At 39.0% G+C, this 237439-nt stretch overlaps 9 protein-coding genes across 12 annotated transcripts; 5 read left to right on the forward strand and 4 right to left on the reverse strand.

Annotated features, from left to right (window-relative positions):
* Window positions 1-396: 396 nt before the first annotated feature.
* LOC146322590 (aryl hydrocarbon receptor-like) lies at window positions 397-49236 on the reverse strand. Its single transcript, XM_084724611.1, has 11 exons — window positions 48638-49236; window positions 43207-43394; window positions 19738-19847; window positions 14217-14306; window positions 12233-12365; window positions 9926-10059; window positions 8991-9193; window positions 8691-8800; window positions 6013-6154; window positions 3445-5065; window positions 397-1077 (listed from the first exon to the last, which is right to left on the reverse strand). Exons 1-11 carry the CDS (start codon window positions 48676-48678, stop codon window positions 928-930), a joined length of 2922 nt encoding a protein of 973 aa, XP_084580737.1. The 5' UTR covers window positions 48679-49236; the 3' UTR covers window positions 397-927.
* Window positions 49237-62040: 12804 nt separating this feature from the next.
* Window positions 62041-64561, forward strand: LOC146322591 (uncharacterized). Its single transcript, XM_084724010.1, has 5 exons — window positions 62041-62373; window positions 62468-62506; window positions 62597-62734; window positions 62827-62858; window positions 63789-64561. The coding sequence occupies exons 1-5, from the start codon at window positions 62067-62069 to the stop codon at window positions 64095-64097; spliced, it is 825 nt and encodes a 274-aa protein (XP_084580136.1). The 5' UTR covers window positions 62041-62066; the 3' UTR covers window positions 64098-64561.
* A 1011-nt stretch (window positions 64562-65572) lies between these two features.
* Window positions 65573-68711, forward strand: LOC146322592 (uncharacterized). The gene is made up of 5 exons (XM_084724011.1): window positions 65573-66617; window positions 67183-67515; window positions 68064-68396; window positions 68488-68517; window positions 68606-68711. The coding sequence occupies exons 1-5, from the start codon at window positions 66236-66238 to the stop codon at window positions 68662-68664; spliced, it is 1137 nt and encodes a 378-aa protein (XP_084580137.1). The 5' UTR covers window positions 65573-66235; the 3' UTR covers window positions 68665-68711.
* Window positions 68712-76935: 8224 nt separating this feature from the next.
* LOC146322593 (OX-2 membrane glycoprotein) lies at window positions 76936-93629 on the reverse strand. The gene is made up of 7 exons (XM_084724612.1): window positions 93327-93629; window positions 92660-92758; window positions 92242-92562; window positions 88311-88640; window positions 82787-83071; window positions 80576-80677; window positions 76936-78562 (listed from the first exon to the last, which is right to left on the reverse strand). The coding sequence occupies exons 2-7, from the start codon at window positions 92724-92726 to the stop codon at window positions 78555-78557; spliced, it is 1113 nt and encodes a 370-aa protein (XP_084580738.1). The 5' UTR covers window positions 92727-92758; window positions 93327-93629; the 3' UTR covers window positions 76936-78554.
* A 173-nt stretch (window positions 93630-93802) lies between these two features.
* On the forward strand, window positions 93803-108218 carry rpgra (retinitis pigmentosa GTPase regulator a). The gene is made up of 13 exons (XM_084724613.1): window positions 93803-94018; window positions 94283-94408; window positions 94493-94585; window positions 94717-94779; window positions 94858-95016; window positions 95286-95435; window positions 95518-95676; window positions 97429-97584; window positions 97778-97902; window positions 98115-98321; window positions 99846-100395; window positions 100535-100626; window positions 104241-108218. Exons 1-13 carry the CDS (start codon window positions 93988-93990, stop codon window positions 108168-108170), a joined length of 5841 nt encoding a protein of 1946 aa, XP_084580739.1. The 5' UTR covers window positions 93803-93987; the 3' UTR covers window positions 108171-108218.
* Window positions 108219-116259: 8041 nt separating this feature from the next.
* srpx (sushi-repeat containing protein X-linked) lies at window positions 116260-145402 on the forward strand. The gene is made up of 10 exons (XM_084724614.1): window positions 116260-116414; window positions 126160-126216; window positions 130110-130298; window positions 132498-132674; window positions 133606-133732; window positions 133873-133994; window positions 135191-135370; window positions 138905-139038; window positions 143055-143176; window positions 144406-145402. Exons 1-10 carry the CDS (start codon window positions 116351-116353, stop codon window positions 144587-144589), a joined length of 1356 nt encoding a protein of 451 aa, XP_084580740.1. The 5' UTR covers window positions 116260-116350; the 3' UTR covers window positions 144590-145402.
* Window positions 145403-148264: 2862 nt separating this feature from the next.
* On the reverse strand, window positions 148265-179541 carry sytl5 (synaptotagmin-like 5). 3 transcript variants are annotated; one of them, XM_084724616.1, is made up of 17 exons: window positions 179227-179541; window positions 178929-179144; window positions 175854-175963; window positions 175612-175717; window positions 173253-173396; window positions 171733-171835; window positions 171481-171610; window positions 168272-168372; window positions 167506-167601; window positions 164128-164190; window positions 160308-160486; window positions 157453-157555; window positions 157174-157335; window positions 156959-157067; window positions 154883-155021; window positions 154084-154292; window positions 148265-149881 (listed from the first exon to the last, which is right to left on the reverse strand). In XM_084724616.1, the coding sequence occupies exons 1-17, from the start codon at window positions 179343-179345 to the stop codon at window positions 149739-149741; spliced, it is 2232 nt and encodes a 743-aa protein (XP_084580742.1). In that variant the 5' UTR covers window positions 179346-179541; the 3' UTR covers window positions 148265-149738. The 3 variants fall into 3 exon arrangements, with proteins under 3 accessions (XP_084580742.1, XP_084580741.1, XP_084580743.1); XM_084724615.1 differs by having other exon boundaries at window positions 171727-171835; XM_084724617.1 differs by lacking the exon at window positions 164128-164190 and having other exon boundaries at window positions 171727-171835.
* A 32732-nt stretch (window positions 179542-212273) lies between these two features.
* LOC146322597 (dynein light chain Tctex-type 3-like) lies at window positions 212274-215745 on the forward strand. Its single transcript, XM_084724012.1, has 5 exons — window positions 212274-212408; window positions 212908-212949; window positions 213052-213175; window positions 213265-213342; window positions 215058-215745. Exons 1-5 carry the CDS (start codon window positions 212382-212384, stop codon window positions 215132-215134), a joined length of 348 nt encoding a protein of 115 aa, XP_084580138.1. The 5' UTR covers window positions 212274-212381; the 3' UTR covers window positions 215135-215745.
* Window positions 215746-218930: 3185 nt separating this feature from the next.
* Window positions 218931-235242, reverse strand: xk (X-linked Kx blood group (McLeod syndrome)). Of its 2 annotated transcripts, none has more exons than XM_084724618.1 (3): window positions 234637-235242; window positions 223052-223314; window positions 218931-219970 (listed from the first exon to the last, which is right to left on the reverse strand). In XM_084724618.1, exons 1-3 carry the CDS (start codon window positions 234879-234881, stop codon window positions 219033-219035), a joined length of 1446 nt encoding a protein of 481 aa, XP_084580744.1. In that variant the 5' UTR covers window positions 234882-235242; the 3' UTR covers window positions 218931-219032. The 2 variants fall into 2 exon arrangements, with proteins under 2 accessions (XP_084580744.1, XP_084580746.1); XM_084724620.1 differs by lacking the exon at window positions 234637-235242 and adding an exon at window positions 226946-227085.
* Window positions 235243-237439: the final 2197 nt, after the last annotated feature.

Consider the following 237439-nt stretch of genomic DNA (forward strand, 5'->3'; position numbering starts at 1 on the left):
AGCTCCTTCACTCACATATGGGCACCTGAACAGTGTTACCAACTTTTAGTTTTAAAAAGCATCTAGTGACAAATCAAGTCAGCAGGAAAGTGATAAATATACATAAACGTATTATATTAATTTCCATGAATGCTGCTCAGGGTGATCTGAGTCAGCAGTTCATCTGGCAGCAGCACAGAATCTCTCCCTCTCCTCTCACTACTGAGCAGGAGTGAGTTTCTGCTGGGAGATGTTTATTGTTCCCACCAATAGTGATATTAAATGTTCTCCTGTTCTTGAGAGAACCTCTGGTGGCCATGTGTGGCCAGCGTTTGTTTTGTCATGTCTGGGATACTGTAGAAATATTCAATTATTCAATAAATGCTGCAGATATAAGGGTTAGGGTCATTCTATGGAAACGCAATTCTTATTTTCAGGTGATTAGACACTCATGAAGACATAAATATGAATAATCTGTTTCTGCCATATTCTGCCAGTAGATTCCCATAAATCTTACACACTGAACCTTTAAATAATGAATAGTTATTTTTGAACCCCCCCTCCCAAAAAAAAAAAAGTATCCATAATTTCTGTTGTGTGTCGTGTTGTATCTGAACGCAGGTTTGTAAAACCCAGCTTTAAAACCTCACATTTAACTCTCTGTCTTACTTAAAATAAACTCAACTGAGCACTCTTCACTGCATTATTGTAAACAAAGGACTCATATGATAATATGACTTGAAATACAACACAATGATCCCCCGACAAAAAAAAAGAAATATTACAAATTCCAAACAAAAGAAAGAAGAACATATAGGCCTACGTTTTTTGTTTTTTTTTCAGCTTTGATTGTTGTGGTATCTAGATGTATAAGGCTGGTCCAGTCATTGTGTGTTTCTGGCCATTAACAGTGTCCTGCTGCATGACTGTTCCTGCATGGTCAGCTGGTCAGAGGTAGAAGCCGGTGGCAGGTGGGTCGGGGAGGCTGGGCAGAGTCTCAGGGCCGGGCATCGGGACAGCAGGGGGCGCTGCTCCATTCCTGTTGGGAAGGGCACAGCTTCCTGGGTAAGTACTGTTCAGGATGCACCCATTCTCCATCTGCACAGGACAAGAGGAACATGAATAAAGATAGCTGGAAGAAATTGTGTTTGGCTGCACAACATCTGACTTTATCTGATTGATTTGTGTATAGTGAACACAGGCATGTAAAGCTGGAATATACATGCTTAACACAAAGATTATTGATGCAATACAAATAAAACGGTAGGACTATCGAAGTATTCACTTCTATCTACACATTTGAACACATTAAATATTTATTTATGTTGTTTATTGTGAGTTTGCTGTTACTTATTCTTTTTTTTCTTACTCATAGTTTTTGTTTTGTCTTACATGCTCAAAATAAAATCTACATCTAATCTGAATTTAGTTTCTTCACACTGTCATGGCGAGATAGTGGGATCTGATTGTTTCACATTTATTTTGAAATGAAACTTAGCTAAATATTTTTGATAATGTGTTGTGTATGAAGACTGAAAACTGTAGCAATAAAGAAAATGTCACTATACTAACATATTGGTGTCATGTCGTCCTGTGATGACCTCATCTACTCAATATGTAGGCTTTATGTGTGCTCTGTCCCCCCTTGTCCCCAGCGTTCTTTTAATTTGTTATTTATGTTTAAATTATGTCTTACGTTGAATTGAATGTCGTATTATGTTATTGGTGTTTATCTTATCAAATCAGTCATCTTCAGATTTTTTTACTCATCAATATCAACATCTGTGTCTGCCTCAAATATTCAGTCATCATCATTAAACTGTACAAAAAGTGCTTATCACAAGTGTCAGCTCTCTACAGTTAAGTGACACCTTATTGGTCACTGTGGGCTAAATCATTTTAGCCTTCTGAGTCATATTAACTATTCAGGAGCTGTTGGAATTTTTACTGGCAGACAAATAATCAAAAAACTATCTAATGATATGAACTAGAAAATAAATCTGAGTCTGTGTTTAGCAACAAATATTTTGTATTTTTTTTTACTGGATAAATTACAAAAGTCACCAGTTCTGTGTCAAAACAGTCATTTTTTTTTACCATTGACAAATGCATTGAACCACCAGTGTTCCAGCACTAAATTTGTGTATGTTACATTGTGCGCTCTAACAGAGGAACGTATCGAAATTCAACATTTCATACTTTATGTTTAATATGTTTTGGTTGCAGTTCTAATCTTGAAATGATGAGAGATCTCTCTCACCATTGTTTGCATTTCAAGGACCAAACCTTGAAATCTCTTCTCAACTTCTGAAAACACTTTCAGTCTCTGCAGCAAACAGAAACAACAGCACAGCCCTTCTTTTTTGTAGGTCACAAACACACACAGAGAAAAAACAAACTGCACCAACATATCATGTCTTTTACTCTTCAAATCTCTGAGCAATGCCCTTAATAAACAAAACAAACAAGACAGAGATGAATAAAAAAGACAGCTATGTGCTTCTTAGTTTGCTGCCTTGGACGGTCATGTTAGGCCAGTCCCCAGGGGCTTAATAATTATTATTACATGGCTTTGTTAAATACTTCATTCTGATTGGTCAGTTGCAGCAGTCTAAGGTCTGCTATTTCTGTATGGCAGACCATTGTTGTGAAGGACAGATCATTGCTATGGACACAGTTCTGATCATAGAGAACAATAAAATCATTTTAAAATCACTGAGATCATTTTAATATCAATATTTTGTATTGAGTTATTGATTTTTTTTTGGTACATAACCGCATGCCAATGAGAATAATGTATTGTGAGCAAGTCACTGTTGCGGAATGTGGCCATAAAATCACTTTAAAATGAATGTGTTGTGTTACATAAATGCGTGCCAAATATTGAGTGTAACCATTCAACCTTCGGGATGATTCAAGACTCTTCTGCGTCGTGTCATGGTCCTGCATCATACTGTTGGGATTTATTTCACAATAATGACCTGATCACTGTATATTATCCCTTATTTGTGAACTGATTCGGTTTTGAGCCAGTTCATAAGGATTTTTTTTATGTTTGAAATGAAGTACTATTTTTAATAAATTACACATACCAGTTTATTAGGTACACAACGCTAAAACTAATCCAGTCTAATTTAACAGTCCTGCAAATTGGAGACTGTAAATTAAAGTGATGTTGAATTGCTCTGTGTTATACTGAGAAGTTTCCAATAATTAGTATGCCCTGATTCATGAATATAAAAACATCTCTTATTGAGATAAAAAGATCTTCTGTAAATTAACATAAGTCACAGTTTAATACTCACACTATAGCTTTCCCATGATGGCACTGAATAAAGTCAATAATACATTATATAGTGCAAGAAAAAGGTTGCTCAAGAAAATTCAAGAATGAACCTCCAAGCTCACACTGTTTCAGATAGTTATGATTTCCACAACAGCATGTGAGTGTTTCAGCAACCTCACCTTGTTAGGACAAGGGTCATGAGGGATCTCAGAGGTCACCATGCCGTAGGGGTCCAACTGCCTGCAGGGCTTGCCCACTCCTAGGATCTGCTCCAGTGAGGCGTTGGGGGGCGGACACTGCGACAGGCTAGAGATGACCTGGGCCAAAGGAACTGGGATCTGCTCCTGCTGCTGTTTATGGTTCATCCCCTGGAAGGATGGAACTGTGGACTCAGCCTTGTGCTGTTGTCCACCCGTCCCAAACAAACTCCCACTAATAGTGTAATCCCCATTGTCAATACCAGGCATGCTATAATCCATGCAAGAATCTAGTGAGGTGTTTGTCAGAGGTTTTTGGCTGTTATCAAGGCAGGCGTTGCCGCCCAGACTCTTGCTGAATCCATAGTCCTGCCACTGGGGTTTTCCCGCTGAATGCTCTGTGCTGGAGATGCCACACAGTCCATTGAGGTTGGCTGCCTTCTGTTTGGCATGGCACTGCTGTGAGAGATGGTTCTGCATCCTGGGTTGCTGCTGCTGCTGCTGCTGCTGCTGAAGGTAGTGTTGATGCGTTTGCTGCTGATGAAGCTTGGCATCCAGCTCTGAGACCTTGCCATTGAAAATAGTCTGTTGTGTGTTGTAGTGTTCTAGTTGTATCCCTGCACTAGTTAGAATGTCTTGAGCTGTCCACTGTCCATTTTGAACAGATTGATTTTGCCCCAGCAGGTCTCCGTTTACTATCGTGTTAGCCAAATGGTCACTCTGCTGGCCCCAGTCATGTGCCACTTTACTGGGTCGCATTTTGAGGTGCTGTTGCATCTGCTGGGATAGCTGGAGGATAGGAGCCTGCTCTACCATGGGAGGCTTATGGTGAGAAAACTGCATTTGCACATTAGCGTCAGAGGTGGGAATACTTTCAGGTAGTGACACTGTTGTGGCTGTCGCTGAGGCAGAATTGGGAGGCACCTGTGCTCCATGCTCTGTGGAGTCATTCTTTCCTTCAATGGAGTCGTAGATATAAGAAAGGATCTCATCGTTTGTCAGCAGGTCGTCCAAGGTGGGCACTCTGTCAGGGTCCATCTCAACTCTGATCATCCGCTCATCCAGAAGCAGCAACTCTAGGTCCTCAGCACTCAGCCCCAGCCCTTCCAGAGCCCCAAACAGCTCGCCATTTGAGCAAACTCCCTCCTCAGAATCCACGACCCCTTGGCTTTCCAGGGACAGGGAGTCCAGAGTAGCCAGCAGTGGGTCAAAGCTGGTGCCTGCCTGTGTGATACTTGGAGCCAACACACCATTGCTCGGCTCATCCCAGCTCCTGTGCAAGCTGGAGGCTTCAGACTCAGAGTAGCCCATTTGGTCTCCAAAAAAGCTGCTATGGAATGACATTTTGGGCTCCAGGGCAGGCTGGCAAACATACACCGACTCATCCTGACTCATGAGTGCCCCCAGAAGAGAGCCAGGGTCAAGACCATCGCTCAGCCTGTCAGTCCGGCTCTTCTTTGACTTACTGCCATTTTTCTCATGGCTTCCATCTCTAAAGCCTGCTATGGGGTGGTTGGACTGATAGAGCAGGGCCTCTCCTGTAGCATAGGTAAAGGGTAGATGCATGGAGCGCTTACGTAAGTGTTCTCCTCCCTCCTCATCCCTATAAAGACAGAAAACATGATCATTGTTTGGACACCTCACACGATATTTCACTTACAAAATATCAAAGTTGCTTGCTTGGTTGCTGGCAGAGTTGCAGGCTTGGTTCTCTCCCTTGTACCCATGATTGAAGATGTCCTATAACTGTCATACAAGTAAAAATGGAAAGAACTGTGACATCACCTATTGGTTTGTGGACTACCGTTTTGAAACTTCAAGTTAGGCATTATGGAGCTGACAGTCTTGGGCTTTTTGCAACCACAGCATGCACAGTGCTGACAAGAGCATGGAGCTGGTGAGTGAAGTTGGTTTGGCTTGTCCTTTCAGCAATAACTGTCTGGCTACATAGCTTCTCAAATTACACCTAAACAGTACACTAAAATATGTATGTATGAAATAGACAATGTAGTAACAGAATTTTGGCAATTGCTTAGTTTGAGTTTGATATAAGTTTTGGGATGCTCCACTGGAAACTGGAAGCACAATGGCAGCCGCCTGGTTGTGATTAGGTCACACAGTAACCCCATCCTAAAGCATACCCTGCTTTATCGTCTATTTTACTCTAAATAAGAGCAGAATTTACAAAATTGCTGTATTCTGTTTAGGAGAAGACTTGAAACTAGTAATTGAGATCATAAACTGATAAGGTCATACATCAACTGAAAAGTAGTGTAATTTTCTCATACACCTCTACAGAATCTGACTTCTTTTTGCAACCAGTGGCATCGTCCCCTACTGGCCATTGGAAAGAATGCAAATTTAAGGCACTTCCATTTTGGCTTCACTTCAGACCTGGAAGGTCTGTCCACTAATTAATATACAGTGTATGTCTATCACACATCATAACTGAAAACTTAACCCTTTTTGTCCTCTTGTAAACTTGATAATTTGTCTACAACTGGTAGATTTTGTTGGTTCACAACACAATATAAACAGACAGAAACATACAAAAGAGGTCTCTGGGTGGCGATGATGTAGTCTGGTTTGCCATTCTTGTACACCAGCCTTGCATTGGCCTGGACCCATTTCCAGCGATTCTCCTTGGTGAGGAGCCTGAACACAGTCAGACCGCTCTCTCCAGTCTTCATCACTACAAATATAGAATACAAACACAGGTGTAAGAAATGACTGCATTGCACAATCAATAAGAACCTATTGAAAGCACTTTATTCTAACAATGATGGAGTCCAAAAATGACACGCTCTGGTTGGTTGGTTGATGCTCTTGTTTGACCAAATTCTGTGACTGTACAGCTCAAACATGGATCTCATTACTGATGGTACATGACCCGACTTCAGTAGACTTTATACAGTGTTGATTTTGTAAGTTATCGTGTTGAATTTAGTTGAGTTAGTTTAGCATGTTGCTAATTTGACTATTCCCAAAGTCTGGGGTGATGTTGGACTAATGTTTTAATATTGTGGGACAGTTAAGAGAACCGTGTTAATGTTAAGCTTCATTTGAAGCCAACTACATAACTAGAGTAGTAGGTTGGATACTGGTAACAGCTTCTTTATGTTGTGTTATGTTACACTGTAGCTTTGCTGATATACAGAAGCCGACCAGTTCTTATCTTATTTTTGTCACTGGCGTGCCTATGTATGTTTGTGTTCCTGCTCCTGTTCCTGTGTAAATGACTTGATGCCCTGAGGGTAACTATGTGTGAAAAAGAAATGATCAGTCTGCCGCCACCTGGATTACCATGTAGAGTGCACTTAGTGTCTCCCTCATCTCCCAAGATGGTTGAACAGTAGGTAGAATTTCAGTTGACTGAGATTTTCTCTGGTTGACTACAGCAATCGTACTTTGCATTTTTGCATATTTGTTGCTCCAAATGGCATTACTTATTATTACTTATCATTTTATTACTATTCAATCAACAAAAGTCCTATCATCCAAGCCATGAATATTATGAAATGCTGAGAAACTTGGATGAAAGTGGACGAAACTGTTGGATTGATGCCCCAACTACTTTCTCTAATTTATAGTACAACATACTGAGAGTGAGGGTGAAAAACTTGAGTTTTACTTGGATCATAAGCATCATTAAAAGATCATTTTGATGCTCTCACTGTTGAAAAACTCCCTTAAGCACTATGCCAGAGCCCATAAATCCCATGTTCTCCCCTCCTTTCCTAAAATTTTGAGAAGCATGAAAAGTACAAGTTGCAAGATTCCTCTTAACATAATATGATGTAAGGCTCAATGCAGGAGATCAGTTGGCTATTCTCTGTAGGAGTTATTACATCTTGATGTAACTACAGTGACCCTTGCACTTCCCCAAAGTCAGGAGAGAGCAGGCGGTAACATATCTGACCTCTGAGGTGATTATATGTTGGTGCTGCTGTATGGATCATCTCTGATGCTTAGTTCATGCAGTGGATTTGTGGGCCCTATCCTCTCTTTGGCAGCTCTACAGCTTTGCTCAATCTGTGCCATAATCCAGCAGGATTACTTGCAAAAGCTGTCTGAACTCTCTGACCAGGTTGGACCAGACCTCCTCAACTTTTTTTTGACAGAGCTAAATTTAAAATAGCAGCATATTTCTGTAACATAAACACCAAACATAGATGGATTCATACCCAATAGTCTCTTCATCATAAAACAGCTTCAGACCACATTACAATAGTGGGATAGTTCAGATTTTTTGAAGTGAGGTTGTGTGAGGTCATTATCCATTATCAGTGTATTACCCACAGTAGAGGGCAGGCTACATGCGCCCAGTTTGGAGAAGCAGCAGAAATATTGGTGAAGGAAGCTACGTAATGTACTGCTGTGGACAGGGTCACTAGCAAAACATATTTTAGCCTCTTAAAAAGTTTCAGTTTTCAGTATTATACACTGTATTTCAAATGCTTAGCCACAGCAGTACTTTGCTGAGCTCCTGGTATTCCTGCTGATTCTAAAACTGGAGGCGTGTCAACCACCATCTACAACAAAGGTGCTAACTAGAACCATAAAGGGGTCTAACGTTGTCCCTGTGGGAGAACCATTTGCGGCTTCTGTTAAAACCTTTTATAAAAGTTCCACTTGGAACAATTTCAAGACCTAGAACCCAACATAAAAGTTTATACCTAGAAATACCTCTGAAACATTTCATGCAGAACCCCCTATGAGAGTTTCTACAGAGAACCCTTCCATGGTGTAATGGTTCCACCACGAACCCTCTCTGGGGATTCTGTACAGAACCTCTCCAACTTCAAGGGTGCTAACAAGAGGTTCTGCCGAGAATCTTTTTAAATTCCAAGGGTTTTATCTAGAGGACACTGAAGGACCGAGGTCCCTTTTATATTATGTTACAAAGAACCCTAGACAAAAGACTTTAAACAATCCTTGAAGAACTGGAACTCTTATTCTTAATAGTGTTCTGTATGCAACTCATTATGACTATGGGTGAGTGCCTCATGCAACCCCACCTCACATTTTGGCCTAAAGAGATGGTTGTTTTGTAGTCTGAAGCTGTTATATAATGAAGAGAGTATGTAATGTGACTGGTTGAAAATATTTGTTTGAAATCTTGTGAGATCTTCATTAAATAGCACCAGTGAAGTGATGACAAGAAAACGAGGGAGAGAAAGATGCAACGAAGGCCACCTGTAGGACTCAGGACCACCAACAGAACTTACTTCTGACATGATTCTCTGCGCAATACAGCATATCTGCTGCATGGATGAACTGATATCCAGATCCTCGTACTCGCAGTTCAGCCTCTGTGTACCCCAGCACTATCTTCCCCCTGTACATTAAAAAAACGACTGATATTGCAGCAAAACAAATGTACAGGAGAATAAAACCACACACGCTATTTTAAGCAAATAAAGGAATTAATTTAATCTAAGATATAATCTAAGATACAAAGGCATAAGGAGACATTTTACTTTGAGACATGGAGTGTGTATGTGTATGTCGCGTGTCAGTGTCATTACTTTGCATCACAGGCCAGGGGCGTGAAGTCCAGCTTGTGTTTGGTTCTAAAGATCATGTTCTTGGTTCTGATCTCCAGGATGGATGGTGGCTGCAGAGGAGTCGCAATTGCAAACAGGGCAAGCTGAGTCGGGACTTTTCCTCCATTTTCTTGTCGCTGGTTCTGCCCATGCAGAAACTTCAGTCTGCCCTGGATGTTCAAAGCCTGAAAAGAAAAATGTAGTTTGAAATAGTTGTCTTTTGTTCTTTTGTTAAATGTAGCCACACAATAACTTAATTTACGCAATAATCACATGCAATAATCCGTTATTGGCAGTTATCATTGTAAGGCATCACTCTGACATGTTTCCATGGCTACCACAATAAATGTGAAAGGGGGGTATTTGTGGAAAACAGAGTCCCATCCAGGCCCACTACTGTACTGTATTTCTATGACGCCCATGGTGTTTAGTGTAATGCAATTCTCTGCTGTTCAGACATATGCACCATATGTTCTGAAAACTTTTTTTTAACTATCATTTAGTAGAATAGAGGGATGTGTCTTTGAACACTGAGATGTGTGACGCAGCACTGCCCAGAAATGCCCCACTGATAGGCTACATCAGAACCTATAAGAGTAGGAACGACACCATGCCTCTCTGATAATGCACGGGTTTGAGATACAGACAGATACATCATCTTCAATCTTTGTCATTAACCTACATCTTATTAATCAGCCTAATACAGAATGTATATATTATTAATCAACAAATATCATATTTTATATCCAGGAACTCATGTTTTAAATGTTCTTGTTGTTCATGTCTCTTAAAAACTGTTTAATGACAATATTTTAAAATCTACAAAGGCCTTATGTAAAGTGTTATTTATGTGTAGATTAGTTTGTAAGAAACTTAAAAAGTGGGAAATTATGTGGCAGTGGGGTGGTTTAACCTACCAGAAAGCCAGAGGAGTTGTCCAGTAGGCAGCGAAAACGACACACAAAGCTCCTCTCCAGGAAGGACGAGTTCTCTGGGGGAAGCTGCTCAGGGCTGTAGGTGACCAAAGATGTGCTGCTGTCTGGTTCCATCTCTGTGATTACAAAAATATGAGCTGATGTCAGTGATAATGACTATAGCGTAGTGAGTATAAAGTAGTCAGTATTATTTGAGAATTCTGTGTGAAAAGTCCAGCTGACTGACAATCCTCCACAGCTTCATGTCTCTCTTTATTTACAGCACTTCTGAACGAGACAATCACAGAAGAATTTAATCAAATTACTTTTGAAATTAAATGAAACCCAGCTGTTGAGTTTCACTCAGAAATTTATGTCACACTACTGTTTTAAATACTAGTTTGTACATAATTACAATTATTCCTTCCTTCTTATTAATTTGACCATAAATACAATACATTAAGTTGTTTCTTTCCTTGTAAAAAACATTATGTCAGTTTGTCACAGCATTGCTATACTGTTGGCTCCTTCACGTCTGAAGTGTGTTGACCTGCCAGCATTTAGCAGCTACGTATTTGAACACAGTCTTTCAACTGATTTCACAATTTACAATAAATTTATGAAGAAAGACAAAATTTTACTGTTGGTAAACATGTCAAATTTATCAAACACAATATTTTTTAACCAATGTAAGCTACGTCTTTGTTGTCCATGGAGAAAGTCCTGAAACATCTTTATAAAAATCCCCAATTTTGTGAGTTACTTTATACTTTATATATAACTTAATAAACTTTGTGAAATGCTGTCTACAACAAATTCTTAGTTATTCTGGCCTTCTTTTAAATTTGGCAAATGTTACACATCAAGTTGAGTATTTCTTTGTGTAAAAACATTGCGTCCCAAGTATGTTGGCTACTGCTGTTGTACTACTGTTGTTGCATCTTAATGCCAGGTCTAAACAAGCAACTTCTTAAGTCCTGGTGTGCTGGAATGCCTTAATAATATCACCAATGTGAAATTTAGGAACACATTTTAAGAGTAAATAATGGCTCAGCATCCTGCCAACCTCTTTGTTTATTCTTGAGCTGGATGTAAATGTTGTCTCATGTCTTTGGCTGCTCCTCAGTGTGAATATACACTTATGTAATGAGGCCTGGGGCTAACTCTGTCTTAAAACACCAAGTGACAACATATTGCAGTTAAAGGGGCGACTGTAAAATGTTTCCCAGCACAGGAGTGGGATAGTTGTGTCATGGCTGTGTGTCCAAGCCCAAACACACATTGCTCAGAACCAAAGCACACTGACATAAGCATCTTAAAAACCAGATACAGATCTGGGACCACTTCACCTCATAAGCCACAGTGAAGATTACAGGGTCATGTGACCTGACCTGAGGATGGTCTTAAAGCTTAATGCCTAAACTGTGTGTACTTAACAATCTAATATTGATGTTGAAATGTATGTTCACACAGACTGTGGCTGCAGGAGAGTGCAGCACGTTTAGGCAGAGGTGCAGTTTTACTAAAACTTATTTTGTATGAACAAAAAAGAGAAACCAAAACCCCTTTAAAGCAATGTTTAAAGTCCCCTTCCACTCAAAAATATGTGTTTCTCTTGTTCCTACAGTTGGATGTTTGACCTTCACTGAGCAGAATGATCTATATGCAGAGTTTGACACTAGAAGGCTGTTCTTTACTTCAACTGCTGGAACTGCTGTGTTCAATAAAAATCTGATTTTTAAGGGGCCGGCCTACGAGCATGATTTGTGACATCCCAACTAGTTTGAGAGTCAATCCTTGTACAACTGCAACTTAGAAAAGTGTGATGGAGAAACTTGAAGCCACCAGTGCAAATGTAACTTTACACTGAAGTAGTAGACATATTGTGTCTTTAGAAATTAGGATTTAAATGCAGAAATTATACTTGTTTCCAAAAAAATTGTTTGAAGCAGACTTTTTGTATATAAACAACAGAATGAATTACATGCTGTATAATCAATTCAAGCCGACTTCAGGATGTCTAAACCACAGAAAAGTTCAGAAAAATATGTGGAAGCTGCTAAAACATACAGAGAAAGACTTGGTCAGCAGGAAAGGGCACAACGGTTTAAGAAACTAAGGTTAGCATTTGGTGAAGATCCGTATGAGCTGGCTCCTTTGTCTATCTGAAGACTTTAAATGTTACTAAGGTTTGATGGTGTGTGGATGGCGAGAGAGGCACAGTATCAGCTCATCAATGACATGCACAATGAAGGTAGTGAGTTTTGCTGTTTAACCGGCTCATGTACTGTAGGAGGGGAGAGTGATCACCTTGGGGGGAGTCCTGGGTGATAGCAGATGCAGCGGCGGGAGGAGGATTCAAAGCCCAGTGCAGGTTTCTCCTGAGCTCCTGCTGGTCCTCCGTATGGACCAGTTCATACACACTCTGGTGCATGACATCCGTCTGACAAAAAAAATAACAAGAGGAAATATTTCTTATGCCAAAATAACAGTAGACAAACAGGATGGAGGCAAAAATACACACCTGAAAAGCAACAAGTATGAGGATTTATACAGTAACTCATCATAGTATACAAAAGTCAGTCCTAACGTGTCATGCAGTTGGTCTCTGTGCCGTTTATTTTCATACTAGCCAGACTCTTCCCTGTCTGGGAATTCAATAGTTTTTAGTTCTTTAAACTGATACACCTGCAGTTGGGACAGTTTGAACATGGCTTATATGTGTTTCTGTGGGGGTGGCCTAAACCCTAGCCCTAAAAACCATATCTGTAGTCTTTGTATCCCCTAAAATACACTGTTACAGAGGTGGCTTGGTCCTGGGGTATATTTTCAGCAGCAAAGACAGAAAAAAAATGTGCAGCTACAAATCCCTCTGTTACTTCAGCACCACGGACAGCGCCGTGGATTTATCAACACAGTACAATAGCCTAATGACATTTCAGAGCCATGGTTGGGGCCATACAATCTAACTCAGACAAACCTCAGTCTGATAAAGGATCAATGAGTCAGGCAGACAAGACTATGAGACGGTGGAGAGGGGGGTTAACAAGGGGGATGCATTTTGAATTTTACTAACAAGGGGAATGGAATCCCTCCTCATATTGCTAACTGGATGGCTGAAATGGTGTTCTGGGTGGCTGCTAAGGTGTTGCTAAGGCATTACTATGTGGTAATTACAATTTTTATGAATATTGCCATTGTGCTGCTAGATGGTTTGGGGTGTTGAATGATACTGAGGTTCTGGGCAGTTGCTCTGGCATAGTCACTAGTTACCCAGATGTGCTACTCTAATGATTTTGCAGGCACACAAATAGTGCTATTAGTGGTAGTAGTTGTAGCAGCAGCTGCAGCATTAGTTGCATAAGCCACATAGGCCCATTAGTGTGTGTGGCTCCCGTAGTTTGTATGAGAAAATTTCAACAAAGTCCAAAGAGCCTCAGTGTGTGCTGCTCAGTTGGGCCGTGATGCAGGGACGTGTTGCTCACTGCAGCCCACTGCTGTGTCTGGTGGTTTGTAAAAAGGCCAAGCTATAAATAGGTCAGGTCTTTTGGCTGTTGTTTGAGCCTCTGACTCTGTTCCATGCAGGGAGAAGACCAATGGATCAAACAAGACCCCTGAGCCGCTCCCAGCAGACGCTGCACGCAAGCTATCCATCCAGACCCATCTATGATTTTCTAAAACAGAGCTTCTAGATGTTTAATATGAAAACATATGCGTCTTTTTTGATGTGCACATCTCTGTGTCTGTCATGCCTGACAATTTAAGCAGGAATAAATAAGACAGAGTTAATTTATGTCCAGGTTAGATGATAAAAAAATAAAAATAAAGGAGAGTTAGCAAGGGAGGGAAACTTCCTGCAAAACTGCTATGGCAGCAAGTCTGCAGCTCCCTCCATTCCCAAAAGGATTATTGATCAACCATTAGTAAACTAGTGACAAAAAGGATCACTATTACTAAGTGAGTTTTATTTTCAGGTTTCAAGGACAGCAAAGCTGTCAGCTTCTGTGAGCAAAACACCAACTAATTGGCTGGCTAACAACTGATTCACATTAACTATCTAGTTAGCTAGTGTTTTGCTAACATAAGCTATTGCCTAACGACTGTTGTGAATTAGCTAGCTAGTTACCTAACAGTTTACTAGAGAGCAAGCATCTTTCAAGTGTAGCACATAGCATATTGAATTACCAGGAAGGAGAAAGTTGATGTTCCAAAAAAAAAGCAGGATGTAGGAAGGGTCAATTATTGGAGAGTGAATAGAAGTCAGAGGCAAAAAAGACTGGTAGTGCTACAATACCTGGTGGAAGCCCAAGTAGTCCTGTATGGTGTGAGAGGAGTAGAAGATGGTCCCATTGGCAGTGATAACCAGGACAAAACCGTTGAGAGCCTGCAGGTCAAAAGAAAAAAAAAAAAACAAGCACACAGACAGTGAGTAGAGACATTGTTTCTCGCTAATGATTTAGCACAATTATCTATCTATCTATCGATCTATCAATATCTACCTACCTACATATACATTTGTGTATGAAGCATGGGCATACATAATGTGAAAACTATCAACTGTTTATTTTTATAAGTGCTTTATTTATATGAATTATTTAATTTCTTCTATTTTTGTAAAGGGAATAAAATCATATTTTCCTTTTTTTTTTGCCACAGCTGCAGTTGTTCAGCATGAATCTGAAGTTTATGAGAGATGACAGAAGGGAGAAGAGAAGAAGAGAAGATCTAGTAACGTCAAGGAAAGCAGACTGAAGAAGGATGTTACGTGAACTGGAGCACACTCATTGTTTCTCTTCAAAGAGGAACAGCTGGTCTAACATTTCCACCTCACTAAACAGCACACGTGTCCTTCCCCCGGTACAGCAGTGTTTCATCAACAAACATACAAACAGCTATGTACCAACAAACATAAACACACACACACAGTTGTCCTCACATAGCCACAAACATCTGTACGAGCACAGTCACCTCTTTTCCAAATCAGCCCACAGGGTGCAGGGATGACTAATGCTAGAGACGCCATGCTATTCTTGATAATACACCAGTGATTCACCATAATCATCAGCAACACTTCTTTCAGAGTAAACATAAACACCCAAATGTCAAGGTTGAGTTTTCCACATAAACAGCCACCAAACGGATGATAAATTCTGTTTTATGATACGGAGGTTTCAGTTTTTTCAGGCACTCTTGCTACACTCATTTTGAAATAATTTAACCTTTTATGTAATTTCCCACAAAATTTGTGTAAATTTAGGAAAATTACAAAATGCCCCGTTGCTGCAGGGACCCAGTGTAATGTTTAAGTTGTGCAACGGTCAGAAATGAGGTCATATCTTTTAATAGCAGATAGTGTACTCATGTGAACTCATTAACCTTCCAGCTGCAAATGATTTGATTCATTCATGGGTAAGAGCAACAGAAGAGTGATGGCTTACAATTTCTGCATTAAAATTAAAAAAATAAATAAATAAAGAAGCCTGCCTACATGGTTGTTGTCTTTGATTCCACAGAAAAGTTAACAAGTGGACCTTCTCAGTTTTAGGTAATCATGACTCTTGGTTGTTAAACTCCTTGAGTCAGCTGAGACTTTTTAATGTTTCCATCTGACACATTTTAAGACAAGAACTCCGCCGTGTTCATGATATAATGTTCATGCTAAAAGACTGAGGCTAAACTACATCCCAGCAACCATTGGTTGGAGGATGATATGCATATGATGGACAAAATACACTCATTAATGTTGGAAAAGAAAGCGCAGGGATTAGATTGAGTGCAGTGGACCTTGAGATGGTCATCCAGCCAGTCCAGCCTGACCACGATCGTCCCCCGGAGGAGAACTGAGATAAGACCTAAGCTAACCCGGCTTAGACCTGAGAGAGTGAGCCAGAAAGAGATGCGTTGTCATGGGCCAACTCACCAGCTCACATTCTGCTCCTCAAACCCCCCACATAACTAATCCCACTTTAACCCCTTGGCATAAACCGTGGCAAATGCAGTGGTATCTAACACAAGCTTGGCTGGAGGTGATATTATTGCAGGTAGTTAGCTGCACAGGCTAACGTTTCTATCTAATGAGCAGATCCAGACAAAGTTTATCCCTGTTCTTACACGTGTGCTCTTATGTTTCATGTTTTGGAAAGATCCAAAGTATTAGACACCGAGTACTGGTCTTTTCAGAGCACCATGCACACTACTTCAACATGTAGAGAAATTCAAATCCTGACAGGATTGCTGGTGGCTAATCTATGATTGGACAGTTGCTGTTCAGAGGAGGGGCTTAGCGAAGGGTCAATTAAGACATTCTGCCATGTTTCCTCCATTTTCTGAGTCTGAATAATTGATAAGCTCACAGCTTCTCTATAATTCACCACCGTCTGATGCGAAGAACGGCAAAGAAACTGGCTCAGACTTGGATTCAGAAATAAACCTCACATTCCTCAGCACTCGCTGTCCATCTCCCCACTCATCCAGACGATTAGGAGGAGGAGGAAGAGGCCCCCTGTGGAACACTCACCCTCTTTTTCTCCAAATGAGCTTTCATTTCTCATTACAGACAGGATGGGGGAGATGTAGGCTTATTATAATAATGAAACCTCCCTGGTAGGGTCAGGGTATGGCGGCCCGGCTGTTTCCTCTCCTCTCGTGGAATGCCAGTGCAATGCACATTGGGAGGAACTGGACTGGAAAATCAATGACTCCAGCAGACCCCAAAAAGATCTGGCAGGCAGTGAGCTCACTCTCCACTCAATCACACATACAGTACAGAGGGCACAAAATCGCCATGAACCAGGAGAGATTTTTTCAACAGGAATGGAAAACAGGTCTGTTGATTGCCTTTTCTTAAAGAGTTGGACCGTGACCTGAAATTCCAAGAACGCAAGATTTTCAAACAGGAAAACAAAGAGAGGATATATTAGTGATGATTATTTGAATTTTATTCGATCTGAATGTTTCTTGTCATATAGCTGATTAGGCTCTGGAGCAACTTTTCACCAACATGCAAAGAAAATCCAGACACAGGGTAACAATTGAAGGAAAATCATTTTTAAGTTTATTCTTTTAAGTTTTATCTCTAATTGTTTAGAGATTTAGTTTGTAAAGTTTACAGTCTGACATGCTGTTGCACTGCTCTGTGTACGATGACATAAGAGGCTGAATATCAAGAGCAAAAACTTGTTTACCATCCACTTGTTTCACTGTCTCTCAGTCAGTTTCCAGCTGATGATTTGAAACTTTGACTTTCAGGGACTTTTATTAGTAAAGCTATATTGTTATATGACTAAATGTTAATTTATCATTAATTCATGTATTATAAAATAATTCATGTATAAACTATATATTGCAACATAGCTGATAAGATACAATAACAACTACACTCTGTTACTTATAATAACCATTATTATCATGTTATTGTTTTAAAAGTGAAACAACTATTAATTCAAGTTTAATTAAATATCAATTTACAGTTTATTAGAGATGATTATTATAAAGAGTTACCAAGACAAATAGCTAGCTTTACCTTTTTTGTACTGCTTACAGTTTTTATGCTAAGCTAAGCTTACCAACTGCTTACTGTAGTTTAATATTTAATATACAGATAAGAGGATGGTACTGATCTTTTCTTCTCCTCAAACTTTAAGCAAGAAAGCGAATACCAAAATGCCCACAATGTTGAACTATTCCTTTAAAATGTGACCACTATTAAAGGAATTATGGCCAGAACAACAAAAAATGGCCCAAACTGTAAACAAGTGAACGGAAATTTCCTTTAAGATAACAGTGATTACCATCTTTAAAAAACTGTTAATTTGAGGAATTCGCACAGATAACCCTTTAAATATCCCATTTCTGTGCAAAAGAATTCATGTTTCAGGAGGAATTCTTTTCTCTTCCTGTTACATTCTGATTAGCCCCAGGCACAGGTTGTACTGCGGCTGTGCATCTTCACTGATTACTACGATTATCCTGTCAACTATTCGATTCAATTCATTTTCACTATGCATCATGATGCACTGCATCCTCAATTTTTTATATTACTGCACATGGCTTTGAGTTTTGGACATGAGACATTTGAGGACCTGGCTTGGAAAACAATGCTAAATGTTTTTCACCATTTTACAGACCAAACCTGTGATGAAAATAATGAAATGAAACGATGATGTGATGAAAATAATTGTTAGCTGCAGCCTTACCACAGACTGGGGATGTACACGAATAAAAACGTTGCCACCCTCACTAGTCGGCACCAGAAATACTAGTCGGTTTAACTATTTAGCAATATTTTATTTATATACAATGCCAGTTACAGTTGCCTCTATGGTGTTATGCAACCGCTGGCCATCAGACAGCAGCCCCTCTGATGCCCCACCCAATCCCGGATGTTTTTGATCAGCAGAGTTGGACAGATGACAGCTCATAAAACCAGCGCAGTTTCACAGTGTTTTGATATAGAAAATGGAAATAACGTTGAATGTATGCTGTGACAGAATAACATATACGTAACCACTCGACTGGACTGATGTGTGATCACATTAAGTACAGACACAGACATTAACCTGCACACAGAGCAGCTGCTGCCGCGAGCTCTGCTAACATTAGCCACGCTGTGTAGCAGGCTGGCAGCTAACGTCAGCTCCAGGTAAATGATGTTGTTTACCCCCAGACACTGTGATCCTGAAAAGGTAGAGTATTTAGTGAGATATTGTCATGTTTTGTAGGTTAATGTGCAATGTTCGTATTGCAAGGCGCATTTAAAATATAATTTAGCCACTGCAGACTGTGATTAACTGCTTCAAATGGCTCTTAATACACACAGTGTTTTTCAAACAGTGTTTAACATTATTTTCTTACTGATAGACTAGTCGACTAGTATAAATTAAATTTTGTGTTTAATTGACAGGGAAAGACTGGGTGATTCTCTTCTCTTTCTCAGAGTTGGGCAGCAAAGTTGACAGCGTCTCCTCCGGGCTGGGTCCACTGTTTTCTTAGTAGCACCAGGCGTTAGCTTCTCAGGGTGAAAACAGCTAACATGGTTTCTCAAATTAGTGGTATTTTCAAGGTGTTTGATTTTTGTGTGACATATTTAACACACAACATGTGTCTTGTCCAGTTTGTGCTTCCCAGCAAGTTCATAAAATCTGAAATGTGCCCAGAGGTCTGCTTTTAAGATACTAGGTGGTCTTGATAGTAACCTCCTTCCACCATATTGCGCCTGCCCCGTTCTCCCACAATTCAATAAGACGTTGCTACGGCACTGGTTGCTACCAAGAAGTTATTTAGAATTTTAGAACTTTACTGAACGTATCTACGCTATAATAGATTATGTTCTGTCACTGTATCGATGCAGACTTGTCCATGTCTGCATCGTGATGCATCTTAGAAACGATTCATTTTGACACCCTAAGTTGTACCCACCAGTTGAGCAGCAGACTTGCTTAACTAAAAAGTTGACTACTGTTACATGAGTGCAGAGCAGACTGTGCCAGACATATTGAGTGGTAAGCTGCCCTGAGCTTCTGTCATTGGCCGAAATAGATTTTGGGCTCTTGACAGGAAATAAAAAAACAGAAAAGGTCCAGACACACAAATTAAATCAGTGCAATTACCCAACAATAGTCACCCACCCTCAAACCATTATTGAAGATATCGAACGTGGTGTTTTAGCTGTTTTGACTATGAAGTGTTTGAGTTAGCGCCCAACAACCTCAGGTATTGAACCTGAAATCAATTGAAGAGTTGATAAAAATAAAATATTGGGTGCATAGAAACAGATGGAAGGAAAATTAAACAATAAAAAAAGCTTTAAATCTGACCTGCAGCAAAAGATCGCCTTCAGAAATCTTGGTCTCCACTACTCCTGCTGTTTTGCTGTCGTCATCATTTGTACCGGCTGGAGTCGCTCCGTTCCGACTGTTGAGGGTGACTGCAGAGAGGGGCAGACAGGGAGGGAGGTGGTGGAGGTGGGGAGAGGCAGACAGGTTTTAGTCCTGTGATAATGTTTGCAAAGCGCTGCTGTGACTGTCAGGTTGCTTTATGTTTAGTACCATAAAAGATGCTGCATGCACCCTGGATCCCAGCTCATTAAACATTCATTCCATGCAATCTGAAAGTCTAATTCAACCAAATCCAGACCTTTTATTTGGTCTGACTTTCTACATCTTGTTGCTATGACAACAATGATATAAACTACAACAGAACATATTTCATCTTGTTCCTGTTTCTCCTGAGAAGCTCTGCAGCCCTAAAGCTGTACAACACTGCACAGTTTGATACGTTGATTATATACTTAGATTGACAAAAGTGAATAAATATTAGTCTTTGACAGCCTCAACATGACTGTACTACCAGATATTTCATTTTACAAACTAAATTAATTACACTTATTTGCAACTCTTTTCATCAATTATTCATTTGTCATTTGTAGACATAAATGCTTCAGCACATAAATAATGATTTTATGATTTTTTTAGTTCAGAAGTTCTCTTTTTTCTCAGGGAAGGACCCTATGAGTCTGAAAATATATAGGCAACCCCCTAATGTATGTCTGTGGAATAATTTGATATGTTTTTATACACTTATACTTAGCTATGTGAAAGAACAACACAAGATTAATGTTTTAGAAAGACCTGTATTAAAAATAACTGCACCATATTAAAACAGTATATCCATTACATACTTATATGCACTTTTAGAGTGTTTCACTAGTGCATACATTGTAATAATAATGCAATGAATAAATCTGAAAACTTTTCACAGACCCTGTTGCAGAGGGGGGTCCCCAAGCCCCTGTTTGATAACCACAGTTTAGACAATTAGTGAGACAACCCTCCAAAAACAACCTCTCTTAACCCTCATGTTCTGTTTGGGTTCAAAGCATGAAACAGTGGGGAACACGCCAGCTGTCTCTAGGGGAGTGTGCGAGAGGAGAAATGTAATGGCGGTGTAATGGTGTAATTTTGGTATTCTTGTTATTACTACAAGGATGCTGAGCTGACTTACACAAGTCTCTCTCTGTCTTTAATCAGTGGGAGAGCCAACTATATCTTGTGTTGTTCTCTGTTGTTCTTTCTATGGCAGATTGTAACATTATTGCAATATAATTCAAATTGTTGCAAAATCTTTAATAGCATCTGAGTGCACCCCATCACCATGGCAACAGCTATAAATAGACTACGTTGCTTTGTTTTTAAAGGAGTCTGGATTAGAGGTCAGCCTGAGCACGGCCTCAAAAGTTTTATCTGTGATTAGTGTTAGACCGCACTACCCATCCCAAATCCAAAAGTATATTTTGATTTCTGTTATTGGAGTTTTATAACAGTTTGTGCTTATTTGGTGTTACAGAAATGTTTCATACTCATTTCTGTATCTCGCCTTCCTCAAATAGGGATGAAACAACTGCCTATTTCACGATAAAATTTCCATAAATCCAGGGTTGGAAAAATTCACAGTAAATGCTCCAGAAACAACCTACTTTAACAACAGCCTCACAGATGCACACAAAACAGCAGTGTGGGTTTGTTTTGCATCAGTGGATTTGGCATGACAAAAGACCTGATGCCATTTCAAATCATTGAGAGGTTTTCAATATAAAACTTGTTAAAATGATTTCACACGTTGTAACAGTGCTGTCTGAACATTTTAACAACACTACAATCATGCTGATGACTGTGATCATTTTGGTCACTATTATCACAATCTGAAATTTTCATAGTGTTTCATGTCTATTATGAAATGTGCGAGGTCAATTTGTGCCAGAGGGAGGGGTTATGTAAAGGATAGTTCACATCTGGGTCCTGCATCACACTGTCAGGTTTTATTTCACAATGATAATGATCAGCTCACTGTACATTACACTGCTTATGACACAGATACTTATCAAAATTAATCAATAATTGGCACCAAAAAAAAAAAAATGACAAGAGGACAGAGTTGCTGGAGAAAAACTCCCCGTCTTTGTCAGAGATGAACTACTGTTGCCACCTATGAGTGAGCTGAGGCGACACATCCTTCAGGCGTCACTATATGTTTGCACTTTACTGCTTGCTCAGCTCAGATCAGCCCCCCCTCCCCTTCCTCCTCCTCCCCCTGTCCCCTCTGCCTCCCCACTACTCGTCCCCGCCTCTCAGTCGCTCATTGGCTGGCGGCCCCAGCTGTTCTCATCCTAATGGGATTCTCCTCTTTCCCAGCGTGACATCATAACTTTTTCTATTCCATCCATTCACCTCTGGTGCTCGAGGCGTGCGAGGGGGTAAGCAGGCTGGTGGCTTCAATAGGCTAACTGGAGGAGCCACTGTTCATGACGAAAAATTTATGTCTAAGGGAGTGTTTTCTTGAATTCAAAGGATCAACCGACAAATTATGTGTACTGGTGAACTTGTTTGTTCAAATGGAAACTCCCACTGTGACGTAAGATAGTGCTGAGGCCCTCCCCTCCCTCACCCTGTAGGGTTTTATATAGACAGAAGACAACATCAGACATCATCATGCAGACACATATGTCAGGTCACCTATGTTCCAAAAAACAGGACACAGGGAAAATGACATTTTGTTTGTTAAACATGCATATTTCAACTAAGATTTGATTGTTCTGATTTGAATAAATATTGAACAGAATGATTTAAAATCCTTTAAAAGACTAAATAAATCAATAAATAAAGGGACCGCCATTTCAGGTTTGAAAATAAAATGTCCATCCTAAGCAAGTGTAAACCATCACAAATGTCACACACAAGTCTTGAATCAATAAAACTAAGCTCAGAGAGATCTTAGCTTAAACAGGAAAAACCAGGAAATCCTCTTTTTTATATCATTTTTACAATAACAAAAAATAGAATATTAATATTATTTCTTTGCCTTCACAGCATAAAGAACATTTTGAATTCAAACAAAACCCACGAACATGGCACAGCATTTAGTATGGACGACAGCCACCCAGCACACACACAGTCCTCTGTGTTACTGTAATGATACAGGAGCATGACTCCATGTACCACCAGACTTGAGGACAGTTTTTACCACCAGGCCATCAGGTTTCTCAACTCACTGACTTAAATAATCCACACTGCACAAATTGCAAAATGCTCAACTAGAGAGCTGCCATTCTACCAGGACCTTTATCCAGTGGTGGACAAAGTACTCAACCCCAGTACTTGAGTCAAAGTATAGATACTCCTGGTCAAATATTACTCAACTACAAGTGAAAGTTGCTCAGTCAAAATTTTACTTGAGTTAAAGTAGTAGAGTACTTGGTTTCAAAAATACTTAAGTATTCAAAAGTACATGTTTTTAAAAATACTTAAGTATTAAAAAGTACAAATTACAAAGTACATTTTCTAATATCAATACATGCTGTATTTTTTTCATGATGCATTTACAGAAGCTTGTAACTCTCTGAAACCATCTAATGATGCACTGACTTGCTTGTAGAACCACTCTGCTACACAAAGTCTATAGAAACACCTATAAAAACTTCAGCATAGAAATACAATCAAAAACAAAAAGGACAGTTATTGTCATTTTCTGATGTAACTGTATTAAAATCACTGTATAAAAGCAGATTGAAGTTAACTGTAAGTTGTTCTCCAAGTCTGTTAAATAACTGAGATTTCTTTCTGTCTTCAGAGGCAGTATATACATGAATTATGTTGTATTTTTCACCCCGATAAAAACAATCCAACTTTAAAAACTACCTGGAATAATGAATAATTATAATAACATCTTGAGATTTAATTTTGTCTTTCTCCTGCTCCTGTCACCATTACCACTTTTTGTTTGAATGACAGAGGGAGAGCTTGCTTGTGCTTGTTAGTGCGCCTGGACGTATTTCTGCTTTTACATCAGTCCCACTTGAGAGGCGCGACTGTGATTGGTTTCTTTCTGTGAGGAACACAGCAGGTGACCAATTGCATTTAAGAAAAGAAAAAACAGCAACAGCTGACTTCAACAATGTGCTCAGTCAAAAAGTAACAACAACCTTCCTAGAAATGTAGTGGAGTCAAAAGTACAATATTTGTCTTTGAAATGTAGTGGAGTGAAAGTCAGAAGTTTAAAAAAAAACAAATACTCAAGTACAGATACTCAAAAAATGTATTTAAGTACAGTACTCAAATAAATGTACTTCGTTACTGTCCACCACTGCCTTTATCCAATATGCAATAGGTGTGTTACTTTACATTTACTCTTACACACAATCTTCATCTTAACATATTTATATAATGTTATTTTTATTTTCATGCAAAAGAATAATACACAGTACAAGTGTAAGACACAAGTGCAATACCCTGTATACACCTATTACTGCTTCTCTTGCACAATTCCTCATTTTAAATGCACAGTTCAGATTGTCTGAAGTAGAGCTGTAAGAGGGACTTATTGATAGTCAGCATATTACAAGTCTTGCATAGCCAGATCTGCTTCCACAGCGCTCAGCACTGGAAATGGGTCTGGTTCCACTCATGATCATTCTGCTACAGGGGGGAAAAAACAATCTGCCTGCATGCAGTGACAATGCCCCTGCAAAACTGTGTCAGGGGGTAAATGTTTGTTGGGGAACATTTGCATGTCAGAAAGGCAAGGCCTGGCATTAAACTGGCTGAATCACTGCAAAAGAAAAGGTAACGGCTTCTAGTTTGCCATTAGTGATCCAGGTACTAATTTTCCATTTTTAACATTTAGGTCCCTCGTTCTGAGGCCATTTCGTTGTATAGTTCATCTAAATATAGCCAATAAACCCAAACTTGAACTCTACAGTGATCTTCTCCCTGCTTCCTTACACTCTTAACGCCTTCATGCCTCCCTGCCTTAAAGGCAGTCTGAGTTAGTCTGATTACAGAATGGAACAAAGCAGCAAGTGGCTAAATATAATTCTGTATTGCCCAGGGTGCCAGAGGTTAAAAAAAAAAACATGGTAAAGTGAGATAAGTCATGATGATGAGAAAACATAAGAACACATAATTAGCCTGAAATTATCCTTTTGCAATATAACATGTAGTAACTACAGCATTATTTAACTTTTTTAGGCACATGGTTAAGGTTAGAGAAAGATCGCCGTCTTGGTTCAATAAAGAAAACGTCTGCAGTGACTTACAATATGACTTGTTTATTAACATTTAACTGAAACCAGGATCTTCTCCTGATCTTACCTCATAGTGCTACACTGAGCCACAGATGGTTTTATACACCCGCCATCCTCCACAACAAGCTTTCAATTTGGACTGTTGGTCAGACTAAAGAGTTGCTTTCAGTCATAATTTTGGAAACTTTCGTCTGTCTGAAAACATCAGTAGCCAACAACAGATTGTCAGTTGATCAGTGATAATCAGATAAATTGTCAGTTGCTGCTAATATTATCACAATCATTTGTTATTTCAATAATGTGATACAATGAGCTGCAGTGATGTCATGAGAAAGAGAGCAGTGGTCAAGCATATTAATCTCTGACCTCTGCAGGAGCATTGTGCTGCGACCCGTGATGACCTCTGACCCTGAAGGTGACGTATGACATGATTGGGTGACTGGGTTCTGGGTCACATCTTTTGTTGTCTGCAAAGGGGGTTAACAAGGAGTCCATCTGAGGGGTGGGGCGGTGTTAGGAGTGTCAGAGCAGACACTGCATAGCATATGGGCTTTGTGTAGGGAGTCCGACGAGGCTTGTACCTTCACACGAGACAGAGCTTTGGTTGGACACCCCTGACCTTGTTCCCATACAGACATCTTGGATCGACTTTTAGAGGAACACTGAGAACAATGTGTGACATAATGGGCAATGCATTGCATATGCTAGATATGCTGGCGGTCTGGTCCCACAAAGAAATTCAAGAGCGACTCGTAGTTGGAAAAAAATAACGTAATTTGGTGGCGTAATGGTTCCTAAACAGCTGGCATGGCGTCATCCCTCGAGTCTGCCTTTGTTTGCAGTTTGATCAGCTACCACATAAAAGATTCAGATCAATGAATGAATTGGTCAACCAACATAAAATTATCCCACTACAGTTCTGACCATCATTTAAAATAATTTATCAAGCAAAAACTGCCAATAATCTGCTGGTTCCAGCTTCTTAAATGTTGTGATTTGCTGCTCCTTTGTGTTAAACAGTTGTGTATAAAATATTTTAGAGTTTTGCTGCAGCATTGGTCAAACGAAACAGATAATCTTAAGGTAATGTAATGAGCTTTTTTCAATATGTTACAATGCCAATGCTAACAAAAAGCAAACATAGAAAAAAGCCCTTTGTAACAAGACACACAAATAAATAATTTACTGTTAATAATTCTGTGTAAAAAAAAATCCTTGCTTTTTTAGTGCAAGTTTTCCTATTAGAAATCATTTTTTTCCCACAGTCACTGTTACTTGTGCAGTATATTTCTTTGTATACCAACTGCCAAAAGTTCATTGTCAATATGTCAAACTGTATTTTATGGTGCTAACATGTAATATAAATCATTACTCAGATTTCAGAGGACATCAATAATGTCCAAAAATACAATAAAACAGATAAGCAACTATAGCCCAACTGAAAGTCTCCAATGGAGTAATCATTGGCAGTTTGGTTGGCTTTATGTCACTCTGGTGTAGAAGCCTTGAGAGGTGTCAGGGAAGTCAAGTATTTAAAAGGAATATTTCAGATTATTTGAAGTGGGGTTATATGGGGTAGTCAGCGTATTACCTGCAGTAAATGGCACTAGTAGGGAGGAATACCAGCACAAAAATGAAGCTATGTACTACTGTGGACAGGATCAGCAGCGAAACATGTTTTAGCCTCCTAAAAAAGGGCCACCTAAAGAAATAAATATCAGTTTAAGTCTATGTTATATTTGAAATATTTTTACCACTTTATCTTGCTGTCTGACAGCCTGTTCTGGTGGGAAACTGCAGTTGTATCTCTCTCTTGCTCACCCAGACTTCTTTTGCAAAAACAACTTCCATGTTGTTCAACCTTTCCTGTTTTGTTATCGCAAAACAATTGTCTCGCAAAATCATTATTTTGCTATGTGATGATGACATAACAAGATCTATTTATAAATCATTCAAACAAAATTGCAAAAACATTATGAGACATTCAGTTTGGTTGCAGCTATGATAACTGAAGGGAGTCATGTCTGCTGATTTCATGATTACCACAATAGAGTCTTACAAGTTTTTAATCCAGTGATCACAAAAACACAGTTTTAGTAAACGTCAAGATCACTTTTGTCATCTCTCGAAAAACAAAGTGTGTTCTCTGTAAATCTGAGTTTCAGCCTAACAATGAGCACTACCTCTTGTCAGCATCTGTGTGTGTGTGTGTGTGTGTGTGTGTGTGTGTTTGTGTGTGTGTGTGGCTGCACTGTATTTGTACTTTGGTAGTTTACACATCAGAAACCACAGGTACACAGCAGCGTCAGGGGCGTAATCCAGCCAGAAAAAGTGGGCCAACACAAAGCCTCTTGAATGGCCAGAGGAGGACAATGAGCAGATCTTATTATCAAGCTTCAGTGGGCACAAGTGTACATAATGAAAAATTTACATTCCCACTGCCGTCACATACATGTGGCATAATAGCGCTTCAGCAACCACCCAGAGGCGATTCCAGTGGATTGAATAGAACAGCTTGATTTTCCCAAACATGCTTATCTTTGCATAATGGAGCATCAATGTTACTCAACGACAAACAATATGCACCAAAACAGTGAAGTGACCAATATGACATGGACAGGTCAGCCCCCATATTAGTGCTGTCATGATACCAAAATTTTGACTTTGATACCACCACCAAGTTTAGTATCACAATACTGAATACCAAAGCGATACTTGAGACTGAAAAGACACTGGTTCAATACTCACTACCTAACAGATCATAAAGAGAATGTCCACAACAGATATTAACCCTAAGTGCTAGATCATTTCAAACATATGAGGGCAAATTCCTAATCAATGGTTATATTTAATGGGTCAAATGTTAGTATATTATGTATGATAGATCTGTCCTGTACGCAGTGGAAGAAGAGAATTGTTAAACCAATCTCAAAAAAAGGTAAGTGTATATAACCCAAAAAACAATCAAGTTAATCAGTTTGAACATCAAATATCTTGACTTTGTACTGTATTATACTGAATATAGGTTGAAAAAGTTTTGCAAATCATAGAATTCTGTTTTTATTTGTTTTACACAGCAATCCAACTTTTTTGGAATTGGGTTTGTACTTTTTTAATATCTAACCAAAACCATGATCCATAAAAAAGATATTTTAGGGCCTCCAAGCTGACCACAAAGTCTCTGTAGTCAAAGTCCTACTGTCCACCACAGAGGGATATGGCACTGCTTGGACTAAGGAAAAAAAAAACATAATTCGGGCAGCTATTGTGTTGCCTCCTAGAAAATTAGTATAGTTTTTAGAGACAGGATTCTAGATCCGAGTAGACCCGCCAAACCAAATGAAGTTCAGTTGTCCACACTTTCAGATGACAAATCTCTCTGCCCTGGGTCTGTGACCCAGAGGCCACCTTGGCTCTGGTCCCGGCCTTCATCATGGAGCCTCCAGCGTAAGGCTTACTGACACCGCTCCAGAGAGAGCCAGACCTAGGCCGGGTGTGCTGGGGTTTATCTCACACAGGGCTTTACTTCCCTGGAGGCTGAGACCCAAAAAACAGTTAGCACACCGCAAATATTTATCAAATATTTGACCACTTTCAATTTGTCCCATCATGCTATTTACAACAGGATTAGTGCGGATGTTCTGTGCTTGGACCGCTTCAATTCGCTGCCCAATCTCTACATGCCATCCTGGCCTCTTTCCAGAGCGTTGTTACAGACCGGCCGCCATGTACCATTGATAACAAAACACACACACATGACGCTTCCAAAAGAGACTTAACAAAGTGTTTGCAACCAATCACAGGACAGATTCTGGATAAAATGTTACTTAACACCAAAGAGCTGCTGTTAAAACCAACACCATCGCTGTTCAGTCAGTACAAAGTTATTTTTAGATAGACTGAGTGGTGCAGACTTGAGTAAGCTTTGCCATTATTGACACAAACTATAGTGTTATATAGTCTTTGTAGTGGTATGTAATCTTTATCTTAATATTTATTTATAGATCGACTAAATAATAATAATAATAATAATACATGATGACTGAGAAGTGTATATACAATTAGTACTCAGAATTAACTTGATTGTTTGCACCACATATTGCATGTCTTTGCTGTCAGGTCACATGGGACAACAATAGCAGGAGTCTGAATCATGAAACAGGGCTATATTTGGACAGCATTAACCCAGCGTATTAAGGCAGGGGTGGGGGCTGAGGGGGTTATCAGGCCACGGTGACAGAAACCCGTGGTGTTTGGACATCCTTAGCCGCTGCGTTAATGCAGACGATTAGAGGACACGCCCCACCCACATGGCCCATACTGGTTAGGAGGGAGGTGGTGGCGCGGCAGTTTATTTTGGATCCATGCCAGGACAGATTCAGACCACAGGCAGTGAGAACAAGAGAAAAGTAAAGAATTACTATTACTTTCAACGCTGAGGAGGCCATGGGTCACTTGTGGCCAAAGCCATCACCCACCAAACACATCATTCTGCATTTCTCTTACAGAGAATATTTACATGCAATCTTGTATTCAGGTTATGTTTCTTGTCCTCTTAATCCATGTTTCTACAGATTATTCATCTCTCTGTTTACATAACTCTTGACTTTTGACCCTCTGAGTCCCTTTTCTATCATTAAAGCTGGGGTACATACTTTATTTTTGGCATCATTGGGCAAAAGTTTCTTAATGACCTTTAAACATAACATAATTCAAGTAGTTTGAGACAAAAGTGGACATGTAGATACCCAGCCCGCTCCTCCTCTTTACTCTGTTTTTAGGCTTTAGAAAATCCAACCTGTGATGAGAAACTTTTGGGCCAGTCACAGGTTTGACAGTTGATTGTTGAGTCTCATTCCCAAACGTCTTTGTCGTATTTAACAACCTGAGAATGAGACTCATCAATTAACTATCTTTTTCCAGAATTGCTTCCTTGGGGTAAACAGTTATAGGAACCTATTATGCGCATTTCAAGCTCTGTATCTTTATTCTTGGACTCCACTGGTGTAGTTTAGAATGATTCGTAGTTCAAAAACTATTCATCTCATTTATCCCTGTCTCTTTACGCCCTCCAACCCCCCAAAAGACCAACTTTCCCTCTGATTGGCTAAATTCTCAGGCCAATGCTCATGACTTCCATTTCGTAAAGACAGGATGCTGCCTGCTGGGCCTCAGTGATTACTGCACAAAACACAACTTTATTCAATGAGTCTGGTGAAACTAGATTATATTTCATGGACATAATGTATTCTGGTCTCCCTGTCAGCTGCTAGATGGTTAATTAACTCAGAGATGAGACTGGTTAAGTAGAACCTGCACCATCTTACCACTGAAAATGGCGATATGGGGCGCCGAATTTGATTAATTTACTGTTTATACCATAAATGAGACAAGAGTTTGCTGATAGACAGAACTTAACTTGTTGTTAGCAGTAGCTATCACAGTAAGCACAGCACATTCCTCTTGCTGAAGTCTACAATCACTTTAAGAGTAGCAGTGTTTTCATCCATTCTGGGCTACTGTAGAAACATGGCAGTGTGAAACAGCCTGCACCCTTTGTAGATACAAACAGCATTCTAAGGTAATGAAAACACTTGTATTCAGGAGATTGTACACTAATGAAAATATACTTAGTCACCTGACTATTGTCACCACAACCAAAACTTATAAAATGCACTGCACTAAACTGTGTTAAATCACAGATGAAAAGTTTAAAATAAAAAGACATGACATGCAAAATGTCCTTAAAAGTGACATGCTATTTATACGCCATCCAATGAGATTGCGTTCGATAACAAATGATTTTTTTTAAAATATAAAAGTAACCTGACAGTGTACCTTGCATCAGTACCTTGTACCTTCATGAGTTTCTATTAGTATCACACTGTTTCCAGGAGGTGTAAAGTCACTCCAGCGCTCTTAAAAACTTTCTGCTCAGCTCAGGTGTTAATCTGCACAGTAACATGTCAGCAGCTAATCAGGAAGTGCAGGTCAGGATGTTGATACTGAAGAGAAAGCACTCTGGAGGCAGATCAGTCGTGACAACTGATGTGCTCTATGTGTGCGTTCTCTTTTTACAGTTGTGTGCTGTGTGAATCACTCAAAATCGATCTGCATCCCATGATTTTTCTAATTTTTGAAAGTGCAACCTGCATTCAACTAGTTTTTAAGATTTAGGTTTTGACTAGCAGCACACTGGAGAACACGTACAGCTGCTACCTTTGCTTTTTCAGCAGTGCTATTTACAACTAATATGATTTAGTCTTAGGATGGTAAAATATATGAATTTAGAGCAATTTCTAATACATACTTTGGGTGTGGTTTGGGGTCTTGTGTTGATGCTGTTTTTTCAAATTAAAAACTAATGAAAACATGACAGCATTGAAAAGGTTCTGTTGTTTTGTATAAGGCATACACAACACAAATTCCAAAAAAGGTGGAATATTGTGTAAAATATAAATAATATCAGAATGCAATAATTTACAAATACTTTTTAACCTAAATTCAGCCGAGTATAGTACAAAGTCAAGATATTTAGTCCACATTTTAAATTGTTTTTGGAACTTGATTAGTCATATCCTCTGAGCTAAAGAGGTAAAGGACCGTCCAGATTGGGACCGTCCAGCACTACCTTCAGTGAGTGTAGCCATGGCATCATGGCTAACTGTCACGTCCGTGAAGGCCCCATTAATCCTGCCCCATTCTGCATGTGCTACAACAGCGTGGCTTCATAATTAAACAGTGTGGGTACTAGACTGGCCTTCCTGTAGTCCAGACCTGTCTCCCATTGAAAATGTGTGGCACATTACGAAGCGCAAACAATGTCAGAGACCCCAGACTGTGACCAGCTGAAATCATATATCAAGCAAGAATGAGGAGGAAATTCACTTCCAAAAGTTAAACAATTAATGTCCTCAGTTAACAAACTGAGTGTTGTTAAAAGAAAAGGTGTCAAAGTGATAAACATGCCCCTTTCCCAACTTTTTTTTTTTCAAATTACTGCATTCTACTTTTATTTACATCTTACACAACATCCCAACTTTTTTGGAATTGGAGTTATAAAAGCACTACATGCCATCATGTGCAACAACAAAGACCAGAGCAGTCAACCTTTGACAGTCAATAAGCTACATTTCACTTCTGCACAGCCTTGATTATACTTCTACATGTTGCCACTGTGCAGAGCAGAAAACTGAATGTGAGCATCAGCATGTACACAGGCAGCCACACACAGTGCAACACAGTACAGTGCACGCATACAGTATGTGTGTGAGTGTGTTTGTGTGTTAATTATTCTAGCAGAGTGTGAATGGCAGTGAGTAAATATAGAACGTTTCAACTCCTTCACCCCCCCAAACACTGCAGTGAATGAACACGCGATGCACACATACCACCCCCACATCCACTAACATACACATGAATGCCCGCAACACACACATACAGCGTCACGTATAGAGGCTGAACATGAACACGCGGCCGCTAATGCAGGGGGAAAGCACGCACCCTGTGCTGCTTTCGTGTCTCCCGAGGTTTCTGGATCACATGGTTGCATATTTGCTTATGAGAGGCGATCCAGAGAGGTGGAGGAGGAGGAGGAGAAGGAGGTGAGGAGTGATAGGATTTGGGCGGGGTAGGGTGGGGAGGGGTCACTACTGATTGCCAGGTTTTTTTTCCTTTGGTGGCCTGCATTCCTCACTGTGCTGTATCGTGATCAGCGGGGCTGGGGGATGGGGTTAAGCCCTGTAGGGGAAGGACGGAGGGAAGGACGGGCGGAGGGAGGGAGGGTCGTCATGAAGGGATGACCCACTGCTGATCATGTAGCCTGAATCACTCTGCCTGTCATTTGTGTGCAGATAGATGACCTACAGGAAGGAGGGGGAGGGGAGGCGGTATTTCAAAAACAAATCATCGCCCTCGTTCGGAGCCAAACAGCGATGGGTATCATGATGTGTCACAAGACTTTCACAACAGCCACACAGCTTACATAACCAATCCTGAAGCAGCAGCAGCAGCAGCAGCAGGCTACAGAAACATTGTCTGACTGCAGCTCTGACAGATATTTCCAGCTGTGCACGAGCTCTATGCGTGCCGTGTCATGGCAGCGATGTATGGGCATTAATTTCATTAAAACTGCGTTATTTGGCCTCATTTTCTTTCATGCATGTATCAACATATTCTGCAGATGTAATTAATTACAATTTATCGACATGGATTCAGCTTACAAAGTCAAGTGACCTTTTAAGGGAAAACACGAGATGCAGGATGCAACTTTGCTGTAATTTCTATTAGTCTACTGCCAGTGTACACACTAACTTCATGTGTACAACAAAGCTACATTCTACTGGAGTCAGAACAGTGTTTTACATAATTCATTTTCTATATCCATGTCCTGCTCCAGCGGGAGTTGCATAATGTGTGTGCTGTGCAGGTCCGTGTTTGCCATCTCTTCTATTAATGGAAGACATTTGAAGCGGGTGCTTTTATAATAGATATAATGGGCTACCATATGGAAACTTGTGAAAGATTCATTTGTTCTCCCCTACTGCCATGTTGTTCTTTCGTTCCTTGTGATTTGCCGCCTAAAAATTTGAGTTGAAAGGCAGCTGCAGCGCAAACAGCATTGTTCAAATACTTGCTGCTTTCAACAGTCCTGAAGTGGTTACTTAATCCTGAATATTAAGTTAGTAATTGTGCATGAACATGCAAAAACAGTGGCATTCACTGAACATGCTCATGTTTTTGGTGTGTGGTGAACAAGGGTGGCCAGGTGTTCCACAGCCTTTTTATCCCTTGTCCCACCGTCCCACATATTAAGACCATGTCCCACATTTTGACAGGCTCTAGTTTTCAAAAGTCAAACCTCTGCAGGACCAACAGAGATTTGTTTTTCTAAAATTTGGCTTTATCCAATGGCTGCAAAGAAAGCAGGGGAGGCTGATTTCACATGGTTGTGCTTGATGTCAGTCAAACAGTGCACACAAGGGTCATGTGCAGGTTGACGTGTCGCTGGTTTTGCTGCCCTATTCCCAACAGGCAAAACAGCAGATTTAGGTGGAATATAATGGAAACTACCATAACAAAAGGGAATGCAGCCACAGTGAAGACTGAGAAACTTATTATCTATTGTCAGCTACTGCCTCTCAGCATTGGTAACGTGTTCCATGGCAATCAACACAAATATATTTTAACCATTAACATATAGGTCCACCCAAAAGAATTTAGAATTAGAATCAGAATTTAGAATTTGGAATTCAGAACTTGAATTTGGAATTAAAATGTAGAATCAGAAGTATGAATCACAAGCTTCACAATATGACATCAGTTCTTTGGACAATGATAAGATGGTGAGCTGAGTGTAACCTACAGCTTTACCCACAACAGATGGCAATCAACACGCCCCTAGTTTAGAGATGCAGAGGAGTACCAGCATTAAAGATAAGCAATGTACTACTATGGACAGGGTCAGCGACAAAACAATTTAGATTTAGAGTTTGGGTTTAGGATTTAGAATTAGAGGTATGGATCACAAGTTTCATCATTATACAATACATCAACTGGCCATTCAGATGAATACAAAACATATTAATATTGCACACCATCTAGAATGACATCATTATATGACTCCATTGTCCTTGGTAGGAGGACTATTTAAAATTACATTTTAAAAAAACTAACACAGAGAAGAAATAACCGTGTGCTAGTTCATTTTTGGGGACTGAACTTCTAAATTCTGAACTATGAACATCAACTAGTTCATTTTGATCAATGTGAACTGAACTTTGAGCTAGCTCTTGCAAAGTCTGAACTTGTACAACACTGGAGAGTACTTTTTAGATGTTCTTCCCTCCAGTCTTCTTGCAAATGGTTTCATTTCCTTAGGTAGATCATATTGAGGTATCAGTATTAAACCGAGACTCTTTCATACCCAGATTAAAACGCCTACATTATCACACATCAGCAAATACTAACTCTAAATATGCATTACAGTAGGTCTGCTCATTTGTCTGGCCTTTTGATCATTTATAAATATGAAAAAAGTTCAGCATTATGATTACATTTAAATAATTCTAGGTTTATGGGTGTTTACCAGAAGATTAATAGGCTTATTAGCCCAATTTGTAGGTTATTTTTTTATTGGAAAGTTGTAACTCAGGCTGTTGAAGAAACATTGTGTTTATTGAAAGAAGATTCAATTCATTCTAATTTAGGATTACAGTTTTTTTTTCATGTTACTTTGTACAGAATGTTACTTTTCCAACTGTGAAAACTAATGAAGTGGAGAAAAAATAAAATGGTGCATTGTTTCATACATTTGAATTCCTAACTTTACTGGTCAGACACGGGAAAGTGCTTAACAAATTTATCAGACCACCACCCAATATAAGATTTATGCCACAGCTGCCCTAAATTAAGAGCATTGGTAATTACCAAAATAATTTTATATGTTTCTGTAATGGTTAATACACCAGTATGTAGAAGCTCTTTAACTGAAATTATATTTTTAATGCTAAAATATAATTATTATTGTTACCCATGAATTTTCAAATGTACTGTTTTACAAAACAAAAACAGAAAAAAACAGTAAAGCACATTATTATTTCTTTATTATGATGTCAAATTATAGCTATTTACTTGCATTCCTGAACAGAAAAAAATGTTTTAGTGGTTGAATGTTATGCTTGATTAATTTCTGACTTCTCAGAGAAGCCCAGTGAGTCGGCTCAAACTTGGGTATGAAAAGATGAATTCAGTTTGAAATTCCTCATTCCTGTTCAAAATGGTAAAACGTCGAGAGCTGACTGAAAATGAAAGAGTCCACATTAAAGCACTTCATGATGCTGGATGGTCTCTGAGACAAATAGGGAAAGACACAAAGTGTTCTCAGGGCTTTGGAGTCAATTGCCGAGATTGGTACTTACAAAATGCGATGAGGAAGAGGCAGGAAACGAAAGTTAACTGAAGCAGATGTCAGACACCTCAAGATTTGCTGATCTTCAGGCAGAGACAAATGCTTCTAGATCAGGGTCTCCAGAATGACCATAAGCAGATGACTGAAGGAACAAGGCTTAAAGGGAAGACTAGCTGCTAAGAAGGCATTATTGAGGCCTGCAAACATCCAGAAACGTCTCAGATTTGCTCGGGAGCACAAACACTGGACTGCTGATGACTGGTTTGAAGTTTGAACTCTTCAGTCAGCATCATTGTGTTTATATCCACAGAACAGCTGGAGAACGTTTTGATGCCAGATGCATTGCACCCACAGTGAAACACGGTGGAGTATGAACAAGAACGTCTACCACAACAACTTAGTGCATCATGGAATCCCTTCTGGACTGAATCTGATCGGTTGTGGGTTCATATACCAAAAAGAAAATGACCCCAAGCAAACGTCAAAGCTGTCCAGAGACTATTTGACCAAGAAAAAGGAATCTGGAGTTCTGGAACTGATGGACTGGCCAAGTCAAAGTCCGGATCTGAATCCTATTGAACAAATTTGGGATTTAGTAGGTTCAAAGATTGATCGCACAAAAGTCAAGGCCAAAGGAAGCCATAAAAATATTTGTTTTTTTTTATTATTATGTGTGAAAAAGGACTATTTAGTTGTTTCAGTTATTTACCAAATAAATAACAATAACATTTTTAGTTTTAAACAAGTTTATGAAGGATTTCTAAAATATTTATGGTTTCTCATTTTTATTTATTTTTTTTTTTTTTGTTATGACAGGTGGTCTATAAATTTGTTAAGCACTGTATATTAGGCCTGCCCAACAGTATATAGTATATGACAGCAGAGCCATTGTGTTTTCTGTAGTTCCAGCAGTTGAGCAGTGGTCATTCTTCGTGGTGAGGATTGGTCCTGTGGGTTCTGTTTGCTGGAAAACCTTGACAAGATCCCGGCTGACGCAGCTAAGCCAGTAAGGGCTCTCCTCGGTTTCTTAGAAGAGTTACCATTGCCCACAGCCAAACGGCTTGGATTTTCCTTTTTTAGTTTACTGCTCCCCCTCATTCGCACCTGATCCCGTCTGGTTCTTCTCTTGTTTTCCAGAAAGGTTCCCTGAGTGTCAGAGGCAGGCTGCAAGAACCAAACCTGCCATCACGTGACTGCTGTTGCATAACCACCACAGATGCATGTCAGATGGCCATTATTGTGCTTAGAGCTTCAGATAACATGTATAGTTCATAGATCGCAGTGTAAACCTGGATATGAAATTATGATTAATCCTGTGATTTTATCATAGCAGCATGCCTGTTGTTTAAGTGAGCTGCAGCTCTTTTAGATAAACACTATTGTAAATATAGATGGAGATTAGGAGGCATAATCCCTGTGACTTGCAGAGGGATTCACTTTGGCTGTATATTACTGGGAATAACACTCCCTCTCAAACAAGTTCACTATAAAGCTTAAAAAGTGTGAATCATATTGTTTCAGATTTTAAAAGAAACCCAAAGGAGAATAGCTGGATAATGAGGCTGCAGTTAACATTTTGTTTCATGTCAACAATGTGAAAGTTGTCACTCATTTTGATAAACCCACAGTAAAAGTTCACTTGACTCTGCAACTCTTATGAGCATTTTTACCTTCTTTTAGCATGATGTTTTGGTTTTGTGATGCACGATGTTACTGTTTGGCCTCACTATAGATTACCTTTCCCAACACCAAATGGCAGACAAAGTTTGTGACTTGATGGTGTACAAAGTGGAGTATTTCACAAGTTAGAATGTCAGATATTTCTCTTTCTATTGTTAAAAGCAACATCTAGTCAAAAGTTTTTTTTTTATTTTTACAATATTACATTTCAATATCATGTGCTCTATTAGTCTTTAATATAATTGCCAATACTGCCTCTCTATTTTAGTTTATTTTAGTTTATTTGTTAGGCAGTGACAACTTCCTTCTAAATTAATAAAGTTCTGATAGATACTAATATTTTCCAACTCATTTTGGCAGATTGCTGATGTCCATACTGATATATGAACTTTTTGTCACCATTTTCTTTAACCAGCTGCAGTACTGCAAATGTAACTTTAAGTTTGTCCTAAGGGTGGCATTTGAGGACATAAAATGTTCATCCTCTGCAGAGCATAAATGTGCTCAACAAATCTATTTTCTATCAGGTCATTTGTTTTCAAGTTGGAAAATTTGAGCTTGAAGGGAACTGAGGGAAGGTGGACGTTTCTCCCAAACAATTAATTGTAAATATTCATATGTCAATCTTTTGACATCCCAACAAGAAAACTCACCTCACACATGGATAAAGAGCAGAGAGCAGACTAGTACTAATCAGCGTATCACTGATTTTCCACACCTAATTATATGTGACAAACCTACTGCTGGAAACACTGCATGAGGTCTTTCAGTGTAGAGCTAACAAAGTTAGCAAACTTGCAGTAATGTGGTGTTTGCTGTTATTGGTCTGCATTTATGAAGCACTTTTCTAGTTTTCTGAGCACTCAAAGCGCCGTACACTACAAGCCAAGATTCTCTCTATTCATGCACACATTTTTGTCCCTTTCACACACTCACACACTAATACAACAGTCATCAGGAGGAATTTGGAGTTCAGTACCTTGTACACACAGCTGTTGTCAATTACTAAATTAATCATAAAGTATTTTGGTAAAATCATCATTGTGAGTATTTTTTTAAAGAAAAAAATGTCAAGATTACCTGCTTCAGCTAAAACGTGAATATTTTCTGGTTTCTTTGCTCCGCTATGACAGTAAACTGAAAATCTTTGGGTTGTGGATAAAACAAAACTTGAATTTGAATTTGAAATGTCACCTTGGGCTTTGGGAAGAGTGATCAACATTTCCCCCCATTTTCTAAAATCTGATGGACCAAACAACTAATTGATTAAACAATAAAATAATTGACAGAGGCAGGCAGATTTCCATATTTAACTCATTAACTGCCATCGCTATGTTGTCACGTGTGGAGCACGAATGATCCAAAAGACAGACAGCAGCTGTGATGATGGCTCTTGTAGCTGAGAGCTGCCTCGCACCCTAAGTGGGGTGTTGCTGGTTTTAAGAGAGTCAACGCCCCTCTCTTCAGACTGGCTGAGAGGGACGAGCCCATTGTAGCTCCTGACAATAACAAAGATGGCAGCTGGGCTGGATAATACTGTCAGCCAGATTAACCTCGCTCTGCCCGGGCTTTGTTCAACTCCTGCGACGCACTCAGTTACACGCACAGGTTGAGTACGACATACTTCAAACAATGAACCCAACTGAATTGACTTTTAAGAAGAGATGCAGGAAGAAAAAGTCCCTCCAGCGCAATGCAAATATAATGCATCTGAATATTTAATGCAAGTGACATCCAAACACATCCAAACAGAGCAGCATCAGCAGAGTGTTGAAGCAGTGGCAGCATTCCCAGAGTGTACTGGAGCTCAATCGTGGCTAGACAGAGCCGCCCACTTTCAGAAGCCTCTAACAAGCTGGATTTGATATGTTTACAAACAACAATTTGTGGTTGACCACGGCGGCAGCCCGGTGTGATGGGCCCCCAGGGTCCGCCTCGCTGTGAAGCTGCTTCCTTAATGTAAGAGCCCTGAGCTCGTTAATTACTTAGAGACTGTCCAGGAAGTAGGCTAATGCAGTTAGACAAGAGGGTTTGTCCATAGGCTACACTTTGACCTATTGGTACTGAAATCCACTATCAATAATTCACTCTGACAGGCCAAATAGCCAGCGAATACTTCCATATGTTGTTGAATGGGAACAATAAACACAACTTCTGGGTCATTCTGTTGAGTCAGTGCCTTTCATGTCTTCGGGACATTAACTGCATGAATATGCATGAAAAGTATCTGTATAATACATCATAATATCAAGCAAAGTGTCCTACACTTTGTTCTAATTGCAATATCAGGTAAAACGTCAACAAAAACTAGAGCCTGACTGATACACCAGTCGACCAATATTATCAGCCTGATGTTTTGTTTTGTTTTGTTTTGTTTTTTAACAACTATTCATACTATTGTTCTGCATTCAAAGCACTGAACTGATTTAATACTGGCATATAATTAATTCTGAAAGATGTTACCACGTTCTCATACTGTACTTTTCATCTCTCTCTTTTATCTTTATTTTTAACTGAAGAAAGGTTTATGAACTGAACTCTATCACAAGCCTACTTTAACTCAGGGACATTTGATTATCAGGAACTGAAAAAAGAAGTTTTATAGATCAGTGCCTTGAATGGGAAATAGAAACTTTTTACTGTAAAGATACAAAAATATCCTTCAATTGAAGAGAAAAATCTTAAATTGGCAATGACTCTGTGTTCATGTGTCTTTATGTGTTAATCTTACATAAGTTCACAGTACTAAAATATTATGCATATATATTAACATTATAATATATTAGAATAATATTGTAATATTGAAATTACATACTTATGTAAAGTTGTACATAGATAAAAGCATAATGTATTACTCTGAATGTAACTGAATTACATTTTGAAAAAAAAAAATCCAGAATAATAACAAGCAACTTCAGATTTTTAATTATTTGTTTCCATTGCATTATTTGCGCTTTCTCAAATAACATGTAGACTTGGGTGCATGCTTAGTTATTTGATACAGTTCTGAGAAAAAGATAAAGAAAGGAGTTTCATTTTTAAAAGTTACAACATGCAAATGGCTTTGGTTCAGTGGAATGGCCCTTTTATTGATCACACTGAAATGGTAAAAAGAGAAATTTGTCAGGCTTCAGACACCAGTGTGGGCTTCATTTTGTGTGTACAGGGCATAAAAATCTTCAACATATACTAAACATATGAAGCAAGCAGTACACACACAGACACACACACACACACACAGACAGACACAATAAACCATTTTCTACATCTGCTTGAAACACAGTCATATCAGCAGTGTTGTATCCTGTCCGTCTCACCCCAAACAGCCATCTCAAAAAGCCACTGCCTTAAACAAACATTGCTCTGCCTCCATTTCATAAATTCTTTAAACTCCAGGGTTTCTCTCAATTATTCATGCTTCAAGAGCATCTGACGGCCGCATTGCAGCATTCTCTTTGAAAGATCACCGCCTAAAATAACAATGTCTTCACTATGCATAGTGGAGAAGACCATACGCATCCATCCATTGGCATGCGACTCTTTCCGATGCTTTGGCGCACAGTTTTAATGGACACCAAAGCTCCATCTCCTAATCCTCCAATAAGTGATGTCACACACACACACACACACACACACACACACACACACACATAACATGGGTCTCAATGAAATATTGAGGGCCTTTCCCTCGGATGAAATCATCTGAATAAGGTGGTGGCTGGTTGCTCTCCTCTTGGTGTGGTGGTCTCCACTGGTTGATGAGATGAGCCTTGAGATGTGGGGAAACACATCCAGCACAAATACAGAGTGAGCGGCTCAGCTGTTGTGACACTCTCGTAATGGTTGGAGGGACCAAAGCAAAAACTGAGGGCATTTAGATACAGCCACCCACTTTAAACTGCTCCCTCCTGCTTAATATACATGTACTACAAACACACAACTCCAACAACAGCGCTAAAGAGCTGCTAGGGTTTTGTGTTTCCTGTGTGTTTAGTTGACAGACTGCTTCAGGTCTAGGCCAGTGGTTCTCAACCTGGGGGTTGGGACACCTAAGAAGGTTGAGAGATCATTTCTGAGACTCACTAGATGGTTGTGGAGAATAAAATAAAATAAAACATTGTGACAAGCGGCACAGATTGAGAGCCAAGAAGCAACTGTCAGCGACATCGAGCCCTAAAAGACATTCATCATCAGGGACAAGCAGTCAAAAAGGGGGGCACTGCTAGTTTCACTTCCTCAAAGAGGAAAAAAAAACATTTAAGCAACTATGTCTTACAGCTATCTTATTTAGGCTACATGCTGTATTGTAACAAAGAGTGAACAACGCTGCCTCTGAAATCACATGTGCACTACATACGTAAAATGTGAACCATAGTTTAAAATTCTTCTGTAAATAAACAGTGGTATGATTCTTTTTTGATGCACTGCTCAGCGTCTATCACATCACTTCCTGACTGATTTAAAAAATACATTACGCCACGCAAAATGAAACCTTACATATATATTTATACGTAATTGTTACTGACGTTATGGCTGAGCTGTGTTGGTCACTGTTTGTCCATTTTGTTATTGTTATCACCACCACTACTGCATTGTGGGATATTTATGCTGACATAGCTTCGAGTGCTTCCACTGAAATAGTGTTCACCTCATGTATTGTTAATTGGTTGGAGCATTCACCAAAGACTGTTTGGTAGCATGTTTCAGGCAAAATTACATTTATTATGTGCAATTTGGTGCCTAATATTACTTTACATAAACATTTAAGTTGTAGGCCATACCCTGTATATTAGGGAGGATTTTGATTGGCTATCACTGTTTCCATCATTCAACAAATTGCTCTGAAAGTGATCCCAATAATATTGTTTGCCACCCTAGTCTTTGTCATAGTTATGGTGTGTAAAGTAGTGATGTTTAACCCTCAATTATGAATGTGGGCTTGTGGAAAATGTTTTTAGTTGAAGGCCACTAAAATCAGAAAGACAAGATAAACAACGTAACTGCTGTGCAATAATCAGAAAATGGCAAATTCAGAAAATGTTGGGTTTTTGTCCACAGTAACTGAACAAGACTCCTATGCAGCTGAAAGTGAACATGAAACAGTAAAATAAAGCAGATACCTGAACAAACAAACAGGAACTCATGACAGAGCTGAAAACACAGACGTTAAAAGACCTCTTTCTCTTTGCACTCCTGCACAGGCATGATTTGAGTCTCTGCATTTCAGTGGACATCAGAAAAAAAGCAGAAAATTAAACTTTGTTACTGCTGTTCACTGTAACCTGTACTAATCTTCATCCAGACATATTCAGACGTACGTGTATTTTTTCACGTATGACAGAGCTGGCTGCCAGTTTCACCCTACTTTTGGTCACACATGTTGCAGAGCTCTCTCTGTGCTGGACACACACAAGCTCATTAATTTCATATTGATCTTCTCCATGTTTCATAGCAAACGGGATAATTTCCTGTAACTGTCCCACTAATTGAGAACGGGTTTATGTGACAGACGTGATCGATGCATCCATGCAGCATGATATTAGATATGATGAATAAGCAGTATTACAGGTTTGTCGCGGCACCACCAAGCACCAACACTCTTCATTCAGAAAAATTTACCAGAGAAGAAGTTCTTGGCTCGCAGGTAGCTGACACTCAGGCGGAGGATGGAGAGTTTGTCCAGACTTGCAGTGACCTCCTCGGGGAAAGGCAGCAGGCTGGCCAACCGCTCCAGCTCCCCATTCAACCTGTCCCGATGCCGTTTGGACGGGTTGGACTTGGCCCCTTCAGGCGGTGGCTGCTTCACCCTGACCAACATCATGAATGGAGACAAAATCATCAGCTTTCATTCAGAGTCCACTTACTGTAGGGCCCTTCAAACACCGGGCGACCCCAAACAAACTCAAAATGTGACCTCTCTTTGGGTTCTTCTGAGGTAGAAAATGTATCACAATGAAATGTTTCATTTCAGCCACACTGATAATTTCCAATGATCTATTACTTATAAAGACCAGGAGAACAAAGGTTTAATTTAAGCACCTTGATTTAACCACTTTATTTATCAAAGCAAACAGGCAACCGACTATACAGACTGTTAAAAACTGCCAATGTTACGCTGACCTGTCCTTTTGTTGTTAATTGCCTCACTATGTAAGATGCTTATAGGCCAGAGCTTATTTGTTATGTATTTTCATGGCAGTTTGCATTTCATGTATTTAAATGAGACTATTACTGTATTGAACAGTTTTCGTATGTTTATCGTTGATACATAACATTATTGTTTTATTGTCCAGGAATAGTATCTGTAAGTTAAAAGAAATGTTTTGCAAACTTTTGTTATTTGCACCCATTAGTACTACTGTAAATTATGATTTTGATTTTTTTCTTTTAAATATAATTATTTTTGTATTTTCAACAATCAGACATCATCTTTAGTTGACTGCATGTTGATCTTAGTGAGTGTTCAAAATTCAGTGTTTTCAAATTCAATTCTTTTTTGAGAAATTATTACAATGCATTTTATGTAAGGCCCAACATCTCCAAACTCATCAAACGTGACAAACTAAAATCTAAGGAAATGCGTGACAGTGACAAACAATTTCATTTAAATGTTTCACTCTAAATAAATATCATTCTGCATTGCCAGCAGTGTAGAAAAGGGACATTTAAATTTAGACAAAAACATGATTTTTTTTTCTGTGGCGGCCCAAAGATGCCTTCATATTTTTTCCCAAATTACAACACTACGGGAGGAGGCAGATTATCTCTTAATGTTTTATTGGTTTATATCCAGTGAATCAGGTTCAAGCTCAGGTTACTTATTTGTACCCATGGGTAGATTTGGTTGGCAGGAGAAGACAAGGGATCCATCTTGACACACATATTACAAACAACACAGACAACAGATATGATATGATAAAAGTACTCAGGACTCCAAGGACTTAAGAAGAGGGAAGCAGCAACAAAAAGTAAAACAAAAACACTCAAATGAATAACCACTAAAATAAACAAGGAAAAATATTGCTACCCTGGCTCATCTGAGTGATGGCTGCTGGAAGAAAAGCTATTTTGTACTTCTTTGTTCTACATCTTCTGTTTGTCTTCATAAAACAAAAAAGTTCATTTTTAGTTATGTAATATAATGAATAAATACTATATTTTGTGATGACTTCCTAAGAGAAACATTAAAAGTACATAATCTGTGGTCTGAAAGGCGTAGATATGAAGTAATTTAAAGTAGACTAGATATTGTCTTAGATTTTGGTTATCAATATATTGTGATATGGAAGTGTTTTCTTTTACTGGTTTTAAAGGCTGCATGACAGTAAATTATTTTACCTGTTCTAGCTGTTCTATTATTTGCTTTTATCCACTTTGTTATTATATCCATTATATTCATATTTTGTGAAAGTGCCAATAGCCATCCCTACAATATGATCAAGGTATTATTATAATACTGTGATGCTTGATTTTGTCCTTAACAGTGTTATTTTAGAGAAAATGTGTATATTGTGAGATATGTTGCATATCTTTGAAAAGCAAGATTATTTAAGCTACATCTCCCCACCCTAATTTAAAGAGACAAAAACATGTCCTCTGAAAAGAAATGCTGAAATAAGGGTTTATGTTAATATTTTTACACTGTTAACATACCAGAAAAAAAAAAAAACATTTCTACCATTTTTTTGGGGGGGTGGGGGGCAGTTTTGAAAAAGAAAAAAAAATTTAATAGACAAACTAGGGTAGATACAATTATGAAGAGTAGTAGTCCAGGAATAATGTAAAAAAAATGTTTCAGCTTATCCACAGACTTAATTTTCACAAAACTCTGGTGTGAGTGAAATATTCATGAGTAATTTGATGATGGCTGGTAGATGAAGTGTTTTGGCTGTGATGCATTTACAATCCATTTCAATAATTTTCTGACCCGTCCCCTTCACCCCCCTGAAATCTACACCTATGTTTACATACAATCACACAACAATAAGTTACGTCAAGATGTGTGTGTTGCCATGAAAATGAGTGTTGCATATATGTTAGTGTATTGACTGTATGGACCAATGGAGGCCATCCGTTTTAGCTCTTGACACCTTAAAATGAATGAAAACTGTCTACTTACAAACTGGCTGGGTGATATATCGATATTATATTGATAATGTTAAATGAGAGTAGGTATTGTCTTAGATTTTGGATATAATTATATCGAGATATGTCATAAGTGTTATATTTTCCTGGTTTTAAAGGCTGCATGACAGTAAAGTGATGTCATTTTCTGAACTGACCAGACTCGCATCAAAATTCTAATTGTATTCATATTTTGTGAAAGCAATATTGGTGCAATTTATTTATTTATTTGATCATAAATATAGTGATATTTGATTTGTCCATATCATCCCACAGCAAATGAAAAGCAAGCCTCTTTTTTTAATCTTTTCTTTCGCTTTGTTCTCTTCTTTCTTTTCTGGTCTGTTAGAAACAAATTAAATTGAAACATCTGACAGAATCGAATCTAGGTTGGATTTATTTTCTGTCAAAACACAGAGCATCAACAATATGACAGTCATCTGAGTCAATCTCGTACACACTGTCACATTTTATCACTGGACAGGAGTATGTATGTAGGTTTGTTTATATTTATACTGTACAGTGATGTTTAGTGATGGGATGTCACTATGCTTGACCTGCAGTGCTCCTCGTTCTTCTGTGTGTGTGTGTGTGTGTGTGTGTGTGTGTGTGTGTGTGTGTGTGTGTGTGTGTGTGTTCTTTTCATTATAATGAATCCATTGATTTTATATATATTGCGTATATATGAAAATTAAATAAAAATAAAATCATGATGAGTCTGTACCAAACAAAAATGTTTTCTTGCAGCTGGAAAACAAGATTTTTAGGTCAGGACATCTCTGTAGCACTACAGCGCTTCATTAAAATGCTGTTTTGTCAAACATTTTCCTCTATCAAAAAAATGCAGCTTCTGCAGTTTGGGATATTGCACTTGTCCATACTGTCATTTGCATAAAATTTCCATCAACTGTGCAACCCTAATGGTCTTTGATCAATAAATGTACCTGCGTGTGCATTCAAGAAAAAACACAACTCTGTTCCTGCGCAAACTGTCTAAAGTCTATCCTGAATCTGTCTCATCACAAAGGAAGATTATGGGGATTTTTTTTTTTTCATGCAGCCCTAGGTTTGCAGACGCTGAGTCTCCTTTTTAGGATTTATCATGCACTACAGATCAGTTTCAGCCTTAAAATCTTCCCAGATTTAAACATTTTAAATGAGTGTTTTCACTCACACATTGATTCATGATTTTCTTATATTGAATATGGCTTCGTAAGAAAAAAATACATCATTTATTGACACATAGGCCCACAGTGGAGCTACAGTCATTTTAAAAAGCAGGTCAATAATATTTTCATTAAGCAGCAGCAACAGTCTGACTGATGTGTCTCACTGTACACAGTTTGGAGCTTTTCCATAGTCACTCACAATCACATCAAAGAACAAAGATAATCTAAGGACTGTGCTGAATTTTGTATTGCACTTAAATGTAGAGCTGCAATGATTATTTGATTATTAATCAATTATTTGCCAACTATTTTGATAATCGATTAAGCACTTGAGTGAAGAATTTTTTTAAGTCAGAGTTGTCAGATTCCAGTTTCTTAAATGTGTTTTCTGGTTTCTTCAGTCCTCTTTGACAGTAAACTGAATATATTTGGTTTGTGGCCCAAGTTTTTTCAGGGTGTGTACGAATCAAAACAAATCAAACAATAATTTGTGGCACCGCCTGCAGTAACTCTGATGACCCCCTATGGATCCCAAAAACCCTGTTGAAGACACTTAATTGATTAATCGAGAAAATAACTGACAGTTTAACCCACAGTGAAAATAACAGTTGCAGCCCTAAACTATTTTGACAATTGAGAAATCGTCGTCATTTTTTAAAAAAGAAAAAATGTCTCTGATTCCATTTTCTTAAATATTAATATTTTCTGGTTTCTTTCAGTTCTCTTGGGCTGTGGACATAACAACAAATTTCAGGACCAAACAGCAAATTGATCGTTGAATTAGTCATCAGATGTTGGCAGGGAAATGCCGTCAGTTTGACGCTGCCTGACTATGATGTCACACCAAAACAATTACTGTAGCTGCTCAGAATTTTTAATGACATCAAATTGTTTATCTTTAATTAGGATGCTCTCACTATAATGTTAGGGTTTAGATTAAATGGTTAGAGTGGGAAAAAAAACGTTTAAGTGAGCCAAACCCCTCAAACATTTTTTTTTTAAATAAACAGGACCGGTTATATTTTTAGTAAAATACTGTCATGTGAGCATTTTAGCCTAATTAGCACGATTTTGTAAAGAAACCTCTAAACATTTATTACCCTATGAAACCAATCAAAACAACCTAACTAGAATAAAAACTGTCCAGCAGATCCTCTGAAGGGCGTTTTGACAGAAAATGGCGCAACACCCTGCATGATGGTTCAGTAAGTCAGTGAAATAAAAAAAAAAAAAAAAAAAAGAAGTAGGACGAAAAAAGAAAAATGAAAACGATTTAATTGTTTTCTTTACCTTTGTTTCAAAAAAAAAAAAATATGTCAAAAGTATCTTTATAAATAGAAAACAAACAGTGGTGAAGGTTAAAATCAGGCCGCGGTTGCAGGCCTGCAATAATCCGCAGGCATTATTAAAGCAAACCTGCACAGCATTTTAGAGCGCACTTCTGATGCATTTACACCCTATATATTTCATTATGGAAATATCCTATAACTAAATGTAATGCCTCTGGCATTTCGTTGTTTCATTACAATTTACTTTGCAAACGAAACAGGGAAAATGTATTTTCTAAATCGACTAAGAAACTGATTTGTTTAAACGCTCTATAGGATTGCTCAGACTTGCCGCAGGTTTGTGCATTTAAAAAACTGACATCAGTTCATACAGGCTCGCCATGTCGATTTTACAATTTAATACGAGGCCATTTTCAGCGAATAGCATTGGAATGGACTGTAAAAACAAAAACAACATTAAAAACTTACGTTCTTTGAACTGGTTTTCTCCTCTTGCGTCCGGCATACATGACGGTTCTTCTTATATAAGCCCCTGATGAATCCCCCAGAAATACACAGAGCCTCTTTCTGCGCTACATGTAAGCCACCAAGAATATTCTGCTCTAATCCTCCAGATCAAGGCCGTAAACACATTATCGAAAAAATCTAGAAAAACAAACAAACAAACAAACAAAAAATGAAATAACTTAGGTCGAACAAGACGTCTTTTGCCTCGTTTTTTTTTTTTATGGGCCGCTCCACTCAGGAGTTAAAATCAAAATCTGCAAAAAACAAGTGACGCAGCAGAATCCGAGCTGCTGAAAAAGGAGGACAAGTGAGAAAAATCACCAAACAGCTGCTGTCCCATCAGCCTTACGGAAAGATGAACTTGTTACAGGTAAAAATGCGATGTTGAGTTTTCATCCTCATGAAGAAAAAGGATGATGATCAGAGAAGAGGGGCGCTCTACAGGTGAATCCTCCTCTTCATCATTTCTCCAGCTTACAAACATAACAAAAGAACGTAAACTAAACGCAATAAAAGCTTCGTATTTACATTTCATAATCTACATCAGCGCTCAGTGCTGCACTCCGATTAGTGGCGGCGGACACGAGCTTGGAGGGGGGGCAGATGCGTGAGCGCGCATTCCTCTGGCGGGCACGCCCGACACAGATTTCTGACTGGCGCGCGCTCGAGAGGCTTCAGCACGGGGCAAAGAGGCGCGGGCACGTGGGAGAGTCTCCTGGAAACACAGGCGGAGCGCGTCCGTGACGGCGCGTTCACGAGCGAGTGCCGGCGTCCAATCAGCGCCTAGATCAGAGATGGTGGTTTATGTTGAGCCTGCAGTGGCCCGTGCTGAATGTGGGTCAGGGGTTAGACTTTTAAATAATGTAAATGAATTCATTTCAACATTCTAAAGAACTGTGAGGGTCTTCACCTGCAGTGATGGACATACAAGAAGAACTGGCAATGAGTGAGCATGAAAAACAAAATAATTAATCTGCAGTACAGTTATTAAAAGTACAATTTAAAGCGACTAAAACTGATATTTTTGTGATAACATCCATGACAATGTGGAAGCAATGTGAGCAGGCTTGGGGAGTAATGGATTACATGTGACAGGATTACATATTTAAGATATAACTAATCCATTAAAGTTACAGAAAAATAAGATGATATCAGAATCCAGTTACAGTTAGTAAAAATGGGGATTATTAGCGGGATTAAAAATTTTTAAATACATTTTAAAATAAAGAACTATAAATCTACCGTGTACAGTGCGTACATTACAACACTTCACAAGTCGCACAACACCACTCTGGTCTCAGTGAAACAAGCTAATCTTACAGTCAGTTCATTATCATGGGCACTAGTGAAAAAAGACTAAGAAGAACTGGGTGGAAATTTCAACGTTATTTTATGTTCAAAAATCAGAAAAGAGGAACAACATCACACTTGAGTGAAGTTCTGCCCTCAGCTGTAAAAACACAGTCATCATCCAAGACTGGACATCTACTTTTAAAGAAACATTTAATGTCACAGCTGGGACCAATTGCTAATGTTAAGTACACAGAAATCCAGCTAACCTGTCCATACTACTAGTAGTAGTGAAACAATATTTTGGAAATGAAGGTAGTGTTGATGGTCATCTGGATGGCATCTGACTAAATACACAAGCCCCAGAATAAGTTTAAGGCTGTTTATTTGAAGTTTGAGTGTGAACAGCATGCATAGAACATTTAAATATGTATAATTACTGCTATTAACTTAAAAGGGTTTTTGTGCAAATGTAACAAAGTGCCACCAAAGGAAGGAACGGGTAGACAAACAATTAATAAACTTAACAATGAACTTACAACTAGGAATGCACCGATACCGATTCCATCATCGGTCCAATACTGTCCTCACATACTTGTACTCATAAAACTACCCCGATACCCCACACCCGATACCACATCACGAAAAGTAGCTGACACAAACAAACATCAAAGGCGTTTGCTGATGGTTACTCTCTTTTTTGGCTGTGTCGTCATCATCAGGGAGAGACTCACTGTCCTCAATATCATCCACAAATGACCGCAGCAACTGTGGAAACTGTCCATAAAATTCCATGTAAGTACATGTCAAACAGAGTGTACCTGTAGACCGCAGCCAGCCGCTGTCCAATAAGTCCTGGCCGGCATAAACAAGTTGAATGCTTCAGCAAATTAATCAAAAGATCAATAAAAAACACCACCGCCACTAGTCTGTAACCCTCTTTGTAACAAACTGCTACAATTTCTCTTTGTGTACTTATTGTTCACCAAAACGGACTGACAGCACAGGACACGCAACTTCACTCTTTGGGATTCACAGCAGGTAAACAAAACTGTTGCACACATGGCCCCACACTCATACCTGTCCCCCCCTAAACAATGACAGGTAGGAACTAATTAGCTCTTAGACAAGAGGGACATGAAGCAGGAAACAGCAACAATGACTTGTTACATTTAGAAAGTGACCAGGTAATGAAAACAAAACATGTTTTTAAAGTTTATGTAAGAACTTTAATGGCATTATTAAGTACACGTATCAGTACTCGGTATCGGCAAGTACTCAAATGTAAGTACTTGTACTTGGTCTGAAAAAAACTAACCCTCCCAAGTCTGAATGTGACAATGTCAGGGGGGGCGTTCCTGACAGTGGTGAGTTGTCTTCTCGAAACTGGTCTTGGTCTGAAAACCGGTCTCAAGAAGAGGATTCAGTACTCTATTTTTATTCCCCCTCCTAGACATGTCTATCATTTTTCCAACCCTGTTCAGATGAAACTGCAAACATTTCTGCATGATAAAAATGTTAGCGGCATACAACAGCCAATGACAACTACGCCAGGCCTGAATCGTGTCTTTCTGTGTTTGGTTTAAACAGCCATGGTTCTGATACAGTGGACTGTGAGCTGTAGTCTCCCTGTGTATTCACAGAGAGGGCTGCTGCTGCACCTCCCCCATGATTGAAAAAACGATAAGCGCGGCCAGGAATACTTGGTTTTGGTGGTGGCAGTAACCAAGATGGCAACTGCAGGGTCCACCTAACAGCAGCTCCCCCAAGAGGAGCAGCAGCAGTCTGAGCAAACTGCACCTCATATCCTGCTGTATTTGGTCAACCACCGGCTGTTTTACCAACCAATCGCAAGAAAAGCACTGACACATCCACATAATCCAGCCTCTGTTCTTGACTGTTAGCCGTTGTCATGAAATTCATTACCAAAAACAGGCATTTTCATCTGACTTTAGAGCAACGGACTCTGATTGGCTGTCATATGATGCATCATGCAGAAGTGGGCATGTTTCATCTAAACTGGGTTGGAAAAATGGTAGACGGCTCCAAGCCCTGACACACACTCCAAGAAGGTGAATGCAGGAGACAGTAAAAGAAGCTGTGACTGTCCGTCAGCCAAATCTTCTGGAATAATAGTTGACCACCTAAACAAAAAAGAACTCACCTGCAAAACATACAGTGTGTAAATTCTGCAATTCAACACAGACTAAGACAGCCGAGACCACATCAAACTTTTACCAGCACTTAGAAAGGAAGCATAAAGAAAGACAGCCTAAGCTAATGATTGGTCCGGCCACATAAAGACATTACTGTTATATTACATCAACATAAGCTAATGTTAGCTCCGACATGAACACTACACAACGAAGAACTGCTCCCTCATTTGGGAGAGAGAGCTTTAAGGTGGGTTTCAGCACATTGTTTAGCTGTCAGCCACAACTTAAGCTTTTACGTGTCTTAAAAATGTTGGTTGCTAACAAGTGGCTAAATGAGACTACAGAGGTTGTCAGGGATATTACGATATTGCACCCCAAACACTAGTCACTTAGTGGTGGTGACACTGAAGCCATGCAACCACGGTGTAGTTTGCTTATAGCCTAACATCAGCTTCTCACTTCTGGAAATTGCATTTATGTTTCAAAAATCAAAAAAGTCAGGTTGCCTTGGTGGCCCACTTAGTAAAGCATGTGCCCCATGTATGGAGGCTCAGTGCGATCCTCAGCAGTGGCCATGAGTTTGATGGTTTCCTGTCCATGCCTCACTTTCACTTTGCATATCTAGTCTATATCAAATAAAGGCTAAAATAGCAACAACAAAAAAATCCTTAAAAAAACATTAAAGTCGTGTTCATTTGTGCCAATAAAACAAAACCTTTTGGCTTTTTGTGGAGGGAACCAGAATGATGCTAACTGGAGTTCCATAAATCTGAATTTGACATTGTGTTATGAGTGATGGAAAAGATGTTTAGAAATCTGGTTTGAGCGTCCAGACTAAGGCACACTTTTTTGCTGTTCATATTCTCTCAAATCTATCTGGATACAATCTGGATTTGACAAAAGACAGACTTGGCAGTCTGAGCAAGGCCTAACAAGAAAACAGCGGTGTGCTACACAACACAAGAGCCACAGACAACAACTCACATTAGCTTTCTTGCCGAAGTATCTAACATACATACATGAACGCACCTTAGCTTGCTGACTGAGCAGTCACACAAACAGTCACTGGGAAAAGTCCACTGCTAATCTGAGTTTGCAGGCTAAATAACCAAATACAGCAGCTGCTCAGCTGTGCTACATTAAACAGCACATACATGTACCTGTGAATGTAAATCTGATAAGAGGCTGGTGTGGTCCTTAGTCTTCACAAACAACATCCTGTCTGCACATGACATGTCAACTACAGCACAAGTTTGTTACACACCAACTTGTCCCTGAGGTGAAATACATTTTTTTCCTTTTAAACTATAAACAATGTGTTTAAAAGTCATTTGACATTATGTTTGACTGCAAAAATGTGATTATAGTTGGACTGAAATAAAGTCTGAAATTAATACAGGACAGATTAAAGAATCTCAATTCTTTGATTTAAAAAAGTCAAAAGAAAAGAATAAATTAAAAAGCTGAAAAGATGATCATGAGTTCACATTTCAGTCAGTACTCAGAATGTATTGACATTCAGCTGCTAACCTCATCAATCCAAGAACTCCCTGGCAGTGTGGAGGAGGCCCTGAGACAACATTTAAAATGTAATGTTGGGAAAATGTACAAGAAAAATAACTGAATAGTTCATAAAAATCAAACATGAATAATTCTTTTTTTTTTTTTTATCAAGGTATAGAGTGGGGGTCTTTGACTCATGACTTGAGTACACATGAGCACACACTGTATCTTGTCAGATTGCATGAAAACAGTGACGCAGAGGTTTAACATAATTGTGTTTTGGCAGCAGACAAAGGCAGATATGTCTCAATGTTCAGCCATGGAAATGCATACATTGAGTCACATGACCAGATCAGACCCCTGAGGGTGACGAAGACCCCCACAACACATGTAAGCAAGAAAACTAGGACAACATGCCAGTTGTATTGTAGTCGACTCCATATATTCACTGTTTCATCTGTAAAGCAAACTGTTCCTTTTCAGGATAACATAACGTTTTAACTGTACTTTAAGACCACTGATTTTTGACTAATGGGTTGGTGATGACCAAGGACGGTGATGTCTTTTAATTGGTCAAAGACGTTGGCTAGAGTGAGAAATCTTGACATTAACTGTCCGTTAAATTTGGAGGTTCTCAGAGGATTAACACTTTCATTTTCAACACTCAATTTCTTTTTCATCTTTTGTATAAAATGCAAACTTTACACAATACATTACGGTCGTGGCCGCACCCTCAGAAAATCAGAGTGCTTCCCCTTTCCTTGTGTTCCCTGTCTGTCTCTCTTTTGTTTATGTCTCGTCTGTGGGCGTGGTCCTCCCTCCTTGGTCTCCTGACTCTCGGCTCAGCTCAACCCACACCTGACTTTTTTTTTACTAACCTGTCTGTCTGTGTCTCAGGATCGTCACTCAGCTGCCAGCCCTGCTGTTCATCTTCCTGCTGCCTTCACATCTTCAAGTTCACACCCAGCCACACTCCTCCATCTTCCTCCTCCTAGTTTAAGTATGGGTTTCTCAAATCAGGAGGCCAAAGTATAATACAATCACACCCCTAACTACATGTACATCATAACCTGCCTTGAAATACGTGGCAGCTGTGTTATGAGGTACAACATGAAAGACATACTGTAACCCTCCCATACCAACAAGCGTGGTGTGTCCCTTCGAGTGTGAATGGACTGGTTTGCTGGGTGTACGGCTGCCCTGCAGGCCGACAGGACAACTTTGATGAGCGGACAGACTCAGAAGACCACAGCTCTGTTTCTTCTTCATCCTGTTGGGTTCAGAGCATGAAAAACACATTTACAGCTGTGGTGGCGTCTGTCTCAGGGGACACACAGTGTCTAAACAGACACAAAACCTCTCTTGTGCCCAACCCCCAGCTCCTGGAGGCATTGAGGGCAAGTGCCTACAGGTTTCTTCAATGGTGTATACAGGCAAAAAACAAAAATGCATTTTTAGACAAATAGGCTGGTCACTACCATTGACAAGAAATAGATAGAGCCAGACTGATATCAGTTGACTGATATTATCAGTCACAGTTATATCAGTTTACACAATTATCAGCATATATGTTATGTCAAATATACACTTTTATGAAAAATTTATTTTAACAGAACATAAAGTTAATTGTTTTTATTTGTTAGATTTATATTTGTCTTTGTGTTGAGCTACAATGATTCATATTCACTGCAGCCTAACAACCGTATTAGTACAATTCATGATAGTTATCTAACTAGCCGCCAGCTAGCGAGCTCCACCAATCACAGACCTCACTGTTCTCCAGGACTATGGAATAAACATATGTTTCTTAAAATAAGCTGGATATCATACAGATTTGTGTCATTTTGGAGCATATACCACTGTTTGATAATCTCATAGCTCCTGGTAAGTCCACATCGGATATGATTGATAGTCTAAACCATCTATGCAGAATATGAATGAAATTTTCACTTCAAGAACCTCATTTAGAGCTCCATTTGTAAGAAGAAGAATGTGTTATGGCTTCTTTCAGAAGTTATTTTAATTATTTAATTTTAAATTCTACTGACAGTGACACAGCCAATGTTGTTTTTTAAAAGTTAATCTCTTTAATAAAAGCATGAATTTTAAAAATAGTAATTTCATTTACTTTTCTGCACAGAATTGCATGAAATATAGTCATACATATTTTTTTTAACATTTCCTACAAACCTTAGAATCAAGAAGATCTTACAAACCCCTGTGAAGCTTTGGAGGATCCTAGTGGTGCTGGGAACCCCACGTTGGAAACCAGTGATAAAGAGTATAATAATTATTGCCTGTATAGATACTGTACATTCTCTTATTTGACACACATTACAGGAGTTCAACCCAGAGTGCACTATCTAATACATCTGAACTTGCAGTCAGACGTACTGAAGCTGACTCTCTCAGTGAAACGGTTGACCACGAGAGGGAGACAAACACTAAGTCATAGTCTGCACCGAGCAATAACTACAGACCTCAGACCAGCACAGAGGGTATAAATCCACAGGCTTCTGTATCCAAATCACTTTCATGATGCTTCATGAAATGTTCTTATGATTCAGGGGTTTTATTTACAAATCCATGTCATCAAACATGCCCTGAGAACTGGATAAAAAAATAACACAAATCATAAAATGACTGAGACCATACCAAGCATTATCATAGAAAATAATCATTAAAACAAATATCTCATGAACAGAAAATATAGCTTGCATATTGAGTTGTAAGCTGTCATTCACTGATAATTAGCCTCCTGAAGAATCACATTGTTATCAGATGCACCTTGTTAGTATATCTATTCAGCATAATTAAACTATACAAATAACCCTGCATCAGTGGCGGCTGGTGAATTTTTCTCCAGGGGGGCTACAGCAAAATTCAGGCAAACATCTTAAGGTATCGGACCAGTGTATTTTAATATACGAAAAGGACCTTTATTTGTACTTTCAGAACTAAATTAACATGTTTTATAACCTAATGGAACTTGCTTAGTTAAGGTAAGTTAAGGTACTTCAATTTGTGCAAATCCTTTATATAATTATATTTTATTTTACAATTTATACTGAAAGACTAAAGTCAGCAAAAACTACCTCAATAAGTATGAAAGAAATCTGATACCACAAACCTTCAGACAATGGGAGAGAATTATAAACACACTAAAACCTACTAGAAAATAACAAGACTTAAGAATAAATTAATAAATTAATTAAAAATTGCAATCTTGTGGCTTAAAACATATTTCCACTTGTAAATTATCCCTGAGAGATTTAAATTTCTGAGACTCTGTGGTTAATTGATTGTCTTCAACAGGTTTATATAAAGTACCTACTTTAAGGTGTGTCACCCATTTTTCTTCACAAAACATCAACTATTTAAAAGTTTGTAAAAGATCAACACCACACATTCAGCTCCTTACATCTGCAGTGGGAGTATGTAACTAAGTACATTTACTCAAGTACTTTACCTAAGTCTAATTTCAAATTACATCCATATTATATTACTTTATAGTTCTACTTAACTTTTTTACTCCACTACATTTACCTGACAAGTACAGTTACTAGTTACTGACAGGGAACATTTTACTGCACAGTGGTTACTTTTACTTTTCATACTGATAACAGCTGATAATGTTTACATACTTTTACACAAGTGAGGTTTTGACTGCAGGACTTTTACCTGTAGTGAAGTATTTTCACAGTGTGTTTGAGTGTTTTTACTGAACTAAATGATGTGAACAGTTTATCCAGCACAGCTCACCTGTCTGAAGATCACCTGGTCCCAGTGTTAGACTGAGTTCCACTGTCTCTATGTTCTCCACAGTTTATCATCTTCCTCTGATTGTTGTTGCTCTATGACGTCAGCTGATCAGGTTCTTTAACTCTCAGCTTCTCTTCTAACGTTCTCCTCTCAGAACACGTTGTTTATAGTAACTTCACAGATTTCATGACTCCATTCTAGCAGCTAATGCGCTAAACTATCAACACGCCTGAGATCTCACTCTACTGTAGTAATTATCAGATGTAGATCGAGCGAGTCGCTCTCTGCTGCCACCCACAGGTTGACATGTGTAAACCAGCAGCATGCAGATGAACGCGCCCTCTGTTGACCAGCCGCCACTGCCCTGCATACCTCACTGACCATGTTAACTCAATAGGAGTCAAAAGGAAACTTGACAGTCTTTACAAGTCTTCATGTCATCAAGAAACTTCATAAAAACACAGCAAATTAACTTTAAGACATTACAGTTGCTCTCTGTTGAGCCTGACAGGCAGCTTGCCCCTCCTGGGACTACATGCATAGAGGGCAGCAACAACAACAACAACAAAAACAGCAACACAAGAACAGAGTTATGAACATATATCTATATATCTATATCTAACAGGACCTGTCTTATGTTATCATATAAATACATTATCCTGTAGGTTAATGTATTAATATTTATATCTTGACAAAAATATTCTTTACTAAAATGCAAATGATTATGTGTCTCAAAGTTATTACATGAACGTGACATTTATAACTGACTCTGATGGCAGCTACAACATTAAATGTACTTTGTTATGTTCCACCACTGGTGAGCTTTCTGTTTTAGTAGAAGAAGGGCTAAGTCCAAATATTACAACATGACACCGCCACAGCATGAATCCCTGCACTTTTTTGACAAAATAACTGAATCTAATCTTCTCTTACAGATCATCTAAATAGCAGACACTTGTCAGGGCAGGAAAATCAGCACGATATGGCAGCTCTCATATCCAGGATATTTTGGCCTTGGTTTTGCACAGTGGAAGAAAGAGAAGTGTTGTCCATTGTTTGTTTTTTTTATGTCGTTCTGGTAGATCAGAAACTCTTGTGTTCTGTGAGATATAATTACTGTTGTTTCCAGTGGAGTTTGGTTGGTTTGGAGAGAGGAATATTTGGTTTATATAACATAAGTGTTGGCAAAGGCTGTCTGAAGGCAAGTTAAAGCAGAGAAAATATTCTGTTTTACTACACCAGTACTCCTGCTGCTTCTGCAAACTGGAGGTATGCCAACCACCTTCTACTGTATTAGATAATCCACTGACTATGGATAGGTACCTCATACAACTTCACTTGAAAAAAACTGAGCTATAACTTTAAAGATGGCCATGCCCATCAACAAACTATATTCAGGCCTGGACTACTATTGAACATGTAAAGTTTAAGGCAGATTCGACCAAATAAACAGAAGTTAATGCAACTTCCTGTGTTTTGGCAAAGCATTGACCTTTGCCGTGCCACCATAGCAATCCTGTTTCAGGATATATTTTCACACAATAGCGTTCCCATGGTCTTAAGGGCTTTCTGACCAGATTTGAGTTGAATATGACCAAGCTGCTTGAAGGAGCACATCAAAGTCTAAAACATAGAATTTCCTGTGGCCAGTAAGTGGCGCTATGAGTACTGCAGAATATTGTGATGTAGACGTGTTCAGGGAGGGACTCTTATCAATCATGTGAAGTTTGGTGCAGATCCGATCATCCATAATTAATTAACAATTTTACAGCATTCCTTTTACAGTAATTGAGGAAAAACTGTAAATGGTCAGTTCACCTGAATCTACATTAAGAAAAAAAAAACACAATTTGGTCAAACAATTTTTATTATAACAAATTTTCCTAGTACAAACAGTTCACAGTGGTGGTGATGTCTGTGTAGTCGTTACGATTTTACTTTCAGAAAGATACGTTATTGAGTTCAAATGTTTTCAAAGGTGACAGAAGCCTGAACTGAACTGTGCGTTGCTCTTTTTGTCCTTTTATGATTGTGCATATCTTCTTGTTGAGGAATATGAGGAAATCACTGACATTTTTTTTCTCGTTCAGTGGAAAGTCCAGTTTACTTTACAAAAAACTGTCTTTGTCAGGAGAAAAAGAGCTTTTTGGATGTAATGATCATTCAGAGATATTTCTGTAATATGCACAATACAGTAAAATCAGTCTTTAAAAAACATGAGCCGTTAAAGGCTTCTTTTTATAACTTCAGCTGTCAAATACCAGATTTTGGATAGGTTTTTAAAAACATATAATATGCATCAATTCTTCACCTGATTTATTTCAGTTCATTTGAATTTTTCATTTATTCTCAGGGACAACACACGTTGATAAGCACCAGTATAAATGTGCCAGGCTAATTTCAACAACCCTAAGCCTGCAGTTAAATTGGCCATTTAAACAACAAATAAAACAAACAACAAATAAGGTTGGAATCAGAGAATCATGAACGACTAAACAGGATAAAAAGTTTACAGGACTAAGGCAGTATCATGCAAAAGACAGCACAGTATGGACACATAGACAGATATTACTCTGTTATACACTGGAGGGCGCTGTTGAGACAGCCTGAGGGATTCACATACCACTGCCCTCAGTCTCTCAGTAATCTGTAATTTAATTGTTATGGACAGTATCAACTCAGCTCAGATGTCAAGAAACACAAGATGTTGCAGTACATCCACTGCCACCAGTCACACACACCTGTGATGAAAACAAGTCAGTGCTTTTAGAAATGGTGTTTATCCGAGACGCAGCAACTGCTTCTGATTACACTCTGGCAGGCTTTTGGCTTTTTCTTCTATCTGCAGCAGCTGCAGGTATTTGCACAGATTGGATAAGGGAAGCAAGCAAGCCTCTTATTATTTCATAAAAATGATGAGAACCTTCAGGTGGCCTGTAGAGCTCACTGCTGACTGATGTAAGCTGCTCGCAAGCAAGCATGAAGTCTGTGTACTGCTGCAATATGTTTGATGGTAAAAATGGATTTAATCTACTTTTCGTCACTTGTGGGAATTATATTTATGTACCAAATGCTTCAGTTTGAGCCAAAATGTCACAACTTCCTGCTGGGCTGCTTTCCTGGGTAAATCCCCAGTCCCCTGAAGTGACAAACCGCCCACTTTATAACATGAACTATATGTCTTTTTCTATGTGGGAAAACCTACATCTGTGTAAATAAGTGTTTCTGTAAGGTGCATTACATAATTGATTTGCGAAAATAATGACTGCACATCATGAACTGTGGTTTTGTATGACATGTTGAAATACACGTGTGTGTCAGTAGTCCTCGAATGTATGTAGGAGGTCAGGAAGTGGTGAGCGAGTGACATGAGCCCCTGCAGTAGCTATAGTTTTACATAATCTGTAAGATCTCAGGTGATGAACGTGTCAACCATGATGGATAGACTCTCATACACCTATCTGCTGATGTTTTACTGTTCTGGTTTTGGCTGCGTCTCTGGAGAAGCTCAAGGTAAGTCATGACACACTTTTATCTTGTAATCTGACTTTGAAAACAGTCTGAGGGGACATTTTGAACAGACTGGGTTTATTAACTGCACAAGAGAAAACACTAAGACTTCAGATTACAGCCCATAAATTACAGTGTAATTATTTAGTATATATGAGGTTTAAATAAAACAGGAGACAACAGGTTAAACTTAGGTAAGATTAAAAGGTTAGATGAAAAAATAAATGACACATTTCTTTTCTTTCTTTATTTTAATGACTGAGCTACCTTTTTAATAATACTACAGTAGTATTATCACTGGACAGCAAAAAACAACACAAGGACTGGGTTACACCAACAAATATGAATTCAATATGAGATCAGTTCAAAATAGAGTTTAGCAAAACTAGGTTTAAAATGAATAAATTCAGATTTAACCAGAGGTCTGTTGCAAAATTAGAAAACTAATCTCCATTTAGTTTATCTGAAACTGATATGAATCAGCAGGAGATGCTTGCTTACCAAAAATGCTTTAAAAATGTTAGGAAAATATTGTATCATTTGTGGTCTAGCGAAAAAGTTTGAAAAGATATATTGTCTGTTAGATATCTAAAAAGTTAACAAAACGTTCCACTGTTTGTCAACTAGCCAAGAGTTAACAATATGTGACATTATTTGCTAAACAGTTAAAAGGTTAACAAAATGTTTGTGTTTATTAGATAACTAAGAGTAAACAAAATGTGACACTGAATGAAACATGACATGAATATTTTGAATAAACTGGAGACATTTATTGTACAAGAGAAAACAACAACACTTCAGATCATAGCCTGTAAATTACAGTGTAATTATTTAGGACACATGGTGTATAAATACAATAAGTATTGGATTCCTGTATGTAAGTACAAGGGAAGAAAACAAGAGATGTGGGAATAACGGGTTAAAAACATTGTGTTTCTGAGGGAATGACCTGCATGATAAGAACAAGACAGGAAAAACTGTGAAAAGGTTAAAAAAGTTAGTAATTTTAATGTGAGACACTTTGCTGTTATAATAATTCCTGAAATTCCTGAGCAGCTTCTAGACACAATAAAGATTTTGATTTAATGTGACTCACTGAAGACATTAAGGATGAGTTTTGAGTGATTTTCTTTTTTATTTTAGATTCGCCACCATGTGAAGTTGGACTGATGGTCCGGAGAGGCACGACACAGACAGCAGTCCCACAACAGCATGTGACAGTCGAGTGTCCTGTCAAACACTGTGGACAATCATTACATGTCACCTGGTGTAAACTGCTCGACATAGACAAATGTGAACAAATGAAAGAAACAGAGAATGTAGAAATAACGCAGAATGACAAACGTGCTAAAGATGAACTGACTTCATTTTTGATTTTCAAACGGATTTCCATTAATGACGACGGCCTGTACAGATGTGATTTAAAGGGATATAAATATGAGCAGATCAGTCACACCATCAACGTCTCAGTTTCAGGTAGGCAATTGCATTTTATTTTAAATCTCTCAATGCCAAAACATAAGATGCCAACTTTAAGTGTTAATTCTATATTTTTTCCATCAATGTACAGATTTACACAAGCGGGTTACAAACTCAGATAATAATGCAGGTAAGAACTTATAACTGATCAATTGTACATAAAGCCAAATTTCAAAGGATGCAGAGTAACAATTCTGATCTGGTCCCTCTTCTTTTGTAGATAAGTTATCAAGTGTTGCTGATAATGAGGATGATGAAGATGTGTCCTGGCTGCCCTACTTCTTCATCTGTGTTAGCATAGTTGCTCTGGTCACCACACTGATGGTGTTAACCCTCCTGAGATTTTATGGATGCAAACGTAAGAACATTAATACGTTTCTTCAGTCTGAATTACTGTGACGACATTTCTGGACCTTACAACAGAACATTTGTTTTATGTTCTCTTCACAGGAATACTGACCTTCAACAGCACAGAAGCACAGGTAATGTGGTGCTGTGTTGCTTACTTAAACAAACTGTTTGACATGTTGGGAAATAAACTTACTTGTTTTTTTTGTTTTTTTTGCTGAGAGTCCCCGCTTTGTGTGTCAAACTTCTAATAGTTATCTCAAGTACCTCAGCCTTGCTGCTATGAACACTGTCACAAGTTGTTTCCCTGGTATTTTCCAACTTGGGAAGCCAGAAGATCTCACAAGCTTTGCACTTACCTGGAAAACCTTCCGTCTTCCTTCCTCGACTGCTGTGTCGTTTGGTTTGAGAAAAATACTCACAGCCTCCAAAAGCTACTAGAGGCTGTAAAAGTTTCAGCTCTGGTCAGAAGCAGAACTGTTTAAGCTGAGGAACTCTTGTCTTTCCAAGCTCAACTGCAAAACAGTGGAGGTGTGCACACAACCATGTTATAATGATCACAAGCAAGTGACTTTGACTTGTGATTACTGTGCTCACTAACTGTGTTTGGTAGGTGCCAATTTACAGCAACCTAAATATAATGACATTCACTGAAAAATATTAATGAATTACAAAAAAAACTTTTCTGTTAATAAGAGGCTAAATATATTTTATGTTGTAGTTCATAATACATTCACAAGGAATATTTTTAAAAATGATTAATCCAATCCAATGTATGTAGGAATGCCTGAAAAACACCAATGTATTTAAGGATTAATACATAAACTTTCAAGGTGCTGGTAGCCAGTTTTGTCATCTTTGGACAGAGCAAAGCTAGCTCCTGTTTCCAGTCTTTCACCTGAGCTAAGCTAACCAGCTGCTGGCTTTTAGAAGAAAGCAAATCAGTGAATTTCCCAACATGGCAAAATATCCTTTAACCCAGATGTTAAAGAATCTTAATGGTGTCAAGAGCAAGAGTATTTCGTCAGCGTATTTAATCTTGTCCTTGTGTTTTGGTGTCACAGGAAATGTCCACTCACATGATACCTGACCTCCCCAAGGGCAGCGCTCCACCCGCTCTTTTCCTGCAAACCCACTCCCCCTTTCTGAATGACATTCACTCTCCCAGTGCTGCAGAAAGACCAACATCTCACCCACCCCTGCCTGCAAACCAGCCTGCTGTGGCAAACACAGCAGATGAAAGTCGAGTGTCAGACTGCGCAGTCTATTCTGTCATCAACCACCGTCAGTCTGTGACACTTGCCAGAGAACAGCAGAGAACTGCAGCTAAACAAAATAAAAAGTCAGAATATGCTTCCATCAATGTGTCATAGACTGTCGGTTCATTTGTCATAGACACATGCAGATGGAAAAGTAGGCGTTGGTGTCACGGAACAGGCAGAAGCTAAACGATCGACCACACTGCAGGAGAGGCGAACGGAGGAGGCTTGTGGTCACACAGATGCACAGTACAGTCATCTTTAAATAACTGGACTAGACCAGAAGCAGCATTGAATTTATCCTCTCATCCTCAGTTTTGTTCCAGGAAATGCTGCTTTTCATTATTAATTTCTTGGTATTTTTTGCTGTTTTATCCCCTTGGACTTATTTAACTTTGTTGGCCAGAGCTTTGGTGGTTTGTCCAAAAAGGACAGTGGATAAGTAGATTTTTAATGTGCAGACTCACTGAATACTTAGTGTGCATTCTTTTGTCTGATTTGTTAGTTTGAAGACTAAAGTTTAGGACGTGTCTGTGTTGTGTAAAACAAAAAATAAATTTGGCCTTGCAATGTATTTCTTGGTTTATCTGAAACATTTTGTTCTTTGACAGATCATGGATGTCATGTCCTTTGTGTTTATTTTTCCACTCTTTTCTGTAGAAATGATTATTTGAATGTCTAAAAGAGAGAATAATTTGGTCAGCTCATCCTTCAGTTCTTTGTGATAGAGACATTATGAGAAAGTCCAGTTTTTTCTCTCACACATTTGCTGTCCCACGTACAGAGCTTGGTGTTTTTCATTACCATCAGCGTTAACACAGCATCTGGCCTGTCAACCACAGCAGTGTGGTTCAGTATAAGAGTGCAGGAAGTTAAGAAGCGATCTAAAGAGGTCTGACACTGAGCACGACCTGCTTCTTTTCACACACAGATGATTTACATACTGAGATAACGTAGTCTGGGCAGTGATCACACATTAAGCAATTCAAAACTGCATTAGGGAGTTTACTGTTTGCACCATTGGATGAAACTTTAATGACAGCTTTAAGCATAATATGATTCAAGTGGTCTGCAAGAAATTAGACTTCTGCTCCTCCTCTTGGCTCTGTTTTCAGCCTTTAGAAGATAAAGCCCGTGACGGGAGATTCTGGCCAATAACTGGTCAGTAAGATAGTTGAGTCTCAGTCCCACAACATCAGTATTTACCACTCAGGAATGAGACTCAGCAGTCAACCAACTTCAAACCACTGTCGACAAAGCGCTGTCAACTCTGGGAGTGAGCGTCAACAATCAACTATCTTCCTCCAGAATTGCTTAACGCACCTTTAAATAATATACAAGGAGGAGGAGTATTAATTGGGATTGTTGTTGGTTGAGTGGATGAATCTGCGTATGTTCACGATTATCTGACAAGAGCTGAAAAGCCCATTTAACAACCTTAATAACTGTCTCAGATTTTGTACTGAGGACAACCTACATCTGAGTCAATACATGTTTCTGTTTCTGTATTGCAGAATGAAGATAATAATAATGCAAAGATAATAAACAATATGCAATATTAATGTGTGTGCACATCATGAACTGCATTATTCATTGAAATTCACACTTGTGCATGATGGTCTTTGCAGCAGGTCAGGAAGTGGTGAGTTTGCTACAAGTGAAATGAGCCCTGCAGTATCTACAGTTTTACATTATCCTTGAGGTCTCAGCTGATGAACATGTCAAACCTAATGCCGTACACTTGTCTGCTGATATTTTGCTGTCTTACATTTGTCTGCATCTATGGAGAAAGTCAAGGTAAGAAGAAATACTCTTTTATCTTGTGATATGCCTTTGAAGCGAGCCTGAGGAGACGTTTTGAATAGATTGGGGTCATTAACAAGACAAGAAAACAGTAAGGCTTCAGATTAGAGCCTGTAAATTACAGTGTCATTATTCACTGCTCATGGGATGTCAGTACAACATGTATTGAGTCCGATATGTAAATACAAAGGAGGAACACAAGAGGTTAGCGAATAAGGGAGTTTCACAGGGACTTACCTGATAGCCATGTTGATATTGTGATTAAATCAATAATTCGGTTATTTTAAATCACACAAATTGCATAGTTTAAAAACAGTTGTAATATATTTAAAAAATGTAACATTTCGTGCAATGAAGAATTAATAAATTTTATTTGTTAAAAGTGAGAGACACTTTTCTGTTGACTTGTATTATTACTGTATTTTGAAAGATTAAAGACAATACAAAGGATGAGTTTGAAGTACATTACATTTTCTTTTCTTTTTTTTTTTATTTTAGATTCACCACCATGTGAAGTTGGACTGATGGTCCGGAGAGGCACGACACAGACAGCAGTCCAACAACAGCGTGTGACAGTCAAGTGTCCTGTCAAACACTGTGGACAATCATTACATGTCACCTGGTGTAAACTGCTCAGTACAGACAAATGTGAACAAATGAAAGAAACAGAGAATGTAGAAATAACGCAGAATGACAAAAATGCTAAGAATGAACTGACTTCATTTTTGATTTTCAAATGGATTTCCATTAATGACGGCGGCCTGTACAGATGTGATTTAAAGGGATATAAATATGAACTGATCAGTCACACCATCAACGTCTCGGTTTCAGGTAGGCAGTTTTCTTTTTTTATTTCTCAGTGCCAAAATGTAGAAGTAAGATGTCAGCTTTAAGTGTTAATTCTACATTCTTTTTTATCAACCAACAGATTTACACCAGCGGGTTGACAATAATGCAGATAAAAACCTATAATTTTCAAAATTGGTTTGAAAAAATAAAAATTATATATATATATATATATATATATATTGTCTGTTAGATACCTAAAAAGTTAACAAAATGTTCCATTGTTTGTTAACTAGCCAAGAGTTACATGGTGTATAAATACAATAAGTATTGGATTACTATATGTAAGTACAAGGGAAGAAAACAAGAGATGTAGGAATAACGGGTTAAAAACGTTGTGTTTCTGAGGGAATGACCTGCATGATAAGAACAAGACAGGAAAAACTGTGAAAAGGTTAAAAAAGTTAGTAATTTTAATGTGAGACACTTTGCTGTTATAATAATTCCTGAAATTCCTGAGCAGCTTCTAGACACAATAAAGATTTTGATTTAATGTGACTCACTGAAGACATTAAGGATGAGTTTTGAGTGATTTTCTTTTTTATTTTAGATTCACCACCATGTGAAGTTGGACTGATGGTCCGGAGAGGCACGACACAGACAGCAGTCCCACAACAGCATGTGACAGTCGAGTGTCCTGTCAAACACTGTGGACAATCATTACATGTCACCTGGTGTAAACTGCTCAGTACAGACAAATGTGAACAAATGAAAGAAACAGAGAATGTAGAAATAATGCAGAATGACAAAAATGCTAAGAATGAACTGACTTCATTTTTGATTTTCAAATGGATTTCCATTAATGACGACGGCCTGTACAGATGTGATTTAAAGGGATATAAATATGAACTGATCAGTCACACCATCAACGTCTCAGTTTCAGGTAGGCAGTTTTCTTTTTTTACTTCTCAGTGCCAAAATGTAGAAGTAAGATGTGAGCTTTAAGTGTTAATTCTACATTCTTTTTTATCAACCAACAGATTTACACCAGCGGGTTGACAATAATGCAGATAAAAACCTATAATTTTCAAGATTGGTTTGAAAAAAAAAAATATATATATATTGTCTGTTAGATACCTAAAAAGTTAACAAAATGTTCCATTGTTTGTTAACTAGCCAAGAGTTACATGGTGTATAAATACAATAAGTATTGGATTACTATATGTAAGTACAAGGGAAGAAAACAAGAGATGTGGGAATAACGGGTTAAAAACGTTGTGTTTCTGAGGGAATGACCTGCATGATAAGAACAAGACAGGAAAAACTGTGAAAAGGTTAAAAAAGTTAGTAATTTTAATGTGAGGCGCTTTGCTGTTATAATAATTCCTGAAATTTCTGAGCAGCTTCTAGACACAATAACGATGTTTGATTTAATGTGACTCACTGAAGACATTAAGGATGAGTTTTGAGTGATTTTCTTTTTTATTTTAGATTCACCACCATGTGAAGTTGGACTGATGGTCCGGAGAGGCACGACACAGACAGCAGTCCCACAACAGCATGTGACAGTCGAGTGTCCTGTCAAACACTGTGGACAATCATTACATGTCACCTGGTGTAAACTGCTCAGTACAGACAAATGTGAACAAATGAAAGAAACAGAGAATGTAGAAATAATGCAGAATGACAAACGTGCTAAAGATGAACTGGCCTCATTTTTGATTTTCAAACGGATTTCCATTAATGACGACGGCCTGTACAGATGTGATTTAAAGGGATATAAATATGAACTGATCAGTCACACCATCAACGTCTCAGTTTCAGGTAGGCAGTTTTTTTACGTCTCAGTGCCAAAAAGTAGAGGTAAGACGTCAACTTTAAGTGTTAATTCTACATTCTTTTTGTCAACCCACAGATTTACACCAGCGGGTTGACAATAACGCAGGTAAAAACCTATAATTTTTTATTTACAGTTAAGTTTTAATTGACTAGGACTGACTACGGACTACTACTTACTTATTCTTCTTTTGTAGATGAGCTGCCAAGTGTTGCTGGCTGTGTCCTGGCTGCCCTACTTCTCCATCTGTGGTAGAGGAACTCTGACAGTGTTAACCCTCCTGAGAGTTTTTGGATGGAAACGTAAGAGCACTAATGATTATGTCTGAATCATTGTGACAAAATTTCTGGATCTCACCACGTAACAATGGAGGATTTGTTTTATGTCTTCTTCTCAAGAATACCAACCGTCAACAGGACAAAGATACAATAAACATTAAGCTACAGACAGTCAACTTATCGTAGCATATCAAAAGGTCTCAATTTCACACGATATATATTGTTTGTTTAATTTGGACAAACAGAAATTAAAAAATGACTTGCTAGGGATTTTGGAGAGATTATGCGTCTGTAAAGAACACACAGAAATGTAGGGTAACTTTTAAAGAAGGTACACAAAAACTGAGGAGTTACAAGCAAACAAATGAGAAACGGGAAGAACTAACATGCTAATGAACCATTAGTTAATGATTAACCCCTAATCAAATTTTATAGAGTTGCTAATACTTAACTATTACTTAATAAGTAACCCTGAATCAATTTAGTCTAACTAATGGTTAACTAGCATGTTAGTTCCTCATTTGTTCCCTGGTAACTACTCAATTTTTGTGTAACTTATTTAAAATTGTTAATGAATTTGGAGGATTCAACTAAACTTTTAAAGTTAATCAAATTTAAAAAACGGTAGAATATATTTTCAGAACACTTCTGAACGTATACTGTATCTGTACAAAGTTAAGTCAACTCAATTAAATTAAACAACTCAACAATTAAATTCTTTTCTTCTTTTTTATAGTTTGAAGAAAACATATGATGGAAGTTTGCTGTATGTCTAATTCATTTTAAGATAAGTCATGGTTGTTTGTTTTCACAGTAATGAAGCTGGAAGATTTTTTGTGTGAAATGAAGAACTTACTTTTCAAAGTGAGAAAATCATTTTTTTTTTTGTATTGTTCATCAGTGTGGCTGAAGCTTATTGAACATGATAATGTGTTAAGTGAATTTCCCAACATGTCACACTATGCTTCCTGCAAACCCACTTCCACTTTCTGAATGAAGCACTGTGGAAAGACCACCATCCCACCCACCCCTGCTGACGAATGGAAACCAGCCTGCTGCAGATGAAAGTCAAGTGTCAGACTGCACAGTTTATTCTGACTGCTACCACCGTCAGTCTGAGACACTTGCCAGAGAACTGCAGCTAAACAAAATAAAAACTCAAGATACGCTGCCATCAGTGTTTCCTGAACATGTTTGATTTGTCATAGACGCATGCAGATGGAAAAGTATGTGTTGGTGTCACGGAACAGGCAGAAGCTAAACGATTGACCACACTGCAGGAGAGGCGAACGGAGGAGGCTTGTGGTCACACAGATGCACAGTACAGTCATCTTGAAGTAACTGGACTAGACAAGAAGCAGCATTGAATATATTCTCTCATCATCAGTTTTGTTCCAGGAAATGCTGCTTTTTGTTATTAATTTCTTGTTATTTTTCAAGGTATTGCTTTTCTCGCAAATTGTTTAATTTACTTTGTGGCTTGGAGAGCTATTTTGATTTATTCAGCTTTGTTGGCCAGAACTTTGGTGGTTTGTGTAAAAAGCCGGTATTGTCCATTTCCAATTTTGGCAGGTGTCTATATCTTGAAAAAAAAAATCAGCATTGTAAAACAATCCTTGGCACATCTGTGACTCTGGAAACATTCTGTTCTTTGAAAAGTTGTGGATTCTTTTCAGTGGAGATTAAACTTTGAATATTTGAAAGAATTATTTGAGAATATCTTTGAGAATAATTTGACTTCTGTGAAAGAGACTTAGAAACATATTTACAAGTCTGTTATTTTATCTCACACATCTTCTGTTCCATGAACAGACCTCAGTTCACCACCACTAGCGGAAACACAACACCTGGCCCATCAACCACCAGTGTGGTTAAGTTTAAACGTGCAGGAAGTTAAGAGGAGAACGAAAGAGTTATATTACTGACACTTTCGCATATGATTTACATACTACGCTGTAGACACTAGACACTGCAGTCACCTCATCATTATAGTTTTCACACGTTCAGCGAGTTAAATAATGTACTAGAAAGAGGAATAATGATTGGCAATATTTTAAAGTGTCTAACTGGGAACATGAGTTGTGAGCAAATCAACTAAACCCTTACTTCTCCTCTCCAATTTGTAACATAAAGAAATAGTTTTCCTTCATATAGGCGTACGTTTAATCATCTTATGTTCCCTTAGATTTATCTTGGAACTGTGTGGAGGGTCTGAGGCCTTACGTTGGGAACAGCATACTTTACAACTAATCATGGCTGAATCTTCTACTCAAAAAAGCAAAGAAAAGAAAAAAAAAACATCTGCCAATGCACAGATTAATTTAAAAAAATAAATACATATTTAATATGAGGTTTTAGGCCCAACACACTTGTTTGCCTCAGCATAAGTAACTAAACACATTACTGATTCATATGAAACATAAATAAAGCCATTCCTAGCTGGTCTCTAACAACAATGAAAAACAGATGAGAGTTTTGATGTATGGCTAATTGCCGCTCTGGTAAGTCATGTATTCAAGAATATTTTGTTATGTAAAACCTGAAATGAAATGTGACCTTGTTTTCATTATTTAACTTTATGAATGCTGAAACCTGTTTGTGGGGATAACTGGAAAAACAAGACACATATTTTCATTCCAGCCAACAAACCAGAAATGCCACAGTATTTTTTATAATTGGGTGAATTTTAAGATTTTTTTTTGATTATTTTCAGTTGCTCCCAAGTCAAAAACATTCTGTAAATATTACTTGTATAATGTAGTGTGTTTATCCAATGTTGTGACCTGCATGTCTTTACTTCCTGTCAACACCACAGTAACGTTGTGTTTGCCCGCAAATGTGATTAAGTTAGTTACTTCACACTTAGCTTGGTTGTAAAAAAGTGTTTACCCTTACCCAAAACACCTTGGCTTTCCACTGCTCCAGCAATCACCAATTCAAGTTTGGTCAGAATAAACCCTTAATTCACCGTGTTAGGTGAAAAAGTAAAACTGGGAGAGGAGTGAGAGGAAAGTCAGATATTCGAGAAGCAGAGAGGAGAAACTCTGTGTAGAATCAGAATAATTTCACATCTAACGTGGTGAATCAAGGGTTTATTCTGACGAACTGGAGCTGGTGATTGTTGGAGCAGTAAAAAGTAAAGCCAAGACATTTTTGGTGACTTTTATTTTGTTTCTGTTGAGTTGAATGAAGATGACTATGCTTGCTAACATTGCTAACAGTCATCTAAGACACTGAGGTGATTATCAAAGTGTTCAAACTCAATATAAAACACTGTACATAAATGTACATGAAGTAAGGAGACATGCAGCTCATAAAACAGATATGTGTCACAGTACATTGCAATGAGAAAACTGAAGACCTCAGACTGATTAACTGCATTTATTTGATTTTAATCTGGTTGAAAAATCTCATTTTCAATCTGAAACATGACCAAATCACAAAAATTCCCATGTTGCCCTGTTCACCGTATTTAGCTCCCGAGATCACAAATGACTCATAACTGCTTGTTATGCTGAATACATTCAGTATATCATATTGACAAACATCCTAATGATTTAGTTTTCTTTGGATGATATCCAGTGAAGCAAATTCAGTAAATCCTAACGCTCTAATCCATTTGCAGATTGCTCACAAAAGGCCCTTTCACTAAAAAATGCCATGTGGAAAAATGTCAAGAAATGCTGAATAATGCGATCTAGCTGTCTCATTTCTTACAGTATTCTCGCTGGAATGCATACTCAGGAGAGGAAGGTGAAAAGTTGAAAAGTGGCCGTACATCAGTCCTGATAATCATGTGAAATGACTCGGTGAACTTCTTCACAATCTCTGAGGGGAATTTTTTTTTTTTAATCTCAACAAACGGTGTCTGGTAGTCACAGCCCACACCAGTTCAGCTCTTATAGTCTCTCTCTATCTGTCACTCACACACACACACACAATGATTGTGTTTTTTTCTGTGGTGGACAAAGGCCTGGCTTAGATGACAGAGAGATGGAGAGCGTGGAGGCTTGTGCGAAGGCAACATTTGACACAGGCCTGATTAGATCAAGCCTGAGGTCAGCCACACAGTGTGCAGCGCTGAGACAGGCTACTGTATCTAGATGACAAGTAGATCAGTAGGGATTTATGCTTTAAATAATCAAGTACAGTGACGTGAAATAACATTGGCAGCGTTAACATTATATTCAAGGCATGTAGGTTCAACTTGCAACAGACGAATGAGCAGGCAGGCTTTTAGCGTTTTGTTCACTTCATAGGAGTAGAGTGGCTCTTCTGTGAGTTTAACCTGCAGCCCCAAGTAACAGTAACATTTATTACTCCTGTAATATACTACTAATCCACCCCATCTACATCCCACCACAGCCAGACCTGTATACTCACATACTTTTCCCAACATACATGAACACACCTGACTATAAGCACAGGGTCGGGCCAGATTAGTTTGAAATGTAGTCAGTTACAGACTGCAAATTACATGGCAATACATATATAACTAGAAATGAAATCCTGAAAAGGCCGTGCCCATAGTCACACAAAAGTAACCTGACTGCTGAGTGTGCTTCCTGGTTGGAGTTTGGCAAAAGATGAGGGCAGAGCATGGCTTTATGCAGAAGGCCTTCCATCCCACAGAACAAACCAAGAGCTGTGACATCATCGGGGGGATTAGGGTTTCTTAGGCCTTTTAGTTACTGTCTGCGTAGTTTTTCCCTGCGTATAATTTGGTATGAGGAGCCAGTATGCATATGTTGACCTCTTTTAAGGGCCCTATAACTCAATTTTTTTTGTTGCTCTCACTTATTTCCTTTGTAAAAATCTATTTTTGGGGAAAAATAAACCCACCTTTCTTAACTTTAAACCTGTGTTCTTTGTGCTTTGTCTGCTTGGTCCAACAAATCCATTTGATTATAAACTAGAAGAGAGCTCTCAGTAGAATGCAGATCTCTGACAGGAAGACTGAAAAGAATATTTGGATGTCACCCCTTTGTAATGACCAACATTTTGATTAGTAACTGTAATTTGATCACACCTTTTTTTGTCAGTAACTGTAACGAATTACAAATGCATTTATTTTGAAACTCATTTACATTTAACTAGTTACATGTGATTGAGGTGAGGTCAAAGTGACCTTTGACCACCAAAGTCTAATCAGTTCATCTTTAAGTCCTTGTGGACATTTGTGCCAAGTTTGAAGAAATTCCCTCAAGCCATGCTTGAAAGATCATGTTCACAAGAGAATGGATGAATGGATGACCCAAAAACATAATGCATCAGTCTGTGGCTGCTGCTGGCGTGCAGGCATAAAAAAGGTTTTTACAAACTTGTGAATCACAGAGGTTCTTCAGCATGCAGCTGAAAACGTGCACCAAAAAAATGTAACCTAATTTGAAAACCTTTGGTTCAAAATCAGACGTTGAAAATGTTGCAAGTTATAGAAAAAAAAAAAAAAAAAAAATGGAAGCAGCCACAAAAATTCGAGCTCAACAAATGTTTTGATCTTTATACATCATCACATTTTTGCATCAGGTTCTTGTTTCTTCTGCCAGCTGTTTCTCCACCAAGAGGAGCTCTTGTTTAAGAAACTCCATATGACATGGTTATCATACAATAAAGTTTCATAATTTTGAAATTGCCATATTTTAAAGACATACAATCCAAAAATGTAATCAAGTAATCCTTGATCTCTACTTCCTGTGTCATCTGATTATGTAATCCCAAATACATGTAATCCATTACCACCCAACCCTGGAAATGCAGACAAGCAGTAACACATGCATGCATGTGCAGGGAGAACAACAAAAGTTTCAGTGTTACATCTTTAAAGAATAGATCTCTGACTCTGAGTGGTTTGTGGAATGTGGTTTTGCTCCAGAATTTATCACTATAAATAGAGATGTTAGCTAGATTATTACACACCACAGAGTCAGGGAGCAGGTGTGAGGCCAGTCAGGTTACTAAAATGTGAGACATCTTAGATGTATTCTTCTAACAGCTGTTGAAAGAGGATTAATGTGTATTATTTTTAATAACCAAGTAAATTATAATTGGTATATGATCATGTTTTTACTATTAGTTTTACCTGATATGATGTTATGTATTGATATTGTGTAATGTTATCACACATATATACACATTAAGGTTGTCAAGATATGGCATTTTCACACAATATGAATAGAAAAAAAAAATGATATCTGTCAAATTCATCTTTAATGTTGTTTATTTTGCATTTTGTTGCTTTTTGGGCAAATTAATTACAGTAAAAATGAAAGCAGGAGGTGGAGACAAAGTCTGTAACCAGAACTGCACAAAAAGTGCAGCTAAACTTAATGGATAGTGAAAAGCCGGTGAAAAGCCAACACCAGTATATTCTAACACTCCCAGTATGTAGAGTATATATAAATGTGTGCGTAAATGTTAAATACACAAACCTAAATCTAACAAAACTAATAAATGGTGTATGTTATGCCTGAGCTTATGAATATATACATAGAACAGAGCTGGCATGTGCTGCAGGCTCTGTGTGTCAATGTGTGTGCACAGCATGTGTGCGTTTTTTTGTCCACCATAACACGCCTGGCTTGGGATGAAAAAGGACCCAAAAATGAGCATCTGGAAGCCAGGTTTGACACATCAGAAAGGAATCTCATGTTTTCCTGAGAGATGCAAAGCGGAGCTGAAAATGTTGAAAGACTTTAAATTATAAAGATTCAGAGACATATTCTTTCCATTTTTTTTATTATTCTATTTGTTGCATTTCTTACATCAACTTTACATGGTTGGTCATAATGCATCATTTCATGTTTTCTTCTTCTTCTGGACTGCCGTTACTCTGTACAGGGCTGGATACATTTACATGCTACACTTCCATTTTTAAAAAATGTGAAACAACATTTCAGAGTTATTCTACTGTAAGCTCTGAGCTCATAATCAGTGTCGTAGGCATGTAGTGGAAATATGCTGCCTAAACTCTTATTAATGGTGAGGAATGTGATATGCCAGACTGAAGCACTAAGCTTTAAGTCTGATAATAACCTGCATGTCATCCCGTTGATAACTGACAGATTTAAATCATATGCTTTGATACACAAGATAATTTCAGCATAAAGCTTCAGCTTTTAAATGCCTCTGTACACATGCGAACATGATATATACCAAAAGCCTCGTAACATTTTAGACATTTAGGTGCCACTTCGATCCAGAGAAATATACAAATGAGCACGCACAGTTTTAAGTAGCACAGTGGCTCCTCTGGACATTTAACCATGATCAGTTCACTAAGCCACCCGACCCACAGCCCGACCTGCACATCTTCACACATGAACTCATCTGACTCGACGATGTTGACAGGCAGCAAGACACGCATTCCTTTCAGGGGCACCAAGAAGGTTTCAGCGTTGCTTCCTCAGGGAATTGATTCAAGCTATCTGACTGTGGAATTTAACCTCCAATAACACACACATACACACACACACACACACACACACACACACACTCACAAGACACTGAAACACACTTTAAACATGTAGAAAAGTTGATCTAATGAAGAATATCCCTGACCCCACCCAGCCTTAAAAATACACAGACATGAGAGTGGCCTTTGACTGAGGGACAAGAAGTAAAACCTGTGCCGATTCGTTGTGTTATCTAAAAGTTACGAAGGGTAATGTTCTATATTTTTCCTATTGTCAAAAAATCCCCCATAAATAACTAACACTCCCAACATTAAAAAAAAGGCTAAATGATTTCCTAAAACAGCTGGGCTATAGATTTTAACAAATGTTACTCAAACAGAAGTAAACAGTGAACACTGAGGGCTATTTTCAGCCACAGATTAATACATAAGTTGGTGTGCTTGTGAATATTTACAGGAGCTGGATTTGTGTCTATGAAACTGACTTCAAATACACTGAGAATGAAAAAGTTGAGAAAAGTACAAACTTCAAACTCAAAGTTTTTTACTAACTAATGATGTTTTGTTGAGATAATTTACCTTTCTTCTTTAGTTTGGCTTGAATCTTTGAGTTCTAGAAACTTTTGTATCTCAAAAATTGTTGAGTAAAGTCATTTAAGTGAAAATGAATAATGGTTAATAATTTAATATTTCAAGCGCAGCCATTTCATTTTCAAGCACCTGAATCATGATAAATCAGGTTCCCAGCTCACTGTGAACTATTTTTGAAATAAAAATTGGGGGCTCAAAGATTTGAGTTTATCTAAAGACAAAAAGTAAATTATCTCAACAAAAGACTATGGGTCGGCAAAACGTTGTTTACTTTATTTCAAAACTAAAGAGTTAACTTTTTTTCTTACAGTGTACAGTGCCATTTCAGTCCACATGAAATCAGAGTGCTATTTGCTTTGGCATTTACATGTTCCCTGTATAAACAAGAAGCTGGGGACGGACCTGTCGCAGTGTCCAGCTGACACTGCCTGGACTGAGAAACCCCAGTGAACATGCCCAGACTACAACTGAACTACACCCTGAGACTGACAGAGATTTGACGGCAGGGTAAACAGTACAAAGTTGATCTGGTTGTCGGGTTTAGCTTCTGGTACCTCAGGGCTGAGTCAGCTAAATTAGCTGCATGTCTAACTAAGCTAACAGTAGTTAGCTATTAGGAAACTCCATAAAGGACCTTGATTAATGTATTTGGTCTTGAAGGCTGTATTCAGTCCCTGTCTGGGAGTGTTCACCGTGAGGAAGCTGAGCCAGATCCTGTTGCCCGTGAACGGCAGCTAAGTTAGCAGAAACTCAGAAAACTTAAAACACAATCCAGTTTCACTCGTATCAGTGAATAGAGTCACTGAGTTGTGTTTTTTAATAAAGTTGTGCTTTTGTACAGTAAAATTAATCAGTGAGGCCCGGCTCAAGCCCATCAGACGCTCCATATTATCTAACGTTAGCTGTTGAAGCAGGGCACTACAAAACGCCTTGAGCATAATAAGCTGTCGCAGACACCACTATCCCCAGTGTGAATTAATTCTAGCTAGCATTGGCATTTTGGTGAAGCAGAACAAGGTTTGAGGTGGTGAGCATCTTGGCAGGCACAACAACATACCTAACTAGTGAAATCTAGCTTAAGCTCTGCACTGGTAAAAGACAGGTAATTGTTATAATACCAGTGGAAATTGGTTGGTTCTTGAGTCATGTTTTGTTTTACAAGAAGAAAATATGATTGGACTTTACATTATTTTAAGAAATTGATTTTTGGCAAATGTTAAACAGGCAGATGGTGTGATCTAAAAGGGTTAAAAGGTATTTTTATTTTTATTTCATATCAACGTCTATGTGTTTTCAATAGTTTTGGGGCAACAGTGGAGCTCTATGGCACAGAGAAATAAGATGCATCTTGCTTGTTGCCTAGTCTTTCATGGCATTTGTTGAATAAGAAAAATATAATTTCACCAAACGTATCCTTTAAGTACCAGAGGAAAGAGAGACACAAGCAGAGGAAAGTTTTTCAAAACCTTGCAATATGCTGTAAAACAACAAAATCACTGTATTTTAATTTGCCATACAGTGACTGTGCGGTGTTTTGTTGAAGGTGTGGCCATCGACTCAATCAACTGCAGTGCCAGAGAGAGACAAAAAAAAAAAAAAAAAGATCCACTCAACATGTCCTTGTTGACTTCATGAGAGGACAGCCTGGAGATTATGTAAGAGTCAGGTGCAGAGGCAGAAGAGCAGAGATGAATGTCATTGTACAGTTGTTGCTCATAAATAGGATTGTATTTGACATCCTATAGAGGTGTGTCAGAACATTTTCCCTTTGTACCAAGATGATGATGATGATGATGATGATGATGAGAGTGATGCAGGGAAACAATTCTGCCTCTTCTTTTCAGCTTCTCGTCTCACCTTTAAGATTAATCAGCTGAAAAGAAATATATGTAGAGAAAGCGAGAGAGGTGATGACACAACATGGAAGAATGCGTTACAACATATACAATATAAAAGTAAATATTTTGTCATGATTCTATTTTCCATTGAAGGAAAAAGTTATTTAAAATCTGACATGGAAGCTTGATTTTGATCCGCTCCCATTTACTGCATTTAAGTTCCAGTCTCGACTTAATACAACATAGTATAGTCTTTCACATCGAACACTCTACAAGACTCTGGTTATCTTTTACCTGACAAAACATTATGTTAACAGCAAGTCTTGTGCAGAGAAATTTCTCATTTTCAAATTAAATAAATCTGAAAAAAAGACAGATAAACTTGTGTTTCAGATACTTTATGCATGTTAATAAAAAGCTCTGACTAATAACCAGGTGGATCAGACCTCATCACTCCAGACCCTGTCTCAGCTGTCCTCTCTATTAAGACAGCTCTGCTGCAGCTATTATGTCAATATCTCCTTTGTACAATATATGACACTGCTAGACCTACTTTACAGATCCATGGTTGACTTCCTTAATGCACAGACAGAAAACATTGATCAGATGTGTGAATAAAGTGCAGATGGAGTGCAGGTAGAGCAGAACAGAAGGGTGGCTCTCATGCTCTCATGTGTGGATGACGTAAGCATAAAACAAAGAAAAGGACAAGCACATCCTACAGTCCACTTGGCCGGGTGCTGGATCAGAAACAGACAGAGTTGAAAAATACAGATCATAACACTGAGAAGCTCCCAATAAAATACTTCTGACACGTTGCCAGCTTAAATACCTATAATTTATGAGCTATACCTGCCCCACTTGTTGCAAATAGTCACTCACAATATATTTAGAAAAATGTTATGCTTCATTTGTGATGCTTTGTAATGCCTTACATGTGATGCTTAACATGTTAAACTAAACATGTGATGCTTTATGTAATGCTTAGAACGAAGTGCTGAGTACAAAGTAGTTTCTATGAAGTGTTTAACATGATATGTATATTTTCTGCTAAATTACAACATTACATTTTTTTGATTGACTATTTGCAGCAGGTGGGGTATGTCACTAGCATGAGGTTACAAATCCTTTTAACGGGAGCCTCTTGGTGTGCAGACCTGCCTTGTTTTAACTCTGGATGACATTTGCATGACCTCACCAACCATAATCAATTTATTGATGATTTATAACGGAGTTGTTATCAGTCACCGTCCTCTCACCTTTCAGCCCCACCTCTTCTAGAAAGCTCAACTGTTATCAGATTTAACCAGAATGTAGGAAGCCAAATTTATCCAATTACCATTAGCTTGTGGACTGTAGCAGTTAGCAAAATGATAGCAGAAGGTATTTGTTCAGATATCACTTGGAAAGGACTTGGTTTATGTCTCCAGAAAAAATGTTTGAGGTGTAATATATTCATTTTGTTCTCCTCCTCCTAAACTATGAATGTAGGTGAGGGAGGTGTGGGAGGAAGACAACAATAAAGACTCTGTAACTGCTGTTTCACTGTGATTTCAACATAGATTCTCCACATTTTAGAAATGGAGAAGGATTTTCTCCCCAGTGTGCTTCTGTACATCTGTATCTAAAGCCGTGTTTCCACTGCAGGAACATCCCCCAGGGACTATTAACCTCTGGAGGTACTTGGTGCATCTCCACCACAGGGACGAGGGTCTAAATTAAGTTCTAGGGATATTATTTTACCTCCCAAAAAGTCCCTGCGAGGGAGGTAGTACTTTCCAAAAGGAAAAGAACTTGAAGCACCAAACATTTCGATTTAATAAGGTAAACACAGTGAACAGCCATGTTGTAACAGCACTGCACTTCTTCTCAGGAATCTGCAAATTTATCGACATGTCATTGGTGCCATTCTGACGCATAAAGCAAACTGTACCTGAGAAGGACTGACACACTTTATTCACTTAAGACTCATTTGTTTTCCCTCAATTCCTGACATAAACCTTGGCATTGACAGACATGAAAATATAACATAGAGACGCCACACTCACCTTCTTTACGTAAGAAACACTTCCAAAGGCAGAAGCAGAGGGACATGACCAACAGGGCTGCCACTGTAGTGACTGAGATCAGGATGGTGAGAGCCGTCCCAACTAGAAAAGAGAAAGACAGAAACATATTTTTAAAAAACAACAACATAATAATAAACTACAGTGTGTGAATCCTGACCTCGCAATAAGAAAGATTAAATGCAATTAGAAGCAAAATGTTTGTTATTATTTGCGTCTGTGTGCTATATACCCTGTGCTATTCTGGGCACTGCTTCTCTTTAATGGACCATCACTGATTAAATTTGAGAATTAGTTTATAGTGTTACCATCTGATTTCTCTAATGTCTGTACTCCTGACTCATGAAACCAAGGCCAACTGAAGGTTATCAGCAAACTAAAGCTATTGCATATGTGACAGATGTGAGCACATTTATCTAATGTCTATCATTAACTACAGATTTATATTTTAATTAAAGTGACTCCAAGTATCTTTCATATTGTGTTGATTTTGGAGGCCCCTTTGGACAAAAGAAGTAGTGTTTTCTACTTTTTTAACTAGCTAAACTACAGCTTACCGCTAACTTTATCTGGATAAATGTAAACACAGGCTCCTCCAGTCGGTCTATGATCTGATTTCAAGGAAAATCCAACCAGGTGGAAGGTATTATATAAGAAAAACTACAGGGTTTTTTTTCTCTGATGGCATCAGCATTGTAAACTGAGACTGACCAGTCATAACCAGTTAAAATTCCTTGTAGTATGTTTAAACAAAATTTATATTTGAGACACTGCTGAACAGGGCAAATTGTACATTTGAGAAATAAGAGTAGCACAGTTTCTGCAATTAATAGTCTAAAGGCAAAAGTCAGAAAATAGATTCACATGCTGTCCTGACAACTCCTGATAAATTTTAACAGTGTCTTTTTGATCTAACAGAGATCTTCACCGAGCATTGACAAGTAAACATCACAAAGCAGAACAAGCAGTATAGTCATAAACATCACTCAGTGGGCTGCAGGTTGCATGATCAAGATTTAATCTACTCTCAGACTGGGCCAATCAGAGCAAAACTAGATTATACCATCTGATGCTCACACACCGAGGACAAAGCAGGCCCAGAAGTCTCCTTCATAAAAAAAGCAGAACATGAAGTTATAACTGAGCAGACTGATGTGTACGGGTCTTCATGGCTATTCTGTAGCAGCCTGGTGTTGTTTTCAAGTGATTTAATGAAGGTAAACAAAGTGAATGTCCATGCATCACAGCACTGCAGCACTCCTCAGAATCTGCACATTTATGGATGTCATTTTTGCCACTGTGAGTCATAAAGCAAACTACTGAAAAGGAACGACACACTGTATTCACTTAAGACTTTCTTCCAGCTGTGTTCCAGCATAATCTGTTCATCAGGGACCTGTAACAACTGCACTGTTTTTCATTGCTGCCTGCACTGTAGCTACTAGTGCACCACCACTAATTACAGATGGGCTGGGGATAAAGCGTGCCCCTATGGAGAGATCCAAAGTATTAACATTTGCAAAAAATATACAGGATTTTTAAAGATTCAGGAAAATGTAATATATCACACACAACACTTTGTTATGCTTATTTGACAACGCCTGTCAAAGAGCTCAGATTGAAACGTTGTTCTGTTAAATTCAATATACAGAGAGCTATCAGTAAAATGTGACAGATCATTTTTTTCTTACTTTTGTTTTCAGTTTGTTTGTTGATTCAGCACCCAAAAAGATTGTTGGATGTGTGCACTCTACACTGTTTTTATCCTTTATAGTCCCCAACAATCCCTGCTGCTTTCTTTGGTATTCTTGGTGTTAGCCTGGCTTGCAAGTAGACTTCTTTTTAGGGCTGCACAATATGTTGGTTTTTTTTAAAGACCTACTAACATCATGATGATCATGATCTTACATTTGTTGAGGTCTGGACCAAACAAACATGTTTTCTTACATCTAGAGAACAAGATTTGCCAGTCAGGGAATCTCTGCAGCACTAAAATACTTCACTATAATGCTCCTTTGTAACATATTTTTCCTTTATTGCAGCTCCTGTGTACCGTCTGCCATTGTGATTTCGATAATATTTCAATTAATTGTGCTGCCCTACTTCTTTTTCTATTCTCTTTGCTTTTTTAAAAACAAAGTAAAGTAACACAAAGTGTCTTATTGCAGCAAATTTTCACTGACACCAACTCACTTTTGGTGTTCATCGATACAGCAATTGGTGACTCAAGCCCTTTGTGGTGCACCAAACATTTGACAGACACGTCTTTCAGCAGCCCTGATTGGACAGTCAGTGTACTGATGACGAGGGTGGTCCCGTCAGCCTGTGGGAGCTGGGTCGTTACAGGGGGGCCCATGGTGCGGTTATCCCTCTCCACGTTCCACACTATCTCAGCTGGCGGGCGTGACACTGAGGTGCAGTTGGCTTCAATCACACCTGGGGAGGTAGTCTTGTAGCTCACCTGAGGTTTGGGCAGCACTGGGAGAAATAAAGAGAAGAACTAGCATCAGAAGGTGCTGGCATACACACAAACAAGCTCATACTGTGATAGATGTATTTGGCATATGCACTGTGCCAAGATATTAATTAATTCTCTTTGTTCTCTTGTGCTGTGTGTGAAATGCACAAGCAAGAGAGCTCTGTAAATGTTATCACACAAAGATCAAACACTGGGTGAAACATGGAAAGCACTCTGCGAGAGGACGGACATATGAAGCATATTATTTTAATCCAAAAACATTTGTATATCTTTAAGGTATCTTTGGGTAAATTGCTAAGATGATACCTGGGAACAACCTTAAGGCCTTTGGATCAGCTAAGGTATGTGAATTCCTGCACACTTAAGATCCATAAGCAAATCTCTGGCTGTTTTCAATTCCCTGTTCTTGGGGCTGAATGAGGAATGTGATACACTGGAACCCAGAACATTTTTCTTGGCAAGAACACGTTTAGCCACAGATATTTGGCCCTCGTAGTTTCAGTGTCTTGTGAGAGTCCTAGGTGGTAAACTTCACCCACTATCGGTCTGGATTGTATCAGATTTCAGGGTGGGTCAAACCACAACAGGAGCAATCCAAACCATAATGCCCTGTGAACAAGTACAAAGTTGGTGTGGAATTTGGGCTCATTTAAAATAAAATTCCACAGCTTTTTCATAGCTTTTTACCAATTTTTTTATACTCTGTACTACTGTGAAGTAATATAAAAGGCAGATTTTTTAATTTAAAGAATGTAATTTCCCACTGAATGTTAATTAGGGATGTGCGTGATCAGTCTACACGATTAAACATCACCACCCTCGTTTGTCGGCACCAGAAATACTAGTTGGTTACACTATTTATCAATATTTTATTCATGCACAATGCCAGTTAACTGTTGCCTCTAAAGTGTTATGTAGCCACCTGCCACTAGTCTGGGCTGCAGCCCCAACAGAAGGCAGCCCCTCTCACCGTATCCCGTAAGCGCATATGCCCCGATGGCCGATGCAACTCCAGATGTTTTCATCACCAAAGTCGGCCAAGTGAGTGTTTTCTTCCTGTTAGACCTGTGGTCGACTCGTCTGAATTAAATTTTGAGTCAAATTTTATTTGACAGGGAAATTAGTCACCAGGAACATCCCTATTGTTAACTTTAAATAGACTTGTGCTGTGATGAAATGAATACTAATGAACAGACATACTAAGCTCACTTATCCAAAATCTGGATCATTCAACATACTTTGTGTAAACAAACAGTACTATGAATCTTTTTGGAGGCACTGCTCAGCATTTATAACATCACTTCCTGAGAGTCACCTTGCTGGCAGGAGACAAGTAACCATGGTAACCCACACTGTTAGTCATGACTGCAGTGCATTGTGGGATACACTACTATATCTGTGTAGTGTCCAGTAAATAACATGGCAAACATCTTAGCAGTTATGGTGAAACATTATAATTCATTTGGAGTCGTGTTTTTGTCAAATAATCCCTCTCTTTCAACTCTGTTTTTGGTCTCCACCAACTCCTGACAAAAATATCTTGATCTTTAGCTGCTAAATGCTCCATTATGTTCACCAGCTGGTTAATAACTGTGTCTGCTGTTTGATTCTAAGTAGGTAGTGAATTCACTGACAACAGCTGTGGCAAATAATGATGCTGTGAGAGTGGTGTGAGTGAACCAAAATAAAGAGCTAAACAATAAACTGAAACTCAGTAAAACTGCAGATTCAGGTGATACTTTTCTGTAAGTTCATCACTATGAGCAAAGCACTTTCATACTGATACACTGTTATTATAAAAATATTGATCACCACTTCAATTAATTGCAATTGTTCAGCAAAATTTAACCTTGCTTTCATAGTTAGGTTGGGGTGACAGTGTAATTCCTGCCGAGATTATGTTAACAGACGATGTTTCTATAAAACAATACATTTATATACGGTGCTGTATTTGTAAGGAGGGGGCTGGAGTTGATGATGGGTGTATTAACTGCAGGACTTTAACACCACAATCCTGCTTTTGTGTTCACACTCCTGCAACAAAAGCACTTTGGTTAAGGTTGAGGAAATACTGAGATCTGGGGAAGATTTAGGTAATCGTACGTCCTTGGTTACCGAACAGTGGACTGTAGGGCTGCACAATTAATCAAAATGTTATCAAAATGGCAATACGGCAAAGTGCAGAATCTGAATCACAGAAAGTACAATTTGTCTGATAAAGGAAAAATGTGTGATAAAACAGCGTGATTATGAAGTACTACAGTGCTGCAGAGATGCCTTACGAATTTTCTTCTCCATATGTAAGAAAACATATTTGGTGATTTAAATTTTATTTAAATTATTTAAATTTTCAAAATTAAAATTGTGATGGAAAAATTATTATTCTCAGCAGCTATGAATCATATCACAACAATATAACAATATATATTAAAATAACTTCAATATGACCTTAATACCATATTGTGCAGCCCTGGTGTGTTGCAGGATTGACTATTTTGCCAGAAAACAACTAAAATATGTTCTCAGTGAACATTTTTCTGATACATTCAGTATCAACATTTTTTTTAGAATTGCCATGTATGTTATTTAACAACATTTCCTCATTATGTCAATAGAAAAAGTTTTTCACTCACCAGTATGCTTCCCTAAAAACATATTTGTGGGGCAAATTAGATGTGTATAAAATGTAATTTCTAGGAGACGGGCAGGTGACTGCAACTTCTGCTAAGCAGTTGCTTTATGGAGCAATTTTAAGGTTATTTGTGTCTATCTTATTTTTACAAAGCGCCCCTGAAATGTATGTTTTGTTTACATGTTTGATCTAGTATTACTTTTTATGAATTTTGGTGATATTTTGCAGAATTCCATTCAAATTTTAATATTTTTTTTTCTTTTGTAAAAGAAAATGTTAATCATGTTGTGAGATCATGTGCATTTGTGAATTTTAGTGATTTGTGTTGGTGGACAGTATGTGTGAGATTGGGAGGAAAGGAGGGGGCATAACATCATCCAGTTGGGGGTGGGGGGGGTGTAAGACTGTTGGCAGGACTAAACAGCAAAAAAAAACATTAATGCTAATCGTGCCTCACTAGTAGAAACACCTACTGTACTGTTACAGTTCAATTTCAAACAAAAGCACATCTGTTTGTTGAGATAACTGTGAGAGAACGAGAACGGGAGAAAAGTGAGAAAGCAAATGAGCAAAAGGAGGGAGAAACAAAGCACAGAGGGAATCACTGTTTGCTGCAAACACTGACACAGTCATGCATCAGGACCGCTCTCCCTGCCTCCATCATTCCTTCCAATGCTCCATTCTTCACATGGACACACTGCTCTGTGTTTGTGTGTGAACAAATCAGCCGACAGCTTAGCCCTGCTGTATCATGAAAACATGCAGCAGCTACAACCAGGAAGAAAAGATCAACATTCCTGTCTAAATCCCTGGGGTACCTGTCTTTCCTACAGTCCAAGTTGAGTCTCTTTGCACTCATCTGACATGTCTTTTATTTTTCCCACCAGCTCCTCACTCCCCAGCTCCCTACATTTACTGGAGGACATATTCTCTCACAACTACCGCAAAATGCACATCTGAACAACTCATACTTATTTTTCATGAACAAGAAAAAAAATCTGCCAGTGACGTTAACCATAAGCGACAGTATTGTGAAACAAAGCAGCAAAAGACTGATGACCGTAGTAATACTGGCAACAAATACATTTACGTGACATGATTTTTACCCATTTTTGCAGCGTGGCTCTGAGTATGGAAGTATATTTGAGTGTCTTTCTCACCTCAGTCTGTTGGCTCAACCCTTTTGTCCGGAGCAACATATATGAATTTGAAGGACTGCCATAAAATTTGGTGTGTAATTTGGAACAAATGTTCATGGTCCCAAAAGACTCCTAATAATTCTGTTGAACTGGACATTTCATTTGCTTTCCACTCGATTTACTCGAAGGACAACTCAAAATGTATAAAATAACTCCTTTCAATCTCAGCTGTATTTTGAGATTAAAGGGATAGTTTGGATTATTTGAATTGGGGTTGTATGACATACTTCTCTGTAGTCAGTGTATTACATACAGTAGATGCAGAGTAGGGCAACTTACTACTGTGTACAGGACGAAAAGACCCAAATCCATCAGTTTAAACACACACTTTATTTAAAATACTTCACCTTGCTGTCTTCTCTGACAAGGAACCATTTTTATATAATCCAAATATCATAAAATCACTTGCTTAACCAGACTCCATCAGCAAAATCAATCATTTTACCTCTCAGAACACAGGAGTAGCTGGTTATTGTGGGACCTCAGTGTTGAAAAGGATAATTTGGATTCTCCTAAGTCTCATAATAACACAAACAAACTATGAGATCGAGGCGTTCCTGTTGAAAAAGGCTGTCTGACAGCAAGGTAAAGCAGTTAAAATATTCTAAATATAGCATACACCTAAACCAATATTGCTTGTTTTGAGTGGATCTTTTTTATGTCATTAAAAACATTTTGCTGCTGACAGTCCACAGTAATACTTTGTTTAGCTTCCCCACCAGTACTCATGCTACTTCTCCAAAATGGGGGCATGTTGACAGCCATCTACTGGTTTTAATAATGTCTAGGGGTAAGTACTCCATACAACAAAACAAACTATCCCTTTAGAAGAATTAGTTCAACACTTTGGGGAATTTTGGGGATTTTTTTATTCTATTACCTTCATGCAGTGACAGGCTAGATATTTCTTCCTGTTCTATGCTTTATATTAAACTAGGCTGAAAGGCATGAAAGTGATATTGATCTTCTTCTTACACTCTCTGCAAGAAAGTGAAAAAGCATATTTTCCAAAATTTCAAACTAATGTTTTAAGAAAGCGTTTTTGCACAGAATGAGGACAGTGACTTTTGGCCCCATTATTGAAACTGCACTAGGAAGGGATCACGTCACAGCCAGTATGAACAGGAAGAACTACAATAGCAACAAATAACTCAGCATACATATGGGCATGTCAATATTGTATTATTAAGCTGTAGTCCTTTCATGCAGCCTTATGGCCTTATTCCTACATTGCATTATACTACAGCACACAATCACAGTTTATACCGTCACAAACACTGACTGATTAGACACTGCTGTACCTAACCTCTTCTTCCCACGTAGAGCTCAAGTTTTCCTCACCTATTTTGTTTCTGTGTGGGCCATACTTTTATAAAATGTAATCTAAAGCAATAATGGCTGGTTTACCATAGGTGGCGAGGCAAACCGTGGAGCTCTTCTGCCCCTCAGGATGTGTGGTGTACATGCAGGTGTAGCAGCCCTCATCCTGGATAGCGACGGGCTGGATGGTGAGCTGACTGTGGGACAGGGAGGCACTCAGCCAGACTCTCCCCTGGTATGGCGGCTCTATCATGGGGTCGCTCCGCTTTGCATAGGAGGCCACCTCTGTGGAGTCTCCCTGTGGTGACGCGTGTCTCCATATGATCTGCTCCACCTTTTCAGGCAAACCATAGGAGCACGAGAGGGACACCTTCTTGCCGCTCACTGCTGTCTTGTTGCTGTCAACAGTGACTTGCGCTGGGAGTAGAAAGGGGCCACCATCCAGTCGAAGAATGATGGATGAGGAGAGAGGAACAAGGAGACACAGGGTGAAAAACAGGACAATACTAATATTCAGAAATATGAGGCACCCAAACAGAAACAAGTCACTGGAATCTGCAGCAGCTGTTTCTGGTTAGAAAAATAAGCCCTCCTTCTCCCGCTGCTCCACAGCTCTTTATTAACATGACTGGCTGAGCCTCAACGGGCTCATCAACTTGTGTTCAGAGGTTAGGCGACGTCTGCATTCACATATTTTCGGTAAATCCCTGTAGCAGATTCATATTCAGGTTGCAGGGAGGAGTGGTTGTCCCTGGAGTCTGCAGGAGAACAGGCTTTGTTTAATCTTAATGGGCGGGTGCAAAGGGCAGGCATCCAAAATCTGTTATGCCACATTCACCACATATCGTTTAAGCCGTAATTAACAGCAGCAGGGAGGAAAAACTATTCACAACAGTTTCAACAATTTCTGACACCGATGATATCGCCCACGTCGTGAAAAGAACTCGAGAGGAGTCAACAAACTTGGCCAAACTGGTTATCTAAATAAAGTCCAATATCAACACTGAAGCTGCATTTCCACCTAAGGTACCTGGAACTTTTCTAGGAATGGTCTAAAAATCCATTGAGATTAGACATTGTTGTGTGTGACTATGTAATAATGACGGTCCTAGTGTGACTAGACGTCCTGAAAAATTCAAGACAGTCCTAAATTACAAGCTGTCATCCCAAATCCCAAGTCCTGTCGTGTTTGTCCTGAAAATTAACCGTTATAGTAATAGATAACATGAACAACATATGGATCAGTAAAAATATTCAGATCAAATCACTTACACGGGCTATAATTCATGCTGTAACATATTAAAAATGTCTTTTGGGGTTTGGCAAAATATGAATGATGTGTTTTTCTTGTGTACTGGACTGATTAGAGTATCATAAAAAACAGATTGTTGATGTCATTCAAACTATTTTAAAACAGAATTTTGGGGAATTTGGGGGATTTTTTTTATTCTTTTACCTTCATGCAGTGACAGGCTAGATATTTCTTCCTGTTCTATGCTTTATATTAAACTAAGCTGAAAGGCATGAAGGTGATATTGATCTTCTTCTTATACTCTCTGCAAGAAAGCGAAAAAGCACATTTTCCAAAATTTCAAACAAATTTTTTAAGAAAGCATTTTTGCACAGGATGAGGACAGTGAATTTTGGCCCCATTATTGACAGAGAGTACAGCCTCTACCATAGGAAGTATTTGTGGTAAAAATATTTGAGTTCCTACAGCTTAATGACAATCTTATCTACTGAAAAGACATTCAAAATGACTGTGACACACCTGTTATCTATGAATAATGATTTGGGTGTCTTCTAAACAGACGCTGTGCTTCATATCATTCACAGAAACTGTGAATGTGAATACCAAATTATCAGAGTTACAGTCTGATGTTATTATAAATTATTCTATTTTAATCTTTCTGAAATGACACGCTCACCCCCAAATCTCCTATCCCAAATTTCTGGTCACCCCAGATGGTCTATCTGTCATTTGCTTCCTTCTGCAATTCCAAGTTTCCGGAGCACAACTAACAAAAAAGAAACTAGTTTACTGCTGCAATTAGAAATGTTCAGCACCGCAAGCCCCACCCACAAAGTTCCTTTACTTTTGGCTTTTTTGGGGGTAATGTTCCTGGAACTCAATCTATACCATGGTCTTTGCGGTGGAAGAGTTCCTCCAAAGGTTCCTAGAGCCTGTGTTAAGTTCCAGTGGTGGAAACACGGCTGAATACAACAGACTAAGTGAATTTAAAAGATACACACTTTTAGTGAACTGCTACAAAAACATAACACAATACATGTCACAAAAACAGGTAAATAGCTGGTATAGCGACAAGGTTAGCAGTGTGAACACTCCTAAGTCTGAATAATAGGAATAATTTCTGTTCTTCTCATACTGCTGATATTGTGCAAATATGGTATTAAACCACAGCCTTAAGTCCCAGCCTAAAAAAATCTAATTATTCATCAAAATCTCTCCTGTCAGGGTTAAATATATATCAGAGACCCACATCTTTGTTGTTTTTTTGCTTCATCACAGTATTTCCAGCCCCCTCTCAGGCCAGCATGCATCACAGTACATTGCTTTGACCCTTGGCTCCTTACTATAAGTCACATGTTGCACTGGAGATTCAAGAACCAAAACTTATTCTACAGACACTTATTTTGAATCACTCTCGATTACGACACTAACTCAATTCCTAAATAGATGTGATCTTAGTTGTGTCATACTTTATCTTTAATTATAAAGAATAAATGGTTTTATGGCTTTGTTAAAGTCAACAGTAGAAAGATGACAGGAAATGAGGGGTCACTATCTGTTTAAACCAGGGTTTGAAATCACAAAAAGTTACTCTGTGGACATGTATGGAGTACAAGAAAATGGGCTCCTGAGCACAATACATGTAAAAGGTCACCCACCTTTCCAACAGGAGCAAGACGCCCTGACTAAAAGTTTTTCTTTGTAACAAAAAAAGACCATTTTGCATCTCTCTGAGTGGATTATGTGTCTCTTTATAGTAATTTAGCATCTTTTTGTTGTTCATTTTATGTCTCTTTGGGTTACTTTTTTGTCTTTGTTGTATTTTGTGTGTGCCACGTTGTTATCCTTTTGCATCTCTTTGTTGTTATATTGTGTCTCTGCAGTCATTTTATGTCTCTGTTGTCATTTTGTGCATCTTAGTTGTATTCTGTCTCTTAATTGTTGATTTTGTCTCTTTGTGGTCACTTTGTGTCTCTATGTGAATGTTTGTCTTTATCTGTGGTCTTTTTTTGTGTCTCTGTTATCAACAATCTTGGTCATTTCACATCACTTTGTGGTTGTGTCTCTTTGGAATAATTTTTGTCTTTTTGTAGTTGCTTTGCATCACTTTGTGGTCACTTGATTGAATTTCCAGCAAGAAATGTTGATTGTTTCAAACTGAGACTCTGGAAAAGGGCCCCCCCTTACCACTTGGGCCCCTGAGCCTGTGCACAAAAAGCACATTCAGTAATTCATGACTATGGCCACCAAAGATTTCATGCAAACCTTGTCCAACACAACTTTACAGTTCAACAAACAGCTTGATTTCTTTGTGCTTTTTGATTCAACAGTCTACGAAAACAGCAAACAGTATTTGTCGCTATTGCAGCATGAGTTTACTAAGGCTCCTCAAACTGCTAACATGACCTTTACAGAAAAACCAAAAGGCTGACTATAAAAAAACAAAAACAAAATGCCAACAGAAGTGTTGACTGGAGTGACTGGACACAGAAGTTTAAGGGGCAGAATATAAAAACATCTAAGAATATAATGAACTATAGTGTGTGCCACCAGTTTCCTCAGCTGGCTGAGAACTCTAGCTAATGCCTTTAGGACACACCACATCACAATTCATGGAAAAAATGGATATCACAGTTATTGAAGGTTGAGTTAAGTTGATAAAAAAAAGAATCATATTGATTATTCTGACAGTTATTGCAATTATGATGTGTGGGAACAATTAGTGGGAATGATCAAAACTTTCACGTCATTAATAGCAGTACTCACAGGTAACAGTGAGGCAGGTCTGTCCCTGTTTTGAACCGGACGGATACATGTCAAAGATGCAGGTGTAGCAGCCTTCGTCACGGAAACCCACCCTGCGGATGGTGATGGCCGAGGTGTCCTTTGGGGAGGGGGCGAGCTCCACATGCTGCTGTCCACTCACACTGTCTCTTTGGCTGGGCTGATAGGTCAGCAGGGTCTGGTTCAAGACATCCAGCCAACGCACCTGCCTCAGAGACTCACCTCGGTCCCTCGAAACACTGCAGGTCAGAGTGAAGGGCTTCTCCACCGGAGCCTCCAGACGCTCTGGTGCTGTTACCCTGCCTGAAACATCCAACCAACATTAAAAAAACACAATATAATTTGGTGTGACATGTGATCTTGGTTTGATCTTTGCCATATCTTCAGCATGCATACTCACCATGCAGTCTTCCCACCATCAGTAGGAATAAACACACCTGCAGACCTTTCCTCATCATCTTCTTCATTGCTCATTTAACAGTTAGGAGGAAGAGTGGTACTGAGATGTGGAAAATTTTCAAGTTATCATCGTCAGCCCAACGCAAACTCTTAACTCTCCTACACTTCACACAGCTGATGACCCAAAGCTAAACTAACTTAAACGAACTCCCAGAGCCAGTTCAGCTCCTGTGCTCACCAGATGCTGTCCAACACATTTAAACTGTTGAAAATAACTATGCAAAAAGATTTTCTCTAATAAGTGCAACTGTATAACATTCACTGCAGACAGGTTTTCAGAACAAAACTTCAAGTTATCAGTAGGTCTCGAAGCTCAGAGCTCCTTAAACACATTTTTCTCGGCCACATCACTGACTAAACAGATTCAAGGGTGAATTCAAGTCTAATACAACAACTTGTAATCAAATAAATAAATACAAATTCACTATTACCATTTACACACCACAGATATGCAACAATTATGTAACAGCTCCACAGTTTTGGATTAAACGAGATAATCTGTAGTAAATCAACAGAACTGACTGAGAAGAACTGAATCATCTCTCACATATTTTCTGTTCCCTGAGTCATATGTATATTTTACAAACACATGAGACTGAGACACTCACCTCTACTTGTCCTAAAATCAACAGGTTAAAGCCAACAGTTGAAGATGTTCTACCTCTGCAACATCCCGCCCGTCCCTATGACCCAGCAATCCTTTGAAACATCACTCCAGACAGAGGGAGAGACTATTTTTACTCATCCGACTGTTTTCTATTCTGCGCACCAGCGGCAGCACAATGAACACCAGCCGGCGGCAGCTCCAGACTCCAGTCCACTGGATGTGGATGAGTTCTGGAGTGCAGGCGAAGCCGCGCGGCTCAGGGTTGGACTCACAGCGCCCTCTGGTGTCACTTAGTGTGCACTGCTTTCTGGGACAGGTGTGGGGCTTTTTTTTTTTTCCACTGGCGTTTTTGGCCGCGCCGAGTCAAACCGTGCCTTACTGATTTGCATTTCCGTGGCCGGTTTTATTGCCGCGAGACGCGCACGAGCCGCGCACGAGATGGAGTGAGGCCAAAGCGGCCAACCCGTGACCAACCCACACAAGCCAGTGTAGTGACCCTCAGCTCACATGTGTGCAGGAGAGCAGAGAGAAGAAGGTTTCGCTGTCAGTATGGCAGCTCCTTTTACTCCCGCCCCTCTGTGACGTTTCCTTGCTCCACCTGTCGGTCAGTACTGAGCTACGCACGGTGAGGATGAGTAGGTGTGAGAGGGGCAGGAGTGAAGATGACGGGACAGACTGATGTGGACATACCCGGTGAGAATACTTTTCATTAAGCAGCACTTGGCTAAATAAACTGTGGCCATACTCACCTGCCTATTCTATTAAGGGTTTTCACGTACTGTATGTGTGTGTATGTGTGTGTGTGTGTTTGTGTGTTAAACCTGTTGCTATTTCTGTCTTAAATCGCTTGGGAGCAGGTTGGGTCGGGATTTAGCCGGTGTTACGTTAAAGAGTAAGTTAGTGCTGCCTTTTTTTCTTATCAAGGTTACACAGCTGAATTACACATTTTGTCACCAGAAACAGGAGCCATCTTCACATTTGGAAAGAGCAGCTTTTCTGACAACGTGCCCAGTAAATTCTGGTTAAAGAATGACCAGCCAGTACATGTCTCCTGTGGCGGAGAGCACACTGCTGTCATCACAGGTACACACAATCTGTGTGCTTTTTAATGCACAGGTGTTCAACTTAAAATATGTGTTGAATCAAACTTATTTCTTATGTCTGCAGAGAATGGCAGGCTGCTCATGTTTGGTGGTAATACTTGGGGTCAGCTGGGGCTTGGTTTTAAGCCTGCTGCCAGCAAACCTGCCTCTGTGAAGGGTAAGTTACTTTACTATAGTTACTTTACTTCTTTACTACTTCACTGGAGGTTCTTCTGCATGCTACGACAGAGGAGGCATTATTTTTGTATTTGGATGTTATGTTTTAGTAGCTGTGTGTTTCCCTTTCAGCCTTAAAGTCTGAGAAGGTGAAGCTTGTGGCTTGTGGGAGGGATCATACGATTGTCTGCACATGTAAGATGATGATCTGATTATTTAATATGACAGAAATTGGTTGTTCCTGTATTTAATTCAGGTGTTGTATATTTTTAGGGCAGGGATGTGTGTATGTTGCTGGCAGCAACCGGGAGGGGCAGCTCGGTTTGGGCCACTGCAACAACACAGCATCCTTTCATCTGCTCCAACCCTTCTGTGATGATGCACCAATCAAAATGCTTTCTGCGGGATGCAACACCTCAGCTGCCTTAACAGGTTTGAACAATCACAAGTAATAATGCAGTCGTCTGCGCTCGCCAAGGTCCAAATTGTGAGTGTGTATATGTACATGGGGATGTAACAATATATCAAATATCATGATCTCACAATGAAATGTTTCAGTACTGTGCAATAATTATTTTTATTTAATTCTAATAAAGGGACTGCTACTGACTGCTACATTGTTTTTTGCATTGCCCATATAAGTTAATACTCATAATTACGTGATGTTTGATTTTCACACTCTGTCTCTGTGTTGCTGTTAGAGGACGGGAGGCTGTTCATGTGGGGGGACAACTCTGTGGGTCAGATTGGATTAGGGGATGTGGGATTTGCAGCAGAACCCACAAAGGTGAATGTTGGGGAAGCGGTGACGTGGGTCTCCTGTGGGTACCACCACTCCGCATTTGTCACAGGTACAAAACAGCACAAGAGACCATCGCTCAGTTTCATATCCTTTATTATCGTGCTGACAGTGTTGTGTTGGCTTTTTGTTAGCACAAGGAGATCTCTACACGTTTGGTGAGAGTGCAAATGGAAGGCTCGGTCTCCAGGTGGAGCAGCTGGCCAATCATAGAGTCCCTCAGTGGGTGCAAGGGATTCTGGGTCGTGTTACCCAGGTGTCCTGTGGAGGGGAGCACACTGTGGCACTCACAGGTAATTTAAAAGTGTTAAACCCTTGTTCCAAAAAGAGACATCACTGAAAAATACTGACACGTTTCTACTGACACCTTTTTTGTCTAACATTCTTTACTGTTTATAATTTACACCCACTTAATCAGAATTGGCTTGGTGGAAAAAGTGTATTATCACCAAATTGTACTTAAAGTATCTAGAATACAATCACTCATCATGCAGAAGGACCTTTTTATTGAGCTTGTATCACCTATGGATTAATATGTAAGAGGGATATTAATGTTTGCTGATCAAGGTGGAGCTGATTTGAAATATTTTGTATGAAAATCATGTTGCCCATCAATCAGTAGAATGCAATTTAAAGTGCTTAACAGATGACAAACCAACAATAAGACAGAACAAGTGAGAACTGTAAGAGAGTGAAACAGAAACTATAGATGAAATAGAGAGAAAAACATTATGTAAAATCAAATGGATTCAAAAGCATAAGTAATAAAATGGAATTAACTAAAACCCAGACTAAGAACTAGATAAAATTAGATTTTAAAAAGACAAAACAAAATAAAATCAATAAAAAATGATAAAAACAAAACAATACTATGATCATTTTGAATAAAATAAGTATTGTGTGTCTGTCTTAAAATAAGTGAAATAATTGCCCTGCCCTGTTATATTATTTCAACCTGTTTCTGACAGAAATCAGTTTGTTTCGAGAACTTTTTTTTTTTTTAAAGTGTGAGAACCTTGAAAGGACAAGGAGTGTGAGGAATTGCTGCTTTAGAATCAAGAAAATGCCACCTTATTGTAGAAAATTCATAAAACTAGTTGACTTCCATTAAAACAGGTTAGAATCTTCTTAACGCAATGGACGATTTCTTCAACTGTTTAACCTGTGACAAAATAAGAAGTTAGGACAGAATGATAGACTCAAATTATTTGGTGTGGTCAAGGTCAAAGTTTATTGATATGGCTCTTTTAAAACGACCACAGTTTACCAAAGTGCTGAACAAGATTAAATGATTATCAAGACTAAAGTAAATAACAAACAAGAGTAAAACTCAATAAACATATCAGTAATATCAAGATGTCAAGCTTCATAGGTCTGAGCAGCTGTTATATGAAAAGGTAAGCTGACTAGAGGCAGCCACTGAAAAAGGCTCGGTCGCCTCTATTTTTGTTCCTAGGTCTCGGCACGTCGAAGAGCATCTGGTTGATCAACATCATTGCTCTAACTGGAGTATGGTGATACAAGAGTTCTGTTAAATAAGGTAGCACCAACCCATTACAAAAACCTAAAAAAACAAGCAATAAAATCTTAAAATCGATCCTGAAACGGATGGGAAGCGAGTGGAAGGAGGACAGCACTGGTGTTATATGATCACGCTTTGTTTTTCCAGTTAGAAGACAAGTGGCTGTACAACGAGAGCTCTTTGAGACCCACAAGCAAAGAATTACAATACTGAGGGTATTAATGCATGAATAATGATATAGGCGTTTACTTTGGCTAAAAGTCTTAAATGAGAAAAAGCTTGTTTTGACAACCAAGATGAAAATTTTTGCAGTTGGCAACATGCAGAATGTTAAATGACAAAGTAACTCACACAGCCAAATATAATGGAGTAAATTCAATGTTATTTCTCTCTGAAATATAAATTAAAATACTCAAGCAAAGTACACATAACGCAAGTACAGCACTTGTGTAAATGTACTTAGTTACTTTCCACTGTGCTGTTAATCAAACTAGTTTTCATGGTGTCTGTTTTGCTGTTGCAGAGAAGAGTGTGTACACGTTCGGCAGAGGTCAGTACGGTCAGCTGGGCCATGGAACATTTCTGTTTGAAGTTGATTTGCCAAAACCACTAGAGCACTTTTTTAACAGTGGCATCAAGCTCATCGCCTGTGGAGAGAACCACACCGCTGTGATCACAAGTAAGCAGTCTTCTCAGCTCATACTACTCATTATGATGGCATTTAAGAATAGCAGTGCCTGTTAACCTGTGTGTTTCTGATCTGATCTACATTTAATGTTAATTTCCATCATAAAAGAATTACTTCTGTCGTTGCATTAGGCTGCTGAAATGTCTGGGGTTGCAAATTCCAAATCTGTCTTCCTTCTCCACAGGCAGCGGGCTTCTCTACACGTTTGGTGATGGTCGTCATGGAAAACTGGGCTTAGGGGAGGAGAACTTCATCAATCAGTTCAGCCCGACACTCTGCACACGTTTCCTCAAGTACAATGTTCAGTTAGTAAGTGAATGTGATATTTTGGCCAATTCCAATTCTCTTTATATTCAGCTATGTTTTCATTTAGCCAAATACAGTCAACATATAGTATTATTAAAGAATTATAAAGTTATAATACTCTAAGCCAAGTTTTATATCCTGTATGTCTGAAAGGAAATAAGGAAATTAGTATAAAGTGGGGGAAATACACAGTTGTTGTATTTTCTTACATTCAGGTGTCCTGCGGTGGTAACCACATGCTGGTCCTGGCTGCTCCCAGACCACCAGACAGCCAAGACGTGGTGCCAGAGCAGGACGTCACAATCACAGAGAAATATTTGGAGTCAAGTTACACAGAATTCTTCCTGCTGGACGCTTCGATTGATCCCAATCTATTAGTCCCGCTGTCTGCCCTCTCTGCTCGAGCCCGCCACAGAGAAAAAGTGAGAATCTACACCTTGGTATTTCTCGTCCACACTAAACCAGGTTCTTTAAAGACCTCTAAAATGAAAAAGCCCCTGAATTTTAACCATTACCAACTGTGCACATAGTTAGACTTTAGAAAACTGTGTTTCTGCAGGTCTTGAATTCAGTTTCATAAAAAGGTCTTAGAAGGTAATAAAGGACCAGTTCACCCTCAAATTAACATAAACAATATGTATACTTTTCCTTCTACTTGTAGTTAGCACCACCGAGCTAGCTAGCATGGTGATACACTTTGTGGGTGTAGTTAAGTAAAAAGAAAAAATAGTTCCTACATGAAACTACTCATTATCTTCAGTAAGCAGGCTATGACTTTTGGAAAGAGACATCGCTGTTGAGTTTTTAAAATGTACGTTCTGGCACTTTAAGAACCACAAACAGAGTGCCGTCTAGCTGCGTTTGAAAGAAAGCAAACACAAGATGAATAAATAACACTACAAGTAAGAGGTAAAATGATTTGGGAGTGAACTGTCCCTTTAAAGAGCCTGACATTTAACTTACAACAATCTCAAATATGTCTCCTGCCTGCTGTAGGCAATAAATGTCAGTTATAAAATGATTTTATATCCAATTGCTGACCATCAACTTACACACCTATAAACTAGAAGTTAAGTTGTTACATCAGTGTATTGGGCTGCTTTACTGCTTTACTGAATTAATGACTGATTTTGTTGTGCATTTGGATCCAGGTCACATTCATTTAATTATTATATGATTGGAAAATAATATTATATACAGCTGAGAAAGTACTGAAAAATGTGATATGATAAAAAATAATTCCAGGCCATATCATCTGGTTTTCCATCATACTTTCATACCAGTTACCAGTATGATCATGAAACTTCGAATGACTAAAACAAGCAAGAAACATGAAACAAGCACAGAGATTTTACGGTGTTTATTGTTTATAGTTCTGGTGATAAAATTAGATTTGAGAAGAATTAAGTCACATCTGAGACACCAGAGCTTGATTTTGGATTTTGGAGGGACAGTGTAGTTGCTGCTTTAAATGAATATGAAAATGTAAAACTAGTATAATTTTTTGTACAATTTATTGCAAACTTGGGGCTCTTTTATTGTGACATGAACATGAAACATGAACAGAGGATTTAGGCAACTTGTTAGCTTAATGTTTAGGAAGATAAATATTATTTGAGCTTGCAAGTACATTTACTGTAGCTGTGTACCAACATGATTCCTGTGACATCAGTGCCCTTATTTTTGGCTTTACCTACAAATAAAGTGCTTTAAATAATTTGGCTAAGAAAACTTGAACTTGGTTAACCCTGTAGAATCCTTCCAAAGTTTTGTATTCAATCTAAAGTTGTACTCACTGTTTAACCCCACTAGGGTTCAGTGTTACACCATATTGTGGGTTCACTGTAGTGTCACTTACAAACCAGTAGGGGGAGCTCATTAGACATGCTTCAAACCTTTCTACCCAGTGATGTTTTTTGCTGTTTCTTTCCTCTTGTGTCTTTCAGGAGAGCTCTGTGGAGCTGTTTGGAGAGATGTTTCAGAACCTCCCACGTCTAAATTCTGGTTTCCTCAACACCTCCTGGCAAACATCCAGAAACATCTCAACCCCTAAAACACTCTCAAAAGACATCAGTTCCCCTTCATCATCCCCCAAACCCCAATCAGAAGTAACACTGAGCCCACCACTCTCCCCCAGATCTCTGTCCAAATCCCCTCAGAGTCCAGTGTTATCCTCTAAGCCATCGCCTGCACATTCTCAATCATCAAGCACGTTTAAGAATAAATCCTCCACTGCTGCTTCCACTAAGTCTAAATCCCAAGAGTTGCCTTCTCCCTTACTGTCACCAAAGTCTATAACAAAACAAAGCCCTAGCATCCCAGTATCTCCTAAGAAGACTGCAAAGAAAAGACTGTACAGGGTGGCAACCGCTAAAAAGGCCTTAACTGAATCATCTCCTTTACCACCTAAGGAACCCTGTAGTCCCACCAGACCCTCCAGTGACATTTCTAATAAACAGCCCAGTGAGGAAGAACATCCTGCTTCACCACAAACAGGTATTTTCAACTTAGAATTTGAACAACTGGCTGTAATGTCTCTTTTAGCAGTGTTGAGCTTAGTTTTATCCTGTAAATCAAGGAAAATATGGAGTAAATACTCTAGTAGACAGCTGTGTAACCTTGTCATTTTTTTCAGAGGGAGAAACTGCTCTGAGACAAATTGTCAAAGAAGATGTCAAGGAGAATATCTCTGAAAAAAGCGTCGACTCAGAGTTTTTGCCAGATGCGGTGAGAGAATTGATTTTTAATTTGCCTTTGATAGATTAGAGACCAGTTGAAAGCAAACATGAATAAGTAAAATAAAGCAGATACCTGAAAATACAAACAGCAACACAGGAAAGAAACTAAACTTCAAACCACAGAGATTCAGTTAGAAGGTGCAAATGTACTGAAAACTGACGCTTTTAAAAACCTCTGTCTCTTGGCTCTCCTGTGCAAACCTGAGGCTTTCCAGTGCTTATGAGAAAAAACCCCTGCAAGACGGACTTGTCTACTGGTAAAAGGAAAGGAGTCATTTTATGTACGTGCTCAATTTGTTGTAAAAACATAATTGTTAAGTCACAGTAGGTTTCCTGATTTTGCTGCTTTATAATAATAATGGGGGACTTTTATTGTGAAAAATCTTCTGATGTTTATTCACCATTCTAAATACACTTGACTCAAAACAAGTGCGTAGCACTTCAAGGGGCTGCAAACTCTGCTGTGCTGGACTGATAAATTTAGTCAGATTTTATTTGTACAGGCCAGTATCACAAATCCCAATTTGCCTCCAGGGAGTTTATAATCTGTACAGTGTGTGACACCCTCAGTCCTGTAGATCAACTAAAGAGTAAAGAAAAACTCCCCCACAGGAAAAAAACAACTTTTAACTGAGTTAATAAAGTCAGCACATGTATTTTGAAAAGGGCAATAGAGTCACAGAAGTTACAGACGAGGCAACTGGCCTTTATTGAAAATGGGCACATCACCGAGTGTCATGTTTTGATCACTGTCAATCAGAACTGGGAACAAAAAAATTCTGTGACTTCTGCAGTCATTTGACCTGAGAGTAAATGCTGATTGTACCCTTTCCCATTGAAAACAAAAGCCAGATGTTAGTGAGTGAAGGTGTCCAGTGTAGAAGGAGCTAGAATACATTACAGCGTCCTCCGAGTCATAAACACAGAGTCAGTTGAACGTTATTTTCCTCTTTAGGCTTCTTGGTTGTGGTCTAGATTAAGTGCACTCCAGGGCAGGAAGCAGCAATGTTGAACAGTCACTGACTTTTCCAGGAAATGTGCATAGCTCAGCATACATACCGTTTGTGTGAGTCTGGTGTGTGTGTGTGTGTGTTCTTAGAAGCACATGTGTGTATTTGTCTGTGGAGGCATTTTCCACTTGGTGTAAAACTGGGATGAAATCTGAAATTGAATTTAGTGTTTCAGTCACTTAATTGTTCACATTTCTAATTTCTTTTGCCAAGAATGTGTGTGATGAATCTCAGATTCAGAGATTTGGAATGCTACTGCCGATACACAAATGTGTTTGGGCTCCAGTCTTAGATACACAAACAGACACACACACACACACACAGATACTCATACAATGCTTTGGGAGAGTTGGCAGGAATCTTGCCACATCTCATCAGTGTTTCCACAGCCAGTGATGAAGCAAGCTGTGAAGGAGTCTCCTACACTGTTGTGTGTCATAGTGCAACATGTGTTGCTCAGTAACTCATTCCTGTCCCCGCTGTAATGTTAAATGGGCTTGTGTCCGTGGTGGAAGAAGTATTTACAGCCTTTAAAGAATCAGTAAGACCTCTTTGAAGAACATCAGTTTTTTTCAGCTAGTATACCACATGAACCAGTGTGTATCTGATGTGATTTAATGACACAACTGTTATATAGTTAATGGACAAGACTTTGTATAACAATATTAAGGGCTTAAAGGGATAGCCTGAATTTTTTATAGTGGGGTTGTATGAGGTACTTATCCATAGTCAGTGTATTACCTACAGTAGACTGACATGCTCCCAGTTTGGAGAAGCAGCAGGAGTCCTGGTGTCAAAAGCTAAGCTATGTACTGCTGTGGGCAGGGTCAGCAGCAAAACACGTTAGCCACCTAGAAACAGTTTAAGTATACACTGTATTTAGAGTATTTTACATATCACTCTCACCAAAGCAAGCAAAGAGTATTTTTAAGTCACAGAACACAGGAGCTGCTGGTCTAACAGTTTGTGTTATTGTGTAACTTTAGTGAACTCGTACTAACCCTTTAAAACACAGAAGTGACACACTAACAACAATCTGCCATCTATTTGACTTAAATAACAGTATTTTCCCATTGGAAAAGGCTGCCTGACGGCAAGGTTAAGTGGTGAAAATCTTTTTAAAGATTTAAGAAAAAGAAGTACCACAGATAGTAAAGGCCTGCATTTTATTTTATTTCTATTTAAATGTTATCAGCAAAATGAACTTAAAGTATGAACAGTACTCATTATGCAATAAAAAGTGGCCTATTATGATGGCATCTTATTTTCTATATTAAAATTAAAGCAATCAGCATTTTCTTGAAGCAAGTGAAAAAAAATCTGTTGTTAGTAAAGATAATGTTGTTTTTTTAATTTAACAATACTCCAGAAGGGAATTTCTGAAACTACACTATAAATATGAAAACTTTTTTAAGTTTATTGTTATTAAAACAGGTTGGAATATTCTTACAGCCCTAGCACATTCTAACTTTAAACAAACTAAGACTAAATTAAGGACTCAGTTTAGGACTGAAATGACTCAATAAGCCAATTTTGTGAAAATTACAAAGTAATTTACAAATTGTTAATATGTTTTAACAGTAAAATCTTAGTTTACAAAATAATGTCAGGTGTCAGAAAAAGGTAGTTAAGTATAAAGTACAATATTGTATAGAATAGAAGAAGGAAATACTTAATCACAGTACTTTTTTTTACTTTCAGTTCTGTTCATGTGTTCACACACGTGACAGACAATAATATGCTTAGTTCACAAATATAATGGTATGAAATAATAAATAAATCACGATGGCATATTCTAAAGAATGGTTCTGAGTTATTGAAGTTCTATTTGAACAGTGATTATATGAGGCTGTTCTCACATCACACATCACTGACCCCCAATTAACCTCCGTCTGTTTATCTCCAGTGCAGATGGTGCAGAGGAAAAATAGGGATTCCTCCTTTTCTCTCAGTCGTGACCACGGTTTTCTTTTCCTTCTGCCCACATCTGTATTTCAACCTAATGACAGATTTGTTGATGACTAATTTGTTGTGTGTTTCCACCATGCACATATGACTTAGGATATTCTTTTATCCTATTATTATATTCCATCAAACCTACCTGTACTGCAAAATCATTTTCCATATGCTCTAAGATATTTTTCTACATTTATTTCAAAGTATACCGATGATGATCCAAAATATACTGAACATTAGTAATTACTTTATCTATTCTATTTATTGTTGCCAACATACAGATGTATGTTTGTAATTATATTCAGCAGGTTTTAAATAAACCACATCTATGCCCACAAAAATGACTGAAACTTCAAACAAGTTTTGGCAAAATATCATTTTATCTCTGTGAGTGTTATCATAGTGTGCTGTTGAACAAGAAACATTTCCTGAAACTTGACGTGACATGCATTTGGCAGTAAAGCACATCCCATAAAACATCAAACACCACAACTACATGTACAGTCATGCTGATTGCAGGTCTGCTGCTGTGCTTATGCAACTTTCCTTTTTTATAACAGTATTTCTGGGCAGATGACCTTTTTCTGTCTGTTTTTTAAGTTATACATCAGGCTAATTCCCTGTTTACTTATTATAGGAGAAGAAGAAAGGCCGAGCTCTTAGAAGAACTATGAAAAAGGCAGCCGAACAGCTCCCGTCCAGTGGGAAAGCAGAACAAACTTCTCACAAGGCCTTACCCACTGAGCTCCTGAAAGGCTCCAGCTCCCAAAAAAAGCACCCTAAAGTCACATCTGTAGGCAAAGAAAACATTACCAAGAAGTCCAGTAGGATGAAAACCAATGAAGATGGACAAGTTCAGAAAGAACCCTCCCATTTTAAATCACCACGTGGTAAGAGCAAACTATCTGAATCGAGCACAAAAACTCCACAGACTGTCCGGAAGACACTGACTGAAGCACAGCAGCGACTGACTGAAGTGAAGGAAGACATCAGGAGCAATAGAAATTTGAAAGAAAATAATATAAACCAAAAGGATATGAAAGCCAGCACTCTAAAGAAAGACTTTATAAGGACACCAAAAAAGGAGAAAAATAAATCACCGGCTTCTCCTGTTATTAAAGTCACTAAAGTAAATGAAATAACCAGCATGTCTGACCAAAGAGAAAGTTCAACATCTGTGGAAAACTCTGCAAAGGAAGATGCAGAAACCACTGATATCAGACCTGTTGAAGTGGAGGTGCAACAGCCAAATCAAGTGAAATCGACTCCAACGAAAGATGTGCACAAAGTTAAATCTGCATTGAGAAAAGGTCAAAGTAAAGCACTGCATGTAAAACCACCACCAGTGAAAAAAGAAATGACACCTGCTGCCAGAACACCTAAGAAATCCCAAAGCGTGAAAACTACTCCTGTAAAAGTTAAAGGAAAACCACAAAAGGTCAAATCCACACTACTGCAGAATCAGAGTAAAAGTGCAGAAAATACTCCAGTGAAGAGTAAAAGCAAAAGAAAAGTTGTGAAAAATGAGTTAAACTTTGCTAAGAAAACAGCCGCAGATAAGCAGAAGACACCTGATGTTGACAGCTCTGAAGTGAAGGACAAAAAGAAGTCAAAAGAATCTGAAGTGAAGGCAAAGACAAAGCCAGGGGGAGAGGAAGGAGAGCAAGTTAAAGGAGAAGCCGATGGTGACTCTAAAGATAATACAACAATCAAGCTGAAGAGTAAGCAGACTGAATCTTCCAGCCCACTGTTATCACAGCAGGATGCACCGATTGAAGTGATGCGTAACCCCATTTCCTCACACAGCCAGAACAGAACAGAGGTGGTTTCCGTCAGTGGTGCCAAATCCCTGCAGGGCTCTGAACCTGCTGATAAAGATCTGCTTGTTTCTGAATCAAACAAAGAGGCTCCTCAGGGCCCAACTGAGGAAAAGCCCAGGTGGGGGGAGATTCTCAGCACTGCAGCCTCTCTTGTCCCTGCTGTTGGGATGGCAGGTGCAGCTATGGAGGTCCTCAGTGAGGCAGTGACAAGCGTAGGCCGTTTTTCTTCTGACAGTGACACCGTTACCTCGACACCAGCTGAACCACCCAGTCAAGTGAGGCAGTTCACAAAGCAGACCGCAATTATGCAACCATCCTTTTCCTTGTCTTATCGTTCTTCAACAGAAGCATCAAATCCACCAGAAGATAGAAAAGATGTTCAGCTCAGTGTCCAATCAGAGTCAGAGAATGTAGAAGAAGAAAGTAAAGATACCACTCATGATCAGTCACAGCTTGAAAGTAACTTGTCTGAAGACTTTTCACAAACAGAGGTGAAGAACAGTGGCACAGACACGGAAACTTCGCAGAGAGAAGATGAGGAAACGTACAAGACTTCTGAAGAGGATAATAAGGGAGCAAAAACAGATACTGAGGATGAAGAAGAAGGGAATGAAAGTGAGGTGGAAGGAAAAGAAGAAGAGGAGGAGGAGGGACGTGAAAGTAGCGAGGACATAGAAGAGGAAAAGGAGAGTCTTTCTGGAGAGGGTGAGGAAGAGCCAGACGCTGCAACTGCAGAGGAAGATGGTGAGGAGGAAACAGGCTCCAGCAGTGAGGAAGATGATGAAGGAAGCGAGAAGAGTGATGTTACAGAGGCTGAAGAGGAGGAAGAAGATAGCAGTGAGGAAGCAGGTGAAGGAGAGAGTGACTCTATGGTAAGTGGAGCTGCAGAGGAGGAGGGAAGTGAGGAGTCCAGTGATGAAGATAATAAAGAAGAAGAGGAAGAGAGTGAGGTGAGTGAGGATGAAGAGGATGAAAGTGGCGAAGAATCGGGGAGTGCAGGCAGCAAGAGCAAAGAGTCAGATGAGGAGGAAGAGGAGGAGACGGAGGGAAGTAACACTGCAGAGTCTGATTCTGAAGAAGAAGAAAATGAGGTCGACAAAGAGGAAGAAGAGGGTGAAACTGAAGAACAAAAAGATTCCACCGAAAGTGAGGATGAGGAAAAGGACTCAGAAGAAGATGAAGAAACAGGTCAGAGTGAAAGAGAGGATGATGAGGAGCAGGATGAAGCAAGTGTTGAAAATGATGAGGAAGAGGACAAGGAAGACAGTGAGGCCGATGAAGAGAAAGAGGAGCAGGATGAACAGAGTGATAAAGAAAATGAGGAGGAGGAGGAGGAGGAAGAAGGAGAGGAAGCTGAGGATGAGACTGCAGAGGAGGAAGAAAAACCCAGTGAGGAGGAGGAAGAGGATGAGGGAAGAATTGAGGAAGAGGAGGAGGAAAAAGAAGAGATTACACGGCAGGAGGAAGAAGAAGGTGAGGAGAAGGAAGAAGAGGAAAAGGAGGTTACAGAGGAAGAGGAAGAAGAGGGTGAGGACGAGGATGAAGAGGAAAAGGAGATTACAGAGGAGGAGGAAGAGGGTGAGGACGAGGATGAAGAGGAAAAGGAGATTACAGAGGAGGAAGAAGAGGGTGAGGACGAGGATGAAGAGGAAAATGAGGTTACAGAGGAGGAAGAAGAGGGTGAGGACGAGGATGAAGAGGAAAAGGAGGTTACAGAGGAGGAAGAAGAGGGTGAGGACGAGGATGAAGAGGAAAAGGAGGTTACAGAGGAGGAAGAAGAGGGTGAGGAGGAGGATGAAGAGGAAAAGGAGGTTACAGAGGAGGAAGAAGAGGGTGAGGAGGAGGATGAAGAGGAAAAGGAGGTTACAGAGGAGGAAGAAGAGGGTGAGGAGGAGGATGAAGAGGGAAATGAGGTTACAGAGGAGGAAGAGGAAGAAGAGGGTGAGGTAGAAGCCTCTTCAGATGAAGAGGAGCCTGAGGACGAGACGACAGAGGAGGAAGAAAAACGTGGTGAGGAAGAGGATGAGGAAGGACTTGAGGGTGAGACTGCAGAGGAGGCTGAGGAAGAGGAGGGTGAGGAAGAGGCAACAGAGGAGGAAGAAGAAGAGAGTGAAGCTGTGGAAGAGGAAAACATAACAAGAAAAGAGAAAAATGTTGAGACAAATAAAAAGGCAGTGGTAGAAAGTGATGAGGAAGAAGAGGAGGGGGATGAGGAAGAGGAGGAGGAGGAAGAAGGAGATGAGGAAGAGGAGACTGAAACAAAGAGTAAACCAAAAACAGAGGCAAGACCCAAAAATCAGAGAGAAGAAACAAAGCAGAAACAAGCTGAAGGAAAGAAAGGAAATGATTCAGAAGATGAAGATGAGGGTGAGGAAGAGGCTGATGATGAAGAAGAAGAAGAAGAGGAAGAGGAGGGTGAAGAAGAGGAGGAGAGTGGGGAAAAGGGAAAGGCTGCAAACATCAAACGTAGTGAGAAAGAGAAAGACAAAAAAGGAGACACAGAAGTGCAGGAGGAGGAAGAAGAGGGAGATGAGGAGGAGGAAGAAGAGGAGGAGGAAGAGGTCAAATCAACAAGTGCAACAAAAGTAGACAGACAGAAGTCGTCTCCAGGCAGAAAAGACAAGCAAGAGAAAGAAACACCCAAACCAGCACCGAGAACGAAGCAGAAGTCTGCAGGGGAGAAGAAGCCAGACGACCCTCAGCAGTTCTGGGACGATGTTCTGCCTCAGTATCTCGACCTGCAGTGAACTTATCAGACTGTAAGTGAAAGGACACACAGACTCAGCATCAACAGCAATCAGCTGCCACCGACACTCAGACCAGCTCACTGAGTCACACTCAACCTCCAGTCTCAGCTAAAACTGTTCCTTATTGTCAACAAATCCCATTAAAAGACCAAAACCAACAATGCATTAGTCTGACTCTCAATATTTTACGACTTCCTGACCCTGTCTGTGGCACACAGCCCCAAGCCCATTTATTCCCACTAACACATTAATTTTTAAAAATGTGTCACAGATATAAGAATTTATTTTTTTTCTCACTTATCTCCTGGGCACTGCAGTTTTTCACAAACTTGACTGAAGTTATAGAGATTGAAGTCTGTTTGTTAGGGACTGTTTTTTGTTGTGGATTAATACACATATGGTGTGCCAGTGAGTTTCACAGCAGCAGAGTTTGCCACAGATTCGGCATTGAAGTCCTATAACGCTGCCCAGCTCTGATTGATGTTGTTTTTAAAAAAAAAGATAAAAATCAATGCAGCAGAACCAGAAATATTATTTTTTTATTCCATCCGTTGTTTGTCCTTGTCAAAACGATTGCCATAATGAAGATGGACGCTGCTTCACTTCCTCCCACTGCGCGCGACTGAAGCCAAAATATCCTGGATAGGACAACCAGTGAGTGTTACACAAAGAAACAAAAAGACAGCCAGGAGGGCTGGGTCCACAAAATTCTGCAAAGACGAGAGAAATTAGAAGAATCCAAGGCTGCTGCTTGAGATGTCATCTTTTGAAAGACTCACAAGTCAGTCTCTAAATGTTTATTTCAGCTCTCGTTGCTAAAACTGTGTGGAAACAATTAGAACCACACCGGTCTCTACTGTCAGTCTAAAGTCTTTAGGGCAGCCCTATATATCCATATAATTTTATTCATGCTTTCATACGAGTCAAGTATTCTGATTCTGTTTTGCACGTGTAAACATCACATGCTAGTTTCAGAAACCTGGATAAGGCCTTATGTTTTGTTGTAAACATGTTATCTGAGTTTCTGAACATCCTTTGATGGTACAGAACAGAGTGGTTGAGATGATGACAAATCAAGAGATCAACTGCACACATGGTGATCAGAAATCTGGATACTGTTAGGATTAGAACTGAACAATTTATCAAAATTGTATCACGATGTGGTCTAATGCAATTTTCAAATCGCAGGATGTTCAATAGTTGTTAAAGGTGAAATGTGTGTTAAAAATATAATTTTAAATTCTGGCGCCTGAGGCAGAGATGAGGAGTGCAAAGATCTGGTATACTCACTTATTTCAAACTCCACGTCTCTAGATTTTTTTGCATTTTCAAACTCCAGACCAAACTGGCAATTTATCAGACTTCAAGCAGTTCTCTGTGGAGCCGCAAAAAGGATGCATGCAACTTTTTTTTCACATATTCAACTATACTACCCAAGATCTGTAAACAGACTTTGATGTATGAAATCAGCCGACATCTCTTTTATCTTTATCGTGTTTTGACTAGACAGGCAATACTTAGTGGTTATTGGTTTTGGTCTTTTCAATCAGATTTGTTTTCAGTAAGATAAACACAATCCCACCAGACTTATCCTATAAAAATGTTACCGCAATCCAGACAAATCATAGGAAAAATACTTATCATACTCGATTGCAAAATGCCAATAAACAGTTGCCCCCTCACCATTTGTTGGATTTTGTTCTTCATGGCCTCGTGTACATAATTTGTGCTGCTGTGAGTGCCTCATTTCTGCTCACATACTGCTACATTATTAGCCCTCCAAATGAACTGTGGCAGTCAAATGTTCAGATTGTACGTTCTGCAGCAAAATTCAACCTCAGTAATGTGTTTCTGGGCTATTTACTTCTTTTATGGTGACAAAATCCCTGCAGTTATTTCATACTGTTTAAGTGCACTGTATGTTTGGATAGGAGGCAGTTTTTAGCTGGATCGAAAACAATGATTTTAGAAAATTCTCAAAAATGCACTCCAAAGAGAATACCAGCCAAGTGTAAGCCTGTGTAAACAACAGTTAAACACAACAAAACCCAGAGACAATCTTAATCCGAAATCATTGGCTGTGACACCGCATCAGTGTCAAGACAGGGGAGCAAAGATGGAGTCAGTTAACCCTTTCTTCACCCGACTGGAGAGAAACATTTCATGATGAAGCAGTCGTTAATGGTCGGTGGAACCCACATGTAATTACAGCTCAGGAGAATCGTCTCACAGTCACTTCGCCACACACACACACACACGCCTCCCTTTTCTGTTTCCTGTCAAGACAAAGAACACTTCACCACCTTCATGTGTGGACTCGCCTCCTCACGCACTACACAGAGCGTACAACCCAACCTCAAGCTTAGGGAGAGGAAAATTAAACACTGATTAGTCTTTTAACAGCTCTCTACTTTCACCCAGCTTTCCTGCTGTGTGTGTGTGTGTGTGTAAGTCGTCTGTGTAAAGCTCTTATGAAGCACAATAAAAGATTGCAATGCAAATGACAAGCCAGGATTGATCTACTATAAAAACTCTCCTCCCTCTGGTCCCTGGGACCAAAGAAGTATTACAATAGCGCTGCTACACAGTGTCCGCATACTGTAAACATGCATGTGCATATCTGAATACTATGGTATTTCATTTTATACAGTGAATATTTATAGAGCAGCGTATTCCTGACACACTAGAAAAATATATACCAAGAAACCTTTGTTGTTATAAGAATACACTATGTGTCTAGTTATAACGTGAAATTCAAAAAATCACACTCGATACCATAAAGACAATTTGTTTGAAGCTACAACAAAGAGTTTTTTAACTGGTTATGAAACAGTCTCAATTAAATATGGATGCTTCTATATGATCAACATAAGCAAACAGGACCATCAGTGAGAAGATGGGTCTATGTAATTGTTCTTGATGCCCGCCACCGGGCCAGATTCTCCATGAATTCAGGTTTTTACATTTTCCCAGGCAAAGTGACAGTGAGTAGTATGTCAGCCAATTAAAAAGTACCGGGAGGAGATTTTTCTTCAGATAATTTTACCTCTTATTTTACATTTTGTGGTTATTATGGTGGAAACACTACAGCTTTTGTCCACAGGGGGATCAACAAAATATGAAAGTTTCATGTAGTAGCTTTAAAGAAGGAACTGAGAATGTAAATAACAGGCCATAAAACCAATGATCTATTGATCTTGACAAATCAAGACTAGTCAGGTGTCAGTGCTAAAAAAAAGTTTAAATTGAATTAAATGACCTTAAAATCAAAAGTCAAATTGAACCGTGGATTTGGAGATTCATCACACCCTTAAATACATCTGTATACAAGGAAATCTAAGTTTATACAGAATAAAAGTGGCAGCAAAAATTTAGATATATTAAAGTTTCCCCTAAATTTCTTAAATGAGGCTTTGTGGGGAGCTCATGTTTCTTTCTGGGGAGCTGAGCTCCTTTTAGCTCCCCTCTGTTTCAAACCCTGTTACTATAGAACATTTCATCAGAATATGGTTGCTAGGAAACAACTACATCCAACTTGACTTCCTGTAAAGTGTTCACATCATTAGGAAAACTGAAAGTAAACTCTACCCCAAACTGAAAAATCTTTCCACTGTGTTTTTAATGTGCTTCACTGATGTTGTGGTTGTTGTTGTTGGTGGTGGTGATGTGTGTGTGTGTGTGTGTGTCTGTGTGTGTGAAGCAGAGAAAAGAGATATTGAACAGTTTCTGGGATAAAAGAGTCGAGTGAAGATCCCTATGTGGGTCAACCCAAATACAGTACTGTATGAGCGTTTGGTGCAACATGGACCATGTACTGTTTCTTTTAATGTGTGATGAACAATATGCAGTGGCTGAAAATGTTAATAAAGACCCCCACTATTATTTTATGGCAAAATCTTTGTCAAGCATCCTTGTGCGACCAGTAAATGTGTTTAATTTCCTCTGGATTAAAAGAGATTAACAAAAAAAATGCAGACTGTTAAAGTCCTTTGCAACAGAGTGCTTGTTCTCCTAGAAAACAAGACCCTTTTTCAGAAGTAAGAAGATTATAATTTGCATTTATTGCATTGTGTTGCAACAATCGCTGTTCAACCTGTGCCTTCACTGCCACGATATGTCAAAATGTCTGCTATGTAAAAGGCTTCCGATTTGTTTGAGAACAATAAAGATAGAAAAGTGGTCTGAGATGTATTCACGTTTGATAGGGAAGAAAAAAAACTGGTGATGCTCATCAAGCAGAAACAAATGAGAAACATGCATGAAAAGAAACAGTTCATTTCATATTCATTATATCTCAGTCATCCAGGTAACAATGTGTCATTCATATCTTGCTTACCTCTTTATTTGCTGAATTTACACCTTTTATTGTGACATGGGATGAATTTTCTAGTTTATAGCATATCACAAGGGAAATGGTGGAAAGTTGATATTAAGACAAACAGAATACTGATCCTTTAAAAATATATGCATGATTCACACACACTGTCGGAAATACTGATCATGCTTGATTGCAACATGTCATTAAACAGTTGCCACCGCACCGTTTGTTCGATTTGTTTTTAATTTTGTTCTTCACGACCTTATAAATGTATTTGTAATGCTGAGAGTGCCTTGTTTCTTCCCACATACTGTTACATTATTACCTTTGGTTAATTTGATTATACGCTTCCTGAGCTCTCTAAATGAACTGTAGCTGTCAAATGTTCAGGTGGTACATTCTGCACCATAATTAAACCTCACCTTGGCATTCACAGTAACAAAATCCCTGCAGTAATTTACAGGTTAAGTGCGCTGTATGTTTGAGAAGGAGGGAGTTTTTTAAGCCAGATCAAAAGCAATGATTTTAAATGCTGAAACCTCATAAATACAGTCCAAGAGTAGTATATCACAAGGACAGTGGTGGAAAAACTTGATTTTTAACTACACTGTGTGCTGTTGGTTAGTTTGGGTAGTTGTTGAAATCATGACGCCTCAGCTTATGTTGCATTCACGTGCTCTACAGATGATCCTATTTTCCAAGTTGGTACGTCATTCTCAGTGGCGTCTGGTGATTTTTTCTCCAGGGGGGCTATATAGTAAAAATCAGGCAAACATCTTAAAGTATCGCACCAGAGTATTTTAACGTATGAAAAAGACCTTTATTTGTACTTGCAGAACTAAATAAACGTGTTTTATAACCTAATGGAACTTGCTTTGTTAAGGTAAGTTAAGGTACTTCAATTTGTGCAAATCCTTTATATAATTATATTTTATTTTACAATTTATACTGAAAGACTAAAGTGAGCAGAAACTACCTCAATAAGTATGAAAGAAATCTGATACCACAAACCTTCAGACAATGGGAGAGAATTATAACACACTAAAACCTATTAGAAAATAACAAGATTTAAGAATATATAAATAAAATTATTTAAAAAAAATTGACATCTTATTGCTTAAAATTGACTTTTTGTACATAAATTCCCTCTGAGAGACATGAATGTTTCAGCAACTCTGTGGTTAAATGTCTCTGACAGGTTTATATAAAGGTGTGTCATCCACTTTTAAAATACGCATAAAACAGCGAATATTTAAAAGTTTGTAAAAGACCAGAACCACACATTCAGCTTCTGTCATCTCCAGTGGGGGAATGTAACTAAGTACATTTACTCAAGTACTTTACCTAAGTCTAATTTCACATTACATCCATATTATATTACTTTATAATTCTACTTAACTTTTTTAGTCCACTACATTTACCTGACAGGTACAGTTACTAGTTACTGACAGGAAACATTTTACTGCACAGTGGTTACTTTTACTTTTCATACTGATAACAGCTGATAATGTTTACATACTTTTACTCAAGTGAGGTTTTGACTACAGGACTTTTACTTGTAGTGAAGTATTGTCACAGTTTGTTTTAGTGTTTTTACTGAACTAAATGATGTGAACAGTTTATCCAGCACAGCTCACCTGTCTGAAGATCACCTGGTCCCAGTGTTAGACTGAGTTCCACTGTCACTATGTTCTCCACAGAGTTGATCATCTTCCTCTGATTGTTGTTGCTTTATGACGTCAGCTGATCAGGTTCTTTAACTCTCAGCTTCTCTTCTAATGTTCTCCTCTCGAAACACCTTGTTTATAGTAACTTCACGGATTTTCTGTCTCTGTTGTAGCAGCTGACGCTAAATTCCTCAAGCTAGCAGCTCATCTCACTCTACTGTAGTAATTATCAGATGTAGATCGAGCCAGTCGCTCTCTGCTGCCACCCACAGGTTGACATGTGTAAACGGGCGCAGGTTCTTTGCGCCCCACCAAGCTCCTATCTATTGTATTGAGAGGATCGAACTGCGCATGTACAATTTATAGCGAAAAAATTGTATCCCAAGTCGGAAACACGTGACCTGTCCGTAACTTCAGACATCGTATAACATTTTTAACAGCACATTTTAGTGCAGATGATACATTTTACTCACTACCTACACATTATTGTCACTGCTCATCTAGAGAAATATACAGTATAAATTTTAAAGTAATTCAGTCTTCTTCACTGAAGTTTTAAGGGGTGGAGAGAGGTGGGGCGGCGCCCTAGCGCCCTCTATTGATCCAAGTATGCTGCAACAGCTTGAAGCTCTATTACAACATGATTTACTCTCAGACTTGGTGCTATACAAGTGCATTCCCTAAAACTGCCTGACCTGACCTGTTTTCCAGTAATACTAATTAACTTTTCTAACTAGTGTAGGTCTCTCTACATGGACAACAACTAACGGTTACAACCTAATACCATATCAAAATTTGCATTTGAGCAAAAAAAAAAACTACTACAAAATACCATATTTCTGTGTATGATGCAACCCAGCAAGTCGTACCAGATTTTTTGGCAACTCTTTGAATTGTCGTTCTGACTTGAGGGGGCATTCACATGAATTTTCCCAGTCAATAACTAATTTTTCAGCATATGCTGACACCACATGAATACTAAAGACTCCATGTAAACCCATGTAACAGGTTGTCATCTCAGTGTGGACATGCAGTTCAACCAAAGAGCAGTTTTCCTTTTCAGGCTATTTAAACCTACTACAAGGAGTTTGTAACTAGTTATGAACCAGTTTCAGTTTAAAACTGCCACTGTGTCAGATTCTCTGTGAAATCAGATCAAACCAGCCTGTGTTTACATTTTAGTATAGTGAGTAGTATAGACCTTTCTAAACAATGAGCAAGCTGCACACGCAGTATCACAATAGAAGTACGGCGGACGACAGCAGCTTGACCATGGACACTGCAAACATGAGCAGTTCTGATCATGTCCTTAGTCCAGGCAAGATGTTTAATAGCTTGCAGCCACAGACCCCACCAGCTGTGATCCTGTTGGAATCTTGTGCAACTTGAGTTAAGTTGATGTACACAACAACCAGACATATTGGTGATTTTGATGCTGGTAATACATCTAATCAAATATTTGCAGCATGATAACTCCTCTGGGTGACTAGAGTAGACCACTACTTCTGTTGCCAAAATGTGCATGCAGCTTTTTAAAGGCTTTATGTTAGTCAGTTAAAAGGGAGAAGGAGATGGTTTCATTGTTCACGTTATATGTTGTGGTCATGGCAATGGAAACACTACTGCTTATGTCCACAGGGGCCTTTGTCGCTTTGATTTGTAGGATTTTTAAAGACCACTGAGAAGGTGAAAAACTCATTCACACATATAAAAGAAAAAAACTGAAGAAAACTAAGAAAATACTTTTGCGACCCCTTAGATTTATCTTGCCACTCATTTGTGGGGTCCCAGCACTCAGATTGGAAACAACTGGTTTCATCATTGCATAGTATTTTCCTGGAAGTTTATGTTTTGCGTGTAGAGAACTGTATGGATAAGTAAAGCACAAACACCTCAGAAGTGTCCTTATGTAAGTGATTGACCACTGCAGAGTATAAATGAGGTCAGGGGGAGCTGTGTTGGTTTCTGTTGGTTCAGTCTCATGTGGTGATAATCGAGTACATGTCACAGTTGACCCACGGGGGTTGGCACAGCCTGCTCGCGCCGGTGGCCGTGGCCTGACTGTATTAGGAGAATCCTCCCTTGTTTCTGGAGCAAGAGGCGGGCCTTTGGAAAGCAGGAATGCGCTGGAAGTTTTCCTGCGAGCTTCCCCTTCACATGTCGAGGAGCCGCGCGTCCGTCCCGCATCTCTCAATATGGACATGTGGCCGCTGACAGTGCTCCTGTTTGTCCAGCTCTGCCTCTGCTCCGGTTATGAAGGTAAGGACTCACAAAGGCCCTCATTCACCTCTCTTGACAGCAGGATTAACCCTGCCGGGACCAGAGAGGTGAAATAATCGAGCAGATTGTCTTCAGACTGGAGGAAAAGTAAGAGATATATCACAGTTCTGCGGCTGGATTTAGATTAAAGGGTGTGCGCTGAAGTTTTTTGTGCGTCGCTCTTTGCGCATGATGCATTTGAGGCTCCTTATCCTCACCGCTGGTTTATGGTGAACCGCGTTGTGTTTACGTGGAGGGGGTGGAAAGCGGGGGGAGTACAGTGTGCATCTGGGGGACGTTTCTCTGCACAGAGCTCAGCCTGTGGCTCTAATGAAATCCCTGCAACTGTAGTCTTAAGTTTGATTTTCTTTCTCTTTTCTTTTAACGCTTTGCTCAGAGCGACTTATTCATTAACTCTTTGAATTAAACCACTGCAAAGGAGTTTCACATCTTGTGGGAGCTGGTCTGTCTGGAAGAATTTACAGTGCTTTTACTGATGAGTTTCTGTCCTGGCGTTGAGCAAACACAGAAGGATTTACACACACACACACACACACACACACACACTGAAGTAGAGCTGCAACGACCAGTCGATTAAATGATGAGTCGATTATCAGAAAATTATTGACAGTTAATGTTTTTTTTTTCACTTGCTCAGTCAGGTAAGTAGGTCAGAAATCTGCTGCTGTAGTCCTGTTTTCTTTATTAGTGGTTAGCAAATGACAAAAACTTAAGCAAGCTGTCATGTTTAATCTGGGATACAATGTTTATGAAATATAAGAAAACAGAGAAAAATGTCCATTCCAGTTTCTGAAAGTCCAAAATGATACATATAAATGTTTTCAGACTGAAATCCAAAGATATTCTGTTTAATATGGTAATAAACAGAGAAAGGCTGAAAATCTTTTCTCACTGTTGAGCCCTGTGTTATCAGGGGTCTTCTAAGTCTGAGACTGTGGTTCTCACCCCATTCAAAACTTGGAAAAAGATACTCCTTCATTCAGTTGTTTAGATTCATAAGTTCATAAGTAATTCATATAGATAAATAATGTAATATTTGTCACTTCTGTTCACTGAGCCTCCCCTGAAACTGTCTGACACTCCCCTTGGGAGGTCTGCCTCCCACCTTTAAAAAAAATCTCATCTCTAATGTGAAAATTAGCTGTTTTTGGTTTGTTTTATATCATTGTAAATTGAGTATTGTTGGGTTTTGGACTCTTTTGTTGGACAAAACAAGCCATTTAATGATGTCACCTAAGACTAAATGTGATGGACATTTTGCAATATTTTGCCAACTTTTATAGAAACAATTAACTGACAAAATATTGGTCAGAATTATAAAGTTATACGTCATGAAGATGTGATATTTGCACCAAACAAACATGAACACGATTTATGGGCTGTGGCATCTCTGTAGCGCTACAGTACTCCATTATAGTGCTGTTCTGACACACATCACTTCTTTATCAATAAATTATGGCTTCAGTGATTTGAATGTTGCACTTGGCTGTACTGCAGTTTCGATAACATTTCGATTAATTGTACAGCCTGAGTGTCAGACTATTATGAAACTAATGGTTAGTTGCAGTCGCACACTGACTTATTGCATTCAACATGAGAAAACATTCAGACTCTCCAGATAGATGGAGCCAGACAGAGCAGGGCCTGTAGCCTGCAGTGAGGAGCTGAAATTACTTCAAAGCTCAAGACTGGATGAATTTTCTGTGTGTGTGTGTGTGTGTGTGTGTGTGTGTGTGTGTGTGTGTGTGTGTGTGTGTGCAGTCACAGTGGCTATGTGCCTGTAGATGGTTTGAGAGTGGCTCACCACTGCTGCTGTATGATCATACAGGCTGAAACATGAATGCAAGCTGCAGAGCAGATTTACACTGACGGACTAAAAACTGCCTGTCGAGCTGACAGAGAGGACTCTGGTCTGTACTTGTGTGTCTCTGTGTGTGTGTGTGTGTGTGTGTGCATATATGAGGAGTTTATTTTACAGGGGTGTGTTTGTGTTTGTTCTGGTGGTCAATTAACCCATTTATCAGTTGAGTGAGCATGCCTCGAAATCATGTGGCAGGGTACCAGAATGAAATCCTTGACATGTGGAGTTTTTTTTTTCTTTCTTTTTTTAAAGAAATTGCTTTTTCACCCTCTGGGCTCTGGAAATCTTAAAACTTGGCTCATGTTCTGCGCCACTTCGTACAGTTAAACCCGGCTACAGGAAGCATTCGTAAAAGCCTGATCACATTTTCCATGATGATTCTCGTGCTGATGTGAGTGTGGGGCAGATACATCCTCCACACACGGGGAGTAACTTGGAGAAATGCCAGCAGGCAACATCACTTGAGAACAAGCGCTCTAATAAGTGTTCAGTTGTATCTCTGCCAGAAAGAGGAGCAACACTTAACAGCAAGATACATCCTAAAGCGTTACAAAGGGAAGCCAGAGAAGCAAATCAGAAACTAACTGTTAATTAATGAAAAGATAAGTAGTAGTTAGTGTTCTCAAGTGCTGCTTCTAACTGGCTAAATGCCGACAGCTACACCATGTTTGGTCAGAGGAGAGGCATCCAAGTCGCTGCACGGAAATTAACAAGAGGCAGAAATGTTAACTTCATGGTGGCGCTGTGGGAAGAATCAGGGCATCGCAGGACCAGGTCATTAGGATACATGGTCTCCAAATTTCATAGCAATCCATCTTACTTCAAAAAAGGCCCATCTAAATGGTGGTCGACATGCCGCAGTTTAGAAAAGCAGCAGGAGTATCGGTGTAGGAAGCTGCACTGCTGTGGACAGGGTCAGCAGCAAAACTTATTTTAGTCACATAGAAAAATCAATCCTCAGTTTAAGTGGACACTGTAGTAAGAATATTTTCACTGTAGCCTTTTTCAACAAGAAACCACCTTTACTTTAGCTAAATATCGCTGTCTCCAAACCAGACTCCACAGACAAAATTTTTAAGTAATTTTACCTCGTAGATTACAGGAGTCGCTGGTCTGCCACTGTCTTAATTTGTGAGTTTGTTTTTGTTGTTGTGTGACTTTGATGAATCTGAAGTAACTTTTTAAAACACCAAAGTCACAACACAGCAACTCTTGTGTTCTGTGTGGTAAAATGACTGATTTTGTCAGTGGAGTCTGGTTGGTCTGAAAAGAGTGATATTTGAGGTATGTGATATTGCTTTCCCGTCGGAAAAAGCTGTCGCAGGGTAAGGTAATATAGTGAAAATATTCAGAACATAGCGTACACTTAAACTGATATTGATTTTTTTTAGGTGGACATTTCTTGTGGCTAAACTGTAAACTAGAGGCTTATCAATTGCCATCCACTGTAGATGCACTGACTATAGATAAGTACCTCATACAACCCCATTTCAAATAATCCGAACTATCCCTTTAAATATTAAGTCGCTTAAATTATGTTACCTATATGACTTTCCTAACTCATGACCTTTTCCTAAACCTAACCAAGTAGTTTATCATGCCCAAACCTAAACAAACTGCCACCATTTCACGATGTTCAGTGTGAGGGCTTGAGAACCAAATCAATGAGCTAAAAGATGCTAAAATGTAGATGTTGAGCTGAGGGGAACTACAGAGTCAGGTGATAACTCACTGTGGGAGAGCCTTTAGAAGACATGTTAATGATTAATCAATAATTCATCCATTTCTCATTTTTACTTTGTTTTGCCCGGCGGAGGCATTTGTTGAATAAGGAAACGGAAACTTACAATGGAACAAAAGAGAAAAAGTGTGTTTTGTATCTTATATAACATAAATGATTACTTGAGAAACCAGTTGTTAATATTTTCCACTATCGGTTGAGGAAAATGCACAATATTTGCAACCCTTCCTTTCACATCACCCATTGTCATTAAATTCATTCTTAGTCCAAAAATACTGGTTCATGCAGGTTCAAGAGACAAATAACTACTATATCAATACCACCGTGTGCAGTAATGAGTTTCTAACTGTGAATCAGCATACTGAACACTTTCTAAGTGAATCATTCCCAATTAACTCTGCTGCTAACAACTATTACTCTTTTTAGTGTCTCTCAGGTAATGTTCTTCAGCCTACGCAACTGACAAGTAGCTGCTGAGCCTTTTAGTTAATGACACAAACCAGAGACTGTTATAAGATACTAATAAGATAAGATACTACGTATTCTGGCACGTAACTGTAATTGCTTGACATTTGTACCTTACTGTGAAGTGTTAATGGAGATTAAAAAAGAACCAGCAGCAGCAGTTGTTCTGCTGATGTGATTAAAGAACCAGCAGCAGACGTGTTGGTACACTGTTTAATTGGGCCGGAAATCATCAGTGCTCTAAAAGGAATTATGTAACTATGTAATCAACGCGTGTTGAATTGAGCGATGAAGGAATGACATCCCATTTTATTTTCTGCTTTCTTCTGCTCTGTTTTCTGTCAGCCTGTAGGTATATTTCAACATTTACCACATATAATGATAACAGTTTGTATTACAGACCTGCAGTGAAAAGCTAATTGGAATATCAGCTCTCATTTTTAAAGTTTATTCACTCCCAGAGGTTTGTGAGGAAGACGAGCTTTCACGCTTCTTGCACGGCTAACATCTTGACATCTCTCTCGCTGTGAACGTCTTTGAAGTAAGAGAGATGAACAGGGGTGTGATGTTGACTGCTGATATCACCTCATTATGTTGACATATTGTTAGGTGTGACTGTGGAGGCGTCAGACAGCCTTTTCTGAAGGGAAATCTTGGTTATCTCGGTGGCTCTGTTTAGAGTTTACCTTGCAGAATATGGGAGTTGCTGGTCTCAGTTACCTGGGATTCACCAAAGTTACACCATAACGTAATCAACAAACAGATCAAGGCAGCAGCAACTCCCGTGTTCTGCAAAGTAAAATTAATGTATTTGTCAAAGGATTCTGGTGGCTTTGGACGGAGCTCATATAAAAGGAGGTTTCCCACTGGAAAAGGCTGTCTGATAGCAAGGTAAAGCAGTGGAATACTCTAAATATAGCTTCACTTAAACTGGTATTGATTTTTTTTTTTTCAGGTGAACCTTTTTTCAGTAGCTAAAATACATTTTGCTGCTGGCCCTGTACACAGCAGTACATTGTTTTGCCTTTGGGCCAGTACTCCTGTCTCCTTCTTCAAACTGTGAGCCAAATATCTCATGTAATCTCACTTTGACAACCCCCAACTATCCAATTTAAGGATGCATCAAGGAAAAGTGGATATAATCATCCATTTTAATGTAACTTGTCTCCTAGAACATACCCCAAAAATATTTTTAATTCTGTTTGGCTTTTGTGCATTACTACTAACATGTGTTCAACACGTGCCTGTTAGTGTCTTTTTGTTTCTCCCTGCAGGCTGTTTAATCACAGCGATGACTTCATTCCCCACAAAAGGCCTGTCCAGGCCCTGCAAAATGTAGGATTCTTGTTTGATCAATCACATTTTCTCGTATTCCTCTGTCCTCCTTAGAGAGGGAAGAAGTCCTAAACAGCAGTAGATGTTTATGAGGGTTCAACATTCATTTGCTGGTCTAATGGTGAGAAACGTACTTGCCCAAGTCAAATTTTACTTGCCATTTTACAAATTGTTGTATTAATTAGCTGTTATTAAATAACAAAGACTAAAGGTAGCTGTCATATTTAATCTAGGGCTGCAACATCTGTAAATGTAAAAAAAAAAGTGAAAAAAGTCCAAAGTGATATCTTTAAATGTCTTGTTTTGTCAGTCCAAACCCCAAAGATATTCAGTTTAATATGATAAACAAAGAAAAGCAGATCTTTTATTTTAGAGGCCAAGGCCAGCACTTTTTGCCTTTTTTCAGGAAAAAAATACTTTGATCATTATTCAATTATCAAAATAATTTAATAGTTTGATTCTCTTTTACCACTTACCTTGTCGGGAAAGTTGGTTGCAAAATATACTAGCCCAACAAAGTATTGTAAAGTAGGCAATTCTTGAGTCCTGTTTATCAAAGAAAAAAAATCAAAGTATGTTTATGAAATCATAAAAAGTTCAGATTTGTTCAGGTGTTTGTCGTTGTACTGTATTCACAGTAGTATTTACAAGTTGAATTGTATTTCTGTTTGAGTATTTGATATCTAATGGAGGCTACAGTGCCACAGTGATGTTCAGTCTTACTGTATTTTAAGATATTTATGTTTCTCTGTCCCAGTTTGAAAGATTAGATTGATTAAACATCAGAGCTGAGAGTTATGTGTTTTTCTCCTGTGCTTGTGTGGTTGGATCATCATTCATCATGGATTTTATATCTGATCTAATTTTGGATTTTTTTCTCCATCTGCATTAAAGTCCTGGATTTGAGTGAACTGAGATTGAAATGACAGGACAGATTACCAGATCCTAAGGATCATACTGGATGAAAAGTCTTATCAATATCCTCTAACTAAAAGACGTGTCTAGATTTAAAAAAAAAAAAATCCTGTAAGGGTTTCTATATCTCTTTATCTGTAGTCATTATGTATTTTGCTTGTTGAGAGTTTATAGTGGATATGAGTCTCTCAGATTATACAGTCTGTTAAAGGGTTATTACAGGCCTGTTTCTTTTTCTTGGCTTATTAAAAAAACTATAAATGGAATATATGACAGTTATGTGGGTGTTTTGTTTGTCTTCCAATAAAAGATATAGGAGGACAGGTGGTACACACATTAAAGGAGAAACTTCTTCTGCAGCTCCCATTTCTCGCAGGTGTAAACTGCTGCTGCTGTTACTGTTTCCTGATGGTGGTATGGTGGTACCGCTCGGCGTATTTAGTATGTCTTTGTTCCATTGTGGTAATCACGCAGCTCGCCGTAAACCGCAGTTTCCTTGAATGGCCACTTGAGACTGGCTCCAGAAGTGAGCCAGTCTCTATTGATTAGCTTCTGTAAAGAAAACTAATTGCAGATTTTAGGTACATGAAACGGCTATGAGTAATAAGTTAGGAAAGAAAGATGAAAAAAAAAGCCACCAGCCATCAGCACGTTAAAATGAAGCACTAATGGCTAGTGCTCAATGCACTGTGCCTATAGCTCCTACTTGCATCCAAATGTGCACACACCTGACTCGTAGTCTGTATAGAGCACATTTTATTTTTACCACAGTAATGGGCTAATAAACATATTGATATGATTTTTATGTGCAGCACATTCTCAGAATACTATAAAGTATTCACGCTTATATTAAAGACATAACTTTGTGGCTTGTGACGTTAAAACGCTGTCTCTTTCGCTTGTAGCTGGAAACCCCGGTGTTAACAGAGACAGGTGACAGGCCCGGTTCTGTTAGGGTGCCAAAGCACGCATACACCCTCAGTTTAATATTGTACAGCTGAAATTTGAATAGCCAGTGCCAAGTGGTAGACCTTGCGTCAGTGGTGTCTGCAGCTGTCTGAATTTGTGTCTGTTTGGAGTACCTTAATTATGTACAGACTGCGTGTCTCCATATACACCTAATGTTTTGGTTCATGTATATGCAGCAGTGCAACATGCAAAGAGGTGGGTGCAGGAGAATATTGATCGGTGGGTGTCGTGATTAATAAATACTCTTTCAGCCAGTCACTTCACTGGTAAAAAAGGAAAGCTTTCCCTCAGGAAATGTCTGGATTCAGAGCGTCAAGACATAAACAAACATCACCACATATCTGCACCCAAAGACAGATGGAATCTGATTTTAAACACGAACAAGAACAACTATATACATTTTGAAAAAGGACGAGATCTCATAGTTTAGTGATTGACGTCACACAGCAGCGTTTGTACTGTGAAGTGTGTCGAGGTTAAAAGAACGCTGAAAAAAGATGAGCCAGACTGACAACTTCACTGCTCATCTTTTTTTATGCATTTACAGTGAACTTTGATTCAGCTTATTAAAACAGGAAGCGGTGCGAAAAAGGTGCACTTATGATCTTAGCTAGGCTTATTTTGATGCTTCACAAATAAGTAACATTAGCTGGCGAGCTACTCAAGCCTGACCTCAAAAATCATCAGTGACCGGTCTGTCGTTCCACCACACATCCCACAAAACAACAATAATAAACACAGTATTGTTATGAAGGGCTATGAATGAATGAAAGGCTCACTGAACATGAATTTTAGACATTCCTTGTGACAACTGTTTGTTTGCTGTGACTGGATGAACAACATTTCACGCTCATTAAATATTCTTAAATCGAGTCCACCATCAAACCACTCAGAGGCAGAGTAGGATGGGTTGTATGTTCACCATCCTAGAAAAAAAAACATGTTGCATCCCTCATCTCCCACCCACCATGTTTCTGAGCTCAACTTCACTGCCTTGTCCACCAGTAGACAGACTGATCTCTGCTGGTGCTTGCTGCACACTGTAATGCATCACGTCAGTACAGCATCTCCATATCAGTTTAATAAAGAAGATCATATTGAAAATCGTAATTTTGGGATTTCTTAACAAACCTGGTATATCGTAATACTTTTATACTACTTTTACGGAGCCCCCTTTTGCCATGGTGTAAATCGTTGCATCTTGCTTGGACTGGCTTCAAGTTGTTACAGAACTGATCATTTTTCTGGCACATGTGACTCTAACTAATGGTCTCTTTGAAGAGGAGACATACACTCAAACACACACACACACACACACGCTTACCTGTAATTAGTTTTCCATACCTTTCTCTGCCTGCCTCCTTCCCCCATTAAGAAGCAGACACTAAAGTTTTCCCATTAGACAGCTAAATCTGACTCACTCAGTATGTGGGTTTGCTCTGAACAATCCATGCTGTGTGATCTGACTGCTAAAACCTCAGAGCTTGTTGTGAGTGTGTGTGTGTGTGTATGTGTGTATTAGATGGCTTGTGGCATTTTGGTCCAGACAGTTTTCATTAAACTGACAGAAAAGCCATGATGAGGAATGAGGGACGGGACGCGAGATGTGCTCATAGTATCAGGTTCAATGACCAACATGTGGCTGATATATGAAGCTGGAAGATGGAGGAACACTCCTTCACTTGTGGATCCTGAACAGAGGACACATTCACAGCGGGGTTCATAACATCCCAGAGCCAAGGTTGAACACCCCTCCCCCCTGCTTTAACCCTTTCCTCACCCATTTCCTCTGTTTTTACTGTGTCCTGACTTGCTCCTGCATCCCTTCATCCTCTTTCCTAAAATAATCCTCCTTGCTCATCACAATTCCCCTCACATTTGTCTTTTTCCAGTGTCACTCAGCTGTGTCCTCCACCAGCTCTGCAGCCACCACTGAGAAATATTCAGTTTTTCTTGGATGCAGCTATTTTATGGTTGAAATATCTTTTGTTCTGTCTGGGTGATCTGTTCCCTGTTAAAGTTGACTTAAAATGGTAAGTATGATCCACAGGAGCTGTTTTGGAACAAAAAGTTTCAAAATAGTTTCATACCTTTCATTTCTACCAAACACAATAGAGAGCCACCACAAAAAAAACTTCCTCTGGATCGAGCAGAATGAATCTTTGGGTTCAACAGATTCATTTCTGCAAACCAGCCGGAAAAAGAGGATCTTTTGAGATGTGTTTCTCATGCATGTGGTCCATCCAAAAGATCCACCCCCCCAAGAGTGTGGTTCAAATGAAAAGTTAAGCAATCTTTTAAAGCCTGTTCTTGGTGCTGTTTTCCAGTAAAAAGTCATCAGGTCAGCCAAGGACAATGCTTTCAAACATTGCCTAACATCTTGGATGCAATTCTTTTCATCATATTAGTTGCTTTTTCTTCTTTTCTTTCCTCCGCAGGGTCAGGACAGTATGCCTACGGAGACGACGAGGACTGGTATTCTCGTAGATATAAAGGTGACTACATGCTGAGTTTGACGTCACCATCACATATGCTGTACATACATACTCTACATGCAGTCCGAAAATGACTCATATTTCAGTTTAAGGACGGCTTGTGTGGTTGCTCTAGTCTTTAAGGGAGATTTCACAGTATTTGAAGTGATTGTGTGAAGTTTATTAATAATTAATAGCTAATAGATGGCAGTTGACACACCCCCAGCAGGAGTGCAAGTGTAGGAAACAGCAATTTACAACTGTGTACATTATATGTTGAAAATTCTTACCACTGTCAGGCAGGCTTTTTTTTTTTTTTTTTAAAGGGAAACGATAATTATATTAGCCAAATATCAATGTCTCTAGACCAACCAGACTCCATTAACAACATAAACAAAAAAAGAACACAGGAGTTGCTGGTTTGATCTGTTGGATAGTTTTTATTGAGCAACCAAACATTAAATAATCTAAAGTCTCCTGTTAAAGTCACAGTAAAATGGCAGTTAGAGCGTCTTTGTCTAATGTGATATATGAGTGATACAGATTTGAAGATCTGGAAAGTTTAGTTCAAATGAAATCCATCATATTTAATTTAATTGCTCAAAAGTGATGTGGCATAGTGTATACAGCAGGATATAGAGCTGTACAGGACTGTTAGCCTACACTCAAAAGGAGAAGGAAGAAATAAATGAATTAGATCAAAACCATTAAGTTTCAAACACACACCTATGATCTGTGATATTTCTGTTAGCTGCTGCGGGTCTGCTAGCTACTACAACCCAATAGCTAAAGGTATATTTGTAGCTAGTTGTCGGAAGTTAATTTCTAAGTAATGGAGTTTTTTTGTCATTAACATTATTTTAATGTTTTAGTGAATGAGAGCAGAGAGGGACTGATCACCTGATCACCAAATCTTATTGAACTGGACTGATTTATGTACGTTCCCAAGTTCAAAATGTGTCAAATATATTGATGTTTTACAGGCAGAGAAAAGAGAGGGATTTAGATCTAACTCAAATTTATTGGAATAACAAAAGATAAATGAAAAATTGGATTAGAATTAGAAAAATGTATTTTTATATTTCACTGTTTGTATAAAGAGGCATAATAGTTCAGCCAGTTTTGTAAACTGACTCAGTTACGTCAAATTAGCTCCCAGCTTTAAATTCGGGGTCAGTTAGTCGTGGAACATTATCGTCCAGGCCAAACCAAACGCTCCCCTTGTGTAAAAGCTCAAATGTAGTATTATTTTCTCTTACTCAGTGGTTGTGGAGATTTTGCCAACACACACACACATAGAGAGAGAGGCAGCAAGGAAGGCTTGCTGTGTAATGAATACTCATTTCTATTCCAACTGGAAATTAGCCTAAACTGGTGTGTATTCACCTCTCCAAGTGCGTGCATATGTGTGTGCATGTTGGCCCACAGTATTTGTCCTGAGCCAGCAGGAAATAAATTGCAGATTTTGATTTCCCTGCATTGGAATAAAAGCCTAGTGGCCCCTTAAACTTGGCATCAAACAAGGAATTTTTACACAAGCTTGTATAGATGAGTCGAGGTATCCACCATGAGAGGAGAAAAAGCTGAACGCTAATGCTATTGTCAGATGTGGCTTAAAGCAATAGTTAGACATGTTTGGAAATGTTTCACATTTCACTTTCTTGATGAGACCTTGATGAGAAAACCACTATCATATCTGTACGATCAAGTGGTCACAGCCAGCAGCTGCTAAGCTTAGCTGAAAGACTTGAAAACAATCAGCCTGGCCTTGTCCAAATAAAGTAAGAAAAAAATACAGCTATCAGCACTGAAGCTCTTTTTGTGTTAAAAACTGGGACAGTTTGGTAGTGAATGTTGAAAACCAGAATATTTTAGTATTTCGCAGATTTTGTACAGTATTTGACAATTTTGTCGGGACTCGGGTCACCCAGCTTGAAACTGAGACACTCTGGGACAAACTGGGATGTCTGGTCACCCTGGCTAATAAATAACCCAACGCATAACCTCCATAAAACTGCAACCTGTCATTTTTACACTGTGCGTTTGATTCTGACTTTGTTACCTTTGGACAGTTTCTAGTCTTTATGCTATGCTAAGTGAAGTGGCTGCTGACGGTAGCTTCATATTTACTGCACAGACACAAAATTAGTATCAGACCATCATCCAACAGGACCAAATTTGACCCACGATAAGGTTCATTTTTAAAAGTAATTTAAAAAAAAAAGAAATGTTGTATCTTAGCAATACAATGCAAACACTCCATCAAAAGAGATTGAGGAATAATTTAATGTCAATCTAAAGCAAATTAAATATCTGTGTGTTACTAACACTAAATACTACAAAGATTATAACAGAATACCTCGAGAGAACAAAAAATACACTCAAAAATGGTCTTTTTTATCACTACATTTTAACTTAAGAATTTAGACCATCTTTATTTATTCCAGTTCTTATGGAGGTCCCCCACACCCAATTTGTGACCTGGGACAAAATAATGTCAAGGTTTATTTGGGGAGAAAAAAATTCTAGAGTTAGGTATGAAACTCTTCAGCTACCAAAACACAACAGGGACGTGAATAGTTTTATGTTGTCCAGTTAAGACATCTTGTTTGCTGGTGAAGTGAGAAATGTGGACAATCTCCAATCCAGAGCATTAGAGACAAAGAAACATACAGGAAGATTAAAAGTCACATGGATTCAATTACATTGTTTAGAGTGGCTGTGATGGATAAAGGATTTAAACAGAGGGTAACCACCACCAAAGGATCAAGAAAGATCCCTCTGTGGAAGTGATCCAAATTTTAATCGGTTCGGACAAAGAAATAAAAATTAGAATTATAAATTTGTCAAAAAAAGTTTGGAGCTTTGTGTTTGGTCGATCATATCTCTGTTGTCACTGTGCTATTAGTCCCCTAAACGAGTCAAAACCATAGAGTCAGTACTAACAGGAGAATACACATTTCCCTTGGGACCCCACCCACATAATCAGCTGTGCTGCTCATCCCACAAATGCATGATTCTTACAAATTGAACATCATTGTGGGGAAATGAACAGGGTTTCCAGTGATACACAATTTCCAAACTTTTTTTGATGCGTTTATCTGCTATATAAAAAATGATGACAAATATGAGAAAAATGTGAATCAACACAACACAAAAATTTCAGATCAGACATCCATCAGTTCACTGATTTTTTTTTTTTTTCATATCCGAGGTCAAGAGTAAATTTTAATACAAACAGTATAAATGTAGAAATCATCAATAAAAACTAAAGTGGAAAACAGTACAGTGCAATATGTGTTTGCTTTCCGGCCCGCGGCCCATCATTACGTTTCAGTTTCGGCCTTCCAAGGGAAAAAATTTTGGCTCCCCCTGTTTTAGAGTAACAATGATACATTTGTGGTCTGGCTAATAAATCTCATGTTTTCGACAGACAAAATCTTGGAGGGATAGGACAATGAACAGCTGGCACTTAAAGTCAGTGGTGTGATAAGTCTCAATAAAGAGCTGCACTCTCAACACAGACCTTTATCTGTTATCTGTTTTCACACACACACACACACACACACACCTACTGAAACTTAAGTGCTGTCTACCACACCATTATCTGTCTTTTCCTCAAGTGAGACTATCCTCTTTCTTTCTCATGAGACACTGTTGGATTATGGGAAGTCGCAGATAAGGTAATGAGAAATCCACTGCATCTGTCTGATCTCAGATGATGGGTGGGTTTTTATATTTTCACACTAAGAAGGAAGTCTTTCTAAGCTTTTATAGTCTTCAGGTAAGTGCTTATTATTGAACACTGACATTAACAACAGTCTCTCCTGCTCCGAGGCTGCACCATAAAAACATATAATTGCCTCGATGCCATGAAGAAAAGGTCAGTGTGGATATCTTTCCTCCGTTTGTAGGGACGCCTTGGTGCGCGCCCATTAAGGTAAAACATGGTGACGTGAGCTGTCGTACGCCCAGAGGAGAGCACTACAGGAACGTGATGGGGACACGCTGTAAAATCCGCTGCAAGCAGGGATACGAAGCCCAGAGCTCAGAGGTGGTGTGCATGGCCAGCAAACACTGGTCCTCTAACTACGCCTGCCGGGGTAAGAAGAACTGACATCCATCTGAATGCACATGCATACATGCACTCATCCATGAATCTGCATACTAGGTTTGCCTCGTGCAGATTCCTGGTGATAGTTTTAACATTTTTGAGCAAGTTCATTCTTGGCTCAAGTTCACCTGCTATTTTTTTTTTTTTCCTCAGCTTTGAACCACATCTCCCTGGGAGGGGATTAGCGTTTTCTGTTACGGATATTCTTCACTCAAATCTTACATTTTTAGTTAATTAAAACTGCCTCTAGCTGATGCTCGGGACTTTTAAAATTGGTTCATGTTTATGCAACAGATTTGTAAACAATTACATGAATCAGTTTCTTGTCCTTGAAGTCTTTTCTTGGTAAGGTGTGAAATTCTCTTTGAAAAAATAAATAAATCACTCCGGGATACTAAAAGGGGAATTGCTGCCCATATTATTACTACTACTGCTGCTGTTAAAGGAATAGTCCAGATTATTTGAAGTGGGGTTGTATGACGTACGTATCCATTGTCAGTGTGTTACCTACAGAGGATGGAGGTTTCAGAGAAGTAGAGAGGAGTCCTGGTGTAGGAACCACAATAATATACTGCTGTGGACAGTGTCAGCAGCAAAACATATTTTGGACACTGAAAAAGGCCCCATCTAAAAAAAATCAATATTAGTTTAAGTGTACGTTGTATTTAGAATATTTTCACTGCTTTCCCTCGCCATCAGATGGCATTTTCTTTCAGGAATCTGCCTTTATATAATCTAAATATGACTTTCTCCAAAGCAACCAAACTTGAAGCAAAAACAGCAATTTTACCTCGTTACTGATCTACTGCTTCCTTGTTCAGTTAGTTTGCTTTTCTGTTTTGTGACTTCTGTGTTTTAAAAGGTTAGTTCGGATTGACTGAAGTCACACATTAACACAAACAAACAAGCAGCAGCTCCCATGTTCTGTGAGGTGAAAATACTGTTTTTACTTTAAGAGTCTAGTGGGTTTGGAAAGTGAGCAATTTTATATAATAATAATATCTAATAGCAGTTTCCTGTTTGATGGCAAGGTAATGTGGTGAAAATATTCTAAATATAACACATTTAAACTGATTTTATTTTTTCTTTTGTTGGCCAAAATACATTTTTCTGCTGACCTTGTTCACAACAGTAGATTTCTTAGCTTGCAAACGCACACCCAGAACAAACCAATTGCCCAAAACATCTCTTAGTCAAATTTCACCCCAGCTGGAACTGTTAACCGTTCGACCTGCACCTGTGATTAACTCCTCAGTTGCCGCAGCACCTGTGCTCCTGCAGCTGTCGATGTGTTTCCTCAGCTAGAATGTTGCTAGCTTACAGCTATAAAAAAACTAATAACATTTTTTTTAAACTTTCTAAAAGCAGTAAAGCCAATGTGGTTCTCACAGTCTCGTATCGCACCAAATTTCTCCCCAATATTGGACTTGGCCTTCAGAAATGTATTGTCCCCATTTGGTTGGATGGGAGGAGGTCACAACTTAAAAAAAATCCTGCAGACTGATTAGGCCTAGCAGATTTAAATGTTATAAATATGACAAACATTTTTATTTCTGATGTCTCATGGTGTGTTATATTATTGTTCTCACCCGCTTCACACCTGCAATTAGTTCATTGTCATCGGTGACCTGCTGCTTCCCCAAACTGAGGGAGTATTGACCCCCATCTACTGTGGGTAATATACTGACTATGGATCAGTACCTCCTACAGCCCCACTTCAAATGATTTGAACTATCCCTTTAAGGTGTGGCTATGCTCTATAATGCTAGTTTGTTGTGCAAAGCAAAAGTTGTTTTCAATGGCCAAAGATCGGGTGAAAAGCTGGCTGTTATAGATTACAACCATTTGTACTAATACTATGACTGCTTCAGTACTACCACTACTGCTGTTGAATCAGTTCAGGTTAAGAGGTTGTCTTTTACAGTTTAGTTTTGATCAAATCCTACAGTTTGAGTAAATGTAATTGAAAACACTCCACCATTTCTGGTGCATTAAAAAAGACCAACAATGAGTGAAAGTTTTGACAAAGGTAAATAAATCAATAGTAATAATAATAAATAAATACATCTCTAATATATGTCATTGAAATGGACCAGTATATTGTATTATTAAATAGATGCATCGGGTACCTAATCTCTCTTTAACTCAGAGCAAGTTTTCCATCAACACTGTGCTCTTTCTCTGACAGAGATCCGCTGTCCCAAGCTGAACATGCCCGCTAATGGTGGCTACAAGTGTTCGGACGGCTCCTACTTCAACTCTCGCTGTGAGTTTTTCTGCTCCCCTGGATTCAGTCTGAAGGGCCAGAAGACGGCGACGTGTCAGCACACCAAGGCGTGGAGCGCCGGAGTCCCCACTTGTGTCGGTAAGACTGTGTGTGTTGTTGTTTTGTGCGCAGTTTCATCTCCCACAGAGGACTGGAGCCTGCAGACTACTTAGCTTAGCATTGTACAAACCTGTGTAAGTGGTAATTTACCTGCTTAAGGCGTGATGTCAGCTGTAGACTCCTGGATGAAAGTCTAAGACATAAAGTACCCCTTATAATACAAGGTTATATGATTGTTGTTTGGAACAAACAGGCCTTTAGACATGTATGTATACACAGACACACACAAAAACATGTTTGTTTTTGACGTCTTTGCGTCCTGAGTCTGAGCCTGAAAATGACTTTATTCTGTTTTTCATGAAAAGCTGAGCAGTGAGGCCTGCACTTAGGGGATCATATAAATGGATGAATAGTCTTGCAGCCTTGGAAACTGTAGACTATCACAGTGTTTGTGTTTGCACAGACTCATTCAGATCTCACTGCACTCAGCCATCGTAATGCTGTTTGTGAAGTGACATTGAGTCTCCTACATCTGTCTGTAAGGACACGTTCAGCCTCATGTGTCCTCAGAGGACTGATTCACTTTGCTTTTTGTTGTCACCTTAAAAATGTTGTGTTCAGAGTCTTGTGTGGAGGGCCCTGCCAAGATGTTGTGGTCACTTTCTTGTTTATATTAAATATTTGTGAAAGGCTCCATCTGTAATGTTGGCTGTTCACTATGTCCCACCCACAAATAGAGACTGTCCAATAATAACAGCTCAGCAAACCATGACAGGGAACAGCAAGTCTGTCTAGGTTTGAACTGAAGTATGTGTGTTGATGAGAACACACACTGATCACATTGCAATCTTTTCAGTACTCAATAGAGTCTACATCTCCTATTTGAGGCCTATGTAGTAATATATACAGTATATTTACATGTAGATGATGTGATGTGATTTTGAGATTTTCTTTCTCTTTCTCTCTGTAGATATGGATCCTCCAAAAATCAAGTGTCCTAATCTGAAGGATAAGTGGGCAGAACCAGGAAAGCTGACAGCCAGGGTGACCTGGGACACACCAGAGGGTGTAGACACTGCTGATGGCATCCTTACAGAGTCAGTCCCATCTCCACCACCACTTTAAAGCTTTTCTCCCATTTTGCTTCGGTGCACTGAGTCTGTTAAATCCTGTGGGTTATCCCACTCTGAACAGGGAGATCACAGTCAAAGATTAAAACAGAGCCTGTCTTTTGCAGCGTTATCCTGAAAGGGAAGCCTTCAAAATCAAACTTCCCAGAGGGGCTCCATAAGATGTCCTACACTGTGTTTGACCGTGCAGGGAACAAAGGATCCTGTCGCTTCACTGTCAGGGTGCGAGGTGAGCTTCTAAAAGCCGACTATGAGACGAAAGCTTTTTTGATAATCTTTGTCAGAAAGATTTTCAGTAATATTGTTTTATTTTTAATGGGTTATTTCCAAGAAGTCTCCAGGAAAGTGGTATGTAAAGTAATATGGTATGAATAATGGGAAAAAAAACACTTCCGCACTTCTAATAACATCAGATTATTTGCTAGTATAACCTACCATGCACAGCAAGTTGACTGCATACAAAAACATGTGATAATTGTCTACAAGCAATGATAGATATGTATATTTCAAAAGTAAATGAACATTTTCTTGGATTTAAATTGAGGGGATTTCTCAAGAAAAGTCCTATAATTCAGTTTTTTTATTTGAAAATTATAGACCAGTAAAATAAACAGTAAGTTTTAGTTTTTTCACCATTAATATTTCCCTTACTATGTCCATCAATTGTGTAAGTCTGGGAGGTTTTTAGTTAATAAGTTAATAAGGTTTATACTGGTTGCAGGTAACAATATCCAGACCCTCCAGGAGTTCACAGGCTTTTTGGGGGATTGTTGCGGTCTAACTTGCCTGATTTCACAGCAGCTTTTCTAAAAAATGACGATGCATGTTGCAATGTTTTTAGCCATTTTTGTCATGACATTGTGGGACCAAGAGAAAATTGTAAAAAGAAGTTGCAGTTTTTTTGTATAATTCATTAAAAAGCAAAAGTTTCCTGCACACTGTCTCCTACACTTGTGAATCCAAGATTTATGGATGTTTTGGTACAATGACCTTCATTAGGTTAATTTTACAAACCACAAGGAGAGACCATATAATTCATTTAAAAAAGGCAACTTGTCCCAGGGAAAACAAAACTGCGCTCTGTTCTGAATTTTTAAGTAAAACAAAAGAAAAGAAAATTCGAAGAAAATCTTCATTAGCTTCTTAATTTTCTTGTTGTTCTTGTTGCTAATTGAAAAGTCAGGAGAGCAACCAATAAATTACAATTAATCCTGTGGAGGACATGGATGTCTGTATTAACTTTCATGGCAAACTATAGATATTTCAGTGCAGCATGGCTAATAAATAACATTCTTCCAACCAAAATCCCTCCATTTCTTAGAATTTGTAGACATGTACAGGCCATTGTCTTTCCTGTAATTTCATCTTTCTGCCTGTCGTGTTTCCTGACATTTTGTTTTCTGATGTGCCTCTCTTTCTGTGTAGTTCGCCGCTGCAACACACTGTTTGCCCCGGACAACGGTTACATGAACTGTGACAGCGATGGAGACAACTACGGGGCCACTTGTAATTTCAAATGTACGGGCGGCTACGAGCTGCAGGGCAGCGCGGCCCGAGTCTGTCAGTATGGTCTCACCTGGTCCGGCACAGACACGAACTGTGCACGTACGTACTGCATGCAGATAAACACACACATTTACACAAACAAACAATCTTTTTTTTCTACTCATTATTCAGCAGTTAGTATCGTATAGCACTCTTTAAATTGAATATCTTAAAATGTAGCTGCAGGAATAAAACAAAAACAAGCAAAAACAACAAAACAACAGATGACAAAAGAAGAAAAAAGGAGGAAGTCATGAGGAAAAAATACTTCAAAAGGTGACTACATAACAGTACGTGGGTTTGTAACAACAGACTGGGATTATGACAAAACTTTAACATTTATTTTTCTGTCTCTGTTTTCTGCTTTATTGTATGGGCCTAAGAATGAATGAATGAACTGGTGCCATTTATTTCAAAGTGTTTTGCTAATTGTCTTGTGAAAGGTGCACGTAGTATTAATGTCTAGAGTATTCAGGGATCACTCCCACCACTGTAGCCTTGAGAGTTGTTGGCAAAGATTATCTCCAAGAAGAAAAACTGTTGTCCAAAACTTCAAACAACTTCGGATGCAACCAAAAAACTTAGTTCACCTCCACACTGTTAATTCCAGCTTTAAAAATTGTCTTTTGATCATTTTCTGTTGGTATTCTTTCAAAGTAGTATTTGCATCAGTGATGCCATGGACACATTTTGGGTGGCTTGTGATAATTGGGGCTGCTTTTTGTACCATTTGAGTGGTTTGATTTGGATGAATACCTCTCTTCTAATCTGGTTATTATCCTTGAGATTTACAAGGTGCCGAGTTCAATTGGCTCGACACACAGTGACTGATATGATATTTAAGTTCATGAAAACTAGGCTGTAACCTTTTTTTCTCCTTTTCAAAATATTATTCAGTCTGCTGTGATAAAAGCCTTGAACTTTGTATATCTGCTCATAGTAGAAAGACCTCACAGTTGAAATGTAAAAGACCAAATTTTACATCAGTAAAAGATCAGATCAGATCAGTGTGCCAGGCACACTTTAATTCAGTTCAGAGTTGTGCATTGATTGCACTTCTCGTGTAGTAGTTTACAAAAGGTAGTGTTCAAAAGACTGAGCAACTCTGTCACACTAGTTCTTACAGTGTCATAGTTAAACTTTTTTTGGTCATTTGTTAGATTTTTTTGTTTTCTCCAGGCCTTTAATAGGGAATCCCCCCTTAGCCCTCTAACTGCACTATTTGGGGCAGCTGAGTCAGACAGAGTGAGGGATAGATGTGAACCCAAGGCTGCTACAACTCGGGAAATCTGACAAGTCCCCAGTGTTTGATATGTGGCTGTAAGAATTAAGAAATGTGTTACATCTGGCAAAAATTAGAATCACTTTGTCGAATTGAAAAAATGGTGAATGGGCATGGCTGAGTTAGACCAAACCAAAGACCTGGTTGACCCAGATTTTTGGGGGTAAGATTTATATCAGCAATACACCTTTTATAAAGCATTTCAGATGTGCATATTAAGGAAAAAACAAGAGACTGTTTGTTTTTTCGGGCATGACCCCCTTCAGAAGACAATCACTAGCAATTTTTAACAATTATTGAGGAATCAGTGTTAAATAAAAAAGGATTCAGGTTTAATTGTAGTGAAGTAAAAGTCAGCATGATGACTCTTTGTTTATTTTCTCCACGTCTCACTCTGTATTTTCACCTGTGGTCATCCACGTCACCCCTGCAATGACTCTACACCAGGCATGTCAAACTGGTCCACAAGGGGGCCGGTGTGGCTGCAGGTTTTCTTTCCAACCAAGTAACAGCACACCAGACTTGACTCATTTAATCAACTGATCTTGGTCTTCAGACAGCTGATTGGTGAAACTGTGTGCTCTTGGTTGGTTGGCACAAAAACCTGCAGCCACACCGGCCCCCTTGTGGACCAGTTTGACATGCCTGCTCTACACCCTCCAACGGGGGCATGCCCCTCAGTTTGGGAACCACTTTTGTAATGTGATTCAAAAATGGCAGTAACAATAGTCAGGAATGTTCATCTCTGCACAAATTAACTCTTCCCAAGATTCATCGTGTAGATCTATTGTGAACTTGGTCACAACGGTTTGCCATTTTCAGGTGGGTTCCCAGAAAAAAAAAACGTAATTGGTTAAATGTGTCATAGGGCCATATCTTACGCTGATCTAAAGCGCAAGTGGAAAGCGTAAGGCACAATGGATTTTATTTATTCAAGGTGTGTCCAAATCCACTTTTGCCATCTTGCGCCAGGGGCACGAGTGATATTTTGCCCTGCCCCGCCCTTTGCACTACCAGCGCAAAGCGGCAAGTTTAGGCCAAACATGCAATAAACCAGGAAACCAATCAGAAAGTCAGCTCTCATCAGCTTTAAGAGGCAGGTGCGCCAGCAGTGCAAGCAGTGGCAGCATGATGACGGATTTACCAGAAGGAAACAAAGAGAAAGGATTTTCAAAGCAAAGAGACAGATCTCCTGGTTCGAGAAGTGAAAGTGCGAGAGCACGCAATATATGGAGACAGCAGGACGTCTCTAACAACAGCTTCATGTGTAAATAGTTTACATTAACACCTGCAAAAACCAATACAATAAATGAACCACAAATGTCATACAGATATGTAACTGGTTATGTTTTACACTGAAGCACCTCAAAATTGTGTTGTATTTTATGATTATTTATTGTCATCATCATCATTATTATGCAGCTCTGCTGGCTGAGGAGCAGGGGAGAGAGATGTAGGAACTACTTTACTATCTACAGTCCTACATGAAACTGCTCACAACAAGGTCTGGGAATTCCCTCAAGTAACCAGATCATGATTTTTGGAAAGAGACAGTGGTTTTGAAATTTTCAGCTGTATTTCAGGACTTGTGTCATTTAGTCTCATTATATTGGAGAGAAGGCAGACATCTCTATGGCCAATATGAACTTCTTCAAAAACACTGGCCCTTTTCAAAAACAGGTACGCAGGATATCATCTAGGATTAGTAATCAGACACAGGACATGAAATATAGAGACATATTTACAAAATTAAAAAAACTAGGCTAGTTTTATGCTGATTGGACTACCCTGTCAGTCAATTCTGGTAGCAGTTTCTATGTTTCATTCTCTGTATGATCTCTGAGCTCAGACTCCCATTCATTTTAAATTTGCATAGTGCTGTCTTGTGCTGTAGTGGGAACAACCAGTGTCATGTAAAGTTTGCCTGCCTGTGCTAAACTGGGTCCATGTGAGAAGCTTATTGGAGGAGAAAATGGCCCCCTCTAGTATACATCGATTAGACTAATCAATACTGGACACCCCTTCTATTGAATTTCTGAATCAGTGCAACATGAAAAAGTAGAGGGTGGGAGAGACTGTGTTGCAGCTCTATGCAACAGACCATCAGCAATTTAAACTCAATGCTGCATGTTCAGTTCACTGTTGACTACACTTCAGTGGTTCAGAGTTTCTTATTCCATCTGCTCAACAGTTTAAAAGAATCAGATTACACAGCGCCTCACTGTTATATGGTGTTATATTAAAGCTTGTACTCTTGTTCTGTGTGTCATATCTCGTCATGTCACTTAACTGTACTTTCCGTATCATCACAGCCATGAACATTAACGTGGGAGTGCGTTCAGCTGCTGCACTGCTGGACCAGTTCTATGAGAAACGACGGCTCCTCATTATCTCGGCCCCAACGGCTGCCAATCACAATTACCGCTTCCAGATGACGAACCTACAGGTGAGGCACGACTCGCGGGGAGAACATGAGAACATGTGAGACAAAGAGAAGTGAAGTCAATACTCCACTGTGTCTCCACTAACAGCAGTGCGTTTGGTTTTCTTTCTCGCTCAGCTGCATAAGTGGGACAATGCAGTGAGACAAATAGAAAGGGTAGTGGGGGGGGGGTGTCCAGATGAACAAAAAATGTCAAAGCGATGAATAAACAATACTGACACTGGCGTTGATAAGGCTATTCTGGAGCTGGATGTTTTCCCGGCTCGTCAGAGAACATTAAGTCAGAGCTGTCTTCAAACGCCAGACCTTTCAAAGTGACGAGGTTGTCAGCTGTAAGACGAGATCATTAAAAGACAGGGTGAGGTTGTCGCCAACCTGAGTCACCACTCCTGGAATCTGACAGGTGGTTATCAAGAGTTGTTTGTTCTAATCACAGCTGAACTGATATGATGATTAAAAATGTATTCTGTTCTATTTTCTGACCCCTAAACTGACTTGTAACTGTGTGAAGTTTATAAAGTAGGGATGTAGCTATGTATTAAACATTGCCATATATCAGACCGGCACATACAGGTACTTCGCCAAAATGTCAGGCTGCATTCCCTTTTGGGGGATAGAAAACCAGAAATCCCATACACAACAATTCAGTTTTACTTTACAGTTTTGACAAGTTTGTTTGAATTCATGTGGTGTTAAAAAAAAAACTTTGTTTTTTACACCTGTCTAATAATTATTCTGTGACTTTACCTGAACTGGACTGCTACTGACTGCTGCATTGTTTTTGTTTTGCACATGTACATATGTAGTTCACAGACAATTAATGCAAAATCTTTGCACATGCTTAGGTCATGGCCGGCTACTTATTTATTTTATTAAAATAATATGTAACAGTTGTGTGTCCAAAAATGAGTTCTGCAGTCCAAATAGTGAACTGGAGCCATAGATGGTGTTTTAAATATGTTTAATCTCTATTTAATATACAGTCAGGCAGGCAACAGGAACACTGCAGGACTACAACTGTCAGTTGTCTGTCAATGTAAAGCTAAGCCTGCAATCCTGAAAACAAAAGCCCACTGCTCTAAAAAAAAAAAAAAAAAAAATACACACTCTGAAATTGAGTTCAGTGACTTCCTGCCAGACTCCAGTAACATATTACTCAATTTGCCTGTTGTACACACCTACTCCTTCTAAAAGATTAATTAGGATTTGTTATGACTCACAAAACAGACATTTAACTCATTCAGTGAAGACTTGGCTTTAATTTGAAGTTACAGGGTGGGAAACCACGGCTGTAGCATTATTGTCAGAGAAGCGAGTATTTCAACTTAACATGTTTTCTTAATCTCTAAAGACATATCATGGTCATTTTATGATTTAGTACATATAAAAAAAATATAAATATAAATATATTATAGATTTCTCTTTCAAAGAAGGAAAGCAGAAGTACTTACTTACTTACTTAAGTTAAAAGGAAAACATATTTTAATACAAAAAGCGCTGCACGCAGATTTATTTAATAAAGGTAATTTTTTTTAAAGTCATCTTCTTTTTTTAAATATTGTGACAAATATCACATCACAGACTTTTCATTGTGGTATTATCTTGAAAAATCTGTGAAATACCCTCAAATCTTAGATTTGAGGCAAGCTATATTTTCTATGTAACAAATTAAAAAACAGTGGCTGTCTAATATGGAAATGCAGGCAAATAAACCTGAAACCTCCAGCAAAATGCAGACTTGTCAGTACAGAGGGCAAATGTTGCCAGCTAACAAGCTAACAAACCACATGAAAAAATAAAAGATGCTTACTACAGTTTCCATGCTGAAATGTCTGGTAGTCACTGATTTTGGTTCCCAGCAGACTCTCATTCTGTTATGCATATGAAGTCCACATGACTGAGTTATTTCCACTCATAAAGTGTTGTGTTTGCATTGCAATAGCTATTCTGAACTTCTTCAATCTGGCCACTACTACTGTCCACCACTGAGCAGGTCCCATCTTACCCTAAGACCCCCCTTTGCAACCTGCTCTTGACCGTCATCCTGTAAGGGAACGGGTTGCGTTCAGCCAGAGGAAGGCTTAGACCTTCCTGGTGCAACAGGCCCCTATGAGTGTTCTACACGGAACACTCAGGCTACGAGTACGAACATCGTAGCCACGGGGCCTGTTGGCAACCCGCCCCCCAAGTCATCCTGTAAGGGAGCGGGTTGGCTTGAACTTAGTCTATAATCATCTGCTTGACCTATATATACTAACTTCTGCACCTGTGACATCACTGTGACGTCATCATCTGTGACATCATCTGTGATGTCATCATCTGTGATGTCACAGCACATGCTGATGCTTTTGAACTGGTGAAATCATCCTAAAAGAAATATGTGAACTGTAACGTCTTCAGTGAGATAATAAAACAGGCCAACCCTTTTATTTGGTTGGGCACCTTGTTCTGTATTAGGCACCCTGCAAAAAAAAAAAATAAATAGATAAATAAATAAATAAAAGCAGCCTGTATGGCTGTTTCTGACTGGGCGTAGGATTCACGCCTGGTCTAAGTTAGAGGAAGGCTTCAACAGTGTTGGTGCAGCAGGTCCCATCTTACCCTAAGACCCCCCTTTGCAACCCGCCCTTGACCATCATCCTGTAAGGGAACGGGTTGCGTTCAGCCAGAGGAAGGCTTAGACCTTCCTGGTGCAACAGGCCCCTATGAGTGTTCTACACGGAACACTCAGGCTATGAGTACGAACATCGTAGCCACGGGGCCTGTTGGCAACCCGCCCCCCAAGTCATCCTGTAAGGGAGCGGGTTGGCTTGAACTTAGTCTGTAATCATCTGCTTGACCTATATATACTAACTTCTGCACCTGTGACATCACTGTGACATCATCAGCTGTGACATCATCTGTGATGTCATCATCTGTGATGTCACAGCATATGCTGATGCTTTTGAACTGGTGAAATCATCTCTCAGCTCACATAATCTAAAAAAAATATGTGAACTGTAACGTCATCAGTGAGATAATAAAACAGGCCAACCCTTTTATTTGGTTGGGCACCTTGTTCTGTATTAGGCACCCTGCTAAAAAATAAATAAATAAATAAATAAATAAATAAATAAAAGCAGCCTGTATGGCTGTTTCTGACTGGGCGTAGGATTCACACCTGGTCTAAGTTAGAGGAAGGCTTCAACAGTGTTGGTGCAGCAGGTACATTTACCTTGGGGGCTACTTCTGGAAATAGTTTGGAATAGCTCAGCTTTGAAATGGAAAGATTTTTACAGCAGCCATTTTGACATGAAATAATAGTGTTATCAGTGATACTAACTAGAGTCAGGGTGCTGCTATTCACTGGTAACACTCTTTTACACTAAATGTAACTGGACCTTAATTATTATCATTGCAATAGTCTACTATTTCATACCAGTGTGGCTGATGTGGAAAAAGGTCTACTATGATTAGGTGTAAATATCCACATTCTGTATTTGTCGTTAGAGGAAACATAAACACACAAGTATGATTAGACATTTTGAAACTAATCTTTAGAATATTAATACCACTATAGCCAGTATACTACCAGTTACATCAGGCTGGCTTGATGGGACTCTGCTATTCATCACTTGAGTTATCTATAACCAAACCTACTGTCAAAAAGACTTAAACTTAGTCTTAAACTCTGATTTTAGATGAACACAGAGAAACCGTCCCCTGTCGGCAGATGAATGTGAAAAAACTCTTCTAGTGTCAAACTCTGCACATTCATTATTCTGCACAGCGAAGCTCAATCATTCAAGTGAAGTAATGATAAGGGAAACACATTACTGAGTGGAGGAGTACTTTAATTAATCATGAAAATCGTTAGCTGCAGCCCTAGTGCTGTCTGTGCCAGCTTCAGTTCAACAGAGTTTTATACCCTCTGTAACAGAGCTCAGTTTCTTTTCCCTGCAGAGGAATCAATAACATAGCTATAAAACAACAGAAGTTATGGATCAGTCTCCTTCTGTGTCTGTGTTTTGTGTGGACAGCACGCTCAGTGTGGACTGGACCTCCGGCATGTGACAGTCATCGAGCTGGTTGGGACTTACCCTGCACAGATTGGACGGATTCGACACATGCTGCTGCCCCCAGCACTGGCCCTGCAGCTCAGGTACTCACACAACACCGGCGGTGCAATGTACCGCACTACATTTACTCAAGTACAATTTTGAGGTACTGGTACTTCACTTGAGTATTTCCAGTTTTTGCTGCTTTATACTTTTCCTCCATTACATTTTGGTCTCATTATTTTTTCTCCATATTTATTTGATCACTTTAGTTACTAGTTACTTTGCTGATTCAGAAGAATACAAAATAAAATACAAAATAAATCTAAAATTACTTACTAAAATACTTTCTACTCTTAAAACACGTAAATGGAGCAATAATTATACTTTTGATTATGGGCTATTCTGCAGCTTTACATGAGGTGCTTTTAGTATATTTTGGTGTTTTCAAGAAGGAGTACTATAGACAGTACTACTTTAAAGATATAGTTGGGATTATTTAGAGTGGGGTTGAATGAGGTACTTAGCCATAGTCAGTGTATTATCCACAGTGGATGGAGGTCACCACGCCCCTAATTTGGAGAAGCAGAGAGGAGTACCAGTATGGAAGCTCAGCATTGTACTGCTGTGGACAGGGTCAGCAGCAAAATATATTTTAGCCACATAAAAAAATCCACCTATAAAAATCTGTATCGTTTAAGCGTACACTATATTTAGAATTAATTAATATTTAGAAATATTTTCATTACTTAAACCTGCCACCAGATAGACTTTTCTGATGAGAAACGCTCTAATATCAGCCAAATATTGTTTTCTCCAAACCAACCAGACTCCATTGAAAAAATCTGAAATTTTCCCTCGCAGGACACAGGAGTCGTAGGTCTGCTGCTGTCTTGATCTGTTTGTTCCCATTATTGTTTGACTTCAGTGAGACAATCACACAAACTAAGCAACAGATCAAGGCAGTGGTAGCTCAGCAACCTCTGTGTTCTGAGAGGTCAAAATACTGATTTAAGCGATATTTGGCTTATATAAGAGTGAATACCTGTCAGAAAAGTCTATCTGATGGCAAAGTAAAACAGTAAAAATATTCTAAATGTAGCATGCACTTAAATTGTTGTTGATTTTTTAAGTAATACTACCTATGTTTTTTTACATGAGACTTTAAATTCAAGATTTTTACTTGTAATAGTATTTTTATATTGGTTTCACTGAAGTAAAGGATGTGAGTACTCTTTCCACCATTGCGCAACACACACAAACACACACACTTTTACAACATGTGGTCTTTGGCCCATTCCAGCTGCTTACCGAGCTGATGTGCGTTTCCTAGGTTACTGCTCCGGATTCCTCAAAGGTCTTTCCAAATGGTGCTGGTTGACAAGCAGGGCATGGACAAGCAGCGCTACCCGTTCCCGATCACAGCGGCTGAATTATTCACCACCATTGACACCTTCCCCCTCCGCAAGGACGAGATGGCGCTGCAGCAGGAAGCAGGCCAGACCTGTCAATCATAAAACTACAGACTGTCAGCCACCTTTGATCCTTTTCCTCCTCAGTCACAGCAGAGAATACCTACTCAGATCTTCTGTTTCTGTCCACATGTCACACACTCCTACCTGAACTCATTCAGTCCTGTATCCAGAAGGTTTGAGCCTGCTTGTGTGTGCGTGTGTGTGTGTGTGTGTGTGTGTGTGTGTGTGTGTGTGTGTGTGTGTGTGTGTGTGTGCGTGTGTGTGTGTGTGTGTGTGTGTGTGTGTGTGTGTGTGTGTGCGTGCCATCAGAAATCGAGATTCCAGTCATGGTGCTGATCTGAAGATTTATTAATACATTATTAAATGGAATGGGTCAACAGTACATTACAATCATATTGATTCCCATGTCTTGTCTATCTGTATGTTTTTATTATTATTATTATTTTCAAAGCAGAAATATGTTTTACTATTTTGTACAAGAGTCTTTTTACTGTATGAACTGGAAAACTCTTCACCTATCTAATATTTATGTCTCATTTCTCTGATAATGATGTATTCTGACACTCTGGAATACTGTGTGTGTTTTGTGTACAGTGATTCTGCCATGTCAGCACACTGTACATCTACGTCTGAATTTACAAGACACTGATTAAATATGTCTGTCATTGAGGATGTGATCTCCACTCTGTCAGTCAGTGCAAGAGACATGCATGATCATCTAAGGACAAGTTCAGGGGGAAGGGATGGGCTGCAAAAACCTCTATCTTTATCAAGTTATTTTTGTCCACAGGTTGAGTTCCAAACAACAAAAATGTTATGCCAACCCTTTCCTATACAAATAACTTGCTCAAAGCATTTTCCAGTATCAAGTGTCATTCATTACACACACATTTTGGGAAATATATTTTGCGCTCCACCCTGGAGACTGGGATCTCATTCCATGTGAAGCTTATTTTGACTTAATATTTTTAGACTTGGTTGACTTATTATCTTCTGTTTTTTGTTTTGTTTTTACATTATTTCGTATTATGTTTTCTGTTGCAATTTGGATAAGTTTAGGCACCAATAATACTTGATCAAGTTCACTGTCACAGATTTTACTCCAGTGTTGGAGTAAAATCATGAGTTATACCTCAGTTGGTGCGTGCCCTTGTCACCCGTGTTGTTAGATTGAATAGGGTTGGCAAATGCAGGGAGAGTGTGTGTGTTCAGAGTAATGGATCATTTTTCACGCTGTTGGGGTTTCAGTTGGAACAACAGCTTGGCACCGCTGGAGGTAAAGATTCATGGAATGATAGACCATGACCGTTATTCAGCTATTGGTTACGTTTACATGTAGACTAGTTTTCCCACTAATATTCAGAATATGGCAATATTTTGAATTTGATACAGGTGACGTAAACAGCATATTTTGGTTGGATATTCTGAATTAGGCCTTATTCTGAATGGAACATATTCTGATTTAGACATGTGGAATATGCTGGCATTATTCTGGTTTTAGGGGCATTCTTTGGATATGTCACCATCCAATTCAGAATATATGTCTCAGCTGGGGTTTTTACAGCAGTTTGTGACACACAACCTCTTCTGCTCTGCGCTGTAAACAACCCTGATAGCCAGTAGTTTGCAGGACTGGGGTAGAGATCTGTGCACAAAAGAAAATCTCAAATTCGTGATTGGAGGGAGAAACACACCTACTTTTAGACGTTTTTTTTTTTTTTTTTTGCACAAATATCACAGTGCTCAAACAATTTCACCACCAGTGGAAAACTTTGGAAATAATGCTATTTTGACAGAGAAAAGTGTCCATAATCAGAGTATGCACAGCTGCGTGTAAACAGGAATATTAATTAACATTCATTTTCATTAGGCTTGTAAACAGTAGGAATATTAGGAATAAGGGAAAAACCTGGAATGTTAAGGGCATGTAGACAGTAGACAGTGTCAGATATATCCAATTCTGTGCCACACACACACACACACACACACTCACAGAGACACTTACTTGGCTTAAAACAAAGGTGCTTCAGTGGCAGTTATTTCTTTTGGAAATCTAAAGAGATAGTAGGGTGTTAAATGGATAAATCTTGGGAAAACAAACACTGGTGCTCTTGAAGAAAAAGCGTTGAAAACTTTCTAAAAAGTAAAGCAGGTTGTAATGTGTATTTTTGAGAAAAATATTGGGTACATGGCTTGTTCATGATCTCTGTTGAAAGCCTTGGTAGATCTTCAACAAGCTTACAAATCAGGAGATAATACCCGAGCCTTACCTTTTCATGCAGTCACTCACGGATCTGTGGTGGATGGTTGAATAATTGTGACAACAGGTGGAAGTACTTCCCCAAAATTCACACACCAAAACATGTACAGAAAAAAAGCTCAAAATCAAAAGCAGAAAATAAAGATAAACATGATTATCAAATTAAAAGTTTCATAAAAGGTGTGTGAAATCAATTTTTCTCTTTTCTCTTTGGTTCCCCCTACCTTGCTTTTTTAATTGCATTTTTGTGTTCACCTTTTGGAGAAAAAAATAATGGAATAAAAATTGTTACTGTTAAAATTGTTATAAATACTGAAAATATTTAAAACAAAAAAGCAGGCAGTCAGTCTATGGAAACCTGTGTGTTTATTTCAAAATATTCCTGTAACACATTTGGGACAAAATAGGCTTGAATACAGTGAGTTTTGATGCTTTTGGAAACCAGACACAATAGAGATAGTACATGCTGTACATAAACAGTTTCTTCAGTAATCAGGTATTGCACGAGCCTCTCATCTAAAGTAGTATGTTGCACAGTGAACACCATGTATTATTATTATTACTATAATTGTGCAGTGTGAAACTGTTTTTCTCCAGGAGTTCAGAGCAGGGGGTTTTACCAAGGACAAGCGGACAAAATCGGCATTCTACGTGAAAAATGATTGTACAGGGTCTAACTTGAGAACCGTTTTTTTGTGAATTGCGTAATTCATCACAGGATGGTGGATCGCAGAGCCCGGGGGGCGACAGGGACAAGGTGACTGTCACTGACTCATTATTAGGCTCCCCCTGAGATGAAAGCAGCTCGCCTCAGTGCTGACTCACTCTAAACACACAGCCCCCATCTCAGGGTTCCTGGGAGCGCACGTCACGCGTCATACCTTTTCTTCTTCTGCGGTTAAAGTGATGTCGTTATCAGTGCTTTACATAACCTTTTGTTCTTCTACTTCTGTTTTATCTAATACCATGCAGTTTCTATTATCACACTGATACAGTGCTATGTAGATTTACATTGAAGCTAGTCTAAATTGTGTAATCTGTTGAGTTTTTTCTCTGACAACCAGAGGTGGAAAGTAACAAACTACAAGTACTCTCGTCTCTGCAGGTACATTTTTCAAGAACTTGCACTTGTTTTAATTGTTGAGAATCCATTCATCAAAGTATAATTTGTTTGTCATGCTCACCATCTTAGTTTAGCCTGTTAGCATGCATTTGCTAATTATTACTAAAGATAAACCACGGCTAAGGATGTTAAAAGTTTTTCAGTTTGCAGTTTTTCAGGTTTTTGGTAGTAAACCAATGTATTGGACACCAAAGTAGACATTGCAGCAAATTATATAACACTTCACTCTTGGGGGACGCGAATGTGTGACCCAAATGGTTTTTTTTTCAAGAACTTGTATTTGTTTGAAGTTCTGAGAATTGATTAACAGAAAACAATTCGCCAATAATTTGAGTTTCAATTAACTGTTTATCAGATATCAGCAACAAGTCTACAGCCATGCTAGAGGCTCTGTGAGGCTATACCTACTTACAACAGAGCTTTGGGCTAATTGCTAGCATCAGCATGCTAGTATGTTCATAAAAACAGTGCTAACATGCTGATGTTTTGCAGGTATAATGTTTATCATGCTCATCATCTTATTTTAGCCTGTTAGCATGCATTTGCTAAGTAGCACTAGACACAAAATACAGCTGAGACTGATGGGAAAGTCATTAGAAGTAACGCATCACAATTACTCACATTAACATAACCGACCCCACCCACATACTGCCCCGGGAACTTAGGAAGGGTCAACTGAGATATTCTTTGGGGTACTTAAACTTTTATGAGTATTTTTTCAAGTCTGACAAGACCGTAGTCATTTTTTTAAAAGTCTAAATGAAAAATGCTCACTGGGTGGGCTAATAATAACTAAAAAGCAATATGGTACTCTTATTATATGCTATTAAATTTGCAAAGACCTCAGAAGTTACATTTCCCACCAGTCAAATTAGAAGGGCTGCTTTTACCCAAAATGGGGCAGGGGCATGATGCAAGTGCCAGGATATGCTGCTCTCTTCTACACTCCATTTTGCGTTGATAATATTTTTCCTCATAAAGCCATTTAAAAGAATAAAAGACAGTCACTATTTTGCAGAGCACTAGAAATTAAAAATGGAACGGTCCTTCCACATAAATCATTTTATATCTACCCTGAGAAGTCTTCAAAGTGCTAATATTGTAATTTTACTGAAGTTTTTTCCTCCTCCTCACCATCAATCTGCTTTAGTAATAATAAAGAGAAGTCAGAGGACTACTTCAGTAAGACATCAGTACAAGAACTTGTCACTTTCCACCTCTGCAGCTGTTTCTATGGGGATGAATCTCAGCATCATCATCATCATCATCATCATGTGCTTCAGACCAGGATGCAGCTTGGTTGCTTATAATGGGAATGTCTAAGTCTCTACATTATAGATCAGTGCCTCATCTAATGCCTTTAAAAATGGTCTCCGTCAGCTGTAACTACATGCAGATATGACTCTGGCACATGACTCACAGAGACGAGGACGGACACATCAGGAGCCACACCATGTGCTTATTCTGTTCAGACAGTAAGTTACATACAACATTTTTCATATATAGCAGTAAACAGCAGTGCTTGGTCAAGATGAGATGTTTTGGGGGGCGGGAGGGCACATGTGGATGAGTGTGTAAGGCATGACTGGCTGTTCTGGACGGGTCTGAATGGGACATCGCAGGGGGAAAAAAAATAGGGAGAAAGACAGACTCAGTTCCTTTATGTGAGTCCTGTACCCATCGCTGTTTTTTTTTCTTCTCGAGCTCCATCCTCACTCACTTCTGTCTATTTCTCCTCTCCCGCTGCTCTCCTCTCTTTTGTCCTCTCTGTCTGTCTGTCTGTCTGTCTGTCTGTGCTCCGGACCGGCTCATGTGTTCATCTTGCGCATGCTGGATCGCAGCATCAGAGTACACTCCTGAGGGACTTCTGGGTTTTCAATCATGCGTTGCCACAGCCGCTGTTCCTCCCCGTATGAGTCCATCCAGTCTACCTCGTTCCCGTAGCTCGTGCCTTGAGGGAAGAGGAGACAAACACACAAACATTTGTTTTACTTTGTTGGATCGACTAGAGAGCCCTGAGGATATTAACACTCTCTCAACGCTCAAGTGTTAGATATTAGATGAAGTGCAGTAGTGTCTGCAGCAGAGTTATTATAGGTTTGTGTTTTTCATTAGTTCATATTTTTTATTTTGCTTTTAAATTTTGCTTTCAATTCAGTTTACTTACTGTTAGTTTCCAGAGGGTTTTTTTTTTTTTTTTTAGTTTTTATCGCTTTTTATTTTATTGCTGTTTATTTATTATATTAGTTCAGTTTTTTTTTTCATTTCAGAGTTAGTTTTATCTTCTTTTTTTTTAATTATAATATTGGAGATTTTCGTCAGGGGCAGATATAAGAAGTTCAGAATAGCTTTTACAATACAAACACAACACTTTGTGAAGGAAATCAAACCACAGACATCACAGTCTAATTGCACCAGTATGTCCTCATACTTGTGTTAAAAAACTGAACCAAATTGAGAAAAACTGAAACTAAAGACATTTCCTGTATATTTTTATCTTATTTTAGTCTTGTAAGTACACAATATTGTTTATATTTTTTTAGTTTAGTTTTTGTTAACTATAGTAGCCTTAGTCTGTAGTTAAAGGACCAGTGTATAGGTTTTACTGGCATCTAGCTGTGAGTTCACAGATTGCAAACACTTTGCCTCACCCTCCCCTTCCAAACATGCAGGAGAACCTATGAGAGAAGTGAAACTCGGGCTGTGTCTAGTGACAGTGTTTGGTTTGTCCACTCTGGGCTACTGTAGGAACATGGTGGTGCGACATGGCAGACTGGAAAAAGACATGAGCTTTCTGTAGATATAAACAGCTCATTCTAAGGTAACGAAAACACAACAATCCTTTTTTTCAGGTTATACACTAATGAAAACATACTTATGAATATTACAGATGATCCAAACATTCTAGTTTTACTTTGCACACAGAAACAAAATTATTTCACAAAAAAAACTACCAGGGTCAAAATTATTGACCCCGATGCTAATAGTCAGTTGTGTATCCTTTTTGCTGGATAACGGCCTCCAGTCGTTCGTTGTAGTTTTCATCAAGTCTCAGACACGTCTCCTGAGGGATCCCAGGAGCGATGTATGTTTTTGGTCGTTGTCATGTTGGAAGAGAAAGTGACAAACCAGACCCAGTTTTGCCGCTGACTGCAGAAATTGAGTTTTTCTTGGTCTGCAACCTACTTTGAGACTACAATTCCCGACTTGGCTAAGTCATTCACTAGTGTTTTGGCAGTTGTTCTCGGGTCTTTAGACACATCTCTCACTAGTTTTCTTCTCAGAGTCTTTGAAATCTTTGGCTTTCTACCTCTGCCAGGCTTGTTCTGTACTGTGTGGCTCTCTTTGAATTTTCTTGATGATACTTCTCGCTCCGGTTCTTGACAATCGGAAATGCTGTGATAACTTTGTACATCCTTCTCCTGCTTTGTGAGCATCAACAATTCTTTTTCTCAAGTCTAAACTGATTTATTTTGTTTTTGAGATGATGCTTTCTTAAGTGACAGCTCAAACCTTTACTGGTTTTTATACTGTGAGTAAACTGGAAGATAACCCTCAGTTTTAACTTGATTTTACAGCTTTGAGTATTACAAAGTTAAAGCACATCATTGTACAACAGTGGTTTGTGCTTTGGCTCGATAAAAAGGTCACTTCTTAAGGGGGCTTATAATATTGACCCTGGTAATTTTTGTTTTTTCTGAAATAATTCTGTTATTGTGTGCAAATAGAAATAATTTATGTTTTCTAAAGAAAACTAGTATGTTTAGAAATGCTATGTTGAAAATTCCTTGCTCTGTTAAAATAGCACTTGGTAAAATTAAAAAAAAAAAAAACTACAAATTTCATAGGGGGGCTAATAATTTTGTCCTCAACTGTGTATTCCATTTTTGCCATATTCTGCCAATAAATCCCTGTAAATCTTTTTTATACACCTTTATCAAAATGACTTTACATGTACAGCTGGATACTGGATAAATCAGAATAAATACTAATTAAATAGTCCATCCCACTTTCTTTTTCAGGCTTTTCAGATTAAGTTTGCAAATGTCAAGGACTAGTTTTGATATTTTAGTGTGTGTCTTCTTCTTCCCCTACGTCTTCTTCTTCTTCTTCTTCTTGTGTGTCCATACAGTGTAGAGTACAGTCGTACATGGTTGGTTACAGTGTGTGCATTTTCCAATTGGATGCTACATATTTTATATAATGTGTGGTTGAGACCTGTATGACCTACTATCAGATGAGTGACAGTATTTTCTTCCCTTGGTTTCCAGCCCACCTTCCACCTTGCACCAATATGTCACTGTATATTATATAAATGTCCTACAGTTTCATGATCATTGTCCGAATGAGCTTCAGCTTTGCTTAAGGGAACCTGTAAGTCTACATGTTTAATTCTGAGTGTTTGCTTGGTCAGAATATCCACCTGTTTATTTCCCTTCACATTAACATGAGTAGAAACCCAAAGGAAGGAACATGTCATCGGTGATATCTGTTCTCTGATGATCTACCAGATCCTGTGGTTATACGTGCTGAAAAGCTGTCAGATGCAATCTCTTGCTCAGTTATTTACTCTACTCCTCTGTCCACCAAAGCCAGCAGCCAGCTTATCTTAGCATGAAGACTGGAGCAAAGGTTTAATCCATATAAAAACTGCAGTGTAAATAAAACTAACTGTGGTTTTATGCAGGGTCATGAGCTGTACTTTCTGTATGGATTAAACAGACAAGATATCACACGTTAATTAATGATCTTTGGAAGGTGCTTTTTGTTACCTTCCCCTGTGTTTCCAGTCTTCATGCTAAGCTAATATCAGACATGAAAGAAGTCTCAATCTTCTCATCTAAGTCTCAGCAAGACAGCCAAATAAAATGTATTACCCAAAATATTAAATTATTCAACATTTAATCAGTATTTATTATTGATCTATCTAATATTATGCTTCGTCAGAGAATTTTGAATTTTTTTTTTTAAAAGCTCTATTTGCAGGGGACTAATTTTAACCTTCTAACCTGATTTAGAAATTACTCCTCCACATCTGTGTGTTCATGAGGCACATTCGCATGGGGTCAGTAAAATCTGTAATTGATTTAGTTTTTATGTTATTATTATTTTTTTACCAACATCATTCCCCTGATATGATGTCAAAAGGTTTGCATAACATCATTGTTTCAGAGGCAGAGCATCTATTCTTCAAGCTAAACGTCAATTTAGCCAATTTCTGTTCAACATATCATGAGCTATAATCAAATTTCATACTTACAGGAAACAGATGCTTAAAAAATTACATCCCCAAATCATGAGATGCTGATTTAAGATGAACTAATATTATCACATGACCTCTGTGTTTGGTGAAATATGGTAGGAAATTTGTAGTGGAATTTTTACTTTACAAATCACGGACATGGCAGACTTGTACAGGATTATGATCACAGTCAACTGCTGTAATAATTACAAATGTCTCCAGGTTATACTAGCCCCGTGCAATTTAAATGTATTTTTAGTTTTGTAAAATCATTTCAAAATGTAAACACATTATTCTGGATATATTCCCTGCAGGTTGCATAGCCTGATGCAACATAAAACATAAAACATCAATCATTATAAATAATGATATCCAAAATGTCTATTAGTTCATTTTGATCATCTGCACATCAGAATATTTCAGGGTTTTTGTGAAGCCATTTCATTATATCATCATAGTGTGTGCAATACAAAAGAAAATGGGCCTCACTTTCAATTTCTCCCAAATCATACAGCTCACTCAGTCTATTTTCCCTTTGAATATTTTTCTCATCTGCCAACCTCAATAGCCGGAGGAAGAATACCAGGTCTCAATTGTGTAACTAAAGATCTTTTGCTTCCAGATAAGTGAGACAGAACTTATGATTCAGGACTGTTGTTTGAGATGCATAAATGTCCTTAATTTAGGGTTTTACAGGATATTCTGAAGCCATTTTTCTTTGAACTTGAATAAAAGCTTACTTTTATGAAGCACGCATCACAGCACAAATTATTCCAGTACATAAACCTCATCAGTAACCTCAAAGCTCCAGTAAAGCTCTTTTGCTGATGGAGAACCATGCAACACTTCAGGTTTTAACTACCTTATTTGAAATTCTAGCAGAACTTTGACCTTGTAGGAAAAACACCCACCTGTGCCAGCTCCGAGCCTGACCCCTCCCAGGAAGACGTTACTGGCCAGGGCTTCTTTGTCCCACACAGTGAGCTCCAGGCAGACGTTGTTGAGGTCTCCGGGCTGCAGGCCGCAGTAGGTGAAGGTGTGGTTCCACTGTGGGTTCACAGTGCGCCGCTCCACCACCGTCTTGTGCTTGGTTGATTTGTTGCTGTCTGGGAGGAGGTATCTGAGGGAAAGAACACAACTTTAACTTAAAGTGGTCAGGCTGTGTTTTCCACAAATCACACCTTTTGTAAAAAGGGAGCCAGGGGCGAGGCCGGACGGATGACCAGGGCTGACTCAGCAAAACAACTACAAGGAGACACAAAACAATCTCATAGAGACACAAAAATACTACAAAGAGACGAAAGGACACAAAAATTACCACAAAGAGAAGAAAAACATCTATAAAGAGGCACAAAATAACTACAAAGAGAAGCACAATGACCACCAAGAGAACCAAAACAAATACAAATAGATGTAAAATGACTACAAAAAGCAACCACAAACAGGCACAAAATGACCACAAATGAACCAAAACGAAACCGGAGAGACCACAGACCCACACAAAACCACAGACCGAAAAAATGACTACAAAGAGTCACAAAAATACCACAAAGACACAAAACAACAAAACAAGTGATTACAGAGAGATGCAAACCGTTGTGTTTAAGATATTTTTTATCTGATTTTATAAAAGTGCCCCTTCTTTAAAACTATATCACCATCTGGCCCCCATTCATAGTTTCTAACTCTCTCCAGAGGGGAGTGACTCACCCTTTCACAAAAGGATCAGAGGTGCCTCCAGACTTGACAGCAGTGAGATTTTTGGCTCCTTTGACCAGCAGCTCAACCATGCCCCCTTTAGGCAGAGTGAAGCTGCTCGTCTTCTTGCCTTTGAGGAACCCTTTCTTCACTGAGTGGGGGAAGGAGGCAGACGTGGAGAAAGAATAAACAGCTCAAGGTTCAGGGTTATTTATATAACACAAAACAAGTTTCCAGACATGAGGAAAATGCACAGACATAAGCACGCACCTTGTATGTACATAAACAAAGCACAGACTCTCAGGACATGTACTTATGGTAATAAGCAAGTCAGAAGAAAGAATAACCTACATTCAGGTGTCAACAAACCACAAATTAATGAATATGTTAAGACGATAAATACTAGGGACACTGAATATCAGCTGATTGATCCAGACATCAGACGTCCCCAACAGAGGGGTCCAGGGGTGCTATAGAGCAGCGCAGCCCACCTACCTGTTTTACTTCTAATCCTTTAAGACGCAACAGTGTCTACATGTGACCTATCATCGCTTGTCACATATGTGCACTGATTCTGACTGGGTAAATCAAAGAGTCATATTTTAACCTGATTTAGTTGAATAATTTATTGGAGATCCCGTGGTAAAAAATATCAAGTGACTCACAAGAAAAACAGCTACCACTTTCTTATAAATTGCTGTTTATAAAATGCTCAATAAATAATTTGAAAATGCGTAAGTTATAAGCCATTAATAGTGGGTTCCTTACTTTCCTATAAGTCACCAAGTCTGCAGTTGTCATGTCATTTTTATGTCAAGTCAGCAGTGTTAAGAAGTTGTTAATAAATTGACTTAGTCGCCATTTTCTAGAAATAGGTCAAATTATATAATCAGTCAAGGGAATTTTAAAAACATGGATAAACAAAATTAAATTGTGGATGATGTAAGTGCATTAACAACTTTTTCTTAGGACAAATGGGGAAGTAAGAGCTTAGTTTTTCATATAACTATGAGTTGGGGAAGGTTTTAAAGTTATTTTAACTCTGTTAATAAGCAGCCTTCCACTGGCGGGCCACTCATGATTACAAACTCAGGCTGTGCAGATAAACAGTGGTCAAACCCACCAAACCTAACCCTAAATTCTAGTAGGAAAGTTACACAAGTTCCCACACACCAATTTTGTCATGGGAATAAATATGAAATGATGCACTAGACACGTAAAATGATTCACTTTGATGGAATGGTTTAGCCATAAAAACATGGATTCTTCCACTGAGTGTAAACATCGTATAGCTTCAATAAAGACCTGAATGTACTGAATATGATACTGTCACACATTGTGGAATAAGATTATTTGAACAACCTCAGAGCTACCAGTGGAAAGAGATATTTCAGTGTTTTTTAAAGTGGTTGCATAAGGTTCTTATCAATAGTGCTCACAGTTTGCAGAAGCTGCACAAGTCCCGGTGTAGGAAGCTAAGTAATGTACTGCTGTTGACAGGGTCAGCAGCAAAACATATTTTGGCCACTAAAACAAACGCAAAAAACATCATAATTATATAAGCCAAATATCACTCTGTCTTTCTAAACCAGACTCCAATGGCAAAATCACTAATTTTAGCTGGCAGAAAATGGGAGGTGTTGGTCTACTGCTGCCTCAACCTCTCAGTTTGTTTGTGTTATTGTGTGACTTTGGTGAATCTGAACTAACCCTTAAAATGCAGATGCCACACAAAAACACAAACAAACGGACAGATCTAGGCAGCAAAAGATCAGCAACTCCTGTTTTCTGCAAGATAAAATTAGCGATTTCTCCAAAGGAGTCTGGTTAAGCAGGAGAGAGCAATATTTGGCTTTTATAATGGTGGCTCCCTGATTTTTGATAAATACCTCATAAATACCTCAACAAAATCTGAACTTAGGGAAAACAAACGGGAGATAAATAGGATCTCACTTTGTCTTGTAAAAAGGTAGGTATTTTGATGTTATTCTAATTATTCAAGCAGTTTGTTTCACCTCCTTTAAGAAATGTTTAACATGATATGAGCGACAACATGATATATAATGGTCATGACAGTTATGAATGTACCTTGTACTTGGTCCAGAGGCAGCATGAGGTTCTTCTCTGCAGGTATGTACTTCAACACAACAGTCAGCTCTCCTTTGTACTGCATTGTAGAGTCTATGCTGCCCTCCACCTACACAAACATCATTCACAATCCTCTCATTCACTGGTCTCCGTGTGTGTTTGTATGACGCAGATGAAGATGTGCAACAATATTCTGATTCTTGCTTTGTTCCTACCTTGGGCTGCAGAGCGTACCACTCCTCTATTTGGGAATCAAACTCCCAGGAGTCAAAGGTCAGCTCCACCTCTCCCAGGAAGCTGTTGTGTCCGAACCGGTCATGGTGCCACACAGAGACCTGCAGTGTCCGTGTCTCCAGCTGCGAGTGGCTGATCACATACTGCACAACACAGGACAAACATGAGCTTAATGGTCAAAGGCTTGAATTTAAGTTTGCATTTAAAGTCACAGAATGACCATTGTAACTTTGTGTTTATTGAGATTTTCAGTCACTAACCCTCAGATTCTCATTGAAAACAGGGTTAATGGAGTTGGCCTTGATGCTCGTCTTCCTCTTGCTCTGTCGTGACATATCTGGCAGCAGGTAAGTCTTCACATAACTGCCATAAGAAAGACACAGTGACTCAGTTCCTGTGTCCTTCAGTGGAGCCGACTATTTGTTCATCTTCATAGCAACATAAAATATCAGCTGCCCTTGATTTATTGCAGTAGACACTCATCTGAACAGCAGTAAATTTAACAGTGAATTTCAAACAGACTTCTGAAAGTTGAGATTCAAATCATCAGTTGGAGACCCCTCAATCAGCTGTCGTATTTCTGCTTTGTTTTTTCAGTCAGTGTACATTACAGCAGCCGCACTTATTAAAAAGAAATCCACGTGATAACATGCACTGATGGTTAACTGGTGAGAGAGGGTGAAACGAGTGGCTGAGCAAGAGAGGCTGTAAAACAAACCGAGTCTCTAAATCTGTGTCTAAAACTATGATGGAAGCAGAGAGGAGATAGAAGTGGAGAACAGGTGACGCTCTGTCAGACACTTCATCCTAGCACACTTCAGAGTGTGCAGGAGAGAAGCGTTAGGTACTAGGTTTTATACCTCAACTATGAGCAGGGCGCGCACTTTTACTTTCTCTGACTGTGTGGAAATCTGATAATTTCACACGAAAGATGATGAAGAAAGACATTAAAACCTGAGTTTTCTACATATTCATTTAGCCTGATATAGGAGTTTAGTGTGCGACTGAACTGAAAAGAAGAAATGAATCGTCACATTCGTTTTAAATGCTCAAACATGCTTCGACTCGCAAAATTTTTAGTCTGCCCCATAAGCCCTAATAAATATTAGCTCTAAAAAAACTGAAACAAAACACTGTAAATTAAACTTGCATTAAACTTAGGTGGTGTTGGGACCTCTACGTTTAAAGTACAGGCAGATGTTTTGAAGATGTTTTAAAGAGACATAAGACTTAAGATAGGATTTTAAGTCCAAATTTAAGAGTGGATGAGTCTAAGATAAGGTTTTTGGATTTTGGGATGTTTTTCTATTGCCTGTACATCAAAGGGAGAAAGTACACAGGAGTCTAATATGTCTTACACTGAAACTGGTTTAATAATACTTGATCAAGGAGAATGAAGGAATAATCAGTACACGCTTGGCATTGATGTTCTCTTCAGTTCTGGAGTTTCAGTCCTCCGGGAGTCTTTAAACATTCACAGATAAGGTCATGATGAACCTATGCCCAAAAAAGGTCAGACCCAACACATCTACAGCACATCAAATTGACCTATTGGTCTGCAGATACGAACACAGGAATTATGAATACACAAGGTCTGAGACCACAGCTCAGCTTCCTTTGCTCCCAATAGCTCAGGGTCAGCGTTATCCAAACCAGATTACATTTACGTCTTCTCCGTTCAGAGAGATAAGACAAACACATCTCCGACCGTAGCCACCATAGCAACATTATCACGTTGTTCTCTTGTTTATCTGAAAGGAGAAGACAGAAAACTGGAAAATTCCCTAACAGATAGGAACATTGATTTAGAAAATGTTCATCTCTAATGTTCTTATCAACTGATTGATTCACATATCTGATCATAAAACTGCAATATGTTCACAAAACATGGATTATGGTATTGCATGATAGAGTTGGGCGATATGTTAAAATTTTCCAAACGATCATCGTCAGCCCATCCATCAGCGATGTCATCATGCCCTCTCCCACCTCCTCCTGTCCTCTCCAGACTCAGCTGGGAGATGTGTGCGAATTGTGGCGAATTCACTATGTTACGCGTGCAGTGTACATTCATTACGTCCAGTGGACAAAATAAACTCACAAAGTGTCTAGAAATTACGTGTTCTCACACTCATTTTCCATTTTAAACGGAGAAATACAACCGTTCACCTTCTGAATTCAAGTTTCTCTGTTTTACTGAACTAAGATGACCTTAATTGGCTTGTTAACTCCTTGAAAAACGCACTTCATTCAAACATAAAAATACATAAAACTCACCAAAACCGTCTGTTCACTCTTCAAACAATCACCAACTCTGGTTTGACCAAAATAAATCCTTAATTCACTGCGTGAAAAGAGTGTTAGAGTCTGATTCTGCAGGCTGTTTTCCTCTCACTCGTCACCCAGCTCAGAGCACTCATGGTCGGCTGAGTGGGTGTGTACTGTGCTGCTGGATGACAGTGTGCTGCAGAGAAATGGCCGTCACTGTGCAGACTTTTATGCAAAATAAAATGACAAATTTTGCCCTAAAATCAGCCAAAAAAAGCAATTGGTGATGGATTCAGTCCATCGTTGACAGATGATATATTTGTCCAATCGCCCAACCCTATTGCATGATGCACAGACTAACCACAGCTCTGCAGCATCATTGAAGTTCTGGGGAACAGGAAACATTTCACCCTCTCCTAAAGGTCATGACATTAACTCACTCCTCTGCAGAGACACAAATAGGTTTCACATAATAAACACAATGGAGCCCTTTGGCATTTATGAAAACAAAATGTATTTTTATCTTTGAAACTTTAAGAGAGGTCTCTGTTCTTGTGTTGTTCACATGGTACAAGGTGCGTGGGACTTGGACAAACCAACTCTGGCAACACCAAGCCTTATAGTCATTATGCAATAGATCTGAAACCTGTTCAACCAATTATCCAATGATAATTGTACACCTGATCTAGATTGACTATATATGTTGTTTGACTTTAATGAACATCCAGTAGTGTTGAAACATTAGTCTGTTTGCACAGTTAAAGGCTGTGTATTAATCAGGGTGCTCCAGTTGTTTTGTTCTCTGGCTCTATAGCGTGTGAGTGTGTGAGTCCACATGCAGTCTTACGCGTCCGTGCGTTGCCTCCTCTCATCTCCTGTTGCCAGGTTGTGACACTCTTTCACCAGGACATTGAGAGCACCGGTCTTGTAGCTGTAGCTGATGTTGAGCAGGATCTCGCCGCTCACCCTGGCGTTGCCATAGTCACCGGTCTCACTGTACATGCTCATCATGCTGTTTATACTACTCTGTTAGACAAAGAGAGGAGATAGAGAGGGAGATAATGAGAGAGGGAGAAGGTCAAAGAAAAAAGGAGTTGAATAGGTGAGGAAATTAAACGGAGAGCAACAAACAGAAAACACCAAGAGCATCTAAAGAGTTACAGAATGCTGATGAAATATGTTGGAAATAAAAGAGTTGCAGCCCTTTATAAACTTGAATGGAACAGAAATCTGTGGTAATATATAATAATAAGTTTAAGGGGAAGACTCATGCACATACAACTGCATCCCCACAAGGTTGTAAACTGCAATCTTCAAACTTTAAAAGATTCAGAGGCCTGCTGGACACAAAGCAGGGGAGATGAGGTTACTCTAGTACAGAGGAGATCTGAACAAAGCCTACATGAAAGACAGAGTGCTGAGCTTAGTGAAACTTGCCTGGACAAAGGTTTAAAAAAAGTTACAAGTCTGTAGATTGTATTATGTGCAACAATAAGGTATTAACTGCATATCTGGGTCTAGAGAATACAGAAGCCCTGACAGACAAACTTGGGACCTCAATCAATTTCCTTCTTTTCCTGAAAAAGTGACATTTAGAGTCACATCTTAAGTTAGCTAATGTTAGCATGTTAGCAGGACTTAGGAAGAGTCAATTGCCATGGAAATGGTAGTAAAGAATTTAAATAAATGTACAATAAAAATATATACACACTGATAATTTTGTTGTATATCTAAAAATAAACAGAGAAAATTACACAGTAAATAATTTAATTGTTTCATTTAAAAATAAAAAGTCCAGTCCAAAATAGAAAAGAAATATAATTTACAATCACATTACAATTAAGAAATAAGAAAAGCAGCAGATTCTGACAATTGAGAATGACAAAATAAAACACAATCAACAAAGACAGCTCTGTCAAATAATAGGCAAGCAGATTAGATAAAAAGAACATGGAGCATATAATCAGATGAATCACTAGAAAAACAAACAAAAAACCCAAAAGGCAACCAAGCAAAATCTCCAGTGTTAGTAAAAAGCTGACAATTATGTTGTCCAGTAACATCCAGAGAGTTTTTTCTTTACATTGACTTGAACAGAGAGAACTGACCTGTGCTGCTGCACCTCCCGAGCTTCATTCATTGACAAATTAAGAAGTAATAATTCCTACACAACAAACTTGACAGTGTGGACAGCACACTTTGCCTCCTCATATTGTGCACCTGTGAATCTTATTTCATGAACAAAAGGCTCCAAATCATTACAACCACAGCAGGTAATTTTGTCTGCAAAATGTCTTGTAAAGCAGACAAAGACTATTGTAGCTGTGGACAGGATATAACTGGTATAATCCACTGATAATAACACTGCTGTCTGCAGAGTGCTGAAGGAAAGAAGCCAGAATTGAGCCACACTGTGCTTCTTCTACCGGAAAGCCCACCTCACTTATTTCCTGCAGGGAGCCACTGTAGTTCATGATCAGTTTAATGTGAGGAGCTTAGACTTAAAGGGAGAGTTTGGATTATTTGCAGTGGAGTTGTATGAGCTACTTATGGATAGTCAGTGTATTTACTACAGTAGATGACAGATTGTCACTGCTTTACCTCTCTGTCAGTCGGCATTTTATGACTGGAAATCACCTTTTAGGCCTCAAAAATAATATCATGATATTTTGAGGTTATGCCATGACCTATGATATGTTTCTCAATGTACAAATTTTCTCTAAAATAACATACAGTAAATTTCCAAATAATGCAAACATATCTTAGAGAATATGATGGACTGCTGCATATTAAACTGCCCAGCAGTAGGGCTGAAACATATGAACAAAACCAAATATCATGATATTTTTGACCAAATATCCTGACATTTATTATTATTACACATTCTGTTAAATGCTAAGGTCTTTTATGTCTGTATAACAGACTGTTCCTATGAAGAAGAGGCTGTTGCTGTGGAGGCTGTTCTGATCATAGACTTTTGAGGAGCAGTCAACTCATTTAAAATTAATATTTTGTGATAAATTGTTTTTTTAAGTAACTGTGTAATAAGTGGGATAATGTACAGTTAGCAGGTAATTATTGTGAAATAACTCCCACCAGAGTCATTTAAGACCCCTCCATTCTCTCTCCTGCATCACCCTGTCAGAGTTTATTTCTCAATAATGACCTATTCGCTGTACGTTATTTACATTTACATTTATGCATTTAGCAGACGCCTTTATCCAAAGCGACTTACAAAAAGAGGATTAACAATCAAGCTACACAGAAGAGTCCCTAGAAGAGTATCGCTAGATCAGGACAGGAGATGCTCTCTGAAGAGCTGGGTCTTCAGGAGCTTTTTGAAGGCAGAGAGGGACGCCCCTGCTCTGGTAGCGCTTGGTAGGTCATTCCACCAGCGTGGCACAACGCATGAAAAGAGTCTGGATTGTCTTGTGCGAGGTGCTGGGACAGCCGGCGGCTTTCCTTTGATGACCGGAGTTGCAGAGGGGTAACGTTATGCCTTAAATAACGTACAGTGACAATACTGGAGAGATAATTATTGGTGATTTCACAAAAAACAATTACCTTCCAATTTTCAAACTCTCAGTTCTGGCTAAGATCATTGATCCCTGGTAAATTTACAGTTTTACTTGCCAAAATATTTTAAGTGATTTTTAGTCTGGTTTTAGAACACAGTACCATTACTGCTGCTAGTTCTGAGAAATAATATAACTGGTGCGAAGTTCATTGTCTTATTAAAAGCTCGCTCACAGTTGCTTGATGATTTTAGCATTTTCATGTCCAATGGTAAATCCAATGAAAGGGCTCTCTTGTGCAAATATGTGGGTATATGGATAGATGACAAGATTTCATTTAAGGTTCATATTGCTAATCTAGTTAGGAAGCTCACAGTGAAGATTAGCTATTATTTTATATGTTATATGGATGTGGCCTCCTCCTCTTTACATAACCCTGATCCAGGGTACCATGAAGCTCTATGTTTCATTACAAATGCAAAGCCCCTCACTCACTGCATTCTTTATGATTTGCAGGTTGGATGTCATTGACTGCTCACAGGTAACAGCACTCTTACATTTTTATTTATAAAGCGATACTGGGTAAACTTCCAGTCTACCACTGCACCCTCTTCTGTGTCAGCTTTGGCAGTTACCAGCTACGCTCCTGCAAGTGTCTGCTTTTTAATGTAGCCCATGTTTTGACAGATCTGTGAGAAAACTACATTTTCCATGCCCATGCCCAAATTTACAAAAAAGACCTAAAATTAGAGTCCTGTGCAGTTTTTTCTTGAGAGGCCACTGTGTTTGAGTATCTGTTGATGTATTATTGTGGATGTTTGTATAACATGTTGTTTATGTTGCATTTTAATATGAACTGGGGATGTGTCGATGGATAAGTACCTCATACAATCATACTTCAAATAATCAGAAATATCCCTTTAATGGAAATGGATGTAGTTACCATCACATTAATAAAAGTAAGTGTGAGTACAAACACACATGCAACATATTGGTATGTTAAGGATATACCAGTATATTCAGTACCAATCGGTGTACATTATTGAATGGTGTGTATAACATTTGTGCTCTGGTGCTTTGCTGCTGCACCTTAACCGTTCTATAATGTAAATGAATAGAAATGCATGCACAAACGTGGAGGGGGAGACTTACAGTCTCAGCATCCGAGTCAGGGACATTGAGGTACCACCGTCTCTCTGAGCCGGGAGTGGAAGACTAGCAGCCGATTCATTTAAGAGATGGAGAGATAAACGGGGGGAAGGAGGAGGAGGAAGGGAAAAGAGGAGAAGGAGAGAGAGAGATCTGAGCTCTTTGATGTGTTAGTGATAGAGGCAGACCCCGAGCACAGACCCCAGGCCCCCGAGGAGGAGCTGCGGAAACCACATTACACACGGTTACCATGGTGATAATCAGAGGAAACCACAGAGATTACAACTCATCTGGAATCGTCTGTGAAATCAGCGTGGACACACACAGGGCAACAGTCAGAATGAGGAGGAAAGGCTGAAATATCTCAACACCTATTGGATGGACTGTGATGAAACACACACCAGAGAATGAATCCTATTGACTCTGCTGATCTTCTGACTTTTCATCTAGCGCTTTTCAGCAAGTTGATATTTGTGGTTTTGAGTAAAATGTCTTGACAACCATTGAATGTATTGCTCAAAATGATTTATCACAACATTGTCTATCTATCTATCTATCTATCTATCTATCTATCTATCTATCTATCTATCTATCTATCTATCTATCTATCTATCTATCTATCTATCTATCTTGAATGTCCTATATTTGTAGATCTCTTAGTATTCCATATCCAAGTTGATAGCCTATTATGTCTATAGAAATCAGCTACCTATAATCTGGTCCCAAATCCAGTGACACCTGTCCCTCCCTTTGCTTTTTCCCCCCTTCGGATCTGCATACATGGTCTTTCTGAAATCCAGTTGACCGAAATCAGTCTTAACTTCAAAGTTTCCATAAAACAGATAGCTAACTTCTGCTTATTGGTTACATGTTTCCTACAAAACAGACAGCTAGGGAAGGACGTGTAATTGGAAAGTATCCAGTAGCGCTGGGCCTTACGCACCTCCAGCATATAGCTAAAGCTGTCCATGGACGTCACGCTAGGAAGGAGAGCAGTCCTATTAGCTGAGACTTCCCAGACTGAGAGCCCCCAGTGAACACAGCCAGACAGGGACCAAAACTGTCTTCAACATGGGCCAGTTTGACAACAGGGAATAGGCTACAGAGATTAGTCTATAAGGTTAACAGTCGTCCACCTTCTACCTTCCTTCGCTCGCCTCTCTCTGTCTGTCACCCTCTCTCTCGTTCTTTACACTCTTCCAGCTCAGCTGATTGGTGTCTAAGTCTGACAGAATGGGTTAAATCCTAAATATCTGGACTCTAGACAACACATGTGGACTAATATTCTTTTAAAATTCACTGTTAAGATAGGAAGGGAGAAAGAGGGAGAGAACAAGAGAGAGAAAAAGGAAGAGACAGAGTTCATGTCTTTGATGAAGGCTTACTTGTTTTGTTGCTATTCAACAATGCAGAAGAAGTTTGCAACACTTTGTCTGTTTATTTACTAGGTTTGAAGACATATATGCATAAAGTTGGTTTGTGGCTCGTTGATTAATGCATATTTCTATGGGTTGGGCGATGCGGACTGGCTCTCTTGATGGGTGCAGGTCATAAACAACCCTGACCCACACATCTTTAGTCTGCTGTGTTCTCCTATGCTCCACTGCATCACAAGTTTCATTTGACGCAAATTTAATGTACGCCCCCAAGTGAAGTTATTAATAGTTTCATTTTGTTTTGCTGGAAACGAGAAGCTCCAAAATACCAATATAAATACCAGATAATGCCTTTTTTTGTCATAGATAGTCCATACTGGCATATAGGTGATGTGAAGGCAGGATTTAGATCAGGACTGTTATATTGGACTGCATTCATTTTAACTTGGTGTAGTCAACAAACTGGTAACTGTATTTGTTGCTCATTCTGATTCATCAGTAAAACTAGTTAAAAGATAAAAATAATAGTTTCTCTAAAGCTTGAAAAACACTATCTAAGAGGTAATGGAACATGCACTATTAAACAAAGAGCACTAATACCAGTTCACTGGTGCTTTCATCATCCACCCAAAGTCCTCCATGGAGAGAATGATGAAACAGTGGATGGAGCTTGAATGTACGTCAGACCCAACTATCTGTGTAATGTCCCTCATCACGTCCATTCATAAAGTCAACAGTAGCTCAGTGACAGCTCCACTACGAGATGGCATGATAAATGTCAGACAGGCAGATGTCTGTCTCATCTGTTTACCTATGTAGCTCTCAAATTTCACAAACACACACACATGCACACGTGCGCACACACACACACAGCAATGACCATGGTATGAGTCAAGAAATAAGCCAATTATTTAACCTATTTGAATAACTGGATTTTCTGCCAGGCTAAGTACTTTATAGAAGACGATGACATGTGTGACCAAGTCAGCTTTGCTCAAGGCCCAAATATAAACACAGGATATCAAGTCAAGTACAAAAGTGTGCCAATTTAATATGTGCGATCATATTAAATTACCGGATACAGATAGTTTCGGTTTTACATGCCTATGTTTTGTTTGAGATAGCCATCATTTCTGCCGCCACCCTAATACAACAGATTTAATTTCAGATCTACTCTATTACTATTTCTCCTGCCAAAGGGAAAGCGGCTACAATAACAATCGTTCACGGACAGGCTCTTATTCCCTTGAGCAACACAAAACTCCACTTAACTTGTCCATTGCAAATACACCGATAAATAAATAGGAGACCCAGATCTAATAACTTAAAACCAAGATGATCTAATTCTCTCACTAGTTATTATATCCCTATGAGCTATGTCATTCTAGAAGAAAGTGTAGAGTAAGGGACAGATATCTGTTCAAACACTACAGAAAGGACAAATGGTTCAGATGATCAAACTAAGAGAATGGGTGGACTTCTTTTTTTCTTTTTTGTATTTATTTGTTTGTTTACAACTTCATTGTTAGTTTTGTATGATTAGACATGCCACACCTTAATAATAATCACCATATATAAATGGTAAATTGACAGTCAATGAAACATGTTACATTATGATTAATGATGGTTATTATAACACTGTTTCTCAGAACACAGAACATGCACCGCAGTAACCTACGTCAAACATATCTGTCTGCAACACGTTACTCTCATGCACACGACTGTATCCCTCTACATCATCATACTACAAGTCAAGTTAGTTTATGTAAATGCAGCACACTTGCTGTAGTGGAAGGTGTTCGTGACACATGCTGTCCCCTGGCCCTAACGCTCACACTCTGTTTACACAGTCAACAACAGAACATCCACGCCTCAGGTATCAGGTGATGGTGAGTGTATGCATGTACAGAGAGCGCATGTGCATGTATGTACTGTACATGAGCACACACACAACTTGCCAGAATCTGTTTTGATATTTTTGTGTTTGCTTTAACATGGGTGTTACCGTTGACACTGCGCTGCTGAAGCGTCGGCCGGCAGTCTTGCTGTGAGCCGACATCAGGGCATCGATGTCTTCCTCCGCATCCTCATCAGAAAACTCCTGCGGATAACAGCGATCAGATTTTAATCAAAAGCGAGATGGCATCTGGGAGGCCGGCCAAAGCGTCTTTGTACGTTTTCCACGCAGCAGTTCTGTGTGGGCAGATGCAGCCAGCTTCCATAAATTCAATCAGACAAGTCAGGACAGAGTGTGGTAATTTGTTTACTTGTTTTTCACACACAAAATCACAGTGTCACGAGGTTCACAATAAACGTGTGAGCATGAATGGGTGAGTTGTTTTTTCCCGTGTGTTTGTGTCTGAGTGTCTGTGTTTCCGTGAAGCGCTTTGAATGCAAATGAACACTCAGCAAGCACGGAGACAAAGCAGCCCTATACTGACCATCAGATCCTCCACCTGTTTTCAGCCTACAGCCGTTTAGATGCCTGTCATGCTCTTTGAAGTGAGCTCTGAAGTGAAATTAACATTCAGCCCCACATCTGACGCATCACGACAAGTTCACCAGCCCACAGATGCTGAGCTCAATGAGGAGATCATATTATACAGCAGATGTATGGATTTCAAAGGGGCAGTGGACTGAAAAATCAAACTGTCTGTGTGAATTTCACCCTCAGTGCTTTTTGCTGTGATCGTGGTTCTATGGTGGATTTGTTCCAGAAGGCAAATATGTGATCAGTGTGCAGAAAGAAGGGACAGAGGGATGCTGCTTACTGTTTCATTGAGCCCAGGGACCGAGCGGCTTCTGAGACTGAGGGCTTCGTCGCTGAGTTCAGAACCAGGAGCTGACAGGTCCATCTCTGAGCGACTGTGATCTGGTGCAGACAGGAAGGAGAGGGAGGGAGTAGGAGAAAAACAAACTAGTTTCAAAGATGCTGTTTGAAGGGGGGGAGAGACTGCAAGGCAAGCACTGAGGAATAGAACCAGACAAGGCAAAAGAGACTAGAAACTAATCATCATCACCATGTTATCTCCTCAGACGATTTTAAACATCATGAATATGTGCAAATTTACTCTTTATATAACAGGGATGATTAAAACCTCAGTTTAATTTGCTACGAATATTCAAGACATGCAGCTCAAAGTGCTTTACATTAAACATAAACTGCAAATAGAAAGGTCTTAATTCAGTTCAACACTTCGGAAAATGTGCTCATTAGTTTTCTTGGCAAGAAAAGTTTTTAAATTAGTGTGCTTTAGAAGTTAACCTAAGGTAATCCCAACTTCTATTAAGTAATTTTTACTTATACTTGAGTAATTCTTTATGGGAGTGGTTGTCAGCTTTCCATTCTTGCAGCTTGCCTCTTGAAATTCCTTGTAATTTTCATATTATTTGGTCCCTGATTTTAGACTTTGGTAGAAGAAAAGCAGGTCTTCCATTAGGTGGTAAGTGCCGATTTAGCTGAAATGACTACAAAGCAATACTAAATAAGGGATACGGGATATATGTAATGTACATGGAATGCTTTGTCAGAAATTTGTTGTTAGAAATTTAAATCCTTTAAAATATCATTAATTTTTCATATCAACCAAAACTAAGACCCCTTAAAATGTATTTAATATGCACCTGGACTGGCCACTATAATAAACACCTTACCTTTGTTTTCAGGGGTAAATTAAGAACTAATTCATGGCACTTTAAGGGATTCTTAGTATGTCAGCCATGCTATTGATTGCAGTCTACATTAGAGCAGATAAACACACAGTTAAATCCATTTAACTGCGTTTTTGGTTTGAGGGCTTGAAAAGAAAAAAAAATAGATGTTAATTGTTAAGTTTAAGAGCTGGAGGGCACACGCTCCAACTTTAACGAGATAACCAACGGAAGTGTTCCTGCCATCTTTATACTAAACCAATAATTGCCTCCCAGCTCGAGCTCATTGATTGATCGGCTAACTCTTAGAGAGAAAATGAGTTTCCCCAAATCCTGAAGCACTCATTGAAACATGTAAAAGATTATATAAAATTGTTGAGTATAAAAGTGTAACTAAGGTGGCAAAACTGGGTGTAAATCTACAGGAGGCAGTTTTACTGCAAGTCTTTGCCTGAGATTTTGAGGTTAAGAAGACTTCTTCAGGGACAAACTGTATCTTTGGAGCAGATATAGTCAGACACAAGCCTATGAAGAGAAAAATTGAAAAGAACTCCTAAAAATCTATCCTCAAATTGAAAAAATGATGCCACAAAACATAATGGTTACATCCTCAGTATATATAATATTGAATATATATATTCTGACGTATCTGTGGGTGATCTTCACTCAGCAGCTCTTTTCCAGCTAACAACACTAATCGGAGCCATTTTAACACACTTCTTCACAGCTGTTACAAGTGGAGATAAGGGACTGACACAGAGAGTGACAAAGTGGAGGAGATTATACTTAAAAAAGTCGAGAGTTCAACACATAAAGAAGAGCAGTAGACAGTGACGGGGGTGTAAGTTAATGGTGTAATTTGTACAGACGTGACATCTGCTCTCGATGGAATAATTTCATCCTTTACAAGATACTTAACAGTCTAAGATGGAGAGCAGCTGAGTGTTCTTGCTCTGTCTACCATCATCTTTGATATGATACCGCTGCCTCACACATCGACACGTCCTGAAACTGTGATATCCAAATGTTTGTGTGACGTGTGAAGCTGTGAGACGACAGCAGGAGGGTTTTCCATCAAAGGCCTGGCTTTGAATTAATTTCAACTTCCGCTCAAGGTTTATGCCGTTCCACTAACACAATTTAGCCCGGACCAGCCGACGCTAACTCAAGTCAGGCTTAAACAAGCTTGCACTGTGAGCGTGCACAAACAGTTAACTGTCAGCAAGAAGGAAAATGAGAGCGATTTTCTTCTTAGTGGCAAAGTGAACACTGCAGATCAATTATATGAAGAGTATAAAGGTGTCGTCAAGAAAAAAGTCAGCACTGCTGCAATTAACATCCCTCTTTTTCCTGTCTATCTTCAGCGGTTCTATGTAATAAATAAAGGCAAAAAAAATTTATACAAGCCTACTTGTTGTTTAATTTGCATTTGTGTGTATTATACACATTTTATATAACTAGACACCTTGCTGCAGGACGTGAGTCAGTAACTGTTCATATTGATATTAGCAACTATGTAACCAGCTGCTCTTCGAAACATTTTCTCTTTCACAGGATGTTTGATTTACAAGCATCATCTGCTCGGTGGCATTGAAAGTCAGGAACTGGACATAAGCAACACACTTGCACACCTTTTTTTCTTAAACCATAAATTTGCACTTACAAAACTAAGCAGAGCAGTCCAAATAGTGAGCTGGAACCATAGACGGTATCTTATATTATATTATTTTTATAGATTGAAATCTAATATACAATTTGTGGTTGACACAAGCTGTTTCCCCTGCTCCCTTCTCCCCAGACTCGGGAAAGCATCTGCAGCCTGCAGGAACACTGCAGGAGTGTAAAGCTAAGCCTGTTATCCTGAAAACAAAAGCCCGCTGCTCTGTCTCACTGCCACTGACTCCACTAACATATTGCTCAGTTTAACTTTTATAAACATCTGCTCCTTCTAAAAGATTATTAATGATTTTTTATGACTCATAGAGAGACACTTACTCATTCAATGAACACTCAACATTAATTTGAAGTCTAATTAACTTGAAGAGGGCAAACAAACTCTCATTGGAAACTCTTTGACGCACAGTTAAATGAAGCTTGACAGTTTGCCTGCTACAGAGCAGGCTAGTTCAGTGGTATCAGTTACCATGGTTACTGAGCAAGGATTCCTATAAACCACAGTAATGGAGCAGACATCTCACTTAAATTAGCCAGTTTTATCAAAATAAGTCAGACTTTTCCTCCATCCATGTTGATGTAATACCCCCCAGGAGTCATGTCTCTTCAATGTGAAGCCAAATCAAATCAGAAATGTTGGTTTTATTGTACAAACCTGATGAAACCGAGGCTCTGGACACAGAAATGGTCGGAGTGCCCGAATCTGTCCTGTGATGGCCGGCAGCTTTTTTCTCAGATGTACCATCGCTGGAGTGTAAACTGGCAACGCTCTCCGCTCCATCGGGCTGCGTGCAAACACAAATACACACACCCAAGCTGTTAAAAAAACAATTCAATCAGGATAACTGTCCCCAGTGTGCTGCTGCGTGTGTGCTTGCGTTTGTGTTTATCATTTGCTGACCCTGACCCTCCGGTTGTCGCTGGGAGTGGAGGATCTGTCCGGAGTTTGGGAGCGCAGGTTGTTGGGGACCGTGGGCACCCCTGAGGACTCCAAGGCCACGGCGCCACCTCTGAAAACCAGGCAGAAACAACAAGTATTTAATACCCATGACATTTATTTCATCCTTCATCATGATTTATCATTAATGTAAGTCTTGCAGAGTTGTGTAACACTTGTATGAAACAATCCGCCTGAGGCTCTTTGGCTGCATAAATAAGATTTACTCCAGTATCTCCTTAATAAATGCTTTAATGTGACTGAGCTTTGAATTTTCTTCCTCTTGTTGTAGTTTTCTAGCCTTGGTGCTTGAAAGTGCTCACATTTCAAACAGATATAACCCTGAATACTCAGACTCAGACTCTGTTCACAGCAGATACTGATACAAGGCTGGAGCAGTACTGAGTGAGAACCTAACAGATGTATGGACTCAAGTCACTTCACTCGGACTTGAGCTTTAAGACTTGAAAATACTTGATACCTTCCCTCCACATCTGGAGAATAAAAATTCTGTTATTTAAAAAGTGTGCCATGAATCAGTTAATTTCTCATTATTTCCTGAATCAACTAACGTTAACGTTATTTATTCTCTGCAAGTCAACACCTAATTTCCCAGATCCAGTTTGGCTGAACCAATCAGACAGCATCCAATCAAGTTACAGGACAGAACCATGAAGAACTAATGTTATGTCAATGAGCTCCAGTGGGAAAAAAATATATCAAACATAATTTTGTTCATTTACAAAAACTATGCATTGGTCAACAAAAAACAAATTGCAGTTTGCAAAATATATTGGTTGAAAAATACAGGATGGATGGAGTCAGAGCAACAATAGCAATGTGAAGTCAGCAGTTTGTCTCCACAGAACACAGGAAATATGAGCCTTCAAGTACGAGTGCACATGTCATTTAATGTCAACATCCACTGACAGCTGAGTAACTTTTTAATCACAGAGGCTGGAAACTCACGGCTACATTATGATTTGTTTCAGACTCGAAACACTCAGTCAGTGTGCAGGCTACTTTTGCGCTCTAAGATAATGGTATCTTCTGTTTGCAAGTGGTGAATGTGAAGCTCACAGCAATTTAATATGACACAGTCTTCGGCTTTTATTTGATGTGTGCCAGGAAAAAAACTGTGCATCTTTGCAAACTGTCTTTAGCGTAGTTGCCACACATTGGCTCAGAGGGTTAATTTGTCTTGTTTACTATACATGAACATCACCGTCAACACACAGTTATGAAATCAGACAGTTCAGTAAAGTGTTGTTTGATGATCTAAATGAAAGACACTGAACAAATAATTGAATATTTGTGTTGAACAGCATAACCCAGTTGACAAAGTTGAAGTGCAGCTCTGCTATATGAAAACCTTTTTTCAAAACTGTGTGAATGTGAACTCTTCTGGAGCTATGATATGATGAGCGTTACCAAGTGGTTTACAGTCCATAGCTTAGTGTGTGCATTGGTACAGACGTGTGGATGGACACCTGTTGGAGCGAGGACTCGGAGCAGAGCGAATGCTTCGTACACTTTGAGCGTCTCCATCCGAAACAGATTTGACACTGGCGCTGTCGAGTCCATTTTCTGGCTTCAAGGTGGGTCGAGTGCCTTTTTTATCCACCTTCATCCTCCTACACACACACACACACACACACACACACACACACACACACACACACACACACACACACACACACACACACACACACACACACACACACAGAGGGTGTCTGTTATCTTCTGTAGATTGAGGATATTCAGTCATGTCGATTATTGCAGAGTCATTACACTGAATCTCTCTGCTCCTGCTGCTTTATCAAGATCATCTCGGTCAGTTAACTCTGAGGTTTGCATCCTGCAGAGAAAATACACTCCAGTTAGGGATGAACAACCCGAGTACATTATGATATTGCAATTATTTTGATTTTGTATTTCCACTAACTTTTAGTTTAAGTTTAAGTTTAAGTTTAGCAAAATTTATTGGATGCAGATACAGAATTTTTGCCATGCTAGTAGAATGGCTGCACGGAGAGCAATGTTGGTGTGTCTGTTGGTCCATCACTGTGGTCCAAACTAAAATATCTCAACATCAACTTGATAGATCTGCACAAAATTTTATACAGACATTCATGGTCTCCAGAGCATAATGTTTAACAACACTGGTGATCCTCTGACTTTTCCTCTGTGTTTTTGTGAGAATTTGGTCCAAATGACCATTTTGCCCAGAGAATGAATGTTAATGACTTTGGTGATCCCTAACTTTTCATACGCCACCACCAGCAGGTCAAAGTTTTTGTCTCTCCTATTTTGGTTTATGACCAAACCTGCAAAACTAATGACATTCCCATCAGCCTTTGGTGTAATCTGTGTGCTAACAAGTGTTTGTATGTTAACAAGCTACACTATGCTAATGAACATAGTCAATATTACACCAACAGTGTCAGTGTGATGATGTTATCATACTGACATAAGCATTTAGCTGAAAGCCTGCTGTAACTCAGAGAATACAGCCTCAGAGAGCTACTGGTGTGGCTGTAGACTCTTGTCTTGTTTTTTTTAAGTATTTCTTAACATTACAAAAACATTTGAATATTTTTATTTATTTGTCTTTTACCACTATATTTACTTAATTGTTAAAATCCTGGCAGATGAGTTTCCTGATTGTCTGTCCCTACTATTTGTGAAATTTGATTCATATGCAGATTTTAAAAAATTTAACATTTTGTTATAACACTGTGTCCAAGATGCAGGAATCTGTTCAGTTAATATTAATGTATAAAAACTACATAAAAAGTACTATTGTTTTGTATGAAATTGAGTTTGAATGAATAATTTAAGAGGAGACAGAAAACTTCTCATCTCTCTCCCTCATGTTTCCAAGTGGTGTTATTGTTTGTGTCACTGTTGTGAGACTGTAAATAACACCAGATCGCTTTCTGTTTCCTCAGAGCCGCACTGTGGAGGAAATTATCAACACCACTTCAGAAATCAGAGAGAGAAAGAAGCTTGTTCAGTGAGGAGGTAAATCGAAAGCGACCGTAATGATGTGCATTGCATAATAATGATATTGCCTGAGTGACATTAGCTTATAGCTTTGCATAGAGGGTGGAGGGGGGAGTAAAGTTAGGAGAAAATATCAGAAGAAAAAGTGTGAATTTGTTCATTTGTCTGTACTGAGGATGCATAATTATTTTCACAGGAAAAATTGTGCATATTTTTCATCATAGGAAATCAATCTAAATGCAGATTATTTTATAGCCATTACACCATGTAATCAACATTTCAACATTTAATACTGATAAGTTAAAGCAGAAAAGTCGTCTATTTCCACTTTAATTGTTAGTCAGAGTCTTCACCATCCACCACTCTGATAAAATAATCACAGCTTCCTCTGAATTTGAAATGAAAGTAATTACATTTTTGTTAACAGAGCAGCTCTAATATCTATTGTGGATCAGAGCTGCTTTGCTTTTTCTCTGTGTGACTTCTTTGTCTGAATCACTGTGATGCCTTCAGGAACCATTTGAGTGCAGCCAAGATGAGGAGTGATGCCAGCCGGCATAATCCAATTACTGCCGTGTTGCTTTTCCAAATGTATTTTCAAATGCATTCAGAGTCTCTGAAAAATCAAATGAGCATCCACTTGATATTTTCTAATGCCTTTGTGCTGAGGTGAGTCCTCAGCACACTGCAGATTTCTCTCAAATGTGGTTTGAGATGTTTTCATCCTTCTTGTGTCTGCTGTTTTCATGCTGTGTAGTTCATTGAGAAAACCATTAAAATTAAATTCAGAAAACATATGTGTTTGCATGAACGTATATTGAGCTGTTTTTTTCCACTACGTACCCTTTCTTCTTGGCACCGTCTATTGCACTTCTGTTGGACCGTGGAGTGTCGGGTCGTTCTGACTCAGAAGCAGCTGGCAGGTTTTCTGTAGACTTTTTGTCTATGACTTCAAAAACATGAAGAATCCATTCATAAAATCAGCATATATCCTACATTACTTTATCACTGAACATACTATTTCCACTATTATTCTATTTGGATGACAGCATTACAGTTTTCAAAAGGTTCATGGTGAAACTCACTCGGGCTGCTCAGGATTGTTTGTTTGATCACGTCACTGCTCGCCACTCCCTGCTCAAAGCGCTTGGACCGCTCCTCCAGGAACCACTCTCCTGTCACCACTTTCAGCTCCCTGCAAACACAACGTCCACCTGTCACTGGTCTCAACAACTTTTAAACATCATGAATCAGTGAGTCATTTTCTGATGACAGGTTTCTGTGGGGTTCACAGAGTCAAAATTAATACTTTCTAAGTTTTTTTTAATATCACACAGAACGAAATTTAATATCTGTTTAATAATCGTACCGGTCAAAGTAGGAAGATATCACTGAAAACCAGTAGTAATGATAAGGTGCAGAATTATCTACCAAGTGCATGAGTAAGTAATGTCATAACATTATTGTCAGTACTTCCAAGCTGTTTATAACAATAAGTAAGGGTTCGTAACCCTTCAGACTTAATTTTGTAACAGTGACACGCTCACTCAAACTCAAACTTTGCATAAGGCCAGAGGTCTGAAACAACAGTAATATGGATGTTTCTGATATTTTCTGCTAAAATCACTGCAAAAAAACTTTTAAAAGTAACATCACTGCAGGCCAGAAAAATCTTTAATGCCTTAGTGAATTAAATATAAGACTTTTTAATAACTTATAAGACCTTTTGGGGAAAATCGATATGTGTTAAGACTTTTCAGGACCTGCACACATAATGAAGAAAAGTGATTTGTTCAACAGCCACTTTTTCTCTTTCTGCTTTGTTTGTTTGTTTTTCAGTTGGTGATTTTCTGCAGGTGAACTTTGGCTGTGGGTTACAAATGTGGGTGGAGAGAGCAAAAGAAACTGTATGCTTTAAGCAAAAGTTGAGAAAAGTTTTGAAAAACAACATCTTGTTACCACAGTGTAATTATTCAGACTAGAGGCTGTGTAGAACTTGGCTTGATATTGATGATCTTATTTTGTGAATGTTGAATGATTGTAGAAAGAACCCCCTGCTAACTGACTCTGAAGAAAAGATGTTTATGATCCATTTAGTTCCTAATAGTTCCACTGTCACAGAACTGTAAATATCTCACACTTATTTGTCTAGAATCTGTCCTCTCCAGTGAGGACAGCCAAAGGAAAGATTTATTTCCACTTTTAACGATTCATCATAAAAAATAGGTGACATTTACATTTACTACATCTTTATATTATGTTTTCCAATATATCAAAATGACTGAATAAACATCCAAATCACTGCATAAAAACCTGCTTTAAAATGCAGTGATGCAGCAGCTAAAATTGGGGGATAAATCTGAAGATTAGTTGAAACCCACAAAGACTGAACAATCTACATGTTAACATTATTTCCACCAACTTGCACAGATTTTTAAAATCTTTAACAGTCAGGAAGAAGCATAAACCTCGTGAGTGAGTAAATACACTAGACAACACACTGAGCCACCTTCAAATTCTGTGAGGGCACCGGGGGCAGAGCAAGAGGGTGGCATGGAAACTTTTAGAGGTGGCAAAAAATGTATATGCCGATTTAATCGCAAACATTCACAAATATCAAGATTTACTTGGAAAAGCCCCCAAATTAAGATATTTAAACACAAAAACATTGCATTATTGTGACATGTGAGTAGGGCATTGAATAGAAATATCTAAAGATGGCAATAAAAAGCAACATTTTTTTATTTTCAAATCTTGAGACATTTTTCCAAATACATGTCTTTTTTAATTGAACATAAACACATCACTTAGCCTAAAATGTGAGCCAGGACAGATCATTAAATAATATGTGTTAGAGTGTCATCTCTTGCTGCATTCACTTCAGATTCAGTCTTGTAAATTTCTGTCCAGCCACAGATTTTCATATATAACTGGGGTGGCAAGGCATCTTTTAGGGGTGGCAACTGCCAATCCATGACACTCCTGAAAAGAAAAACAATTTTGGGGAATAGTTAAAGATGTTGGTAGGGAACCTGTAAAAGTGACTTATAGTAGTCAAACTTAAGTTAACTAATGTTGGTAAAACGTAATTTAACTAGCTGGCTAATCTGCATGGATCATTAGCTAGCTCAGTCTGACAACAGATAGCTAATGTCAGCAAAACACGAGCTAACTAGTGGGCTGATCTATATCATTTGTTAGCTATTGATCGGTCCAGAGCTTAACCTCTTGATACTCTGTCACGCAGTCGTAGTGTGTGTGAAGTTCGCCTTCCTGCATGAACAGTCAGCCTGTATGTCACCAGCATGAAAGAGGAAAAAAGCTTAAAATTTGGTTAAGATCCTGGATAGAGAGGAGTATATAGAGGGATTCAGAGAACTTTCAGTAAACTTTGTAAAACAAAGCTAACTTCAGGTAAAGCTGGTTATTTTTACTGCCATTTCTCCCTCAGGTGACAGAAAAATTATATCATCTGTCAGAAATGTCAGTCGTAAATATCACACGTTTTAAAAACCTGACAGCACCTGGTTCTGAAGTCTTCAGATTAGACTAATTATATAACACATAGAATTTGATTTCATCTGCAGGCGGTCTGACTCAGACTGGGACAGACCTGGTCTGACTTGGTTTGATCAGTCATCATGCTCAAATCATATTCACATTCATGATGTGTGTCCCTACTCATGGGTCTTGGTTGTCATAGTAACTTAAGACACCTTCCAGATGCACAACAGGCAGAAATAGCAATTTTCTGAGCAATGAAGTAAAGTCTTTTTAAAGCTTAAGCTGTAGGCTAATTTTACTTTTGAAAAAAACAATGAAAATTGGGGAACCAATGATGGACAGGAAGAAATGATAAATAGACCATTTCACAGTAGACATTTTGATTTGTCATGGCAGGGAAAGCACAGGTGATGACTGCTAAATGGTCAGTTGTTTTTAATGTTAACAGTTATCAAAACGTCAGAAGGTTTTTAGTGCTCAAGTGGGTTTTTTGGGGAGTTTGAGTGAACTATTCCTTTACTTCTGCCAGAGGATCAAAGCACTGAAGCACCCGAGGCCCTCACAGATAAACTGAGACAGATGTGGTGTCATTAGCCATCTAATTCAAACCATCTGGAGTCCTTTCCTGTGTGGGTCCCTGCAGGCATCACACTTACAAGATCTTGGCACAGACGTTACACCTCCACATGCGTGCATTGGGAGGTTTAACGCGGCAGTCGTTGCAGACGCGCAGCTGACACTCCTCGCAGAGATCTCCACGGTCGAAGATCAGGCCCAGCGTCTTCAGGCAGCGAGCGCACTGTCTCTCCCCCAACTCCTGGGGCCGACGGGAGCCTTTTCTTTTGATCTCCAGCAGCTCATTTTTCAGCTTCCTGCGGACAGAAGGAAGAGGACATCAAGAGATACTCAGAAAAATCGGAGCGAGAGTTCACGCCCTGATACCGAAGCTCTCACCGTATCCTCTTCTCCTCTCGTTTCCTCAGTTTCTCGTCTTTCTGCAGCACCTTCAGGATCATGTCTCGTTCATGTTCCAGCAGAAAGGAGAGGTTCAGATCCTCCCCGACCTGCTCCATTGGTCCCTCAGTCTACACTCGGCCAGTGAATTCAGCCAAGCAAAGATGAACTACATTATGCTGCAAAGTGCTCCTCTTTCTATAACGTTCTGCTTATAATTATGCTGTTCTTCTTTTAGTGCTGGCATAGTCTGAACTTCCCTCCAGTGTTTCCTCCTCCTTCCTCTTCTGTTTCTTGGGGAAGCTGACGAGAGGAAGCCACCTAGAAGAGGTCAGACAAACGCACGATAAAGTCAGTAAAATAAGGCTGACATTATAACAAACATCAAAATAAATGGGGTGTCAGTAACAGTCCTGGTTGATGAGCATGCTTTCTGGCCAGTGTAAAAAGCATTAATTAAAATAAGACAGTGATTTTCAGGTTTACAAGCACAAGTAATTGGTTGACATTTGACAGCTTCACAGCAACTCAACAACCTCCCAATTAGGCTCCAAGTCTGGCATTCAGACCACAACACCCACATTTTTCAGCTTCTATTAGCAAAGCTCTTTCTTCCCCTGAAATTCACCACTTGTACTAATTATCTCCACACCTGCATGCCGACGCACACAGCTACATAACATTCATTTGGCTGACAGTTTGAAACAAGGAGACTGACTTTTTCACTTGGCTGTGAGGATGGAAACACATCAGTTAGTTCAACACTTTGGTCCAGACTCAAATATCTCAACAACTGTTGATGAATGAATTGCAGTTATTCAGGGTCGTCATTAGCTCAGTTTGTCCAACGCTTTAGTTTATGATTCAATACTTAGTGTAGTTTTTAGTTTGTGTTTAGTGCTAATTTGCAAATGTTAGAGCACTAACATAAGGAGATGAACAAGTTACTTTTCTCAGTAGGTAACGTAACGTAACAAGTCACTCTGTACCTAAATACAGCCTCACAGAGCTGCTGGAATGGCTGTAGACTTGTTTTTCCGCAGTGTGCATACACACAGTCATTGTAAGAAATTTGGAGTATCTTGCTAAAACACAACATGATATATGGGCAGGAGGAGCCAGACCACATGAATATGGCCACTTCCCATATGAAAAAAAAGAAAAAGCTCATAAGGATTTCCATTTGCCTTCAATAGTAAATGTTTATGTTTTTAATATATTGTATGTTGTATAAGACTTGTATGTCTCATACTGTGATTTACTCATAAAAGTGGCCACTTTTGCATTTTCCTCATACAACAGTGTTATAAGAATTAAGTATGAATCAAGTGAATATTTTGTGCGTTCTTTATTAGTAAAGAGCCTAGTTATATTCTCTCTGTATTTCTCATATATATGTGAGGTTTTCACACAATACTTGCAGGATTTTGATTTCTCTAATGGCTACCCAACCTATAATTTTGATATTTCTCATATCCACCAAAAATATTGTCAGTGGATTCACTGTCATAGTAGTACTGATAAATTCCCAAATTATATACGTTTGATATTAGAAAAATTTTCTAAGGACCTTGTATCTGGTTTGTTTGTCAAATTTATTGCTTAATAATTTAAAATAAGAGATATAAACATTTAGTAAAATATATATATTTTTTCCATAGAGTTTAGTTTACATAAATAGTCCACAGTGTAAAGCAGAAATGTCACTCCTGGCTGTGCTGTGGAAATGCAAAGTGGATCTTATTTGCTCTGATGCCACTGTTACTCAAAGTAATGAAGTGATTTGAATGCTCTACATGAACACAAACACACACACACACACACGCACACACACACACACACTCATTCACACATGCACAGACAAGATCCTCGATCTTGCTGCAGTGCCTGATAAAAGTAAACTGCTGTGAATAACTTGATTTGCACAAAAATAACTTTCCATGCCGTCAATAAAAGAATCCATGAAGATCAGAAACTAATTTATATCGAGGTAATATGAGGCACAGAGGAGAGGGACGAAATTCTGCCAGTGCTTGTGTGTAAATGACGGTGGGAAATAAAAATTGAATGGAGTGAAGGGATCTGCATAAGCCCACAGCAGCCTCCTTCAGTCCTTATTCATTACAGTCTCTTTCATCCTCATCCTTTCTTCTCTCGCCTCTTCCCTTCACTTTACATGAATTAGCACTAATGAACCAGCCGACATCATCTCAGCTTCATTTGCAACCAAAGGCACATCATGACATCAGTGATTATAGCAGTTTAAGCTGAGCTGCAGCTGCATTGTAACCAATAAAGACCCCTTTAAGACGTGAGGTGGGGATGTAATAGAGGAGATAAAGATGGTATAGACACCTTTGCATTAAATATGGCTGAGCACAGACCCGCTAATGCTGATACTTAGCTGATGTTTAGCATGTGGATCATTTTATTTTAGACTATTATTATGCTAACATTTACTAATTAGCACTAAAGAACAGCTGAGGCTTGAGGGGGTGTCATTAGTTTTGCAGGTATTTGGTCACATTTTGATATTGATGGTGCCACTAAATGAAAAGTCCAGATCCTCAAAGTCATAACAATTCATCTTTATGAGAACACGAATATCTGTATCAAATTTCATGGCAATCTGCCCATTTCACACATCTCGATGATGGTGTGAGAGGAAAAGTCAGGGGATCACCAAAGTCAGTAGGATAGGGGGACAGTAGGACAGTTTTTGGAGATCAAAGACAAAAGTCACCTGATCTGAGGCAAACCAGGACATGCTCCTGTGAGCAATGATCTTTATTAGACAGTGTTAGACCCTTCATTAGATCCTTATTAGAATTCATTAGAGGATCATTAGGGACACCTTACAACAGGATTGTACTGTAAACTAAAGAGAAACAACATATCTGCTACTTCAGACCTTCTTTGGCTGGTCTCATACAACTGGCAGTAGCCAAGTTGGATACCGATTTCTTTGATCAAATCACATTATCTGCCTACAGTATTACAGTAAGTTTGTACAGTCACCCATAAACAAAATAAATAATAATAATTAAATAATAATAAATTCACTTATACTTGGTAGATCAGGTTCACATACTGGTTTTTAAATGGGAGAAATGCAGATATGTGACTTCACTTTAGTTGACAGCGCAGTTTTCTTTTAATGTGTCCTAAGTTACCAAAGTTCATATAAGCTGTAGTTTATGCACAGGTGAAGGTTAGAAAGGCTCAGATATAGTGACCAAGGATGGATGATTTTGATATTGCTCTGACCAAACCAAATCCAACTGACATCGTATAACAAACAGTATTGACTCTGCAAATGCTGCAAAGTCCATTAAAAACTTCACAGATACTGTATACTCTGGTATTTCTTGAGCATTTTGCCTTAGAATTCAAATGAAATGCGTCTGTCAAATCAGATATTATTATAGCTGATATTTATCTGCTAATATACTCTGATATGGATATATACTGATACTCAGATTTAATTTCACTTCATCTCATGCTGTGCAAATTGCCATTGTGAAACTGATAAAGGAATATCTCATCTTATCTTATCTTTTCTTTTCTTATATAGACTGATATAGCTGGAAAGGCCACTTTTGGACAATACAGTCATGTCCTTAATTAACCTCTCAGAAAGTCTTATAAGGGGTCTAATGTTGTCTAATAACGAACATATTGTTTCTAGTTGTTGTTAAATTTGATACAAAATATGGCTTGATGCTTATTACTGGTGTACAGTTGGGTGTAGAGCACAAAATACGACCTCAAAAATTGTCCATAAAGTTGACTAAAAACCTAGTTTTAGTGAAGTCTAATAAACTGGTAGCTGGAGTGTATGTGAAGAAATCAACAACTTCTGGCAGCCAAGCTGCTGTGTTACACGATACGCCTGACAAACTGGGTACACATGACAAATACTGGGTCAACATCATCAATGAAATGAAACTAATATTTATCTGAGCCTCTATTATTTTACAGTGGTGCTGTGAGAGCTCATAACACTATCTCAGAGAGTCTGAATTGTGTGCTGCAGTAGGTGTGGTGTCCTGACGCAGCCCTCCCTGAGTACACACGGCACACATTCCCGTCTTTCTATCCTGAGTAAACACGAGCGAGGAGACAGTTAAACTTTGGCTCCCGAGCAGAGGAAATGCACTCGCTTCTAACACAGCCCAGAGGAAAGCACGGTGACTCACTGCTTTCTCAACACAGCGTGGGGAAGGTTGTCATCTTCTGTCTCCACCATTCAAAATTCATGATTCTCAAGCATGTATCGGATCATTTGTCACCAAGTCTATCCTCTACCGGGGACATCTGGCCACAAAGCTACATTGTGGCCGACTTGGTGTTTTGTAACTGTGTGGCATTTTACCACCAGTCGGTCTGTTGATTTCTGCAGGTGGCCGCGCTTACAGACAGCAGAATCAATCTGCCAATTAAAGACCGCAGGTGTGCCGAGAGCTGCTGGGCTCCAGTTGGCAGTCAAGCAAAGAAGACATAGATGCAAAAATGAACATGGAATAAAGATAAAATACAGTCATTACTGCATATTCAGCAGGTGGACAGAGGAACAGAGATAATGGAACAAAAATATTTTAAATCAGAAACCAAAGCCCAGCTCACAGGATGCCCTCAGAACAGCTTCAGTCCTTCAGCACTTTTATTGGACTCCTAGACTGAGTGCAACTCAATACAGAACTGAAAAATCGGGAAAATCAGACCTAGCATATTACATCCCAGAACTTAAAATTGTAATGAGGGTTTCAGTGTATACGATAGAGTTAATAGCTACAACATGTGCACTACAGTGGGTGGAGGAAGTCAGGCTGAAGAGAGCTGTCATATGCTCAGACTCAATAACACAATAAGCCAGGGGCCTGAGCAGATCTTGCGGAGCTGTTGATGCTGTTGTATAAAACTGAACAGGCCGGAGGCTTGGTGGGCTTTTTTTTGGGTGCCTGCCCATGTTGTGGTAAAAAGGAACGAGCAGGCAGTTAAAAGGGCACTGAGGAGGCACAGTGATCTGAGTGCGGGCCTCGGGATATCTGAATGTCAATCCATCATCATCAAAAACGCAACGGCAGTGTGGCAGAAACAATGGGAGGAGAAAAGAATGGCCATCATCAGTTCTCGATACAAAAGAGTGTAAAGACAGCAGCGTTATCTACGCAATGAGAAAAGGCACACTGTCATTATGACAAGACTCAGACTAGGATACTGTGAGCTGGCACAGGCAAGCATGAGGATGGATACAGCATACAGCAGTCTGAAGAGTGAGGAGCAGTAGAGGAGGATAGTCAGGGATAAATATTAACTTCAGAAAAACTAGTATGTAAACGGTGCCATCAAATTTTTGTGACGAAAGGAGGAAACACTTCTAACTCATTATATTGAATTGGGTATCAAGAATCATGGAACTTCACTGGTATTGGTATCAACACTTAGATTTCCAGTATTGTGATTCATGACATCCCTACTTGCAAGTACTGTCTGTGTAGCCAAAACTTGATAAAGCTTATCAACTAAAAAATACTGAAAACACATGAGTGAGCCACACTGGTGCACTGGATGACACCATCCTGAAAATAGTCCCTCACAAATACACTGTTTATTCCTGTTTAAGTTTGTTAAAACTGCAGTGTCCGGCTTAAGGTCTTTACAGAGGCTTTATTTAAATGAAACTACACTTGTGTGCCTTTTTAAAGATTTATGTATTCAGTAGTAACCAGTGATGTTGGTGCTCAGCACCACAGACGATGTAGGAAAGTCGGACTTCTTGACAGACTGAATCACACATTGGGCCTCATGCATGAATGTTTTCTTATTTTCCTCTGACATTTGTTCTTAAACAAAGCAGTTAAGAGGAAAACACGAAAATCCTACGTGGGATTCATGAAACGTGCACTGACAGCCAAGTCTGTTCTTACCCACCTGAGCACGTTGATGAATCATGTTTGATCTTAAATTGGATGTCCGTGCCAAGAAGTTTGCAATTTACATAAAGAAATGCCCAAATAAATTCATATAAGGGCAGCGCAGTTAAGTGCCGCATGCAAACCACAAAGAAACAAGCTGCTCACATCTGACAGGTAACATTAAACTCAAAAAAAGAGGAAAGGAAAAGGAAAGGAAATGCCACTGAAGGAAAGCTAAAACAAGGAACTTTTTAAGAGACCTGGAGGAGCATCGGAGCTTCGTTGGAGAGGTCTCTCACAGCTGTCTGTGAGCATGTGTGTTTGGGAGTAATTTAGTCATAATAACAGTCAAACAGTGGACTGGGAAATATCAGACCTATCACAAAACTCTCACTGGAGATGTATGTGATTGTTATGTCTCTCATCTAAGTTGAGGCTCCACCAGTTTAGAAGAATCTGTCTCGGTAACCTAATCATCTTAAAGTGTAAATGTTTAAAATGATTAAATTAATAAATTCTTTCTAATGTGTTTTCATTAAGTGAATTACTATTTTTCATCATTATTTCTATAACACAAATACAGCTGCATGACCAATCATTAATGAGCTTGGCCCTTTAGCTGAATGGATACTGCAGCTGAGTGTGTTACGAGAGGTCCCCGCTTCAATTCACAGTCTACAGTCTCTGTCCTCCGAGGTTTCCACGCTTGTCATGTGGGGGTGGGCTAAAACCAAGCGCGGATGTTACATTAATATTTCACAGCACAAAATGTGAGTTGGCATTTGTGTGTACTGGCTTACGAGTGATCTGGAGCACTCTTAGATTTTGTTCTTACCTTAGAACAAACAGGAAATACGAAAATATTGATGAATGCAACAAAAGTTCTTAAATTGCTTGCACACACAAGTTAAGATCATATCTGTTTGTATGAATGAGTCATGCATGAAGCCCGTTATTGGTTTTGGTCCTGGTTTTAATCTTTAAAATGCAGTTTCATTCACACTATATCACAGGTTAGCCACCTCTGATCATTTTTAAGGCTGATTTAAACAACAAACATCTCTTCTCTCCATGTGTTTACCATCTTGTACTGCGATGAAACTGTAATAATACAAAACAAAGTAAAAGCAGTGATGTCAGACCTCTTAAAGCTGGAATATGCTGCTAACTGGAAGTCTGCACTGGTGTCACTGGAAGTCTTTGTGAATATGATTTGGTTACTTGAGCATTAAGTTGCACATAACAATATTTGTCTACAGTATACACCCACATCCGAGCTAACTCATGGAGTGAAGTAGCAAATAATGAGAGGAGCAGAACCATCTCCTGTATCTCTGTTTCTGCCTGTTTCATTCTTCATGTAATTCTGGTGTTGGATAAGATGACAGAAGGAAAATCTTCTTTATACTTAGGAGATGAGGGAAAAAGCATCCATCATAAACTAGATACAACACTACACAGCAATTCAAGATAGAACAGGGCTGGGCAATGGGATTCATTATCATTTTATTAATATCAAATCCCGGGGTGGACGGAGGAAACAACCCCTCATTCTTGGAAAAAAAAACTCATATTAATAATACATGATGAAAGCCTTCTTCCCAATTACAGACACTTAATAGTGCGTTTTTAAGGTTCAAAAGATCGCGACCCGCCCTCTGCCTCACAGTGGTTTGATCCACTGCCTCCCACCACCTCGGCCATCAGCAGTAGCACACGACGCAGGTTCGATGCATGTGTACAGATCAGACAGATCATCTGTTCCTGATCTTCATAGTTAAAAACACAGGATATATACTGCCATTTTACAGAAAAATTAACACATATGTGCAGCTTTTTTAAACAGAAATAAACTTGTTAAATACAGGTACTTTACTCCTTTCCCATTAACAATAGATGAGTATGGCAAAAATCACACCATAATGATTTTAATATGTTTTTTAATGCATGTTAAAATGATCATTCCCTCCGATACTGTGAATCATATTGCAATGTGCAATTATTATTATTTATGTATGGATCATGGCAAGGTGGTGTTCATTATACTTCGATAGTTTCCCTAAAATAAGATTTAAAAATTAGCAATATATCACCTCAGTAGCACAATTTATTGAAATATATTAAATCAGAACCCCTGTATCACGATATTAATCAAATTTACGTATTCTTGCCAATACACAGCCCTAATAACCACCACCTCTAAAACTGATATCCGGTTTTTGCCTCTGATACTTTCCAATATTCATTTATATCACAATATGGTAAAAGAATGCAAAATCCTACATAAAACAATCAAGCTGATACCTCAACAACAATCTCATCATAAGGTCTGTTAAATAGATACTAAACCAGTTTTTTTTCTCTGTGTTTAAGCCAAAAGAGAAATGCATAGAAAAAATGGAAATTTGAGCAAACAAATTAACAATTAACTAACTAATTCATCATAATAAACAATCAAGAGGCTGACAGATTCAGTCTCCCCTCACAGTCCATCTAGCAGCTGTTCTGGAGCTTTCGATCATTTCACATGATCATCACCAACAGATTCCCAAGTTGTCATGGAGACGTAGGTGTTCAAACGTCCATTTTTTCCCCCTGAGCACTTGAAGAACTTCTCATCCACTTCGACTGGACCACATAGACAACTTCATGCCAACTGAGCAGACTGTATCTGCTGATGAGGATAATCAGTGGATTTTTTCTCAACCTGAATCAAACTAATGTTCATTGAGCCGTCTGACTGTTATGCAGTACAATGGATCAAATTCTTTTTATGTGTCTAAGTACCTTTGCTAAACAGCCGCCACTACTGGCAGTTGAAGATTGTCAAAAGCAGCTTATATTTCTCCCTCTTGAACACTCTTCACCCCTGAACTTCAGTGTGAGCTCAGCAGCGGGCCAGCAACAATATCTAATTTGTCCCGAAGCTTTGAATATATCACACACCTTTCACTGTGAGCAACCGCAGTTACAAAAAGCTTCCCGTGAGAGAGTCAAAGTGGGATGAACAGGGCTGAGAGAACATTTTATGGTGTGTGGTGTATTTCTGCAGAAATGTGGGTCACCCCCATCCTTTTTTAAAATTCATCAGCTTCGACTTTAGCTAGAGTCTTTTTTTTTTCAGTGAGGAGGAGCGGCACAGATCTTTGACTTTTTTTTTTGCCTCAAAAATGGTGAGTAACATCATACAGCAGCCTCTTCACCTGGTATCAGCAGATTCTTCATCTCCTGGGAGGCTAAATAATTTCCCCGGGCACTATGTTTTCCAGAACATACACCACACAGTGTTGACAGAGGTGGCCACAGAGTGAAGAGCAGCGTGTCCAGATCATTAATATTTTACACAAATTGCCAGTTCCAAGTAACAGCTGCATGAGTCTGTTAACCCTTATTCTGTTTAGATGGCTTTCTTCTGGCTGAAAATGGTGATACATACAGTCTCAAAGGCACCATTTAAAAGCTCTCCTCTTTTGTGTTAAAGGGATAGTTTGGATTATTTGAAGTGGGGTCATAGACGGTACTTAACCACAGTCAGTGTATTAGCAAATAAGCTAACCAATGTACTGCTGTGGACAGAGTCAGCAACAAAATGTAGTTTAAGCGCTTAAGAAAAGGTCCATCTAAACAGTTATCAGTTTTCAGCGTACACTATATCTACAATATTTTCGTCTCTTAATTTTGCCGTCAGACTGACTTTTCTGACAGGAATCCCCTGTTATATAAGCAGATCTCTCTCTCTGGCTCAACCTGACTCCACTGATGAAATCAGTCATTTTACCAAACACTGGAACTGCTGCACCACCACTGCCTAAACTGGTTAGTTTGTTTGTGTTACTGTGTGACTCAGGTAAATCTGAATTAACTGAATTCTTAATACAGACGTCACACAATAACAAACAAATTGGTTTGGGTTGAGGCAGCAGTAGACCAGCAACCCCAATGTTCTGAGAAGTAAAATTACTGCTTTTCTTCAAGAGTCTGGTTGGTTTGAAGAGAGGAATGTATCGTAAAAGGCTGTTGGAGAGCAAGGTAAAGCTGTGAAAATACACTAAATATGGTGTATTCTTTCTTTTAGATGGGCCCTTTTTTTACGTGGCTAAAATACTTCTTGCTGCTGACCGTGTCCACATCAGGACATTGCTTAACTTCCACGCTGGTGCTTCTCTCCTTCTCCAAACTGGGGGTGTATCGACCACCACCTTCTGTAGGAAACACAATGACTATGACCTCATACAACCCAACTTCAACTCATCCGAACTCTTCCTTTAATGTATGACCGTTAAATGCCCCTGAAGTAACTCTCAGGATGCTGTCAGTTTTCCTCCTGAATCATTAATGTAACACACAGGGCAGTAGACGTGATGATCAGGGAGTTTCTCTAGTGACCATTAAACAGCAGGTCACTTAAACTCAGCCAGGAACCTCCCTCTGACAGCTGCAGCCAGCCAACACTGGGTTTTAAATGGTACACACACACACACACACACACACACACACACAATGGCAGACATGCTCCAAGTGTAAAAATCGTCAATTATTCATCAACAAAGGTCAATAATGCCACACACTACAGCAGCTTACAACAGTGCCGTGACACACCAGAGAACATAACATTCTGTAAAGTGATATACTGTATCTGAGTTTTGGTATTTTCTGCTGATAACAAGTAGGACTATATGTCCTCTTTAACTGTCTGGAAAAGTCTGTCATTCAGAAAATCACTAGACCACAAAATGTGCTTTCATCCACAGGCAAAAATAGTTCTTAACAAAAGCAATGATTGCTTATATTGATGTGTGCAGCTCTTTTAGAAAATTGAGTAAAAAAAAAAATAATTGGGTTCGTCATTACAAGTGACACACTTGGTCCTCTGTTAAAGGGGTAGTTTTGATCATTTGAAGAGAGGTTATATGAGGTACTTATCCATAGTCAGTGTACTGTCCACAGCAAATGGCAGTCGGTACACCCCCAGTTTGGACAAACAGTAGGACAACCAGTGAAGAGAGCTAAGCAATGTACTGCTGTGGACAGGGTCAGCAGCAAGACATATTTTAGTCATGTAAAAAAAATCAATATCAGTTAAAGTGTGCACTATCTTGACATCAGACAGCCTTTTCTGATGGGTAACCACTGTTATATCAGCCATATATTGCTCGCTCCTAACCAGCCAAACTCCATAGGCATAATTAGTTATTTTACATCACAGAACATAAGAGTAGGTGGTTTAGTGCTGCCTTGATTGGTTAGTTTGTTTGTATTATTGTGTGACTTTGAAAGGTTTTGAGAGGTTAGTTTGGATTCACCAAACAAAAACAACCTGACAGATTGAGGCAGCTGTCGACCAGCAACTCCTGTGTTCTGTGGGGTAAAACTGCTGTTTTTGCAAAGGGAGTCTGGCTGAGCAAGAAAGTGATATTTAGTGTACATAACAGTGTTTTCCCATTGGAAAAAGCTGTTCGACACTAAGGTAAAATGGTGAAAATATTCTAAATATAGATTAATTTTACACTGATATTTATTTTTCTAGATATAGAAATCTTGATTTGAGTAGCTTTGATATTTCAGCAAGTAGTTTGAATGTTAAAATTAGTTGTTTTGTGTTGCATTTACATGATATTCTATGTTTAGTAAATAGCAAAATGCTTTGAAGATGCATCAGAAGACTATGAATGCATTAACTAGTGTATTGACCTGATTTACTTAATTAGTGCAATCCCTTGTTTTTTGCTAGAGTTCTTATTTATTATATTTTCCTTTTCATAGAAAGATAAAACCATCCAGATAAACTGATGCACAAATAAAGCATTGGAACAACTTTAGGATCCCTGTGTTTACATGTGCAACCCAAACAAGATGCACCATGAGCCAACGCCATCTTTACTGTTCAGTGCTTTCAGAGAAAGGGGGAACCACACAAGACAGCAGAACACACTGGACTTTAAAGCGAGACAGGGTCTAAGTAATACCCGGGGGGGGGGAAATGACAATGACAGATGTAACAATGATCAAAGCACAGCAACGGTCAGCAGACGTGAACGTTTATTGGGTTTATAAGTAAGAGGACGAGATGAACCATAAAGCTCTTGAGATAGATTGCCGCACACATAAAACCCAGAGAGCCAAACCAATCAAATTACCAGTGGTGAGTCTACAACAGCGTGTCTGTCAACAGTCTGAGAGTGCTGTTCATAAAGCAGAAAGCAAACACACGTCTTCCTCACGCTTTGTGTGTTTTACAGCAGAGTGCAGTGCAGACTCTGATAAGGATCCATATGGATGCTCCTGTATCTCAAAATGGTTTCCAGCTCACTCAGCTTATCTCAACTTAAGGGAAATGAAGCAAACAAGATTCATCCCTCTATCTCAGCTGTGCATCTCCCTGCATGTAATCCACTTCCTGAGATCGGATGTGGACCTGTGTTCACAGCGAGGTGAAATCAATAGGCAGCCATTGTCTCCACAGAGAGCTCCAGATGAGATCTGGCCTGCTGGAGGAGACCGGAGAGATTTCTGGGAAGATGCACACACTCTTAGAAATAAAAGAGCTAATTAGAACCATAAAGGTTCTTCAGCATGTCCCCACAGGAGAACCCTTTCTGGTTGCTGGTAAAACATTTTATAAAAGGTTCCACTTTCATTTTTATCTTCATTCATTTTATCTTACCAAGAATCTTCAAGGATTTCAGAGGCAAATGGTTCAAGTTAGAACCTCAGGCCTTAAGGAAAACCCTTTTGGAACCCTTATTTCCAAGCGTGCGGGACCGGTTTTAATGAGGATGAGATGTTTAATGATACATGACGTGTTTGTCTGAGTGGAAAGTATCCGTGCCTGTGTGTACTTTCTTTATAAGTGGTGACCTCTCTGTCTGTGTTTTTCTTTCTCCTGCTTTGTCTGTCTCTGACACACACACGCACAAACACACACTCACACACAACACCTCGGGGCAGATAAGGTATCCGCACCGCTGCAGTGCACTAATGACCCCTTCTCCCAGCCTGGAAACCTGTCAGACACACTGTCCATGCCGCTGCCAATCAAGCGAGGACCTGGCAGTAAATATTCCCGTCACTCCTCTTCATCCCTCTGGACTCTGTGTATGTCAGTAACTCAGCCCATCATGGTTTGTCAATCACAATCCAATTTGAAACCTTAATTACTCTGCTGACTCAAAGGTAATGAAGCAACATTAGACACCGATATGAATAACTCGCCTCCGTCAAGCCTGACACTTTGCATAATGGTGACTAGCATTCTGTCCTCGCCAGATTTGGCCTTTTGTCTCTGATTGTAAGTCCACAGGGAGGCTGCTGATGTCAAATTGAAGATGAAAGAGAGAAAGCGTCCACGAGAGCAGCAGCCAATCTTTTGATGTGATCTCTAAACTGGCTGTCTACAAATGTTCATGCTAAGACTGGAGATGAGTGTCAGCACAGGAGTGCCTAAAAAAACTAGTTCATGTGTCTGAGGCACTCAAAGCCGGGGTGTAAAGGCGGCTGTCACAGAGGAGGGTGAGACACGATAATCGGTCAAATGGGGATAACATCACACATTTTCTGACAGTCTCTCCTGAAAAAATTTCATGGTGTTGCACTTCTTTGCAGACACGAAAAGTAGTTGCACAGAGTTCAAATCCTCCACACAACTGGCCAATCACTGCACAGAAAGGGTGATGTGGAAGAACTTGCACTTCTGGTCAGTCTTCACTTTGATGAATAAGAGAATAAACTTAAGAATAAACACAAGTCTCATGTCAGAGAAGATCTTTGTGCCGCATGTAGACATGGACACAGTTGAATACCAAATGTCTGCAACATCATTGCATCTCACACAGTCTACAGTCCTGTAGTCACACTACCTGGGAGGAGGCAAAACAATGTGAGTAACTCTCAGTCAATATTTCAGAGAAGTGCCGGACCTCATCCATTATCTTTTCCTCCAGGCACCAGGTGTGACTGACCCCGACGCCTCTCAGATTAACTGCGATGTCAATGCACAAATTAGGTCTGGATATGGACAAAATCAGATATCACAATATTTTTGACCCAACACATACCAATGTTTTTGCGCCACCCTGGCTGCATCACCCACGTAAACAAAAGTTAGAGCAGCCAGACAGCAGCTGTGAGCAGCACAGCTTCAGCCATGTTTCATCCACAGATTCAGAGACTTGCCTACTGTTTCTGTGACTCATGCGGCTCCCTGTGAAAATGCACAGTGAAAATGATTTGTTGACAGTTTTATTGATATCATAGCAACAACATGACACCTCTCACTTCTGTTTCAATGTATATCTGTAGAATATGTCACAGACATGAGAAGAATCAAATGTAGGCCAGTGTTTTTCTTTTTATTCTATTCTCTCTCTCTCTCTCTCTGAACGAGAGGAAAAAAAATCTCTACTTTCTGGTTACAACACTCTTTTTCTTTTTCTGCAAGCTCAGTGTAGAAAGATAGGGGCTGTCAGGACAGAGGAGCGCCACAGCAGAAAGGCTGTCTGTGTGGTCTCCGCAGGGGTCTACAGCAACTGTGACCTGAGCGTTACATTCACGCCTGCTTCAGGCAGTGATTGGTCAGCTCTGTGGGGGTGAGAAAGTAAGCAGATCTTTTCTTCACACAACTGCTTCCATCATTTTTTGTGCGTGAGCCATGAACCACAAATTCATCAGAGGACAAAGTGTGTGCCCTTATCTGAATGATGATCCCTCCATGATGACTGACTTTTTAGGCTTCCTTCATGTGTGGCCCAACTTTGACCCTTTAAAAAAGCAGGTGGAGGGAGTTTCAGATGATCCAGCAAGCACTTTGTTTCAAGCAAACTGACGCCTTAAGAATAGAGGCGAAAACAGCGCAAATATTGCACAAACTGCATGTTGCCTTTCAGCAGTGGTGGAATGTAACTAAATAGATTTATTCCAGTACTAAAATACAGTTTGATCCGACAGCTGATCTGAGAGTCACTTTACAAATAAAGATTTTACAAAGAAATCGTAATAAGATTATGCATTATGATGCACTGTTATAGATTAAACTACACACCAGTATAGAAAATAATTAAAATTAGATTCATCCCAATTCCAAAAAAGTTGGGATGTTGTATAAAATGTAAATAAAAACAGAATGCAATGATTTACAAAATTGTTTTGGCCTACATTCAATTGAATACAGTACAAAGACAAGATAATTAATGTTTGAACTGATAAACTTGATTGTTTTTCATAAATATAGACTCATTCTGAATTTGATGCCCATGGTGCAAAAAACTTGGGACAGGAGCAGGTTTACCACTGTGTTACATCACCTTTTCTTTTAACAGCACTCAGTGTTTGGGAACTGAGGACACTCATTTTTGAAGTTTTGAAAACTGAAATTCTTGCTTGGTACACAACTTCATGTGCTCATCAGTCCAGGGTCTCCGTTGTCATATTTTGAGCTTTATAATGCGCCGCACATTTTCAATGGGAGACAGGTCTGGACTGCAGGCAGGTCGGTCTAGTACCTGAACTCTTCTAATATGACACCACAATGTTGTGACACATGCAGAGGGTGTCTTGGCATCGTGTTGCTGAAATAAGCAGGGACGTCTCTAAAAAAAAGACGTCATCTGGATGGCAGCACATGTTGCTCCAAAACCTGTATGTACCTTTCAGCATCAATGGGGCCTTCACAGATGAGTGTATATTTAGAAAAAGACAGTAAGGTTTATCAATTTGAACACTAAATATCTTGTCTTTGTATACTTTAAACTGAATTCAATTCAAAAATTATTTGCATTTTATTTATATTGACATTTACATTTATTTAGTATTTAACTAACATTTTCAGTGAATGACTTTATAGTGCAGAATTGCTGCTTTTACTCACATAAAGGCTTTCAATATTTCCTCCACCACTGCCTGTTGGAAGTCTCAGTGTTTGACCGCCACTATTGTCCGGAGCAATTCCAGCCCAACCATGACTAACATTTAAAATGCTGCCCTTACAGCCATGAAGCACACATGTCACAGTCACCGTAACATTACAAGTCTCAGAGGAGCTGTCAGCAGTAATGACCTATCAAGCCTGCAGGCCTCCTCGTTCCCCTGCAGGGCTCAATGGAGCAGAAAATAGGAAAAACAAAAACCAACAGCGATAGTGCCTCTAAAAACCTAATCCAGAGCCCCCTGTCAGCTGTCCTCTCTTATACTCTCAGCCCTCCTCCTTCCCTCTGCTCACCCTTTTTCACCTTCACTGAACTCTGCTGCACCGCTCTTATCAGACGGCTGCGAACTGTCCTCGCATTGATGGGTTGTTTGTGTCATTTCACCCGCTAATTAAGAGGAAAGGGCAGTGTGGGCTCAGGAAAAGACTGCCACTCCTCCATACAACAGCAGAGCCAGAGACAGAAAACGGATGATTGGTTTAGTTGGATGTGTTGGGTGTGACTAGAGGAAAAAAAAAAATACTACCAGGGAGAGAAAAGCTGATCTGGACTTTGGGAAAAGGAGTGAGGAAAATTAGGTGGTCAGTGATGACTTGCAGGTTAAGTGTTCCGACCTTGAAAGATGTGTTTTTCATCCCTCTGGAAGTCTGCACAGCATGCCTCAAAACAAACCCCGACGTGTGAGAAATACAAAAAAGAGAGCTCAAGACTTTTCTCCTCCTCCTCCTCATACAGAGTAGAAGTGTCGTGATCACTGTTGCATAAAGCTAATGTCTTCTGGAATGCTTTCAAAATCTTAATGACTGCTTTGAGGAAATTTTCCAGATTTTGCAGCATTTATGCAATGCAGAGAATAATAAGACTAACGAGCACCCCTCAAACAAATGTCAAACAACAACCCATGTGGCTTGAATTCTGCCCATTTCTAAAATTAGTCCATGGTGACTAATTTGGGTGTAAAATCAGGCTCAGTTTGTGCAGAGACCGTCTGGCATCGGAACCTACAGGCAAGCTAGCTCTGATTCACAGCGGTGTCGCATTTGAAGTGCAAAGTCAGAATTTCCGGGCTCCCAGTTTGAAATTTCAATTGGAACGGCCCCTGAAGTTAGATTTCTGACTCGGAAAATCAGAAGAACCTCACCAACCCCAGCCTCAAAAATCCAAAATGGCTGCTCCGTGTAACAACCATACTGAAAGCTGTTTGCACTTGTGTCTCATTATAGTTTTTCTCAATTGTTTTGGCTCATTTTTCAGAATGGCCTTACTTACATTCTCTGAACTGTCACTGTTTCAGGGGTCCATACTCTTTTGGCTAAAGGAAAAGTGAGACTTGTTTCTAAAGCAAAAACTTCAGTTTTTTCCAGCACTGTCTGAATGTGAGTGGGTTTAAATTAGACAGAATCATCTATTATAATTGCCATCCCCAGGGCCATGCTATGAGCATGAAACATCCACAGGGCCTCTCAACTGTAAACTGTGTCATGTTTAAACAAAGTCAATGAGAGGCAAACCAACTGTACCCTTGATAATATTACATCTGCTTTGTATGCAGGCTGAGGACACCAGCAAAGGAAAATCACGTCGTAAACACAATTATCTTAAAAAAAAAACACTGACTTCTGACACAAATGAGAATAATTGTAATTTTTCTCCCTTAGTTGCTATTATGTTTCTATTACTGCAGAAAAAAAAAAATCACATAATTCAAATCTAATTCTAATTGCTTCTCCATGCCCACCTCCAGTTTCCAATACATCCTCAGCTTGTTTGTTTCTTAATGTGATTAATTAGACAAGACAAGAGCTTCTGTGTGACAGGTGACAAGAGACGCCAAAAGACAAGCAGTGACCCTTGCTCCCTCCGTCCTCAGTATAATCAGCTCTCCTCATGTCTGCAGTGTGAGACAGGCTAATTTGTTCTGCCAACACTGAAAACAGCAGTGAAATGGTCCAGATTTCAAGCCACAGTCTGTCGTCTACTCTGCGGATCTGGCACTGTTTAGGCTTATGTTATGACAGAAACTGTGAGACGGTTCAAGTGTAGGCAGTCTGGTTGTTGGATAAACACAAACATATTCAGTGAAGACAATCTTGACATCTCTAGCTGTGGGGAATCAAATCAATAACTTTTGCTGTTAGAAGACATTTACCCTGAAGAAAGAACAAGGATGTAGGGTATCTTCCTGCCACTAGACGTCCAGCATCTCAGACCAAAACAAACGGTTGCATCGACCCACCACACTCTTCATTAAAACTTAACAGAAACAAAATAAAACTCTCTAAAACCATCTTTATTAGTCTTTCCAGCTGTTTCAATAATTACCAGTTCTGGTTTGGTCGAAATGAGCCCTTAATTCACCAAGTTAGATGTGAAAATATTCTAGCCTCTACACCTCAGCTGGCAGCCATGACAAGGGGTTGCATAAGTCCTTGGAGGTACCTGCGCCATCAAGGTATGTCCACTAAAAATACGTTTTTTTGCCACTGACAGGCTCAGGTTGTTATTTTAAGTGTCTGACAACATTATGGAAAGCATCTCAACAGAGGTAAGGATGTTCCTGGTGACTAATTTCCCTGTTGCAAAACTCAATTTAGACTAGTTGACAAGTCTGACACTAAGAAAACACTCAGAAAGCAGTTAAAATTGAGCATTATTTATTAATTTATAATGTAAAACACTGTCTAAAAAAACTGTATTAAGAGTCATTTGAAGCTGTTAATCACAGACTACAGCTGCCAAATCGTACTTTAAATGTCGTCGAAATGCATGCTACTTTGCACTGTGCAATACAAACATACACATTAACCTACAAAACATGACAACATCTCACTAAACGTTTTACCCTTTCAGACCGATGAGGACCACAATGTCAGGAGCTGATGTTAGCAGTGCTTGCAGCAGCAGCCTGCTCTGCTTGCAGGTTAATGTCCATGTCTGTGCTGAATGTGGTCACATATTGCTCCAGTTGTGCGATTATATTTATTCTGTCACAGCCTACATTCAACATTATTTCCATTTTCTAGATTAAAACACTGCCAAAACACGCTGCGGGTGCGTGGCTGCATAACATCTTAGAGGCAACAGATAACTGGCATTTTGCAAAAATTAAATATTGATGAATTAATCACGCACATCCCTAGTCAGAGGTAGATCTTTTTGTTAAAGAGTACGATGTAAATGATAAGACTAATTGTTGGGAATTGTATTGCTTGTTTATCATTAAACCAGTAATTGTTTCATCCTAATATGTAACATTTGTGTCAGAGATTATCAGCAGATAAAAGAGAAGGAAAAAATGTGTCATTGATCTTTTATGCATCTCTCAGGAAACCTTTCCACATCAAAATCCCGACTCTTCAGGCTGATGTGCTGAAGATTTCCGTGTTGTTACTATGAGCACTTAAAGAAAGAGAGATGAGAGGTTTTTAGATCGAGGCTGGATCTCATTAACCCAGTTTCCGTCGTGGCCTCTGCTGCCGCTGCTGCATCTTCTTCACAGAGCGACGGAGAGAGACGTTCGGGTTATAAACAGCTCCCTCTCCGTTCACCAACATGGCTGAATATTTCATGGCACTCATTCCTGTTTAACCGCTGCTTGCCTGCCACATTTTACTGCACTTTGTCTTCTCACTGCACTACTTGCTAATGGAGAGAAGGGAATCCTCTGGAAGTGCTTGTGAGTGTGTGTTCAGAGCAGTGTTACCATTAATCAGAGTGTAACAACTGAACAATGTGTGTATAACTTAAAGCTGAGTGGATGCTAATGGATTAGGATTTTTTAATGATTAGCCTCGTGTCATTTCTGTTTTAATGCACAGTGTGCCCATACATTAGCATGGCTGGAACATCAAGGAGACAGATGCACAATGAAATTCAGTGTTTGGAGGACAGATAGGTGTCTGGACTGGCAGAGGCTCAGGGACAGATCGATGAATAAAGATCTCATAGCTACGACAAACTGCTGTTTTAGACAGGTGGACTCCTGGATTACTGTTTTGAAAGATTATATCTAGAGTATCAAGTGAAAAAAGCCACTTGTCAACCCTTCCTCACGCTGATCAGTAGCCAAGCTTTTGATCTCTCTTTTCACTCTTTTCATGTGTCAAGGGAGTTTATCTGCTGAGTGAATTTCAGGTAGTTATGATATTCATTCAAAAACAACATAATGTTCAGCTCTACAGTGAAGTGCTCAGCATCCCACACGTTCGAGGAAAATTCTGGCCTTTAGCCAAAACAACCGCTTCTGTAAAATGAACAGCACACAGCCACCAATATTTGGAAGATACAACATTTCGACAGAAAGGGCAACCTGATCTGTGCCTCAGCACAGCCAGAGACGCTAAATGAGGTCTCACGTAGGACAAAAGTTTCTGTTTAAAGTTCACAGATGCCCCAAAAACTGTTCATAAAAAGAAGCTTTATAAGCTGCAACTAAGGGCTATTTTTTTTTATAAATAAATGAATGCTTTATTAATGAGCTTCAAGCAATTAATATGAACAGTGGCTTTTTGAGGTTGTACTTAGGCAGAGCTGTGCTTTGAGCTAAATATGCTAATATAAGCATAACATGCTCTGCTCAGCAGGCATAATGTTTGTCTTTGTCAATTATTAACGATTTGCACGTAAACACTCACTCAAACACACAAATCTCAGCCTCATGGTGGCGCTAGAGGTAAAGTCAGAGGATCACAAGAGTCAGTAGAATTCATCATCCGGCAAGTAGAGTTGCAAAATGTGTGCAATTTTCTTACATGAAAATACTAACAACCAATTAATCATTAATAATTAACAAGATAAAAAATGTTAAATTCTCCCCTTTTTTTTTTTTTTTTTTTTACTTATTTTCATTTTTTTTTTGCTTTTTTTCTTTTTAGGTCAAAGTTACCTTATTTAACAAATGCCTCCACCAGACAAAACAATTTCAAATGAGGCACAATTACTGCAACTTCTGGAATGTCAAATAATTATCGATTAGTGGTTAAATTCTGTGATAACTGTAGACAATCAATTAATCATACCTACTTGCAACCATGAATGCCTGTGACAATTGCTCAATTATGAATCAATTCTTGAATTAATCTCCAGTATGGCATGACAATTTGCCCCTTTGCACCCCTTTTGCTGTGGGGTATTTCAGAGGACAATGAACGTTACTAAATTAAAAAAAACACTCATAATTCAATCAAATTACTTCAAATTTATTTTAGTTGTGAAGATCATAGTATTAAACAACCCCCGTTATTTTCAGACCATTTGATGAAAAAACAAGCATATTATGACAGAAAAAGTTTTCGTTTGGGGTCCAAAATGACCCCAGGACATCATAAGGGTTAAAAATGTCAGTAAATCCAGCCCAATACCAGAAATTTAAACATGCCCCTGCCAAACCATACTGCACTGCTTCTAAAGTCCAACAGAACTGCTGTCGCTGCCAAATGTATTGTAATATCATACACCTTAACTGTTTAGCATGTCAGCATTAAAGGCAGTTTAACCTCAAGGGCTCTCTCACCTTGGCCTTGTGTTATTAGACACAGCATGTTTTCATAAATAAAACATCACTCTGTGAAAGTGTTGACGTACACGTCAATGACGACGTACAAAAGCAGACTAACCTGTTTCTTTGTCTTCTCACCACTATTTTCCCTTGTCTTCTCTTAATAAACCAATAACAAATCATAGTGAGCCATCCAGAATCATAAACATTAAATATAATTAATAAAGGGTTCATACACTAATCTGTCAAGACCACAGTTTGTAAATGTTAATTAACTTTTAGAAATGTATTTTTGATCCAGATTTTTCTAAATAGCAAGTTGTCCCACTGTCTATTGAGGGGATCTTCCCAACAAATTTAAGAGATAAACAGAAAAAGCCAGTGTGATACTGGAGCGAAATAAAAACAACCTTTGGCAACCCAAAGGTTGTTTTTATTAACAAGACACACAGGACTAGTAACAATGAAAGGAAAATAGATAAATTCTGTATCTAAACTATGAGCAGTCTCAGTAGTATGAACCAACACCGTGAATACAGACAGTTCAATTGGGACTTTGCCCAGCAAATATGGGTGAGGCCATCAGGAGACTTTACTGAAACCTATGATTAATGCTTCAGATTATGAGATTTAAATGTACACAACACTGAAAACTACATTTTAATGCTACACCTCTGGGTCTCCACCTGTAATGACATCATAAAGTATATGACCTTCTACCCTGTATTGATAAGAGCACTCGGTTTATTGATTGATTAAGTACAAAACATCATCTAATGCTTCAATAGAAGATAAACATGCAGTTCAGGTGCAGGTGTCATGCTTTTAAAGTAGGACTGCAACAAACAATTTAATAATAATAATTTTCACAATTAATCTAATAATTGTTTAGTGTATAAAATGACAAAAAATGTGAAAAAATGCTCATCAAAATTTCCCAGAGCCCAAAGTAACGTCTTCAAATTGCTTCTTTTGTTCAAACAACAGTCTGAAACCCAAAGATGCCTCATTTACTGTCATAAATAACAAAGACAAGAACACATTTAAGAAGTTGAACCAGCAAATGTTTCACGTTTTTGCTTGAAAAATGACTAAAACAATGAATTCAATTTCAAAACTGTAGGGAATTAACTTTTTTTCCCATCAGCTAATTGATTAATCAACCTATCTTTACAGCTGTAACTTAAAGTTACTTTTTTAAGGAAAGACTGATATTTTTCCATAAAATATGAATCTGGAGTCAAGAGATGATTATCTTACCTTAGCATAAAAAACTGAAAACAGGGGAAAACAGCTAGCCTGAATCCAACACATAACCACAAGAAAAAAAAAGCCTATATTTTTTTACACTGGGTTTTGTACAGATTAAACAGTCAAGATAAAAACAAAACAGCTCTCATGTGCAAATGAATAAGGTACATTTCACAAATCTGGCCTAATAATAGGCCTTCAAACAATAAATAAAAATTGCTTTTCATTGCATTTTCATTTTCACTTTTTCAATACATATCATTATTAGAGTTGTGAAGATAACCGCTAATTTTATTTTGAAGAGTCTCTTCTTGAGATCAGCACATGGATCTATTAATACATCTATGGATCAGCGTTGTCACACACAAGTCAAGGATACAGCCTGTGATAGGTCAGCAGACTCAGCCCAAGGCATCTTGGGATTGCCAGTGGGTGGCTAACAACATGCTGACAATACATCAACACAGAAAAATGGATAAATGATCACAGAACGGAATTTGGTGTTGGATTTATCATTATGGATTTATGTCTATCCAGATGCTGTAGTTCAAGGCTAATTACAAAGTTCTGAAAAGGATACGATTGCACCGGCACCGACGTGGTAAAGGTGCGACTCTAGCATTAGCATTAGCTTACCATTAGCCTTTCCTGCTCAGCTTACTTCTGGGCTAACCTCCTTCACTTTCCCAACAGTTTGGAGATAACATACGCTGCTTTCCTTGGTCTTAGGAAGCTGCAGTGTTGATTTACTGCATTCTGTAACCTGAACTGTACATTTACTGCCAGACTGACAGCTTACTGCTCCTGCTTTCTCAGTCTGCTGCTCATTTTCACTCACTTACCCGCTGAACATACTTATGCACTGCCCTATTTCTGTGCTATGCCTATGACAGTGTGTTTCAATAAAGTCCAGTAAAACATAATTATTAAAGCGGTCATGGCGAATCGCCATCCTGTGGGAATACGTTGCTTCATCACCGTGGTATGAAAAAATCCATACCATCACAGCCCTAATTATTATAGTACTGTATCATTACATCATTATTTTGTTCACCCAAACTAAATACTCCTAACTCAAGGTCCACTTACTACAGTAGGTTTTTCCAAAGCTTTTGACGGCATGTTGTGGTTGACAGCTCTGGAAAGAGCTACTGTGGTAAATATACCTTGAGTTATAAGACTGTATTGTCAAACTACTATTTCCTTTTGATCATTACCAAATGAGTCAATCATCAGATAACACAGATGCTATGACTCTCATTTCAACTGGTTCTGACACTCAGTGATGTCATTACAGCTGTCCTTAATCTGTTCAAATATATTTATTGATTAAACATCTTGCTGTGCATGACTTTCTAACAATGAATCTAATTAATGTCTGTGTTTGACGTACACCCAGCTGTGTTGACTTTTCCACACAGCGCGTCCTGGTCAAGATGCTGGTACAGGGAACATAATATCCACACCTTTGCACCTGATTTGTGGGTTGAAGCGTCCCATCACGGCCCACAGTCGCCCCCAGAGGTTCAGGTCAACATCAGAGCGCCCACAGAGGTATGTGTCCATACACATTAGAGGTTTGGGGAGGCCGACACAGAGGCAACACTCCCTGACCAGCAATCTATTACTCAACTGAGTCATTCCTCTCAGCTCTGCCTCCAAATTACATTTCTGGTGTTTTTTTCTCCCCTCCCACATCTGCAGTGTTGGTGTGTGGAAGGGTTTCCACTGATTGCCTCGCTGCGGCCCTGATTGAACAGCGACGATGTATCTCTGGGGCTATATGCTGCATACCAAATGGGCACACAACAAAACTAGAAAGTCATGGATAAGAAGAGAGGCATCAGTGAGTGGGAGGGAGGGAATCACCACACAACACAGCACTACAGAGATCAGACATTATTCAATGCAACAACACAGAAGGGCTTTGGTACAGAAACTCAGGTCATCAGCAAGGTTAATCTGGATATAATCATGCAAATGATTGTAGTAGTAGTAGTATGGTTTAGGTTTAAAATAAGTTTAAACCTAACATGGTTCACGCTTTAAAGGCAGACTATAGTATGTGCATCTCCATAACACTTGTCTGGTTACAGCTCTGTGAGAATACAAGGGAGTGGACAATGTAAATAAGATTTATGTAAGAGACAGAGGACGTGCCAACACAGCAATGTCCTATAAAGGCAGAGAGCACTAACTAACTACAGAAGCATTAAAGGGAAGTAAAGGGATTTAAAGTTTTCAGGTTGGCTAGAAAACTGCTGTCATTTCTTTTTTGTCTTTTTAGGCTAAATATGACCCTAGAATACATAATACTTAAAAAAAAGCACCTACCAGCAAATGTGATCCATGGTCTTTATTGTTTTTTTGTAGGGTTTAAATCTAACTCTGTTTTGCTATGTCTATGTCAGTTCATACTATTTATTCTCAAATCAATTGAATAAATATAAACAAGTGAAATACAATTAGGAATTAATATTATTAATAAATTAATAAATAAATTACTTTACTAAAATATTTTATGTAGGTTGCTTAACCATACCAAAGGGTTATAAAATCAGTATGTAAATTTGGTTTTCTCTTTGGCTAACACGAGCTACATCACCAGCTAGCTTTTCCAACTTAATATAGCATTCTTGTTTTAGCTGTCTAGTCAAGCTACCTATCATTGGTTGGAAGATTAGTTGTTTTTTCCTCTTTGTGGAATGAAGCACTAAATTACCAAGATGTTGGTATTACTTAAAATGAAAACTAAAAATTAAAATTTGTATGCTTCTCCTATAGGTAATGGCTAGGGTAAAATCGGCATAGAAATTTAATTTTAGCTTCACCAGCTTCACCAGCTATCACCAGCTAGCTGTTGTTTTTTTCTCCTTCATTGCTAGATTTAGCCACTGATTCACTTAGTTATGTTGAATAAAGCACTGAATTAACAAGATGTTGGTTTATTACAATGTATATTTTTCAATAACAGGTAACAGCTGGCTTAAAATGTGCAAATTTAGTTTAAGCTTCATCTAACACTAGCTGCATCACCAGCTAACTTCAGCTTAATATAGCATTGTTGTTTTAGCTGTCTAGTCAAGCTAACTACCACGAGCAGGTGTTTAGTTTTTGCTTTTTCTGTTTCAAGTATGGATTTTGCCATTGGTTAATTTAGTTATGTGGAACAATATACTGAATTACCAATGTTGATTTATTAAAAATATATATTTCTTAATTACAGGAGGGCAAAATATGCAAATTTAGCTTTAGTTTCAGCTAACCCTTGCTTCTACTTGATAGCGTTCTTGTTTGCTATCTAGTTAGGCTTGGATTTTAGCTCAGTTTTGTAGTTACTGTAGTTTGTTAAATTTTACATGCTGTTTTCATGTCAATTATAAATTTCTATGGTCCAGAAATTTTTATACAGTAAAACAGGCACCAAAATCGAAGGTTCCAGTCTCAGTTTTGACCAAATATATACAACGTTTTGGTTTTGTAGGGCAGAGGACATCAGTCTTGCACCGTGAGCTGCAGCCCGTCACAGAAATGCCTGTCATAATTGAGCAGACATGTGTGAATGTATGTGTCTGCATGCACACTCACACACAACACACACACACTACTATTCTGTCTTGCCAAATCTTGCAGACGCAAACCTCTAACGCTGTGTGACTGCACTCCCCAGGGCTTCTTTCTGCTCCACTGGATCAGCCCTGTTGCCTGCGTGTGGAGAAATCAGGGAATCCCTACATTCCCTGGCTTCTCTCCTCCTTTAGTCACCCACATATTCCCCCTCCAGCCTTGAGTATGAGAGCTGTATAAAACCTCGGTTAGCATTAGAGAGGCATTCTCCCTGTGACAATGATAAAACAGCCTCAGTAGATACTGCATATTGCTTATAGGAGCCAAATAATGAACCAATTTAAGGAAGCGTCACTATGACAAATTATAGTGAGGCAGGATATCTTACACAGCAAATGCTTGTTGTTCATGGTAAAAAAAAACAAAAAAACAGCAATGTAAAATTTGTCAGCGGTGTTAAAATCTTTCTGGGTCTCGTTGACAATAGAAAGCCTTCAAGAGACTGCTTACTTTAATATTACATTCCCATACAGGACTGCATAATGAAACTAATGAACTCATGGGTGTTATATTTACTCATTAGTACAAGTGCTTTGTTTTCATTCACAGCTGCTTCTATCCTTAAACACACAGACCTAATATTTGGCAGCTAGGCTCAAGACTGATGGCTGATAGAAAACACTGAGAAAAAAATATTAACCAAGATGGGGCGGGCGTCCCTGTAGCTCAGAGCATGTGCCGGTTCAACTCCCACCTGCGACCTGTTTGCTGTGCGTCATCCCCTCTCTCTCTCTTTCTACCCCCTTTCCTGTCATATCTTCAGCTATCCCTATCAATTAAAGGCAGAAATGCCCCAAAAATAACCTCGACCTAAATGGTAACAGAGAACTGACAGTAATTTTGATATGTGAATAATTGTTTAAAGCAATAAACAGGCAGTTTTGGAAATCTGCGTATTCACTCTAGAGAGTCAGAGGAGACAATCGATGCTGGACAGATAGTGGTATTGATCTTTTCATCGAACTGTCAGCAACAAAGCAAATAAGTGTATTTCCCAAAATGTCAAACTATTCTAAATAAATCAAATTGCCAATTGCTGTAAAATTATTGAATTATGGGACACTCCATTTAAATTGATTTGATTGACTGCTTTTGTTTATCTTATTTAATAATAAACCAAATATGTTTAAGTTTTAGATTGATTGGGTCAGACCAAAAGAAGTATCTTGAAATGTTTTTTTCAGCCTTCTTTCACTCTTTATAGACCAAACAATTCTTAAGGTGCAGATACTATCTGAACTGTTTGGTAATTAGGGATAAGATCTGATTTAAAAATACAGCCATTACACATGAACAGCTGATATTTCTGTCCTAACTTAAGACAGGTATGACAAAAGCATCCTAACTTCTCAAAAATTTAAATAAACTCTCCTAACTTCAGTCTAAGCTGTCCTATTTTCACTTTTCTACCTGTAGTAGCAGCTAGCTTACTAACTATTAAACCTTAACAGCAGTAAGTAAACAGCAGGGTTCCCTAACAGTAGTATTAGCTAACAGCGGTTTTTCGGTAACAGCTATTGATAGTGTTAGCTACCAGTAGCTATCTGTAGTTTTCACTAAAGCCGTTTCTTAATACCAAGCACGCCAAGTTCGGACTTACAGACTTGGCGGTTCGAACTTAGCAAGTTCGACTTGGGAGTACAGTCTCTCGAGGACGGGAGGACACAGGACGGTCATTCTGCTATTGAGACGGTAGCGTACTTGATGACGTCACCATCTCAGCTCCTTCTTGGCTTACCCACTTCCAGTTATTTTCACCATTAATGTATATTTGAAATAAAACGAAACATGATATAAAACACAACCCTGTATCTTTTGGTTTAAATGTGCGGAAAACGAATTATATCTCGTTTTACTACTACAGCGACATCAGAGCCAGTGGCCAATTTCAAAAGGTCATGCCGGGATAAGGCTGTTTTTAGCGGGGTAACATGAACGCTAACAGCCCGGTCATCTTGCCAGCTGGCGAGGTATGCTGGCCGTCCCGTTAGCAGGACGACACATCTCCGAAAACTTCAGAGCAAATTTTAAACTACGCGTTATCGTGATGAATCGACCACAGATTTTAAGTTTTAATGTCTATATTCTCACATAAAATAATCTTAAAATTACATTCCGTGATACTAAAACAGTTGTATATCAACACTTGTAATTTAAAGTTGTGGGTCCTCCCCTCTGCCGTTGTTGCTACGAAATGCATTCTGGGATACGTGGCTGCCCCAACTCCACACAAGTCACCACCCGATGCATCCTCGATAAAACTGGCAGGGCGAGAACACATCCGGGTATTTGACTGTACTTGGTGACACTTTTGAATTGGAAGATTACTTGGACTGAGACTGATGACGTTTCTCAAGTACACAAGAACACAAGTACAGAGAAGAACGCATACTGAGAAAGTGCTCAAGACTAGCTAACAGTAGTGTAAGTTGTTTATTTCTGTGAGATAAGAAAGGTAGTGTCTGTTGCTAGGTAACAGACATAAAAGTTGATGAGCGATGCTGCACTGAATATTTAGGATTAATGACCTGAGATAAAATAGGGTGGAGTCATGTAAATTAGGATTCCTAAAGTTAGTTAGGATTTGCTTCGGTAATACCAAACTGGGAAAAATCCTATCTGAGACTCTTTCTATCTTAACTCAAGACTTAAGATAAGAAATATGGCCCCGCTGATTCCTGAACAGAGGCTTAATTCAAATCCTACTGCTGACAAGCACCTTCCAAAAGATGCTTCCCATTTCTTTTATCTTTAACTGGATCTCATACCCTCACGTCAGTATTTTCCCTGTAAGCGCCGTGAATGGCAGCATCAAACACAAGCTAATCTGAGGCAAAAGCCCACATCTGAATTGGAATGAGCTCAGCATGTTGCTTCATCAGAGAGCACTTTACACCTCTCCAGTCCTGTTACTGAACACTGAGCCAGATAATAATAACCGACCAGCCCTGCAGTCATTTAGCAGCATCCTGAGACTATTACTGTGTGTCTGTCACCTTTTCAGCAACACCAGCTTGTCCTGAAAAGCCCTGAGATATCCTGGTCACTCCGCACACGTGAATCGATCACACACAGGGCCGTCATTATTTATCAACTGTGACGCACAGACAAAGGACCATTAAAGACATAATAAAAAGAGACTCATAATACACCCATTCTTGAGAGGTAGGACAAATCATCCTACAAAAAAGCTTTTAAAAATTATTAATACCAACACATCAATTCATTTTTTTAAGTGAAATGTTTTCTAAGGATTTATTTATATGAAATATGTGTAATGCTTTAGTTTGCTTTAATTTTTTTAATTTCTAAACTTGATCTGTGCCAGAAAACACCTTTGTCCCAGCAACAAATTCACAGCAATTTAAAAATGTGTTAAAAGCCTTCAAAATCTAAAACTAACAATACCTGCTGATAATATAGGCGTAAAACTGTAATATTATAATCAGATTTGTTTTAAAATACTTTTTTTTTTTCATAAAAACACATTTAATCATATAAAAAAGGTTTAGCTATACCCAACGGACCCCTGTCTGACTATCTGGTTTCAGAAAAGGTGGGAAAACTGCTCAAGCACTGGTAAGTTTTCTGGTTTTTAACAAATTCATTAAATAATATTGCTGTCAGATGTGTCTCAACCACATAATGTGAACTCTGTAGCCCCTCTAAATCAAAGCTAAATAAGAATTATGGTTTAGACGTATTTATTTTGATTAGAATTCAGAGAACTCTGAGCAATTTTAAGAAAATAAAATGGCTACTCAGTATGACTATCCTGTGAAATGAAAAATGTAATGTTTTGCCAACTCCGCACGATGCAACTGTCAGATTATCCATGTGACGGACACGACAACTTTGATTAAAAAAAAATAACGTCATGACTAGGAAGTTAAACTGTTGCATGGTTTAATAGCCAAGAGTTTAATCTTTGAAAATATATTTTCCCAGCATAATTAAACAGTAAAGATCAGAACTCCCAATTCTGAAGAATGAATGATGGACATCATCACCTGTAACTCAGAGTGTGTGGTGGTGTCTATCTGCAGAGACACTTCCCATTGCCTATATTTCCTTATTTTCTCATTAATTTGCTGTAAGCAAACTATTTTGATAATTGATTAATTGGCTTAAGTAATTTGGAGACAGATTCTCTGATTTGAGCTTCTTAAATGAAAATAGTTTCTGGTTTCTTTAATCTTTTAATGAGGGTAAACTGAATATATTTAAAATGTGGATAAAACAAGACATTTGAGGACATCGCCACTGGCCATGTAAAAAACCCTAATCAACATTTTTCACCATTTTCTGACAGTTTGTAGACTAAACAAATAATGAAAATAATCGACAGAAATGACATCAAAACAATAGTTAGTTGCAGCCCTCTGCTCGGGACACTTCACCAACCTGAAACGTCTTTATTTAACGTCCTGAGGAGGACACTCAATAATCAGCTGTTTCTGGTGCGTTTAGGAACTGCACGGACAAATCTTACTGATTTCACCTTTAAAGTGATTTCTCTTCAGTCACTTCTTGTCATTGCTTTAAAGAAAATGCCTTGAAAGGTAACACACATAAGTAATCCATTGATCTGATCTGGACCACTGCCTTCCTTGTTTATGCTGCCAATGGCTTGATGAAGCAAGTTAATTAATGCAACAAATTAGTAACAGGTGATTAAATTCACCTGAGTTGACTGTGGGTTCATCTACCGTCGAAACAAGCGGAGGCAACTACAAAAGGAGCTTTTTGCTGCATTGCACCTGCCCAAACGCGCCTAACTTTACCGGGGAAGTGGGCTGTCTGGTCCCGCTGATGTGTGACTAATCCTTCGAGGTCGTGGTCGTGATGGTGGACGGACATTTCCCCCCCAACCCACCCCCCAAAAAAACAAACTAACTCACAACGGAAGGACACAAATAACAAATTATGAACTGGGGGACGAACAGCAGCAGCAGCTGACAGTGCCATATGCCAGAGGAAACACGGCGGTGTGTGGTGACCTGCAGAGCGGCGGTGTCTTACCTGGAGGGAGGCTGCGGACAGCGGTGAGGAGCCCGGCCGGGAGGGGAGCACGACGGGCGGGGAGAGGAGAGTCAGTCAGTCCGGGGATCAGGCACCGTTCGTGAGTGTGTCGGTGCTCCTCGGCACCGTCTGAAGGCTCAGATCCACAGCCAGGGTGTTCCCGACAGGAGGGGGCGTGGTGTGTGTGTGTGTGTGTGAGAGAGAGAGAGAGAGAGAGAGAGAGAGAGACGCAATCCTCACAAATAGGCTTATTTTTTGACAATGCGACAGTGTTTCTGCACAAACTCCTGTTGTTTTTCATGAAAAACACCAATTAAACTGGGTCATTAAGTGTGTGTTACACGCTGCAGTGCTGGGCTCCAAATAGGTAAAAAAAAGGTTCAGGGGAAACTCCTTATTGTCACCACTGGTGGTATATTATGTGCCATGGATTTCCCTGCTGAGATCCTCTGAGAGTGTGTATTTATTTATGTGGTTCTGGCCGGAGGGACAGCCAGCTCTGCTGCAGAGTGACAGTTGATTTAATAGCACTGTGTGTAGCTGAAATAAATGGGTTGGCCATGAAAGGAGCTCATGATGTGGTGGGAAAACACAGTATCACGATAAGAGGACCATAGTTCAGATCAATAAAGATTGTCTTGGCGTTGAAAATAGTCTGTTTATCTGTGCTATTGTCACACAGTCTCTTTCTCGCTTTTATAATTTGTACGGGATGTAAGAATAAATTGAACATCATGATAGTGAAACAAAAAGCCTCACTGGCTACCATGATATTACATGTTTAAAGGTGTAATATATAACACCCTTGTGTTCACAAATGGGTATTGCAGTCCAAATTTAAACTACTGGAGCGAGTTTTCTCCGTCTTCTCTTCTCCAGACTCAAACTCTGGTAGTTTGCCTGCATGTTGCAGGGACAGAACCTACACAAGAGTAAGGCGAGCACAACATTATATTTTGACAATGACAAGCAATAATGAGTCCTGTAAATTGATCAGCAATCATGGTTCGAATTACGGGGGAGCTAAAGGAGCTCGGCTCCCCTGGAGAGGACATGGGCTCCTGTGGAAGGCTACTTTGGGACATTTGAGGGGGAGCTGTAAAACATCAGGTTCCTGAAATAAATTACAATAGAACCCTGAACCCATTAACATATTGCTGAAACAACAATTTCTCATAAGTGTGAAACACATCCTGTGGCAAAAATTCATTTCAATTTGCTTGTCTCTTTATCTTTGTATTAGTTTGCTCACATCATTTATTTGATTTATTCATTTTTTAATTTAATAATTTCTGTATTCTCATCTCTATTTACATTTACCCAGAATTATTTCCCCAAACTTATTCATTTTTGTATTTTCTGTTTACATTTCTTACTTAATATGAAAATAAGTTGCTCGTCATTCATATTGGACCTCCATATAAACCAAACCAAGAGATTACAGGCTGAATGAATGACTTGCCAATACTACCAGCTTAGACAGTACATTTCCCGTTTCCAAACATTAGAAACAAAGTTTTTAATCATGTGATTACAGTGGGCGTCTGAACCCAGTCCATAAATGGATATTTCATGGAAGAGAGTTAAATTTATTGTCTATAAAAGTGAATTTGTTTTATAAACCTCAGGCTACTCTGAACCTTCATCCTGAGAAATAAAGGCAGATTTTAAGAGTATTTTTGAGATGTGTTCATTTACATGAGTAAAAGACGCCATCTAATGTTGAAGCTGGTGTGGTTTTGTTGTAGTGTCTGGATTAAACCACAGGGGGGCAGCATCATAACTCAGTCTGCAGGATGAGGACGTGCAGAAAAGTCTTTACTCAGCTCTTTGTCTCTGAACAGCAGGAACCAAACAGGAACAATAGTCAGACACCGGTGATAATAAAGACAGCAGACCGCTGTATCAGTGCCAGTAACGATGGAAGAATATAATTCTGGAGATGAGGTAAAGATCATTTGCCTTACATTTGATTTAACTATCGAAAAGCTCCACAGTTAGACTAACGCTACAGAGACGCTGTGGTTTGCTAACGTTAGCTTAAGCAGCTAGCTTGGTCAGTTAGCTTAGCTGAGGCTAACTAACGGTGCTTCCATCAGGGTGTGGTCCTGTTCATCAGATTCACATTTATCATTTTAGTTTAAACTTCTTAAACAGAAAGTAAGTTACACTGACAGCTATGGACATAAACCACACATATTGTCATTTCATAGAATAAAATTCCACATGATTTACAGTGTTAGAGTAAGTGTCCAGATAATTTTTTAAATTGATCACATTTCTTTCAATATAATTTTACAAAGAAATCTGTATTACTTTTGACCAAATTGAAAATATTGAATAATGTACAGTATTTACTTTCAGTCTGTAATGTGGTTTCATAAGATAAAAAAAAAAGTCACTACACCAACTAATCAAGTTTTTCCTTTTTATTATTTTTCTGCAGGTTGCCTTCAGTGCAGATGAGGCCAGTAGCTCAGTTAAAGAGGTACCTTTTCATTCCTGAAACATTAATGAACTGTATTTAATTGTAAATCCCTCTTTATGTGATGACAGCTTACACGACCCTCTTTGTGTGTTTTTGTCTCAGTGTATTGAAGGTGTCATTGGTGGAACAGATTATAACCAGAGTAAAGTGAACCAGTGGACGGCCAGTATAGTGGAGCATGCTCTGACTCACCTGGTGAAACAAGGACGGCCGTTCAAGTACATAGGTGAACATCATATGCAGTAACATGAGAGCCAGGACATAATGTTGAAAGGTGTAGGCCATGTCAGTAACATGTGAGTCTGTGTTTTACAGTAAACTGTACAATCATGCAGAAGAGCGGTGCTGGTCTCCACACAGCCAACTCCTGCTACTGGGACACTGCCACTGATGGTGAGAGAGGAGTTAGAGCTGCTATCATTTGATGCCAGGGTTTGAATATGATGCATGACTTTCAACATCCATAACAAAACAATGCTTTTTCTTGATTCCACTAGATTAGCTTTGCATGATTCACAGTTCAAAAACCTCCTTATTTATCTTGTACTGGCCCTTTATGCTGCCCCTCTGTTCACCCTCTGTCTAAAACAAGCTGTCTTAGCTCCTGCCTCTTTAAGAGCCTCCACCCTAATTGGCCAACTTTCCAGAAGACTGCTGAGGGGCTGCTTGTGAGCAACACAAGTACAGACACTGTGGTGCTAGGCGTTAACAATGAAATCGTAGCTGGTTTCACGATAAACTTGTCAGATTTGGGATTATCATAATAATAATTTGATAAACATGCTTTGAAAAACTCACAGTAAATACTGTCCAGCATCAAATTAGCAATAGTCTCTCAGATGAAGACACAACAATGTGTTATCTGAGCTAAAAAGCCAGCTGGCTGGTTAGCGCGGAGATCAGTCTGACAGTGCAAGACTACAGCACCCTCAGAGCTTCTGAACACCATCTTGGCATGAAAAATGGTAATATGGGACACTAAATTGGATTAAGCTACTGTTTGTCAGGCCACAAAAGAGACAACAACAATTAGGCCAGAAAAATTATGGAAGCAGCCGAAGCAGTGTGTGTCTATGTACACAAGCATACAACTTTATAATTTTAGTAACTGATTTTGGTGAAACTGGATCATATTTTATGGAGAAAACATTTTTTGGTTTTCCTCTGTTATCCTCCAGCTTGTCTGCCTCAACTTTCAATTATGCATAGAGTTTCCCAATTGACAGTTTTACTTGTTGTTAGTGGTTGGCTACTTTAACTGCTTGTTAGCTCAGTTAGCCATGCAGCTGACTCTGCCTGCACTGGGAGCTCCAAGCACTGGTGGAGTCAATGACTAACTAGTGGTAGCAGTTAGCAACTTTAGCAACAAGTAAAGATACTTGTTGATCACAAACTGTAAATCAAAGAAAGTTGAGAAGCCACAGAACGTCAGAGAGAAAAACAGAAAACATGTAGCTTTTCACTCACAACTGAAAAAGTCCTTTCAGTGAGAAAAACTGAACATAGACATAATCCTGAGCAGCGCAGTCGACAATATTAAGAATCCACTTTGACTTGACATCAACATTGGAAACGCTGCATTCAGAGCAGTCTGAAACCTGAGCGTTTTGCTCACAGGCTTTACTTTTTCCACAGGTTTACCTCATTATTTGAAACATTTGCTATGTTTAATATGAACATCCAACATTTTAACATTTTATTTATGACAGGAAAAAAGGGGACACATGACAGATCCTCATTAATAAGAGAAGCCAGAACTCTCAAATGTTGAATCACCAGCAGTCATATAAAGTCTTTGATGAAGATGGTTGATTGCTGAGTCTCAATCCCAGGCTGTTGAGTACGGCAGAAGTCTAGTTTTCTCTCACACTACGTTAATTTGATTATGCTTTTATTTATTATTTATTATCCTGGAACTTTTGCACAGTGATGCCAAATATAACCTGCCTGCTGGCTTTGATTGAGTAATTGTGTTTTGTTCCAATTACTGAGTAATTTGTGGAGAAACATGCTTTGTAAATAATATTACTTGACGTTTTCAAGAGAAACAGCCTATAAATTTGATTTTGCCCAGTGTGTAATTCATCCTGTTTGTTTGTCTCTTTCAGGAAGCTGCACAGTGAGGTGGGAGAATCGTACCATGTACTGTGTGGTCAGTGTGTTTGCAGTTGCTGTGGCACTGTGACAGCAGCACGGAGCTGCACCGCACTCTCTCTCCAAACAACGTCATATCTGAAGCTGTGTCTCGAAACGGCACTGTGACCATGAAGATCCTCTGATGATACCCTCTGGTAGAAGTTCATGTACAAGTAGCTCATTTGTCCCGACAGGCTCGAGCAGCGTAACCTCAGGACGAGACTTGTGGTTCTGTGAGTTGACGGCCTGTGTTTCTGTGCGAATGTGACAGAGAGAAAATCTTGCTTCGTAGGGACCAAGGTCATGGTCAGGGTGCAACCCTGAAGCTGTAATTTGTTAAGAAGTTACACTTCAGACATGATGAGAAGTGAAAACTGAATATTCCCTCTCCAGATGTTGTCCCAAATGTTGTAATCTGTGCATAATGTAGAATTTGATTAGTCTGTAGTCATGCTAGCAGCCAGGATCTGAGTGTGGCAGCGTTGGTCTGTCCCCCTTGAAATGAGGGTCTCAGCAAGTTAAATGCAATGCTTCTTAAGACTTTTGATCAAATAATAACCCTATGAACCCCATGATATGTGTCTTTAATGATATTAATCACTACAGTTATCCTACAGCCACAGTTAAAAGTGCTATTTCTATGCTGAAAGTCATTTAAACCCCAGTATCATTACTTTGGTTCTCCGTTTTATAGTTTATGCATGAATTTTAAATAAATGGTTCAAAGCCATCCTGTCTATTTAGTCTACAGACAGTCAGTTGTTAGGATTAATTGAGTTAACTTCCCCACTGTTTACAGCTCGACTTTTGCACAAATATATGTGGATTTGGACAATTATTTACCCAGCGATGTTTCCTTTAGATTATTTAGCCAATATTGTTCTTTGCTAATGGGAGATTAGAAACAAAAGCACAGGAGAAAGGGTTAACATTAGGTAGAAAGTAACCCCACAGAAACATTGTTTGCAGGTTAGCTAACTAGCTACACTACAGTGGTTACTAGGAGAAAAAGTTTGCAAACACTATTTGGAAAACACCTTAAAGACTATAGGATAACAGGCATTTTAATTCAACTCTTGTTGAATTGTCGTACAGGCATTTTAAGCTTGGAGGGAATTTAAGACTGTGCTTACAACTTTTATCCATCAGCCTCGGCTTTACTTTGTGTAACGCTAATTATCAAATGTTATTATGCTAACATGCAAAAGTAAGATGGTTAACACTGCAAACATTTTAAGAGCATGTTAGCATGCTGATGTTTAGCATTTAGCTCAAAGCACTGCAGTGTAGTACTGCCGCACAGAGCTGCTAGCATGGCTACAGACTCTTAGTTTTGTCCTCATTTGTCTCCTTCAGTACATTCCCAAATAAGACTGAGCTGTTCCTGTAGTGAAAACTCTGGTATTTGATTAAAGTCAGTTGTGTTTTAGCTTGTACCCGACTACTCGTATAAAGTGTTTTTCCTTGTCTGCATTAATATTTCAATGATTTACGGTGGTCAGTATCTTGTGCAGATATTACAGTGTGTATTTCCAGGATGGAGTTGTTTGATGGTCAGTCCCTATGACTAATTCACTTTTCTAGACTTTTTCTGTAGAAATCCTGGAATTCTTCTGTAAAACTGTTTACATACAGTAAATTCATTTGTTGGAAGATCTACAGTGCTGTTATTAAATGTATTTAACAACAGTTTTTGTGTCTGAATGAACCAAATGCGACTGGGATCTGTATGGAAAAGTATTGGAGCCAGGCATAAGGGGAAGAAAAGGAGGATAAAGATTTTTTTTTTATTGTTGCATTTGGAGAATAAAGTCAAAATTATGATAATGAAGTTGAAACGTCTGGAATAAAGAATGTAAAAGAAATCATAAATCTTCATCTGATTTATTTATTCTTATGGCTGGCACAAATACAAATATATTCTGGAAACAAATCTTATTTTTCTACCTCGTGCTGAGCTCAAATACTCCACAGATTTGACATAAGAAAAATGTTGCAGTTTGGACGTTTGTCCACTAGAGGTCACCACAGCACAGTGTGTAGTAACAGCTTTTCAGCTAAAAAAAACAAACTACCGCTGAGTTTCACATAGAAATATAAATTTATTTAGATTTTTAAGTAGGATTTTATCTTTTTAAATGCCTTTTTATCTTGCTCTGTGTGAGAATGTTTGATGTGTACAATAGTTTTTTCATATTTTTTTTGGCTTCAAATGTTATTTGTACAAAGATTAGGAGCAAACCTAGGGTTGTCATCCCTCTGCAGATACATTGCAAAAAGGAGTTAGTGCAAAAACAAACAACACTGACATTCTCTCTCACACACAGTTACACCTCCAAAAGTTGAAAATAAGCAACAGTACAATTCCAAACATATTCAATTAGATATTATAAATTTTTTGTGCACTCAGTGTAAATATTCTAACTAATGAGACATACAGACATACAGAGCTGACAGACATAACAAGCATGAATTAGAAAAACGCGAAAACATCCAAACAAAGTACTTCACATCACTACAGCTGCTGCTGCTGCTCAACATTTGAACCGAAGCCACTTAAATCCATTTTGTAAACGTGCAAAAACGTGACACTTGAGATGTCCGTGCTTTACAGTAACATGTTTGGTGATTGAACAGGCTCTTAAACAATGTGTGGAGATTCACATCTCATCATCAAGCACAAATACACCACAGAAGCAGCGCGTATTATTCATGATAAAGCTCTTGTCGAGGAGTAGAAAAGCTGATTGCTTGCAGCCATAAAACTAGGGGTGGGGGTGGGGGGGGGGGTTTCAGAAAAAACCCTGTACAAAACAGACTTGCTGCCCCCCTCATCTGAGGCTCCACACATGCACACCTCCATGCCAAAGAGATATTCTAAATACAATCAATTCAAATGCATGGCTCCTTGTGATAAGTAATGCAGCATATAAGTGGACACAGTCTCTGAAACTAACATAATGATGCTGTCCATGTGTTTGTGTTGAAGGCTGCAGGATGACGTTGTCCAGGATAAGACAGGTGAGCGCCACCTCTGCACACGAGTGATTTACACGAGTGAACACTAAGCATGTTTGCAGCCAGAAGAGATATCTCCAGATAAGGACACATTTGCTTCAGGAGACAGTGATAGAAAACTATGAAAGCCAAGAACAAAAGCCATACAAGTAAATATTTTTTAATGTCGTTATTTCAAGATCACAAGATGATTAGCTTGTTATCCCAAGAGCCACAATCCCTCATTTCCTGTTTATAACAGATTAATTGTTTCATGATCTTGAAAACAGGTTAATTGTTTTGTTATCTTGGGGATAACAAAGCCCGTTGTCTAATTTTAACAGGTTAATTTTTTTCATCTTGTGACACAAAGATTGTTTTCTATCCTGTCAAGATAACAAAAATTCTTTTCTAATGATAAGGGGTTAATTGTTTCATTATTATGATAAAAAAAAAAAGAAGCTTGTTTTCTCGTGATGATGGGTTATGTTTTTTTGTTCATTCATTCCCATTATTGATCAACATGGACTGTACTTTGATCAAGGTCTAACAGGCAGAAGTTGCCTTGTGTTGTCCTGTTAGAGAGATCATTCAGATTAGTCGTCCTCAACAACAAGAAAAATTCAACCGTCATCATGATAAAACAAGCTGCGTTGTGTCAAGATAAGAGAAGAATTAACCTGCTATCACAAGAAAACAAGCTTTGTTATCTTGAGGTAATGAAAACTTTAACCTGTTATCACAAGGAAATGAGTTATGTCATCTCATGCAAATGATGAATTGGCATTAGAGAAATATTTACATGTATGGCTTCTGTCGAAAACAGAGTTGAGATGGATCTGAAATTAGGATTTAAAGTGTAAACTCAACTCACAGAGGGATTTCATGTGGCACTTAAAAGGTTACAGAGGGTATGATAGAGTCGGTCCTCCGATTGGCACATCATTTGTTTAAACATTGCAGGATACACTGTGGCTAATGTCACCATTGATTCCACTGCCTATATTATTGCCCATTTCATTAGGAGTGTCATAGATTGTGTCATTGAGCATGTCGTACGTCGTGTCATTAGGCATGTCGTCTGTGCTGTCACTGGCTGTGTCGTGGGCTCTGTCGGTGGGCGGCCCTTTGTCTGTGGTAGGGCTGGCAGGCTCCAGGACAGACTTTCCCATTGGCCTGTTCTGTGGAGACGCAGAGTTACACATGAGACAGAGGAGCGAGGAGCAGTTCCAGAGGCCCTGCGTCATGCTGGAGGAGAAGAGCCTCCGACACGGGTGACAGAACTGGTAGAAGACCAGCATGAAGAAGATGCCGATGGCGTAGGCTACTAGCAGCTGCAGCACCAGCAGCGGGGCGCAGATGAACTTGTAGAAGTCCGTTTTATAGATGTACCACAGCAGGAGCAGCGAGGCGTTCTCCACAAAACGCAACATGTAGTACACAGCCATGCGATACCAGTTCTGGGACTTATTGATGAGGTCCGGGTCATTGAGTTTCACCTGCACGGCCGACCAGCAGAACATGTTGATGCCGGCGTAGAGGAAGGTGAGCAGGCAAAGCACGATGGTGGTTCCCACCCTGGTCAGAGTCTTTTCTATGTTCTCGGGGAACGGCGAGTGGCTCTGCCAGAACAGGATCCAGGGGTAGAGGAAGAAAATGAGGAAGTTAAGCAGAACCACGGGCAGGACCCAGAGCTGCAGCACAGAGCTGAACAGAACCAGAACCACCACACGGGTGGCAATCTCAAAGCTCCTCCACAGGAAGATGCACAGGTAAGCCATGGGCCGGACGTCCACCTCATAGTCGTCGTATTTGATCTTAATGGCCAGGATGTTGCAGCGTAGAGCTCCATACACAATGGACAGGAGGGAGATCACCATCAGTGTGCCTGATGTTGAAAAACAGAGAGAAATATGAGGACACCAGAATTTAAACGACAGGTGAGGTCAATATATACATATACATATATATATATATATATATGTATATATATCACAGTATCAGCACAAACTCAGTTAAATCTGAGTCCTCACACTGCGAGAACCCAAAGTACATGTAAAACACATATATGTTACACATCTTTAGAGAATCACTCAAAATATCATTATTGTACACTTCAAGCTGGTAAAAAAAATATTGCTTCACTATTTATACCAGAGGTGTGACCTTGAGTCACATGACTTTGTACCAAATTTGATGACTTTAGAAAAGTCTTTAACACCAATGACCAGTGACTTCACTTGGACTAGAACCTTTTCTTATCTTAAGTGCGCCACCAATCAATTCATCTCCTCTAATTTCCCGAGTCAACTAACATTAAAGCTGGTCTTTCTCACCAAGTCAACACCTAATTCCCCACATCTACTTTTTTTGTTGAACCAATCAGACAGCATCCTGTGAAAGTGCAAGAGAGAACCATGGAGAACGAACGTCACGTTACTGAGCTGCAGTTGAGTCCAGTCCAAAGATGCTTTTTAAAGAACTTTTCAGGTAGCTAGCAAAAAACATTTTCCTGACTCTTTAGCTCGTCAGCAAACAATGTAATGTTTTGTTTTGTTAGGACAGTAGGTCCTGACAGCACTTGAATTTATTTTTTATTTATTTCTATTTTATTTTATTTGGGTAAGAAAGCATCTAAAGTCAAATCAAATCATGGCTTTACAGAAACATGACACCCATAAAAACTAGAATATAGTCTTTGTTTGCATGTTAATCACTTAAAAATCCTGAACTAATTTTTATGGTCAACAGATATAAATGAGATATTGTGTGAAACCCCCACATCAGAATGTTCAACTGTTTTTATTAGGTTGTTCCTACACAATATAGAAATAAAGTTATGTTTACTGTAAATACGACAAGCTCTCTGTCTCACTGATGAACAGACAAACTCTGCAACAGGTTTTTCTCTGTGTGATAATTCCTCCTGTTCATAAAGGCCACTAAAATATTCCCTCCTTCCATCAGTGTGACTGACAAAATCCACAGTTTTTTTGCCAAAAGATTATCTTAAGTTAATTTGAGGCTTTAGTCTGAGTTAATTAAATCATTTTTGAATTTTTAGTAGAAAATTCAGTCTTCATGTTTCTGGGGACAAAGAGGGATCTTTGTACTAAAAAGATTAAATTTGGATGATCTGATTTGATTTGGAAGTTCAGATGAATTTCTAATCTAATTTCTTTGTTTACAACGAGACTGTGGGTTTTGCTCCCGTCTGGAACGCACACTGGAGGGATCATTTAATTGCAAGGATAAATAGCAGGAAAGATCAGAGCAGGCAAACGTACATGGGCACCAGTTTTGAAGTGGGGTTATATGACGTATTTATTCAAAGTCAGTGCATTAACTACAGTAGATGCTGGTCGGCACGCTTCCAGTTTGGAGAAGCAGAGAGGAGTACCCGCATGCAAGCTAAGTAATGAAGTGCGGTCAGTAGCAAAATCTATTTTAGCCACTTACATAATTGTCAGTTCAGTTCTCTTTCCAAACTCTTAATGCAAAAACAGTAATTTTACCTTGAAGAAGACAGGAGTTGCTGGTCTACTGCTGCCTTGATCAGTTAGTTTGTTTATAGTGTCGTGTGACCTTGGTGTTTTTAAAATGTTAGTTCAGATTCACTCAAGTCACACAGAAATGAAAATGAACTAATCGTAGTACAACAACAACAACTCTGTTCTGCGAGGTTAAATGATATATATAAATAAATATATAAATATATATATAAATACGACTTTAAGTTGCCCCAGATGTGACAAACCATTGCCCCAAACTGAGAGTTCTTTTTTTCAATCTACATAATACATATAAAAAACTAATAATCACATCACTTCATTGGCTCACTCTGATTTGAAATATAATTCTGTTTCTGATTGGTATACAGCAATGGAAAATGTTTACACAAATGTTTTGAACATCATCTCATAACAAACATCATGAATTATTTCATGACCATGACAGTGCTTATGTGTGTGCATCATGTCAACTTAATAAAGCTGAGAAATAACAAATTTTCAAAAACACTCAAATAAATAACACCAAGAACAAAATAAGATAAAAAGGATGCGGGTTAATAATAAATACATAAATAAATAATTAGACACCATATCTTTGTGTCCAAGGTGCTATTTTTATTGTTCACGAGACAGTGGGACATCCTGAATTTCAAATGCTGCTTAAGGAGTTTGGTTGGTTTGGAGAGAGCAATATTTGGTTTATATAATATTTTCCTATCAGAATAGTCTGTCTGATGGTAAGGTAAAGCTGTGAAAATATTCTAAATATAGTGTACACTGAATCTGATATTGATTTTTTTATGTGGCTAAAATACATTTCGTGCTGACCCCAACCACACAGTACGTTGCTTAGCTTCAGTACTGGTACTCCGCTCTGATTCATCAAACTGAGGGGGCTGACCGCCATCTACTGTGAGTAATATACTGACTATTGATAAGTACCTCATACTCCTCAAATGATCGGAACTATCCCTTTAAGACAGAAGTTGTGAATCTATCCTTTAAGGCCCTGAAGCTCACATTCATCACATTCAGGCTGTTAAATCAGCAGGCGTGAAATAGAAGTGTCAGACTGCTGGGTGCTGAAAGAATAAGATTTATGTATTTATATCATCTTTTATTTTGTCCTAATTCGATGACCAGATGTCCTAGTTTGATTTTGTGTGAACCTTTACTAAATCACTCTCAGGAACAGAAACACTGGCTCCCACACACACACACACACACACGCACACACACACTGAGTTTAACAGGCTGACCCCATATCTGCACCAACTGGCAGAGAGAATCACCGGTTTCCATCCTCGACACCAGAGAGGCCGTTACATAACACCACTTTGACTCATGAAAACACCATCCTCTTATTTCCAATATGGCACTTAGCTGATCAGCCCACGTCGTATAGGGGAGCTGTGATGACTGGTGATGGATGGATTAAAGTACATGCGCCCCCTCACCTCTTCCGATGGACACCCCTCGCTGCAGGACGCAGATGTAGAGCTGCAGGGTGAGCTGGGGGGCCGATCCCAGGAAGGCCTGGATGACAGAGGTGCGGGCGAAGGCCGCTCGGTGTGTAAACAGTTTGCCCTCCGCCTGCCCCACCTGCCGCTCCACCTCCTCAGACTGACCCCCGCGAGGCATCTGCTTCTTCCTGGTGATGCTGACATAAGGCTCCTCCACGCGGCCCACGCTGCCATAGATACAGAACGCCTCCAGACACCTGCAGCACAGGAGCAGACGCCGACAAAACTCAATGAAGGGCTGCAAATAACTTTTAATTATCATTTCAATTAATTTGCAGATGATTTTTCTCCATTTTGATTTTATTTATTAGGCTTCCATTACCTTAATCAAAACAGACTACACACACACACACACACAGACTTTTGTTACTATATTTGTGAGGACCTGTCATTGACATAATGCATTCCTCAGTCCCCTCACTCTAACCCATCACAACCATAAATCCAAGTGTTGACCCCCAAACAGCCCCTTAAACTTATCAATAGTCGGAGTATTATATCTGTTTGTTAATCATTTTATCTGTTACTGATTTTATCTGTTCTTTTATGTGCACTTTTATCGATTAATTTATTTTTCTGCTAGCACTTTTATTTGTTTTTGTTTATTTTATTTGATAGATTATTAGATATTGTATTTGCCTGCTTGATTTTAATTGTGCTTGTTTGTGAAGCGCAGTGCTTTGTAACTGTTGTTTTGAAATGTGCTATATGAATAAAGTTCTTATTATTTATTATTATTGATTAATCTATTGATCAATGCTTTTTGACTAACTGATTTATAGTTTCTAAAATCTATAAAATGTAAGAAAATTGTGAACAATTGCAAGCACAAGGTGACACCTTGCCTGTTTTGCTTGCTTGAAAATAAAGCAGCAAATACTCACATCTAAGAAGCTGTAACCTGAGATAATACTTGATAAACAAATTAAAGGAGCAATATGTAGCAACTGATCCTTCACTAAGCCCCACCAGCAGCAACTATCCAATCACAGGTTAGTAACCGTAACTAGGGGCAGTCAAGCTCTGTCTTTTTCTCTACATGTTGAAGGTGTGCAGGAGGTTCTGAGAGGAGTGATACTCTGCATTTCATGAGCCTGGACAATGGCGTCTATTTTGTAGTCTCTCAAAAATGTTAAACACAAGAGCACATGTGTGGTGAATGGATTAAACTCTGTCTTCATCTGCTTTAACATAAGCTGAGAACATTAGCATGTCCAGCAACACTAGTTTACTAGCTGCAGTAACTTTACCTCCACCCAAACTTATTAGATTCCACTGCATCTGCACTTGTTATGTGGGGGTTTGAAGAGGAGGATGTGAGCTGATGCTGAATCAAAGTGGGTTGATGATGATGCATCTCCCACTGGCTCGCTGTCTCAGGCCTAAACTGGGTTAGCTTAGCTTTTATCCAGGCTCTTTTCCACTGTCGAGACTGCCTGTCTCACTGCCTGCCAGACTTCATTAACATTACTCTATTTAACCATTATAAACATCTACTCCTTCTAAAAGACTATATATTACTTTTTATGACTTATAAACAGACACATTCTGCCAACACTCAGCATTAATTTTTTATTATTATTATTTTTAGCATTAATCTCTGAAGACATGGTCATTTTATGATTTATTACTGTAAATATACCACAGATATCTCCTTTAAAGTGATGTTGATTCTTTTAGTTGTGGCTAAAATACATTTTGTTGCTAACCCTGTCTACAGCAGCTCATTGATTAGATTCTGTCCTGGTGCTCCTCTCTGCTTCTCCAAACTGGGGGTGTATTGACAGCCATCAGCTGTAAGTACACTGACTATTGATAAGTGCCTCAATCAACGTAACTTCAAATAATCCAAACTGTCTCTTTAAAGTACCAGCATTTCTGGATGGTCACACCCCACATGTCAAATGTGTGCCTGCTTCTTGGATTTCAGGAATGTAATTCAACAACCCAGAGCAAGACAAAAACAGACAAACAAACAAAAAAGAAACAACAGTCTACAGCAAACCTGGGCAAAATGCAAACCAGGGGGCGGATGTGGCCCACTGAAAGGTTTTATGTGGCCCACAAAAAACATCATAGACATGATAACTGTCATCAAACTTTTATTTTGAAAGGGGTCAGTGCAGTGTAAACTGTCACTTTCTTTACTCAGTGTTGTACATCCATGCTGATAAGATTGTTATCATTGCAACCTGTATGCAGCATGCATGGTACACTGTCCAACAAGTTCTGGACATTGCTAGCAAAATAATAGCCCACAGATCATCACATAGCAATTCAGAAAGGGTGATAAACAGTAGAAGTGCCCTCTGTAGAACTCTTCTGGCCATTCTGTTATTGAAGGTTTGGACATTATTAGGACTTTATATCATTTGTGTCTGGCCCACAGCAGACTGATCAATTTCTCATGTGCCCCCCCATAAAAAATAATTGCCTGCCCCTGCTATACAGTCATGCTAGCAGTTCTGTGAGGCTGTTCTCAAGCTAAGTGGTGTCAGAGCTAACGTTAGCAAGCTCCCAATGACAATGCTGATTTGCTGATAATCAGCAGGTATACTGTTTACTGTGTTCAGCATCTTTGGGTGGGGTGGGCTCCACTAGAGGAGCATGGCTGACCAGGGGAGAAATATAGAGTGAAGTATTTTATACTTTCTATTTTTCACTGTTGGCTTTGTTTAACTAAATTTTTTTAACATTTAATATCCATCATCTCTGCCGCAACCTGACTTTGGATAAGTGGCTGAAGATGGATGGGTGGATGGATCCATCCTCAATATCTATTAGTTCATGTGCAGCAACATTTAGCCCTCTGTTATTATAAATGTCTAAACAGATTCCTGTAACAGTCACACTTAGTCATCTGGCAGTGAGACACTAAACATGCTGAAGTGGTGAGTGTGGGCAGGAGGCCAGAGGTTGAAGCAGTGCTGTGATGATAAAGCAGTGCTGACACACTGTGCCAATGAAACAGCGAGGCAGGGGGATTTAAGCCACAGGGGGGGCCGAGGGACAGACTGTTTATCACTGGAGTGAACGCCTCGCTGACTTGATTAAAAAAATATATAAATAAATAAAACCATAAAGGTTGAGTCTGCAAGCAGCTTTTCAGACATTGAACAAAATACCAAAATCTCACTGAAGGATGACGTGATAAACATCAGTCCAACAGTCTGTTTCTGCTAAGTTCAGCATGTTTTAACATGTTTTTGTGTTTGTCAGGGTTTATAGTTTTGTATTTTTCATTGCTTGTTTATTTTTTTGTTTTTAATTAAGTTTTGTTGCAGTAAGTTTCCAGCGTGGGCTTCCTCATTTCAGTCTAGTTATTATTGTTTTAAAATGTTTACTTTTAGTTTACTTTTTATTAGTTTCAGTATTAGTTTTAGGATTTTTTAAATTATAATATGGAAGTATTTGTCAGGGAAGGCAAGACTTAAGATGTTCAGAACAGCTGTTATATTACAAACACAACTCATGTCATGTAGACATCCAACGTGCCTCCTCGTGCTTGTTATATGTTGACAAATTTGACCAAATGACAAAAACTGAAAAAAAAAATCCTATATATTTTTATTCCACTTTAGTTTGTCTTCTAAATGCACAATATTGGTTCAGTTAGTTTTTGTTCCTAAAGTCTGATTAGGACTTGATATTACAACCTCAGTTCAACAAAGCGTTACAGCAACTTTGAGCTCATAGTTTGGTTTCCTGCCTGTAACTTCACGTTGTTTTTGGTTCCGTCTCACTGCTCTCGTAGTGTCACTATCAGCAGCAACAAGCAGGCAGCTGTTTTCAGTAAAAAAAAGCTTTAAACAACCCAGAGCGCACTACCTGCTCAGCATCAAACAGCAGACCACTCCCTCTCCTTCACTGAGTTCAGAAGTTACTTCACTGAAAAGTCATTTCTCAGTGTTTTTGACCTGGAGGATCACATTGCCACATCATCACAGTTGTCTAAGTCGCATGCTGGACTACAGCTGGCTTCCTAATGAGCTGTGATTGCTCAATATCAGCTTGTACGTGTCGTCTAAAAGGGAAAATTCACCACTCTTCATGTGGGAAATGTAGTCAACTGAGAAAATCCCTCTTCAGCAGATTTATATGAAAACATCTTCAAGTGTCAAACGGCACATAAATCATTTGCCGTTGTTACTTCCAAGTAAAGTAAAATCTATTATCAATAAAGAAGTAAAATACATTGTTGAGTGGAGGGGGACTTTAAACTAGAGCTGCAACAGTCAAATGATTAGTGCAGTGGTAAAACTATCCCAACTTTAAACTGTATAAAAGCTGCAGAAAAAGCAAATGTGTGGTCCATGAGTTAAGATTATTTGGTCAGATTACTCCACAGATAAACAATATACTATACAAGATTAAACTCCACTTCTGTTTCTGACCACAAGTCAAACATTCACTCATGAGGAATTAGAAAAAAGGTCGCTGATTAGATAAGAAGTAAGAATGAAAATAGAAAATAAAACAAGCATTAGATGGGATTAGTGTTAACAGCCGCAAAGTCTTTGCTGTGATGACAGTAAATAATACGGCGTCAGGCTAAGAGGTGTCGTTTTGGGCGGAAGAAACAGCTCTGAGAAGAGGAAGTGCCGCCGCACTGCCGGCAGCGGAGACGGACATTCCCTTCCCTTCTCCGGTTGTGTTGTCAGAGATAAGGAGCCAGCAGTGACATGTGCTATTCTTAGATCTGCTCTTCACCGAGGACAGATGTAGAAGTCTGAACAGTAATCATCTGAACGCACACTGCAGGGGAAACAGGCCGGGTCAGATCCACAGAGGCCTCTGCAGGGGGATAAACAAGCTGTGAGACACGTCTGTTCGACTGGTCGGCTAAAAGAAAAACTAAAATATTGTGATTATTGTTCAGGTCCAGAATATAACTGTCTCTATCAGCTGCTAATTCCACTGAACCGAAGGATTAGTAAATAGTGACAACAAGCCATTTGCAGCTGTTTTCTCAATTAATCAGAAAATATTGAAAAATGCAGAACCAGAGCCAGAAGTGAAGTCTCAATTTTGTTTTTTTGTTCAAACAACAATCCAATCCTCAAATGTATTGAATTTATGAAGATATTAAACAGAAAACAGCCCACTTTGCATGTTTTTTCTTAATTTTTAAAAGGGTAACTTCTGTATTTTTCAACCTGGACCCTATTTTCCCATATTTTTGTGTCTGAGTGACTAATGGCGACAACAATTTTTGAAACTGGTCCAGCATTGAGCGAGACTGCTGCAGCTGTCAGATGTGAAACTGAGCTGCAATATAATCCCTATGGACAACTACGCCCCGTCAAATTACGCCCCCTAAAAAGTGCTTGTTTTGACAATGACAGGCTCCGATTATTATTCTAAGTTACTGACAACATCATAGAAAGGATCCCTACAGAGAAAGACCTTTTTGTTAAGAGCAAGATTCTTTTGTTTAACCAGAAAGAGCTGTTTTATTACTCGTCGTCTTCATTCAAGCTAAACAGAAACAAATTAAAACTCACCAAAAACGTCTCGGTCAACAATCACAACCAGAATATTCTGACTTCTAACTGGGTTTATTTCAACCAGACAAGCAGAGTTAGTGATTGTTGGAGCGGTGGAAACACTAGTTCAATTTTGTTTCTGTTGTGTTTGAATAAAGTGTGTTTTACGATGATAAAATTACAGTTTTGCAAAGGGAGTCTGGTGAGTGTGATATCACAGCAGTGCATCTATTTTCTTAAGTCTTATCTCTATAAAGTTGGGAACAGTTTTCGTACTTGTAATTGCCAACAGCTCCCTGTTTTTTTTTCCCCCCAAACCAAGTGATTTTGGAGGATTTTCCCATAAAAGGGCTTCTGTTGACTATATAAGATATGCCGCTTCTCAACCTCCTTAATTAGTCTCCCATCCTGCTGGCTGACTGTTTTGATGAGTGGAAACAGAAACATCAAGGGTGTCCATGTTGATTTTGACCAGATAAAAGCCTGCGCAAAACTTTGCAAGAATAGAGCCAGGGCGAGTATTTTTTTTCACACACGCAACACATCGCTCAGCCTGTTCGCTGATGCAGGGAGCAGGTTAGAACATCCTCACTGGCAAAAAACTGAACAATCCGATGTTCCCTCGCTTGTTCCTTCACAGTTAGGGAGAACAACAATCTGAGCCTGTCAGAGATAAAAACCTGCCGCAGCGCTCTCGCTCAATTCTGGGCCAATTTCAAAAATTGTTGTCACAAGAAGAACAGAGTTTCCTTTCAAGACTTCAATGATCAATCAGTTATGAAAATTGCAGGTTAATTTTCTGTTGACTGACTGATAACAATAAAATGTCTGAAAACAGTCTAAACTATTTGCTAGAGCCCGAACTGATACATTAAAAACAGCTCATTGTGACCAGAAAACCAGAAAATATTCACATTTGAGAAACTTGACCCAAGAAATATTTTGGTTAAACAGTTAAAACTCCAGATGTGAAAGATGCAGTGGTAGAGATACGCAAACTTGTCAGTTCAGTTGATTAAAAGATAAATTAGAGAACAGGATTTCCTCTTAAAACACTTTTTGAACGTACTGTATAAAGAAGTGCTTGTTTTGGGTTTTAATGATTAGAAACTTCAGTAAATATCATAGGTTTTCTTCTTACGTTTTGTGTTGTGTTGTACTGTTTTTTTGTGATTTTTGCAGGGACTGATGATGCATTTTGTCTTGACTACATACAACTTCAGTTTTCTGTTTCATTTAAATGTTGGTTGGGTCTCACACTTCTGTAAGTACTCCTTTTCATTCATTACCTTTTTTTATTTTCTAGTCTGTGTATATGAATGTTTTCTCCATGCTGCCTTCTCTTTAAAACCAATAAAGCCTTAAATGCCAAAAATGTTTTAATTTTCTTGTCAATCTACTGATCAATGAATCGACTAATTGCTTCAACTTAGGACATAATGGCTTTCCATTAGGGCTGTGACTTGCACTTAATTTATTTCATTATTCACTAACCATCACAATCTCCTGGAGCCCAAGATGATGATTTTAAGTCTCTTTTTTGTCCAATTTACAGACAAAAGTAGTAGTAGTCAACATTTGTCATTCTTTTCTTCAAAAAAATGACTAATTGATTACCAAAATAGCTGCAAATCAATTAAAAATGAGTTCTACTTTTATTTCATTTCTTTTTTAAAATCTATTTTGATAACTCATTAATGGTTTCAGTCTATTCTCAGGCAAAAATGTCAAACATTTTCTGGTTCCAGCAGCTAAATGTGACGACTTACTGCTTTCTTAGTCATTTATGACAGTAAAAGAAGGGTCTTTGGGTTTTGGACTGTTGATTGACTTAAGAAGACATTTGAAGACGTCACTTTGGGCTCTGGAAAATTCTGAGGAGCCATTTTCTACATTTCATTTTGACATTTTATAGGCTAAATGGTGAATAACTCTAGTAATTATGACAATAATCAGCAGACTAATCAATAATTAAAATAATGGTTAGTTGCAGCCCTATAATCAACTAATTGTTGTGGCTGTAGTTTGAGTATTACAGCAGATGAGTAGGTTTGTTATGTTTACCACTGTCACATCTCTGTTGCTGCTGCTGTTGGTATAGTTGATAACATTATCATACCGGACATCTGTGTGTACACATTAGAAGGTTTTCTACAGGCAGGATTAGACTCAGATTCCTGTAGCTGAGGCAGATGGTGCAGCCAGGTCAGGTCAGGGCTTACAGGGAAAGAGCAGGCCTATTAAAGCACTGGTGCACAGATGTTGAAGATTCCTCCATCAGTGTTTAACAGCCACAGCGTCTTCATGTGCTGCTGCTGGGTAATGTTTAGAAATACCAGTCCCATCACCACTACGCTTGAAGTGATACTGATATCAACAGAGTACCTCATCTGATACCGTTTTTTTCTGCTTGTTCAACAAACACTGACTGCGTTGGTTGTAGGAGCCGCTGTTCTGGGTCAATCATGTGTTGTACTACATCAAAGAACGCTCGTGGTGATTGGCTGTGAGAAAAAACATCCAATGTCATTTTTGTCTTGTCCTGTTTTGTTTTGCATTTGACACTCAAGTTGACTGTCAGATTAACTGACCAAATTAATTTAAACTCACTTCAATTTTATTTCAAGGTTACTGCCTAAAAATTACACAAACAAATCATGCTGTAGAGCTGCAACCCTTAATTGATTATTAAATTAATCACCAAATATTTTGATAATCAATAAACCTGTTTGAGTAATTATTTAGGAAAGAAACATAAAAATTCTCTTCTTAAATTCAAGCTTGTTAAACGTGAATATTTTCTGGTTTCTTTACTCTTCAATGACAGCAAACTGAGTATCTTTGAGTTGTTGACAAGATAAGACATTTTTGGACGTCACCTTAGCCTTTAGGAAATCAACAATATTCAACATTTTCTGACATTTTATAGACCAAACAACTATTGAATTAATTGAGAAAATAACAGGCAGATTATTGGACATGCTGCAGCCCTACTATGCTAATATAAGGGTTTCTAGCTAGCATATGAGATGTTATCATAGCTGCAACTGAAACAATTGCCTCTGAGTCACATGGTCTGTGACCATGGACTTTGTCAGTTAAAATGATGACTCTTGTCAGCAGATTTAGTAGTGTTGTGGTCAAACTTGTACATACACTAGAGCATGTATATCTGTTTTGAGGTTCCAGTGATTCCTGTAACTCTTAATTTTCTATGATTGAATGACTGAAATGTGTGTTTTTCTCAGAAATACATATCACAGATTTTGGTTCTTTCATAAATTTGTTACAGCTCTCCTGGAAAATGACAACATCTGCTGGCTCGAAAATATACACACAGCAACTTGAATAATCAGTTTTGGTGATGTAGAAGGTTGTGTTAATCAAATTTTCTTAGAGCCATTTAGGCCTTTTAATGTCTTGTGAGTGATTATGATCGACTACAGATGATGATTTCTTTGGGCCAACTTGAATGGGTCCCATTTGATTCACACATTAGACTCAGCCACAAATGCTATGAAGTCCAAGGAGCTCAGCGCAGATCTGAAGGAGTGAATCATTGGACTGAACAAGTCAGGAAAGTCACTTGAAGCCATTTCAAAGCAGCCACAGATCCCAAAAGCAACTGTGCAAACAATTGTTTATAAGTATAGAGGGCATGGCACAGTTGTGTCACTGCGACAATGCAAGCTGTCACCTGCTGCTGAGAGACAACTGGTCAGGATGGTCAAGGGTCAACCAAGAATCACTGAAAAGCAGGTCTGCAATGAATTAGAAGCTGCTGGAACACAGGTATCAGTGTCCACAGTCAAGTGTGTTTTGCATTGTCATGGCTGAGAGGTCGACAAGGAGGAAGGGAGTCCTTGCTCCAGAAGAGGCACCTTAAGGCTCAACTGAAATTTGCTGCTGATCACATGGACAAAGAAAAGGCCTAGAGAGAGAGAGAAGATGAGGCCTTTAACCCCAACAACACCATACCTACTGTCAAGCATGGTGGTGGCAGTATCATGCTCTGGAGCCTTTTTGCTGCCAGTGGAACTGATGCTTTACAGAAAGAAAATGCAATAATGAATATGGAGGATCACCTCCAAATTCTTCAGGAAAACCTAAAATCATCAGCCAGAGGGCTGGGTCTTGGACACACATCAATAGTGGTAAAGAAATGGATAAATTAGGCCAAAATTAAGGTTTTAGACGGGCCTCCCCAAGGGCCTGACTTAAAACCCACTGAGAACCTGTGGCCATGCTGAAGAAAGACGTCCGTGTCAAAAAGCCAACAAACTAAGTTGAACTGCACCAATTCTGACAAGGGGAGCAGTCAAAGATACAACCACAAGTTTGTGAATGATGATAAGAGTTAGAAGAAATCACTGGAAACTCAAAACTGACATGATGTACATGCTCTTTACAAGTGTACGGAAACTTTTGACCACAACTGTTAAGTGTAACTGGCTAATGAAAGTTACTGCTAATGCTTAAACTCCTTGAGTGAGCTGAGACATCTGACTCCAGCTGACTTTTTGTTTCCATCTGACATATTATGAAACAAGAACTCTGTAAAAGGTATTTAACGGTTGCATACAAGATAAAATGTTAATGCACCGACCAACCTTGTGACCCCAAAAGAAGGAAGGATTTCACTGCCCAAAAATGTGAGTGTCAGAGACTGTGTTTCCTGTTTTCTGATGACTTTTAAATAATGAAACTAACAAATAAGTACACTGCAACAGCAGCTGTGTTATTAATACTTTTCATTTTACTTTAAATTCTCTGGAAAGAACACAGAATAATTTGCTCCTCTACCTTGCGCAAATATCTGGCATAAACTAACATTCATCAGTTTTCTTTCATTCATTTATTTTTTCCCCTGCCCCTAAAAGAAAACTGACGGAGCAGATTAAAAGAAATACATGCACCTTTCCTTGAAAACCTTCCCTAAGAAATGGGAATAATTTTATGAAGTCTGGTTTGAAGAGGCCGTGTTGCTGTCTGTAGAAACAGTAGAGCTTTACAGTTGTAGGGTTTGTACACACTGTAGAGTCTCAGATTGGACAGACATAGGAAGAAATATAGGAGAACTGTGATACCGGGAGGAAAATAGGGAGAGGGTATAAAGTGCAGGAGTCTCCTGGGGAAATTCTGGAGGGACGGCTAGTAAGTCTAAAGGTAGTTAATGTCTTATCAAACATTGGTCAGATGGTGAAATACAACATATATATGTATACAATAGACAACAGAACGACACTCATCAATTAATTCATTCATCCGTTCAATTTAACCATTATAAAGATCTACTCCTTCTAAAAGATGATTAATGATTTCTTATGACTCATAAACAGACACTCATTTGACATTCAGCATTCATTTTAAATCTTATAAATGTGAAACAGGAAACGAAAACAGTTGTTCTTCACACATACAACATACTGGCTGTAGTTGTTGTCAGAGAACTATTTCAACTTTGTATGTTTTCTTAATCTCTAATGACATATCATGATCATTTTATGATTTAGTAAATATATTATAGATTTCTCCTTAAATTTAATTTATAGTATAGTCCATGTAGTGAAAATATGTCAGGTGTATTATTAATTAATGCTATATATGTTTCTTGTATCAAAAGATGACTGGTGTATCTGTGAGTTATGAATGAAAATGTGAAAAAAATGTTACAATTGCTCCTGATCTCCCCTATTTGGAACATATCGATGAGCAGTATTGATCAGCCTTCAGTGTCCTGACTGAATGACACAGACATACATACACTGCAGCAGCACATAAGCAGCCAGCAGAGACAAAAGGCCGGAGAAAATGAAAACAACAGCATGTGCGCAGTGCATTCACCACAGCGGCCGTAAGCAGCTTATGTTGAGGCAGGCCGGGGGGACATGTTTTTAAAGAGGGAATGAGTGGTGGACACCACACCTGTGGGTAATAAGACGGTCCACGGTGTGACACAGTGCGAAACACAATGGTATCCAGGGCTGCTGCGTCTGCACGGGCTTCAGTCATGGAGATAAACACAACACTGACCTGACGATGGGTCCGAGCTGCAGGATGTGCAGCAGCAGCACCAGCGGTCTGTCCCTGCTCAGGTCCCGGTGGATGAAGGTGAGGGTCAGCTGCACCAGCACGGACGGTACGAGCGTGAAGAGGAGCGTCAGCCCCTGCCAGATCTGGTCTCCGGCGGAGCGGTACGTGGAGCTGAGGTACAGCGCTGCCGTGGTCTCGGCCGTGAACAGAGACACCGACACAAAGATGGAGCTGGGGAGTCGCATCCTCACTCACTCCGCCATCTGGGGAATGCCTCGCCCGGGGTCCGCACGTCCATAACGTGTCCACCGAGCGGTCGGTCAGCCAGACAACCCGCCGGCGAGAGGGACGGGACGGCGTTGTGTGAGGCTCGCACCGCCGCCGCAGCTCGTGTGCGGGCAGGCGGGGATGTTTTCACAGTCAGCTGTTGTGCTGGAGACGACCTGCAGGGGGCGCAAGAGGCGCTGTAGGCCACAAGAAACGCCCTGCAGACTGAGGTGAAGTCCTGAATGATAACTACTAGAAAGCAATGGACTGGGATTTAATGCTATTTTCTTAAGAATTAAGAGCCAGTATTTAATCGGAGATGTCTATTTAAAAAAGTCTGTCACCAGAGTAAACAGCACCTTTTTTGCTTTTATTTATTTATTCAATTTTCATTTATTTTTGGCTATATGTTTATGATATTATCTTCTGACATATCTATTATGTCCCTCTATTTGTCATTTGCACCAGTATTATTTATTGTTTGTATATACATGTTTGCCAAAGAACACACATATATATGTATGTATGTATGTATGTATGTATGTATGTATGAAAATGTATACAACCGTGTTTCCAAAAATGTCAGGCTGTGTAAAACATAAATAAAAAAATAAAAACAATGCAGTGACTGGCAAATCCTTTTTAACCTCTGTTCAGCTGAATACAGTATAATGACAAACTGATAAAATCTGTAAGTTTACACTCATTCTGGATTTGATGTCCAAACAATTTGGTGCTTCATCATCTTGTCTTTTAACAAGACTTAGTAAGCATTTGGGAACTGAGGACACTCATTTTGAAAGTGAAATTAAAGTTAGCTATGACCCCCCCACCCCCTGCAGTGCTGCCTAAAAGGTCAAAGGTCACCAGCATTCAGTGTTGGTTTTTGGCCCTTGCCTCTTACGTGCAGGATTTGTCCATACTAAACCTTTGGACAATTTGCCCAGTGTTTCACAAAGTGGTGAAAGCGGTTGCCCCTATCCCAACTTTTCTGAAACAATTTGCAGCCACCAAATTCAGAATGAGTGTATATTTATAAAAAAAAAACCAACAACACATTTTATCAGGTTGAACATTAAATATCTTTTCTTTGAATTGTCTTAAACTAAATATAAATTGGAAAGGATTTACAAATTATTGCACTCTCTATTTATTTAGGTTTTACACGGCATCTCAACTTTTTTGGAATCAAGGTTGTAGAAGGAAACAGGGCTTGGGTAAATTTCATACTTAAAGGGACAGTTCACTCCAAAATACATATTTTCCTCTTGTAGTGCTACTTATCCATCTACAGAGTTTTGGTGTAAGCTGCTGAGTTTTGGAAATATCAGTCATAGAGATGTCTGTCTTTTCTCAAATATAATAGAACTAGATGGCACCAGTGGTGGACAAAGTACTCAACCCCAATACTTGAGTCAAAGTATAGATACTCCTGGTCAAATATTACTCAACTACAAGTGAAAGTTGCTCGGTCAGAATTTTACTTGAGTTAAAGTACTAGAGTACTTAGTTTTAAAAATACTTAAGTATTCAAAAGTACATGTTTTTAAAATTACTTAAGTATTCAAAAGTACAAATTACAAAGTACATTTTCTAATATCAATACATGCTGTATTGTTTTCATGATGCATTTACAGAAGCTTGTAAAAACAAAAAGGACAGCTATTGTCATTTTCTGATGTAACTGTATTAAAATCACTGCATAAAAGCAGATTGAAGTTAACTGTGAGGAGTTCTCCAAGTCTGTTAAATAACTGAGATTTCTTTCTTCTTTTTTCTAAAGTTCTGTGAGATCAGTGATGATGTCACAGTTCAGATCATGTGACTTACCATATTTGGACATCATCGATGATGTCACAGCTGGATTCCTATTGGCTGGCTATAAGCTTCTCCTGTGATGTCATGATGATGTCACTGGTCCAGAAGTTTATAAATAGAGGCTGAGAAGATGATATGGACTGAGCTAGTTCTCCAACAGACATGACTGATGTCATCATCTGTGCCCTTCAATAACAGGGCTTTTCTTTTCTTTTTTTTTCTTTTTGCACAGACTTAGATTTAAAAATTTAAATTTTAGGCCTTTAAAAATCTAAAATACGTAGGGATTTTAAATACAAGGTCATAAATAACATTCAGTCACATCTTAAAATTATTCACTTGTTGTGGAGGAGAGGTCAGGTCCAATATAATTCAGATAGGACTGCCATAAAACCTGTGGCTTTACGTCACTGATGATGTAAGTCATTGGTTGTCAACCTGGGGTCCAGGCCCACCTTAGGGGGCGCCAGAAATCACAGGGGGTCCTCAAGACTTTGTGTGTTCTGAGGTCCACAAAATCAGATTTGTACATGTGGACTGATGTAACTGATCTGATTTTTTTTCTAAAGTTCTGTGAGATCAGTGATGATGTCACAGTTCAGATCATGTGACTTACCATATTTGGACATCATCGATGATGTCACAGCTGGATTCCTATTGGCTGGCTATAAGCTTCTCCTGTGATGTCATGATGATGTCACTGGTCCAGAAGTTTATA

The sequence above is a fragment of the Lutjanus erythropterus genome, chromosome 8, assembly GCF_056507025.1.
Source record: "Lutjanus erythropterus isolate fLutEry1 chromosome 8, fLutEry1.hap2, whole genome shotgun sequence".
NCBI lineage: Eukaryota > Metazoa > Chordata > Actinopteri > Lutjaniformes > Lutjanidae > Lutjanus > Lutjanus erythropterus.

Coding starts and splice junctions, on each gene's coding strand:
- LOC146322590 (XM_084724611.1), bottom strand. CDS start 48,678: ATGTATGCCGGACGCAAGAGGAGAAAACCAGTTCAAAGAAC. Junction 43,395..48,637: donor AGAAAACCAGTTCAAAGAAC/GTAAGTTTTTAA, acceptor GATGTTGGTCAG/GGTGAAGCAGCCACCGCCTG. Junction 10,060..12,232: donor CACCCAGGACTCCCCCCAAG/GTGATCACTCTC, acceptor TTGTAATCACAG/AGATGGAACCAGACAGCAGC.
- LOC146322591 (XM_084724010.1), top strand. CDS start 62,067: ATGGTCCGGAGAGGCACGACACAGACAGCAGTCCCACAACAGCATGTG. Junction 62,374..62,467: donor CATCAACGTCTCAGTTTCAG/GTAGGCAATTGC, acceptor ATCAATGTACAG/ATTTACACAAGCGGGTTACA. Junction 62,507..62,596: donor AAACTCAGATAATAATGCAG/GTAAGAACTTAT, acceptor CTTCTTTTGTAG/ATAAGTTATCAAGTGTTGCT.
- LOC146322592 (XM_084724011.1), top strand. CDS start 66,236: ATGAGTTTGAAGTACATTACATTTTCTTTTCTTTTTTTTTTTATTTTA. Junction 66,618..67,182: donor CATCAACGTCTCGGTTTCAG/GTAGGCAGTTTT, acceptor TTTTTATTTTAG/ATTCACCACCATGTGAAGTT. Junction 68,518..68,605: donor GCGGGTTGACAATAACGCAG/GTAAAAACCTAT, acceptor CTTCTTTTGTAG/ATGAGCTGCCAAGTGTTGCT.
- LOC146322593 (XM_084724612.1), bottom strand. CDS start 92,726: ATGAAGAAGATGATGAGGAAAGGTCTGCAGGTGTGTTTATTCCTACTG. Junction 92,563..92,659: donor GATGGTGGGAAGACTGCATG/GTGAGTATGCAT, acceptor TGGATGTTTCAG/GCAGGGTAACAGCACCAGAG. Junction 88,641..92,241: donor GACCTGCCTCACTGTTACCT/GTGAGTACTGCT, acceptor TTCTACTCCCAG/CGCAAGTCACTGTTGACAGC.
- rpgra (XM_084724613.1), top strand. CDS start 93,988: ATGACGGGACAGACTGATGTGGACATACCCG. Junction 97,585..97,777: donor CCACACCGCTGTGATCACAA/GTAAGCAGTCTT, acceptor CCTTCTCCACAG/GCAGCGGGCTTCTCTACACG. Junction 100,627..104,240: donor CAGAGTTTTTGCCAGATGCG/GTGAGAGAATTG, acceptor TACTTATTATAG/GAGAAGAAGAAAGGCCGAGC.
- srpx (XM_084724614.1), top strand. CDS start 116,351: ATGGACATGTGGCCGCTGACAGTGCTCCTGTTTGTCCAGCTCTGCCTC. Junction 116,415..126,159: donor CCTCTGCTCCGGTTATGAAG/GTAAGGACTCAC, acceptor TTTCCTCCGCAG/GGTCAGGACAGTATGCCTAC. Junction 139,039..143,054: donor TCCAGATGACGAACCTACAG/GTGAGGCACGAC, acceptor TTGTGTGGACAG/CACGCTCAGTGTGGACTGGA.
- sytl5 (XM_084724615.1), bottom strand. CDS start 179,345: ATGGAGCAGGTCGGGGAGGATCTGAACCTCTCCTTTCTGCTGGAACAT. Junction 157,336..157,452: donor TTTTCAATGAGAATCTGAGG/GTTAGTGACTGA, acceptor TGTGTTGTGCAG/TATGTGATCAGCCACTCGCA. Junction 157,068..157,173: donor GGTACGCTCTGCAGCCCAAG/GTAGGAACAAAG, acceptor ATGTTTGTGTAG/GTGGAGGGCAGCATAGACTC.
- LOC146322597 (XM_084724012.1), top strand. CDS start 212,382: ATGGAAGAATATAATTCTGGAGATGAG. Junction 212,409..212,907: donor AATATAATTCTGGAGATGAG/GTAAAGATCATT, acceptor ATTTTTCTGCAG/GTTGCCTTCAGTGCAGATGA. Junction 213,343..215,057: donor CTGGGACACTGCCACTGATG/GTGAGAGAGGAG, acceptor TGTCTCTTTCAG/GAAGCTGCACAGTGAGGTGG.
- xk (XM_084724618.1), bottom strand. CDS start 234,881: ATGCGACTCCCCAGCTCCATCTTTGTGTCGGTGTCTCTGTTCACGGCC. Junction 223,315..234,636: donor CAGCTCGGACCCATCGTCAG/GTCAGTGTTGTG, acceptor CCTGTGCTGCAG/GTGTCTGGAGGCGTTCTGTA. Junction 219,971..223,051: donor AGGGGTGTCCATCGGAAGAG/GTGAGGGGGCGC, acceptor TTTCAACATCAG/GCACACTGATGGTGATCTCC.